Raw genomic sequence first — 288358 nt, 5'->3', positions numbered from 1 at the left:
AGCTATTGTGAATCGAGCTGTTCCAAACATTGTCATGACTGCATTACTATAGTATGCTGATTTTAAGTCCTTTGGGTATAAACCAAGGACTGGGATAGCTGGGTCAAATAGTAATTCCATTTACAGTTTTCTGAGGACTCTCCATACTGCTTTCCATAGTGGTTGCACCCATTTGTAGTCCCACAAGCAATTTATGAGTGTACCTTTTCCCCCACATCCTCGCCAACATTTACTGTTGCCTGTATTTTTGATGATTGCCATTCTTAAAGGAGTGAGATGAAATCTTAGAGTAATTTTGATTTGCATTTCCCTAACTGCCAGAGATGTTGAACACTTCTGTGAAGTGTCTGTTTAGTTCCTTAACCCATTTATTAATTGAGTTATTTTTTTTGAGTTTTTTATGTATCCTAGAGATTAATGTTTTATCAGAGGTGCATGTGGTAAAGATTTTCTTCCAGTCTGTAGGTTCTCTCCTCATGTTATTGTTTCCTTTGCTGAGAAGAAGCTTTTAAATTTGAATCCATCCTATTTATTGATTCTTAATTTTACTTCTTGCATTTAGGAGTCTTGTTAAGGAAGTCAGATCCTAGGCCAACATGGTGAAGATTCAGGCCTATTTTTTCTTCTATTAGATGCAGGGTCTCTGTTCTAATGCCTAAGTCTTTGATCCACTTTGAGTTGATTTTTTTTTGTGCAGGGTAAGAGATAGAAGTTTAATTTCATTTTGCTTCATATGGATTTCCAGTTTTGCCTGCACCATTTGTTGAATAGCCTATCTTCAGTGAATGTTTTTGGCACCCTTGTCTAATATGATATAACCGTATTTTTGTGGGTTTGTCTCTGTGTCCTCTGTTCTGTACCATTGGTCTATAGGTCTATTTTCGTGCCAATATCATGCTGTTTTTGTTACTATATCTCTGTAGTATAGTTTAAGGTCTGGTATTTTGATGCCTCCTACTTCACTTTTTTTTTTGCTAAGAATTGCTTCAGTTATTCTAGGTCTCTTATTTTTCCAAATAAATTTCATAATTTGCTTTTTCTATTTCTATGGAGAATGCCATTGGGATTTTAATTGGAATTGCATTAAATCTGTATAATACTTTTGGTGGTATGGCCATTTTGACAATATTAATTCTGCCTATCCAGGAGCATGGGAGATATTTCCATCTTCTGAGGTTTTATTTAATTTATTTCTTTAGTGTTTTGTAGTTTTCATTGTAGAGGTCTGGTCTCCCACCTCTTTTGTTAGATTGATTCCCAGGTTTTTTGTTTTTTTCTTGAGACTATTGTGAATGGAGTAATTTTTCTAATTTCTCTTTCAGTGGATTCATCACTGATATATAGGAGTGCATTTGATTTATGGGTATTGATTTTATATCCTACTAATTTGCTGAGTTCATTTATTTGACTAACATAATTTGAAGGTAAACAATGAGTTAATACTTTGGGGATTCTTAACAAAAGTGATTGACAACACAAATTGTGTACCCAATGAGACTGTAGGTGAGAATGTAAACTAACATTTTTTTTTAATGAAGCAAGTTCTCAAAAATTTGATTTATCAAAACTTCTCCTTTGCCAGGAAGCTATTGGATTAAGAGAGAGTAAATAATTTAAAAAAAGACAAAAGAAATTAAGTAGGGAACCCAACAAGGGCATGAAGCATTCATGGATGATGGGGAAATAAAATCTTAAGTTAATCTGGTTGTGTATGTATAGGGGTGAAGATTTTTGGCAGGGTTGCCTTCAAAAGAGAAAAAAAATGAATTGGATAAATTGTTTGATGTGTTAGACTCAATTAAGGATCTAAAGGTTTGGATCAGCAACAGAAATACATATATAGAAAGCTATGCAAACAAGCCAAAGGCAATTATGAACTCCTGGAAACACATTTTGTTTTTTAAAAAGCAGAAAGTCCTTATAACAGTAAAACACTGTGTGGTGTAGCTATTAACAAATCACCAGGGTCATAACGATGTGAACACTGCTATTAACAAGCCTTAAGAGTCTTATCTGAATCTATTGAGGGGAAGGGAAATTGTTGGGGGAAGAAAGAGGAAATAGGAGGGCTAAGCCATTACCTTCCCTAGTAGGAAACTGATAAGTAATAGCATAAATTGGAAATGAATTAAAACATGGCAGTGTATTATGTTATTTAGAAACATGGAGAATAAATAACAGAGGAAACAAATTTAAGAGATTTGGAAGTTGCAGCCTGCAGAGAGCCAAAATTGGGGGATGGCCAGGGTGAAACAAAGGACAGCTTTTGTCCACATACGAGCTTTGTAGTTTTCATTACTTTCTAAACCACATGGAATAGTGCTTTGATAAAAAATTAAAAATAAATCTTAAAAAAGACATGAATTAGACAAATGAGGAGAGAAATACACCTCTTTGTCATAAAGGATCATTCGAGGTAAAATTTCCCAGCTTCGTATCCTCTTCATTCATCTTCTGATGTGCCCTGGGGTAACAGTAAAAGAGACACTTTCAAGATCAAAAGTTCTGAATTTAGCTTCTTCCCTTTGTTTCTAAAACCCATGAAACTTTTTGCACACTGTCTGATTTTCTTGAACAAAAATCTATCAGTGTTTGGTAAAATTCAGTGATCACAACCATAAAAATAGCAGTGTGGATCTTTCTCAGTGCCCTGCATATGCAAATAATCCTTTGGTAATACAATTAAAAAATTCAGTAATCCAATAAAACATGAATGCAGAAGAGACAGACCGTAAGGTCTTTCTGTCAGGCAGACACAGAGCCAAGCACTTCCATGGATCATCTCAGTTAACCCTTGAACAAGGCCAGCGAGTCAGACCAGTTGTCCTCCTTTTACAGGTGAGGATTACCTGCAGCAGGTAAGTTTCTAATTCTTCATCCTTCCCTCTTCAAAGTGCTATACAGCTTTCTAGACCCTCTGGTAGTAGTAGCCAAAAAAGACAATCTCCTTTAATCCGATTAGATCTCTTGATCTAATTTGATCCGTACAACAACTTTGGAATGAACACAAGGCAGGCATTCATTTCTCCATTTCACAGATGAGAAAAAAGAAGTGTAAATAAGAAGAAGGATTTGTTAACATCCCAGAGGTAGAAAGCGACATTGTTGGAAAGAGTTTTCCATCTTGCAACTCTGAGCCCAAAGGAAGTTTACCAATTAGAGATTTTTTTTTTTTTTTTTTTTTTTTTTTTTTTTTTACCATTCTGGTGTTGAGTTTACGCACTTCTGCTAACACTGTGTGAAGTTACAGAAGATGTGTAGCCAGCTCAACCCTTCCATCCTTTCCAGGGCTCAGACCATGAAAAATCGGTGTCTATATAAGTTCTCTGGACATAGTTTTTTGTAAGTACATATTTACATGTATTTTTTTTATACCATGGTATTCTGTTTTCACAAAATTGAAAGTGAGAATTATTCCAATCAGCTTGGGTTCATTTGTGGTAATTTATACTCCTACATAACCAAATATCATATTTCTACCAGGGACCTGAGAACAACAATCACATGTAGAATCTGATTGCTCCCTAGGTCTGTGGTGTAGAGCTGGAGAGGAGGGAGCTTTGTCGGAGAGCTCTGATATTCCAGAGCAAAACTATAATTAGCTGTAATAGGACCCAGAGTAACTTCACTGCTATAACTCACAGCAGGAAAACAATTATATTGCAGCTGAATAACTAGACAGACATGCTGTAAATACAAAACATTCTCTGGAAATATATGCGCTATGTTTCTAAATACATGGGAAATTAAGTCAGACCGTTCTTTGCTAATTGTAATTCAATGCGGTACTACTTCCTTGGCTTCCCTCAATATTTTTCCTTTTGCTGCTCAGCTATAGATTTCCCATTTTAATATATATGGTTAAGAAAAGCATATCTCAACTACAAAATATAACGAAGGAAATACTAATGGTTTTTAAATCTGGTCCATTCCAGAGAGGTAATGTGGGACCAAACAGAGCTCGGGCTTAGAATCTGAGAGATTGGATATTTTTTCCAGTCTTGCTCCTAATTGGGACAATCATTGTATCCTTAAGCCATACCGACACTCGAAGTCTAAAAAGTAGATGACCAATATCTTTGTTATAACCTGTGTAGTGTTTGTTTTTTTTTTTTTTTTAATGACTCAACATTTAGTAATCAAAGGATTTCACATAAAAATCTGGATTTCTGGCTTCTAATGGAAAACCTCAGATGGTGGGGCCTCCCTGGGTCCACAGTATCTCGTTGCACCAGTCAGCAGTCCCTGGTGGCTGGGAGCTGATAACCACTGCTCTTTTGGATGAGGCATATGCTTTCCAATTTGCTGCAGCATTCGCCCGTCCATTCTGCTCATTTAGCTTGTCTGCTTTTGTGATTAGTTTTCTCACTTATAAATCCGAGGCTCTGGGTTGAATGTTGCAAGTTGAACTTCTTCAGTATCCACTTGTTTTTTTTTTTTCAGCCCTAGGATCCATAGTGATGCAAACAAAAGACTAATTTAGAATTGAATCAATGACATTAGAACGATGACAACAAAAAGCTAGATTATGTCTCTTCCCTCCTTTGATTTTGTGTTCCTATGCTGCTCCTCTCTTTCTCTCTTGTTTTTTTTACCCCTGGGAGAAAAAAAATCATGATAAATCACAGATGCCTGCAAAAACTGCAGTGTCTCTCTGCATGAAAATTTACACCAAGCTAAATGGATAGGTCTTTACACATAAAGCCATTTAAGCGCTTGGAAATCTCTGGGTTTCGTGGGTTAAATCAGAACTTTGACATCATTTAAACACAGTTTTATTTTCTGATGACCTCTGTGACTCCAACATAATCCTAAAATCATACCTACTCCAAAGAAAACATTTCCTCCTCAGTTCTGCTTCACAAAGACTATGTAGGAAAGAGCTCCACAGGCAGAGAGCAGGGAAAGAACACATTCCCAAGTTCAAATGCATCAGGGTCTATTCCACCTCTAAAAGCCTGTGTGCCCTTGACCCCACCTCAGCCCCACTCAGGGCTCCATGCAGAGAAAACAGCCAACGAAAGATGGCAATAGACTGTATTGAATAAAGGCTTACAGTTTTAGAACTTCAAAACTATCATTTCCTGCCCCATACAAGGACTTGCCTTCAAGGTGGATAGGACAGTGGACTTTCTTGAACTATCAACAAACGCTATGTGAGCATCTTTGGCTAATTTATCAAAATGGAATTCTTAAAATCCAGATTATTATTATATTTTGAGGCTGGCAGAATGAAAAAAGAGTTTACTTTCCATTTCAGGATTGGGATAAAATTCATTATTCCCTAGCTCATTAAAATGATTTAATTATTAGATTATTTGAGGTTTTATTTGTAGACAATAATGTTATCTCGAAATAGCAATTGTTTTGGTTTTCTCCTTTTCCATCAACATCCCTTTGTGTCTACCTTTTATGATTTTTTTTTTTTAAATCACTGCTATTGTTTAAATGTGTCCTTTCCAAAATTCACATTGAGACTAAATCTCCCTGTCAGACGTGGGCCTTTTGGGAAGTGATGGAGTCATTAGAGCTCTACCTTCATGAATGCATTAGTGCCTTACAAAGGGGATGAAGGATACTAGATTGGGCTCTTTTTGTCCTTCCATCTCTTCTGTTCTTTAAGGACACAGGCATTCTTCCCTGAAGGGCACAGGATTCATGGTGCCATCTTGAAATCAGAGACTTCAAACCTGCTGGCACTTCAGGACTTTCCAGCTTCTGGAATAGTTAAATATAAATTTTCTTTTTAAAATAAATCCCCCAGTCTCAGGTATTTTGTTATAGCAGCACACATAGACTAAGGTAATTACCTTAGTTCATAGGGCAGAACCTAAGTACCACATGGAATAGAAATAGTGATATCCAAGATCTGATCCTAAATAGAACACTTTTAACATTTTATCTTGAACTAAAATCTTTGTTTTGAGGTTTTTGCTTTTATCTGTTCTTTGATATTTGTTATCAGGCTAAGAAAGTTCCCCTTATTTCTGTATGCTGAGTGTTTAACATAAACTGATGTTGGATTTTATCCCATATTTTTTTCCCTGCATCTATTAAGGTCACATGATTTTTATCTTTTAATTGGTTAATTTAATTGACTAAATTAATCAAAGTTCTAATGTTAAGTTAGCTTTGAATTCCTGGAAACCTCCCAAATTAGTCATGATTTCCTAATTAAAATAGATGCCTAATCCATTTAATTTTAGGCTCCATTTCTAAAATATGTATTTCAAGCTATGTAGGTTTTTTTTCCTATAAATGTTGTTTTCATTGAATCGCACAATTTGTCATATTTTAATTGGCCATCAGTTTTTAATACTTTCTAATATTTATTGTCATTTCTTAAGTGCCCTTACTTTTTTAAATGTGCCTTTGAATTTTCAAATATATGGAGATTTTTTTATTTTTCTGTTTTTTTGGGGTTATTTGAAATTCTAATTAGTTGTACTAGAGTCAGAGAATTTGAGGTAACTTATTCATATCTCTGTAGTGTGTGGAGAATTGCTTTTTAATTATGTTATTTAAAATTTCTATATCCTATTTTTGTGTATGCTTAATCTGCTAATTACCAAGAATGTCTTTTATCATTATAGTAGATTTTTCAAATTCCTTTATAATTCTACTCTTTTTTCTTAATATATTTTGAGGCTATTAGTTAGGTTCACATCCTTTACAACTTTTATATCTCTTTGTTGAGGCAAATCATTTATCAATCAGTAGTAGTGCCTTCCTCCTTTTACTTTTGTTTTTAACTAATATTTAAAGATGTGAGATATATATATATATATATATATATATATATATATATATATATATATATATTTGGTGTAGCATGTGATATTTTGATACATTTTATGTGTTTAATGCTCAAGTTAGAGTATATACCTATCTTCTGAAATATCATTCATGTATGATAAATACATTCAAAATCATTTCTTCTAAGATAGTGGTCTTTTGAATCTTTATTATTTTTTGCCTAAAGTTTGACTCTTACTAAATAAGTATCTCAGTTTTCTTTCTTATTTTCCTAATGTAGTTATTTTTCATACTTTCATTTTTTTATATTTGCCTACTTCTATATTATTAAATGCAACTCACATTAGAAAGAGATCATACAGCTGGGTTCGTCCTTCAGAGATAGTCCAAATGGGGTAGGGTGACTGACCCCTCAATTCTGTATCCATCAGGGTGTCCCAAGAGGTGGATTATATACTTGAGCAAGGCAGTTCCATTTGGCTGAGGGAAGCTCCTGGGAAGGGACATTCCTCTGAGCTCTCAGTATACAACACTCAGATGCTGATGGAATGGATGGTTTGATATTGGATTTGCATGATATACCACATCACCCACTGCAGTTAATTATATGTACTATTCAGATCTATTGGATTCAGTTAAGTTCATCAAATCTGGTACCAGTTCCTCCAGGATTAATTGTTCTCTTTCCTAGAGAAACTTACAAGAGCAAGATTAGTACAACAGGCTAATTGGGTAGCTGGTCTCAAAGCCATATGGATATTCTCATTTCTTCCTTTCTTCCTTTCGTTCTCAAGTAGAACCCCTTTTGTTTTCAGTGGCTACTCAGTAATATGACTCAGACTCTCTTACGTGGTGTATAGGAGTCTCTGGTTACCATTTTCAGGCTGTAGCAACTCTACTTGTGCACTGTTTTTTAAGATTGACAAGAGACTACCAAGAGATGCTTGGAGGATCACTCAGATGCCAAACACACCTCCTGCTCTTCACTGTTTCTGGAGTGATGACACTTTTCTTGGCCTACTGGTATTTTGGTGTAAGATGCATAAAGTGACTGAGTTGCAGTCATAACTTAAAGGTTAATAGAACTCTTGCTGCATCTCCTGATGGAAGAATTGCTGTCTTGGAAGAGGAATTCTATGTCTGTGCAGTATAGAATTTTGCAAATGGTAAGCACAGATTCTCCTGAGTTGACCTCTAGCAGTGACAGTAAGCAGCACTATTCGGATTGGATTCCATTCCTTATTTCCTAGAGCCATTTGTTCTACCTGCGGTGGACATACTACCATATAATGATCACTAATTTATGTTATGCTATGGTTTGAATGATGGGGGTCCCCTCTAAAATCTATGTTGAAACTTTATCTCTAATGTAACACTGTTAAGAGGTGTATCCTTCAGGAGATGATTAAGTCAAACCAGGAGGTCAGGAAAAATGTCACCATGCCAGAAGCAGTAATCAGTAGGAGAACTACACCCTCAGGAATGGGATTAGCTCTCTTATAAAAGTGCTCAAGGTTCAACAGAGCACTCTCTTGCCTTTCTATCTTCTGATATGTAAAGAAGCAGAGCATGGTACCATCTTGGAAGTAGAGAGCAACCCTCACTAGACATCGATGCTGGCACTTTGATCTTCAAGTACTTAGCCTCCAGAATGTAAAAAGCAAATTTCTATTTCTTTCTTTTTTTAAATTTTTATTGTTGGTTGTTCAAAACATTACATAGTTCTTGACATATCATATTTCACACTTTGATTCAAATGGGTTATGAACTCCCATTTTTACCCCGTATACAGATTGCAGCATCACATCGGTTACACATCCACTGTTTTACATATTGCTATACTAGTGTCTGTTGTATTCTGCTGCCTTTCCTATCCTCTACTATCCCCCATCCCCTCCCCTCCCCTCCCATCTTCTCTCTCTACCCCATCTACTGTGATTCATTTCTCCCCCTTGTTTTTTTCCCTTTCCCCTCACTTCCTCTTGTATGTAATTTTGTATAACATGAGGGTCTCCTTCCATTTCCATGCAATTTCCCTTCTCTCTCCTTTTCCCTTCCACCTCTCATCCCTGTTTAATGTTAATCTTCTTCTCATGCTCTTCATCCCTACTCTGTTCTTAGTTACTCTCCTTATGTCAAAGAAAACATTTGGCATTTGTTTTTTAGGGATTGGCTAGCTTCACTTAGCATAATCTGCTCTAATGCCATCCATTTCCCTGCAAATTCTATGATTTTATCATTTTTTTAATGCAGAGTAATACTCCATTGTGTATAAATGCCACATTTTTTTTTATCCATTCGTCTATTGAAGGGTATCTAGGTGGATTCCACAGTCTTGCTATTGTGAACTGTGCTGCTATGAACATCAAATTTCTATTTCTTATAAATTTCCCAGTCTCAAATATTTTGCTATAGCAGCATAGACAGAGAGATGTTGTATTTCCCACACGTATTTCCCACAGTGGGTCATCTCCAAGGGGCTCCCTCAAGCCTGCCTTCATAAAGCCACTCTGTCACTCTACAAGGCTATTAGCTTCTAAAAATATAGTATGTGACCGGAACATGATCATTTGCCCTCTGCCTTATTTTCTTAGTCTAAGGAAGTATTACAAAGAATCCCCTAGTGGTAAACTGAGCATTCCATGAATCCTACCACAAGGTGTTGGATTGGGAAGGAAAAACAAATCTATACCAAAAGTTTTTTCAAATTACATCAAAATGAATTGCTGCCCCTATAAGTGTGGAAGGAATCTAGTATAATTAACTCTCCACCAAACAGATACCTGATCTTCTTTAATGATGTTTGAATTGAGAGCTCAGTGTGGTCACTCGCTGGGAGATTGTACACATAGTATTGGCAGAAGCTGGATCAGCCTTCCTTGAGGCTGCCCTTAGTATGGGCTCATGTCTGGCTCCTATGCCAGTTTCAGTGGCTCCTCTATTTGGAGTCACATTGTGTCAGAACTGGGGCTGATCAATAGTAGAAGTTGGATGATGTCAACTTGACAAGTCATTTGGTTGATAGTGACTCTTCTGTAGGTGACGTTCTCTGTTGGTTATAACGTATGAACCAGTGATCTTTACTGTTTGTTCCTACTCAAGTAGGTCATCTACATTCCTCTTACTCTGAACTCCTGTACCTGACCTTCCAGTCTTTCCATCTCCAGGTCACGGTCTTCCCTCACAAAGGAGATGACTATATATATCACCTACGTCTCTGCCCACTGAGAGTATTTAATCTCACTGCTGCCCTTCTGGGATATTTCTTTGGGGGGCTACACAGTGCAACTGCCAACAATTTTCATCTTGTATCCACATATTAAGTTGTCTAGCCCATGAGCTAAGCTTTTTTTCTCTTCTGGTGGCCAGTTCACAAGAGACCTCTCTACGATGTGGCCACGTGTGAGATTAGGAGAAGCACCAGTGCAACACATAGGGATGTTGTAGAAATCATAGTTACCAGTTTGCGCTTCTTATTTAGTCCTTTTGGTCCTAGCTGTGTTTATAACCATAGGTACTACATCTGCCTTGTCGTGGATTATTTCAGACCTTCTGAATCTAGGACATAATGAAGTAAAAGAACTCAGCTCATTCTGAGAAATTCTGTTCACATGGTCTCTTGATATCTTGCAACAAGGTTTTCTATTTCTACCCTTGTCAAGGAGCATGACAGGAGAAACATTCCTCCTGTACGCAGTTCTTTGCTGTAAGAGACATGGCATTTATTGATCCACAGCTCTAGTGCCGATAATGTAATTCTTCCTTGGAGTTGATCGTAACTCTGTACATAATTTTCCATCCAAATATTTTTGAACTCTAACCCTGCTAGGACATAAGACCAATACACCAGAGCTGATTGTGCTATGTCCTAAATCTGCAATATAGAGCTCTTTCCTCTCTGGGCTCCACTCAGAATGAGCCTTTCACATCGTTTGATAAAAGGTTCAAAACAACTTTTGGAAGTGTGACACTTAACACTTTATTGCCTCTCAGCTCCATATCTACTTCCCTGTTTTAGTTAGCTATTTTATTGCTATGACCTAACAAGAAAGACCTAGAAGTTCAGTTCCAGAGGTTCTGTCCATGGTCAGTGAACTCCATAGCTCTTGGCCTGAGTGGAGGCAGAACATCATGGTGGGAGGGCACGGTGGAGGGAGGCAGCTCAGGACATGACAAACAGGAAGCAGAAAGAGCTACCCTCACCAGAGACAAAATATTAACCCAAAAGGCATGCCCCTAGTGACCTATTTCTTCTAGCCACACCCTACTGCCTCTAGTTATTCCCAGTTAAACCATATTAGTGGATTAATCCAATGATTAGTTTACACCTCCCATAATCTAGTCATTTCAACTTGGAACATTCTTTTTAAAAAATATATTTTAGATGTTGATAGACCTTTATTTCATTTATTGATGTGTAGTGCTGAGAATCAAACCCAGTGCCTCAAACATGCCAGGCAAGTGCGCTACCGCTGAACCACAGCCCCAGCCCACCTGAACATTCTTAATTATTGTCTCAGACATGAGCTTTAGGGGGACACTATATTTAAACCATAACATTCTTTATCTTTCCTGGACTCAAAGCGCATGCCTATCTCTCTCATACACACACAAAATTAATCCATTTCCAAGAGTTCCTATAGTCTTAACAATTCCAGCATTATTCAAAAGTCCATTCCCAAATCTCATCTGAAACTCAAGCCAGACTCATGATTATCACAGTAAATTTGGCTCGAAGCAGTCATCAATATTTTTACTACTACCTGAATGATGTGCTGTCTTGAAAATTTCTGCACCAGATTAATTAGTGCCTTTAAATCTAGACTCACATAAAGTCTCAGAACATGGGCAAAATGTAGGCAACTTCTTTGCTAGAACATAATGGCCTCTAGTTCAATTTCCAGTAGGGTCCTCTTCCTCTAAAACTTCATGAAACCAGTCTTTAGTGTACACAGTCCAATTAGCATTCTGATCTTATGGGCTCTTAATAGAATTGCCCATTAAGTTCTATTTAAAATAGTCTAAAGTTTTTCCAGCTTATATCTCTAAATTTTTCACAATTCCACTCCCTGCAGACAAGCTCCAAAGGCTTCTGAACCACATGGTCAGATTAATCAAGCAATGACCTCTCTTCTTGGTATCTACTTCTGTTCTAGTCACCTTTGTTGTCACTGTGAACAAAAGAACTGACAATAACACTATAGAGGGATAAAAGTTTACTCGTAATTTCAGAGGTGTTGATGGCTGGCCAACTCCATAGCTCTGGGCCCAAGATGAGGTACAACATCATGGTAGAATGTCATGGTAGAGGGAAGCATCTCAGGACATGGTGACCAGAAAGCAAATAGAGATCCACTCACCAGGGACAAAATATGAACTCCAAAGGCAGGCCTCCACTGCCCTACTTCCTTTAGCCACACCCCATCTGCCTACAGTTACTACCCAGTTAATCCATATCAGTGAATGAATCCATTGTTCAGGTTAAAGCTCTTATGACCCAATCGTTTCATCTCCAAAACTTCTTACATTGGCTCACACATGAGCTTTTGAGGGATATCTTATATTTAAACCATAACACCTCCATTAATTACCCTGTGTGGGTATTGGAGTTGTATCCTGCAAATGTTTCTCTTTACCCACTCATATGCAGTAAAACTTCCAGCAGAGGGAGCTGAGAGAGATTTCTCTCCCTAGTTCTGGAATGTTTTCCTTGGTTCTTGCTCCTGTGGTTCTCAGCTAGAATGTGGAGTACTGAGTGCATTCCTTGATTTCAATGGGAGTGATGGTGTTATAGAGTAAAAGAGGCCAAATGGAAACAATTTCTAAAAACAAAGTGAGCACACCTTGCTACCTTACAGTGCAGCAGGGACACACCTTGCTACCTTATAGTGCAGCAGGGACATGCTAATAATCAGAATGCCTTAGTCCAGAGACATCTGGCAGTTTCCCCTAGAAACAAAATTTATGAACAACCTACTAGAATATTGCATGACCTATATAACCAAAAACATCTCTAGGATTGGTAGCAGAAAATCTGACTTGTGTCACCACAGTGGTGAGTTACGGCTTCATTTCCAGATATATGCCAAATTCATAGGTTCATAGTCCCTTGATTGAAGGGAAATCTGAGTCTCCTTGAGGAAGGACCCTGTAACATTGCCACAAGTACAAACTATAAATCTCCCTTTCCGCCTTCTTCAAGGGACCTGTGGCCAAACTAGTGATCCTCTATTGGAGGAAAAGGAAATATACATATCTGCCAGGGATTACTAGACAATGACTGTGAATTGATGTTAGTCCTCGGAAACACAAAGTCAAGGAATAGTGGCAATTAATTATTTAGTTAATGAGAGGTTATTTCAAGTTTTAAGTACAATTCATCCTCAGGTTTATTCCATGGTTATTTTCCACTTCCTGAATGTATAATTTGGAGAGATATAATGAGTTATAGATGAATATCTCCACATCATTTTAATACATCAAATGAAAACCTTTGATAAGAAGAACTTAGTGGAAGCCCCTGAAACTCTCCCTAATCATCAATAGTTACTCCAAAGCAATGTCATAGCCCTGGAAGAATAGCAGAGATTGGTAACACCATCAAAGACTTGAAGGTCTAAGAAAGTCTCCACTTAACCCACCTGTTTGGCCTGTGTAGATATTGAGTGGCTCTTGTAGAAAAACTGTGAGCTGTCAGAAATTTAATCAGGTGTTGATTCTATTTTAAAGCTGCTGTCCAAGTTATAGTGTTTTTTCCTGGGGAAAATTGACATGGCCCTTGGCATTGGGAATGTGGCTATTGACTTGGGTAATATTTCTCCATATCAATTTTTTAAATTCTAATATTGTTTACTGGTGCATATTAGTTATGCAGTTTTATCACTGTGGCATATTTGTGCATACATAAAAATGTAATTTGGCTGGGCATGGTAGTGCATGCCTGTAATCCCAGTGGCTCAGAAAGCTGAAGGAGGAGGATCACAAGTTCAAAGACAGACTTAGCAATTTAGAAGAGGTTCCAAGCAACTTAGTGAGACCCTGTATCAAAATAAAAAAGAGCTAGGGGTATGTCTCTATGTGGTTAAGTGCCCCTTGGTTCAATCCCTGGTACCAAAAACAAGAACAACAACAACAACAACAAAAAATGTAGTTTGATCAATTTCATTTTTCCTCTGCCCTGTCTGTATCAATTTTAAGACCCACAAGAAGCAGTATATTTCTTTCTGGTCAAGCCAACAGTTTATCTTTACATCTTGTGTTAGGGTTACATTAATTCTCTTTATCATAATATAGTCTGCAATGATCTTGATCCTCTTGACCTTACACAAAATATCTCACTGGTCTACTACATTAATGACATTCTGCTGTTTGTACCTGAGGAGTAAGAAGTCTTAAGTACTTTGATGCTTTTGGTGAAGCATATGTGAATTAAAGAGTGGGAAATAAAGTGTATGAAATTTCAAGGACCACGACCTCAGTGAAATTTTTATGGATTTACTCACCTGAAGCATGTTAGCACATTTGGTGTAAAACAATATACAAGCTTCTGTATCCTGTGCCACCCACCCTGAAGACAGAGACACAAAGCTTGGCAATGTTTTGGACTTGGTCATCAATACATACTACATTTGAGTGTTCTACTTCTGATTATCTATGAAGTCACCTTGCAAGGTTACCAATTTCAACTGGGGATCAGAGCCAGAAAACATTATTCATCAAGTCTAGGCAACATTACCAGCTGCTCTATCTCTTGGGTCTTATGATACTGCAGATTAAATGATATGTGAAGTCTCTTTGGACATTAAGAATGTAGTATAGAGTCTCTGAGTCAAATAAGCAGGCCATAGCAGAGACCTCTAGAATTTTAGAGAAAATCCATGCTCCTCGCCCTGCCTTTTTTTCCCCTGGTACCATTATCTTTTTGAGAAACAGCTTCTGGGTTGCTTTTAGGCCTTGGTAGAGGTCAAATGCTAATTATGGGGCATCAGAGGAGAGTATGGCTTGAGCTTCTCATCATGAACTGGATGTGTCTGAGTTGCCATAAGGTTGTCATTAAGTAGATCCGTATAAGATTCAGAGCTCAGATAGGTGCAGAATATACAAGGAAGTCATGACCAAGTGATTTTTACCTTTTCAATAATGATCCCTGTTGTATTGTTTTCTTGCACACATTTCATATCTAAGGTCTAATGTACAGTTTTTTATGACCAGATGGCTAAAAAGAAAAACTAAAACGGTCAGTCCTGGTTTATAGGTGGATCTCATGATAAGCTTGCACCACCTGAAAATGGACAGTTCTAGTATTATAGCTCCCCAAGAGGTATTAGTCAAGTAAAGTCTTCCTCTTAGTTGAAACTTCAAGTGGAATGTTTGGTGTTCTTCTTTGTCTGGAGTTAGAGGTGGATGAGAAGTATGGATCAATGCCAATTAATGGGCAGCCATGAGTTAGGCTGATGGTCAGGTTTTGACAAGAACAGATCAGAAGATTGATGACAAGATGACATGGGGAAGAAGAAGTATGTGGACAAGGTTCTCTAAATGGACACAGGCTTTGAAGATGTTTGTGCCTCATGTGAGTGTTCTCCAACATGTATCTATTACAAAGAAATATCATAATAATTATGCAGATAAGAGGACATGCTGTCAGATTTCAGTCATCCTCAGTGGGCCTGATTCTAGTGTCAGGATTGAAAACTACAAATGGGATCAGCAGGATGGCCATTCCTACCAAAGCTGACTTGAATAATATTGCTGCTAAATACCTAATTTAGCAACAGGAGGGAATTTACAGTGTGGAGCCCTTGACAGGGCACCTTTCTATGAAGGGATCAGCTGGATACCTTTTGGCAAGTTGATTATTAGTCCTCTTTCATCATGAAAGAGGCAGTGATTTGTCCTCATTAGAATACACATACATTCCAGATATCGATACACTGTCTCTGTCCATAATGCTTTCACCACAATCATCATCCATACACACAGAATATCTTATCCATTGTCATGATATTCTACCCAGCATTTCTTCTCATCAAGGAATTATTTTTATAGCCAAGGGAATGAACACAGGAGCATATGCACTTGGAATTGACTGGCCTAAATAAAACATGAAATGACTTCAGTGAGGACTCAGTTATAGCACCAGTTAGAGATAACAGTCTCACAGGCAGTGTTATTTCTTATAGGTTATGCTTTGAATCCGATGCCATTATGAAGTCCTGTCCTCCCTGTAGACTGAATTTATAGATGGGTTAATGACATGGAGAGACTCCTCTTGTTATGATACCTGGTAACCCCCTTACAACATTTCTGATTCCCATCTTGCCATCTTTAAGTTCTGTTGGTGTAGAGGTTCTAATCCCCAAGGGGAGAATTCTTCCAGTAGGGAACAGAATAATAGATCCGTTGAACTGGAAGATGAGTATGCCATATACTCTTTAAGGATCCTTATTCAATTGTACCAATGGTAGGAAAAGGGGTTACTCTGTTAGATATAGTGAATAATCCTAATCACCAAGGAGAAATAGGGCTTTTAACCAATGAGGACAGAGAAGATTGTATGTGAACCTTATAGGAATGCTATGCCCATGTCCAGAAATAAAAGTAATGAAAAATTATAGCAACCAAAGAAAGGTAGCATAATGAAGAAATAGAGGTAATAAGAGCTTGTTCACTCCATCAGATAAAACACAAATTAGAGAGTTCCTTGCTGAGGGCCAGGAAAATAACAGAAGGAAGTCACAGATGTCAACTCCAGTCTTGTGATCACTGATAGGAACAAGGACTATGTGTGTATTTTCTCTCTGCTTGAAACAAGGACTATGTGTGTGTATTTTCTTGCTGCTCACTGTATTTATGTGCTTATTGAAAATGCCTACCACTTTCTGTTCTCCATCCTTTTGAAGGTAACTTTAATAGTTATTGAAGTAAACTTTACAGTTTAGTTTTTAGATAACAACAGAGTATTCAATAGGACTCTGAATTTGAGAGGTAAGCGGTACAGTGAGATATAATATGCTAAGCCTTTTGCCTTCTTATTTGAGGGAAAAGTGAGAACTTCATTTTTACAAAGGATAACCGTGTCTTGTAAGGGGAAATTATGTTTGTTTCATAACATGGATGTTCAAATATGCATAGTAGGATGCATACAGAACCTGTGTATTCAAGATATCAAGATATCTGCCTGGTATCAAGATACTGCCTCTCAGCTCCAAATCAATTCATTATCACTCTGCCCTTGATACTAGAGGTAGATGTTGTAACCTTTTTTCCTTTGCCAGGTCGCATGCTGGGGAACTCTGTCATTGAGAGACTGATGGTCACTTCAGGAGAAGGGGCTTCTCTTCCCACTTCTGTGAACTGCCTTTGCTTCTAGCTTCTGGGATGCTGAGTTGGTGTGGGGATACCTAGTAGAGCTCACCCCAAGTGATAATCTCATAGGAGACTACTGATGGATTCCACAGGCTCACCCTGGCTTCCCAGTCAGTGCAGGAGAACCCCCCTGGCAGCTTCCCAGCAAGTTTCCACCACCCAGAAGGCAGTTTGCTATTGGTCAGCCTCAGCCAGAAGCATCTCAGAGATAAACTTCTCTGCCATCCAGTGGCATCCAGGAGGCATGCCTTCTTCTGCAAGGTAGGAATAATAACCTCGGGCAGCCATCTTCTAAGACCCTGCATAGTTGCCTCAGCTTGAGCTAAGTACTGGCTCCTTTATCTGTGGTTCCTGTATTCTTCCTAGTTCTCTTTACTTTTAGTAGCCAATTCCTGTTACCTAATGATTCTTTTTATCTCTAGTTTTATTGAAGTGTATTTGACATGTTTTGATATTGTACTTATACATGTGAGTGCACGTGCGCACGCGCGCGCGCGCGCACACACACACACACACACACACACACACACACATTGTGTAATGATCACCATAATTGAGCTAAGTGAGTACTTCATTATATTTAACTTTCCTGACTGGAGCCCACTGATGCTAGGTTTAGAATCCACTGCTTCAGAACCTGGGTTTCCTCTTTAGTCATTTCAAAGAAGTGAGATTAACAAACTTGCCTCTTATTTAGGAGGGGATATCTTGGAAAGCTCCAGTCTACTGTGCCCCTAAAACCCTTACCAATGTGATGGATCCTAAAATCTTGTATGGTTTAATCTTCCAGCCTCTGTCTATTGTGTATCTTATCAAGTTCTCCACTTCTTGCTTATTTGGTTCAATTAACATGATTGCCTGTATATTGTGGACCAGTGTAATATTCTGCAGAATGTCCAAATATTTCATATCCAAGAATTTATGGTATAGTGCACAGAAGAGTTAACAGTTCTGGGTAAGACTGTAATTTTATATTGTTGTTCATTTTACCAGAATGTAAATTTATGCTGCGTCTCCTTCCTGGTGGTGATGGGGAAGAACACATTTGCCAGACCACAGGCTCCATAGAGTATACCCAACTCCATGTTAATCTTTCCTATCAGGTTACCATTTGGGGTGGGTAATTAGGTTAACTATCAAGTTATCTGTAATTTGGGGGCTAGTGTGTGTTTGAGTCTGTAGTAGTCTGCTGTCATATTCTGGGATTCATATGGTTTTTGTAGGGGCCAAACTTATACTTGTGAATGAAGTGGGAAAATAATGTTTGAACCATCTCTGTGTCTTTTATATTCTAAAGCTGGTATTAATCTTTTCTATGTCCCCTCTACTATGAGATGACATTTTTTTTTTAAATTTACCATCTTAGCCAGTTTCAGTAGCCTTTTCCCACCATGACAGCTCTTACATGGAGGAACCAATGTGGAGACTGGTATTCTCTCCACTACCAAGTATGACTATTACACAGCAGGGAGTAGGAAATGGCCCTAGTTGGGTCTGCTGGGAGCCAGACCTGTGCTGACACTCCATGTATTACCTGGCCCTCCCTATATACCCAGCTCTAAAGGGGGGTGTATGATGACAATTTAGGTCCATGGATATCATATCCCTTAAATCCTAATTTTTAGGATACCTGAGTATTTCTCTTTGCTCAGTTTACTGGACTTAATGGTGACAGGTCCATCTGGGAAGGACTATATATACTTACTGTTATATTTCCCAGTCCATCCTCTTGGGAAATGCATGGTTCTGTCCATCAATGGATTCCTTTCTGAAAGCTAGTTTGGTTCTGGAAATAGCAAGGAACAGCTTTTACTGGGACAATAATTTTCCACAAGTCTAAGTCTTCTTGATATATACATTTATTGCGGTACTGTGGATTGAACACAGAGGTGCTCAGACCTTTTTATTTTATAAATAACCCTAACCCTATCTCACTGAGTTTCCCAGACTGGCCTCAAGCTTGCGATCCTCCTACCTCAGCCTCCCAAGTAGCTGAAGTTATAGGTGTGCACCATCACTGTCGACCAAGTGTTAGCACAACTTGCTCTTTCAAGGGCCCAAAACTAAGTCTTTAGACTTTGTGAGGAAATAGGGTCTCTGTCATAACTACTTATCCCTTCCACTCTAGCATAAAACTGGCCATATACAATATGCAAATGGATAAGGATGGTTGTGTTTCCATAGAACTTTATTTTGTGGATACTGAATTTGAATCAAATCTTTTTCACAATTTATAGAATATTCTCTTTTGGATTCTTCAGTGAATTAAAAAAGAGGTGAAAATAATTCTTAGCTGTGAGCTGTGTTAGAACAGGTGGTAGGCTGGATATGGTGTGAAGATCATGGTTTGCTGACCCCTGATTTAAGTGATGACTTCGTTGCTTGATCCCAGGCATGCTGTGTTCGCTAAACTGTTTCTATAGCTCTCTGCAGGCCACCCCTCTCCAACCCCTGGCTGCCACGATGATTGTCATAGCAGTAAGATAATTGTGCCTTGATTCTGAGAGTCAAGCACCACCACTTGGACTTATTGTCACTATTTGATCATTCCCCTGCTGTTAGGGAGCCCAGTCTGTAATAGCACTTCCTGTTGGCCATGACCTACAGAAGGCAATCACCACCGAGGAGCTTCTCAGTGGTCTGGTGCCCTGCTGGCCAGCGTGTGCCCTGTTGGAATGTAAAACACAATATCCTCCATGCTCTCTCGGTCCTGCCACAGAACATAGCTGGCTGTTGGGCTTGCAGCCCCATAATCTGTACACTCTTGCATGCCTAATCTTTTGAGCCTGTTGATCTCTCCTTTTGCCATCTGCCATTTCAGTTTTGGCTTTTCTGCTTCACTTGGTGTAAGCCATGACCTTCTCCAACCTTCTAAGAGTCACCGGTCACCGTGGCTCTTGGCTATCATCATCATCTTCTTGGGTCTTTGCTAGTGTGTTAAATCTTACATCATGAAAGAGGGTGTCATTAAATAATAAACTCCTCTTTATCCAGCTCTAAATCCACCCAAGGATCCATCTCCACATGTATTCTCCTGGATTCTACTGGTACATCTTTGACTAGCAGGTTGGATATGCTCCCTTCATTCATGCCTGTTTTTCCCTGTTGTAGATTAAATTAACAGATGTTGTAAATCAGAATTCCCTTGCTGTCTCCAAGTTTCAGCTTTCCCATCTGTAAAATAATGTATGTTCTCCATGATATCTAATTGTAAATATCAATATTCTACTGAGTTTGGTAGTCAAGGAATTTATTAAAAGACAACATCTTCTTGGGGCGAAGAGGACCAGGTTGGAGGCTATCCACCTGAGAAAAATGTCAAACTAGACTGCCTCTCCCAGAAGAGACCCTTCTGCTGTCACAATTGCTAGCTACAGACATTAAATTTAGCATTGCAGATAATGTGGGCCTTGTTACCCACAGATCACTCTTTCCGCAGTCCCTGGGGCTGGTGTGTTTCCTCTTTATGTGAACAAGAAAGTGGGTTCTAGAGTTTCCCTTCCTTTTAAATAGAAGTCCCAAGCAGATGAGTCTAACTGAGGAAGCCTAGATCCAATGCCCATCCTAGTTGCCTGGTAATCTAGAAAAAGTGCTTCTGGCTTCTGCCTTGAGAAGGCAAGATTCATAATGTGAGAAAGATCACCAACATAGGAAGCCTGTTTAAATGCTTCTGAGTGGAATCACATAAGACAAAAGTATATCAGAGAAGGAGAGCTATAAACAGTAGAGGCCTAATACTTGAGCAAGTTGTTAAGAAAAATCCCAAGGCATCCTCCCAGCTCTGACGGTTTTTGCTTCTGTGATCCTAACAAGAACATTTCTTTGTATTTAAAGCACACATGAAATCGAGACATTTGCAAAACTTGTTGTCATAATTTTGTAAATTTGGGTGTCTAATTTTTTTAGTACTAAAACACAGGCACACACACGCACACACCATATATATATATATATATCCATATGACTGAATTTGGCTGATTTCCAAGTTCAAGAATCAATTTTCATTTCCTAGTAAAAAGCCCTGGGTTACTCCAAATGGAATTATTTAAATATTTTAATTTACAAAATGAAACAATTTGAGTCTCAATTGCTTCCTTAGACATATTCCTCAAACTTCCTCAGCTGCCTATTCTTTTAAGTGCAGAGTAGGATTTAGAGATTACTCAAGGAATTGAAGTTTTAGACTGTTTTCATACACCATAGTGGAATTTAGTTCAATACTAAAAGATACCTTTGTCTCCTCACCAGAACACCTAAAGAATATAATTTCTTCCAAGATAAACACCTTCTCTAAGAGTACTATTCTTTTTTTTTCTTTTTTCTTTGAGTAGCAGAGATCAAACCTAGAGCCTTGTGCATGGTAAACATGTGACCTAGCTACACCTCTAGGCAAGTGCACTGTTCTGAACTAGGGAAGATGAATGCCCACCAGTTGCATATGATTATTTCAGGCCATCCTAGATTTTTCTTCCTCTAGCAGCATGGCACAATGGACACGACTTAGTCTATGCATCTAGGGCAGACCCACAATATCCATTGTCCCTTTCTTCCTCCAGTTTGAATCTGGTAGGTGAGTTCCCATTCTCCTTTGTAGCTATAAGTAGAAAAGCAAGTGAGAGTTGTTTAGTGGAACTTTTGAGAAGACACCTTAAAAACTACTGACTTACTTGAGAGGTTGACCCTTTTTTAAATTTTTTAAAAATTTGTTTTAATTAGTTATTTATATGACAGTAGAATGCATTTATGCACTTTGATACATCATTCATAGATGGGATATAATTTCTCATTTTTCTGAGTGTACATGTTGCAGAATCCTACTGGTCATGAAGTCACATATACAGTAATAATGTCTGTTTCGTTCTACTATCTTTCCTATCCCCACATCCCCTCCCCTTCCCTCCCATCACTTTCCTCTACTAATTTAAAGTAATACTATTCTTCCCTAGTGTCCCCTATCTTATTGTGAAATAGCATCCACATATTAGAAAAAACATTCGGCTTTTGGTTTTGTGGGATTCTTATTTCGCTTAGCATGATATTCTCCAACTCCAACCATTTACTGGCAAATGTCATAATTTTATTCTTCTTTAAACCTTAGTAATATTCCATTGAGTATATATACCACATTTTCTTCATCTATTCATCTATTGAAGGACACCTAGGTTGGTTCCATAGTCTAGCTATTGTGAATTGAGCTGCTATAAACATTGAAGTGGTTGTGTCACTATAGTATGCTGATTTTAAGTCCTTTGGGTATAAACCAAGGAGTGGGATAGCTGGGTCAAATGGTAGCTCCCTTTTGGATCCAGCTCTTTTGTATTTTTCTTCCCTGGAATATGGCCATGATGGTTAGAACTTTAGCATCATCTGTGACCTTGAGAATGAAACCAGTGGTGGATGACTGGAAAGACAGAAGGAACCTGGGGCCATCTCTCGGAAACTGCCACAATGGTCATTTCAGCACTATGCAAGTTACTTCTAGACTTCTTTTTCCATGAGAATCAACCACTAATGTTTTTTTGTTTGTTTTGGTCACTATCTATACTATCAACAGCCAAATAATTATCCTAATAATATAAAATCAGACCAAACTTCATTTGATTTCTGTGAAGTTCTGCGTCTGTTCTTTACCTCTCTGAAATTTAGTTTAATTATCTATACACTAGGGTTTCCTGTCTCTCTGGATTGCTCCAAGATGTCAGTGAGCTCATACTTAATTAGTACCTCATGAAGCCTCTTGCACAACGTTGATTCCCAGTATGTGTTAATTTCTTCCTACTTTGTCTCTGCGGAGTTGCTCATAGTGTGACCTTGGGACAGTACAGTGTTCTCAAAGGCCTACTAAATCATAAGAAAAAGATTAAATTGTATATTGTAAATATTATTTGAGAAGCTTATTATCTATTACTTTAATATTTGAAAATTAGTCAACCATACACAGGATATATTTAAATTCTCTATTAATCAGAATGCATTTTACTAACTAGAATACCCTTTCAAGTTCAAGGGAATGTCAGTGTTAAAACAGCAGGAATCTTCTGTAACTGGAAGACCTCAAAGGAAGGCAGCTATCCAGGGTCCTAATTTAAAATCTTGTAGGGGGAATTAGGGATTCAGATATGGGTTGTACTACAGTAATGCTTCTTAGCCTTTCAAAATTAATGGATTCTAACATTTTTCCATGCCTCATCTTCTATTCTATTCGTCATCCAAGAATAATTTGTTGATCTTTACTGATTGTGAACTTTGTTGAACATGTTACAAAAATAATGGGCATAGATGCTCCTGTTTATCTATTCTTTCCCCTTTTCTCTCATGGACAATTGTACATTTTTCCTTAAAGACAGTATATTAAGGTGATTGAGAGAACTGATTTGATGTATCTAGGATCTAGGTTAAATAATGATTACTAGAGACACACATCTTAAGCCACGCAGATTAATTTCTAAGGGTGAAACAGTGGGCATGGTGGTAGATCAGTTGTGGAATTAATTATTTTGATTGGAGTTGACTCCTCAGATCATATTTTCATATAGCAAACGGTCTTTCCCCATTACCCTTGTGGATATGGAGGCTGTGGATCCCACTGGAGTCTAACCTCGCAGAGAATTGTCCTAGACTCTTGAATCTACTCCTGCTTTGTATTCCCAGGCGACTCATTTAATCCCCCATCTCATTTAATCCCCTAACGACTTAAAAAATTGCTATGTAGGTAAACAGATTGCAATACAGATAGAATAATAATACTAAGCACGTATTCTAGCACAAAGCTTTTGTTTAATACTCAACAAAAATGTCTTCTTTGTAAAGGATTTAGTCACAGAGGTAAATAAAGTTCTTTTCATTTGTCTCCTCCACTGCTTCCTCTCCTCTCATTTTTTCCGTCTAGTGAAAGAACAAATTTGGACTTAGTAATAGCAGCAGTATTAGTAGCAACAGCAGGTATCAAGAAGGCTAATAATATCCACAATAACAACTTTCCTTAGATGTTCAACATATGCTCACTGGTGCTGTGTGGAAGCATGCTGCTCAGGTGACCCTTGAGGCAAGAACCTGTTGCAGCAAGTGTAATGACCCACTGGCACCCAGCTGCCACACACTGGGAACCTACCTGCAGCACTGGAGCCTGGCCATTCCTGCCCCATGGAGCCTTCTCTAAAGATAGTCTGCCCTCCAGCCTCCCCATTAACCCAGCCAAGAGGTTCTCAGAGCCACGTGTCAGAAGGAAGCTCTATCAAGTCGCTTTTCTTTCCTCTCTCCCTTGGTGGATGTCAGACCTGCATTGTCCTCTCAAAGTTCCCCTGAACCGTTCATGCTGCCTCTCTCCTGTCTCTTGTGTTCATTTGTGAGGGCTTCCCCCGAACAAGCACCACAGACTGGATGGGGGAAGAGCATTTTCTGTGTTAGAGACTGGAAAACTGAGATGAAATCACAGTAGGGTTTGTGTTTTCCGAGACCTCTCTCTCTGGCTGATGGATGACCATTTTCTCCTTGTGTGATTGATTACCTGGCCTCCCCTGCGTGTGTCTGTATCCTGATCTCTCTTTCCTATTCGGACACACGCCATCTTGGATTAGGACCTATCCTAATGCCCTTGTTTTAATTTAATTACTCTTTAACAACATTGTCTTCAAATACAATCACATTCTGAGGTACTGAAGACTTCAACATTATGAGGACTTCAAATTATGGCTGGGAAGAACAATTCAGCCTATTACTCCTTCATAGATATTTCCCCCAATAAATCACCTGGGCTTCTCATTCTGTTATGTGTCTTTTCCCTCAGAGCACCTAAACTTTCAACCCAACAAGGATCACTTCACCTAATCCTCTGAACAGCCGGGTTTTTATAGGTGGAAGGAGAAATGATTACACCAAGCTACCATTACCAGCACAATTGTGGCCAGAATCTACATCTTGCCTTAGTCTAATGCATTTTTTTCCTTCATTTTCCTGGAATAAACTATTTGTTTCACATAATTGAGCAAAGATGCAAATTTCTCCCTCTAGGCCTTCTTATGCTGAATTGGCAATAACATTGTATGTTTTAGTTCTTCCTTAACAAACTCATATTTATTTATCATTTTCTTTAATTATTAGTAGCCTTTCCTTTTTTACTTTAGACGAATAAAATTCCCAGGCAGATGTAATTTGATACTGGAGGCTGGGATTATGCTTCTATTCCTCTCTGTTCTCTCTCTCTCTCTCTTTTTTTTTTTTTTTTTAAGTAGAGCACCTTGTGCAGATGATGCTCAATAGATATAGCCTAACTCGTGATACATCATGGACCTATTTTAGTTTATATTTCCCATTCAAAGCCCAATGGCTGGCATATGGTAATTATGAATATGTAGTCACATGCTGCATGATGGCGTTTTGGTCAACGATGGACCACATGTGCAATGGTGGTTCTATAAGATTATAATGGAGCTGAAAAATTCCTACCTTCTAGTGACACTGTAGCCTTTGTAAAGTCAGCACAATGCATTTCTCCTGTGTTTGTGATGATGCTGGTGTAAACAAATCCACTGCACTGCCACTTATATAAAAGTACAAGGCACATACAGTCATGTATAGCATATCGTACTTTACGATATGGGTTGTACTACAGTATATTACTGGTGTATGTGTTTACTATACTTCACTTCTTATCTGTATTGTACTCCTTTAACTTATAAAAAAGTTTGCTGTCAAGCAGAGTGTGGTGGTACACTGGCAACGGAATCCTCCACCTTGTGTTCACTGACTCTCTTGACTGCATCAAAAGACTAGGTCAAGTGATGGTGGATCTATTGCATCTAGGTTTATGTATTCACACTCCATGATGTTGGTTAAATGATGAAACTCTGAAAAGACATATTTCTTAGAATATATCCCTATGGTGCAGTAGCACCTCACCATGTATTAAATAAACACTCACAGTATTTACCAAGCACTTACTGTGTGCTAGGCATAGCATTTTTCTCATTTAAATCTAAAACCAACACTTTGACAGGCATATTATTATCTCAACTTTTAAGACTTTGTTTGGAGAGATTCTAATCTTGCTAGTACCCACACAGCTAGTAAGTGTTGGAACTAGAATATGAACTGAGGCTGTGGGAATTATCAACTGCTTAACACAGCAGGGTACCTTCAGTTTGCTGAAAGGCTATACCAACACAAAGACTTCAGAAACAAAGATCACTTTTTTTTTTTTCAAAAGTTTGAAATGGCTCCTTGTCTATATTTTTCAGCCACGCAAAGTATCATGACTCATTAACAGCAGGAGTCCTGTTGTTGTTTTGGAAGGATTAGCTGTGGTCCTGGAAGGTGTCCTTGAGAAAAACTAAAAATAACCCTTCAAGACTTAAAGAAGAATATTGGGGTAGAATTTAGGGGAAATTAAGTTGACCTTTCATTCTTACTTTGGCTTCCTGGTCCTGTAATATTTGATTTGGCAGCTGATAGAAATTAAAACTATAGTCAGGTGGCCAGCTTTGCATTATAAATGAGTACTTTCTAATGAACATTGTGAAAGAAAGCTCTATCACAGTATAAAGTAAGAGAAGGAGCATTTTTCACTCAAAATATAATTTGACGTTCTATTTGGGTAAAGATAGTGTGGAGGTTATCAGGATTACAAAGAGGAATCTGTTACAGTGATTGCCTTCCAGGAGTTTAAGTTCTTGTGGAAAACACTTACATGTAAATTAGTATATGAGCTGATTTTTTTAAAAGTACCCTCTATGATAATAGGCCCTAAGCAGGGCCAGGAATGGGGTCAGATAAATTAGGCATTTACTTGTAGTGCAAAAATTAAGGCGGTATCGAAAATCTCATTATTCTAGATAAATAATGTTTTATGTTACTTCAAAACATAAGTGTGAAACAGTCCCTATGATGGAAAAGGAAAAAAAAGCAAATTTTAAATAAAGACAGGATCAGTATTACAGATTTTTCTTTTGCCTCAGGCTTAGTGTGGCATTGCAGCTAAGCACTTGACATAAACATCAAATGCATGTGTTTCTGCCATCAGAACCATTTGCCTCCAATTAATTTCCTAGGCAAACAACTGGAAATTTGGGGAGCTTTAAAAATATATAGCAGTTAAAAGCACAGGACTCGGGCTTCAGTGTGCCAGATTTCAAAGCTCATCTTTGCTGTTATAGACTATCTTGCTATTTCGTAGGGTAAGGCTCATCATCCTGAGCCTTTCTGTTTCTTTCTAAAATGGGACCACTAGTACTTCGCTCCCAGCACTGTTATTTTGAAAGAAGTTAGTGCATGTGAAATGTATAGCCAATGTATCTGTAAATGTTCACTATTGTTAGGTCATAAAAGATATCATGTCATAAGCTGTAGGGTTACCACTATGTGGCAGGATCATAACATAATAAATCATTGAAACTGCAGTGCAGGGCATTGTTAAATTTGTAATAGAGGGAGTTCTCTTGGGTCCTGAAGAATGAGCAGGCAAGGTAAGGTGTTTGAGACCAATCTCTGTTAGAAGAAAGGCATGGAAATCATGGCAAAATGTGGATAAGAGCATATGGCCCATAGAGGGTAGTAGAAGGAAAGAGGATGGATAGAGAGAGATGAGGAGCAAAAGTTGACTGTTCTCAATGGCAAATGGCAAGTGCTAGGAGGTTTTTAAGGAGGGAAGGGACATATATATACACACATACTGGCCTGCCTTTTAAAAAGATAACTGGTCCCAGGATGAAAACATTGATGGAAGAATTGATGTTTTCAGGCATAATAAAACTTAATATACATGGAGACAGAGAATATTTGGTATGAAGTTGCATTTACAGCAGGTGATATTTTTGATGTTCCACTGAAGAGGATAATGCACCATAGTTTCAGAATTTTAATTTTAGCTGGAGAATTCAGAGAGATTCAGAATTTCTGTATCACAGAGCTTTGCCGTATCTTTAGGAAAATATGGTACCCAAGATGTCATGTAATCATCTTGGATCTATCAGCCAGGGCTGAAAAGCAATGATTCTGCCAAAGCAATCAGTTTGTAGGCACATAATAATTTGTTTTATTACAGTTGTATTTTCTTCAACTTTATTTAGTCTTAAAATAACATTATAACAAAATTAAACAAAACATTAAAAAAATTATCCACAGTTTCACCATTCTTATGCAACTGTTTTATTTCCCAAGCTTCCTGCTGCTTCCTTTGTATATATGTGAATTTTCACACAGTTGTAATCAAAGCCCATGTATAATTTTGCATTCTGGTGCTTTTTAAACCTAACATTATAGTTCTTCATATTTCCTTTTCCAGGAAGTATATAATCACCAGTCCCTAAGATACGGATAATCTACTATAGAGATAGGAGAGGATGTAAGCACGGGGAATCTGGAATCATAGAGATTAGATTGGAAATCCAGCTCACTTTTTACAAAATGATGAAATCTGGGAAAGTTATTTAAGCCTCATTTTCTCCGTCTGTAAAATGGAGTTATAGTACTCATTGCACTTGTTAAAAGATATAAGCTTAATACCGCGCACATTTCAAAGCACAAGTTAAAAGCACACATCGGTCACTATAACAGAGGCACAATTGCATTCATTCATTCATTTATTTTTTCAAAAATATTTATTAAAAGCTTACCATGTACAGATACTGTATTAAGCAGTAGAATGAAACCCTCAGGATCCTAGCCTGCTGGTATTTCTATAGGGGTTGTGGTTGTATAAGCAGATATTTGCAAGTGCACATTAAATATAATGTTGATATCTCATCCTCTTCAGCTTTACCCTTGCAAGATCCTGGGTCTTTGCATGTTTTCTCAGAGTCAGTTTATTAAGGATGGAGGACCCACTTGATTTGCCCAGGACACTCTTTTGCTGGTATTGCTGTTGCTAAAGGAACCTCTATGATGACAAGAATGGGTTCTGCAGCCAGACTCCCAGCTTCCCAGCTCCAGTTAGCTAGATACAAGGTCTGGAGAGAGTTCCTTGACCTCTCCAAGCCTCTCTTTTCTCAAGTTCTCATCCAATGGGGAGAATCCCTGCTTTGAGTGGTAATTGTATTAAATTGTACAATCCATATGATGCTCATAGCTCAGGCCTGGCCCACAGTCAGCCCTAAGCAAACGCAACAGCTTCTGTGATGAGTGTTAGTAAGGTACCACTGAAGGGTCCCTGGCATCATCTCATCTGGGCATTGCTTTGTTTCAGCATTCCTTCAAGTGTGACTCGGGAAACACTCCTGCTTTGACAGATAACAAAGGAGGTTCATCACACCCAAGAAAGAAATTTGAGGCCAACTACATCTGACAAATGCTGCTGTACTTGACTTTTGTTATGTTTCTGTTTGCATCCACACCCATTCTGAAGGTCATGCTTCATGGATCAGCTCCCTTGGCCCCTCTAGGTTTCATGCCTGTGCATCTGCTAAGCTACCCCCATCTGCAGTCTGGCCACATTTGCCATTGGCTCATCCTCTCAATGAACTTCTCAGATGCAGCACATGGTTCACGACTCAGGGGCCCCCACTGCCTGCTCCTGGCCTCACAGTCTATTTCAGTCTTCATCTGCTCCTCTGCCCAGTGGGAAGTTGTTTTGCAGATTTTTACCTTTGATGTTTTGGGTAGATAAGAAGAGTTGGGCAGAGTCCCCATAGAGAGTTGACTCCTGTTGTAGTCAGCATATTTTTTTTTTTTTCTGCTGTGACCAAAAGACCTGGCAAGAACAATTAGGAGAGGAAAAGTTTATTTGGAGGTTCATGGTTTCAGAAGTCTCAGTCCATAGATGACTAGCTCCTCTGTTCTGGGCCCAAGGTGAGGCAGAACATCAAGAATATGGAGAAGAAAAACAGCTCAGGACATAGAACTAGGAAGCAGAGAGAGACTTCTCCTCTCACCAAGGACAACATATATACCCCAAAGACCCACCTCTAATGACCCACCTCTTCCAGCTACACCCTAACTGCCTTGGGTTACCACCAAGTTAATCTCTCACAGAATTAATGCACAGGTGAGGTTAAAACTTTCATAACCCAATCATTTCTCCTCTAGACCTCTTCCATTGTCTCACACAGGAGCTTTCTAAACCATAACCACATCCTTGGGAAAAGGGGGAAAATCATACTCTCTTTTCCTGTTGGTGTCTCTACTTCCTGTTTGCTAATTCCTGTGTCCTACTTTCCACATACATACCACAGATAGATATAGTTATACAAGGCTGCAGTTCACTCTATAACTGCCTCCCAAAGTGTGTCCTCATTTTCATCATATACACACACATAATTTTATTGAGCAAAATTCACATGACATCATTTTAACCATTTCAATGCATCCAATTCAACATCCTTTAGGAGATTCACAGTGTTGTGCAACCATCACCACTATCTGCTTCTAGAACACTTATCTCTCTCCAAAGGGAAGCAGTCACTTTCAATTCCCCATTTTTCCCTAATTCCTGGAAACTATGCTTTCTGTCAGTAAGACATTGCTTATTCTATATATCTTGTGTAAATGAAAGCAAATAACATTTGGTGTCTGTCTTTTTCACTTATCAGAAAGTTTTTAAGGTACATCCATGTAGTAGCATGTATCGTTCCTTTTCATGATTGAATAGAACACCATTATAGAGATATTCCACATGTTGTTTATTTGTTTACCATCGAAAGACATGTGGTTCATTCCCACCTCTTGGCTATTGTGAATAGTGCTACTATGAATATTAATGTGCAAGTTTTTATTTAAATACCACTTTTGGGTACACATCTAGGAATGGAATGACTGGGTCATATTTCATGATATCTTGCTTCCATATTTTTAACTAGTAAATTGAATTTGCTAAATTCACAAAATTCAAATGCTATATATGGCATCAAGTTCTCAAATTTTTATTTTGGAAACATTTTCTGGGAGAACACATTATCTTTCATTGAAGTAATTGAAGTAATACTTGTGTTGCTCAAGACTATACCACTAAAAAGAATTCCCATAAACAACACTTTCCGGAGAAAATACTGTAACTAAAGAGTATTGGTGGGAATACTGTACAGCTTGTGAAGTTCAAAAGCATAGCTCACTTCTGCCTGGTTTGCCACAGTGTGTGTGAATAATAGAATGCAGAATTCTTTCCCTTAGTAATTCTAAACTGGCTGGCACTCTTTATTCTCCTGTTCTGTCCTCCAACAAGCCAATGAATAGATGAGGAAAATGGATGGAAATTGGGATCTGAATCACCTCCTAATTGTTTTCACTCAATTCAAATGGCCACAGTTACCATACACACATTTTTCTCCACTAAGTAATCATCATATGATAGAAAAGTCATCTTTTTAAAGAATTCCCTTCTTTTTTTTCCCCAGAAATAAATTGTCACATGGTCTTTTGCATTCAGACTTATATATTTTTTAAAATATATTTCTTTAGTTGTAGATGGACACAATATCTTTATTTTTATTTATTTATTTATTTTTTATGTGGTGCTGAGGATTGAACCCAGGGCCTCACGCATGCAAAGCAAGCGCTCTATCACTGAGCCACTGGTTTCTAAACTTATATCAAACTCTTCATGAAGTTTGACTTTATCTGATGAGTTGAGATTGAATCTTACAGTCACTGAGTATATGCTGTTGACCAAACAGCCTCCCTGAGAGCCGGGAGGCAAATGACTATGTAACAAAGGAACATTCTACTAGAGGCATGCTGCATAATCAATTCCACTTTAAGGCACAGATCAATATTATCTTTGAGATGTCTAATGTCCATTAAATATGAACAGAACAGGACCAGCCAGCAAAAATATGAGGAAGAGGATGACTCTTATTAGGAGGCTTCTCATATTTTGGAGTAGAGGCATTGACCTGTTTGGAAAATCAGCTGTTATTTTTGCTCATTAATGAGTCTAAATTAGTTGTTTCATTAAATTTTGCTTTGTTTTGGGTTTTCATGCTTTAAATATTGTATTATTGGAAGAAATAAGACTGCATATTCCTTTTAGCACAACTCCTAGGGCTTTCTTTTATTTTCACATTTTGTAAAAGTAAATGTTATATTTTAGAATGGCTTTATATTTACAGGAAAACTTATCAATCTAGTACAGAGAGTCCCATACACCTCATATCTACTTTCTTCTATTATTAACACTGGTGCTAGTATGCCATGTTTGAAATATTTGTAAGCCAGTGTTGATGTTATTGTTATTGTTAAAGTCCATTTCGTTCAGATATTTAAGTTATCAATCTATCTTCTTAGAACATTGCATTTTGCCATCTTGTCTCTGTATGTCTCTTGGTTGGGAATGTTTCAGACTTTCCATAGTTTTTATGATTTGGGAAGTTTTGAGACATCCGTGTAAGGTATTTTATAGGGTATTCCTCAGCTGGAGTTTACTCTCTGTTTTTCTTATGTTCAGACTGTGGTTGTGGGTTCTTGGGAAGACCACAGTGGTCATATGCCATTTGCATTGCATCATATCAAGAACACTAGCTGCATGACATCACTATTGACCAAGACCAAATGGCTAAGGTAGACTTTCCAGGTGTCTCCATTGTTAAGTTCATCTGTTCTATACTTTTTGGAGAGAAGACACTATGCCCATGCCACACACAACGCCAGGGCAGGGTCAGTTTCTTCTTGATAGGGAAGTATCTACAAAAACTATTTGGAATTAATGTGGGAGATTTGTCTCTTCTCCTTCATTTATTGATTTATTCAATAATTTACTTATATAGTGTGGAATATGAATATTGAGATGAAATCTTTTTATTTTATTATTTTATACTTTGTACTACAGCCAATATTGCATATTTTGCTTATTTTATTTTTCATGTTATTCTATCATTGGTCATTGTGAGCAATTTTAATTTGTTCTTTTGTCCTATTAACAAACTTTCATTCTTGGTATATGTGTGTGTGCGTGCGTGTGTGCACGTGCATTCACATATTTTGAGTTTTTGCTTACCAACTGGCACTAAAGAATTCTCCAGTTGTAGAATCAACTATTTTTCCAAAGTGTTCTGGCTTCTTATATGTGAGAATGGTATTAGCGTCTAAAATTTGGGTGCTAGGTATATTTAGCTATTAGGGTATCTTTTCGTTTAGGCCTTTTCAGATGAAAGAGAAAGGACATTTATTTATATACTAACCTCTGTGTTCTCTCACACCTTTAACTATTTCTATAAATATCCATCTGTTATCTATACTAAGCTAAACATGAGATAACACTGATACCACCAACCTCTTTTTATTACCACTAGAACATTCTAGCCTTATCCCATTGCTTAACTGTAACTATCCTCTATCACTCCAGCAGTGAGAAACCTGGCTCTCACTATAAACCATTCACCCACGAGATGTTTCTATTCAGTGTACGTGTACATTAGTGCCATGACTGTCACCTGCACCCCCCTGTGAAACAAACTTATCAACTACAGTACGTGTCTTCATTCTTATAGGTAACACAATTTCCATATGCTGAGGAATCCCCCCCCATTTTCCTTCACTTCTACCAGCAATTCCATCATACATTTATACATTTGCAATACAGTTAGATTCTATTATCAGAGTCTACATTTCTTCCTGGGATCCCCCAAATTCCTAAATGACATTTTAAATTTGCATGCATTAAGATTTACTCTTGTGTTATAAAGTTCTCTGAGTTTCCACAAATGTGTAGTGCTATTTATCAATCCTCATAGTACCAAATACAATAGTTTCATCAACCTAAAATATATCACAGGTGCTTCACCATTCAATTCTTCTCTCACAAGTTCCTAGCAGCTACTGATGGGTTTATCTTGTCCAGAATGTGACATTAGTAGAGTTATATAGTATGAACCCCCTTTGAATTTGCTTCTTTTGTTTATCAGTGTGTAGTTAAAATTCACCCATGTCTTCGAAGTGCTTGATAGCTCATTCCTTTTGATCACTGAATACCATTGTGCATACTGTATAGATGTACTACAGTTTGTTTATCCATTTATGCATTGAAGTACATTTTAGTTGCTTCTAGTCTTGGCATTTATGAATAAAGGTGCAATAAACATTTGATTGCAGGTTCCTGTGTAGAGATGTTTTCAAATAAATTGAGTAAATACCTAAGAGTGCCAGTTTTCAATTGCATGGTAAGACTATGTTTAGCATTCCAAGAATCTGCCAAACTGTCTTCCGGTTGGCTGCACCACTCTGCATTCCCATCAGCAGTGTTCTTGTTGCTCAGCATCCTCATCAACAGCTGGTTTGGACATTGTTTTCACCATTTTAATAGGTGCATAATGATTAAAGTAAATTTTTTCTTAGTGATAATCCATACCTAATGTAAAACTATCACGCATCCAAAACATATGTGGACTTATGACTGAATAACTTTTGTTGGATACTTTCCTTTTTGGGAGGATGTTATTAGAAATTTTGCATTTATTTTTTTTTTCTAAAGACAAATAATCATTCATTGCTTATTTACTGTAATTTGGGATGGAAGTAAACTAGGATTTAATCTGGCTCTCCCACTTACACATTGAACCCACAGGTAAATTATTAACTTTCTCTGCTTCAGTTTCCTCATCTTTAACACAGAGACCAAAGTGGAACTCAGCTGATAAGGTGATAGAAATTTAATGAGCTATTGCCTGGAAAATACTTAGCATGGTGTCTGGAACACAGCAACCATAGTGTTATTATTGATATTAGTCTATTGCTCCTACTAATGTTATTTAAACTATGGAAGGCTCTAGTTTTTCTTGAAAACTATACACTTTGCAATCTTTCACTGTGGAAATGCACCAACCTTTTTCATCCACTCATGCCTCATAAAAATAGAATAAACATACTTCACATTCATTACATTTCACAGCATGGCTTTTTTTCTACTCCAAAGAGCATGGTGAAATAGATATTTGCAAAGGTAACCTAAGTGTTACAACTCATTGGTTTCCTGTTATTTCTTGTATTACTAATAATCCCTTACATTTGCTCAGTGCTTTTTATTTTACATTGGGCTAACTTCACAGATATTATCTCATTTGCTTTTCAGAACAGCTTTTTAAGGTAGGCAGGGCATGCTTAATAGCTCCTGATTTTGGTGAGGTAAGGTGACTTGCTCCAAATTGCATAATAGGTAAGGGTAGAGCCAGGGTTTCAATTTAGGTTTTCTTAATTCTTATTCAGTGTTCTTTCTAGGAAACCAGACATGGGACGGATCTTCAGATAAAGTGGCAGATAAGAGCCTCCTGGGGCATTTATTAGAACCTATTGATTTTAGTCCACATGTTCAAGTTCATGGGCAGCAAGGATCTTTAGAAGGAGATCCATTTGTACTTTAGGGTTTCAAACTGATAGTAACACCACCCATCTTCATGTCTCCTGGCTATCTCCTACAAGTGAGCTAGGGAGTGTATAATAATATCCCCAACACTACTTTTAAACCACTATATTTATCATATTAAGGAATGAAGTGGAATCATTTTTACACTCTTTCTGGGACTTATCCCAAACACTTTACTGCTTTGTGTCCAATCTACAGGGCTAAGCTTCTCACAACTTTGTTAATTCTGTGACTCCACGCCCATGGTGCTGAATTACTCTCCAAGGGTGGACATTTGACCCAAGATGGACTAATAAGGTTATCTCCTGGTAATATGAACCCCAGACTTAGAATCCAGAGACAGCAAGTTAAGAAATATATGTGAAATACATGGGTCAGGCATTTTATGCCACAGTAGCAAATGCAGATTTCTTTTGCATCAAAAGAGCAGTGAAACATAAGCATAGGAAGACAAGGAGAGGCTCTGCCTATCTAGAAATAGAGATAGACACTGATATCCTATGTGAGACTGAGGAGGATTCCATTCCCCCATCCCAATGCCTTGTACAAGCCTTGTTTCACTAATTTCCATGTGTTTCTTAAGCTGATCTTCAACCCCATCCCACAACTAGCTTCTATTGTTGTCTGTTCTTGTGACAAAGAATCCCGACTACATAGTGAGAGTCTCCTAAAGGAAAACTGACTATTAAGCTGCATTTATTGAAGCTTGCAACAGCAGTGTTGATTTTCATATCTGATAGACTATCAGAGGCCCGTTTGCAGATTCCTCCCACCAGGATTTTTACTCAGAGTACTTAATAGTATTTCCACTTGATGCAAGTAATACTGTAAAACATTCTAGAATCTCTGCAAGAGGGGATACTTCTCAGGAAGCTATTTTGATTCTCTTCCCTAATCATAGTGTGTCCTTGTATCTTCCAGCCAGCTGATGCTTAAAATCAACCAAAGCTGGCACGTGAAAAGGGTGGGGAGGAGGGAGAGCATATGAGAATGTAAATAGATTTAGGATTAATACAGGCCTTTGTTCAATATCTGCTGTGGAATGTTGTAGGTATAAAATCCAGATTATTTATGATAATTATGAGGGCTATGAGCCCTCATGTGAAAATGGAGATTAAAATATACTCATGGATTTTTAAATGAGGATTTTATGAAATAAAGTATGCAAAAACACCTGCTACAGGCCTAGTCATAGTAAACAGTCAATACATGTCATGCCCTCCCAGACTTTTGAGGCAACCCATATTCTTTCTTTACAGACATAACTGCTAACCATGCAGACTGTAGCATCTCTATATAGAATGTAGCATGCAGTCATGAGGATGAAGTTTGAAAGACTGACAGTCCAGGCTGGTAGCTTTCTTGTAGGACCTGTGATAACTTTCACAAATTGATTTAAAATGAGGAACTTTACTACTGGACCATACTTGAGATCTCTTTATAATGTGAAATGCCATGCTTCAAACACTCACTTTTATGTTATGATTCTATTTATCTTTAATGAATCATAGTCCTCTTCATGCTAAAATTTTCCTGTTTGAGGAACAAGGAATACTTGGTTGCTGGGTGTGATGGTGCATGCCATGCCTATAATCCCAACTCTTAGGGAGGCTGAGGCAGGAGAATTGAAAGTTTGAGATCAATCTGAAAAGTTAGCAAGACACTGTCTCAAAATTAAAAAAAGAAAGGGCTGGAGATGTAACTCAGTGGTAGAATGCTTGCTTAGAATGCTTGAGTCCCTGTGTAATATCTACCATATTGAAAATAAAAATTCCTATGGTATATTTCCTGTGGCAGGGAATTTAATGCCTTCAAAGTGAATTACTTTGATTTTTGGAAAGGCCTACTGGCCAGGTATCTGTGCAATCAGACAAAATCTGCTTTATTCCAAGTCATTAGTCCTAATTCTTCCCTTCCCTTGGTTAGAAGTCCTGGTCCCAGAATGATAAAATGACCAGAATCTGTCCTTTTTTTTCAGGTCAGGAATACACTAACTTTTTTTGGTCATTTTTCCATTTTCCCCCTCTTCCAATAATCTGAAAGCTACTCAGCTGCTTTCCTTCATACTTAAATCTGGAATTTTGTGAAACAATAAAGAAGAACTGTATTAGGAAAGAAGAGTCTGCTGAAAGTGGGATATTCAGAATGTATGATTGTTTTTGAAGTGATTTTCTGCTTATGGTCCATTGATAATGCTTCTGTGAACTGGGGTTGTCAGTAGACGTCTTCTTGGCTTAGTCCTTTGCTAAGCTCCAAGATTTACCCTCTTCCTTCTACTGCTTTAATTCATTCATGTATTCATTGATTGATACATCCATTGAGCATTTATTAAGTCATTACTACATATAAATTCCTCTGTTAATTTCTAATATTCCAAAAATAAAAAAATAAAGTATCTGAACCTTGCCTTCGAGGAACTCACAGTCTAGTAGAAAAGACACACACACACACACACACACACACACACACATCCAATACCCAACACAAAGAATTAATACTGGAGCTCAGTATTTTTTAACCCACAAATTGCAGTCATTAGTAGGCTAGGGAATCAATTAGTAGGTCGTGGCATGTATTTTTAAAAGATAAAGTAAAATGGAATAGAAACTATTGGAGTGAGTCACACGTTAAGGATGCATGGTTGATTTGGGCAATTTTTATTTAAATTATATGTGTCGGGCTGGGGATGTGGCTCAAGCGGTAGCGTGCTCTCCTGGCATGCGTGCGACCCGTGTTCGATCCTCAGCACCACATACAAACAAAGATGTTGTGTCCACCGAAAACTAAAAAATATTTTAAAAAAATAAAAAAATAAATTATATGTGTGATGCATGTGTGGAAACATGGCTTATTGTGAAGTGTTTTTAGTATGCCTCACACTCAAAAGTTTGAAGACACTAGCTTAGGAAAGAAACAGAGAAAAGCTTTTCAGACTTACTGTGCATAGGAATCAGCTAGGAATCTTGTTAAGATAAAAATTCTGATTCAACTAGTGTGTGGTAGGGCTTGCAATTCTGTTTCCTGGCAAAGTTCCGGGTGATGCTGTTGCTATTGTTCCACACAAGGAGATAGAGTGCTAGGTGGAGAGATAAGGAAAGAAAATGAGGAAGTTCCTCAAGACATTCTTTTATGATTTCAAGGGCCACCAAAAATAGATAGATAGAAGATTTTCCCTTCCTTTTCTGGATTTTTGCTTTGGGTCCCTTGATAGAAATCCTAACCTACCCTGTACTTCAAGAGCAGTTGCTATCCAGCTCCTAAGTGCTGAATGTTGCAACCAAAGGATCAGATAAATGCTTCAGGCCAGCTATTGTGAAGATATACCATTGTTTCTTCCGGCTGGCCCTCTTTCTCACTATATCTCAGACCCCTCTGCCTTTCTATCCAGTATTCCCCGTGATTAGCAGCAAGGTGCTTCCTATACAGCAGACAGGAGCAGGACGAGTTTCATTTATTTCAGCTTCCACCTGTCACTACATTTCATCAGGGTTCTATCACATGCACCCAGATAGCTGCCTTGACCTCTTAATGGTTTCCTATGTCTGCAATCCTTTTCCTTTCTCCCCCTGCCCCCATCCTTATCCTGTTCAGGGATGTATTGATCATTCTAAAATGAAGCTTTCAGTATTTTTCTTGTTCTGCTTAAAATACTTTCCTGACTCCCCATTGCCTAGGCAAGCTCTCTGCTCCTGCCAAACTTGTTTGCTGCTGCTCCAGTGCGTCCTTCTGCATCTTTCATTTTGACCTCTCTCTCTTCCTCTTGAATGATCTCTCTTTTCTAGCTATTCAAATCCTGTCTGCTCTTTAGGATTTTGCTTAAATCCCACTTCTTTCATGAAGCCTTTTTTTTTTTTTTTCTGAAAACCCCAGGATGAATGAATCTCCTCCAGCCCCTTTTTGCTGATGTCTTATCACAATAATGCTCAGAATAATTGTATACCGGTGTGTGACAGAACAAGCATAGAATTGGGGTCTGATCAAGCCTGGGATGTGGGAACAAAGTCAAGCCATTTATCTTATCTGAGCCTCATTTTCCCCATTATGGTAATGACAAAATGGGAGATTTTGGTCTCTAAGTAATTGCATATGGTGGCCACTAAATGTGTGTTTCACTAATTTTGTAAGTTGCTTTAGAGATCTCGTTTTTATCATTGCAATTTTTCTTATTTTAATCGTATTTCTTGTTAACATTAAACTATTACCCATCTTTTGAAATGCCTTCTGATTTTTTAATTCTCACATGTATTTGTCTTGTGTCTCTTTCTCATATCAGGAAGGAGCCTCATTCTGTGGTTGAGGTACTGAGGCCCAGGGAGGGCTGATTCAGAGCAAGCAGAGAAGAGAATACACCACCACTCCCAGCTACTGAGGTCTCCGTGTTCCAGGACCCTGCCGGCGTCCGCTCAAATTGCGTGCTCACTAATTATTGGTCAGTTGATTGGAAGTTGTCAGGCCCATCTTGCAAGACAACTCCCTTCTCCTTGGAAGGAGGAGCCCCTTGGAGTCTGTGGGGTAACGGGAAAAGTGCTTACTCCCGGAGGAAGGCGGGGCAAGCCGGAACAAGCTCTGGCTGGGAACCCGCATACTTCCTCACTCTGTTTCTCTGAACCCCATTCTTCTCTAGGGAGCGGGCAGGGGGGTTAGAAGGGTACTTGGAACCTGCCCCTCTGGCGGAGACACGTACTGCCTCTGGCCGCCGCTCCTGACTGATCCTGCGGAGTGGAGCGCCCCTCCCGCCCCGCGCGTTTCGCTCAGGCTCCCTGGGCACTGCAAAGGGAGGGAGAGCTGGGGGCGCCGAGCGTACCAGCCTTCCTGGAGCTGGAGGCGAGGAGCCCCCGCGCCCTCGGGAGCCTCTTGGCAGCTTCCCCTCCACGGCGCGGGTGTACAGGCTCTTCCCGCCGCCCCCACCCGTGGCTCGCCCTCTCTCCCTCCCTCTAACCCCGCCAGCCGGAGCGCGCACACCGGGGCTCCGGCACGTGGGCGCGCGGGAGGCGGCGGCCGCTGCTGCCGCTGCCGGAGCCCAAGCCCGAGCCGGCGAGATCGCCCTCCATGCTGCGGGAGCTGCGGCCGCCTTCCGCTCAGCCTCTGGCCGCAGCCGAGTTTCGCGAGCCGGCGAAGCAGCGGAGGGGAAGAGGAACAGGACAGGAGGGGCGCGGTGGGCTGGAGCCATCTGGGCTCTGAGCAAGGGGCGCCCGCAGCCGAGAGGAGGCAGCCTGGCTTTCTCGCTCGCTCACTGCTCCTGCCGCCGCTGAGGGCTCTAGGCAGCGCGATGCCTCTGCGCTCCTAGGCGGCGGCCGGCGGAGGCTTCCTGCAGCCGCTTGGCCCGCGTGGGCCCCCATTACGCCTGCAAGTACCTTGTCTATCCCGGAGGACGTGCGGGGCCGCCTGCCGCCGGAGCCCCTGAGAGCGCGAAGTCCGAAGTCAGCCCCCAAAGCCGCCAACTTCCCCGGGAGCCCCTCTCCCGCCGCAGCCTGCGCCAGTCCTGGGAGCGATGCGCCCCCAGCCGGGCGCTGCGCCCTCTGCCAACTCGCCACCCATGGGATCGACTGCCCTCGGCTGCCCAGCTTGGAGCGTGTAGCCTTTGCCGCGTGGCCCAGGAGAGGAGTTAGACACCAAGGCGTTTCGCGGACCCTGTGCGCGCACTGGTCTGCTTGGGTCTCCTAAGGGGGCATCGTTCATACCCAGGGGTGAGTAAACAGCTGGTGGAGGCGTCCTTCACCCCCACTAGCGGTTTGTAAGGATTGCAGGGAGATGCTAGAAAGTTGGCTCTCCCGAACCTGTCCTGGGATTGGCAGCGGAACGCAATGTTGATTACTCAATTCCATTTCCTTTGGGGGTTTTCCCTAATTGCCTTGTCTCTAAAACCAAGGACGGAACCCCCTTCCACTTCCCAAGGAGAAAGGGGGTTCCCTAGAACAGGTCATTGACTGTTCCCCATCAACATGCCATTTGAGGCTTTTCAGCCACCCGCGCGTTAAGCAAGCACCCCGCGTAAGCGCTTGGAGATCTGCAACCGCCTGGGCGCGCTCCGAGATCATCATCATGGGCAGCCAGAGCCCATAGGAAAGGCTTAGCTGCTTGATTAAAGAGAAACGACTGCTGGAATATTGAGAGGGGGGTGAGGAGGGAAGGGAGCAGGAGAGGTAGTGGGAAAGAGAAACACTTGAAATTTATCTGTTTCTGACAGATGGGGCACAAGGGGTGCTTCGCTCCGTTTTGCAGGTTTGGGGCCGCCCGGTATAAGGTGGCCTGAGAGAGTCCAACAGGTGGCTTGCACAGGCTTCCTGTGGCTGGGCGCGGGGGCGAGGGGAACCGCTCCTCCCTGGGGACCCAGGCTTCCTCTGGCACTTCTGGGGGCGCATCTGTACATGGATAAGGAAATGGGCTTTCTGCTCTCACGCCCGATTTGGGGTGTGTGAGGCATCCAAAAGCCTCCTGTCGGGAAACAGCGGCCTTATTGTGTGCCTGACTGAGGTTTCAACTTGCAGGCAACTGAGGATCCATTCAGCTGGGCAACTTAGACTTGGCTGGTCTTTGGACTTGTGCCTCCTCGCAGTCCCTGGTGGTGGGTATTCTAGCTCCCCCAGCTGGGCGATGAGCCAAACCTCAGAGTTTCCCTCCTCTGTACTTAAGTGATAAGAGGCGGGTTTCAGGAGCATCGAAGCCTTGCCAGAATTGATTCTTCTTTACTTGCCTCCCGCACTTTCATGCACTTTCATTCTGAGACTCAGACACAAGGACTATGCACCTGGTGTGTGCTGGTGAACATGGGGCAAGTCTAGTTTGAGAGCTAGTTGGAAGAAACTAGAGAGAGGAAATTAAGCTTCTGTATCAGATTGACCAGATTTGGGAGAGGGCATGTTTGTGCTTTGTGAAAGTTTCTTCTGAACTCACCATCCGGAATGCCAAATGCAAAATGCTCTGAGCCCTCAAAGCTGTGGGGACTTTAAAGTAGCATCTTCCAAAATCTGCTGCCTGCCTTCACTGATCTCATTACACCCATTTGTAGGTTGGGGACATATATCTCTGTGCAGGGGAGAAGCTCTGAATTTCTGTAAAACGGATACTTAGAAATCAATGTTGGTTTGGAAAACAGAAAAGCAGCCAGATGTGTGTGTGTGTGTGTGTGTGTGTGTGTGTGTGTGTGTGTTGGGGGGGAGGGAATCAGCTGGAGCCTGCATGTGTACCAGGTACTCAGTTTTGCTATCTTGAGGGCACTGGTTTGCTTTGAGATTGTTGGAGATTTGGGGAAGTTAAAGCTTTTCCCAGGGGCTGGGGTTGTGTCTCCATGGTAGAGCACTTACCTAGCATGTGTGTGGCACTGGGTTTGATTCTCAGTACTACATATAAGTAAATTAAATAAAGGTCCACCAACAACTAATAAAATCTTTTTTTAAAAAAAGCTTTCCCTGCACATGCTTGGTGCCACCTGGCTAATTTATGCCCACCTTGCAGTGAGATGTTTGTGCTCTGGAATAAAGTGATGGGCATTAGTACTTGGCTCAGACACTTCTCCTTAGGAGGAGGCTGTGAGAGAGCTGTTGGCCTTGCTGCCTCTGCGCTGTAATTGCTGCTGCACCCTTCCAGACCAAGTTTGGTTTCTCACTGATAAGAGTCCATCTCACCCTGGGTTTCTAGCAACGAATTGCAAGTGTTGATAATAATGTGTAAGCCTCGTAGCACACAGTGTCTAATTCAGCATGGGGCCCATGTCTTCCCAGAAATGTGCCCAGGAGTCTCTGAGTTGGAAGGGGAGTCAGGAGTTAGGTGCCAAAAGTATGAATGGACAGGGAGATAATACATATGACAGGGAGACAAAAAGACGGAGGAGACAAATGGGACAGAGCCCAAAACAAAACAAAATTGTGTGTTGAGGAAGGTTGGGGGAGGAATGAGGGAAGGATGCAAAGAATTGACAGGATAGCCCTAGGAACAGGGTGGAGAGAGCAACGAATATGGGGTCCCAGGGGAGAAGAGGAAGAAAAGGAAGAGGAGAAAAAAAGATCCAAAGGAAAGAGCATGAGAGAAGAGAGTGAAAAAGGAAAGGAATAGGAATGGGATGAGGGGAGTCAGAAGACAGGTGGGGGTGATGGAAGGGGTGGAGGCACAGAGGAGGCAGAGGAAGCAGGAAGCACACGCTTTTGGCTTTTATTTTTTATAAACCATACTGTCATTATAAGGAAGTCAACACAATCCATATCCTTCAGTAGCCAGCCCTTGTTTAGTGCTTATTTCTCTAGGAAAGTATGTGTTGTGCAGAAATTGGACACCACTTGGAACTCAGCTGCAATGGAGATGACAGGAGTATAAGGGGTTTGGTTTCTTGGTAAATGCACAGTCCAAATTATGTAGCATGCTAGTCTAATCCTAACACCCACTTACATTAATGAGTCAAAAAAAAAAAAGTCTTAAAGATCTTCCCAAAGCACTCACTCTTCCCTCTTTACCAAATGAGGAAAATAAGAAGTAGTAAAAAGAAACCAAGACATTATTCTCCAGAAAGCCTTCCACTTGTGCAGAAGCTGCACAAGTGCATTTGCCTATGCTCTTGTTGTTTTAAGCAACAACCTTCCCCAGGTAAACACAAGACTGAAGAATTGCAGCAGAGGGTTATTCTATTAACACTATTTGCATGTGATTCTCTAACCCCTCCTTGTAGAAGGAAAGATCTCCTGGGTAACTTCAGAGAAACCCAAAGTTACAGGACCAGCTTCCTGGGGAGTCTGACCCAAAGAGGATAGGAATGTGCTTCTTATTTAATGAGTGTTCCATTTGATTCTAAAGCAGGTCATTCCTCAACTACCATCACATGTTTGTGGTAGACACGATGTAGACCCTTCTGTCGTTTGTTCCTGAATTTTCTCTGAAGAAATATAGTTCAATGCTACCCTCTTCTATCCCATTGTCTACAGAAAAGCTCATTTCTTGTGAATTTCTCTTGATAAAAGGACAAGGCCAAGGACTTGCTCAGCCAGGACTAACTCTCCATGAACCTCAACCATCACAGTAGCTCCAAGGGAAGGCAGACAGCTCCCCTAGTTGACTTTGTCAGGGCTGTTCATACTAAGATACTGCGTTCTCAGAAAGGCATCATCTTAGACATTCTTTGCAAATTATTTGTGCATTTAATACTCACAAAAATGATGCTAAATGCACTGTTGTTATTATCTCCATTTCATAGTTGATGAGACTGAGACTTAAAGGAATTACATAATTTGCCCCAGAGAATTAACAGAGTTATCTGTAGTCCAGCAACTAGAAAGCTTCAATGCTAAAATTTATGCCCAGGTTTGGTTGATTCCAAAGTCCAAATTATGTAGCATGCTAGTCTAATCCTAACACCCATTTACATGGATGAGTAAAAAAAAAAAAAGTCTTAAAGATCTTCCTAAAGCACTCTCTCTTCCCTCTTTACCAAATGAGGAAAATAAGAAGTAGTAAAAATAAGCCAAGACATTATTCTCCAGAAAGCCTTCCACTAGTAGGTGCCAGAACTGGGACCCATAGTCTGATTTCTGGAGACCCTGTCCAACCTTCTTCCAATCCAACCTTCTCCCAACTGTACTGGTGGTTACTATATCTGACTGATCATCAAGGTCATAGGAGCCTCTTAGTCAAATTATAAGTTCCTGGACCTTACCCATGGCTTACCAAATCAAAACATTGGCACAGAGAGCCCAGAAATCAGTATTTTTAGCCCATGCCCAAGCCTACATCTGCACATTACCATTTGCCCCAGTTATTCCATAGCTCTTGGATTCTGACACTATGGCTCCCTTCCAGACAGCTTAAGGAGAACTCCAAGACCATCCTGATTCCAGAAAAATAAACATACAAAAGGGAACGGGCTCTCTGTAAGTTGCTCCCCTGCCACCACACACACACTGATCTACTGCATACCAGGTACCCTGGGTGAGGAAACAGCTCTCTACCTGAACGCAACTTGGAAAGCTCTTTGGGAAACAAACACACTGATGTGGGTTTGTTTTTCCCTGTGCCAAGTCAGAAAGCATTTAGGAAACATCAAATGCTCCTTCAATGGATCTGTTGGTATTTGTACTTATATTCACACAAAATCATACCGTGAACCCGGCCAATGTACCTGTTTTTCAGAGCGTCAAGCCATCTCCCAGTTTGGGGAATCTAGCTGTGGTATAAGGAAGATCCCTTTGTTGATATCCTTTGCAGTTCTCGAGAGATCCCAGCCTCATTCTGCAGGTAAAAAGGAGTCCTCACACACACTCTGTCTCTCTCTGGCCCATTTAAATTGTTTTCTCAGTGACCTCAACATCTTTTCCCTTCTATTTCATTGAAAAGTGGCCAAAGGTGCCAGACATCTTGTCCGACAAACTGTTTTGTCATCTTTCCCTTTTCAGATCCAAATTTATCTCTTGAATCTGTTGCTTTTAACCCTGACCTCTTATTCAAGGATGGTAATTGAGCCTTAGGTAGTTTGATAAGCAACTGTCTGATACATGTGTTTTAAATCACCATGGTTCTTTGTGAATACAGTGGAAACCAAGGAATAATTTATACTTAAAAAGTCTGCATCTTTAATATACTGGAATTCATTCTTTCTTTTTCTTTTTTTTAACATTTCAATGCTAAAAATCTGTTAAGTGGAGAAGTAGAAAATGAAAAAAAATATGCTTTGTTATTAAGACATGGGCACTGAATGCAGAAAACTAGCTGATTTCTTGCTTGGTTGCTATTATAATCCTGGTCTGGTTATTTCATTTTTCCAAGTCTCTATTTCTTCACCTGGAAGTTTAAGATAATAACAGTTGCCCACGTACTTGGCAAAGCTTTGTCTTCATGAGGGATAATGCTCAGCACACCTTCAGCTCTCTGATAAACATTTGCCACGTGCCTGGCTACCTTTAGCTAAGGCTAAAACTGACATAGAGGAGATTAAGCAACTTGCCCAGGTCCCAGGGATCCTAAGACTTAGAGCCCAGATATGTCCTTCATCCCCCGCCCCCTGGCCCCCTACTGTTGCATTGACATTAGCCACTCTTTCTTTCTTATATCTTAAAACAGAGTGTTGCATAGGAAGCACAGTCTGGTTTGTATTTTAATTTAACCCATTGCACAGAATGCCTAATAGAACATCATCAGGAATCTTTTGAACTTCGGGGGACATTTTTGAGATGGTTAAATTATCTTTGCATTGTTGTTTTTGCTTTTCCAACATTTGGTAAGAATTTTCATGGATCAGTCTGCTGTTGCTACTGCTTGGCTGATTCCCTCCTATTAGTACAATAGGATCTATTAGTACAAATACCAACAGATCCATTGAAGGAGCATTTGATGTTTCCTAAATGCTTTCTGACTTGGCACAGGGAAAAACAAACCCTCATCAGTGTGTTTGCTCCATTTCCCAAAGAGCTTTTCAAGTTGCCTTCAGATGGAGAGACTGTTTCCTCATCCAGGGTACCTGGTATGCAGTAGATCAGTGTGGGGATGGGGAGCAACTTACAGAGAGACTGTTCCCTTTTGTATGTTCGTATAACTATAGTTATATAGTTATGTGTGTGTGTGTGTGTGTATATATATATATATATATATATATATATAGGCAGTTTCATATAGTTGTGTATAGTTATATGGTTGTAGAGTTATATATATATAATCATAATAATGATGTGTGTATGTATATATATGTGTGTGTGTATGTATATATATGTGTGTGTGTGTGTATATATATATATATATATATACACACACATATATATAGTTATATATAGACAAATAAGCTATATATGAGTTTCATATACTTGGTCTTGTATCTTCAGTGCCCAGGACAGTGCCCAACATGTAGAAAGTCCATAAAATATTTTTGAATTACTTTGAGTTAATTCTATGTGACCCAGGAAAAATGACCATCATCCTTTATCCTTAAAAGAAAAAGAGAATCAAAATGTTGGAATTGCAAAGTGTGAGGTAGGAATATGTCCCTAGAGGCACCCATTCTTCATGTAGAAGAGGAGTGTAATGCTATCAGTGGTTGTTGATTAACTATGCTGGTAGCTTTGGGCAAGTTCCATTTTGATGTTGCTTAAGATGTAATTAGAAGGGACATTCTGATGTATAAGTTAATGCGATTTTATCTGTACATTTAATTAATTGCTCAGAAAGGCACGTTTGTTTCTCAGTCCAAAGTTTTAGAAATTAATAGGCTTGTGAAGTGAGAACCAAGCTTTGAGACAATTTAGTTTCTACCAGCTTGACGGAAAGAGAAGGAATCTGAGGCTCAGAGAAGGAAAGGGAGTGGCCCGAGGTCACCCAGCAAGGTGGTGCCAGCATCCTTGTGAGAGCTGTGGTTTCTGGAGGCTAGCCCAGGACTCCTAATGCACAGCTGAAGGTGCTGAACTCTTCCGTGGCTGCTTGTTTGCTTTGAAGACACGCTCACTAGCCTCTGCATGTCCACAGCCTGCCCCTGAAATATTCCAAGGCAAAAGTCTTTCTGAAAAGGAATGAAGCAAACTCCAGACGTGGGAGAGGTTTGGAGAGAGCATCTCGGCGGGGTCCTATGTGAGCAAAGCCTTGCAGGGTTCTGGGATCCCCTGTCTTCTTTTTAAAGAAGGATAAGCACTTGGCAGGGAGCTTCCTTTGATGTTCTTGGGTGTGATTTTTCAAGTTATAGAGCTGCATGGATGTTCCTCGTCAAGCCCCCGGCACAGTGGACCTGGCTGTGCCCCTCTTTCTTCTTGACACATTTTTGGATGGGAAGCAGGCACCTTAGGATCCTTCTCTCTACCTCTGGGATGCTTCAAAGTGTGACTAAATGAATCAGCCTAAATACATCTGCAGACACAGAGGCGTGTGCAGCGTACTGGGACATTGTTAACACACAGATCTTTATCACACGGTGTCAATATTACGGAGACGGTAAGACACAGATCATTGGTGCGAGGTATTGTGGATGATCCTTTGGAAACATTATAATCAGTGCTGACGAGGCAGCAGAAATATCTCAACTTAGCACCTTCCCTGCATCCCAAATGGCTTGCCACACCAACCCAGAGTATCCAGACTGTGACTATTCAAGGAGAGAAAGAACAGGTGATACTGTCCTGTGCCTCTCAGCCATAATCAGTCTCAAAGTTTGGTGGGTGATTTTGATTTGATATCCAAGGGTTAGGAATGGGGGGCACCTCTCTTTGTACCCCCACCATCAGAAAAAAATTGGTCCCTTTCCTGCCTTGTCTGGGTTTCTAAAATTTCTCCATTTGAAGGCTAATTCCTTCAGGCTTATATTCGAGTTCCCTCTGGTTTTATGTTGAAATGCAGAATTTCCTGAAGAGAAGTCACAGCTTGCAGACACAACACCTCACAAAGGTCTTTTAATAGACATAAAGGAGGGACTCTGTTACCAGTGCTGCCATCACCATTACTGCTTCTGCTGTAGTCACTATTGCCATTATTGAGTGCCTATTGTGTGCCAACATGGTTCTAGGTTCTGCTCATAGGTTTTTCTTACCTCATGTACCCACCCAGTAATCCATTATGGGTAATGGAATGAAATATCAGACTTTTCTCATTTTCAAATTTCACTAGGTACTGCTCTCGCTGGCTGACCTACAAAACTCTGAACTTTAAAGGAGCGTGGAGAATATCTTCTTGCATGACTTCTAAATGGCTATGTTATACAGTATAATATACCCACATCATATACTGAAGTTTTAAAAAAATCTATAATGTGGTTTATTTACTGATATTTCCTAATATGCTCTTTTATTTCACATTGAACACATGTACATGTCGAGACATGGCATAGTCACACGTGTAATTGAATCAAAAATTTCAAAGCATATTTACCATTACTGTGGTAATGGTAACAGTGTGATATTTTCCATTCTGATCTAGATTATTTTTTAAATTTCTGCTATGGTCTACACAATTGATTTTGTAACTCTTATGAGTTAAAGCCTATTGCATCAGTCAACTTTCTGTTGCTGTGACAAAATACCTGAGAAAATCTAATTTAAAGGAGGAAAAGTTTGTTTTGGCTCATACTTTCAGAGTTTTAGTCTATGATTGGTTGACTTGTTGTTTTGGGGCCTGCGGTGAAATAGGATATCATGACTGGGAGTGTGTGGTGAACCAAAGCTCTTCACCTCATGGCCAGGACATGAAAAGAAGAGACCAGGGTCCCAATGTCACCTTCAAGGGCACACCTCCAGTGACCTAACTTCCTCCAAGTAGATCCCACCTCTTAAAAGTTTTACCACCTCCCGGTAGCACCGTGGGCTGAGAACATGGGTCTTCAGGGACATTTTAGATCCAAATTTTTGCACCCTTATTCTGAAAAACATTTACGTAATCTGATACCATAAACTTTTATTGGGAAGAAAAACTCAGAGAGATGAAGCCCCTTATCCTTGTCCAAGATCTCATGCCAAGCTATTGTCAGAGTCAGTGGCAAAATCAAGGCTCCTGACACCACTTACATCTCTGAGTGATGGCATCCTTGGTTGTGGGTTCTGGGCCATTACTTATCTTCATTTGGCAGCTGATAGTTAGACGGTCGTCATTGATTGCTCACAATATCAGCGTTTTGAGTTGGTCTTGACTTCCACCGTCCTCATGTACAATGTTTTAAATGAGATTCAAGTGGCAGTTAATTTTTCATATATGGTCTTGATGATGGGCAATTGTCTTGGTCTATCGTCTGTGCTGTAACTGAGTACCACACACAGGTTAACTGATAAAGAACAGAAGTTTATTTGGCTCATGGTTCTGGAGGCAGAGAAGTTCAGAAGCATAGCCTGTTCAACATCTGGTAAAGACCTTCTTCTTGGGCTGGGGATGTGGCTCAAGCGGTAGCGCGCTCGCCTGGCATGTGTGCGGCCCGGGTTTCATCCTCAGCACCACATACAAACAAAGATGTTGTGTCCGCAGAAAACTAAACAATACATATTAAAATTCTCTCTCTCTCTCTCTCTCTCTCTCTCTCTCAAAAAGAAAAGACCTTCTTCTTGCATCTTAATATGGCAAAGGACATCCCATGAGGAGTCAGAAAAAGAAGGGAAACCAGAGAAAAAGCATTGTTGATAGCAAAGCTGCTCCCTTCATAACCCCTTAATTGATGAGTGGATTGATCTGTTCATAAGGGGGGCATAGTCCTTATGACCCAGTCACCTCCCCCAAAGTTCTCACCTCTAAACACTGTTGCATTGGAGACTAAATGCCCAACACATAAAATTTGGGGGTTCATTGGAACCTTAGAAGTATCTCTGGTTGAAAGGGACTATGGAGCCCTGTGTCTTCTCTGTGGGCCTCTGCAGACTTGGGTCAAGTGATTAGGGAAAAAGATCCTAGAGGATAGAAGAAGCAGCGATGTCCCTTTGGGTGTCCTTATCCCAAAAGCTGTTTCTATCTGTGTTCCTTCCTCTTCCCCAACCCAGAGGGTATTATGCTTGTTTTTAAAGGCATGGATACAGACCAAACTCAGAGCCCAATCTTGCCACAATCGATGAATTAAAAACCTTTTTTGGAAACTCTGGTGACTACTGGGATTGGAGGTGGAATCTTTTCAAAACATTAATTTTTAACTTATTTAACATCTCATGTGTACACAAGAAGCCAAATAGTACAAGGTGATAAAAGCTGAGTGTTCTCCTACCCCTGGTCTCGCTTCCCTGTCTCCTCCTTTCCTGGAACCACCATGTTTCCAGGGTCCTCTGCATCCCCCCAAAGACATGTGGACAAAAACCATGATTTCCCTCTTTTAGATGCAGGACAACATACAGTATACGATTGTGTTTTAATTTAAGTGAAACAATTGGGGATAGTAACATCAGTTAATATGGAACTGTGTCACGATTTTTCTGAACTACATGGTGTGCTGTTACGGGGGGGATGTACCAAGATGTTTTTAGCTAAGGTAAAGAATGGCCATTAACAGCCTCGCTTCTGGAGCTAGCCTAAGTCTATGAGAGAACAAGACAGAAATGGAGGAGGAGGAGGAGGGGAAGAGAAGAGAGGAGGGGAAAAAGGTAGTGCCAGAGAGATCCTTATTCAATGAAAAGCAGAATCATACTAATTCCGCTAGTATAAAATTATACTAATTTTTTTCATATTTTCAAGAAGTCTGTTTTTACCGTGGTATGAACTTCTTTTCACACTGTGAAACCACAAAAAGCAAATATTTCTCAAGGATCTTCTGTCTTTGGGATACTGAGAAAATAGGGGACAAGTAAAGACAGTGCTTTCTATCCTGGAAAAATACTGAGGCAGTATTCACTTACCCAGAGCAAGTTGAGAATGGTAAACAATTGTGTTTAATTGAGACTTAAGCTGGATGTCGCCCAGCAGGTATCTGCTCAAAGTTCTTTGCATGCAGAGGGAAGAGTGGCTGCTGTGGGACTGTGTGGCATATTTGGGAACCATCCAAGAAGCCCATGGAGCTGGAAGCAGAGGGTCCAGGACAACATGTCCCTTCCCAGGAAGGAACGGCTTCAGGGTCATCGGAGAGCTGTGAAATACAACTGCCACAATCCCTGTCACCTGCCCAGCTAAGGTTCTGTGGAAGGTTTAAAGAGTCCTGGATGACTTTCTAGATTATAGGAAGATAAATTCCTTTACATACATCAGGACTATTTTGGTGAAACTCTTCCTAAGATCCTGGAGAGTTGGAAAAAGGCGTAGAAATGTACCCAAACAACATTTGTTTAATGCAGGAATAGACCCTTGATTGAGGAATGAATAAAAAAGTGAACTCAATAGTCTATCTATTATAAAATGATGGCAGAAAATGAGGCAGCTTCTTTCTGAAGCCCTCAGTGAAATTTGTGCAAGAAGCAAATTTTAACCTATCACCTGGGAATATTTATTCTACCTAAGGTAGGGAGGAAATTTTACTTTGCACTTAAAGGTGTATGTTTTTATCTTAAAAATTTTGATGGAAGTTGGAGAATGAAGTTAACCAACATGGAAAACTAGTACCAGACAATTCTGCCCTCCCCACTCTTATCATGGAAACTCTAGTGTGATTTCCCCAGCACTCACATCCACTGGCTCAAACACAGAAGTAAAGGGAGACTGTAACCAGGGTTTGAAATGCATTTAATACGTTTTTATTGACTCACACATTCTTCTTTTAACAGCAAAAGTACCTCTTAAATCCTACCAATGTTTTCATTCTTACACATCATAGACAAGAGTGTTTTAGAAACACACATCTAGGAGCTCTTGATTTTGAGAAAATATTTACATTGGATTTTTTTTGTGCATTTATTTCTGTTAAAAGCATTGCAATGAAAAACACGATCTGTCTGGGTGGTTCTTTTTTCAGATGTAAAAAATCACTCAAACTGAAATCCTTTCTGTAGTCAAATTGGGCCTGCCAGCTCTAAAGAGGGCAGTGGAGATAATATGATAAACTGGCCCTTGTGTTCAATCTCAGCTCATCAAGGCCTTGCCAGAACTGACATTTTTGTACAGTATGGCTTGATGCTCTGATTACAAATTGGTCTTGAGCAGTTAGACTCTTTGTAATTGTATCCACTGAGGGACTGTGCTTGTGTTATTTGGTCTGTTTTGATTTTGAAAGGAAGGAGGAGGAAATAGGTTCCTGGTTCCCTCCTCTTGTTTCAGAATGTGGAAGAGGGACCTTCATGCAGAAGCAAGTTTAATTTATTATAGCAAAATTAAGAGCTTCCGCTTTCTTCAAGGCAATGTTGACAACACACCCTTTCAGCCCTGCTGGGAGTTTTAAAGAAATAACTTTAAATTGTATTTCAAGAAGGCTATTGAGTATTTATATTTATTATCATTGACTTTACTTGTGATAAATAGAAGAATCATGTTGGGGAAAATGAAAATCTATATGTGTACCTCTTTTGTACTTGATTTTCAAGAATTCTAGCTTTAAATTAATTGCATAAACTTTTTTTTTTTCATGGAACAAAATTGCTAATCATTACTTTCTTTCTTTTTGACCAAGGTTCTTTCATTCCTGGGTTCCTAGGGGTAACAGATAACAAGTCAAGACAATGTCTTCTGTCATTGGAGGATCTAGAGAGAATTATGTACTTACCTAAAGCAAATTGAGAATGATAAAATATTATATGTAATTAAGACTTAAATGGGATATTGGAGACAGTGAACTCACTGGGATTCAGAGAAGGAAATGATGAGCTACATTTGAGACAGGAAAAACCAAACTTGCTTTCCTTTGACATTCATACATGACCACACTGAACACAGAAGACTTTGCCTCTGGTCACTAAATCATGTGCTTTGTCCCCACACACCAAGCAAGCAGGTCTCCAGCATACACCAGCGGGATGGCCTATAATTCGATCCTGACACTGTCTACCAGAAGAGAGTGTCAGATCCCACAGGTTAAGGATTGAGTCACACCATTGAGTCACGTCCCTCGGATGCCAATCCAGATACCCAGGTTGTGACACGTGCTTCACTGATTGTCTATAATGTGGGACTTCCATGACCCCTCTTTGGGTTTTGATTTCTTTGTTACAGTGACTCACAGAACTCAGGGAAGCACTTACATAGATTTACTGGATTATTGTGAAGGATATTGAAGGATACTGATGATCAGACAGATGGAAGAGATGCATAGGGCAGGGCATGAGGTGGAGCACAGAGCTTCCCAGCCTTGTCTAGGAGTATCACCTCCAGATGCTCAGCATCCAGAATTTCTCTAAACCTGGTCCTTCTTAGTCTTTATGGAGGCATGTTGCATAGGGATGATTGAGTCCTTCACTGGCCATTGGTGATCACCTCAACTTTCAGTCCTTCTGCCCTCTTTGGAGGCAGGAACCATGGAACTGAAGTTTCAGCCCTTATCACATGGCTGGTTCTCTTGGCAGCCAGTCTCCATAACCTGGAGCTCAGGTTGTTCAGGGTTTGTGTTACCTAAATAAAACAAATGACGTTCCTACCACCCAGGAAATTCCCAGGGACTCAGGATCTGTGTCTGATGCTGTTATCATTCACAGAATGATGAAGCTCTTGGGAGTTCTGTGCAAGGATCCAGGGTCATGGATCAAACACCCAAACCAAAGATTCTCTTAGCCTTCATGTCTCTAGGGCTTTAGGAGCTCTGACTCAATCACTGGGACAGAGACCAAATGTATCTTTTCTTCTTTATATTATAATATCAAAGGAACATATTTGAGTGATGTTTCCAACATAACATCAGAAAACCATCTCATAATAGGGTAGTGAACAGTTTGGTATGACCCTGATTCTATCAGCTGAACTCTTGCAACGAAAAAATTGAAAATAATTATTTTAGATTTTTGATTTGGCAGATGATCTCAAAAATCCATCTGCTGCAAAACACTTAGATAAACCAGAGTTTTTAATGCATATACACAAATATCACTTTTACATAAAACTACAATAAATCTCGAACTGAAACCCATGTGGGCTGTACTGAACAAGAAGCTAGTGATAAAGACCAGAGTTATTCTGACTGCAGATACCCTTACAGCTCTGCATCTGAGAACCAGGCGTGAGTGAACCGGGTGGTAAGGTGCCAGAAGTAAGGGAGCTGAACCCAAGACTTGTGTGTGAGCGCAGGACCAGGAAGAGGATCAAGTGGTCCTAGGTTGGTGGTTTTCTTACCAGCAGAAGCAGTCAAAAATTCACTCTGGAGAAAAACATCCTATTTAGGACTAGAGGATTCTCACAGGTAAAGATGAAAAAAACAAAGATGACAAAAATACACACACACACACACACATATATATATCCACCCCAGCTAAAAATAGAGATATTGGAGAAAAAAAAAAACCACACTGACAACAGACTTAACTCCTTGGGATTTTTAGGTATTAGAATGATCAGGTGTAGAATATAAAATGATAATACTAATGATAAAGATGCTAAATGAATGTTTAAAGGAATAAAAACCAATCATCTAAAATATGAGCATGCACAAAAGACCATAAGAAACAATCTGCAAGTTTTTTACAAAGAGCCAGATACAACTTTTTCAAAGAAAAAAATATTGATTAAAAACAACTTAATGGATAAAATAGCACCGTGGACGCCGCTGGAGTTGGAGGAAGACAAGACATTCCTCAGAATGTGGCAGAAGGGATGGGGAGACAGACAGTGTAAGAAGTTAAGAGGGAGGATAAACTGCAAAGTTTGTTCTGTGTTTAATCAGAGTTCCAGATAAAGAGCAAATGGAGGCAACACAGCATTTGAAGAGATAATGGCTGCAGACGTTCTAAAACTGATGATCTTAATCTACAGATACAGGAAGTACAAGCAAGATAAATAAAACAACGAATCCCCAACATAGACCCAGTGTAATGAAATTGAAATACGAAACATAAAGAGAAGGTCTTAGAAGCATTCAGAGAGCAAAAAACAGATTACTCACAGAGGAGCCACAAATAACACCGCAGCCTGTTCAGTGGAAGCAGGAGAAGACAGAAGAGCTGAGGGCATCCTCAAAGTTCTGAGGGAAAACAACTGACAAACTCGAATTCTTTGTTTTTGTGATAACAGCAAAAGAATACATTTCTAAACAAATAGACCTTCAACAAGGAACTCTAAAAAGTACACTTAAGAAGATAGGTAATCCCGGAAGGAAGGTCTGATACAGAAGAAATGGTGGGTAAAATAAATTGGCAAAAAATGTCAATAAATTTAAATATTGTAAAATGTGATATCACGCCAATGCTCTAATGTGTATTTTTCCTTTGGAGAAAAGAAATAATATACTAGGTATGTGAGCCAGCTTTTCATTCTTGTTTCCAAGCTGCCTGACAAGAACTACTTAGAGGAGGAACAGTTTATTTTGGCTCATGGTTTCTGAGGTTTGGTCATCCTCCACTGGCTCCATTACCCTGGGCCTGAGGTGAGGTGACACCTCATGGTGGAAGGATGTGGTGGAAGAAAGATGCTCAGCTCATGCCAGCCAGAAAGCAGAGGGAGCACACACCAGGGACAAAATACATAATCCCAAGGCATGTTTCCAGCCACACCCACCTGCCTACAGGCTCCTCCCAGTTGTCAAATTATTAATCCATCAAATGCAGTAATCCATTGATGAGGTTACAGTGCTCACGAGTGAATCCTTTTTGCCTCTGATCATTGCTGCATCGAGAGGAACTTGTGGGGGGACACCTCATACCCAGACCCTAGCACTAGAAGACAAAAGCATGTATCTGGTCCACCTCAGAATCCTAAATTCATAAACTGCTCTATAATCTGACTATTTCACTTCTTTCTTCCTCTTCCTATCTATTTTTTCTCATCAATCTCATCAGAGGATGGTAGGTTTTATCAGACATTTCAAAGAAAACCATCCACTTTACAGGTTCTTTATTCTGTATGTTCTTTGAAAAACACGTGAAGTGAGAGAGAATTCACAAACTGAAAAAGTCTGACAACACGTGGCAGTGTTGATGAAGTGACTAGAAAATGTGAAAAGTCGTCACAAAAGAATAAGAAGAGACAAACAGCCTAATGAAAAAAATGGGCAAAGAGCTTCACACCAAAGTCACTCTGAAGCTGGGTATGATGGCTCACACTTATAGTCTTTGTGATGTTGGAGGCTGAGGCAGGAGGATCACAAGTCTGAGGCCGGACCATGTCTCAGCAAGACTATGTCTCAAAATGAAAAATAAAAAACATGGGGCTGTAGCTCAGTGGTAGAAAGTTCCTGGGTCCAAAATAATAATAATAATAATAAGGAAGTTACTCTGAAAAGAAAAAATGGATAACCAATGACCAGATGAAAAATTGTACAACCACCTTATTTATTAGAGAAATTCTCATTCGTAGTTTAACACATCACTGAGACAGCTTTTATACTATCCAGATCAGAATAAATGAAGGAATGTGAAAATACAAACTGTTGGAGCAAACCATAGTACAGTGCTTTGGGGGGAATGTAAGCTGGCAATCATTTAGGAGTGTAGGTTAATGTTTTCCTGCCAGAAGTCAAAGTTTTTTCCCTCCCATCTTACTGATGTTTGTCTCCCTCTCACTCTCTTGGAATAATGACACCAATTTTGCAAACCAGAAACCTGGGATTGTACTTGACCTTGCTCAATATTTTCCTAATATCTCCATCAACTGCTTGAATTCTCTTCCTTCATGATCTTGTTCTCTGTCTTAACCTAATCTGACTAGTACCCTAGATAGATCCACAGCTTATGGTTCACAAATTTTAGCATACATCAAAATGACCTGGAGAACTTTGTTTTAAAGACAGAGTGCTGAGCTCCATCCCCTGAGTTCTGACCCACTAAGTCTAGGGTGGGACCAGAGAATTTGCAACTACACTTCAAAGTGAAGCTGGTGCTACTGGTCAGGGAGTCATGCTGCCCGCCACTGCCTCAGACCTCCTTGTCTGATCAACCTCAGGCTCCTCCATGACCCTCCCACCACATTCTGACTTTTCAGTTCCCCCTCTTCTTCTAGTGCCTGCCCTCCAATGATTCTTTGAAAACTTCTGTCTTATCAGATGAATGTAGGAATTGGGAAGTTTTGTAATTATCCACATACCTAATGTGTGCAGCAATTAGGGTAATCAGGAGTAGTTAGTGTTTTCTCTGTGTCAAGTACATTATTTGAAATTCCTAGAAGTTGCCAGTCTCCTACTTTCCTTTTACTCAAATATTTAGTCTGACAAAATAAATACAAAGAATCAAAAGGAGGCGTCATTGGGCTTTGTAGGGCAAGTGATACAAAGTAGGTATAAAATATAGTTAATAAACTTGATTCAACTCAGGGATAGAGGTGTTAAACACACAGTTCACTGTGAGGTTTTTATTTCTTTTTGTGTGTGTGAGGACTTATATAATTCTATCTAAGCTCTTTCAAAATATAGCATTTCAAATATTTTTGGAATCTGTTCTTATTTTAAGGAATTTTTGAAGCCATGCCATCTGTTTTTGAAATGAATAAGTAAACCACCCTGGGTGTGTAGGAGAGCACCTTACCTTTACAGATTTCAGATTTGCTTGCAGAATTGATTTCACACCATTTCTAACCAAAGTCCTATGAGATGATTAGAAAAAAACTTATTCCACTGTTAGAAGAGAGAGGAGCAGAGAACTGGAGCTGCTTGTCCAAGGACATGAGCTCAACTCAGGTTGTATCAATGACATCTCTCCATTCGGGTTAGAGAATCTTAATGGCTGAGGCATCTTCAGAGGCCATTAATCCAGGTCTCTCAAAGAGATATGAAAAAAAGTGGCATAAGCCTTGGGGTATCATGAGAACCATGTAAATGGATAGCTGCTCCTGATGTCCTGTGATTGTCATTGTATAGATAGCAAAATCTATTATCAGATCATCTGAATTTTTTAAGGGAACCTGAAAATGTGGACTTTAATGATAAATTTCAATCTGAAAATATTTTTACGTAAAGAAAAACACCATTTAGGACCAAATGTCTGCTTGGTCTGTGGGATATTTGAAACAGGTGATCTAAAATTATATTACAGGTGGGAGTCAGGGAGCTACCAGTCCTAAAATCAAATTGTGGGCCTTTGCTTGACCATTTTTGTGATGCAGAACTTTCCATAACTTAATGAGGTTGGATTCTATTATTGGACTTTTCAGTGTTCCTGGACTACGTATCCTAAACTCCTTCATTCTGCTTATGATTTTATATCCAATATCTGTTCATGATACTGCAGGGAATCCTTTCAAATTCAGAGAGATCCTTTTTGTCCCTCTCTCATCTTCCTCCCCACTACCAATATTCTCTGTATGCTAGACATTCCTAGTCTTTCAACTATTCATCCTAAGGCAAGATGTTTAGGACCTTTACAATTCCAGTTACCTTACTCTGGATACTCTGTAAATGGGTTAAGTTTCTCCTAATTAGAGTAGCCCATAGTACTGTATCATAGTATCTCTTACCCCACAAATGAAATTAAGTTTCGATTTATTTATTTTTACATGTGATTCAGAAAACAGGTTGATGTTCAACATCTTCTGAGGATCTGTTTGGAATGATGTTACATCCAATGTATTCTATGTCACAAAAACTAAATTCACTTTGGGGAACCCCACCAAAGACACTGAGAGTCATTTTCCAAAGTGACCCAAGCTGACAAAGGCCAAGAGGCACCTGTGGCTATCCATGTTTCTTGAGTTCTCATGAATAAGCAGAGAAGACATATAGTTCTCAAAAGAACTGTGAATTTAAGGCATGTTTGTTATCAAATTGTTCCCCACAAGAGCAAAAGTCTGTTTTAGACACTGGAATCTGAGTCCAGAGTGAGAAACTGTTGAGTTGTTTTTTTGTTTTGCTTTGTTTCATTTTCTTTTGTGATGTAGGGACTGAAGCAGGGCCTCACACATGCTAGGCAATCACTTCACCATTGAGCTACATCCCCAGCCCATGATGTTTTCATTAAATACTTGAATGATTCTCCCAGATAATTTTGAGAAGCAAACCAGTTAAGACTGAGAGCTATGGTTTATTAGAAATCTACTGTGTGCCAGATACCGTGAAAGGATACAGAAATGTGATAATGCATGTGGGACAGTACCTAGCAGTTAATGATTTAAAGAAGTGGCACTGTTACTGTCATTAATATTATCATTATATTTAATCTTTTAGAGGCAATTATTATTGACATTTTGTAGACATGGAAACTAAGACATGGATTAAGTTCTAGGATCACACAACTTGCAAGCAATGAAAGTTTAGAGACTTGTGAGACTGTTTTAGACACCTTTTTGGCTGCTGGGAACAAAAGACCTGACAAGAACAATTAGAGGAGAAAAAGCTTTTTTTTAGGGCTTATGGTTTCAGAGATCTCTGTCCATAGGTGATTGACTCCATTGCTCTGGGCCCTGGGGTGAGGTCCGCCATCAGGGCGAATGAATGTGGTGGAGGAAAGTGGTTCAGGACATTGCACCAGGAAGCAGAGAGGGTTCTTCTCATTGTGGACAAAATATAAATCCCAAAGTCACACCCCCAATGACCCACCTCCTCCAGCCACACCCTACCTATCCACAGTAATCCCCATCAGTGGATTAATGCACTGATTAAGTTAAGGTTCTCATAACCCAATCATTTCAACCTCTGGACTTCTTTGCATTGTCTCCCACATGAGCTTTTGGAGATATGTCATATCTAAACCATGTTACAGACTAAACACTGCCACACACACTCCTCCCTCTACCTAATGCTGTCTTCCCCCTTGAATTCTAGGATGGGCTTGGAATCAATGGGTAGCCCTTAGTTCATTTTGAAGAATTATCAAATTATTTCTGTTTAGAGGTTAACATTTGAATTTAGATGCAGAAACACAGGTTTATTATTATCCAACTGGTATTGTTATTATTGGTTCTGTTTCCTTATAAGCAGTTTGAAACTCCTAAATTTCATTCAGTAAATTAAACTTATGACATGCACAGATTTGACAAACATGATGGACTTTTTTTCTGGTCTTTGATTAAAAGACGTGTAAGTGAAATGAGTCAGACTCAGAAAGTGAAGGTTCAGATATTGTTATGGTTTGGATGTGAGTGTCCCCCAAAAGCTCATGTGAGGCAATGCAAGAAGGGTCAGAGGAGAGATGATTGGGTTCCAAGAATCTTAACCCAATCAATCAGTGATTTAATTCCTTGATAGGGATTAACTGGGTGGTAACAGAAGTGGTTGGGTATGGCTGGAGGAGATGGGAATTGGGGTGTGGCTTTGGGTGTATATTTGTGTCTGGAGAGTGGATTTTTCTCTCTGCTTCTTAATCATCATGATATGAACTGCTTCTCTCTGCCATACACTCCACCATGATGTTCAGCCTCACCTTGAACCCCAAGAAATGGATTAGGACTTCTTAAACCGGGAGCCTTCAAGTTAACTCTTCCTCTTCTATAATTTTCTCTGGTCGGTTCCTTTAGTCACATCAATGAAAAAGCTGACTAAAACAAATATTTTATCTCATATGTGGAAACTAGAGCAAGTGAGGGGTAAAAAGGGCAGAGAATTCCATGAATATAAAAGGGAGATCAGTGGAATAAAGAAAGAAGATTGAGGAGGAGGGAGCAGGGCCAGGAAATGTGTAATAAAATTGACCAAACATTGCTATTTACATATATGAATATGCCATGGAGACTTTCACCTTTATGTGTATTAATCTCTAAAGCACCAACTAAAGCCAATAAATAAATAGAAGGAAGATCAGGGGAGTGAGGAAGGGGAACAGAGGGAGGAAGGAGGGGAGGGAAAGAGGAAGTAATGGGGATTGAAATAGAGCAAGTTGTATCCCATGCATACATGATTATGTCAAAATGAACCTCAATATTATGTATAACTATAATAAACTCATAAAAACATTTTTTTAAAAAAAACAACAAAAAAAGATGTGTAAAGGAGACAAGAAGAAAAGTTGAGGGAAGCAGCTGCCCACAAGCTTGTGGTCCATTCTAGAGATGGTTTCATTCCTTTCTACTCCACAATTTGTTGCCAATCATGATTGTTCTTCTTTGTATAAGGCCGGTCAACTTGGTATGCATTGATTATCCAACTCTTATAATCTCTTATATTTCTCTCTCATTCATTAGTAAGAAATATTTAGGTGGTCTTCTTACCCAAACCTACATATTCCACAGTTTTGAGATATTTATCAGTGCACAAGACTTATTAAAATCTTATGTAAATTTCAAATGAATCTGGCATGACATTTTTTTGTTGTTGTTGAGTTCATCATGAGTTTAAGGTATTATTGCTCTCTAATATTGAGTTATTCTTGTTGTTGATATGAGAAAAATAAATTTCTTTCATTTAAAAGTTTTTAAATGGTTTTAACTTTTACATTACCTTTTGGGAGAAGATTCTTGGGAACCTAAAAAGCAAGAAAATTATCATTATTACATTGGACTCTGGGCACTTGTAACACTTTAGTATAATCAAATGTATCCAAATGGATGTACAGATGATGTGCTGCAATAGCAAAGGTATTTTTATACAAAATAGATAGATAATAGTTTGGTGTGGGAAGATTTTTCTGGAAGGTACAGGAAGTTAGTGCATTGGTCATTCCTTTACATCTTGTCCCCCCATAGGAAAAAGAGTTTATTTAAACAGAGACTAAAGCCTGCATACTACATATAGAGTTTTCCTACAGCTGATAGGCAGTGAAAAAATAGTACCCTGGAGAGATGCACGAAAGGATACATTTAATTTAGTAGGAACAACAAAAACCTGTTATTTGTCCCTTTTAATTAGTGTCTGAAGAACAAGATTTCTCTAAGGATTCCGTTCCTGGACTATATTTATAGAATGACATCTTAAAATAACAAGTTTTCCTGAAGAAGAAGAACTTGTAAGAAGTGCCATACTTTACATCATCCCCAAAGAGATATGGAAAAGTATATTGCACTTAATAATCTGTGAACAGTTAGGGATCTTTCTCTGTGTAGTGGCAAACACTGAGGGGCTCCTGGGCTAATTTTGGCTCTTGGCTGCAGTTACGTGAATCTGCCTGTGAGTGTAGTTGTATTTTAATTAACTCTGATTGCAATTCCTAGCTCATAACAGCTCTTGCCCCTCCAGGCTACTGTGTATATTCGATGTCCCTGGCTGGCCTCCGCCTTCCTGGGGCAAAATGAAGAAGAGTGGTCTTGGATACCATAAAAATTTTACTTGCAATGATTATTACTCCATGGAATAATCACAAAACCCCGCAGGTATTTATAGTTTACTGTTGTTTTTCTGTTATTATTTTTTTAAACAAAAGTGATTCCTTTATAATTTTCTGTCTGCTTAATGCCTATGTGTTTTTTTTTTATTCAAAGTGCACACAATTGTAATCAGGGTAATTAAAATAAATACATTTATTTTCCATGATGATGTTGAAGAGAGACTATTTCAGGGAATTGTTTTAGTGAAGTGAATGGTAAAAGTATTCAAGAATTGTACATTTTCCCCAGTGACTCAGGAGGTCCAAGCAGGAGGATTATAAGACTGAGGCCACCTCAGAAACTTAATGGGACCCTAAGCAGTTTAGTAAGACCCTGTCTCAAAATGAAAAATAAAAAGGGTTGAGGATACAGCTCAGTAGTTATGTGCTCCTGGGTTCAATTCCTGGTACAAAAACAAAATGTAAATCTTTGATTTTAAGAAATTATCAATGTTTTGGGTGCATATACTTTATACTTCTTGATCTATGTATCTGAGCACTCAATTTCCATCTCAAAGATATAAAATAACTGAAATGATCATTCATATATATATATATATAGTTATATATCAGAATTTCCCTGAATACCCACAGCTTTGCATAGTGCTCCATATCTCCTGTTGTCTTGCAATGACATTATTCAGTCATTGGTGTTACTGGCTCATGTAGCCTTTGAGTTTACAAACTATGGGTAATATCAGGATAAAATACATATATATATGTATATATATATATAATCATTTATATATGTATATAATATGTAATATATAAAAACTATAAATACCCCTCAGGTATTTATAGTTTATTGTTGTTTTTCTTTTGTTATTATTTTTTAACAAAAATTTATTTCTTTATATTATATATATTATTTATATTATATTTCTATATATAATTATACAACATATTATAATTATAATATGTAATATAATATATATTATATATGTATATATATATCAAAGATATCACATAACTTAAATGATCATACATACATATATATGTGTATATATATATATGTATATATGTATGTATGTTGGCACTGAATGAATTCAGGCACTCTAAACTACTGACTATATCCCAGCCTTTTATATTTTTTCAAGGCTGGCCTTGAACTTGTAATCCTCCTTCCTCAGCCTCCTGAGTCACTGGGATAACAGGTGTGTGCCACCATGCCCAGCTTGAGATGACTCTAATTCTTCGTGGTACACACTTGAAGTTAAGCTGCTTCTGCTCATCATAACCATTCTCACCATGGTTATCCTTCATGGCTTTCCGACTTCCTTATGATTTCTTTCAGGTATCTTAGTGGGTCACAGTTTCCTTTCCTACTTGGAACCCTTCCTTACTCAAGTCAGTCTCTGTGCTTTCTGTTAGTCTTCCTAGCTGGTTGTGTCTTCTCTCCTAGCTGCTTACCACCTGCTCTTACTTCTGATCACTATTTTTTGGCCACCTCTCCAGCTTTGGTCTTCCTCTTTTTCCTGACTTTCCATCCCCTAGCCAAGTCTCCTCCTCCACCTCCATGATACCTTGTATGTCTCCTTCAAAACACCGAACACAGTTATGATTTTATATTTATTTGGATGAGTATCAATATTTTTCTTATCAGCCAGAATAAAAGTACCATAAGGTCAAGGGCCAGGTCTTCACCTACTAAATGACTCTCAATCAATAGTTATTCAAAGAATTAATTTGAAAATGTGGGTCGGGGACACCTGAAGCTCTTGACATTGAATCTTTTTAGTGACACTGTGGTATCGGTGTTGCAATCCTTTCATTTAGAAAAGGAAAATGAAGCTCAGACCATTTTAAAGAGTTTCGCTTAAAATTACACAGCACATTATCAGTGTGCTATCCCTTACACGCAGGGTGCTCTGAAGCTGAGTCTCATGCCCTTAACCAGTGGCCCTGGCTGCCTCCTGAAGAGCCAAGTCGAAGTGTTCAAGTGTGGTTGCTCTCACTACAGTAAAACACCATTTCATCTCAGCTCTTTTGGTTTTATTTGTTTGTTTCCCATCAAAGTGCATGGGTGTTAGGAATCCTTCTGTGGTTCACTGTCAAATGTTTCTTGAGTGCTGAGAGGGCTCAGTCTTTATGTCATTGTAAGCAATATCAAAGTTTTGGAGCAAAATCACTGCAGAAACAAAGAAGCTTTCTCGGTCACACATGCATTTCTTTGTTATGCTCACTGTGCTATGAGTACCCGTGAGAAAGCCTGCCTTACCCTGACCAGCCGTGGGGAGAGGGTGTCTGCCAGTTCCCAGTAGACTGTGAGACTCTCAAGGCCAGGGACCAAGTTTCCCTTAATGAAGTTGGCTGTCAATTGTGCAGGCATATAGTTCCAAGGTGTGCCTCTCTGTGGAGCGCTCTGTTATTCCTTGGTTATATGTTGACAAGGATGTGTAATACAGCTGTCACCACTGCCAGCCTAAGGGACCTGTTCAAACCCTCTAACCCCAAGCCTATATCTATTTTGGCCTTGTGTTTAAAATCATTTTGAATTTACATAGTTATAGAGCAGAATTTCCCTGAACACCCACTGCTTTGTCATAGTGCCCCATATCTCCTGTTGTCTTGCAATGACATTATTCAATCATTAGTGTTACTGGTTCATGTAGTCTTTGAGTTTACAAACTATGGGTAATATTAGGATAAAATACTCGTTGGACTGGGAAGCTAGAGATGGTATGTAAAGAGGACTGAGCTAGTGTTTGTTTGGAGTCCTAAGTTTGCTTCTTACTGTGTCCTTCAATGCTTCTAGGATCTTCTGACACGTTTCTCTGAGTTTTTTTTTTTTTTTTTGGTGCCAGGGATTGAACCCGGGGCCTCACATGTGCTAGGCAAGATACCTTTGGGTCTCATCCCTCGCCTTTCTCTCAACTTGTGTATCTCCATCTATACACTGAAAAGAATAATCACTACTTGGTCTCCCTTACAGAGTTATTGTGCGAATCCAAGGGGATAATGGACATGAGAACATTTTGAAAATGGAGAATAGCTGTTCTAATATGAGGGCCTTTCATTAACAGTGAGTTTGGCTTCAGACAGTGGCAGGCTGGTCATGAACAGCCTTCCCTATAATTTCTGACACTCACTGCAGGAAGAGAAGCCCAATTAAAAGGGCAAGAGTTACAATTGTGACACAAAGACTCAGATGCAGAAAGTCCCTTGCTTCTCCTGCATGGAGAAGGAGAAATGAGACAATGTCAGTTTCAATGGAACAACAGAGAACTGTACAGCAATGTTGCAAATAATTACATTACCTTGTCTTGCTTTGGTGGGCAGCATCAATTAAAAAGTGAACGTTAAACCCCTTATTTTTAAACCACTTCATAGTATTAAAAAGCTTTATTCGATAGTGAATTCTATTTAATTTTTTTCAATAGGCAAGATCGGAAGAAATGTAGTTTTTCTAGCCTTAATTTATGACGGAAAGTTTATCGATAAAGCATTTCATTTCATAAGGCTTAATTTCATGCTCAGTAGTAGGTGCAGAGTTATTTGGTGATGATTTATGCATTCGTAATTATTTCTGTCCTCTATTTGTAATTCTCAATTCTATACTCGATGGCTTTTCCAGATATAAATGCTGCTTAAAGTTAGCCAGTTTTGCATCCATGAAAGGGCGAGAACTCACACAAGTGGGCAGCATGCACTCCAGTCACTCACCCCCCTCTGCACTTGAGTTTAACCTACATACTTTGTCCCTGCCTCAGGTCTCGAACCTATCAGGGTGCAAGAGGCCCCTTTTCCCATATCGCCAGTCCTTGGTGCATTTTCTTTGTGATTCACCATAAGATGTTCTCATAGCTCATGGAGAAATGTTATTAAGTTTAATTTTCCAAAATTGAGTGCTCTATGAGACATTGAATCAAGCTGCTTTCTCCTAGCTGGTAAACATATTTATTAAAACAAAAAAAGATTAGTAACTCACTGTGCCCTACCTGGGCTGATTCACATAAACCATGAAAATAACATTCTCATAAGCTAGGACTCAATGTTTTATTTTATTTCTGTTTGTTGGTGCTGTTCTGAGACCCATGCTAGGAGACTAATAGAACTATCAGACCTCTCAAATCTAACGTCATAAAACAATTTGTCTGGGAGTCATTTACTTTATGGGGGGAAAACAGATACTTAGTCCTTTATTGTAAATCAGTATCTTGGCTAGCACTTTGTCATAACTGAGGGTTTTCTATCTAATACACGGTGATGGAAAAACTAAAAAGAACTGTTTTTAGGATTCTTTAAAGGTAAGTATTGTACTGTTTTATTTTTTCTCTTAGAATGGGCTCCTGGATATGCTCATGGGATAGGCCTGGTCCTTATATATTCTTTTATTTATATTTTTAGTTGTTAGACACAATACCTTTATTTTATTTTTATGTGGTGCTGAGGGTGGAAATCAGAGCCTCACATGATCTAGGCAATCTCTGTACCACTCAGCTGCAACCCCAAACCCTTTATATATTCTTATAACCTTGGTAATACTTCTGAGTGCACTTATTCTGTTCTAGTAACTTCTCTTTTATAGGAATTTCTCCTCCAAATTAAATTAAATCCAATTTGTTAATGTTTATGATTCTATTATGAGCAGAGAGCTGGGTACATAGTAGGTATGCTATTAATGGCGATTAAGTCAATGAATAGTTTTTGTCTTTTGCCATTTTTCCTCCTTGAAATTACAGGGGGAAAAAAATCAATAAAACTGCAATTTGTGTGATTTAAAGTTAGGTATTAGAATACTTTGTTGGTATTAGAATTTTGTCATTCATTAAATTGCAAACAGTACCTACTGGTAACAAGCACTAGGCTCCAGAGTCAACTGGTCCTGGGTTCAAGCACTGCCACCTCTTATTGTGCTGACTGTAAGACTTTGAGAACTTAACTGCCTCAGTTTTCTCATCTTTAAAGTGGGTGGCAATAGTGGAGAAAGCTAATATCACTTATGTATGGCAACATGGTTAATCTTAGATCGACATGCAGAAGTGGGAGTAGATTAGAAACTCTTCTGAGTGTTTCAGGGATTTAATCATGGAGTATTATTTTAGGCATATATGACAATGAACTTCTGGAAGTCCAACAAAGGGAAAATTTTTAAACTGTTTCTTTTATGAGACTGATTTTTATTATTAAAAGCTTTCTGCCTGGTTGCTTGATGGCAGATAATTTTCATTGTAAAAATGGATCTCTTTTCCTTTTTCCACCTCTCCTTACAAATCATTGATATATTGGCCAATAAAAGAGATACTTCTGAATGTCGCACAATGCCTCGTTACCTTCAATGACCACACCTAGAGTTGTTCTAGGGATTGAGAGTGATTATGTTTGCACAGAGCTTAGTACAACCTCTTGCATGGTTAATTATCCAGTAAGAATCTTATCATTGTCTCTCAGCCACTGTTGTAATTGCATGTGACTAGACCCAGTACAAAAACAGTCCTGGTGTATAAGAAATGCAAACCTTTTGCAGGTATGACTTGCTAATACTAACCACTTCCCTGAGGAGCAGTCCAAGGAGAGACATTCACCTTCACCTCAAATGGTAGGTCTGAAAGCTTAGATGGAGCTTGGCAGGAAATGTATGCTGGTGTGTGGGAGATGTCAACCACAGAGATGATATGGGCTTGGCATCTTCCTGACTCCTCTTCAAAGCATCTCTAGTCCTCAATTGTGTCTCTGGTTCCTAGAGTATGTGCCAAAGTTGAACGTACTCCTGTGTCAATCATTTTACATAGTCAGTGACATATGACACCAAGCCTACAGTGTCAGTCTTAGACCATAGTCTGGGATAGTAGCCTCTCTGTAGGGAGAGGCAGAAAGCTTATGTCTAACTCCTGGCTGAGGCTGATGCCTTGGGCTTGTGTATTCTGACTCAATTTCTGAACAAGATGGTCCCAGCAGGGCTGGGAGAGAGAAAAGCTGTGTTTAATTTATAAGAGACAGAGGTAATAGAATATGGATGGCTTAGTGCTACAAGGGGCCTCAGGGCTTATCTGTAATAACAAGCTAGTATTTATTGAGTAGGTACTATACGGCAGCATCACACTAAGTGATTTTTCTTATATTATAACTCATTTAAGTCTTGCAGTAGCCCTGCAAATTAGGCAATATTTTAACCATCTTTATATGCACCAGGTACATATTAAATGTTATGCATATTTCATTTAATCGTTATTACTTTCAATGGGGCCGGTGATATTATTCTTGGAAATAGAAAGGTGGAACCTTGGAGAACTTAAGCGACTTGTTCTGTCATAAATAGTTACTAAGTGGCAGAGCAGGCTGGTGAACCCAAAGGTTTCTAATAGCAAAACACAGGTACTCAACCACTACTCTTCCCTGTCTCCTTTGTTGCTTACTGTGGTCAAGGCTAAGAATGAAGAGGAACATGCCCGAGGTAGGACAAGATGCTGGGCAGGTCTTCTGCGAGAGTAGTGTTAGTATTCTGAGTTCTCCCATCTGCTTTGTGGAGATGCGTGGCCTCCAGGGTCCCTCCAGCTGTAGACTGGTGCTGTGAATCTGCTCTTCAGTCTGCTCAGTTTCCTTAGTGAACAACTTGAAGTTTCCCATCATCTTCAGTTTTTGTCTGAATTATGAGCAAATCCAGGATGTAACCACCATGAGAAACTGATTTTTTAAAATTATTAATCGGCTCTAGAGCTGTATATTTAAATCACGCCTAGACTACTTCCTTAAGCTATTGGGAAGGAAAGAGCAGTCACTCTATCCACATTGTTGATTATTCTAGTCATCTTTTTTATTCTGAGACCAGAAAACCTGATAAGAACAATTAATGGGGGAAACATTTATTTGGCTCGTGGTTTCGGAGGTCTCAGTTTATAGATGGCCAACTTCATGGCTCTGGGCCTGAGGGGTGGCAGACGTCATAGGAGAAGGGCATGTGATGAAGAAACAGAGAGCTCTGCTCACCAGGGACAAAATATGAACCCCAAGGGCATGCCCCCAGTGACCCACCTCCTCTAGCCACACACTACCTGACTACAGTTAGCAGGTTAGGGTTAATGCACTGGTTCAGGTTAAGGCCTCCATAATCCAATTAGGTCACCAGTACACTTTCTTGCCTGCTTCAACCATGAGCTTTTGGGGACACACCTCATACATAAACCATCACGCTGATGATGTAAGTCATCAGGAATTTTAGGATATAAGTGAGATTTACAGAAAAAAAATTTGCAAGTATAGTTTTATATTTCCTGTGGCCTAGACTGATTGAATGTGGCTTCCCTCCCCCATTATGGATATAATGATTCTAGAAGACTAATAGCTTTCTATTTTTTGCCTTTATTGTCTTCAGGGAAGTTGATGGTCACTTTACTGTGGTATTTGGCCATGAGTCTGAAATATTAGCATGTGATTAAAAAACTTTAAAGAGTAGACAAAGCTTCCAATTTGTTCAAGACTGTCCTGTCCTAGATTTGTATTGTTAGCCTTGGTTGAACAAATATTTTCAGTATCATAGCCAAGGGGCTGAAATTAGTATTTTAGTTATATGTAACACAGAACATTGTTGTGTTTTAAGTGACTCTTATTCTTCCTCTCTCACTTTAGCTCTTTTTAATTTCTTTCTATTCCTCATTAATTGCACTTCAATATTTATATACTCTTCTTTCAGAATATTTCACATTATTTATAAGTTGCACTGGTGCAGTATAAATATTTCTCTTTGTTAATTATTTAATACTTGTAGTATTAGATACAGTATCAACGCCATGACCCCAGAAACATTTTTAAACACACACATGCTGTGGCCCAGGGCTTGTGCATCAGAGGGCACATGGACAAGGAGGCCCATCTTCTCTGTCTTCATGTCATCAGTAGGATACTTCACTGATGAAGAATCAAGGCAAGATATTCACCCTCAGGAAGGAAAGGACCAGCTTCATTGCTGATCAGAAGACTGCTACATTTCAATGCACTCTTTCCTTTCTCTTCTCCTGCATCCAGTGAGCAGGTTGTCTGGCTTCATCTCTCAGCTGTCCGTTGGCCTCCAGGCTTGGTTTCCATCGCTTCTCAGCACTGTGGTGTGTTCACTCCTGTCACATCTGTATAGTACTTTCATCAGGCACTTTTGTCAAAGCAGCTTCCAGGAACCTAGCCACACTGTGGTCTCCACCGTTGTCTGGGGCTCCCCTCCTCATGCTCTGCACCCTCTCCCCTGCCTTTCCATCATCATCAAGTCTGCCCATTGTTGGGGCTGTTTCTACCTGGCAAGGATTGTGCTGAGCACCTTTTCCACGGATTTCATGTTATTCCGTAAGGCAGGGGTTATTACCCTTCCCTTATGAACAGACACTTGAGTCTCAGGAAAAGGAAATTAATCCATATCCAGAGTGTCTAAGAGACTGCAATGGAATGGACGCCTCTTGGGTTTGATTCTGAAGCCCATACCCCGTGTCCAACAGTGACATACTGTGTCCTCTCCCTGATTCCCCTGCCTTCACCCTTCCCAGGTACACCCAGCCTTATTGAGGACAAAACACAGATACAGTCTGACAATTGTGAACTGGCCAACTCAGGCACTAACCAGCTGATGATGTTGGGCAAGTCACATCCGGACTTCAGGTTGCCTATGCGAAGAGTGAAAGCAAAGCCAGAGGCTTCTGAATGAAATGATGCTTAATGTCTCTTAGAGTCAAACTTCTGCAGTCCTCTGGTCTCCCCACTAAACCCTGTGGAAATCAACAACAATGATGTTTTGGTTTGGATGTGAGGTGTTCCCCGGAGCTCATGTGTAAGACAATGCAAGAAGGTTCAGAGGAGAAACTGATTGGGTTATCAGAGTCTTAACCCAATCAGTGAATTTATCCCCTGATGGGATTCACTGAATGGTAATGGAAGGCAGGTAGGATGTGGCTACCTGAGGAGGTGGACATTGGGGATGTGCCTTTGGGGTCTATGTATTTGGTGAGCTGAGCTTAGTCTCTCTCTCTCTCTCTTTGCCTCCTGGTCATCATATGATCTGCTGTCTTCCAGGTATACTCCTCCACCATGATGTTCAGCCTCACCTGGAGCCCCAGGGAGCAGAGCCAGCTGTCTGTGGACTGAGACCTTTATGTTTTCTTTTCTTTTTCTCCTATTCCTCCTCCTCCTCCTTCTTTTTTTTTTACAGTTTGCAATGTACCATTTCTTATTTTAAGAGTAACAACTATAACAGCTATTTGTTCTTTTGCACTTTCTGTGTGCTAAGTACTTACTGGACCTTCTTGGCAGCTCGGATGGTTTGTTCTTCACTACAAGCCTACAAGGGGCCTAGGGCATGTATAATGTAAGTGACTCACCCAAGGTCACCCTCCAACTGGTGGAGCTGGAACTCAAACCCAATCCCTTCAACCCAGAGGCCTCAGTATTTCCATCACACAAAACATCTCTCCCGCAGTGTCTTCAATCACTTCATCAAATCCTCTGTGTGTATGATAAGACAGTTTGTTGTGGAGTGGCAATTCTTCCAATACTTAGTTCTTTATTCTTATATTCCCAACCTTTCAGCAGTAACATGTATTACTCAGGAGTCGAGTATTTTTGGAAGGCAAGTCAGAAATCCTGCTCTCAGGGACACAGCAAAGGAAAAGGGACATTACTGACTTGTAGTTTCTCTCTTTGCCACCCCTGCACCACTAGCCTTTGGCCTTGGATGACTGCCACTGAGGAGATAATGCACCAAGATCATGACCGTCCTATAGTTGAGAAGAGTTTTGTTTCAGAGTTGTATGATTTTTATTTAAAGTTTTGCTTAAAAAGTTAATCCTTCAATTATACTCTTGTAATTGGAATTAAAACCATTGCCAGTTGCCCCACTTTTTGACTGACTTGCTCTGAAAACATGATAGTACTGACCTGTCTAATTTCAAGGCTGCAGAAAAGATGTTAGTACTGACTTGTCTAATTTCAAGGCTGCACAAAGGTCAACAAAACCAGATGTCTCAGAATCCTGGCTCTCACCCGGGGGGCCCAGTTCCTTAGAAGGAGAGTTGCTAGGACCATGGAGATAGAAGGCGAGAGGGCAGAGAGGCTGCCCATTAAAAGAAATATAGTATTCTAAAATAATGTTATAAGAATAATTAAAAATAGCAATTATCATTTTGTTAACCAGCTATAGAGAGTTAAGCCTTATAAAATTTCCTTTATTGGTAGGTCATAAAAGTTAGATGCTTGCAATAAATGTTTGTTCCTCTCTCAAGCCCAGAGTTTCAGAATATCCACGATGTGTTGGGCCATGTTCAAGAAACATACCTGAGGATGTTCTCAGATGCATCATTTGTAATAGCAAAACCAAAAATGGAAGAAGTAAAGACCCACCGAAGGAGACACAGCTTCATAATATATCATATCTAGAGTGGAGTGTTGTGGAGCCTGTGACATGGAGGAGCATATGTGGTGATACTGGAATTCCTCCATGTATATTTCAGGTCAAATCAGCACTGACATCAGGAGCACAATGAATAGTGTGATCCTTTTTGGTATAAAAAACTTCTATAAAACTAACACCATCTCTCTCTTACTATCCATATGCACAGACTTTTTCCTTCCTTGGGAGGATTAACATAAATTATGCTAGTAGGGTTCCCTTTGGGGACAGAGATTGCCGAGAAGGAAATGAATTTTTATTCGTACCTTTTTTTTTGCCTTTAAAAAAATTGTCAAATCATCCAGTCATTTATTCAACAAATACCTGTTAAGTGGCTACTGAGTGCCAGGCAACGTAATACCCTCTTATAAGGATAACAAAATCCAAATCTCAGAAAGTTAAGTCTAGTAAGGAAACAGATAATAATAAGAAAATGTCAAAAAAGATAATTCCAGAAAATTCTAAGAGATAAGGAGAAGTAAAAGTTTATTACTTAAAGGTGAACAGGGGGAAGGTCATGTTAGACAGCACAGTGCTCAGCTTTTGTCCCTTAAGTGCTCCAAAGACAATAACAATAACAACAGCCATCCTCAGATGCAATGCTACAAAACCAGCATTAATTCTCATGTACAATTTTGTGGCCATATATGGCTCTGATAGTTTAGGTTGGTCTCGGCTGGGCAGTTCTGTTTTAGGCTATGGGTTAGCTATGGTTGCTGGTTAAGCTCAAATCTTCTCTATAGTTACTCATTCTGGGGAGCAGTTTCAAATGTTAACATCTGCTCGGGGAGGCTGTTTCCATGACAGATCACCAGCCAAGCCGGACTGCTCAAGCCCACTGAAGACCTTGGCTGGCATCATCTTTGCTAATATTTTATTGGCCAGAGCAAGTCACACAGTCAAGCTCCACTGCAGTAGGCTTCAGAGTTATCCTCATTCACGGCATCAGCATGGGGAAGTGAATTTTCCATGCAAATAAATTAACCCAAGGTATGTTAGCTTTCCATCACTGCGACAAACTGCTTGAAAGAATCAACATGTGAGAAGGAAAGGTTTATTTCATCTCAGATTACTGGAGGGTTTGTGCATGGTTTATTGGCCCTGTTGCTTTTGGGCCTGTGTCAAGCCAACACATCACGGTGGGAGCATGCAGGACAGGATGCTGTTCATTTCATGGCATCCAGGAAGCCCAGTGAGATAAAAAGGAGGGCCTGAGGCTCCGACATCCCAATCAAGGGCAATTGCCAATGGCCGGACTTCCTTCTAGGCCCTGCATTCTAAGGTTTCTATCACTTCTCAATATTGCCACTGGGTGGGGACCAAACCTTCAACATATGGACCCTTTGAGGACATTTATACAAATTATAGCAATCAGTGAAGATCTTTCTTCTTGCCCATGGCCCATACAAGCAATGGAAGCTGGGTTCCCTTGCATGGAGTTGGCTGGCTGAGAAATATGGAGAAAAATCACATGATACAGAAAATAGTTTTAAAGAGCGGGAAAAGGACCGCTCTTCAACCTTAAGGGTGGAGCCTTCACTCTGGAAAGAGAGAGTGACACCCCCTGTTTGCTTTATTTATATGGGGAACTTCAAACAGAATGCTTTCTTTTTTTTTTTTTTTTTTTTTAAGAAAGAGGGAGAGAGGCAGAGAGAGGGAGAGAGGCAGAGAGAGAGAGAGAGAGAGAGAGAGAGAGAGAGAGAGAGAGAGAGAATTTTAATATTTATTTTTTAGTTTTTTTTTCGGACACAACATCTTTGTTTGTATGTGGTGCTGAGGATCGAACCCGGGCCGCACGCATGCCAGGCGAGCGCGCTACCGCTTGAGCCACATCCCCAGCCCAAACAGAATGCTTTCTATAGAGTGTTCTTAGCCAATGAAGGTAGGGCTGTCTAGTTTCTAAGGGCTCACTCCCAACTCTGGAGCTACGAGATCAGTCTTCCTATCCAAGTGAAGACTGAAGTCACATGCATTGTGTGACCCATTAAGTGGGAGGGGGCACAAAATGACATGCAATGCCAGACCAAATCTCCTTGGCTCAAGGCCGAGTGAAGACATTAAATAGTTCAGGAGTGGCTTTTCACACTTTCTGATAGTTCAGATGGAAACTGAACAGCAGTGAGCCATTCTTGCTAAGACCATACTAAGGTGTAGGGAAGGATGGAGGACTCATTCAAGGCAGAGAAAGCAACGAGTGCTTGAATTCTTTATCAGGAAGGTCAACTGCAATTGGTTGACTGGATTTACACCATTTTCTTTTCATTAAACCCTTCTATGCAATTACACCCTAGCAGATTATTTACAAGAGGTAGTAACACAGGCTTAAAAAAAAAGGAGTCTAAGAAACACCGACTGAATCTGGAGGCCTGTAGTCAGCCTAATGTAATTTCCTGCATAGAACAATTATGATCATCAATGTAATAGGACAAGAAATTCAGCATTTCCTCTGAAACACCAGATGCTATGTGCCAAAGGAGGTGCTAGATCATATGCAGCATTTCAAAGAGAACAATTAAAGACCAGTTGGATGACCATTAAATCTCCCACTCCCATGCAGGATTAATGTAAAGACAAAAGGTGGTTTTGTAAGGATATCCTTGCAAATACTGTGCTGAGATGCTCACCTCTTCCTACTATCAAACAGTAGAGGAAGACTCTAGAAAGCCTCCTAGTAGCCTCAGATTGAAGGTCGCCCATGGGCCACCTGAAGAGAAGGTGAGGGACATGGTTGTTAAGCTTGAGAAAACTTAAGCAGCCTAGAGAAGGAGGCTGCTCGTGGGTCTGACTGTTCTCCCCTCCATGGGATCAGTAATGTGCAAGTCTAGGAACCAGATGGAAAATCTGTGGCATGCCTGTTCACCTTGGGCCATTTTAAAGGGATAATGTCCTGGGGAGTAGCCTGTCAGAGTGAGAGGAACCCATATGGAGCAGGCTGAGAATGATCCCCTAGGGGCGGAAACTCTGGGAACTAGCTTGATCAGGCAGTCAAAGCAGATTGCAGGGGAGGTACTTAGCAAGAACTCATTGCTGTCCCAAGGGGTAGAATGTATATTCAAAATCTGTGAGTCACAGAGAACAGGAAGCCAGGAACAGGCAGCAAAGTCCGTGTAAGAGCTTCCATTCCTCTCACCTGTCCAACTCTTTGCCTGGTGGACTTGAACAGCTTACAGCAGCTACCTGGAGGACAAGGAGATAAGCAAGGGAAGAAGCCCCCCCACCCAAACACAGACATCTTTTTTCAGTGGGAGGCATTGACAGCTGGCTGCAGGTGGGGAGGAGGCTATTTTTTGAGAGAAGAATGAGCTCTGTGTACCTTTGGGGTTAGAAATTCTGACTTGTCTGTCAAGGCTGATATTGAGTGAGGGATAGGATAAAACTTTCTAAGGGTCATCAGAAACCTCATCACACTGCAAAAGTTTTGATCTGAGGCATTGCCTCTGCTAAAACACAGAGCAGACTTTAGGGGAAATGGTAATCAAAATTATATTTGCTTTTATGATTACGTCCTTCGAATCTTGTCCAACCTACCTGTTATATTGACACTTATTAGAAGATGGGATAGAAGCAATATATTAGGGGTTTATAGGTTTTATCTCATTTATAAGAACTCTATAAGGTAGTGAATGCTATGCCCATTTTACAGATGAGCAAATTGGACAAAGAAGGTTAAGGGATCGTTCAGGGTCATAGAATCGTGCATCTCTGAACTAGGATTTAATAGCTTGGTTTTGTCTAAGTCCGGTGCATGCTCTTAGAGAGTCTGATTTCTTTTCCTCAGAATAGCCTTATACTTTGTGTGGAGAGTGACCAACCATGCTCTCTTTACAGCCCCCAGACTAAGAAAGCCCCCCCTTCTCCTGTCACCCCTTGCATGGCATGGTTTCAGTCTGTCCCCCTCCAGGTTACTGTCCTGACCTTGATCCTGTTAGTCTTAGGTGGCCTGTGTGTGCATGAATGTTCAGAATTATGTTTGACCACATACATGTGACCCAGCAGATGCTTCAGTGCATAGCTGTCAGCAGTTCTGTGGAAGTGGGTCAGGGCCTTCTGGATGTGCTTTCCATGGGTCCTCATCTCCTGCTGTGATTTCCACAGGGTGGCTGAGGAGGACCCTCCATGTGGCAGCCCAAGGAAGGCACATCAATTACCTCCACTCCCCCTGGGAGCCATTCTGCTCCTGTAAATAGAGAAATCCTTGCATCTGCTTCTCACCCAGCAGGGCCCATATTGGCAGTGGCACCTTGTTAAAATGAAGGACTGTCTCTCGTATTACAGATAATGTGAGACAAACTACATTTTCTGCTTCCTGGCAACATGCTTTGTTGAAGATAAAGTCTAGGGAGAGTCCTTGGTGGGTTTGCCCTGATTCGCATCCTGTTTTTCAGGAACAGCAGTTTTAAAGATCATTTCTATGAAGGGGAAGGACAAGAGGAGTTGCATTTTTTTTTTTTAATTCAGCAGGAAGTACAGTGGAGTAAGTATGACTCAAAAATGAACAGCTAAACACAGGGGAAATCGAAACCCACGAAGGCTGTTGAGAGCATAAGAGACTGTTCTTGGAAATCTCATTCCCTTTGTGTCTGCTGTTCCAGTTCATTTGAGTTAGCTCCTGCTTTAACATCACCCTACTAACCCACATGTAGTTGTTTCCCAAATGCCAGCCGTTCAGAGTCTGTCTTCACGATTACTACCATTTCTCTGTCCTGTTTGCACTATGATGTAATACCTTTCTTTAATTAATTTTTACTAATCCTAAGAAATATTTGAAATCATGGGTGTGGGGCATCTATCAAAATATGATTTAGTGTGTAAGAATTATTTCTATAGAGAGAATTCTATACATGTAAACTAGAATCCATTTTTGAGGGGTTGGGCCCCTATTCCTCTTAGAACCCGTTAGAGTTCCTCCTGTGGTACTTCAGTAAGACTGTTAGGTGATACTTACTACATTTTGTTTATAGAAGAGAAAAATAGGCCAGGGGAAAGCTGGAGATGGGTAGGAGGGTGGGAGGTTTCTATTAGGATTTTCATCATATTCTTTTTGTTTTATGAGATTCAATGAGAGTTTGATAATGGCAGAACACTGAGAAAAATAAAGATCTTTTTCCAGAAAAACTTTCTAGTTACACTGGAAGTAGTTTTTGTATGAGTATGGCCTCTTATTTACTCACTCATTCACACATTCTTCCATGCATTCATCCATGCAAGAAATGCTTGTAAAGTGTGCACTCTGTGCGAGGCTCTGAGATGCAGTAATGGATATCCTATGAGGAGTTCCCTGTGCTCAGAATCTTGGCTGGGAAATTAAATAAAACCATTATCACTCATCAGTGCAAAAAGTGCTAAAAATGGAAGTATGCACACAAAAGTGTGAGGACACCCAGGAGTGGGCAGCTGATTCTGTTCAGGAATGTCGGGCTGTGGTGGCCAGCCATGGTGCTAGGTCTCCCGCAGAAAGCAAACATACCATTCCAATGGAGAAACCCTCCTTTAGAGTTCTGCCTTTATTTCACAGGACACCATTGATCTTCTGAGGGGGTCGAGGGGATGGGATGCTTTCTCTTTCGATCTAGGAGTTTGTCTGGCCTTGACATGAATCACCTCAGATATTCCTCTTAAAACACATGCTGTGTTTTTATGAAGACAGTTTTGAAGGTATGCCCTGGTGCCCCACTTAGAGATCCTGCATTCTTCTGGATTGTTCTCTGGAAAGGTTCTTCCATTTAAGACTTCAGCCATGTGCTTAAAGAAAATGCCAAAATTTCCACAAAGGTGTATATTCAGGGCTATTCAGTGTGTATTGCTTACACTCACCATAATGAGGATTTGCTCAAATAACCCTATAAAACATGCCCCAGTAAAACACCAAACTGCCTTGTAGAAGGACAAATTGGATCTACATGTCTTAACCCTCTTAATACTCTCCCTAGAGTATTCACGGTGCATGAACAGAACATTCAAAGAAGCAGATTATAGAACCACGTGTGTAACAGTACCTTGTTTGTATTAAAAAAAGTGAGTTGATACATGCATAAAAAGTTTGCTGGGATGTATTCCAGACCACGAAGAGAGGCTGTGGGGAAGGAGGTGGTATGTGAAGTGCCTGGAAGGGAATCTCACTTCATCTTTTAAGCACATCTGCATTTTGTGCCTTTTAAATAATTTTTATAAACAGCTGATAAAATGACACAGCGAAAAACAAAAACATTAAAGGCATTTTTTTTTCCCCCTCTGGTGAAGAAGAAAATGGGAATTGAAGGGAGCTTTCCATAGTGAAAGGATCCCATGGCTGAAGGTCCAGGTTCATGGCTAAGGATTTAAATTCACAGAGGCTCTTCCTTCCGTTGTGCTACAAAATGGCTGGATGATGTGGAGGACTGAGAGCATCACCTTTGTTCTCCAACCTGAACTCTTTTCTCATGCTCCATTTCCCATCCTCAGCTCTGAAAGAGCCATCTTTCCCATATTTACTTCCCTTCTACATCCAACTGGTTGCACTATGTCTCTGACCCATCTGCATTCTTTTCTGTTCTCTACTCTGTTGTAACACGTTCGCCTGGACCATCAGCATGGTTTTCATCCCACTCTCTGTCCATTATACATTTGCACTGGCAGCAGAATGGCCCTCCTAAAGCCCAGAAGTAGTGATTGTATGGCCTCAGTTATAGACCCTAAGTGAACGCCCTTGCTGGTGGCACAGGTACTCATGTTGTTATTCCATCCCGAAGCCCTTGCGTGATGATGTAATCTCTCCAGCCATGTCCTTACCTACTCTCTGCCCAAGATTCTCTTTGTCCTTGGGCTGTGCTCTGCACCTTTTCTCCTTCATGCTTTTGTGGGTGACACTGGCTCCTCCATCTTTTTCTATGACGTCAACCCTTACACTGCACTACTTCCTATGACAGCTTTTGTGGTTGTGCCCATCTTCCTTTTTCATTCATGCACTTTCTGAGTAATCCTTCTATTGTGCCTGCTGGGTACCTGGCATTGTGCTGGGTTTGAAGATACAACAGTGAGCAAAACAGACCACAAGCCCTGGTCCCGGAGACCCAGGCAACCCCCAAGGAGACAAGCAATCAGAATTTTACAACTTGGGAGAAGCCTATGGAGAGAGCAAACTTGGGACTGAGAGTGTTGGCTTAGATAGTGGGGTGGAGAGAGGAAGGGGGATGTGCCTAGGAAACATTCGGTTGAGGAGATGGCACTTAGAGTGGACCTAAGGAGCTTAGGATGTCAGTAGTGGGGTGTGTGTGTGTGTGTCTGTGTTGGGGGGTGTACATTCTAAGCAGATGGCATTTCATGCAGGGGTAAGTTCAAAGACCCTGAAACAAGAAAAATGTTTAGCCATATAAGGGTCTAAAAAGGGATTTGGTGAGAGGACAGTTGAAGGTGAGAGGGGACAGGAGTTGATAGTGGGGAAGAAGGGGCATTAAAAATTAGACTTTAAAAGTCATGTAAAGATTTAGATTTTATTCCACTTGCAGGGACATGCTGTAGGGGGTGAGATTATAAATCCAGCTTTATCCCCTTCTGCATTCCCCTAAGCACCTGCCACAATGTCCCACATAGAATTGTTACATAGTCAATACTTGTTGCAATATTGAATGCTGTGACTGTGATTGATTATAGAATTAGCCACACTTCAGCAGGGTTTATTTAGTCCTCTTTATCAGTTTTTATCCAGCAAGCTAGATAAGTTCATATAAAAAGGTAGCTTTCCTGGTAATTTTCTATTTTCAGTTCATTAATCATGTACTGAATGATGGCTCTGGTTTTGCTTTAAAAATATGAGAAGTTTTCCGGATATTGGGACTTCCATTTAAATCTCATCAAGAGGTTTTTACCTTTTTTTTTTTCAAAAGAAATTTGAATTTTAACACCAGAAATCATCAACTGCTCTTGTAATATTAAGAATAAAATATACAGTTTGTGTGTGGTTTAGCAATAGACATTGGCGATTTGTAGGTGAGTAAAATGAGATCTGGAAATTTAAAGTCCCTGGTCTGAAGTCATCCCCGTAGGTGACATTTTCTAGCCTCTTTACTGCTCAGCAGCATTCCTACTTAATTCTGTTGAGGTATTTCTCCTTTTCTAGATTCTTGTCTAATGTTCTATCATGTTGATCAATAAGCAGACCACCCAATACATGAAGCTAACCCTTTGATCTTTAAGAGGATGTAATTAAGAATGAACTTTGGTCTTATGCACTTTTTTGGTTAACACTATGTAGCATTCAGGAATCATTTTGTTACAAGGGAAACAAAACAAATTAAAAATAGGGAATATTGGTTTCCATAGTTAAGCCAGTGGTGTTACATATGGCCTCGGGGACTATAGGATCACCAGAACTGCAGAACCTGCCTTCTCTGGAACAAACAGCAGCCCTTGCTTGGTTGGATGGATGGATAGTGGGAAGCAGGAGCAAACCATCGTCTAGATAAGGAAGCCCTATTTCCAGGGAAGGGAAGGGACACCAATACACAAAGCAATATGTGGTGACCACACTGTAAGAACACCAGCTCTTTAGTAATCCTCAGAGCAAATATTTGTGTAACACTTTGATATTTTGCAAGTGCTTCTGTGTGTATTGTCCATTTCATCCTCACAGAAACCTATGGGATTTCCAGGAAAAACAACAAGCCCAAGTGAAGAGGCCCAGGAGTGGAAGGAGATGAGGTCAGAGGGATCTAGAGGGAGCCAGATTATGCTGGCAGAGCAGAGGTGGCTTGGGCATAGATCCTTCTAAGTCCAAAATTCTTGCTATGGACCACATAGTATTTTCTCCTGTGTCATAACAATGCTTTTACTTCAAGTGTGCATTGGAATTTGAGAAACAGTCCAATGTCCTTTGGAATCAGGTTTTCCAGATGTGGCAGATAACCAAAATAGGTAGTTGTTCTGATCAGCTTTTCATCACTGTGACCAAAATACTGGACAAGAAAAACTTAGAGGAAAGACAGTTTCTTTGGGGCTCATAGTTTCAGAGGTCTTATCCCTAGATGAGCGACACCATTGCTCTGGGTCCAAGGTGAGGCAACGCATCATGTGGAAAGGGCTCAGTGGAAGGAAGCTGCTCAGCTCATTGTGGGGTTGGGAAGCAGGGATTGGGGGAAGCAGCCACAGAAAAGATGCACCCTTCTAGGGCATACCCCCTGTGACCCACCTCCTCCAGCTGCTCCCCCGCTGTCTACAGTGACCACCCAGTCTATCAAAGTAGGATGGACTGATGCAGTCACAGCTCTCACAGTCCAATCACTTTACCTCTCAACATTCATGCAATAACACAGGAGATTTTGGGGGAAAATTTCACATTCAAACCCTAACGTAAGTGAGCTGTAGAGGCTGGTTCTTTGAAGAGATTGCATGTATGCACTGATTTCTTTAAATTTAAAATGTTCCCTGTGGTAATCCAGGCATGGTACTGAGCACACAGGATGGAAAGATAAATAGGTATAGTCATGGCCCAAGAGAAACCACCACTAGTTGGAAAACAGGTTTGTAAACAGGTTATATTAATGGCCAACTGCTAAGAAAACCCCATTACAAGATGGTCATAGGGGACAGAAAAAGCAGGGAGCCCATCCTGGGGTAAATCAAAGAAAACTTACTGGAGGAGACATTTGCTTTGAGTCTCAATTTAATGCCTGCTTCAAGGTCTTTGAGTTGGTTGATCTAACCAAAGAATGGAAAGAGGACACTGCAGGCAAGGGGGCAGCATGACCATGTGTGGGTGGGGAGGTGAAGGAGGTGGAGACATATTGGGAGGGTAAGAGCATTTAAGTTGGTTCCACAGTTTAGCTAGTCCCCATGCCCCCGTCACACCCCTCCCTCTCCTTTGCTCCATTAATGTCCCTCCATTCACCCAAATGTTTACATTAAAAATTAGAACATGCATATGGGATATTTGAATAAAAAAAATGCTTGATAAAATTTGTCCTGTCTCCTTTATAAGAATGCCTCGCCTTTCAAATTCTCAACTTCTTCTTTGAATTCATTTTCTTATGAAGTTAGCCTATAAGTATGAACAGTCTGGACCTTTAAACTCCAGGATGCTGGGTTTTTACTTGTCTCACACCGCGTCTAATGTTTTGTGCTTTAGGAATGATACCTGTTGACTGTTTCAGCACCATTGTGGTGGAAAGCTATGTTTAAGGTCTTCAGACCATCGCTGCCTATCTGTAAGGGAACTCCAAATTGGAGCTCTGTTGGGGCTCTTCCATGACATTCTTTCCTATCACGAATCAAAGTAAAAACTTTGTCTCTATTTTAGACAAATTGTTACGAATTTAGTGGCTTACGCAATATAAATTTACTCCCTTACTGGACATTTAAAGTCTAACATATATATGACTCATATGTCTAAAGTTGAGGCATCTGCAGGGAGTTTTCTTTTGGACTCTTTGAGGGGAGCCTTTTCTTGCATCTAACAGCTGCCGATGTCCCCTGACTCATGACCCCATCCTCCATCTTTAAGATGACTCCAATCTGTATGTACTCTGTTATCATAGTCTCCTCCTTGTGCCTCTGAAAGAGACCCCAATGAGTGCAAAAGGGCCACTGGATGACCCAGGACAATCTCTCTATCTCAAATTCCTTAACTTGATCTCTTGCAAAAGTCCCTTCTGCTATGATTTGCATTCACAGTTTCCAGGGATGAGATCAAGGACATTTCTGGAGGTCATTATTCAGCCTGCCACAGTCTAAATGAACCACAGTTCATCTGGTACCTTTTTATTTATTTATTTACTTACTTTTTTTGTAATTTTTATTTGAGAAATAACACATAAACTTGGTAAAAAAATAAATAACAAAAATATGAAATTGTCTCCTTGTCATAACATTAACCTCCCCATAATACTTTTTAAAAATTATTAATTAATTAATTAGGTATATATGATAGCATTTTGATTCATTGTACACAACTGCAGCACAACTTTTCATTTCTCTGGTTGTACACAATGTAGCGTCACACCATATGTGCAGTCACACGGGTACCTATGGTAACGATGTCCTTCTCATTCCACTATCTTCCCTGTCCCCATTCCCCCTTCATACCCCTCCCTCTCCTTTGCTTCATTAATGTCCCTCCATTTTTCCCAGGCCCCTCCCCGCCCTATGGATCAGCATCCACTATCAGAAAGAACATTTGGCCTTTGTTTTTGGGGGGATTGGCTTACTTCACTTAGCATGATATTCTGCAACTCCATTCATTTACTTGAAAATTCCATAATTTTATTCTCTTTTAATGCTGAATAATATTCCATTGAGATATATATATCTCAATGGAATATTATATATATATATATATATATATATATATATATATATATATCTCAATGGAATATTATATATGTGTGTGTGTGTGTCTGTATGTGTATGTATTTATATACATATATACACACCATAGTTCCTTTATTCATTCATCTATTGAAGAGCATCTAAGTTGATTCCACAGTTTAGTTATTGTGAATTGAGCTTGTATGAACATTGATCTGGCTGTGTTACTATAGTATGATGGTTTTAAGTCCTTTGGGTATAGACCGAGGAGTGGGATAGCTGGGTCAAATGGTGATTCCATCCCAAGTTTTCCAAGGAATCTCCATGCTGCTTTCCAGATTGGTTGCACTAATTTGCAGTCCCACCAGCAATGTATGAGTGTGCCTTTTTCCCCACATCCTTGCCAACATGTATTGTTGTCCATATTCTTGATAACTGCCATTCTGACTAGCATGAGATGAAATCTTAGAGTAGTTTTTTTTTTTTTTTTTTGTACCAGGGATTGAACTCAGGGGCACTCAGCCACTGAGCCACATCCACAGCCCTATTTTGTATTTTATTTAGAGACAGAATCTCACTGTGTTGCTCAATGATTAACATTGCTGAGACTGGCTTTGAATTCATGATCTTCTCTCAGCCTCCTAAGCTACTGGGATTATAGGCATGTGCCATTGTGCCCGGCGTTAGAGTAGTTTTGATTTGCATTTTTCTAATTACTAGAGATGTTGAATATTTTTCACGTATTTGTTGATCAAATATAAATCGTCTGAGAAGTGTCTGTTCAGCTCTTTATCAGATCTTAAACTACAAAGCTACAGTAACAAAAATGGCATGATATTGGCACCAAAATAGACATGAAGACCAATGGTACAGACTAGAAGACAGAGACAAAAACCACATAAATACGGTTACCCCATACTAGACAGAGGTGCCAAAAAAATATGCATTGGAGAAAAGATAGCCTATTCAACAAATGGTATTGGGAAAATTGGAAATCCATATGCAGCAAAATGAAAATAAGCCCCTATCTCTTACAAGGTACAAAACTCAAAGTGAATCAAGGAAATTAGACCAGAGACCCTGCGCCTAATAGAAGAAAAAGTAGGCCCAAATCGTCATCACGTCAGATAGGGCCCCTACTTCCTCAATAAGACTCCTAAGGCATAAGAAATACAATCAAGAACTAATAAATGGGATGGACTCAAACTAAAAACTTCTCAGCAAAAGAAACAATCAATGAGGTAAAGTGAGAACCTACATTTTGGGAGCAAATTTTTGCCACAAGCACATCAGATAGAACACTAATCTCCAGGTATATAAAGAATTCAAAAAACTTAACACAGACACACACAAAAAAATCTTGTACCTTTTTGACCATGTAGATGCTGTGCACATTTCTGTGGTCCACAGTTTGTGCACATTTTTTAAAAAATTTGCCCCTCAGTGATTTTGCATTTACCATATAAAACTGTGCTAGCAAGTGATTCCATGACCTAAGGTTAATATCATTGGGTTTTCGTCATCTATTTTACTGCTATTACTAATAGATCTGACCAGAACAATTGTAGAAGAGGAAAAGTTTATTTGAGCTTCCATGGTTTCAGGCATCATTGTCCATAGAGGGCAGTCTCCATTCCTCAGGGTTCTAGGTGAGGCCAAACATCACAGCAGGAGGGGGTGATGGAGGGAAGCAGCTCACATCATGGTGATCAGGAAGCAGAGGGAGAGAGATTCCACTTGCCAGATAGAAATATATAACCCAAAGCCATGCCCCAATTCCCACCTCCTCCAGCCACTTCAGTTACCACTGAGTTAGTCCCTATCGGGGGATCAAATCACTGATTGGGTTCAGACTCTTACAACCCAATCATTTCTCCTCGAACCTTCTGGCAGTGTTTCTCAAGTGAGCTTTTTGGGAATACCTCACATCCAAACACAACACATTGTAGGAGTTTCTGGAGTCCTACCTGACAGTGCAATTACCACTTAGCATGAAGTTACCTTATTAGTTTTACAGAAAGGAAAATGTTTATTTTTTAAAAGCCAGAGTGATTTCATGTGATGTTTATTGCTCCTTACTGTACTTTTAGGGCAACTTCTCCATCTTATCTTCAAGTAATTTGTATATGTGATTTGTCTGATTAGATTGTAAGCTTCTTGGGGACAGAGCCCCTTTCTGATTTATTAGTCTATCCAATAGAGCACATAAGCTGCCTGAAATATAATTAGGTGTTTTCCATGTACCAATTTAAAAAAAAAATTTATAGTTCTAGATGGACCGCATGCCTTTATTTGTTTAGTTTTTTATGCAGTGCTAAGGATTGAACCCAGTGTCTCACAATGCTAGGCAAGCACTCTGCCACTGAGCCACCCCTCCAGCCCTCCATGTACGAATTTTTTAATGCTCACAAAAGCCTATGATACAGAATCTCAGAGAGGATATGTTACTGGGTTGAAATGAGACAGCTGACAAGATACAGTGCTGACGTCAAGCACTTCAACTCCTGTGTCCCTGCTTTTAACAACTCTGTTATGTTCTTTTTATTACTGCAGTAAGTATGTGCTGAAGGAATTATAATTATTGCTTTATAGCTGGCACGGCACTTTTACATACATTATCTTATTAGATCTCCATTAAGTAAAAGGCAGGCAACTATCACTTGCTTCTCTTCTAGCAATGAGCAAACAGGCCTAGAATGGCCAAGTGTGTTCATTTATTTACTCACTGAATTTTCATTATGCAGAGATTCACAGATCCTCCATGGGGTGCCTAGCCCCGGGTACACCTTGAGAAACACAGGTTAATAGAAAAGGCTGTTCCCTCATGGAGTGTAAGTGCTGTGCGGAACACAGGGTGCCACGTCTGCTTCAAAGGCACAAAGTGTTTTGTAGGAACAGATGATAGAGACCATCAAATCTGAGCCATCTCAAAAGGCTTCTCTGGTCAGGGCACATTGATCAATGCACTTTTGATTTCAAGTAATAAAAACTCTTTTCCAAATAGCTACACTTTCAGGTAGTTATTGGATCACATTGCTAAGAAAAAAAAATTCTTCAAATATAAATGAGCTTCTAGAATGGATCTGGTAATATGTATTTGTTACTAGAATTCGGTGTTGGATTTGTTCTTTGTTGATTGTCCCCTTTTGTTGCAGAGATAGTTTGAATGGTGCTAGCCTTTTACTACTAGACACAGAAAAGAAGGGACAACTCTATTTTGGTATTTCAGGAACCAGTTCCTGAGGAGGCCTTGGTTTGGCTCTGTTTGGACCCATGTGTGTAAACATCTCTATGGCCAGATTGCATTCTGTACCTCTTTCCTGCTACCTTTTAGCTTACACTAAGGAGAAAGCAGGGCTTCATATTTGATGTTGGGGAGACAAGTTTTCTGAATAGAGAAAAATTAACAGATATTCTCTACAGAGTCACATAATACAGTCAGTTATGCTATCGCACATACTCTATGTTGTTTTTTAAATCACCACACTATGCAAATTTATAGAAAGAAAACCCCAGAACTTGTGGGGAAAATGGGGTTATAGAAAAATAAATGGATGTCAGTAAGATTTAAAATAAAATATAGAAACCTAATAAAATCAATGCCACAATTTTATCCACACATACGTCAATAAATATGGCATTTTACCTTGACGAAAAGCTGACATGTGCTTTTGGTTATGGGCAAGGGGAGAGATCTAGCTGTGAGTTATTGTGAAACGGTAGAGAGAGAGGGTTACCAAAATTTACTGTCCTCTGCAGCCTTCAGTTCTAAAGCATGTCTTTTTTTTTTTTGACTCTGAGAATAGGTCTTTTAAGGTATGCATTTATAACTGATATCTATTTCATCAAAGTTGAAGTCTGGATCCAATATATGGGCTTCTTCTTCAATTAATTTCTTTGTTGTCGGTAAAATTTATTTTACAGCTTTTTCATCTGTACTCGTGGCTTTACTCATCCACTGAAAGCTTTGGAATTTGGTAGAGATGTTTGGAACCACTATACAAACCCACCTCTCCTGGCCCTAAAAGGAGTCACGGACGTGGGATTTCTGCTTAAGGTCTTACAAAGATGTTGCTTTCTTTTTGATTGTCACACAAGTTGTTTCTTCATTTTCTTTTCTTTCTCTTTGGTGTGCAATGTATGTACTCAACATCTTTCCAATTCTTCTATTTCTACAGACATTTTTCTTTCTGAATGCCTGACACTTGACGTTTTCCCAGCAATAGATATTTGTTGTATATTCTCACGTGGCTTCTGATGGTCTGCAGGGCGGATTTCTCTATGCCTTTTGCTCAGGAGAGCAACCTGTTCTCCCGTTTCTTTCAAAAAAGAATTCTTTCAGATTTCTTCTCAAGACCTTAAGCTTTTCTTTTGCCTGTACTTCTTGGCATTTTTGAACCTGGATACGTAGACGTGAATGGGATGTTGAAAGAGAGTTTTTTTTTTTTCCCCACATAGACAAGTTCAAAAAATAGGAACACAATAGGATAAAGCACATGGTAGCTTGGTTGCTGGTGAATGTTTGAAGTGTTTTGTGTCTTTGAAGTGCTTGGTTTTGGGTGCAGTTTTTCTATTTTTCTAATGTGGTGTTTTGGGTGGATAAAATTGCGCACATGCAAATGAAGAACTCATGTTCAGCTCAAATGATTCCCTAGTATATCAATCACATCGTGACACAATTCTGTTCTGAAAGGAAGAGATAAAGAAGAATTGACTAATAGGAAGAGAAGAGAATAAAACGTAGAACTTTTGGTTTAGCCACTTTTCCCAGCACACAACAATGCTAACAGAATGAGCACTTGTGTGTATCCTCATAGTATTCAAAATACAACAAAATGCATTTTTGACATTATTGTTTAAATCTGGAATACCCCCCACAGGCCCATGTTTTAAAGGCTTTGCCTTCAACTTGGTGCTGTTGGAAGGTGGAAACCTTTGGGAGATGACACGTAGTGGCATGTCTTAGGTCACTGGGTATGTGACCTAAGACATGCCACTAGGTGTCAACTTCAGGGGGATAGTGGGACTCCTGCCCTATCCTCTTCTTTTCCTGACAGCAATGAGATGAATGGGTTTCATCTATCATTCATTTCTGCTATGATACACTACCTCACCATAGGACCCAAAGCAAAAAGGACCAACTGACTATGGACTAAAACCTTCAAAATCATAAGCCAAAATAAGCTTGTCCTCTTTTTTAAGCAGTTTATCTCATGTATTTTGTTATAGTAACAGAAAGGGAACATGCACATAAATGTCAGATCCTAAGTTACAAAATATAGGTTTATAACTTCAAAAAGTTACAAAATTTTTTGAAGTTATGAACCTATACATTTATTTTTCATCTGTTACAGCCATTGGTTAAAATGTATTTGGAATTAGGTTTGGTTCTACCTTTGCCTCCAGATCCATTTTATAGCATGTTGAAAAATCACTTTCAGTATTTTATAATCAATTCTCTAAAAAGTCTCCTACTTGACAATCACTTTTTTTTTTTCCCCATTCACTACTTGATTCTGAAACATATCACTAAAAGTGCTAGTGTTTAGGAACATACTGTATAAGCCTTACAGAATTACACTAATAGTAGTTGTTACTTTATGTTTTTTTGTCAATTCTATAAAAAAAATGAAACAAATCCTTCAAATATAGACTTTGCTGCAATTGAGAATTTCTAAAATGAAGTGCCAGAGATATTGAAGGCAATTCTACAAGAAAAGCTCTTAAAATGAATTGAAATTTGTTGGGAAAAGTTGCAAGCTCTGTGGGAATAAACTTCTGCCATCTCTATTGGAATGATTCTGTTTTATTTTCTTCCTACATCTTTTTGAATTTTATTGTCTTCCTACATCTTTTTGAAACTTTAGCTTGATTGAACCAAAGTGACCCAATGTGAGTAGTGATTCCATGTTTAGATCTGTTTTCACATGTGTAGCTCTGATCATGGCACAGAGGGAGTGCTCAATAGAGGGCTGGCTGGTCAGCTGACTGGCTGACCCTTCTAGTGGTATCTTATACATACTTAGTTAATGAAGATTTGATGCTGTGAATCTTTTGTTCTACTCCAATTGTTGAATGTCGACTCTTATTGTCAAATATGATATTTTATAAGCAAGAAGAATTATATTTAAGCAAAACAATCCTTAGTAAGATAAGGATTCATTTTTATTCCACTCTTTGATGTCATTTGTAGAGATTCAAACTTAGTCTTACCACAGCACACACCAAATGTTCGTTATAGATGCTGGCAACTTCTGTTTTTGTTTTGGTTGATTTCTCTTTAATTCATTATTTCTCTAACCCCAGGCTTGTTCTATTTCCCTCAAATACACTCACTCTGGTATGCAGGCTGTGTGTTTTTAGATTTGCTTGTGTTCTTATAAAGCACGTAGTGCTAGTTTGGGATATTCAGAGTTTTAATTTACCTAAACAATTGTGTCCTATTTTTCCTGTTTTGTTCTTTTCTCTTTTATTCAACACTCGAGGTCTTCCCATGTAACAATGTGTCATTTCTACCTCATTCTCTATAATGAGTATCCCACAATTTTCCATTTTCTTACCATTCTCATCATCGCTATCAAACAGTGCTGCCTGGGTCGACCCTCCTGTATATGTTCCCTTGTAAACCTCCTGGGGACTTCTATGGGCCAGATAATCAAGCCTGAGACTCCTAAGTCATAGCACAAATTTATTCCTAATTTGTCTGGAAATGACCCCATTGACTTTTGGAATAGTTCCAACCGACAATCCCCTCATCAGTTCTTGTGCCAGCACCACAAGGGACAAAAACAAAAACTTCTGAATACTTTCTCATTCCTACTGAACATTCTGGATTAAGACATTAAAATAAACCTAGGTAACCTCTAAGTGGATTTGTATCATTATGTCCATTTTTTTTGGTTTATACAAGAACAATGTAGACAAATTCTGGATTCCCCACTTCTCCATCTAATTACAGGATGGAAGATCAGCTTACTGCACGACACCCAGTTCCTTCCCCTAAACCATGTGATAGTGTCACCTTTTGAAAAAGACACCAGGGACGCTTTGTGGTCGTCGGAGTCGTATTATGTTGTCTAGACATCTGAGTACATTTTATGCATTCTGGCAGGATTTAATATTTGCACATAACCTACATTCAAATAGTTAGGAAATACTTTTTTTTTTTGAAGAGCCAATTAAAATAGTGACATGGATGGTGTGTTCTTTTTCTTTCTTTGTAGTAGGACTCCTGTCAGAGTTCCTGTATCTTAATTGGGTCTATTTGAAAAGAAATTTTGAAATCCTGCGCTGCAGGATAAATGTTCTTACTTATTCCTTGAGTTTCCATCGGGTGCCTTTGCAGCGATCACTGAGAATTACTTGTCTTGGTGCTCTTTGGAAATAAGATGCAGTGGCATTTGAATTGATGAGAGCAGTAACACCTCGGATGAAGTGTCATTCCGTAGCGATGGCAAGTGGAATGCAGTTTCATTAGGCACAAAGGTGAAAACATGATTTCTAGAAACACTCACTTTGGTACAAGCAATTGACTCAATTAACATCAGTTTCAAGCAGTGATTCTCAGATTTTTTTGCGCTCATAATACACAATTTTTTGAAGGGAATAAAAGGCCCCAAGGGACTCTGAGTAAGAGGATACTATATAATATAATCAGTTTGCCATTATCAAAATGTGTCTGACTTTGGAAAAGCACCTGTGACTGTCACACTTTCTACTTGGTTACTTCACAGCTCAGGGCTGTGCTGTCACTGTTCAGATTCTCTTTGCCAGTGTCGTCTCCTCTTTGTATAGTCATCCCTTAGTAGCAATCCTAAGTCGGTTCTAGGAAGCATCAAGGATGCTCAGATCCTTTGTATAAATAAATGGCTTAATATTTGCACATAACCTACATTCATATTCCTGGACATTTTCAATTATCTCTCAATTACTTACAACACTTCATATAACATAAAATCTATGTATATTGTTATTATTACTGAATTGTTTAGGGGATAATGGCAAGAAAGTCTGTGCACATTCAGGCCAGACACAGGTTTATTTTTTGAGCATTTTTCATCTGAAGCAGCACATGTGGCATCTGAGGATGTGGAGGGCCAACTGTGTGCATCACATAAAATCACAGAATGATTTTAGGCTTGTATTCAATTTTCTGGAGAAGCAAAATAAAAACATTTTAAATTTCATTAAAAATGATAGAATATTATGCTTTGAAATAACCGCAGACATCATCTAGCCTGATCTTGTTAAACATGAAGAAACAGAGGCCCAGAGAAACCAGGTTTCCCAAAACTAAAGAATCAGTTTTAATCAGTCTCTTAAGTTTTAGAAAACTCTCAAAAGGGAAGTATCTCTTTGCTTCAATTTTTTTGGAGAGATTCAAGGCATGTAGCTAATGGACTCACATGGGCCTACTCACATCAGATGTTTTGGTAATTCCTGCCCGACTATAAACCCTGAAATGAAAGGGCAAGGAAACAATTGGGTCCTTGGTATGATTTCTATTCTGTCTATGTCTTGATATTTTATAAACCAAATTATAATCCACTAGGTATCCTCACTCAATTATTCTGAATTTTCGCGTTCCTCACGATTGTTAAGGCCAGGATGGCACATCATCTTTGAAAAAGTAAGAGTATGATTGGAGCCTATCCTTGCATACCATGAGGTGCTGAGATTCCTTCCAGGCCACCTTGAAGCACGGATCCTGGGCAGAAGAAGGGCAGTGTGGGTGCAGAGGCTAAGTCTCAGTGAGTTACTCCAGCTTCTCCAAATTCATACCAATTACTTTCTAATTTTTATATTTCTTATGCAGGTTGCTTTCATGAAATATTTTATTTTCAAAAAGATTTGGGTGCTACATAAAAAAGGTTTTACAAGCCACTTTTTTTTAAAAAAAATTGTTCTTTTTAAGTATACATGACAGTAGAGTGTATTTTGGCATACTATACATATATGGAATATAGCTTATTATAATCAGGATCCTGTTCTTATAGTTATACATGATGAGAAGTTATCCTGGTTGTGTATTCAAATATAAGGATAGGAAAGTTATGTCCAAATAATTCTACTGTCCTTCCTATTCCCCTCCCCATCCAACAAACCACTCGAAAAGCCCATTAAGGGAGAAGATTCCTTTATCAAGCAAGATGAGCTTGTTACTCGTAGTGGATTTAGCAACTATTTTAGGGTGGTGAGAGTCAACCTCTTATATGGCATGAGCTCTTATGCCACAGAGGAGTGTTCCTTGCCTGATGTTATAAGGGACACAGACTAAGATATTTTTGTTCCATCTATAATTCTTAGTTTTTGTTTGTTTGTTTGTTTGTTTTTTGTAAAGTGGATCTTATGTTCCAATTTTTTTATTGATTTTATTTGTTTAAACACATGACAGCAGAATGCATTACAATTCTTATTACACAGATAGAGCACAATTCTTCATATCATGCCATTTCACACCATTCCATGCCTTTATATGTGTACTTTTTTTGCATTACAATTCTTATTACAATATATACAACAATTTTTCATATCTCTGTTTGTATATTAAGTATGTCAACACCCAATTCGAGTCTTCATACATGTACTCTGGATAATTCCATCACATTCCAACATCCTTGCTAATCGCCTGCCCCCCTCCTTTTCCCTCCCACCCCTCTTCCCTATCTAGAATTCATCTATTCCTCCCATGCTCCCCCTCCCTACAACACTATGAGTTAGCCTCCTTATATCAGAGAAAACATTCGGCATTTGTTTTTTGGAGTTTGGCTAACTTCACTTAGCATTATCTTCTCCAGTGCCATCCATTTACCTGCAAATGCCACGATTTTATTCTCTTTTAATGCTGAGTAAAATTTCATTGCGTATATATGCCACCTTTTTTTATCCATAAATCTACTGAAGGGCATGGAGGTTGGCTCCACAATTTAGCTATTGTGAATTATGCTGCTATAAATATTGGTATGGCTGTGTCCCTGTAGTATGCTGTTTTTAAGTCCTTTGGGTATAGTCCGAGGAGAAAGATACCTGGGTCAAATGGTAGTTTCGTTCCCAGATTTCCAAGGAGTCTCCATACTGCTTACCATATTGACTGCGCCAATTTCCAGTCCCACCAGCAATGTATGAGTGTATCTTTTCCCCCACATCCTTGCCAACACTTATTGTTGTTTGACAGACTAAGATCTTAAGTGTTTTCTTTCTTTTTTTAATGATTCATATGGTAGTAAATTCCCACTCCATTCAAGTCAGAATTTTCTAAAATCAGAGTATTCACCCATGAACTAGAAAGAGCTAGAATGGAATGGAGATGGAGAGAAATGGGGCCAGAGGAAGGAGGGAATTTGTTGCCTCTCAGACATTCTGAAGATTGAATGACAGGTCATGTGCAGACCATGTATGTGTAAGCATTTGCATTTGTAGAAGAGAATTCCATAACTAGAAAGACTTTTGATAAGTTAGAGCATCACACCACACTCTATTAAAATTTGGAAGAGTCAGGGAAGAGGAATGGAAGAAATTTTTAACAATAAGGACTTTTTGTAGTTTGGAATGTTATAGACTTAAAATATAAATAAGTTGAAAGGTGGTCGATTTGAATTCATTCATAGCCTTTGCATATGGAGTTGCTAAAGTGGAATTAGAACCATGCTCCTAGATTTTTGAAATTCTGTGATCCTTAGGATTGCTCTCAATCACAGATAATCTTGCTGCTGGTGACTGATTCAGCCTAGTACTGAATTACTACAACTTTAAAAGTTAGAGTCTAAAAAGAATTTTTTAAAATCATAGAGGGGGAAGTCAGAACCCTGTACTTGTTATCCTGGGAACTAATGAAACATGTTGAAACTAAACAACCTACACTTGTAAAGATTAATTGTTCCAGATTAACAATAATAATACATGTTCTCTCTGGAGATTAATTGATCCCAATTAATAATAATAACACTTCTTCACTCTGGAGTTATTTTATGATAAAAATAGCATTGGAACAATATCAAGCGTCTCCTTCTCCAGACCTCAAATTCCAGGAAAGTAGAAGCTAAGGTTGAATCACTTTGTCCCTGTGTTGAAATGATAAGTATGAATTGTTTGGAACACAGTGTACGATAAGTAGTAAAAAAAGCTATAGGAATAATCAATACCTATAAGTTTGATACAGGAAACTAGGAAAGTAAAACACAGAAGTAAAAGAATAGGCTTTAATATCATCTTTAAAGTTTTTAATTGTTGAATATTAATTATACAGAACAGTGGGTTTCATTGTGACATATTTGTACATGGACATTTAAGATGACTTTTTTGTCTTGCTTCTTCATAGTATCCCCACTGTGGTTCCATGGCTGAGATTGCCAAGATATTTGCCCATTGTGAATATGTAGTTGGTCAGCCAGCCTTGGTCCCTGCTCTGAGAGGACTCCTACCCCGGTGGGAAGAAGCAAATACAGATGAAGACAGTGTACCAAGTGGGCAAGGGCTCTGTACTTACAGAAGCCCCCAGGGCTCTGGAAGCTTGGGGCCCCTGACCCCCAGGTCTTGGGTGCTGCAGTGTTTCCTGAAAGGAGCTGTATCTGTGCTTTACCTCAGAAGAAACAGGAATTAGTCTGGAGCAACTGGGGGATTGGAGGTAGACAAGGGAAAGATCTCTGAGGGGCATGTTGGAGTAACTAAAAGAAAGAGGGCAGAACTACACATTATTGGGTAATAGGGAGCACAGAGGATTTCAGAGTGAGTGGTGAAGCTAGATAAGTAAGCTTGGTGGGCTGAGGATGTCAGTATTAGTAAATGACTGGATTTGAGCTGGGAGTCACTGTCTTTAGCAGGGAAGAGTCATAATTGACCTGAATTTTAGAAGAATCCTGTGGACTGCAACCAGGAGATACCAGTAAAAAGGTAGTTGTGGTGATGGTGACCTAGGGAAGGACACAATGTGGCTGTGTTTTTGTGGGTCGGTCTGGGTTCTGGCTATGAAGTTAGATTTAAGCCCCATTTTTCCCCCCATGTTTTTTTTTCCATCTTCTTTCCTAAATCTCTGTCTCTAGTGCCTACAGAAAGTATGTTAGACATGTTTACAAATTATGAAGATAAACTTGGATCAGCAGGTCATGTAGAAGAAGGAAGTGGATCAGATTATATGTTACTTCCTAGTACATTCACCATTGTAAGATTTGCAGCATGACTTTAGTTTTCATTATTAATACAGGATTCTATTTTTTTCTCTATAATATTAAAGATGTTAAAATTGCTTCTGGGAATATGTAGGGTCCATCTACTTTAGAAACTCACTTATTATGACATAGAGAATTTGACATTGTAAATATATCTTATGGTTTCTGTATCCAATGTGTATAATATTAGGTATTTGTTGCAACACTCTTTGTCATAATATATTTATGATGAATAGAAACTACTTTACAAGCTGTAGTAGGGGACTTGGCAAATAAATTGTAATTTGTTCCCCTAATAGTATATAAAAATTTCAAAATAAGTGAAATTTCTCACTGAACATTTTTTCTTTCTTTGCAGCACTGGAGATTGAGCCCAAAGCATTGCACATGCTAAACAAACACCCTGCAACTGAGCTACATCTTCAGATTTTTTGCAAATTTTATATTTAAGATGGGTCTTGCTATGTTGCTCAGGCTCACCTCCATCTTGTGATCCTCCTGCCTCAGCCTCCTGAGTAGCTGAGATAACAGGTGTGAGTCCCTATACCTGGCTTGGACAAATTTTAAAAACAACATAAATTCAATACACAACCCAGTGTACTTTATTATGAATTCACATATACATATATGGTAATAGTGCAAACAAATGCACAAAACTAACAGGCTAGTTTTGTTGCCAGTCTCTTTTTAAAACATCTTGGTATCACATTGTTACATTTATCTGTAAATAGCAATGTAAGTTGTACCAGAAAATAGAGCTGCAAACAAATACTTTTTCAAGTTATAATAACCTAAGGGATCCAGATTATTATTATATTTACTTCTAGTTTCCATTTATTTAGTGCTTATTGTATGCTTTCTCATTTATTTGCTAGACTGGCCCTCAGGGATTCAGCCAGTGTGACCTTGAGGTATGTGGAAGCAATGCTTATCATGGAAGACAGCGTCTGTTTGAATATGTGATCATGTGTTCTTTCTCTAGAAGTATGCTGCTTAGGAAATGCTCAGTAAAGAAAAGGGAGTGTGAATAGTGTGGCTTTTCAGAGCAAAGTGCATTATTCCATTTGTAGTAATGTCTCCTTTTAGTCACAACTCATTCTGTTGCAAGTGACAGAAAGTGAAGTCCCATGAGTTTAAGACAAAATGAGGATTTATGGGCTCCTGTAACTCAGGTGATATGTTAGGCAAGGCAAGCCCCAGCTGATTTTGCTTGGTTAAGGACTGTCTACCTGTTTGGTTTCACCCCCAGTCTTTTAATGGTCCTGGGCTCTTATATTCTAGGCTTTGACAATCAAGCATCTGGAGACTTTCTCCCCTCTGTAGAAAGTTTGGGGACAATCAACTGGCTGCCTTGGTTTCTAAGCATATCATGAAACCACCATGGTGGTGGTGCAAAGATTAGCTTGTATATTTGCAATTAGTCAGGCAAACAAGATTTGGGACCCTAATCAGAATATTTAATTAAAAAGAAAGTAATGTGGTGCGATCAGAAGCCAGATCAAGGTAAGGTATTGTAGACATGCAAAAACTGTAACTACCATGGACCACTATCACTTTTCTTCTGTCATCTTCCTTCTTCACATAACTGAAGAGAGAACATAATAGATAGACTATGCATGTTTTAAATGCTCCCGAGTCTTATTAAAGCAGAGGAATGAATGGCCTTTTCCCAGGTGAATCTCTTCTTTCCAACACTCATATTCATCATCAGTAGCATTTGGCTGAATAAGAATCAGGGAAGTTCCTCAAAGAGATGTCTCAGAAACTCCCTTGCTCAATGATGGTCTTACACACAAAACCCGTGGTTTCCCACTTTGAGAACATTAGTGATCGAGTTAGCTCATTAGCTGCTTTAATTCACGCAGATACTGATGGAAGACTGGAGGTCCTGCGCTCATCAGCATGCAGCCAGAGTGCCATCCGGGTGTGAGTGGGCTTTGCTTTTAATGGCCCAATGATGACTTGTGTGGGTTTATGCAGATTTTCACTGCTGGGTTACTTTGTGCCCGGCACTTGGCAATGCCCAGATCACATTTAAATCAGACACTAAGTGTAATTAAGTACTACCCTCAGCACATCTCTCCTTTTAGGACATTTTTATTCACCATGATTTAGAACATGACAATTGGGTGAGATTAAAGCAGCAAATTGTGCCTATAAAACAAACCTCTGAAAATAGCAAGGGACTATAAAATTTTATAAAGGGAATACTGCACATGCCTCCAATCCGATAAAACTTTTGTGAGCTGGGAGATTAACTGTGAAATAAAAGTAAGCCGATACAGTATGTGCTACATCCAGACTATAAATTGCATATTATTGTTTAGTGTAACTTTTATGTTCCCTCCCCAAATGCCTCCTTAGCATCTTGAGAATACCCCATACAATTAATTAGTCTTCAAGGGAATCTGCTCAGGAGATGTTGCGCCACTCTGTGTCAGGAAACTGGGCAGCAAGGCTGTAATGTGATAGTATTGGGCCTGTGGGGAGATCTGTGTTTCTTGCAGTTGTTATGTTGGTTTCCTTATTTGCTTGGTTCATGTTTATGTCCTTTCTGTTGTAAAGGATGGAACAGATTTCCAAGGCTCTTGAAAGCTATCTGCTTTCCATTTAGAGTCACAGGGTTTTATAGCTACACAGCATTTTAATCTCATCTACTCTAGCACCTCCTTTTAAAACTAAAGAAACTGAGGTTGGAAGCTTTGAGACTTGCTGAGATTCACACAGGAACTTAGGGTGCCCTGGGTTCTCTTCAGAGATTACTAGTCACATTCTATTCTTTTGCCTGAAACAACTTCAAGTCCTTTTATCTTCCTATTAAAATTGTAATATTGCATATGTGTTTTTCCTGATTATAGCAACAGAGAAAATGATCTTTGAAGACACAAATTTGAAAGATAGTTTTGAAGTAAATTTTTTAAAAATTCATCTACAATGTCACCAATTAAAGATAACCATTTTAAAACATCACATTGCATTTCTTTCCAGGCTTTTATCAACACATATGAAGAAAGAAATATGTTTAACTACTTAAAATGCAGAACATTCTGTTTTGTTCAATTAAACATTTACAGGGGAAATTTCTTTAAACAATATAACACTCTCAAAAGCATGATTTTTAATTTGCTACTTCAAAATATTATGGCTATTTAATAATTTGCTTAATCTTCTATTGTTTTATTACTGGTCTCCTTGTTTCCCTGGGTCCAACAACTAAAGACTTTTAAAAGTAAAAAATGATTTGTGGAGCCATGAAAAACGAAAGACTATTGATGGAACATAAATCTCTTTAATGTTTTATTTCCAGGGTAGTTTTACATGAACAATTGATTTAAGTTTTATGTGATAATATGTAATTTTTTCACAACAGATAAAACTGTATAATAATGTCTCTTTATCAAGATAGATTCAAAGTTAAGTAGTTTTTTTATACTTTGAATTTTCTCTACTGCCAAATGTATACTGCTAAGAGCCACAGCCAAGTAATATGATACATGGCATTTTTGGTTGAAAGGTGACGCCAACAAGCCATTGAGATGATATGATTATGTTAAGATTTGTATTTATATGGATATTGGACTCCTGCTGTGCACCTCAGCCTGCTAAGGACTCTTGGAGAGTTCCCATTGGTTGGGGAAGTGCGGTAGGAGGGAATTGTGGAGGAGGAACCGCCTCTTGGGTTCCGGGAGAATGCAGCGTGGGCGATCCGGAATCTTCCCAGACACGTACGGAGCATTGGGGGCAGTTTCAAAAAAATAAAGTTTGTTCCTGTTTGAGTGGCTAGTGATTTTGTGCCCAGCCAGACTGCAGCAATTGGTGGCCTGTACGGGACTTGTAGATGTCAGTCTGCACCATTCTAAGATACTATGTACTCCACTAGGTCTTCCAACATCTATCCATTCCTCCCTTCATCTCTTCCTATTCACATGTGTAAAGTTCTTGCCTTCTAAGCAAGTGACCTGGTATGTGGACAATAGGAGATGAATATGACATTATCGTTGCCTTCAAGGGCTTGTACATTAGTTGAGCAGGCTGGTAAGGGTACAGTGTCACCTGTTACAGAACATCTTGTGGAATCACTTGAAGGCACGGCATCACAGCCTGAAGATCAAAGACAAGGGTGGTCTAGTCTGAGAAAAGAGCAAAGACACAAATGGCTAGAATAGCTGGCATGCTCAGGGGATGCTAGTGTGGTTGGAGGCAGGGCAGTGTGTAAGAAGATAAAACTAATAAAAGATGTTGCCTACAAAGGGAGAGGTACTTCTTTTCATTAAATACTTATTTGTGATACTTAAATATAAGGTGATAAATTTATTTTTGTTTGTTTCTACTTTTTACCTGTTTTCCACTGTTCATAATTCAGGTAGCTGACTAGGATCATTAAGACAGTAAAATGAGCTGGCGGACCAGGGAACTATGAGCTCTGATCTCTTCATGTTATTTAACAATATCTGGTCATGCTTTTAAGTGTTGCTTTCTCTTTTGAATATAGGCTCTGTTTCTCAAGTGTGAAATTGCAAGAGAAGAATAAATAATCAGGCATGTCCACAATATTTATATATCATCATCAAAGAGAGTGTTATTAACTGTTTACTGGAGTTTGCATTGAATTTATTTTGCAATTTTGGATTTTCCTCTTACATTCATATAGCATAAAAGTTAGAGTTAATATTTGGATTAATAGAGACTCTCTGAAATTATCATTGAAGAAGAAATGCAGCTTTATTACTTTCACATACCTAATATGAATTAAGCTAACAAAGAATTGCCTAATAGAGGCCCTGATGAACCTGCTTTAATGAATACATGAAAATAATTTGTAATTAGAATAATAATTTTATGCAAATAAAAGCTGAAGAGGTTTTTAAGTGCCTGAAGATGTTTTATTTTCTGCAATTGAGTAAAAATGCTTCTTGAAGTTATACAAATACTGATTCTTGCATTTGCATAGCAATTTTTTTAAAAGTATAATACTTTAGTAAAATACCTTCTTTGGGCCTCACAGTGAATCCTTAAAATATATTAAGAACTTTTAGAACCATTTTGTAGATAAGAAGTCAGAGGTTCCACAGAAGTTCAATGATTTGTCACGTGTCACAAAATTAGTAATTGGTAAAATGAAACCTAAAACCCAGGCCTCTTGATGATTAATATATTGCTTTATATCCTCCTTGTGTAATTATTTTCCTAAGTATCTATCCTTTTACCTTCAGAATTTGGGTGACCTTTAAGTCCATTTATTTTGGACTTTGCTTAAATTCAGAGAACAATAAGAAACTAAGGAACTTTCAGTATATTCTCTGAAAACATGCATAAAGCCACCTTTACCTTATTATTGTCTCAGTAAATGAAAAGAAACCCATAAAGCTCAAATAATGCACGCAAATAAAGCTTTACTCTTACATTTTTAGTGTTAAATTGAATTTTTTTCCAATCTTAGAAGATATCACCATACATCTTCAGTTATTAGTATGATGGGAACACTTAATTACATAAAGAAGGCCATACGTTTTGAGAAATTGGAACAGCACCCAAATTAGCATATGTTTTTAAGAACATAACCAAGAACTAAAGATCTAATTTTATATTCTCATTCTTCCTTGTCTGCTTCCATGAATGAATATAGAAAATTTAAATATCCAAAGGATTGCAATAATTCCTAGTTATGTAGATAGGGCCATGGAGACTATGGTCAGATCCATTATTGCAAAGCTAAGTAACAAGGGATGAGACGAGGCCCCTAAAATATGTTTTTAAGAATTTTATAAATACAATGTCATATCTATCTTGAAGTGATTTTATGTTATGCTAAAAATGTCTGTCTCTCTCCTATATATATAGAATTTTTTAAAAAAGCAACTCCAGACCCCCCCAATCATGAGCAATATTAAACACACTATTCGTTCCTCATTATATTATAGAATTGGTTTAAAAGACCTTTTCTTTCAGGTCTGCATTAGGACTTACTGCTAAAAATAAGAGGTGTACTTCCTTTGTCCTCTGTGTCTTTTATAAGAGACTGTGACATGCATAGCTACTGCGGCTTCAAACGTAGGTTGCAATACAACAAATTTTCAGTATTTCAGGTAGCATCCTAAATTCCTTTGTACTGTACAAAGTTCTTATCAGGTACTTCATATAAGACTCTCTCACCTGCCTGTCTTTTATAACAACTTTTCAAAGAACAGATGGGATTTATTATATTATAAAATGAACAAAAATACAGTGAATGACTGGATAGGATGGAATAATTAATGGTACAATTACACTCCTGTTGGAAACAAGAAAATATTGATAATTATTTTTTAAAATCTGCTTAAAACTATCAGAGTGTTTTTGAAGTAATGAGGACAAAAATGTCGAAAAAGTCAGAGATAGGGAATCCAGGAAAAGTTGGGTTAATGACCTGCCTCTCCTTTTTTTTTTTTTTTCCTGGAGAGATTTGCTACTTCTGGGCATGAATAGAAAGTTGGAATGGGGTCTCTGCTCAGGTGAAGGGCTGCTGCTGAAGGAAGGAGAACCTTCACATTTTATGGTGTTCCCATGGAGTGGAGTGGAAGAAATGGTGATTGAGGAATCTTGGAATATGGTTGTTTCCCCCTCAACACGTATGCTGAACTCCAATGTTGGATAGGTGGTAAGCAGAAAAATTTATTGTCTCAATAAATGGAAAGAAACCCATAAAGCTCAAATACTGCACACAAATAAAGCTTTACTCTTACATTTTTTAGGGTTAAATTGAATTTTTGATTCAATTTAACAAACAAAAAAAGCTTAATTAAAATCTTCTGGGAAGTAGTATTGAAGAAATAAAGATTATGCTCAAGAGGTGCTGCTACAATGAGCCTGGAGAACATAGTAGGTGTCAGGTAGAAGCTGTGTGGGATTAGATCCTCAGAGTCAGGTTTCTAGGGTGGTCTGGGCTATGCTGCAGCTGTACTCCAGCATCATAGAAATTAAGCCTCTGGTTGGATTCAGGTAATTAACTCTCATATTTCTATATAGCAGAAAAAGGGATAAATCCTTTCTGGAGCAAGATAACATGATCTGGAACCTCTATAAATTTTAACACAATGTCTGACATTCAATTAAATGGTGCTAGCCTCCCAAAACAAGAAAAAAAGTTATTAATAAATGTGTTCACAGGTAATCCAGAAATTGGCATGATATGACAAAGATTTTTAAATGGCTACAATTAATGTGTTATAAAAATGCAGGAATGAGTGGTGATGGATAAAAACATGAATCTTGTCACCCCAAAATCAAGTGGAAATGGTAGAATTAAACAATATTATATCTTAAATTAGTTGATGTGTTTAATAACACATTAGACATAGCAGAAAATAGAGGTAATAAAACGGGCATATAGCTAAATAAAAACCTATGGAACTAAACACAGAATAAAAACTTATGGAACTAAATATTGTAAAATAGAATAGGAGCATAATAGATACAAAACATGGTTTGGCATCATGGCATACATCTGCAATCCTAGCATCTTGGGAGGCTGAAGCAAAGGCATTGCAAGTTCAAAGTCAGCCTTGGCAATTTAGTGAGGTCCTAAACAACTTACTGGCTGGGGATATAGCTCAGTGGTTAAGCCACCTGGAGGTTCAATCCCTGGTACCAATAAATAAATAAATAAATAAATAAATAAAATAAAATAAAATAAAATAAAATAAAATAAAGTAATTATGTAACTTGCAAGTACTTGGAGTACAGGAAGAAAAACAGAATTCTGGCAAATTATGACAATCAATGAGCAAATGGCTATGCCTGTCTTCCTCAGGTTGTAGAAATTCTATGAATAACAAGAATAAATACAAAGAAGATAAAACTTAGGCATTTAATAGTGAAACTAGTGAAAACCAATGATAGGGAAAAAATCTAAAATCAGCAGAGGATAAAGATGGGGAAACAGATAGAGAAAATTAAGACTTAGTATTTTCTTTTTTGTTTTATTGTGTGGTGCTAGGATTGAACCCAGGGCATTGTGCATGTAAGACAAGTGAGCTATATCCCCAGCCCTCCAGTATTTTCAAAATAGTAACAATAATACCAACAGTTGACATCTGACAAGAACCATGGAAGCCAGAAGACAATGGAATTATATCTTAAAAGTGATATAGGAAAATAACTTCCAACCTGTAATTCTTTAACCAGTGAAAATGAAGGTAAAATAAAACTTCTTAAATAAAAACTGAAGGATTATATCATTGACAAACACCTGCTTTGAAATATATAATTCAGAGGAGAACCTCAAGGGTAAGGATGCAGAGAAACAGGTTGAAATGAAGGGAAATTAAAAGATACATATATGGCTAAATATATTTTTCAAATATATTTTGATATAATGTACAAAACAGTGATAATGTCTTGTAGAGTCAAGTGTATACAAATTTGATGTTAAATCTATAGTAGTAGCTACAGTAGTGCAAACACATTCTTGGTAGAGCCTAAATCAAATTAAGAATTTATATGTCTTAGCCTAACAGAAAGTAAGAATTAATTTATTTAACTATAATTAGTGAAGAAAATATACATTTTTGATAACCACTAAAGAAATAGTAAGTGATTTAATACTAAGAACTTATTGGAGGATAAAAAATAATAGAAAATATTAATATAAAGAGAGATGAAAAATATGAACTATTGATACCAAAAGGACAAGAATGATAAATTTTTATTTATAAGCACAAATATAGTCAATCATCATAATGCACAATTTCTTCAAACAGAAAGACAAAAGAATAAAGTTGTCAGATTGTATTAAAAATAATCTCAAGTATGTTTTTGAGAGACTTACTTTAAATATATGGACACAGAGATATTAAAAGAATAAAAAGATGCCATCCAAATAGTAAAAGATACTGGGTGTGGTGGCACACGCTTATAATCCTAGTGGCTTGGGAGGCTGAGACAGGAGGATCATGAGTTCAAAGCCAGCCTCAGCAACTCAGCAAGCTGCTAAGCAACTTAATGAGACTGTCCCAAAAAATAAAGAGGGCTGGGGATGTGGTTCAGTGGTTAAACACCTCTGGATTCAATCCCCAGTATAAAAACAAAACAAAACAAAACAAAACAAACAAACAAAAAACCAAATAGTAAGGAAAGATAGCTGCTGGAGTGTGTGTTAACAACAGGAAATTAGATTCAAGAGCAAGAATCATAATCAGACAAAGAGGAATAATACATGATTATAAAGAAGACAGTACTACAATGCTGCAGTCTGGCTGGGCACAATTCAGGAGCCACTTGTCAAAAGAAACTAACTTTATTTTTAGAACCACACACGACAAACAAAACAGCTCTTCAGGAAAAAACCCTCAGAGCCCTACTGCCATCACCGGCTTCCCACAAGCCACACACCCCAACCCAGCCTCTTCCTCCCACAATCCTCCTGCTCTTGAGGCCGATTGGCTGGGTCGCATGGGCGGAGCCAAAAAAGTCCCCCAATGAGCAGCTCCGTGGCCTGAAAGGGCAGGGAAACAGCTCAATGAGCATCACCGCAGAGGAGCCAATCAGCTAGATGTTGCTAGATGTTGCTGGGGCCACTGTGAGCCAATCATCAGCTGGTAGTCTGAAAGGGCAGGGAAACAGCTCAATGAGCATCTCCACAGAGGAGCCAATCAGCTAGGTGCTGCTGGGGCCGCTGTGAGCCAATCATCAGCTGGCAGACTGAAAGTTTGCTGGAGCCCCTTTGGCTGTGGCTCTCAACACTACAGTCCTATCTTTAAAAGCACCCAGTACCATTGATTTAAAACATTTAAAGCAATAAATGACAAAAAACAGTCATAGTAAGTGACTTCAACATACCTTCCCTGTAACTGCTAGAAAGGTATCTCCATAAGCATATTGAAGATTAGTATGTACTTAACAAATGACCTACTTAACAGATGTGGAGCATTGCACCAAAACATGGAAGAAATGGTATTTTTTCAAGTGTACATGAATTACTATCAAAACTGACCATATGCTATTTGATTAAGCAAGTATCATCCAATAGCAAAAGACATAAATCACTAAGATTAAATTATCTGATTACTGCATCATAAAAATACAAAAACAAAAGATAACTGGGAAAAACAAAAATTGCTTAGAAATTAAATATTATGTTATAGCCCATGTGTCAAACAAAGTATCACATTGATAATTAAAAATCTCTGATCTGCAGTTTAATGAAGATATGACATCAACACTTGTAGGATGCAGCAGAAGCACTGAGTTGAGACTTCACCCATCCAAGCTTTCAACCTCAAAACACTACAAAGAAGAATAATAAACTATACAAAGTAGAAAGAAGGAAACAATGAAAGTAAGGGCCTGGAGTTTTAAATAGAAAATAAACACATGCTAGAAAAAAAAAATTAGCAAATCCTGAAATCTGTTCTTTACAAAGATTAAGAAGTTTAATAGTGAGACCAATTAAGGAAAAATATAAATTACCAACTTCAGGAATTAAAATAAAAACAAACTACATATCCTAAAAACATTAAAAAGAAATCACACCCATTTCAAAACTGCATGAAAAACAAAAATCTGCCAAAAGTAACAGAAGGAGAAATAGAAAATCAGAATCTGCTATTTAGTCTTCCCACAAAGAAAATTTCAGATCTTGTATGACTTCACCAATGATTTCTTTGAAACATTCAAGGTGGACTCATCACAGTCCTTTCTAGTTAAAAGGGAAAGTGAATCCTCTCTGCTTTATTTTGTGGTAAGTTTTGTGATAAGTTGATGCAAAGAATATAAGAATGTTACTAAATTGGGAACTAAGGCATTATTCTGGGTCATAAAAGAATTTTTAAAAGTTATAATTCAGAATTATCTTTAATGAAATAAGAAAAGCCTGTTTCAATATATATATATTGAAAGGCTTTTCATTATATATATACACATACACATATATGTATATATGTGTGTCTAAATATATACATGTGCATATATATTTATCTATCTATATCTATCTATATCTATATCTATATCTATACATCTAACCATTAGCATTTAAAACAATATGTAGATGAAAAGACCAATAGAAGTGTTATTGGATGTCAGCAAATTTCTGTGTAAGTGGATAGAGAACTATTTTAACTGGGTTACACTAGTTAAAGGTTCTTTGATGATTCATGTGTAACAGTGGACTTAGTTTGGGATTCAGAAGATCCAGCTTCTCATTTTAGCTTGAACTCTTTGTGACCCTAGACAAATAACTTACAATCTCAGGGGTTTTGTCTCTTTATCTGTATAGTTGAGGGGTTTCATCTAGAAAACTCTTTAAGACCACCGATACATCTGATGAAATCTGTGTTGTCTTTCCATTTGAGAGAGGGTAAATCACCTTTGAAAGTGATAAGATATAGAGAGATTATTCCAGGCATTGAGTTGTACAGTTCTTAGCCACCCAGACTACTCAAAGAGCCAAATCTCCAGTGAGAGTGCTGGTGATTCCCTCCATGCCAGGAGCTGACCAGTGGCTTGCAGCAACAGTGTGAGCTCACAGACTCTTAGTTTATTTTCCCAGTTTTTCCTGAAACAATGGGAAACCCAGCAGGCTCCCAAAATAGCACATTCCCTGGGTCACAACAACAGCTCCTCCTCCAACTTAAACCCTGTGGGTATACTTCAGGTCATTTCTCTCTATTCATATACCTCCTACATTCCAAAATGTTCATTTCTTTTCTCTTAAGAATGTCAAAAGTATCAAGTCTGTTCCTTTTCAGTATGCCCAGTGTCTTCAAGTCACTTGGTGACAAACATATGTTCTGACTAATGTTCATTCATTTCCACTGAGGGAGAATATTTTGTTTTGAATATAGCAAAGCAACATATTTCCAAGCATATCATAACCCTGTAGCTATGTATTTTCCCTTTCAAAACTTCTAACTCAGAAGATTTCATAGAGAATTTAACTTCATGCTTTTATCAATTTGAGTACAAAAAGTTTACCATCTAGTCAGTACCATCCATCATCCTATCTGGATGGAAGATTTTGCAAGAATTTTAATATCAGTCTTTTGAAATAGTAGTAAAATTGTATGGTGAGTCTTGTATCTATTTTTACCAATAGAGGTAAAATAGAGGTAATACTAGAGGCTTTCCCATAACCAAAATACACATTAATAAGTTGCCATCTTTAGGTAAATTTTCTTCCCTAATGATTCATATAATGAAAAGCCATGCTACTTTAATTAATAATTTCAGAATCTGTCTGTGGGAGGTGATAGACATGGAATGTAGCAATCAGCTGTGTAGTGATGCTTTGGGAGCTTTATAATTCAAGCAGAGGAGATGGGAAGATTTTGGTGGAACAATATGGCTGTGTCCTGTGGGTACCTCCAGCTACTCTCACTTGACAAATTATCATTGCGGTTTACACCTCATTATTGTCCAAACTATAAAGGTGTCTCTCATTATCTAAATATCTATTGTTGCTACTTGTATTCTTATATATTAAACAAGCAGCAGAATAATTCATAATACCTGTTGAATATGCATTTTTATAAATGTATTCAAACTGAGATCTGGACAGTTAGTTGTCTTATTAACATGGAGGTCTGGCTGTATTTCTTTTATCCTAACAACAATCACCAACTCTTCTATTTTATTAAATGTAGATGGTTCCTCTTATCTAGTCACTAAATAGAGTCTCAACCAAGATATTTTCTTTTTCCTTATTACTCCCTACAAAGGATGTTAGACTACTTTATTTCTCCATTTCCTTCTGCCTTCTATACCAGCAACTTAACTCTTTTCAAATGTTTTTATCAACACCTCATTTCTAACTCTGATTCTTTTCCTTTTCTGAAATAGTTTAATAAAACTAATCTCCTTTACAGGTGGCTCCTGTGTAGATAAATCCCTTTTGGCACTATATTACCAACTCCTTGAGAGTCTTTGTATTAAGGTTCATCACTCAATGGTGCCGCCTTGATTTATCTTTTATTTTATCTTCCTCTTGTTTTTATTTTAAACTCAGTTTGGACATGTTTGTTATTGGTCTGGAATATTTGTTGGAGTATTTCTTTCACATCAGGCCTGGTGTTATACCAAGACTCAGGCTGCCTTTGCTCAAAGGCTTTGATTCCTCACTTGTGCCCGCAGATGCCCAACAGCTCACCAAAAGCAACTTGAAGCTTGGCATTTCTGTCTTTACTTTGCATCTGTCTCCTCTGTTACCTTAACTTTGGGTCGGATTCCTGCTCAGCTCTGCGTGGAGGCAGATACACTACACAAGGCTTCACTACTTGGTCTTTCTGATGCTCATCTGTCTTCCTGGAGTGCAGGACTACCTGCTTCCTCTCCCAGGAAGAGCAGATATATTTTTTTTTTTTCCTACAGAGTCACTGAGACTCACATTTGATTGTTAGAATATCCTGAATTGTAGAAAAGCTGAGATTTCTTGTCCTGTGAGTATGAGACCTCAGGACAGCTGATAACAGAAAGAAAACACTTTATGATTGGGTCCCCTTCCTGTCTCCAAGCCAGGAGAATAGAGAAACATCTCATTCAATTAGCTTCTTCCTGATTGTTTTAAGCTCAAAGAGATTTGGTACTCTCTAGAAGCATTCTCAAAACCCAAGCCACTCTACTGGGCTTCCAAACATGCTTTTAATGGGCCTCAGAAACTCTCTGGGCCTTAACAAAATTTATTTCAATTTCTCTCCTCAGAGACTTCTGTAGATGCTGAGTCCTGCTGAATACCTGGTAGCAGCTACCATCTTCAGAGATTCAGGTGTCTGAATTGCTCATGGAACACAAGGAATATATATAGGTGGCTATGCTTTTAGAATATTCACTAGTTCTTCAATAATAATAATGATGATGAATAGACTAAGTTTCCACTTTCTGTCTGTCACGGATTCTATCACATATAAATATATATATATATATATATATATATATATATATATATATATATATATATATATATCTCAACTTGGCATTGAGGAGAATTCTGGAGACTCAGATTCAAGTAGTGATGCAGATTAATCAACTGTGTGGTATTGGACAGGCGATTTAATTTCCTTGTACCTATTTCTTGTCTGGAAAATCAAAATAATTGTCATCATAGCACCTTGTTGGAGTTGACATACTTTAGAGGAATCTAGCTCATTACTCTTCTTTTTCCCCTATTCTCATCTTTTAGGATTGCTTTGAGGAAAGGGGTAGTCTATGCCATCCTGCTTCTACCACTTGACCTTCATTTCCTAGGAAAACCTGATAGTTTCAGGATTAGACCCCTGAGCCCCCAACCTGGGCCCCTATTCAGAAAGGTTACTTGGAGCTCCTTTCCAGCCCTAGCAGGTCACTGGATCTGAACACAGGCTAACATAAACACATAAACACTAAGGGTATTAACTATATGCTATAAGGATACAGGCCAACCATCTTCACCATAAATGAAGAACAGCCAGTGAGCCCATTGGCATAGAGATGAGATCAGATAAATCCAAGGTTGAAAGGGAGTGGACCAGGGAGAGGATTTCTCTGGTTCCTGGTGAGTTCTAGTTGCTGGCTCCCTTCTTCCTTCAGAGGATTGACTGAGTTAGTCTCCTTGGCATTCCCGGGCTCACTCCTAGAGAGTAGTGATCTGTGCCTGCATTTTTCTGTCTACTTAATTTAGTGTGAGTGAGTTTCTGTTGCTTGGAATGGGAGGATTCCTAAGACACCTCTCATGATAGCTGGCAAAGTGAATATATAGAGAAAAAGAGCATAACATGGAAAAGTGTTTTGGAAAGTAAAATAGAACCATCCAGCCACAACTTTAACTTGCTGGCAAAATCATATGCTTATGCATCCATCATTTCAGTGCCTTCTTCCTATGTACGTTAGCAGCTTCTACACTTACACCAGGGCTGTTGGCCTTATATCTAAGGCATTCCATTGAGAAGTTAGAGCACTTTCTTTTAGCTTCTAATTGAGTTGGACATTTTTCACACTTTGGGATCAAACTTCTTTTTCTTTCTCCTGTATTTTTAGAGGTAGGGAGGAGGTGGCTTGAAATTCAGCCTCTATCTTTGACTCCTCGAAGGTATTTTTCTATCTGAGGAACCAATCTCCTTTGAGAGAAGGGATTCTTTTTCCATAAAGGAAAGCAGGTCCATAGATGGAAAGAATACTTTCTGTTTTGTCAGTTTATTCCACACTCACCTCTCTAGAAAAGAAAACATCACAACATTTATGTTTTGGAAAGATGACAGGAAGAGAGTATTATCAAAGCAAAGATGTCAGAGTCATCAGACAAGAATGAGAATGTGGGCAGGTGTCCTCTGGCCATAGTTGGGAGTATGAACAGATGGGCTCTTGAGAAGCAGCTGTATTCAATAAGGAAATGCTGTCTCTGCCAGAGAAGAAACATTGCACCAGACAGAGAACGAGAGAAATAAATACTCTGACTTCTCCTCTCCTGCACTCTAGTGCCCCTTGCTGGATGAGCCCACAGAGAGGTAGTGGACTAAGGAGTCTGGAATCTAAGTCTCTAAGACACAGAACAGAGTGGGGGGTGGGGGGTGGCTCTGAGAGCAAGCAGGCAAAGCCACCAGATAGTCCATGTAACGCTTGACATGTCAGTGATTCCTGAGTGATACTTTCTCAAGGTCAAATCCAGGAGGTGGATTTTAGCTTAGGCAGTGGTCTTTAGAAGAAGTTGATGCTATGTTTTTCAGGGACTTAGAATATATGTGAGGGCATTTTTTGTCTTCTCAGTGATGATAGGCTTGTGCTATTGGAATCTAGAGCATGAATTACAGCTGTCTAATGATCTGTAATTCTTAGGGTCAGCCCAGTAAAATGAAGGATTATTGTATCCAAGTGTCAATTGTGTCCCCATTGAGAAACATGCTGGTTTATCTCACACCATCTTCTGAAACGGAAACAGGTTGCTCAAAAGGCTGCTGCAAGTTCTTGGTCAAAGAAGGATTTCATGGAAACCTAGTCTAGACCGGACAACCCTTGGCAGAGATACTGTAGAGATTTCAGAACTCAGATAAGGAGGACAGAAGGTAGGATTAGAGTTGGACTTGACCTCCATAGACTATGATATTCCTGTTCTTATAATACCTTTGATATTTATGAAACCAGTAATATTTATTCAGTGCCTATGATATACCATTCCCGGTTCAATGCATGTACATATTATCTCATTTATTCGTTACAGGTGAGCCCTGAGAAAGAAAACTAAGTTTTATCCACATTTTGAAGATAAGGAAACTGAAGCTCAAAGGGATAAACTGACTTGACCAAATTTTACCCAATTAGCAAGTGACAGAGGAGGAATTGGATCCTAGTTGGCTGACTCCTAAGCTGTTTCCTTAGCCAGTAGGCTTTCCGTCTTCCCTATTCTAGTTTCTGTATTCCCACTGTCTAAGGCTTTTGAGCCTTTCCATTTGGATCCATATTTTGCATTATATTTGCATCCTCTGTGATTGCTGATGCTCAGGGCTCAGCCTGTCCAGGATGCCATTCAGGATAGATTTATGATGGAAATTACCACCTGGCCTTTGGAATGTTCATCTCCCAACATGACCTAGCTCTTTCTCTTGGTCTTCTGAAGTTTATTCTTTACTCACCCTGACCAGAACTTTCTAATCATGACCAAGAGTTGTGTTCTTATCAATAGTAACAGAAATTTTTAGAAAGTAACTATTTTAGGGCTGGGATCATGGCTCAGTGGTAGAGCCCTTGCCTATCATGTGTGAGGCACTGGGTTCGATTCTCAGCACTACATACAAATAAATAAAATAAAAAATTTTATCAGCAACTAATAAAATTATTTTTTAAAAAGAAAGTATCTATTTTAGCTATTCTTTCATGACTCAGATGAATAGAAAAAAATGAAAGTTTACACTCAGTGTTCCTTAACTTCATTCATTCACACAAACATTTATGAGACACTTGTTATGTACAGACACATGCATGAACACAGATGTGCATCCCCTCTGCTCTCATGGAATGTATAGTGTGGGTGTGTTACTGAGCAGAACTTTCTGCATTGACCATTCCAGTCAACACTAGCCATGAGGGGCCCTTGAGCTCTTGTATTATAGCTTGTACAACTGCATGACTAAATTTTAAATTTTGCTTAATCTAAATATCATACATGATTAATTGGCTACTATATTGAACAGTAAAGGTATAGTGGGAAAAATAGAAAATTATAACAAAGGACAGGCAAGCATTTAACATTTACAGAGTGTCTCCAATGGGCTAATCAAGGACTAGGAAGAGTAAGACTGGTATATTGGATTTCACACTGTAGGGGGAATTCCAACACCTAAACATTCATTCATCATACATCTGGGTTGACATACACTCCTAAGAAAATGTGAGCTGTGATTGGCAACCTGGAAAATCAGAGACTGTTTTGAGAAGGAGGATACTTTCGAGCTAAACTTTGAGAAATAAGGGAATTGACTAGTGGGAGATAGAATTTTCTTGGTAGAGCAAGACTTCTCATTCTGGGCATTATTTTGGGGCTAGATATTATGTTAATGATTGATAGCTATTTGGAGCTGGATTCTTCTTTGCCGTGGGGATCTGTCCTATGCATCGTGTTTTGCAGCATCCCAGTTTCCAGTAGCACCTCCAGTTTCCAGTAGCACCACTGCCTATATTGGTGTCCTCCAGTTTCCAGTAGCACCACTGCCTATATTGGTGACAACCAAAAGCATCTTTATTCATGGCAAAGAGTCTCTGAAGGGTAAAACAGCAAGGTTCTGATTGAGAACCTCTATTGGGCAGGCACAGTGTGAAGAACGTGAACAAACCACCTTAGGTGGGGCATGGGTAGGGAGTGCAGGAAAGTGTGGGCCATCACAAGGAGCTCTGAGTGTGGAGCACAAAGGATCCTGTAAGCAACAGAAAGCTGTAGAGACTTTTATAGAGGAGAATGGTAAGCTTGATCTTGTTAATTTGGAAAGCAAATTAGAAGCCAGGTATTTTCCAGCCCATTGCTCAGGTGGGAAACAAGCCAGGCTGGGGAGCAATTGGAAGTGGACTATATTGGGGCTGATGTCATGGGATGTTTCAGGTACAGAGGACTTTTCCAAAGATAGTGGCAGTTGAGATGGGGAGGAAGCAGGTCACTACTTAATGAATCTGATATTTTAATTGATGGCTTGACTGTGTGCAAATTGACAAATATGTCCTGGAATGATAGATTTGGAAGATATGATAATTTTCCAAACATTATGTTCTGTGATTTGTCATTTTCTTTGGAAATAAAACTCTTTTCTAGAATGATTTTACGTGTAGCTTTGTTGAACTAAGAGTTTCAGAAAATACTGTTTTTTTGTGTGTGTTTAATTTTGTATTGGGACAGAGAAGGTAAGAATACAAATTTTATTTTAATTTATTATAGATCATGATGAATTTGGGCATAGCTATATGTAATATACATGTGTGGATATGGTATTGTATAATAGGAAGATCAACTATTTTTATGATCAATTTGAGCATTAGGAAGTAATTATTTTAATCCCTTAATAAAAATACCTTAAATTAGAAAAAAATGGCAATGAATTAATATAAATCCTGGGGTTTTTAGGTCATTGCTTTCTTTAGAAAACATTTTGCTCTTGTATTAACTTAATTATAAGTCATGAGATTAGTTCATTAAAACAAATTACTCTAATTCAGAACATAGAGTAATCAGCACAGAAGAGTGTACCAATTGAGGTTCTGATTATTTGGTGCCAGATTATCTTCTAGGGCACAGACTGTCATCATTGGGACCACAGCAGTGATGGAGCAAATGAATCAATAAATAATAATATGTGCATTATATGTAGACCCATCTTCTAAGTTCAAAGAGAAAGATCTGGTGGTTTCTGAGCTTATTTTAAGCATAGGAAAGAAATGTCCCTATAGCTATTTTTTCTTTTTTTTCTTTTTCTTTCCATGAGACCTAAAGGCTTATTGGAATTAAGAACAGATTTCCTTGATGGACTGTCCATCACTTGTCCACTGTGCTGACTCGTTTAGCTCTTAACTTGATTCTCTCTTGTCCATTTAAGAAATTCGACCCCATACAGTGCCAATAGGACACCAGAAGTTGTATTCGTGGTCATTACTTCCTTTCACTGGTTTTTGCTCCTCTACTTGAAAAGTAAGCTCTCTGAGGCCAGGAACCATCTCCAGTGTCATCTTCTGTGAGCTTTCAAGAAAAATAAGTGGGATTCACTTGTATTTCAATTCCTCCAAAGCCCAAGTGTGCTTAAATGCTTGGTCAACCAGTAGGTTGTGTGTTTAAAAATTAAAACAAACCCCAAACTGTCAAACTGGCAGTCAGTTGTATTTCTTATCAGGACTGTGATCCACTGCTTGAGACAAGTCCAAAAACCCATTAACAGTCCCTCCATGCTTGCTTAGAGGTTTGTCAAGTGCAACTCATAAAATGCGTCTTGGTCATTTCAAATACTTTTGTTCAAAAGAAAATTTCCTTTGTTTTATGACAGAGTGTTTGGTGCATTCTTATGGGAAACTGGTGTTCCTCTGCTTGTTAGTTTATATTGGAAGAAGTTATTTTAGACCCTTTGGAATATCACATCTACATCAAAAAGATCCTTTTATGGAGAAAGGATAGTTTTATTTTCTGTCTTCTTGAGTCTGGATTTGGGAAGTGAGGTGGAGGAGAGTAATACACTGCAGAGATATATACCTAGTGAAAGAAGTTGCATTTAGCAGTAGCTCATAGTAGCAATAAGTTGGCTCTATTGATGTATATTAGCTTAAACTGCTTTGTCAGCAACCTGATAGCGAATTAACCTAGATGAAATGAAGCTGCCTTTGGGATTGGAGGCTCCTGGGAACTCTGAGGGTTCTCTCCTGTCTTTATAATTTTATTTCCCTGACTTGTTTACATCCAGACCATTTATCCTGTCAGCTCATTGTTTTTGCTAAGCATGAGAATGAACAGTTGGCATCTTGACTTTGTGATGTACCTCTTTTTCCCTCTCCCTTACATTTGGCACTTAAAACAATCCTATTATTTCCAAATCCTGTTATTTCTGACCATTGCAAAGAAACACCCACCAGGATGCTATTTTAAAAGGCACTTGTGTAGCATGCACAGGTGCTGGACAGTAAATCAATCTGGCTACATTTTGTTCTCATTAAAATTTTGCACCCATCTTTTCTGGTACAGTGGGAGGGGAGGAGTCACCATGGGAGGCAGACAGTGGCACTCTCTTGTTGTTGTGAAGAATATGTAGTGTCTTTGTGAACTCTGTAGTGAATGATCAATCCTGTCGCTTTCTAACTGTTCAGGAAAATCCAGTGGTGATTGGATGGTGCTGGGAAAAATGTTCCATCTGTGAGACAGACAGAGCCTTCTATTTGAAAATGAAAGAAACCTTAGAGATTAGCTAACCAATCAGATTTCATTCTGATTTTAGTAGAACTCTTGAGTATATTTATATATACTTATAAAAGCAAAATCTTTTATAAGATGGTAATATTTAAAATAATAATAGTGATGATAAAAAAGAATATGAGTGCTTCCAAAGCTGTCAGTGTTCACAAAGAATACTGGAAGGTAGGCAAAAGGATGCATGTGTGACAATCACAGTTATGAAGACACACATCCAAGTCCTTCCTGAGGGGATAGAGCTGCCTTCACCAACTTGAACCTCTCTACTTCTACATTTATTGATATTCTAGGAGATTACCTGTTTTCATTATGTTATCTTCAGTCATATATCCTGTGTGATGTGTGTAAAGAACAATGGTGCTAAGAATTCAGCTGGCCAGCTGTGGAATCACACATCCTTAGCTGATAGCTGTTATTTTTTTCCAGGGCTGAGGACCAAACCCAGGGCCTTGCATGTGCTAGGCAAGTGCTCTGCCACTGAGCTTAATCCCCAACCCCTGATAGCTGGCTTAATTACCTTCAAGTCTCTCAATGGTTTCTGAGAGTTCACCTGGCCCAGTGAAGACCCAGCCACAGTGTTAGGAATTAGAGCTGCATGGTCTCTGTCAACCTCAAAAATTCAGACAGGCACTTGGAAATGATGCATTTCGGGATTAGAGTAGTCACACTAGGAAATGAGAAAGAGAAAACACATTGAAGTACTTTTTATCTGAATCTTTGTTAACACTAACAAGACAAGGACAGAACTGATCCTGGTGTTCATTTGAAAATATTGAGCTGAACCAAGAAATGATTGACAGAGTAGGTTTTAAGGAAACCAGTCTGTTTGGAGATACCTCGTGCTAAACTTTGAGATTAAGGTCACTGGTTGTTTTCCCACAAAGGTCCTCTATCACTGATTCCTGGAGTCAATACCATCTTGCTGACTTTCTCACCTTCTGATGTTTCAGTGTATGGTCATGAGTACTAGCCTGATAAGTAGGGAAGGAGGGGATGAAGGAAGAAAAACAGAAGGAAAGAAAGAAGAGTAGGAAGTGAGTAGAAATAGAGAAGAGGTGACATGGAAAAGAAAATTGAAAGAAAGTAAGAACAAGGGGGAGAAAAGCCCAAGGTTTCCAGAAGGTTCAAGCATCTTATGAAGAATGAGCAAGAAGTTGATGTGACTGAAATGTTGGGCCCTGAATGACCATCAAGAATGTATAAACATGGCAACAGTTTCATGCACAATGGCATGTGTCTGTGGTCACAGGTGGCAAGGAGGCTGAGGGGTGAGGATCGCCTGAGCCCAGGAGATGGAGATCAATTTGGGCAGCACAGCGAGAGCCCCATCTCAAAAACAAAACAACAGCAAAAGAGCCCAATCAAACAGCAACAGATGTTTATGACTATTTCACAAACATCTCCTTTTATACATTAAGACCAAGTAAATGAAAACATGAGTCTTTGATACCACTTGATGGAAAACGAACTGGCCTGAGCGATCCTGGCCAGTCTTGCTGCCTTCGGCCCCAGGCACCTGCTGTGTAAAATGAAGGACAGAAAGAAGTAAACTCCTTTATTAGTGATCAAACCCTCTTCCCATCTCTTTCCTGCCTGTTGGCATGTAGGTTGGAAATTTATTGCCATAACAATAATTAAGCTAGGGTTATTACTTTAATTACATGTAATTATCAAAGAATACATATGCTTTGATATTTTTATTTTCACTAAAGATAATGGGAACATTAATTTAAAGTTGTTAAACCTCCAATAAAAATTAGTCCTTATAATTCTTAATGTCTTTGCCTTACACTAATTAAGCCATGTGATTCTGAATTTTTTTTCATTTTTTTTTTCTTTGTCAGATGGTCTTTCCTTGTGTTCTTTTATTTTGATGCAGCAGTCAATCCACCATTTAATACCTTGGGCTTCTTTCTTGCACCTTTAAAGTGAAGCAGAAGTTTGAAAAGGTATTTTGCTTCTAGACGGTTGTATCTGTTATTTTAATGGTATTTTTACCCGTATCCCAAATGTCAAACCTGTTTTTAAGAGCATTTGAAGAGGCTGTAGTTCCCATTTTATATTTATCATTTTGTTTGTTTCATAACAGGTTGGATATCTACTTTTGATTATTATCATTTATGCTGGTTGCTTTAAGACAGTTACAATTAACCTTTCTCAGTTTAAATGAAGATACAATGAAGAACTAATTGATGATAAAATCTATCTACCTGTGTGCAAACATTTCCTTGATGAAAAGTTGATGTCTGAAAACTTTGGGGACAGAGTAGATAAAACAATTTGGTTAAAAAATATCATACATGTAATTTTGTGGGGCGAGAGGTTACCTCTAGTAATCCTCCTTTAGTGTGTGTTTTTAACTGATAAACTCTATTCAATGATAGATTGCCAGTCCCAAGGAGCTTCCTATAAATCTTAATGTTTTCCAAAAATATTTTTTCTTATTTTTCACTAAGCTGATGCTGGACGCAACCGTTACATGTAAAAAGCATGGCGTTAGATGTCTATTTCACAGAACAAAAATAAATAAATAGATAAATACCAAAGCTTTAAAACTGGCACCTCTTTCCATGCTTGGAAATTGACAGATGCTTAGGAGGTATTTGAAAAATAGATCTGGATTCTTATAAAGAGATCTGTTCCTTAAAACATGAATTTGGCCAAAAAAGAAGTACTAATTCATGATCTATTCAGAACAGTGCTCCAAGCCAATGTCATTCTGACCTCGCCATGGAAATGTTGCATTGAAGGCATTCAGCTGAGGATGAGCATTTTCATATCATGAAAAAGCAAATAAACGACCATCCATTTATACTCTAAAATCATTGTCAGTTATTAATTTCCTAGAATAATTTCTGATCACCAAAACAGGTATGTAGTTAAATTCTGCATTCAGCATATTCACAGAGAAATGCAATTAATTAGAAGAACAGGCTGCTTGAAACATTGAAAGTTCAGCTTAAAACTGCAGAACATCGATTTCCAAAGCATTATAATGGGCCATTTAGATCAGGGCATGTATGAGACTAAGTGTAAATTCAGATTCCCAGGCCCTTTTGGCCTGTTTGCATACAATATTTGGGGACATGCCCAGATATCTATAAGACATCTATACTTGTAATTGGTTCTACTACATACCATTAAATGATTATTCCTGTGGAGCTCTAGTACCATGGTTTTAGTTGGGTAGCTATTGTGGGAAAATTCAAGCATCATTGTACCTGTGCCTTGTGCAAGGAAGTAATGGGACACCTAGTGTGTTTGTTTTGACTCCTATTTTGTGTCTTTAGGGAACTTGGTTTTAGTCATAGAGCTATTTGATGATAGGAATAGAGGGGGGGAAAAGGGAAGAAAAGAAGGAAGGAAAAATATGTGACATTGATTGCCTTTGGCCTTTCATCTCATGAGCCCAGATAACGGCTTCATCATGGTGAATATGTATATGGAAGGGAGGTGAGAGGAGGTTAGACCGGTACCTTGGGCAGCTGGCAAGTACTCCCGGGATGCTACAAGCTTAGAAGTTCTTATTTTATTCTGTAGGCAATGGTGAGCCACTGAAGGTGGGGCAGGGAGTCAGATGATCAAAGCTTGCCTTCAAAAAGGAAAGAAAGAAAGAAAGTCAAACTATCAAGTGGACTGCAGTGGAGAGGGCAAAATGTTTGAAACTGTAAGAGATTTTTGTTTGTGTGCATGAAAAAAGAAGACCAGTGCATGCCTGAATTCAACTGAGAGCAAAGACCTCATTGCTAGTTAGAGAAGAAAAACAAAACAGCCTCTGATCAGAAGAATACCCCTGAGCAGGCCATAATCAAAGCCCTAAATGTCATCAATTCTCATCACACTTCCAGGTCACTAGGGGAGGATAGCCTTTTTCTTCTAGGTATTTGTGTGTGTGTGTGTGTGTGTGTGTGTGTGTGTGTGTGTGTTAGTTATTGAGTTGCATGCTGCTTGGGATTCTTCAGAAGTTTATATCGGTTTACTCTATAAACTCAGAACATTTCCTTGGGATTTTATTCTTTCCAGGGAGACTGCAATGGAACACTGCCTTGGCCAGACTTGTGCTTTGATAATAGAGGAGTTTACTTGTCTGGTAGCCCCTTAATGCATTTCTTTGAACATTGGTTGTCAGTGTCCATGGTTGTCAGTATAATTGTGAATGTACATGCCACTGTTAAAAGATGACATAACAGACTGAAATCTTTCCTTTCCCTTTCCTTTAAATTAGAGTCCTCAGTAACTCACAATCTCATCATTCTCTTGATGGAGGACATGATTATTATTATTATTTTTCTTTTTAGCCATCCTGCAAACATGAAGTACTTACTATGGCAGGTTCTATCCAAGATGTTGGAACCACGGGCATATAAAAAGAAGAATTTTTGCTATGAAACGAGGAATAGAGCCGTAGGCATCTCCACAGCTCATTGGTAGTTATCATTGTTCTTAGTATAAAATCACAAATCCATCTGGCCTTAGGATTCTGTGCCATCCAGCTCCCACATAGTTTTCAGTCTTACCTATTGTACTCTCTCCCTTAGATGTTCCCACCAGCACCCTGCACATACCAAGGTCCTCTCCATCTCAGAGTTTTGTTATTTGCTCTTTCCTGCATCTAGAGATGTTTTCCTATCACCTATTTAACTGATTATCCTCCACTGATCCTCCAGAATTTACCTTGAACTGTTACTTGTCTGAGGATGCCTGCTTGGTCCTCTGACAATAGAGTTTTACTTCTTGCTCTATGTTCTCATTGCTCCCTGTGTCTCTCCTTCATAGCACTTATCAGCAGTAGAAATAAGAATCTTCACAATTCTTGGCCTATTTCTCACTCTAAAACTCTAAGCTTCATGGGACTCAGTAAAGTAATTGAGCTATTCAATGTGGTGGCCTCAACACCCAGCTCAGCTAGCCCCTAAAGGGGCAATAGCCACACACATTTTTGGATAATTGAATAAACAAAAGGTAGTAATAATAATTAAATATACACAGGGACACACAGAGGTTTATACCAAACTCAATTTGGGAAAATCAGGAAATCTCTAGATAACAATACTTTAGACCCAGTATCTGCTTACCACACAAAATAATATCCTGAATCTCTCCAAGATCCTAATCATAAAGCACAAACTAAACCCTATTGACTCTAGTTCCTATAATGGTGAAGGTCACCACTTTAGAAATAGTTTCAGTGAAAGTCAATAGAAAGCATTTTGAATGTAAGTCAATTATAAGAAAATAAAATAGCTAACACAATTTTAATTAGTGTGCATTTTCCTAGAGAATCAATCAAATAATCAGTGACTTTTTCCTTATTTTTAATCAATTTATATATAATCCTTCTTGATAAGAAGCAAACATTGCACTACCTAATTTTACCACTTGAACATATTTCTTAAAGACTAACATTATTATTTGCTTCATTTGGTCTTAATTTTTATTAGCACTCAATTTTTATTTATTTCAAGCCTCTCTCTATTTATACCCCAGCTCAAACCACATTCTAACCAGACTATATTTTAAGCTTCCATATTCTCTCTCTCCCTTTAAGTTGATAATGTCTTTTGTTATCTTTCTTCTTTACCAATTTTTCTGTTTCTTATGCTTTCAGAAGGTAGGTTATTGAGAATATTGTTATCCAAATCTGTGAAGTTGTACAATTAGATATTCTTAACATAAAGATATACTCCAAAGGATTCCTCTAGAATATTAGCTAGACAGTGTTATAAAAGCATATTCCTGATGCATAGTAAAACCAAATTCATTAAAACCACTACTGTGGTTTATCAACGACATGTCAGTTATTAGCAAAAATTAGTAGTAAATTAGTAAAGCCTACAGAGAAGCAGAAAGGGAAAAAAAAGACAATCTGAATATAGACAGGTTTAATACATTGGAATATACTGGTGGTTGTGTTTGTAAGAAACCTGACTAGATATCTTGAAGTTAGGAAGCTCAAGGTTTCAACCATTGAACAAATTTACTGAATATTTCCTGGATGCAAATTGTAATGGGCTCAGTTGCAAATCGTGTGTGTAGTGGGGAGGAAGGCAAGTTGGTCTTTTCTTTCAAGCATTTGAAATTTGTTCCAAAAGATAAAAGCATGCATCATTTAACAACTGAACCTGGAACATGTGTCCTCTAAAATAAATGAAATCAATTAATTAATTATGGAGCAGATTGGAAATAAATGAGTCTGTGAGAATCATTGAAAGAGGGCTTCCTAGAAGAGGTTTATTTTGAGAAAAATGTTGTGAATGTGAGAGCTTTGGGATTTGTAGGGATGATGCAGCATCATGATTGAAATTACTTGTAATGGAATGAGTAAGTCAATCATGACCAGATCCCAATAATCGGATTAGCTTGGCTAATAAGGCGATGGTGGAAAATCGATTAGAAATTAGATGAGTCGGTGGCAAATAGCTGATGCAAAAGTAGCTTGAATAATAAAAGTTACTGGTTTTTAAGAAGTTTTAAAGATATAATGTATTTAAAAAGTCAATCCTTATTAGTGTGAAGCCTAAACATAACTGTTTTCATTTTTATACAATGCTCTCCAAGCTTTCACTACATATATATTTTTAACATTGTTGCAATCGTAGTGCATATACCATTTTGCATTTCTCATTTAACTGAACTATATAAACATTTCTCCATTTTTATATAGTTACAATAATTTTAGCAGTATAAAATTCCATCATGTTGATCTATTGTAGTTTACTAAATCATTGCATTATTGCTGTATATTTAGATTGTTTATTTTATTCTTAGTAATGCTATAACAAATACTGATCTATATACAGCATTTTTCTTGTAACTGATTATTTTTAGAGTACATATTCACAAAAATAGATTTATTGGATTTAGAGGTTAGAACATTTTTATGGTTCTTGCTGTTTTGCCATTCTGATTTCACTCTGCCACCAGCAATGGCCATGGGATGTGCTTTTCTCATAATCTGTGCCAACAGTAGGTTTCATCATTAGATATGTTTTTTGTTAATTTTATAGGCTTAAATGCTATTTTAAGATTGATTCAATCACGTTGTCTCTCTTTCTATGAGGATGAGCATTTTCTTAAGTTACTTTTTATTTTAATTTGCGCTCTGGCAAATCATGTTAATCTCATTAGGCTTTTTAGCTAATGAAAACTCTTTTTCTTTCCCAGATAATAACAATTATTTAAAGGATATGAGATTTTACATAGGTACCAAGGAAAATGCTAGCTCAAGAGCCAACCAGGAGAACATTTTTCTTCTTTCCATGTAAAGTCTGTGTGTATCTTAACATGCAAAAACAAGTCATTGTGCTGCTGGATCTGGTTGGAATGAGGTGTGGTGGAGGGGAGGTCTACTTATTTGGGCTCCTTTCTCTTTGGCTGATGAAGCACCTCACCAAAATGAACATGAACATTCTTTTACAAGAGGAGAAACTTGAAAAGATAATCTATGCCTGATGTTCAGATCCCACATGGGAATATAGCAAATATGTTTTAGAGGCATTATAAAAAGTTTCACTGTAGATTTTCTGAAAAATCTAACATGCAAAATTTATCTTTCCTTATTCAGGTCAATGAACACTTTATAAAAACAACATATTGATTACTTGGAAGGATACTGAAATGAACTAGGTTTTGATTTAGTTTTGAACAAGCTTCCAATATAGCAGAACTGATAAGATGCGTATATGGATAGCAATAAGGTATGGAGTTATGAGAGGATTCTCCAACTAGAGAATAAGTGAATTTTATTTATCATGTGAAGAGAAGGTTTTATTGGGGATGGGGGTTAAGCAGGGTTTATTTACAAATATTTAGAAGACTCCAGTAGGCAGAATTGACCAGAGGAGGGTATTCCAAGGAGAGGGGACAAGAGGCAGGTCATAGCAACAGGCCACAGGAGGGGAGCTGGAGGAAGATAATTCAGGTCTGGCTGGATATGCCCACCCGTTGGGAGAGGCTGAAGGCTGGAAGGGAGGTAGAAGTTCAGAGGGGGTGGCCTGAGAGGTGTGGGTCAGGAAGGTCAGATGCCTTGTCCTGGGATCTGAGGTACTTCAGAAGGCCAGTGCTGGGCAATGTCAAAACTCTCAGCATTTTGACATGAACTAAAGGGTAGCATCAAAAGGGTAGCATTTTTTATTTCAAGAGTGTTCTGGAAGTTGTAGACATGGGAAAGAACAACATGTAATACTGGAAGGAGCCTAGGCTGTGAGATGTGAAGCTGAGATGTCACAGCACTGGGGGTTCTCTGGGGTTAATAACTCCACCGGATGCTCAGCTTCCCCCATGTGAAATGGAAAAAAAAAGACTTCATATTTCAAGGGTTTCTTCCAGTTTGAACATTCTAAAATCTCAATGTGCTTTGAGATACTTTAAGACCTACTTTCTTAAAACAAACAAACATAAGACCCCCCCAAATCATGTATCTCTTTGCCATGTATCTGAAATTCTATCTTCTGAGTTTCTTTCTTTGTATTGTTACTTTTATATCTTCACCTCTTCTCTTCCCAAATGGAAATAAACCAAAAGTTGGATATGAAATCAATTCTGTTGTGAGTTTGGTAGGACTTAATTATATCAGTCACTCTCCCTCTTAATAGCTGGGGCAGTAGCCATGTATCTTGTATAAAGTGACCATTGATAGAAGGGAACAGAGGGTAATACAATAGGACCCCCAGGACATACCATGTGCTTTCCCATGTATGTAACCACCTAATCCTCACAACTCTTTACAAATTAAATACTCTTTAAATACCCATTTTACATATGAGGGTTCTGAGGCCTAGAGACCTAATTACTTCCTTAGGGGCACATAGCTCTTTAATGGAAGATTCAGAATTTAAAGCCAGGAAGTCTTACTGAGTGAGATTCCACACATTTCACCACTACAAGAAAGGTTTTCCTCTGGAGTCTGTGCAAGGAAACATCTTTAGAATTTTGTGCTGTCTATGGAAAACACAAAGATCTCACCCTCTGTGAGAAATGAACAGGAGGGTTTTAGAAGGGGGAATGCAAATGTGCCAAAGACGCTTTCCTTAGCAATGTCCTGGTCAGAAATGTAATTATAAGTGATCAAAGTAATGTAAGTCTTTCCCTTCCTGAACTGTGTTTTAAAATATAAAATCATAGTCTTGCAACTGTGTTGTGCATTGATTTCTATTTGAAGGATTTGCAGGTGGATAGATGTTGTTGTTATTTTGAGCTCTTACTGTATTGCAAGAATAGAATATCCAAGTACCATTACTGTGAGAGTAAGCACCACCAGTTAGATATTCTAGTCTCTGGGTCATTTTAGGGGACCGGGGTTCCTTTATGCACTACCCAGCCCTGTTGTTTGAAAGGTCATGCTTTAATCAGAGTCCTTATATCTTACTACTTCCCTTTGAGAAAGAGTTTTCCCATAGATTCACATTGAAATACTACTTCCCTTTTTTATAGTTTGACTCTTTAACCCAGAAGGCAAGCAATGATGGAAAGAAAAGTTGAGTCTTCAGTATATAAAGGTGATTTGGTGATCAAATAAAAGAATAATGCATGTGGATGTGCTTTGTGACCTTCCAATGGCCATACAGACAAAAGGGTTGCAGTTATATCACCTTAGCACTGGCATTCCAAGTGACCACAATCTGAGAGATTCCTTTGCTGAAAGGAAATGGGTAGAGTCGTCAAGATCTTAGCTTTGACAACAGACCAAGTTTCCAGTTATCAGTTTTACTCCTAAGGTTCTGTGCATTATCAATAACAGGGCATTAACTTCCACATTGACCCCATACACTTGGTATGGAGTTTAAATGGGATGATGCATGCTAATCTCCCAGCCCAACCATAGTGAGCACTTGATACATTGTAGCCTTTGATAGTTGCAGCAATGGTAGTAAAAAAAAAAAAAAAAAAAAAAAATCCACTCTGAAGCAAAAGCCAGAAAAATTGCAATTCTGAGTAAATTACCCAGCATGTACACCAAATTTCAACATATCACTTGTAAGCAGAAAAAATATGCATGGTAAATGTTAAGAAAACAAATGTGTGTGTCTCGAGTCTTTAGTAGCTCTTTGTCTTTGACCCAGTTATTTCACATCTTGAGTTCTGTTCTAAGTTAATGATCAGGGATTAAGGCAAAGGCTTATCTGCAGGAATAGTCACTGAAGTGCTATTTTTAATAATGACAATTAGAATCTAAATATCCAACCATGGGAGAGTGTTTTAATACATCAGAGTACAACTTTGATGGGATTGGATTTTATTTTGCAGAATATTTCATTTTGCAGAAAATATATATATATATATATATATATATATATATATATATATATATATATATATATAAAAGATGTTACAGAAGATTATATAATGATGAGGGACAATATTATCATTTTGAATTTCAACAAAAATGCAGGATCACATTATGACTTTAAAACTATTATTTATTTCAATATTAATAAAATATGTAAAATATGCATCATTAGCTAAAGATGAGAATAAAATAATAATGTTAATGCTTATCTTTGAAGAATTTATGAGTATTTTACATTGATTACTTCATGCCTGATGTGTACATTGGCTCTGTCATTGGATGTTGGCTAAATTTATTTTCTGGATTGTACTTGAATTTAATCTGAAACCATTTATTCTTTTTTTTTTTTTTTTTTTGTAAATGTCATTGGCATTTTCATGGCGATTTTTTAAAAAATTTTTTTTTTAGTTGTTGATGGGCCTTTGTTTTATTTATATATGGTGATGAGAATTCAAACCCAGCGCCTCGCACCTGCCAGGCAAGTGCTCTACCATTGATCCACAGCCTCAGACCAAAACTATTTCTTCTTTACTATGAATCTGTTATGTTCCAGGAAACAAGCAAGGTGCTGGGGATATAGAAAATACTCAATTGGACCATTGAACATATGAAGATTAAATTCTAGTGATGACAGAGAAGTGTATAAATAAATAAAAGAACACTGTATGTAGATCTAACTATTTAAATTCTGAAGTCAGCTTCTAAGGCATGAATCACATACAGTCAAAATAGGGATACAGTCGTTCAATATGCACTATTGTGTGAATTTTTAAAAAGTGTTCTATTTCTGAATAAAATGAATTATAGAAAGGTCCCTCTTCCTTCCAGCCCAGTCACCTGAACAGTGGAGTGCAGGCTGGGTGTCAGCCCCATGACCCTCTTGGGAGTGGGGTATGTTTACAATCAATGCACTCTGCTCACTTGTACCCAGAGGCCCTGCAAATGTCCTTGAAATGTCCTGAAATTGATCATGAATCACAGTAAATAAGATTTTGTGTCTCTAAGCCTGGACAATAATTATTTCGCAGACTGAGGTTTGAGATATACTGAACTAGATTAAATGATAGAACAAAAGAAAAATCCATAGGCAGTTGTCTGGATAATCCCTAGTATTGCATGAGGAAAATGTGAAGAATTCTGAAGTGTTTCTGTTCAGCAGCCAAGTTTCCTGTGTTTTATTTTAATATTATGTCTCTATAACTTGAAAGTACATCAACAGTTTTACTTATTCTTATGGACATTGTGGAAGAAAACATATGGGAGAGCCCCAGGATTGGCTCATAATGGATGTTTTACCAAGAATTAATTGACCAAATCTCAGTTTGACCTCCATAGCCATTTATATATAGTGCTTTGGAAGTTATAGAAAAGGGCTTGCCTCCTGTTTTCTGTATTTCCTATTGAGATTCTGTCTGAATAGCTCTGATTAGTCATCATGTCCCAGGATCTCCATAGAAAAAGAACCAATAAGATATATGTCTGTCTGTCTGCCATCCATCTGTCCATTCGTTCATCCATTCATCCATCCTGGGAGATTTATTCTGAGGAGTTGGTTCATATTATTCTAGAGGCCTTCTGAAAGATGGAATTCAAGAAAATCCTATAATGTAATTCATTCCTAGGCAAGATAACAGGATGAGATGAGATACCCCTAGCCCCCAGTTCAAACAGTGAGGCAGAAAGGAAAGGGACAAAGTCCTGTCCTCCATCTTCCTGTTTAAATTTGGATGACTCCCACCCACATTTGAAAGGGCAGTCTGCTGAGTTCACTCATTCATATGCTAACTTTGTCTGGAAAACACCTTCACACATACACACACACACACTCACACATACACACACACACACACTCTCTCACACACACACATACACATACACACACACACTCTCACACACACACATACACATACACACACACACACGTACACACAATACACACACACACACACACCAAAATCATATTCAATTTTGGAACCCAATCAAGTGAACATGTAAAATTAACCATCATAGTCATCTAATTTCTTCTGAAGTTAGAAAAGTAGCCACTTAGCTGAACAGAATGTGGGATACAATGTGTTAGCACAGGGTCCCAGGGAAAGCCATGACTGCCCCAAGGAGAGGCAGAGAAGTTTCTTGTGACTAGCTGCAGGTTTACTCTTTTGCTATAAATCTGAACAGTGAGCAGTATCTATACACGTTGGCTTCTGAGTGTTACACAGTGTCGCCTGGTGCTTTGCTTCTCCTGAAGTCTTTATTACTAGTTTGCCTGTTTCTAACTCTCTCCTCTGGGGAGTTCAGGAACAGTTCAGCTGCAAATTCTTATTTGATGTTCCTGTTCTAATCCCAGATTACCACACAAGAGCAGCCGGCAGGATCAGGCTGCAAGAGAGAAACTCTTAGAGGAAGCAAATCATCAGCCTGCCACAAGTTACCAGGATCTGATGAGTAGTCAGATTAGGAGGAGCTTAAGCCAGTGACATGCCCCTGGAGCATTAAACATGAGTATTTCCACTTCACTGACAATGTCCAGAGTGTTTTAACATTCAACAGAGATAAATGGCCTGTCTTCATAAAACCGTATGTTTCTGGAAAAAGAATAATGAATTATAAGAGGATTGTATGAACTGTGGTGTTCCATAGCGATTCAGTGTGCACTGGGAGCAGGGATGTTTGGATTCACGTCCTGACATTTTCCTGGGAGTCACTTACTTCTTTATTCCATTTCCTCATCTGCAAAAGGGGGATGATAATCGTATCTACCTCCTAGGGCTTTTTGGACGATAAATGAGTTAACACTTAGAACAGTATCTGGCAAAGGCTAAGCATGCAATAAATGTAAGGTTCTATTATTATTGTCATTATTATGATGACGGAGATGATGGATAACAGTTGGCAGGTATCACTGGACATCTTTATCACCACATCGCTTATTATTAAAATCTTTGTACTACTGAATTCTTGGGGAAATACTTATCCATAGGGGCAAATTGTCAGAAGAAAAATAAATTCAGTTCACTTTATATGTGCCGTAATTTACTTGTACAAATTTTATTTCATTTTTCTAAAATTTATAATGGTTTTTCATAAAAGTTAGTTCATAGGCTACCTTCACATGCATTATTCTCTCCAAGCCCCAGAAAAAGGCTGCCGCTGAGGTTCTGGGGAATGAGCTTATTTAACTAAGGGTCCCTTAACTGATGAGTGGCTAAGTCTGGAATCCTCATCTCAGATCCCAGACACATCACACTGGCAATCATGCTGAATGGAGGGGAGGCGGATGTCGTAAAAGTGCAAAAGCTTTGGAGTGGGTAGCATCTCAGTTTGAATTTCTGTGCTACCACTTACTAAGCTTTCTTGAAGACTCAATTTCCTCATCGATAAAAGTTAGAGGTCAGTACTTTTTTTTACTTTTACTATGTAGATTCAAAACCAATCACATCACATGCAACAAGTGTATTCTTCCTGCTCCAGACCCATGGCTGTTGCACAAAGACAACATTTTCCTTTTTTTTTTTTTTTTTTTTGCTCAGTCTTTCTAAGTGTGCCAGGTATGGTGCTAGATATAGTACTAAACTGATGTTATTATTATTTGTTTTTAACCAAACGAATATCCCTATAATGCAAGCCTGCTCCAGGTCTGATTCCCATTGCACTGAGACCTCCTGTGATTTCTAAGATCTTCCTCCCTGTTGTTCACGGTGATTAACACTGTGCTGGGAAAGCAGAGAAAAGACAAAGAGAGCGATGGAGGTAATAAAAAGTAGCGAAGGAAAAGTCAACCTCCCTTAGACTTTGAAAACTTGTGGACTTCATTAGCAGCTAAGCAGCCAGGGAAAGGTTCCCAAACAATGACTTCATCTCTTTGCTCCTGTGAACTAGGTGTTCCAGACATAAAAATAGAGGAGAGGTGAGAACATGTGTTCCTTTGGTAAGTGGTGCACTGCGTTATACCATGCTGGTGAAGTTTTCTAATTTATTCAGAACTAACATTTTGATTGTGAAACAACTGCTTAGTCTAGAAGAATCTTAGGATTAGACTGTGTTCCTCCAGTACTTTCTTTCTATACTGTGCCAGAAATTTAAGGTGAAATGCTGGAAACATAAGTCAGAGAATGGTAAAGTTACAAGAATCATGTCGGAGAAGTGCAAGAATTTTGTCTATTTACACCTTGGGGATTGCTTTGTGTGCCGATAATTTTATGGTCAGTCCAGGATCAAGCAATGAAAGTGACTGATATTTCTTAAGACATTTAGCTTTTTAAATAATGAGTAAGTTTTTCCTGCTGAAAAAGTGAGTCTTTTTGATGTTGTAAAATATACTTTATTAGTAAACCAAATGATTGGAGATCTAAAAATATATCCCCAATTGGCTATCACTCTCCAATTCCAGTGCCCAGTGACATTTCAGCCACTTTTGTTTCTTATGTGATTCCTGCACTGGGGCCCCTACTGGACGTCCAGTGGCCATGTTTTTGCCCTCATGATTCACTTTCTACCCAGCAATTGGAGTGATCTTTTAAAAACATAAATCAGATACTTCCATGTTTTAGAATCTTTCAGTGGTTTCTTATTTTACTTACTGCCTCCAAATCACAATTTAACGTCATGGTCTGCAAGAACTTCTGTCTCTATGATTTCACCTCTCATTATTCCCACCCACTCTGTCTGTATTCTACTCTCCCTGGCTTACGATCTAATCCTAGAATCAGCCAGACTTCTTTGAGTCTCCCATCTTGGTATTGGTGTGCCCTGTCTAAATGACTGGGTTGTTTCTGGCATTTAGGTCTCAGTCCCAATGTCACCTCTTTAGATAGACCTTCTCTTTCTGCCCTGTAAAAGGAACTTTATCTGAAGTCCCCTAAGTGAAGTTATGTTCACTCTGTCTTTCCCTCAACTACAATGTAAGCTCCATGAGACTAAGGATGATGTTCATTTTTTTGCAAGTTATTATTCCTAGTATTAGAAAAGTAATCAAGAATCTTTGCTGAGTGAATGAACATGATTGAGACTTCAAGGATCTGTGAATGAATGGTTAACTACAACCACATTGTGGGATCCTCAGATTAGGAACTGTACCTTGTCTTAATTCCTCTGTTACTTTGCATACAGGTGCTCAGGAAATATCTGTTGAATTATATTCAACCAGAACATTTCTTTTCCCTTTCAATGAGAGAAAGTATTCCTTATGGAAGACAGAATTTAAAAATACATTTTGATAATATTCTTCTGAGAGGAAGCTTGCATTTTGAAGGAATAACTCTATCAGTTTGCCTTAGACTGGCAAATTTCCCAAGACACAGAACTAGTAGGTCACCCTAAATGTTTTTCCCAGATTTAGAGTCAGAAAGATCTAATATATCACTTAGGAACTGTATGTAGCTTCTAGTAACAGAAGGCAAAAATAACAGTATTTTAAACACAGAGAATTCATTCTTTCACATAAAATGAATTCAGAAATGGGCACAATAGAGCTGTAAGACAGTTCAGTGTTCATCAGTGACTATGGTTCCTTGTCTCTTGCTGTCCCACCATCCTTAATATGTGATTCTCATCTTCAGAGCGTCTTTAAATTCCAAGATTGGTGCCAGAACTCCTTCAGCTATGACTTCTATATTTCAGACAGCTACCTATGGTGTAAAGAGAGTTATACACCAACCAGCCATTCTTCTTTCAAGGGACTTTCTACATGTTCCGTCTACAGTCTTCCATTTGTATTTTACTTGCTCTGTAGTACAAAGGGAGGCTGAATAATATGTGATGATATTTACCTGGGAGCATTGACTCTGAATAATTCTTTATAACAAGTTCTATTGCTAAGAAATGGACTGGATAATAAGAAACAGATAATTAACAGCTTTTGCCACATCTGGATTCATCACTTATTAATTTAGAGACCTTGTGTGCTTTGTTTAATTCTTTTGTATTTTAAAATCTGCATTATGCTTATGAAAACAGAAACAATAATAGTAATAGCTGCCCATCTATTGGGTCTCACAATTTGTCAGACATTTTATATACATGGTGGTCAACCTCACAATAAGTCTATAAGAGTTGGGTTATTCTCATTTGGATGGCAGGAATGAGGCTTCACTAATAGAGATAAAGTCAGAATATAAGTCCAGAGCAGTTTGGCTCAAAACCCAATCTTTCCATTGGACCTTGCTCTCTCCACTTTCAGTTATAAAAATTAATTTTTAAATGAGAAAATGAAGATGCACTGCTTGACCTGCATGTTTTTAAAATAAACCAAAGCAATGACTCTATAGAGAAAATATCTTTGAATGTTCTACAACAAAATGCCCAAGGCCCATGTCCATAGGAAATGTTTCCACACAATTCCAGGCCAAGTGAACATGAGGAACAGTGCTTCCCTCCCCAAGGTCTGATGCTTTCTGCCTGGAAATCCTCCAGTTAGTCTGATACAAGCCACTGCTGTTTGTCTTCCTCTGGTTCTGCCCCAGTGGGGAACTATGACTTGACCATGACTTTTGAAATCCCTCTTGAAGGCAGTGTTGAAGTCACCTCACTCTTTACCCAAGTTAAACCAGAGGTGAAAACGAATTTTATGAATTATTTGTTCGAAGATGATGGAAGTTTCCTGGTATTGAAGGCAGGATGGACACTACCCCTTCCTTGGCATCTGGCACTAAATAGGTAGGGCAGCTCATTCCTTTGGCATTTATATCTTTATGAGTAAGTACAGGATCCAGAAAGCAGTTCCCACATTTCTCTATGTTCAAGGAAGGGAAATTATTTTTGAAAATTTGAGAAGTTAAAATATCTCTTTCTCTGAAACTTCTACAGGCATCCCTCCCCCTAAGAATGCCTGTGAACAGCAGAGGTCGGATTCCTGTAAGTTGCATTGTGCTATTCTCTCATGCAATGCCTTTTCAAGAGATTTTCTTCTAGACACATTAAACTTTTTTATAGAGAGTGATGGCTGCATTTATTTCCAGAGAACAATAAACAAGAAGAAAGTAGGAAGAGTATTAGCATCCTTAGGCCTGGAAGATAGCTGCTAGGAGACGGATCCAGGGAATGTGGTTTTGGTAAGATGACTCATAGCTTGTTTGGGAATCCATTTCAGAGAATAGTGAACATGTCAGGAAGCAGAAGGAGCAATTCCTTCATCTTTCCATTGATCTTGTTTTCCTTTCTTTCCTTGGTTTGGAAAAAATGTAGATGATCCTTAATCTCTGTAGATATAGTTTCATCCAAAAGTGTTGAGAGGGTAGGGAGGGAAAGTCCACAGGATGAAAAGTCTCAGGTTTTACTAACTTAGTCATAAAAGTTATAATTAAAGTTAATATTGATGAAGGGCTTCCAGTGTGTCTCACATTGTGGTAAGCTCTCTATTTTCTCATTTAATTCTTCAAATATGCAACATAGCAATGTGTAGAAGACAGTGGCACCATTTCCATTTCATAGATGAGGAACAGAGGCCTGAATGGCTCATTACCTTGTCCTAAGTCACTCTGTCAGCCAGTGATTGGGACTGGATTTGGACTCACTTCTCAGCCAGGGAAATGCAGTATGTCTGCTAATGCTGCCATCATAAAATGCCACAGATTGGGTGACTTAACAGAAATTTATTTTCTCACAGGCCTGGAGGCTGGGAGTCGAAGGTCAAGATGCCTTCAGTGTAGGTGTCTCCTGAGTCTTTTTCTCTCCTTTCTTGCATACCATACATTCTTGCTGTGTCCTCACATGACATGTGTTTATACTCCTCTTGTCTCTTCTTCCTATAAGGATACTAGTCCAATTTTTTAGGGCCCCACCCACCCTCATAAGTTTATTTAACCTTCATTACCTCCTTTAAAATTTCTGTCTCCAAATGCAGTCACTTTGGGGGTGAGGGCTTCAACATAAAATCTTTGGATAGTATGGCCTCATTTAGTCCATAATAGGGCCAATGAACTTCATCAGTGTTCTTGGCTCTGACAATAGGATTTTGGTTGAGATCATTATAACTTCTCTGGCTCTATTTATTTCATGGATTAAAAAAAAGTTTGTTTTTTTAATTTTAAAGACTTTCCTTACTCTATAAAATTATGATTATGAAATAAATGTTGTATAATTCATTGACGAATTCATCTGGTCACTATTGGGATCCCAGTAATGCTACCTTCAATGAAGGTGCAGAAGTGTGGAGACCAGGAGCCACATTCATTCCTCCCTCTCTACTTACCATTTTCCCATGGTGTTACTGGGCCTTTCTTTGTCAAACACAGAAGAATGCGATTTTTCTTTGTGCTTTTTTAACTATTTTGTCCACCAAACAAGTATCGTTTCTTTGATGAGTGCCAGGCATTCTTTATCCATGCTTAAAGTCATTGAAGGCTTGATATGTGTCAGATCCTCTGGGAAGGCCATACTTTCATTGTGTCTGATTCAGTCTTTCAATAACCCTGTAAGGTTGTGCACATGGGGAAATTGAACCGTTCTGTGGTTAATTAATTTGTCCCAGGTCAATCAGCTAGAAGGGATGCCGCTGGTGTCTGACTTCTGCTCTGTCCAATTCCCAGGACAGTTCTTTAGTGTTTAGACTCCTGAGATGCTTTCCTTGCTTTTGTGGTTTTGATGTTCATTCCTGTTGACTGCCTGTCCTTTGTATAGGGGCCTCTCCTACTTCATATCAACTTATTTGATGCATGCAATGTGAACTTGATAATAAAAATGCTTCTGTTTTTACTATCAAGTTTAATTGCATTGCTCCTTTTAACCTTTTGCTGATTAAGTAGTGGCAAATGTAGAAATAACTGTCAGATTTACAGGCAAAAGCAATTGAAGAGTGTACTTGTTCTTGCTTTATCAGGGGATGCTTTCCCTTTTCACTGACATTACCTGGACTTTTGTAGGCAATTGCTTCATGCCTTCCATTATTTTTAACTTCAGCTTACAATTAGAGCTTGTAAATTGAAATGCTTTCTCCGAGGTGCTGTGATTTCTCTATCTGGTAAGTGCTGTCTCCCTCCCCTCCATTTGCTCAGCTGAAATTAGCATGGTTGATTTTGTGCCTTTGTACTGCAAAAGGGTCTGATCAGTAGAGCCATGATGGTGCTTAGTAATTGCTTCCACAGTCTGTAGGGAGAGGGTATGAGTGGTGCTCGGCCTGATGAGGAGGAGGATCAAGGTTCTCCAGGGGAGTACATGGAGCTTCAGGCAAGATCTTGGGGATTAGAGAGTGCTGGCTCTCTTCACCTGCACTCAGAACTCTTGTGCTGTTTACAAGAGCCATTAATGGCCCCAAAAGTGTCCTCCATGGAGTCAGAGACTTAGTTGATGATTTTCACTTACAGATGTTACAAAGGGAGCCATATCAACCTGGGATGCTGTAGCGCACCAACAGCTCCAAACCAGTTTTATTAGTGAAAAATCTGAGCATTTAATCATTTCGTCTGTTCTTTACTTACATGTTTGTTCTCAAGAGTTAAATTGATTTTTGTTCCATAGATGAAAGGAATTAATTTTGTACGGAGATACTGCAGGGTAGAAATGAGACCACTGCAGCCACAGCAGCAGTGACTGTCAGGTTTCTGAAGTTATTTAGGAATCTGGCCCTAGATAACCTCTAGTGTCTTTTTAACATGAAGATGAGTGAGCCAGTCCCATCCTTAGCCTTTCTTGTTGCTAATCCCTATGGGGGAAAGCCCTGTGGCTTCCTAATACTGATGAACCTGGTGGTCCCTCAACCCTTCAGTCTCTCCTGTGTCTGTGATCTTATTCCCCTCTTCCTATTGCTGGGAAACTCTTTTCTCTGTTCTTCTGTATGATTGACTCCTTCCTGTTCCTTAGGATACTGCCAAGCATTCCTGCCTTTCTCAATATCAGCCCCCACCACGAGCATCGAGTTAAGGCTCCTTTCTGCTCCTCTGTTCACTCTATTGTTCTTGCCTCACTGTGCCATGATGGTTGCTGGGCTTATCCTTTACCCCTATGTGAGCTTAGGGGTGACAATGCCTTATTCATTTAATAAATCACATGTTGGGGATTTGCTAGATATGCAAAAATGCTGTTGAATTAGTGAAACAAAAGAGTGGTTACATTCAAATAATATTATTTTAAATAATATTATATATGTCATTAAGAGTTTAAGTTTTGTAGGAGTAGAGCTTCAACTTATACATACTTTTTCAGCTATGATTTTTCCCTAGGAATCTGCACACTTTTTATGGACTGCTGTCAATGAACATATAAATAGGTGGTTAAGAAAGAAGAGAGCCAACTAAAATCTAATATTCGATAAAAGGAACTATGAATGTATTGTTCTGATAAACACAATGGTTAGGTTAAGCTCTTTTCCATTTGGTAAGTGGTTTGATGAATGGCAGAGAGCAACTGTCCCTTTTATTTGCAAATTGGAAAGGTTTCCCTGGTAGTAATAGTGGGCATTCAGGAGACCTCCTCTCCAATAGAGGGTGCTGCTACTCTGCAAGCTGCAATGGACCTTAGCAGATGAAGACATCAAAAGAATTGTTCTAAACGCATCACAGCTGGCTACTTGGAATGATGATTTATATTCAGCTGGAGCCCAATTTGAAGAATTTGAAGCCAAGGGGGAAACAGTTTACCTGTTCATCTTGCCAGCTCCAACCTTGTAATAGGCTGCATTTCGGCATGTCTCAGGTTAGCAGCAGAATCTTAGTCAATCTCACAGGGCTCTGTTTGGAGAGCCTCCCAAGTTGCCCCTGCATGATGCATGAGTACCTGTGCTTTTCAAGGGACCCACTCTTGACAAGTACATTTCTCTTACACTTTCTCTTTCTAATCGTTTAAGACGAGGTTAACTTACTGGTTACATGGAATCAGTGTATGGAATGGAAAATGATTAACATAGCAAAGGATCTGGAGAACACATTTTCTTGGAGGTCTGACTCTGGCTCATGGAAGGACTCCAATCTTCCTTTCACACGTCCTGGATTTTGCTCCTAGTGATGTTCCCTTAACTGTGATAGCCCTGGCTGATTCTCCACCTTTTAGATCCTTATCATTCTTTAAAAGTCAACATAGAAGCACCTACACAGAATTCAATGCTCATTCCCTCTACTTCGCCAGCTCTTTCCTTGTAGTTATTAATGGCACTGGCTTTGCTTTTCTCTTATATTATTATTAGTTGTTGACATCCTTGTCCCTCCTCTCACGGATTAAACGTTCCAAGGCAAGACCTGTCTTACTCATTTTTTATATCCTTCCCACCCTGGAAAGGTAGAAATAAAAAAGTCGAGCTGCCCAGTCAGCACTTACTGATTGCAAAGGAGGGCTTCTCAGAACTTTCATACCTATCCATACTGAACTTAGTCAATGTTTTTTAGTCATGCAGTTGTCTACAAGAGTAGGTAGCAATTGAAAGGATAAAAAGCAGGTGACAGGTCAAATGTGACAACTTTTTGTGGTGGGAATAGGAGATGGTGTCTTATTGGTCTTGTGCCTGGGATTTTACTCAATAGTATTTTTTCCTCTTTATGAAAAATTTATGTGTGTATGGTTGCAGAACAGACAGTATTAGAAAATACATTTTACCTCTTGTAGAGCTCATGTGAGGTACACTTAACAATTCTGTAATATTTTTCAAAGTTATCTTTACTCCTTTGTGACAAGAAAGGCACTGGGTCTCCCATTATTCCCCTGTGACATTGAGTTTATGAGGAAGATGTGGTGTCCTTTGGTAAATGCAAAAAGACCAGCCCCACTTGTGACCTGGGAAGCCTTTTACGAGAGACTTGGGTGTAATCAGTGTTTCTGAAACAAACAAAATTCTTTTTTTTTTTTATTAGTTGCTCAAAACATTACAATGATCTTGACATATCATACATCTGATTCAAATGGGGTATGAATTCTTATTTTTCCACGTGTACAGATTTAATCACAAAATAATATGTGCTTCATATGAAAAAGACAATTTACAGAAATATAAATGGCATGAAAAGTGAAATTCTTTCTTCTTATATTCGTCAAATCTTCCTCTGTTGCTCCAGAAAACCAGTTTTTATACATACAAGCATACAGTTATTTTTTTTTTTTTTACTTTTTCTTCTTCTTTTAAAATTGTGTATATTTAAGGTATGTTGGTTGACTTTTGACATATAGAGAGTTAGTCCTGCTTTATCCACAGTTTTGTTTTCCCTGTTTCGGGTACAGATTGTCAGACTGAAAGATGAAAATATAAAATGAAAAATTTTTTTAAATTCCAAAGTTTTGAATAACTTTTATTACAGTAAAGTGGTTCTAATTGTTCTATTCATTGTGCTATTATTGTTTATCTCTTAATATGCCTGAATCACAAATTAAAACTTTTGTGTGTATATGAAAAATATAGTATATACATATACATGTATGTATATATATATATATATACACATGTATATATATGTGTGTGTGTGTGAGTGTGTGTGTGTGTGTGTGTGTGTGTGTGTGTGTATATATATATATATATATATAGAGAGAGAGAGAGAGAGAGAGAGAGAGAGAGACAGAGACAGACAGACACTATAAAACATTTTTGTAATCCAATGTTTCACCAAGCCTACACAAGAGGGTCAGGAGTCATGGTATCCAGGTACCTTCTTTCCCTGCACCTTTCCTATGTCCAGCACCTTCAGGTCCCAAGTCTTGCATTATGTAGCACAGAGCAGAAACGCCTAGAAGGCCAGCTGTTACACCACCCAAATAAAAGCCCAGTTAACATAATTCTGTCTGCCTTATTCATGAGAAAATCAGCAAACCCCTTCCAGGCCTCTGTGAACAGTCATTTCTGAGTGGAAAAGGAGGAGCTGTCCCATGGGCTGTTGGAAAAGCCCCTTTTCTCAGCTCTCATTCAGAAAATTTGAGAACCTCAGGACGGCGTTCCTCTTGTGGAGCCCCAGGACCCACTGGGCATATCTGGAGACTTTGTGTCCTCTTCTTCTTTCTTTCCTTATGAAATCATGGAATCATGCAAAATTAGAGAAAATGGTGTAATGAGCTTCACGAACCCGTTACCCTTCCGGAACTCCAACTCACTTTCTCTACTCCCCTTCCAGTGATTGATTTGAAGCAAATCCTCTATATCTTATCATTTTCTTTGTAAGTATTTAAGCAAGTAACTCTGAAACATAAGCTCTGTTGGTACATGTGACCAGAAATGTCATTATTCTATTTAAAAAATTTTGATTCTTCAACAAATTTTAATTCTTTGACATTATCACATATCAGTTTTAAAATTTCAATAACTGTCACAAAAACCTTGTTTTTAAAAATAAATTTCTGTTTTTCAATTCAGGATTTAAACAGATACCCACTTTGTATTTCATTTGGTAGATATGTCTGGCAATATAGTTTATTATTTTTTCCTCCTCCATTTTCTTGTAATTTTGTTTTTGTTGAAGAAACACCATCGCTGTTGTGTAGAATTTACTGTTTTTTATTTTTCTGACATCCTCTCCATTAATTCAATCAGTGTGTTCCGTTGTACACCTTATAAGTTGAAAGTTAGACCCAGAGCAGCATTCTCAAAGTGCATTCTGGGTACACTCAGTGGTCTTTGAAATGCTTTCAGGGGATTCATAAGTTCAGGAATAATTATAAAATGACAGTAAGATATAATTTGTTTTGAAATTTTCATTCATTTTATGATACGTGGACAGTGAAGATTTCCAGAATCCATTTGGCATCTGTATTATACAGAATGAATATTGAACAGATTAGAGGATTGAAAAAAAATCCAATTTTCTCATACTTTCTCTTTTGAGAAATATAGCTGTATTTTACAAAATATGCTATTTATGTTAACATGTAAACAACTACTGCTATTTTTAAACAAATTAGTGAACACTTTTTAAGTTTCTAATTTTTTGAATGACACATAATATATGTACATATTTTAGGTACAATATAGTGCTTCCATTTGTGCATATAGTATATATATTGGGTAGTATGTATATATTGTGTAATGACCAACTCAGGGTAACCAATACATCTGTCACCTTAAATTTTTATTTTTCTTTATAGTAAATGCATTCAAATTCTTCTAGAAGAGAACATAGGGAAATGCTTCAGGACCGTGGTCTGGGTAATGATTCCTTTTAAATATGATCCCTAATACACAGAGAACAAACAAAACATTTCATAAGTGGAACTACATCAACTGAAAAGCATCCATACCGCCAAGAAAACAATCAATAGAGCGAGGAGACAACCGACTGAAAAGGAGAAAATTTTTTGCAAATTGTATATCTGACAAGGGGTTAATAAAAAGAGGTCAAACAAAGCAACGCAGTTAAAAAATGGACTGAAGGTCTGAATCAACATTTCTCAAAAGAAAACCTACAGATGGCCAACAGATAAGTGAAAAATGATCTACATCATTAATCATTAGGAAAGTACACATCAAAACTATAATGAGATACTACCTCATCCCCGTGAGAATGGCAATTATCAAAAAGACAGAAAATGTCCTGCTGGTGAGGATGTGGAAAAAAATGAACTTTTGTGCATTGTTGGTGGAAATTTAAATTATTACAGCCATTGTAGAGAATTTCATGGAGATTTTTGAAGAAACTAAAAGTAGAACTGACATTCCATTGTCCCAATCTCAGTATATGCCCAGAGGAAGTGAAATCAGTACGTTAAAAAATACCTGCACTACAAAAGTCAACTCAGAGTGGATCAAAGACCTCAGAATTTGACCAGAAACTTGTCAACTTCTAGGAGAAAATATAGATCCAACACACCAACCTGTTAGCTCAGGAACCAACTTCCTTAACAAGATTCCTAAAGCATAAGAAATAAACCCCAAAAATCAATAAGTGAGATGGCATCAAATTAAAAGGCTTCTTCACAGCAAAGGAAACAATGAAGAATGTGAAGAGACAGCCTACAGAATGGGAGAAGATGTTTGCCACCTGTTCCTCAGGTAGGCCATTGATAACCAGAATATATAAAGAACTCAAAAAAGTTGACACCAAAAAAGCAAACAACCCAGTCAATAAATGGGCAAAAGAACTAAACAGACATTTCTCAAAAGAAGAAATATATTTGACCAATAAATACATGAAAAAAATGTTCAGTATCTCTAGCATTCAGGGAAATGCAAACCAAAACTACGTTGAAATTTTATTTCACTCCAGTCAGAATGGCAATTATCAAGAAAGCAAATAATAATAAATGTTGGTAAGGATATGGGGGAAGGGTACACTCATACATTGTTGGTAGGTCTGAAAATTAGTGTAACTACTCTGGACAGCAGTATGGAGATTCCTCAAAAAACTAGGAATGGAATTAACATATGATCCAGCTATCCCATTCCTTGACATATATTGAAAGATCTAAAATCAGCATACTATATATTTATTGCAGCATTTCACAATAGCCAAGCTATGGAATCAACTGCCCTTCACCGGATGAATGGAAAAAGAAAATGGTATATATACATAATGGAATATTACTCAGCCACAAAGAAGAATGGAATTATGGCATTTACTGGTAAATGGATGAAAATAGAGATATCATGTTATGTGAAATAAACCAAACTCAGAAAGTCAAAAGTTGAATGTTTTCTCTGATATGTGGAAGCTAGTTCAAAATAAGGAGGAAAAAAAATAGAAAGAAAGAGAGTGGGAGGAAGAGGAAAAGGCAAAAGGGGAGATTCCATTCAAAAAGAAGGCAGATAGGCAGGCTAGATGAAGGAGACTGAGCAGGAGAGAGAAGAGATAGGATTGGCAAAAACAGAAGAATGAATCTAACCTAAATTTTCTGTGCGTACATGAATCTAACACATTGAATTTCACCATTATGCATATCCACAAGACAATAACTGAAAAGAAAAAATAAATCTAAAAGAGCAGAAATATCAATATAGTACAGAGAAGGGAACAGGGAGATGGGGGAGGGGAGGAAACGTGGAAATACTAGGGACTGAATTTGAGCAAATTGTATTCCATGCTTTTTAAATTCTATCTAAATAAATCCTATTATTATTATTATCGTTATTATTATTGTTGTTGTTATTATTATTGGTTTTAATACTAGGGATTGAACTCAGGGGCACTCAACCCCTGAGCCACATCCCCAACTCTATTTTGTATTTTATTTAGAGACAGGGGCTCACTGAGTTGCTTAGCACCTCACTTTTGCTGAGACTGGCTTTGAACTCTCGATCCTCCTATCTCAGCTTCCCTAGCTGCTAGGATTACAGTCATGCACCACCATACCCAGCTTCTACTATTATTTATAACCAAAAGAATTAATAAAAAGAAAGAAATAAAAAACCACCTGCACACCTGCACTCCACATTTATTATAGCACTATTCACAATAGCCAAAATATAAAATCAACTTAAATGTCCATCAACAGACAAATTGATAAAGAAAATGTGATATACACATATGATGGAAAATTAGCCAGACATATAAAAAGACAGTTTTTTTCCCCAACAATATGGTGGATCAAAGGAAGTGAAATAAGTATTTAAAAAAATCTGTACTACAAAAGTCAATTCAAAGTGCATCAAACACCTAAGAATTAGACCTGAAATTTGTAACTTTGAATGTTAGCTTTACTTTCAATTTTTTTCAGAAACCTCTATGCCATTCTCTATAATGACTGTACTGATTTGAATTCCCACCAACAATGCCTGATTGTTGCCAATATTATGGCTGGACCTGGGGTACATTGTGTTAAATAAGTCTATCACAGAAAGAAAAGTATTGCATGATGTCAGTCATGAGTGGAATCTTTAGAAGTGGATTTTATAGCAACGCAGAGTAGTGACTACCAGGGACTAAGGAGAAGAGAAGGGAGAAGGGGAGTTCATCAAGAGATAAAGGTCACTGCTTGACAAGAGTAGTAAGTTTGTGTACAATGGCACAGCAGGATGAATATAATTGACCCTAATGCACTACACATCTCAAAGAGAGGAATTTGAATGTACTCACCATAAAGTAAGCAAACAAATAACTAAATGTGTGACCTACACCCTTCTCCCCTATCTAATTTATTTGGTTACTTATTTTTATCAGTATGGACTTATGGATTTTTACCTTATATTTAGTATTATTATAACCCAATAAAATTTTATTGATTTTGTTGCTCAAAATTTTCCAGCCTTTGCCATTGGGAGGTGGTACAGTTGGCTCCCTTGACAAACCCCCTCAATGTGGGTGTTGTAGTTTGTCTTTTTCTTCATTTATGTTGACTTTCACTCTTTGTGCTATAAAATTCTGTGGATTTTGATAAATGCCTGTCATATATTCACCACCACAATATCATACAGAAAATCCCCCCCACCAAGAAAAAAACTATAAGCTTTCTTAGTTCCAATTTAATAGATATTTATTTGTGATTATTTTCTCCCAGCCTGTGGCCATTATTTGATTCTCTTAACAAGCATCTTTCCCAGAGCATTTTAAAAATTTTGATCAAGTCAAACCTTATATTGATCAACCTAACAATGCTTTTTCCTTCCACGAATCATGCTAATGGCATTGAATCAAAAACTCATTGCCAAATCAACATCAAATAGATTTTTCTCGCATATTTTATTTTAGAGGTTTTATAAGATTGAGTTTTATGTGTCGATCCATGGTCCGTTCTGAGTTCAAGTTTCAAGAAAGGTATGAGATCAGCAACTAGATGTGTGTGATTGTGTAAGCATCTCCCTTAGTACTAGTGCCATTGTGGAAAGACTTCCTTCCTCTGTTGAAGGGCCTTTGCTCCTTTGTCAGGCATCCATTGATTATATTGTGTGTTTGTGGGCTTATTGTTGTTCCACTTATGTACACGTTTCGTCTTTTCACCAATACCCCACGTCTTCAGGTTATACCTTGAAGTCAGTGTCAGTCCTCTGACTGTCTTTCTTCAGTACTGTGGTGGCCATCATGGGTCTTTGACCTTTTCATATAATCTTTTGAATTATTTTTTAAAAATTGCTTTTATTTTTTAAATACATGACAGCAGAATGCATCACAATTCTTCATATCTCTGTTTGTATATAAACATCTGCAGCACGATTTTTCATATCTCTGTTTGTGTATAAAGTACGTTGACAGCAATTCATGTCTTCGTACATGTACTTTGGATAATGATGTTCATCACATTCCACCGCCCTTACTAGTCCCCTGTCCCCTCCCTTCCCCTCTCACCCCCCCTGCCCTATCTAGAATTCATCTTTTCCTCCCACGCTCCCTCTCCCTACTCCACTATGAATCGGCCTCCTTATATCAAAGAAAACATTCGGCATTTGTTTTTTTGAAATTGGCTAACTTCATGTAGCAGTATCTTCTCCAACTGCATCCATTTACCTGCAAATGCCATGATTTTATTCTCTTTTATTGCTGGGTATTATTCCATTGTATATATATGCCACATATTCTTTATCCATTCATCTATTGAAGGGCATCTAGGTTGGTTCTACAGTTTAGCTATTGTGAATTGTGCTGCTATAAACATTGATGTGGCTGTGATATCTACAAAATAGCTTATAATTTTGAGATGATGATTTTGTTATTTTTAAAAATAATCTTGTAGCATGAACTTGATCCAATCCAAATTGATTCAAAAGTCAAATCCATAAAATGCCATTGTAGCACCTTTAATTTTTTTTCTTCCCTCACCTGAGTAGATGTATTCTAAATCACCCTATCTATCTAGACATGTACACATGCATGTATATTTGCATGTATGTACATCTGTTTCTTACTTTTTGACAATTGCCTTTTCAAAGTTTTGGATCTTTTCTAATTTAGTAGAAGAGAAACATTGAGAATTACATGTCTCACTGTGCATGTAATTCATATCTCCCTTATTATAAAAAAAAAATTGAACATCTTTTTTAAAATTTTAAAGGGAATTTGCATTTTACCTTTTGTGAATTCTCTGCATATCTCTCAGCCCATTTTTCTGTGCTGATGGTCTTTTTGTCTCGATAAGCTCTTTCTGTATTGGGGATACTAAACATCTGTTAACTATATTACAATATTTTTCCCAGTTTGACTTTTCTGAAAATTTGTCTTTCTTATATAGCAAGCAGGATATTTTTTCCCCACTAAGTCTTGTGGAGGAATTATCCTTTTATTACTTTATAGTACCCATGTTTAGTTCAAATGGTTTAGGAGGATGTGACATCCCTTTCTTCCCCAAAGGTGACAGAGAGAGAGAGAGAGTGGTTACATGGCTTCTGTCCCCTCCCATCACCAAGACCTAGCCAATCATATAGCACATTATTTTCAATACAGTGATTTTTCTGACAGCTTCCTACTTATATGGATTTCCATGGTTTCAAAATCTGGGAGTTTTATTTTGTTTTAGTGGTTGTTTTGCTATTTTTTTAACAAAATTTAAGTGATGCTATATTTCCTTTCTACTTTGTAAATTTTCCATCTTCCTTAAATTCTTCCTACACTTTTTACTAATCCTAAACAAGTTTGTTAATTGCAAAAAAAAAAAGTTGCTAAGGATTAGTGTGTGGTTTCCTTTTTGTAAACAAGGCTGTTTATCACGTTAGAAGAAAGTCATGACACAGGAATGCTAGAAAGAGGTGAAATTCACTAATAAAACCTTTCTTTTTTTAATTTTTTTAATTTGTTTTAATTAGTTACACATGACAGTACAATTACCTTGACATATCATACATTTGAATCAGATGGGATATAATTTATCATTATTCTGAGTGTACAGGTTGCAGAATCACGTTGGTCATGCAGTCACATATATACACATAGCAATAATAATGTCTTTCTTACAAGAGGGGAAAGAAAAGATTAGATAGTAAAGGAAAGAGAGAGAAAGGATTGTTCTTTCTAGCAAATGTTCTCCAGTCTCTTCTTAGTTGGTTTCCACCAAAACTTAATTGCAGAAGCTTGGTGCTGCACCCTGCCCTCCTGTGACTCCATGCCTTATGTTATGAAAGCTGGCCACTAGGCTGAATAGGAGATGAAAGGCCATTCCTCATAACAGCATCCTCAAGAACAGGATAGCACAGTGGCTAATTCTGAGTCGTCCAATCCAAGCCACTTAATGACTGGGCGACATCAATAGGTTCCCATCTCTGTGCTTCCATTATCTTATCTTTAAAATGGGGTTCACTGGCCTTCACTTCAATGCGATAACACACTTGAAGCCTTTGGCAAAATCATTTTTCAATTTGCGCTACTTATTACCAAATTTTGAACTATAAATTCCTGTCACCTTCCACATCATCTTTGTGGCTTGGCCATAATAGTAGGAAAGTACAGGCTATGTGCCTTCTTGTTAGTAAATTTTGCAGAAAAATTAAGGGGTCACATTAATGGCTGGTTTTACCAGTAACCTTCACACAATTTCAATATAGCCTCCTTTCTCCAAAGATGTGCAACTTTCCATCCCACTTAAATGTTGGCTTGAAATAGGACTTGGGGGACATTACACAGTTGTAACCCATAGCAGTGATCAGCTGGTAAAGTTTTAGGAAGACATCAAATCGCTTTTCCTATTTCATCTAACCTCCTGAGAGGTGAAGGTGAAGTCCCTGGCAAAGCTAATTATTATCTGCAAACCTGTTTTTCATGCCAAGCTGGGGTTTGCAGTGGACTGTTGTCTGAACTGTGCTGTCTGTTCACGCATTGTCTTCTCTCTCTCCTCTTTAATGCTTTCCTGTGCCGTGTGTTCAATTTTCTTGGACAGTTGCCCATGTACTTTGGTCTGGATGATATTTTTTTTTTTTTTTTGTCATGGCACACATAACCTGAAATGAATGGAACTTGGGATATGACCTCTCTTCAGAATTTTATGGGTAATATCTTTTATTAACTTGAGGGGATTGTGGAATATTTATCTGCATGATAACATTTTTTTTTTCATGAACATAGTACATAGGAATTTGGTGGCTTTACTATAATGTCTAACTCAATTAGAGTATATACTTGATAATCTATTGGTTTATATTCCCACACATCCAGCGTCAGAACTCAGTCACTTTGCAGTAACGTCTTTTAGAATTTTTAATCACATACGTTTTTAAATACGAGTTAAATTCTCCCGTGAAGAGCATGTTCTTTTGTCCCTCCTGGAGTTGGCATACATGTGCTTAAGCTCTGCCTTTTCCACATCCTGTCATTATCATTTGTGGTTTACCATGTCCTTCCTTTCACATCTGGTATAGTCTGATTCCCTGTAAAACTTGAAGGTGGTTTTTAAAAGTCTCTGGTCCAACTCACAAGAGTTCTCTCTGGTGGTAAGAGTTTACGTTCACTTCGCCAGTAAATGCACCTCTGCCGTCTGAACATTCCATTTCTTTATCTCTAGGGAATTTGTTCAGAACTCTGTATAACACAGAGCCAAAGAATATATATATATAAAAAAACAAACAATATCCATTCTGCTTTTAGTGTTGCTGCTGCCTTCTCAGATCCCTTTTATTTCTCTTAAGACCCTATCACGTAGGCTAGTAATTATTTCTTGCTTCCTGTTTATTTTTTTCTTTCTTTTCTATTCAGCCTCTCAACCTCTCCTTCTTGAACTGCTGGTAACTGAACTTAATTTTTTTTTTTTTTTTTTTTTTTTTTTGCTCAACAAGACTTTCCATTGTTCCCAAACATCTTTGCAGATTAGAGTACTTCAAAGGCAGGTATTCAGAAATATGAAGCATAAAATGACTCAGAAATGGAAAAAGTCATATTCACTTCATTTGTATCATCCTCAATGAGAAGAACAGTTACTGTTTTTTGATTGTATCCCATGTACCAATGTCTGGGCCAAGTGTGTTCTCTGCATGCACAAGTGTGTGTGGGTGGGAGGGTGTTCATGGGTGTCTACAATTGCATGTGTGCGTGTATGTGCACATCCATGAAATCCCATTGGATTCTTTTTTTCCCCCTTTTTAATTTATTCTATGTGACTGTAGAATGTATTTTGACATATTTTACACATGTGGAGTATAATTTCTCATTTTTCTGGTTTTACATGATATATAATTATTGGTCATGTAATCACATATGCACATGGGGAATTTATGCCCGATTCATTCTACTATCTTTCCTAATCCATTCTCCTCCATTCCCTTTGTTCCCCTTTGTCTAATCCAAAGTATTTTATCCTTCCCTATCTGACCCTCTTTATTGTGAGGAAGCATCCACATATCAGAGAGAACATTTGGCCTTTGGTGTTTTGGGGTTGATTTATTTTACTTAGCATGATAGTCTCTAGTTCCATCCATTTACTGGCAAATGCCATAATTTCATTTCTCTTTATGGCTGAATAGTATTTCATTTTATACACACACACACACACACACACACACACACACACACACACCACATTTTATCCATTTATCTATTGATGGGCACCTAGGCTGGTTCCATAGTTTAGCTATTGTGAGTTGAGCTGCTATAAACATTGATGTGGCTATTTCACTATAATATGCTGATTTTAAGTCCTTTGGGTATAACCCAGGGATAACTGGGTCAAATGGTGGTTCTATATCAAGTTTTCCAAGGAATCTCCATACCACCTTCCAGAGTGGTTGTACCAATTTGGATTCCCACCAGCAATGTATGAGTGTACCTTTTCCCCGACATCCTCTCTAACATTTATTGTTGCTTATATGCTTGATAATTGCCATTCTGAGTGAGATGTAGTTTTAATTTGCATTTCTCTAATTGCTAGAAATGTTGAACATTCTTTTCATATATTTGTTGACAGATCATACTTCTTCTGTAAAGTGCCTGTTTGGTTCCTTTGCCCATTTATTTATTGAGTTATTTGTGTTTTTTTGGTGTTGAGTTTTTTGAGTTCTCTATATGTCCTGGAGATTAATGCTCTGTCTGAGGTGCAGGTGGAAAATATTTTCTCCCATTCAATAGGCTCTCTCTTCATGTTCTTGATCATTTCCTTCACTGTGAAGAAGCTTTTTAGCTTGATTCCATCCCAATTGTTGATTCTTGATTTTACTTCCTGTACTTTAGGAGTCTTGTTAAGGATGTCAGTTCCTAAACCAACATGATGAAAAGTTTTGCCTAGTTTTTCTTTTATTAGGTGCAAGGTCTCTGTTCTAATGCCTAAGTCCTTGATCCACTTAGACTTGAGTTTTGTGCAGGGAGAGAGAGAGGGGTTTGATTTCATTTTGCTACATATGAGTTTCCAGTTTTCCCAGCACCATTTGTTGAATGTATGTTTTTGGTGCCTTTGTCTAGTATGAGATCACTGTTTTTATGTGGTATTATCTCTGTGTCTTCTATTCTGTACCGTTGGTCTACATGTCTGTGTTGGTGCCAGTACTATGCTGCTTTTGTTACTATAGCTCTATAATATAATTTAAGGGCTGGTATTGTGATGCCTCCTGCTTCACTTTTCTTGCTAAGGATTGCTATGGCTACTCTGGGCCTCTTATTTTTCCAAATGAATTTCATGACTGCTTTTTCTATTTCTATGAAGAACATCATTGGGATTTTAGCAAGAATTGCACTAAATCTGTATAGTGCTTTTGGTAATATGACCATTTTGACAATCTTAATTCTGCCTATCCAAGCTTATGGGATCACTTGATTTCTTAAACCAACTCTGTGAATCTGGGTATGATTATTTTCTCCCTGTCACAGATGAGGCAAAGAAAATTCAGAGTGGCCAACTAATTTCTCAGTGTCACATCCCTGATAAGCAGATAAAACGGGGCTCATGTCAGTCAGTGAACCAAGTTTTGCTTTTGATGCCAGCATTGCTTCTCCGACTGGTACTTTCAAATTTACTTCATGGTACGATTATCTGGGGACATTTGTTCACTGAAGTGTTTTAAAGATGTTGCAAATTCTCTGACATCTCCCATTGAGAGTTGGGCTCTCCGCCCTTCTCTCCGTCGTAAGTGTGAAGGATGGAGTTAACAGAAGTGATGGCAGGGCAGCTATGGGCCTTGCCTTTTCAAGGTCTGGTAGCTTTGACTTTAATCTCTAGGAGCTCTGAGGCAGAGCATAGAAAGTCCACGCACCCAGAGGCGACCTTACTTTGGGGAAGCTCACACTGGTCACATGGAAAGGCCACATGGATAGAAAGAAAGCTGCCCAACCAGGCCCCAGCTACTCCAGTCCTCAGCTGTTCCAGCCCCCTGCTGTTCAGCCTTCAGACTTCATGCAGCAGAAACTAACGTATCCTCCCTATTATCTGCCCTAATTCTTGACTAGTAGAATCATAAAATATAATAGGGATATTAAATTGCTGTGTTAGGCCACTAAGTTTTGGAGTAGCTCATTGTAACCCAAATATCCACATCTGTGAATAATAACCTCTGCAGAAAGGGACCCTTTTTCCCTCATCTTTATATTCCTGGTTTCCTGCCAGGGCAGCTCACTTAATTTTGATCGATTGAATGGATAGATGAATGAATGCAGAGGGTCAGACAGGTGCACCAGCCTCAGGCAGTGAGGATAGATGGAGTGAAGGAGACAAATGGGAAGATAAGGCAGGAGAAGAGGACATTCTGGCAGAGCCTGAATGAGCCAAGTGAGTGAGTCTTGCAGTATCTTCAGCACTGGGGCTTCAAAACTAAGAATTTGGCTTCTGTGTTCCCTGTTCTCATGTACTTCTAAGTCAGTGCAACCTCACACCCCAGTGCCTGAAAAGAGGCTGAGGCCATGGCAAAGGGAAATCCTGGGTGGAAAAGGCTGTGGTTGGGATATCACTCAACAAAATCCACCTCCAGGACACCTATACTCCTTCACGTTTCCAAGTCCTTCCTCGGGTAGTGCTCTCTGGGTGGAACACTCTTTTGACTGAAAGCCCTCCCATCTTTTCTCTTGTCAAGTTAAACGTTCCATTCTCAGGCAGATGAATTTCTTCCTCTACTGCATTACAGATCTTTACTTTAATAGCACCTTTCGCTAATGCTTGCTCATCCTCTCTAATACAAAAGCTGTTTATATAGCTTTCCCCCAGCTATTTGTGAAATCAGTGAGGGCGAGGGATATGCATGTTCCCGTCACAGCCTCAGTAGCTCTTAGCATAGGGTCATGCAGAAGAAGAAGCACACTGCATGCTTGTTCAGAAAGAGAAACAGGAGGGCTGGGGATGTGGCTCCAGTGGTAACGTGCTCGCCTGGCATGCGTGGGGTGCTGGGTTCGATCCTCAGCATCACTTAAAAATAAAATAAAGATGCTGTGTCCCCCCAAAACAAAACAAAAAAAAAAACAACAAAAAAGAGAGAAACAGGAATGAAATAATGAAGGAAAAAATCGTGCCTCCTTACGTTCACTTTTGTAAAGCCTGACACATAGAAAGCATTCAGCAAATAATTGATGCTGAGTGAATGAATGTATAAATGAGTGAATGCATGCCAGCATGGTGTCATTGTCATTTTCAATATTTTTTTATTGTTGTTAATAGACCTTTTATTTATTTATATGTGGTGTTGAGAATCCAACCCACTTGCCAGGCAAGTGTGCTACCACTGAGCCCCAGCCCTAGCCCCATTTTCAATATTTCTGATCATGAATTCATTAATTTTTTTTCCATAAAATTTCCCCCATTAAGTTCTTTTTTTTAATTTTTTTTTTTTTTTTAGTTTTTAGGTGGACACAATATCTTTATTTTATTTTTATGTGGTGCTGAGGATTGAACTCAGTGCCTCACGTGTGCTGGGCGAGTGTTCTACCACTGAGCCACAACCCTAGCCCTTCCCCCTATTAAGTTCTTAATGACAAATGTATTTCTTCAAGTAGTGAGTAACCTCCATTAAAAATCTGAGCATTATTTTTGTCGTAATGAACAAAAAGGCCAAATTATCTGGTGTTGTTAAAAATGGTAACAGAGCATGTCTCCAAGTTTTACATATTTAACTGAAGTAATGTTGTAATAGAAATGAAATTCTCTCAGTGTGAACACTTCTTCTGGGAAGTAACTTAGGGATTTTTTTTAAAGCTAATGGTTGTTCCTTCTCCCTCTTCTTCCCTCCCCTACTCTCTCCTCTTTGGTCTTCATAACTTGTGATAATTTAAATTCACCCACTGAAATATTACTTAGCAAAAAAAAATGCTAATTTTCATATCCAAATTGCCTGATTTGTTAACAGTTCATGCAGTAAGAAGTCTTAATGTGTGATATAAGCACATTTTAACTCTTTATATGTAACCCAAATAATTTGCAAAAATACATTTCATTACACATGTCTGTGGGCTTGTTATTATACAGTGGAACTTAAATCTTTGCTTTTTTCATATAAATTTCCAGAAAAAAAATATTGAGTAATTAGGAGAATGTAATGGCAGTCACGGTGCTGTTCTTGTTTGAATAGCAATTTGAATTACATAGGGTGAGATGTAGAATATATGAAAAAAGCTCTCAGATATGTTGTCTTTGCATTAAAATGGAAATGAGTTCTGTTTATATCATTCCATTTTGGAAGGCAGCACTGAATAGTTTAGATGTATTAATAGACACCCCGAATGCCACCTCTCCCTTTTGACGATTATAACTGGCAGAAGTACAAATGTCAGTGAAGGTGTCAAGCTACTTTCGGATTCAATGGCGGAAAATGACCTTGAATGGTTGACACCGTTAAGGCAATTAATGATTCTAATTCAATACATTTGAAGAATTAAGTCAGAGACTTTAAACTGGGCCATGAGAATGAATGGACCATATCATTTGCTATATAAATATCAGGAATTGAATGCCTGTTTGTTGTTTGCTGTATGTTTAATTGGTTGGTTTCTGGCTGTAAGGAGAACACTGGACTCATCCTAATTGATTAAGTACCTTGTTTCCCCATGTTCTTTAATTTTGAATTCAAGGCTTGTATGTAATCCATTTGATGGTTTTATTTGCTTTTTTCTGTAATGCGACTTTGCTGACTAGGAATTGGTTTACTCTTTCATGTCTGAAGGCTCTGATAAATTGAGGAGCTTAGGCAGACAGCTCTTTTATCCATTGGCCCTTCCTGGGCTGGTGATATTGTTGAAACCTGCCTAGACTCAAAAAAGGCTCTGAGAGGGATAAGAGTCCTGCAGGGAGGAAGAAACAAGGCATTTTTTTTTTCTTTTCTTTCTCTCTCTCTTTTTTTTTTTTTTTTTTTTCAGTGACCTCAAGAAGAAACACAAGAATCACTCACATGGAAGACAGTGCCAAAATGAGAGAATGGGAGTAGGCTGGTTCTGCTTTGGCTGATGAAAGAATTGTGAATTGAAAAAAAGTGATCAAAAGTGACACTGTGGGCAACTAAGAGATATCAAAGGAGACTGTACTGCTGATCAGTCACAGAATCCAGGCTCAGCTGGGGAGCAGCCCCACAAACATTTGCTGAGTGATTATGGAGAAGCGGGAGTGGGTGATGTGGCGGATGCAGCCATTACTGGGACTGGGGTTTATCTGCCCCTTGCCAACCTCCTGGCCTGGACACTTGCCCTTGCCCTCCTCGTTCCCCTCTCCTCCTATCATGGGGATGGAGCTCTGTCAGAAACACTCAGGGCTTTCAAAGACACATGACACAGTTCTTGCCTTCAAGAAGCCTCCATTCAATGGAGACTGAAATAGAACTAGAAATGCCTATTTACATTTTCTGTTTTGCTTGAAAATAGATTCTGATAAAATTGTGGGTCACTAATGGGGTGGGGGTGGTCTTGTTACATTCATTAATGAGTCGTGACTTTTATCATGGGAAAGGATATCTAGTGTATCTGATTTCTTCCATTTTAAGAATGCTAGCTAATTTAAAGCCCTACTAATTTTCAGTTCGGAGTGGCCGGTATTTTTTCTTTCTGCGAAATTCGTTGTATGTCAGTTTTTTGGTCTGTATTAGTCACACACATCAACTTAAGACCTTGACTTACAAATCTGACATGAATGTGGCAAAATGCAGTGTGGTTCATTGCAATTACTCTGTAATATTTTCAAGATTCACCTCAGTTGAATGATCAGAGTTTATGAAAAGACTGTTCCTTTCAGCTTTCTAGCAGAACACAAGAGACCCAGGACAAGAGACCTGGGGGAAGTTTATTGTGCTCTTGGATGAAAGCAGGAGGAATCCATTGTGGACATAAAGCAAAGACAGTTTTAATTGTGAACTGGCATCTTATTTTTGTTTGTTTGTTTGTTTTCACTTTCTTTTCTGGCTGCCTTGAGCAAGTTATCATAACAGGGTTTGTGTTTTGGGTTTTTTTATGTGCCAAGACACAGCAACTGATGGACGAATACAATGTGAGAGGCCAAATGCTTACAGTCGGTGGTGATTTTGATAATTTGGGGGTTCTGGAGCTAGTCATCTACCCGATTGTAACAAGTGGCCCCAATGCTACTGTGGCCCAGACATATTTCATTATGTATTGCTGTTCCTTTACTGGAAGGCTCTTGTCCCCATTTTCCACATAAATAAACCATCCTGGCCTCATATACATCTGTCAATTTTACCTGCTTCAACTTCTTCCTTTCTTCCTAGACCACCAACTCAACTGGTTTTTGGAGAACGTTCATCCCTCATTCTGAGTCTTTGGAACAAATGTAGCATAGTGTCTTAAGTTTGACTTCCTGGGTTTTATTCCCAGTTCCATGCTGTATGCATAACCACTGTGACTATCTATGACACTCTAGTCTTCTTTTTGATCTTCCTGTGTCTGCCCTCAATTGACTAAGCTCGGTGGAAGCCCCTCCAGTGGTCATTTTCAAGGGGACAACTTCTGCTGCTAGACCAGAGCCTAAAACAGGATAGGAGCTCAGGAGGGTTAAGTGAAGGAGTCCTTGTCCTGGTTGCTTGAAGTTAGAGAATGATGTCTGCTTCCACCTAAAAAATTGTCCTTTCATTTCCAAAATTTCCCTTTTTTTGCTTGTACCTTTTTTTTTTTTTTAAACAAATGTGCTGTAATGTGCCTGCAGATCATGGATAGGGTATTAGGTAGACCATTCCTGTGAAAATTGTTCATAGAATTGAAACTACAGCAGTATTGCCTTATTATTACAAATTTAATATTTTTATTTCATCAATAAAAGTATTTTTGGCTAGTTGAAAACTTCTGAACTCATATGCTCCATATATTTTGGCAATATACATTTTATGATAAGGACCTCTTGAAGGTAATAGAGTAATTTCATCATTACTTATCAATGTTAACATTTATTATTTAAAGAAGAATTTTTATTCTCCCAGGAAGTATAGATATCAAAGAGTCAAAGAAGAAGCAAATATGGGTATGATTTTTTCCTACAGTAAAAAAGTTAAAATATAGCTCATTGAAAACTGTTCTGATCAAGTGAATGAATATTGACTTCATGGATGTGAAGAGATAATCCACAAAATAGAAGAGAATATGTGTAAAACTTATATCTGATAAAAGGTTAATATCCAAATGATGTAAAGAATTCAAACAACTTAATAGCCAAGAAACAAACAAAAACAAATAACTTGATTAAAAAATCAGCAAAGGACCTGAGCAGACATTTCTCAAAATAAACAAACAAACAAACAAATAAATAAAAATAAAAAAGGCATGCGTAGTGTGAATAGGTACATGAAAAATTGCTCAACTTCAATAATCATTAGGAAAATACAGATTAAAACTACAAACTCACACTGGATAGAATATTTTTCAGCTTAGAAAAATATTCTAAAATATTCTTTTTTTCTGCATTATCTCTAACACTTGTGTTAGAGATGATGCAGAAAAAAGAAAATTCTTATACACTGTTGGTGGGAATGTAGTGTAGCCATTATGGAAAATAGTATGGAGTTTCCTTAAAAAAAAACTAAAAATAGAATCCACACATGATCCCATAGTCCCACCAGTGGGCATATATCCAAAGGAACTGAAATCCCAATGTCAGGATATCAGTATGTCAAAGGGATTCCCATGTGCATTCCGGTATTATTCAAGAATTCAGATGCAACCTAAGTGTCCAAGAGTAGATGAATGGATAAAGAAAATGTAGCATATAGAGAGAGTAGATACTATTCAGCCTTAAAGTAAAAAGAGGGGGATTCTATCATTTGTGACAATAAGGATGAATCTGGAGAATCCAGTCACAGAAAAATAAATACTGCATGATATCATTCACGTGTGGAATCTAATAAAGTTGAAGTCGTAGAAATAAAATGGTGGTTCCCAGAGGTGGGGGTGGGGTGTAAGGAATGGGGAGATCTTGATCAAAGGTCACAAAGCTTCTGAGAGGAAGAAAGAGATTTTGAGACCAATAGCACAGCAGAATAACCATAGTCACTATATTGTTATTTTTTGAACTAAGATAGTAAATTTCAAATGTCTTTTCATAAAAAATGATAGATAAGCAAAAATAATGGATATATTGATTAGCATGAGTTAATTGTGCCATATTGTAAGCATATGAAGACTCACATTGTATCCCATAAATAGATATAATTATGATTTGCTGATCAAATGCAATGTGAATAACAATTGAAAGGTGAAAAGAGAGAAATTTGCAAAAATTTCAATTATTCCTGTAATGTGGTGGGTTAATAAGCTTTCAGCAAGCCTCTTTCTGATGTTGTTATAGGTCTTGGTGTACTGGTGTCCTATATGACACTGAATCATATCTCAGAGCTTTTTCAGATTTATGTTTTCTACATAACAGAGAAAAGGTGCCAGCTCACACAGTCTGAATCTTGATTCCAGGATGACCGAGTCCCTGTCCCTCTACTTGTTTACCATTTATATGAACTGGGGGTGCTCCGAATAATTCCTTCTTGAAGTCACTTGGTGGGTTGGATTTTGATATGCTGAATATCTAAGCATTAAGACCAGAAGGATCCCGGTTATAATATAATGGATAGAAACATCAGAGAAATGAAAACACCATTAATACTGTTATTTAAGAATTGATCATTAGCAATGCATTAATAAGTATTAAGTCCACTGGAAACTCAGAGTGTTGAAAACCTTGAATCTCACTTCATTTTGCTTGTTTAGAGAAGAAAATATCTTTTGAGCTCTTTAGTCTTGGTACAGCTGTGCTGTAACAAAACAATTTTAGTAGAAAAAATGGATTACAGTTTCTTGTTGAGTTTGGTAGAATCTGTTGGTTAGGGGGAAAAAAATGCCTTGCTAAAAATGCATTTGGTTTTCCTCTTTACAGGCGGTAATCTCAGTTCTGATGTTATGTGAACAATTGTCGACATGCCTCTTTACCTTACAATACTTACAAGTAAAATCATTCATTCTTAATTTTTGTTTTTTTCTTGTGCCTTTAAATTTGATTATAAGCACAGGCTTCTAAGTCAATGGACATTGTCATGAGATCCTTGATGATGTTCTCAGGGTGCCGTAAATGAAGTAATCAGGTTTAGCTTGTACTTGTGTCAAAGTTCCCAGAGGGTTTACTAATGAAAACAATAAGGCAATATATGTCATTGTAATAAACCAACATTTCGCTTAAAATAATTTGAAAATGAACATCTTCACCCCTTATGCTACGATTCTGACCTTAGCTTCCCTGGGTACCTTTTTGTCATCATCTCAGTTATTACGAGTCAGGGCAAATTAACCAAGGTCATGTCTACATCAACATTTTAATTACCTGGCTTTGTTGATGGCTGTTGAAATTGCTTTCATCTGGCAGTTGGAAATGCAGCAGATTTATAGTAGGAAGAGCTGTCCAACATTCAGACTTCTAGATGTGCATTTCCTGTCATAGGAAGACATTCTTGTAACATTTTAAATATATGCTCTATTTTAGTTTATTAACAACAACAGCATCAGAAGCTCGCACAACAAAAGGAATTTTAAACCCTTGTTGTTTGTGGCATTGTAATATGGACTCAGAATCAGGGTTCTTGAGGAACCACTGCAGTTGTAGGGGGCTGTTGTGTGTACTGCAGGATAGTTAGCAGTACCTCAGATCTTCCTTCACTAGTGTCTAGTAGGGTAGCACCTCCCTCCTCCATTTGACAATCAAGATTATCTCCTGAATTGCTAAATGTCCCCATGAGGGGAAAATCACCCTAGATTAAGAACCACAGCTCTACATTACAATTTTATCCAGGTTTTGCTTCACTGTTTTGCCTCATTTATATCGCCTTTTGGCGTGATTCTGTAATATATATACATAGTCAAGTTTTGTGCAGTTTTCCTCTAAGAAATTCTTTTCCTTGGATGTAAAAATAAGCTTTAATCTCTACTGATAGTTTCCTTCAAATCTCATCTTTCCAAACCTTATTTAAGCTTGCTGGCAACAGGAAGATTATGCTGGTTCAACTTTTTAGATAGAATGTTTTAGCTATTAAGGAAAAAATAATAATAAATTCTTTCTATTAGGTGAAAAATTTTGAGTAGCACAGTTAATGATATTTGTATTGAGACTTAGAATAAAACTCCTCTGCTGAAGAACTTCCCATCTTAATGTGCCCTGATCTCCTGATATAAATACCAGGTGTCATAAAATTGTACAGTTTTAAATATAGTAGTAATAGGAATTATTGCAATAATGGCTGAGAGTCACCAAGCATATATGAATTTCACAGCAACTACTAAAATATCACTTCCATGAGCTAATAGCCAGCTAGCACAAGGGATAGAATTACAAAAATACTCAGAACAAAAAAAATAGAAAAAGAGGAAAAGAATAATGAAGAGCAGATGGTACAAATAACAAAGAAATAGTAAGATGGTAGATTTAAACTCAACACATTAATCATTACATTAAATATAAGTTGTCTAAAAACTTCCCTCTAAAGATAGAGACTGTCAATTTGGATTTAAAAAGTAAGATCCAGGGCTGGGGCTGGGGCTGGGGCTCAGTGGCAGAGTGCAAGGCAAGCATGTGTGAAGCACTGGGTTTGATTCTCAGCACTGCATATAAATAAATACAATAAAAAGGTCCATTGACAACTAAAAAAAGAAGAAAAAATTAAAAAAGAAAGATCCAAGTATATTATGTCTACCACAAAACCACTTTATATATAAAGATACCAAAAGGGCAATTCAAAAAAAAAAAAAAAAAAAGGAGAGAGAGAAAGACAAATTATATAAAACTAAGGACTTATACTTTTGAAAGATACATGAAAGAAAGTATAAAAATAAATTACAGAGAAGGAGGAGCTATTTATAAATAACATACCTGAAGGAACTGTATATAGAATATTGGGAAATATTTTAAATCTTAATAAGAAAACAAAACACCTAATTTAAAAATGGACAATGTATTTGGACAGCCACTTCATGAATAAAAAAAAACATGTTTAAAAGGGAAATAAGGACACAAAGAGATGATTAATTTAGTTACAGCAATGGGAATGAAAAGCCACAGTAAGATAACCATTGGATACCTATTAGAGTGCCTAAAATTGAAAAGAGTGAACACAGCCAGTACTGGCAAGACTGTAGACCAAAACAGCTCCTCTAAGAGTTCTGTTGATGGGAAGTTAAGTGGCACCACCACTTTGGAAAAGAGTTTGGCAATTTTAAGAGCAGTCCAACCTATTATCTGCTATATGACTCAGTTATTCAACTCCTAAATGTTTACCAAAAGGTAATCAGATTGTATGTCACTACCAAGACTCGCACACAAACGTTCATAGCAGCTTTATTTGTTATAGACAAACACTGGAAACAGCTGAATGTTAACAGACTTGGTAAACAAAGTGTGGTGCATCCATGAAGCGGAATCCTAATCAGCAGGAAAAGGAATCAACTTACTTGAGAAACACATTATCTCACAGTAATGATGCTGAGCAAAAGAAATCTGGCAACAAAGAGAAGAGAGTATATGTTTAATGATTATATTTATTAAAAATACACTAGTTAATGTAGCCAGTGGTGACTGAGAATGAGTTACTGGGTTCTGAGGTGTGGAAGAGTTCTGGAAGGGTCCTGCTTGGGTTATGAAGGTGAGATGGAGAGCTGACTGCAGGGCAGGGAACTTTGGAGTTTGATGGACAGGTTCATTATGCTGAGGGTGTCAATGGTTTTAACCCTTAAGTACATATGTCAAAACTTACCAAATTGTGCTGTTTCAATATCTGAAGTGTGTTTTATGTCAATTCTATCTCAGTAAACTTGTTTTAAAAACACAGATTTTTTTTTAAAGAAATCAAAACAGATTTGAAACAATCTTTGTATAGAAATCTTCTAAATTTATCCAACCATGGGTCTGATGAAATTTTAATCCAACAGTATTTGTGTGTGGGAGTGGGGGTGGGGGTGTTTAACTTTAAAATTATTCCCTTATTTAGCTGGTTGTGGTAGTGCATGCTTGTAATCCCAGTGGCTCAGAAGGCTGAGGCAAGAGATCACAAGTTCAAGACCAGCCTCAGCAACTTGGTGAGGCCCTGAGCAACTTAGAACTGATCTCAAAATAAAATAGTAAAAGGGTAAAGGGGCTGGGGATATAACTCACTGATAAAGTGCCCCTGAGTTCAATTCCCAGTATCAAAACAATTAATAATTAATTAATTAAAAATATTCCCTATTTAGATTCATTCCTAGTTAGACCAGGTTTTTATTAATTCTTTCTTTTCGCTTCAAGAGTGTGGTTTAGGGGCTTGAAGTGTAGCTCACTAGTGGAGAACTTGCCTAGTATGATCCAACTCAAAAAAAAAAATGAAAGAGAAAAAAAATATGGGTTTATAAGCTTAACTTTAATGAGTCTACAACATTTTTACTTAGTTTTTAGCAAAATAACTCTTTTCACACTTATTACATTTTACTTATGTAATATTTAAGTTCTCTCATTAATATGGCAAGTAAAATTAGCATAAACTGTATTTGGAACAAGTATAATCATTGCATGATAAATTAGTCAGCTTCTGATTGAAGGAGAATCTTGGGGTCTGTTAGAGCCTTGTTCAAAGTGTCATCTATGGACCAGCAACATATGTATCACCCAGGAGCATTTTAGAAATGCAGAATCTATGACTCTCCTCTGATGGGCTGAATCAGTTTCCCTAGGTGATTCTGATGCACATTAAGGTTTGAGAAATGTTGTATTTGAGAATAGCCTACTAGCTTTGAGAATTCAATAAATTATGGCCATGAGGCAATACTTTTTTTTCTTATGGAAATATAGAGCTTTAATTCCAAACATCAATTAAATAGGAAGTGATTTACATATTTTCTACTCCTAACATTTTTATTTTTCATGTCAAGTTTTATTGAAGGATAATTTACATACAGTTAAATTCACCAGTTTTATGTGCACAAGTTGATGCATTTTGATGAATAAATACAATCATGTAATTACCATTCTCAGAGTCAGATTACAGAGTAGTTTCTATTTCCTGAAAAATGTCCCTTTTGTTCCTTTGTAGACAACTCCCTCTCCTGATTCTTGGCCTTTTCTAGAATTTTACATAATTAAAATTAATGAGTACTTAGTCTTTGTGTGTGTGTGTGTTTTCCACTTATCATTGCTTTTGGGATTCATTCATGCTGCTGTGTCAGAGGTTCAGCCCTTTTATTGTTAAGCAGTGTTCTATTCTATGGATACTCTTCAGAACTGGGGGTGGGAGACAGTTCCCTGAGTCCAGTCTTCAGGGAACCCAGAAACAGTCCTGGGACCCTATATGGCTGCAATGGCTACCATGATTGTAAGCCTGAAAATGAATTCTGGCCTTGAGTGTAAATATTAATCTCAACTTTCAAAGATCTAGGTGACAATCACAACTCAGGACAGAGAGTCAGCTAGCTCACTTGTCTGTCACTGGGCCCTGAGCATCCACAAAGTTCCCTGAATATTTGCAAATGCCCTTCTCCCTTGCCACTCACTGTAAAAGGTCAGCTCACGTGTCAGAGGCACGCCAGCTCTTGGTCGTAAACGCAGTGCCCTTTGGAGAGGACCAAGGGGCAGAGAAAAAACAATTGATTAGAAACATAGAATACTGGAAGGAAACCATTGCTTTGCTTCTCCACTGTATCCTCTGTGTAGAGAGGGCTTGAGAACATCAGGCAGATAGCTCAGGCTTGACACACAGTGTACGTTTGGGATGCCTTTGCTTCTCATAGAAGTTATTTAGAAAGTTACCTGAAGATGCCACATGATTATTTCCTGCTTTTAGCTGACAATCCTGGCATTTGAACTTTTAAAACTGATTGGCACATTTCATTACTTTAGGAAGGTTGCATCTCAGTTTCAGGATGATGTTTAGGTGGGAAACCAAGTCCCACCTCACCTCAGGTTTGACCAAAGTCACTGTTACAGTTGCTTTTCCTAAATATCCTCCTACAGAAATGATCATTAGCCACTAGAGAACCATATTAGAGCTAGGAGTTCAATATGAAAACAAAAGATGAAAATAATCAAGCAGGATTTTCCAATGATTAAGATATTAAGTTTCACTTGTTTCTCTGAATGATTAATTCTCTCATTTTTTGCAAGCAATTGAATTTCATTTGATGAGATGCCTTGCAAATAATTCTTGATGAAAATGTCGCTTCATGGGAAACAACCTTTACCCTACACTACTGTCTACTTCTTGGAAGCTCTCAAGAGATTCACTTGAGATTTTTTTTTTTTAAATTTCTCCATTAGATATTTTTAAAGAGTAAAATAAGATCCAAGGAATATAGCTTTTGAAACAAAAGCAATTTGATAAGAGAAAGTCAGTTAGAGACCTAAAGTGCAATTCAAGGTTTTTATAAATCCCAAGGTTGTAGGTTACTTTCAGTAAATAAAGAAAGAGTTCCGAGCCTAGAAGTGGTTTAATCTGAACATTTTAATTAAAGAAGGAGCAGAGAAGCTAAAGGTGTACACTAATGCGCACACACTCATTTTTCCGGACATACAAGCACACTCATATATACACAGCTCATTTATCATTTATTTGATAAATATCTGTCAAGTATCTACAATATGCCACCCCCAGTCCTGTACTTAGTGCTTTTACAGGGCAGTTGGGAAGACTTAAACATAACTGAATCAAGTACGGCAAGTATTATGATTGGGGTGGATCCTGATAGCACAGAACCATGGATCAGCAGGGATAGTTGTTTAGGAGTCAAAGACCTCCCTGGAGGAAGGATATTTAAGTATATGCATCCTGCCTTTATTTTAGGAAACTCTAGCACCTTTGTGGGCAGTGTGGAGTAGTTTAGGGCTCTATCTCCCATTCTTGGAACATGTCTTAGCCCCCTGGAACTCATGCACTCTTCTTATCTGTGTCTGATCTCACTTAGCCTTCTTACTTTGAATTCCATGGGGAAAAAATCTGAGAACCAGAAAATCTTACTAGGGGCGGGAGGAATCTCATTTAAATCCCTTGATTAAATGCATAGTTTCCCATTATTCCCTTAATGTCTCCCGTTCATTGATTCCCCATAGGCAAAGAGAGTCTCTTCTGGGCACCCTCAGATTCCAGAAGCCCTTCGGTGACACCCCTTCAGCCTTAGGTTTGGTCCCTAAATAAACAGAAGCAATAATTGATAATAATGGCTAACATATGTGGAGTGCTTGCTTTATACCCATGCTATATTGTGTCTTTCCAGAAAAGTCCTGACATAGATGAGCTGAACTATATGTTCTTGCTGCTCTCCCTATCGCTTTCCAAGAACAGGAGAGAGAATTAAATATGTCAGCGGCAAGTTGGAGGCTGCTTGCTATTCCTCTCTGTGAGCCCTGGCCCCAAAGAGACATGTCTTAGGAGGATTGACAGATTTCCTTTGTCACTTGCATAGTCTGAACATCTTACTGAGAAATCATGTGTGATTTCTAGCTGTGCATGGAAATTTGCTCCTAAACAAGTGTCACTTTTTTAACTAACTTTTCCACATGCTGCCCTTGATGTTCACATTGCATGCATTTTCCAGCTAATACTTTCAGCCATTCTGTAAGATAGAGACACACATGATCTCTATTTTAAGGGGCAGTGTAAACAAAGCAGAGGTTAAATAACTTGCTCATATACCTAGGAAGTGGCACAGTGAAGATTTACATCCACAGACCCCCCAAGTTGTGTTGCATAGGCTGCCACCTCCTTATCAGCAATGTTTTAAGGAGTCCTGAGAATTTTGGATGGGACCCTGACTAATAGTGCTTTAAACACTGTTGGGGAGAGAAAAACCTTTGGTACCACTTTAGGAACTATTATCCGAGAAGAAATGAGCTTTCATCTTTGTTGAGAAGACTCGAGAACTCACCAGAGAGATCTGGATGTGTCTCGGAGTGGACGTTTGGGTCCCTTGCCTTGCTGGAAGTGGAGGGAGTAGTGTCCGCTGAAGCTTGAAGCCAGGTACATCATGATGATGCAGATCCGGAGTCATTCTCGCAGGGCAGGGAGGCTCCATCCAGATGCAGAGCCACTGAGTAACGGCTGCCCCCTGCAGCCCTGCTTCCCACCTGGCTGCACTTGGCAGCAGCAGGTTCTCATTTTGCTTTACTCATTCTCTCTCTCTCTTTAATGTGTTCTTGAAATTGAATTAAATTTTCTTCCTTCGTGGTGTGTGTTGACTTTTAAATGACCTCCTGGTGGGTTTTCTTCTAGATCTTCTGCCACAAGGCAGAGGTTCTCAGGGTAAAATGAAGGGTCCAACCGGATGAGAAAGCAGCACGTTATTTCCTTACCTTCAAGTTTAACTGGAAGATGCTGCGTTGTGACCAATCACTGTCTTTATTTCCCCAAGTGATTTTGCTTTCCCTGCTGGGATGACCTAAGTCAATTATGCTCTTCTCCCCAAGACATTGTTAGTCTTCATTCGCAGAACAACAACAACAAAAAAAATTCATACTTTTCTCCAGGAAAATTGCCAATCTCTGTGAAACTATTACATCTTCCATAGATACTGGAATGCACTCTCCACAGGAGATTTGGAGATGAAGGTCAAGAGCTCCCGTCAATGCATCCCAGGGATCATGCTCAGAAAGACACTGCTTTCCCTCAAATTCTACAGAAGGGGGCCTAATTGGTAATGTCTTGATGATTGTTTGCTTGTTCAGCCATTCATTTATCCACTCCTTGAATACACTCTGAGTATCTACTGGGTGCCAGGCACTTAATAGCATAAATAGATAAAATCCCTGCCCTAATGGAAGCGTCTTTTCAGTGGGGGAGACGGACAACAAATAATCAAATGAGAAGGAAGTTAGCTGCATAGTGGTAAGTGCCAAGGACAGAAGGGAGAGGAACCGCAGCGGTGGTAGTGGTATGTGTGGGGATGTGGTCGCCCAAGGACTAATGGAGTTTCAGGTGGGTGTCCAGGGACCCACTCCCTCCTACTGTCAGGAAGAAGGGTGCATTTTCTACAGGAAAACTTTCCAGTGATGAGAACAACAAGTATAAAGAGGCCGGGTGTGTCCAGAGACCCTGACCACCGGGAAGACCAGGGCAAAGGAGGCCAGGAGAGAGAGAGCAGCAGGAAGTGAGTAGAGAGAGGATGGCATCCATCGAGCGGTCGTGTGAGGACCTTAGCTCTGCTGTGGGCTGGGAAAAAGCCATGGGAAGATGCTGAACAGGGGAGGGGTGTGATCTTATTGCCGTTGTCAGGGTGGCTCTAGCGGCCACGTTGAAAACAGGAGGGAGGGTGGACGTTTAAAACAATCCAGGCAGGAGATGATGTAGGTTTGGGTTGATAAAATGAGAAGGTTGCTTCTTGGACTGGGATATGGGAGTGACTAAGTGTCTTTAACGTGAAATGAAAGTATCTCCGTATTTGAAATTTACTATGGAGTTTCTGTCTTATTTTTATTTATTTATTTTTGTGGTGGTGGAGAAACAACATTTTTAAAAGGAGATTTTGAATTCAGAGTTAATAAAGCTTTGATTAGGAACCTACTACAAACCTAACTAAATTCTAGAAGTGCTTCTCCTAATTGAATCAAGAGAATTCTGTGATAGCTATTGTCAAAAGTTCTGCTTTCAAGGCTTCTTTAGATTTCCCAAAGTCCAAAAGGGCTATTATTTATGTGGGTTTATATATTGATTTTGACTATATTAAGAATTAAAAAGAAATCTTTAAAAATTAATTTAAAATAATGAATACATCGTGTGTTCACAATTAACATGTTTTGTGAACATGCTATCATTTATCAATTTAAAAATGTAACAAGAATAGCATTGTTTCTTTTTCCAATTTGTCTTAATAGAAGATAACTTATACTTGCTTTTACCTTTGTTCTTATGTGATATATTTTTTTGGTTGAAGTATATGAAGAAAATCTGACTTCATTCAGATAAGTAGTAGGAAAGGAAGAAGTATTTAATACCCTTTTCAGATAATTATGAATATTTTTCTATTAAACCACAACTCAAAATAGGAGCTTGTCTAAAAGTTTGTTGTATTGTAGAGTCTAAATAAATTAGTGAGCTTTTTTTCTTTTTTATTCTACCAACTTGGAACCTGTCAATCATTCTGCATGCTACTCATGGCTGAGGCTCACCATCATAGTGGGTCACTTAGAAGAGAATGGCTTACTAAATCAAGCAGATCTCTAAATGTTGACCCGTTTCACTGTATGATATAAAAAAAAATAAAGCCCCTGTTAGTGTCACCACCAATGTCTTCAAAAAAGCTTCTGTATATTAAGAATTCATCAAGCTCACAGGGGCAGATGCAAGTTTTTCAAAATTCCAACCTTCACTCAACAGATCAGATTTTATCAGTGGCAACAAATATCGTCACTTCATGGTCCTCGAAACAGTAGAATTCTCTGCTTTCATTTCCAAGAATATCTGACAAATAGAGGGTGTATCCTGCTGTTTTATGTAATAAAAAGAATAAATTTAAAAAAAAAGTTTGACAAGTATCTAAGACCCAGAAAATGGTTTATCTCACTATCTCACGAAAGTGGCACTCCTTGAAAAAGGCTGATCATGCAGTGCACCACGCAGCCATTGCCCAGACGCTTCTCCTTGAGCTCACCATTGAGCTTCTGGGAACAGCCAAAGTGCCTTCCCATTTTGTCACAGAGAATAGCACTCAAGGGTAAAGGTTTAATCGTATTAATCGTTTTTACTGCTTTATTCAGGACATTGTTATTAGAAACCAAACATTCCCCTCCCTTCTCCTTCTCTGTCTCTCCCTTTCCTCTCTCTCTTCCTCCATATCTCTCTCTCTCTCTCTCTCTCTCTCTCTCTCTCTCTCCACACTGAGTTACCAGCATTTTCACCCACCTCAGCCTGTAGCCCATCACTGCAAATGTCAACACAGTAACCAAGGCAAACAGTATTGTAGCAGTGGTATAGAAAGGATTTTGTCATTGCAGGCTCCCAACACCTTCTGGGATATCCCCACATCCCATCCCACTCCATAGACCTGCAGGCCACACATTGAAAACTGCTTCTCTACATAGTATGCTTTAAAATGAAGAAGATTTGATAGAGAGAGGCCAAGCTGCCTAGCCGCCATGTGGCACAGACGGAACTCTAACCCAGTCCTGTCTGACCCAAAGTTAATCTGGGAAGTTGGTTTCCTCCCCTGCAACCCCCACCCTCCCTTACACACACTTCAAGGAGAACCTTGGAGGAAGAAGAAACTTGATTGTGAGAAAGGACCCAGGAATCAAGGTGAGAAGAATAAAATAAACTCAAACGTGTGCTGTGAAATGGACATGGTCTGTGGGGGAAAATAAAGAAAAGACTCAGAGTAAAGGGAATGTCCATTTTGCCATTTCTAGAGAAAATGGGAGATAGGGAAGTTGGGTGAATTGGTTGCAGAACCTGGATGACACAGTGATAAGTTTGATCTTGTTTTGGAAGAAAACTGTTTTAGCTTGTTAAGTGGCCCAGGATGATAAAAGCCACATTAAATGGGCACTGGTAGTGGATCTTTAACCAAAGGAAAGAGAAAAGGCCAGAGAAAGTCTTAGGGATCATTATAGTTATATGTTAAGAGATAATGGCTTAAACCATAGTAAACCATTGTGAAAAGGATAGAAGATTTGGGGAAAAAGACAAGGAAAAAGCACCCAGAGAGGAGTCATTGGTGGAGGGGAAAGGTAAAAGAAAATGATTCCCTAGGACTCATGGCTTTCAAGTATGAGATTCCAAAACAGACATGGTGTCTCTCAGATGGGTGTTACTAGGGAAAATTGTGTTGACAATTACCATGAACTGGTGGTGATGTCAGTGTCGCCAACTGAAGATGTTCTGAAAATAATTTGCATGTGGAAGTTATAGTAAATGTAAAAATAGATTTTCTGGAGTAGGGAGCTGGGGACATATCATGGAAGATTCCTATTACAAGATGAAATAAAGAAGAATATCTAATACAGGAGAAAGAGGAGTGGCTTAAGAAGCAGATCTTATCTAATACAGGAGAAAGGGGAGTGGCTTAAGAGGCAGATCCTCATTAGTACTAGCAGCAGCAGCAATGGTAGCTATAGTCATTATCACAGCCATAATAAGAAGGTAATGGCTAACACTAATTGAGATCTTATGTACCAGGCTTGACATGAAAGAGATCATTGAATTATCAGATCAATTTTATGAGAAAAAGTTTTATTTTTAAGTTGAAGACAACATGGCTTACAAACATTAAATAATTGGCCCAAAATCACACAGTTGGGAAGGGATAGAGACCAGCTTGGGTCTCCAATCTCTCTAACAACATTTCCCCATCTTAACCAAGGACTAGAAAGTGTTCAAAACACTTTGTGAAATTCACGAGTAAAGTTGGTGATGTTGAGAACCAAGGAAGACCCTTTTAATGAGGATGAATAAACTGGAAGCATTATTTGGGGTCTTCGTACAGAGGTGACAGTAGCTGATGGCAAGAAAGGGTGATAGTACCCAAGGAAATGAAGGATGATGGCAATTTGTGAATAAAAGGAAAAGGCTGAGTTGGCTTAAAGCAGGCACAGGAAATTAACTGAAGTTGTTTAGAATTTAGATGAGAGGAGACTTAATTTAGTTTGCAGTGTAGGAAAAGGGTTTCAGGTGAGGGAAGAGCTAACCTGCTGGTGTGATGGGTGATGGATATGCAGAACATGGAGGGGGGCAGGCAGGATTCAGAATGAAGAGACGCCACCTCAACATAAGAGAGTGGGTCCCAGAAAAATATTAACAAGGAAAGTGAACAGCAAGGATACAAGAGACTACAATCTGGGCTGGGGTCATAGCTCAGTTGGTAGAGTGCTTGCCTCGCATGCACAAGGCCTCTAGGGTCAATCCCCAGCACCAGACACACATATACACACACACAAAAAAAAAATTGGCAAATCTTACTGTATGTAAATTGTACCTCAATAAATTTGACATAAAAATTGCTTAAAAAATCTCTTAAAAAAAAAGAGACCACAATTTGCTAAAATGGATTGAAAAGTGGCCGAAGTCCTAGGCTGGTGGTCTCAGTGAGATTGGAAAGAAGAGGTTTATGTCTTGTCAGGTGGCTAAAAAATAAGTTGTAGAATCTTATAGTTGAAGAAGACTTTAGACACCACCACTTTAAGCGATCCCAGTATATTCTTATTAACGATTGCATCCTGTACTTTTAAGGATCTCCAAGTTTAAAAATTTGACTACTGTTGGGTACCCAATACTAAGCCAATTGCCTGATTTGTAGTCAGAGCTCAATAATATGTAATGTGTGAATGAAAGAATGTAGTTTAAGTTACTCATGTAATGTGAACTTGCTGTTCATGACTCTACCATGTTTCTGTAAAACATTGCAATTTATTAAATGTTTGCAATTTTTTGGTCCATTCCATGACACAATGAGTAAGGTACATTGTCATTATACCCATCTCATAGCCCGATGCAGTTGCTTAAAGCCTGGACATGAAAGTCAGCAAAACCAGGCCTTGCACGCTAGCTTTGTAGTTCACAGCCGTCCTTCATTGGCAAGTTTCATCGCCTGTGTCAATTTGGTGTTCTCATTTCTAAGAGTCAGGAAAGTATCTGAGGATGGTTGAAAGGATTAAATGAGTTAACAGCTGTAAAATGCTGAGAAGAGAGCTGGGTGGATAGGATGTCCTATGTGGTTTGTTCCCACCCAGCATCTGCTATAGCTCTTAGGGCAAGTGTATCAGTGCAGGGACCATTAATTTCTTCTTGCCCATCATTAGTGAATTCCTAGATGATGCCCTGATCTTACACTGTTTATTTTGCCTTGTCCCTCATTTTTCTTTCCTTAGCAGTGCTGGGGTTAGAACGCAGGGCCTCAGACCTACTGGCAAGTGCTCTACCACTGGCTGCACCCCAGCCCCCTCATTATATATATGAGATGTCAAGCGATATATCTATATAATCTGCTAGTTAATAAGCAACTTATATATCTTTTATTTCTTATTTTTGTTTGCCAGAGGGATCCCCCAAATGTCTATAGATAGGCATAAAAGAGAAGAAACAAGGATTTTAATATTCTGATGATTATATTCTCTGCCTCATCCCTAAAATGAGTATTTTTCCTAAATAGCTCTTTAGACTCCTTGTTCACATTCTGCTCACCCCCAGTCCTTACCACTAAGACCCCTGCTCCCATGTTAAAGTCAAAACCAAACTGGTCGTCAGGTAGACATGAGAGAGCATCTGTTGAAATGCTCTGCAGTCAGGGCTTGAGCAGGTGACCCTGGTGCCACTTCTGCCGGTTTGATGCACAGGTCGCACGCAGCCTTCGATTATTCTCTTAGCTCATCACTATCAGCAGAGTGGATAGAGTCCATTTTCACAATTGGTGCTTTCATAGTGAATTACTTGGGATGAAAATCTTTGCAGAGACAGAAAGCAGATAAATATTCTCATCGGGGAATAAAAGCAGGAGTGATAAGTGTATCTCACTGTTGATTCAGTTTTGTTTGCAAATTTTCCTCGGAGGGACTTGGGTGGGAAGGGGAAGCTCTGGAGGCATGGAGGGGACCTAACAGAGGCATTTATTGTTTTGGGGGTTCTTTTTTTGAAAAAGAAATTCTGCTATGTTGTATGAGGTTCTATTCTTGATACTCAGGGTGAAATTTCCCCTCCCTTTGGTATTTGTGGCACTCATTTACAGAATAATAAAATCTTGGAGCAAAAAGATTGCAATATAATGGTGATATGTTGAGGAGAAGGTTCATTGTTAAAGACCACTGCAGAAACTCTAGACTTCCACAGGGTTCTAGAATGTGGCCCCAGAAATCCAGGGCCTGTTTTGTGTTTTCAATATTTTTCTACCTCTCTGCCAAAGTCCTTACTCATTTAGAGAACCTTTTCTTAAGGATTTGTGATAAACCTAATTTTGTACCAGACAATGAGATGAATGTCAAGATGATAAGAAATGCCCAGATGGGAATTTATATTTGCTTAGAATCCAGGTGCATGAACAGTCATGATTAAAAGGTGGAGTAGTACTGGGAACAGAATGTCATGGGACTACAACTGAGAAGTTAAAAATAATTTGCCCTTTTTTTCTTTTTGAGCACTTTCCTGTGTGCCTGGCACTGTGCTGTGTGAGCAGGGCCTGGAGAATTGAGCTTGGATGGGTGGATAAACTGTGATGCAAGTTTCACACCTGGACGTGAACCGGTTGAAGGAATGGCTGGCTGGTCAGTGCACAGATGGGGGTGGGGTTGGCAGTGAAGGGCTGGAGGTGAAGCTGAAAATAGTTTGGTCATTATTCTGTTCATAGACAGGAAAAATCCCAGTTTCAAACACAGGCCAAGAGCATCATTTGCTTGCTGATGTGAAGAGATCACTCCGAGGGTTGCAAGGAAGAGAAATTAGAGAAAGCAGAGAAAGGCCAGTGGGGAGATTCTGGGCTGCCAAGGCAAGAAATAATGAGAGCCAGGAGAGAAGAGGGAGACATTCCATCCAACCAGGGGGACTCGATAATAGACTCTCAAAAGATACAATGCCCAGGATACAGTGCCTGGCAATGAGTATTGTCTTCTCTCCATATGGAGACGCTCTCACACTCACACAGCACACGCCACAGAAAACCCAAGGGCCTGTTGACATCTTTAAAATCCTTTGATTTATATTTTGAATGCTGGGAACATAATTTAAAAAGCCAAATAACATCACCATTAAAATAGAGTGGCGGCCAACAGACAAGTGACTTTGAACAGAATTTTTTCCCAGAATTGTGGATGAAATGGCAGCGGACAGTGTGTACATTTCTTCTGCCAACTGTTGAGGAGTTTTGGCCATCTTCCTGTTTCTCCTAAATTTTTTATTAAGTATTTCTCTTAGTACTACAAAATGTCAGGTGCTGCACCAACAGAATTAACTGGCATATAGCTGCGGAGTACTCTGCCTGGTCTGTTGGTGGACCGCCATTAGGGTTAAAAACATGGCTGGTCTGGCAATGGAAAGATTTTATCCTGGTTTATAATGGACTCCAGGAAAATGTTGGGCTACAGCTATTAGAAATAGTCTTCTAATCCAACAATAAATCTATACCAAACTTGATGTGTTTAAAAAATAATCTCTTGTGAAAAAGAGCTTAGGCGTCTTTTTCTAAATGAACTAGATGTCTGTGTCACAGAAGCCAGACTCTGGACAGATCTCCAGGAACTTGCAATTTTATGAGTGTCAGTCATTGTCCTGGACAAGGCCATAAGGAAGCTGTTGCTCCCACAAGCAAGGTTGTGCTGCTCCAGGGCATCTTCTGTGTTTCAATTGGTAAAGGCTGGCCCCTCTTCCTTGGTAGAACTCTGAGTCTCACTTGGTAGATGTACAAGCCAGTGACTCCCATTCCAGCCAGTCTTAGTTAGCCAAGATTTCCATAAGTAAATTTTCATCCCCACTTAAGAATGTTTAGCGCCAACTCTTTCTTCCCTGGGTCTTTTCTCTCAGCACCTCCTAATTCCTGGGTAATCAGGATTTCATGGAAATTAAAATGGGAGTGTTATTATGGTAAGAAATTCTTTAAGACTCATAAAAGCTGAATTCTAATGCAACATTAACTGTGTAACTGTAGACCAAGCAAGCTTCTCTGTGTCTGAGATTTATTACTTCCAAGTATGAATAAATATGCCTAGTGCTCAAGGTCATTGGGGATCTTAAAATGAGATAGTGCCAATAGAAGCCCCTAGAACACTGTCTGCAGTTGCTCAACAAATGTTGATTCACAAAATGTTTAAAAATCCTTAAGTATTTTCATGTAAGAGAAATCAAGGAGAAAATTTTTCTCTGAGCCTTCAATGTTATGAATGTCTGATTTTTTTCTGGAAGGAATCCTGAATGCAGAATTTACAGATCAGTTGAGTTGGAGACTTCTAAATATTCATTCACAGTTGTCCTCTGGGCTTCAAGAATTGTAGCTTTGCAAAATTCCATGCTAGTGAGGCAAAATGCCTTATTATGGCAACAAATTCAATGGTGGTAATACCTTGCTGATTTTCACATCACTTATCCATCAGTAAATATTCTTAAAAATAGTATGTGCAAGAATTCTAACAACTGCCATTTTTGAGAGATCTGTATCTTCCAGGTACATGCTCGGTTCTGCATGTATAAGCTCATGTATCTCCTCTCCCAGAAGCACTGTGAGACAGCTCTTCTCCCAGTTTTACAAATAAGGAAACTAATGTTTAGGGAGGCTGAGTAAATTACTCAAGTTCAAAAGGAGAGCAAAGGTCACACCTGAATGGATGGCCATTTGTCATTAACATGAGGTCCTTTTCTACCTGTTGAGCCACTGCTTTGCATACTCAGAGTTGTGACTTAGGCTGTCAAGGAGATTGCTCCTTGTTTGTCGAATGAAGTTTCACTCAGAGAGCATGCAGAGAGGGACTCAGAGGTCTGGGCTTACATGGCACTTGCCATCTGGGCTAAGGTAGCTTAGCTGAATGGAGCCAGCCAGATGTTATAAGGGGTTTGTGAAAGATGGCTGAAAGGTGGATAGACCCAGATGGTGGTCACTACCCATGACATTTTGAAGGTGTAACTGCTGTGTATCAAGGATACCTGGTTGAAGAGGTGAAGGATATTGAATCCTGATCTTTCTTTGCTCACTAGGCCAGACACCTGCAGGGCTGCAGCTGCCTTGGGGAAGGGTACCATTTTCTAATTTGCAAAAAGACACCCAATGGGCCAGACCAGCAGCAGCCTAGGACCAGCTGGTTTCACAGTCATGCTGGCCAGCACTTCATCAGCACAAAGAACCTGAGATCACAGGAGAGGGAGGAGAGAAGGTCGGCAAGGAAACAGACCTGTTCCTTAGCAAGTAGAGTTTAAAGAAGTGCTCCCACAAGGAAGAATATTTAGGAAAGAAGAATCAAAGGCAACTAGGGATCTTCAAGGACCCAAAATTCATCACGTAAAAATCGATGTACTGTTTAAAAGGTCCATGAGAAAAACCTAGGGAGAAATGGCCCCTTACAGTAGAAGTAGGCTTAGCTATCCAGTCAGTTGCCACCAGTATAAGAGAAACTGTAAATATTAATGAAAAGACAGGGCGAGAATTTTAAAAGAAGTCTTTTTCTCTGAGCATCCTTTGTAGAGGAGAAAAAAAATCGTTAAACTTTAAAAGGGATATATTTTTTCTACTGTATACTAGGGTTTTTTTTTTTATAAAGCACTCCCTCCTGCTAGATGCTCTGCAGCAACTTTATATTCTTCAGGAGAGAGGCATTTGAGAATCTATAAAGTGGGTCAGGCCCAAGGTGTCATGAATTTATAATAACGGAGGAAGGAGCAAAAGAAAGAGACAAATCAAGACAATAGAGGAAGATGGCTTAAGACCACCTTATTTTGTGACATGATGGAATTATCAGGTTAAAAAAAAAAAAAAGGAAAAGCAGCAAGCTGGTGGAGCGTGGCTTGAGAGGATGTCTAGGAATGTGAAGCCTGCCGCCAGACACTTGAAAGGAAAATGTGTGTTCACGTTTGGCTTCTCATGCTTGCTAGAGATGACCTGCATGTAAGTGATTTTCTGCTCTTGGAAATCAATTCTTACAAAAACAGCCCAGATAATTAGCTAGGCAAATTTTTATTTCTATCCAAAATATATATTCACAGATGGTCCTTGTCTTACTGTGGGTTTATGACCTGCAAAACCCATCATGAGTTGAAAAATATTTTGAATTGAAAATGCTTTCAATATACCTAACTACTAAACACTCTGGCTTAGTAGCATGGCATGATGTTGTGGGTAGGTGGTCACCCTTACCATGGCTGGGCTGATGGACAGCTGTAGCTCACTGATGCTGCCCAGCGTGAAGAGAATCCTGCAGCATATTGCCAGCCCAGGAGAGGAGCAAAAACTAAAATTTAAAGTGTGGTTTCTTTTGAATTCACATCAATTTTTCACCACCATAAAATTAAAAAATACGACAGTGATGAAGCTGCATCAATGTTATAGAAGCTCAATACACAATAGCTAAACCATGGAATCAACCTAGCTGCCTTCAACAGATGAATGGATAAAGAAAATTCCATACATATACATGATGGAATATTACTCAGCCTTAAAGAATAACGAAATTATGGCATTTGCAGGCAAACGGATGGAACTAGAGAATATCATGCTCAGTGAAATAAGCCAATTCCCCCAAACCAAAATCCAAATGTTTTCTCTGATAAGCAGATGCTGATCTATAGTGAAGGGGTGGGTAGGGATGAATGAAGGAATTTGGATTGTGCAGAGGGGAGTGAAAGGCGGGGTGAAGCTGTGGGGATGGAAAGGATTACATTTCTTGTGTGACTGTGCACCATACACAGCCAGAGGAATGAGAATTTGTGCTCCATTTATGTACAATATGTCAAATGCATTCTACTGTCAAGTATAACTAATTAGAGCAAATTAAAAAATAAAAAATAAATTGTAAGTCAAACCTCAGAAGTTAAGGAAGGGGCCTTTTATATAAATGCACAAATGCACACATACACACAAATAATATGTATTCTATATGTGGTACAAATGTACGTGCGTGCACACACACACATATATATACATACATGTTTATGTTAAAATATATAATATATACTAATATATATCATGTGTGTGTGTGTGTGTGTGTGTGTGTGTACCTTAATTCTTGCACAGTGCTCTATATTAAGTGCTTTATATCATTGATTGGAAATCATTGTCCAGTATGTCTGCATCATTTTCTTATATTTATTGACTAAAAATAATGTCCATATTTTATCTCTTTGTCATCTAACATATAACACAAAAATCATGTAACACAAGCCTTCTTTCTCCTTGGGGTGGCGGTGAGATCAAGTGGCAACATAGACTCATCAAATTTTAGAGGCTGAAGAGATTATTTGGGGAGGATCTTTATATCCAAATTCTATATTATAAGCATAAAATTCTGAAGGCAGTCTTAATTAGCTGTCTTCCTTTGACTCATCCATGATTTATATAAAAGCAAACCGAAATAGTTGGTGGTGGGTGGTTTTCCGCAAGGCTCCAGCAGTGTCGAAGTCTGCACTTGCTTCTGATGTTTTGTGTGTTTGTTTTGGTATTTCCATTTCCTGAGAGTGGTTCTTTTACAAACCTTGCCATTGGAAGATGACTTGAAACAGGCACATTCACCTAATAATATGGTTCTGATGAGGGTGATAAAATAAACACCCGTTAAGAAGGAGAAGTTACTTTAAAAAAATAAACATATTTATTAAGATTAATAAATTGTTTATTCACTCATTTAAAAAATGTCCATGGCCATAACCAATTTTAGAATATTTCCATTACCCCCCCCCAAAAAATAAATCCTGTATCCATTAATAACTCCCCATTTCCCTCCTTCTTACAACCACTGTCAACCACCTATGTTTTTTATTTCTCTGAATTTGCCTGGATTTCATAAAATGGGACCATGGAATCGGCTGTCTTTGTGAGTAGTTTCTTTCAATTGGTATGTGTTTTCATGTTTCATATGTTTAAGGTATCACTACTTCATTCCTTTTCATGGTCTAGTAACATTCCTTTGTGTGAATATAACTAATTTATTTAACCATTCATAAATTGATTAATATTTTGGTTGTTGCCCGTTTTGGTTATGGTGAATGATAATATTTTGACTATTTGCATACAAGCATTTATAGAATCATATGTTTTTATTTCTATGGGATCTCTACCTCCTAGGAGTACTGTTGCTGGGTCATTTGGCAACTCTGTGTTCATTTAACCCTGTAGGTAACCAGCAGGCTGTCTGCCAAGAGCCGACACCACTGCACATCCCCTCTATTAGTGCTTGAGGGTTCCATTCTCCCCATTCTCACCTGCAGGTTGACTTCTTATCTGTCATTTTGGCTCTAGCAGTCATGGTAGTGTGAAGTGTCTCTCTTTGTGGTTTTGCTTGGATTTACCTGGTGACTAATGCTTTTAGTATATTTTCATATTCTTATTGCCCATGAAATGAATTTTATGTGTTTACAATTTGGTGAAAGAATTTAAAAGTTTCTCAGAAATACAATTTTAATTAAAGACTTGCTGAAAAAAAGAAAAAAAAAGGGAAAAAAAGACAAATTTAGGTGCACTGGGCACACCTGCAGTCTCAACTACTGGGGATGCTAAGATGGGACGTTGCTTGGGCCCAGGGGTTCCAGACCAGTCTGGCAACATGGGGATACCCCACCTCCATAATCAAAGATAACAGCAGCAAACTCAAACAACAACCACACTGAAAGGGCAAGAAAAGACCAAAAAGATAGTCAGGGGTGGAAGATTCTGGTAGAATTAAAAAAAAAAAAAAGATTTACAAATATGCTAGCAAGAAAGAAATGTAAGAAAGAGCTGTTCTCTTTTGGAAGGTGAGGAGTGTATCCTTAGGAATTCACTTAGCTGCAAATAAATCTGACAAACAGTGACATCAATAAGTGAGCTTTATTTTTCTTATTAGAAAGATCATATAGGGAATTAGACAGTGGTTGACATTGATTTAGCTACTTGTTAGGGCCATTGACACTAATTTTTAAAAAGGTTTCCTGAGAATGAAACTTAAAATATTATTTTAAACCTAAGCCTGACAGTACTTGACTGCTACACTCCAGGTTTCATATTTAGTTTCAACGTGGGAGAAAGGTACAGAGTGAAGAACTGTCCTAGTTGGACCAACTTCATTTTCTTGTGAAAAGCAAAAGCTTTTCCAGAATATTCCCTAGTAGGGACTTCTACTTATGTCTCCCAAGCCTCCACTGCTTCCCATGGCCACCTAGATTCTGCAGAAAAGAAAGGCTATATGTACATTTAATATCATACTTGGTACTAAGGAATAATATTGATGTATAAGCCATTAATGGGGTAATAGTTCTTCTTTAAGGCTTTATTGAGGCAAAATTGACATACAGTTAATGTATTACTGAAGCCCTAGGTCAGATGCATGACTCTGGGATCCCCATGGATCCCAACTGATCAAGGAGGAGACAAGTGGTCATGGACTCAGCAACCAAGAATCTATTCCCAACGTGTCCACACCAGGTAGAAGATTCTCAGTCTAGTGAGGTTGATGGTAATCAGGGTTATACAGAGAAGGAACAAATGTGCCGATCATAGAGCATGTGTGGCCAAGCAGTCTTGGTCAAACTGTGCTCTGGTTAGCTATTATCTTACATTTGATTCTGCTAGACCTGGTGAAACCTGGGAAGATATATGCCTGCAAGACTTGCTGTGCCTGGGACTTGAAAGTATCTGGAGAGCAGAGATGGTCCAAGGTAGAACAGATTAGAGGGACAAAATGAATTGTTTAGCACAATGATTGACTCGACTCCTCCGTTAGGTTTAGAGCAATTTTTGGAGACTTCTATGCCCAGCACCCATGGTGTGGAATAGAACATTATAAAAACTACTGATGGATAATTTTGATTTTGATGTCCATGAAAATATTAAAAATGCCTTACTCTTAACTTTGTTTCTTTCATAAGAGAATAGAGACTAGGTCAATTTAGGACTAACATATGTTGAATTTTCAGTTTCTAGATGAATTGTTAAATGGTTAACACATCTACTTGCAGAGTCAAGCAGAAACCTGACTCAAAGTTTAAGGTAGCAAAAGGAGACAGATGTAGTGTGCTGGCAGAGACTTTGAGCTTTCTTCCTGTTTCTATTTACCCATAAGACATCTGCAGGCTCAAGAGAACAGTCAGCACTTTTAGCAACTGTGGGCTTTAGAGCTCTGTTACCAACGTGCATACCTAATGTGCATAATTTGATAAGTTTATATATATGCACTTAGGGAGCTGTGCCCATCGCCATGATAATAAACACATCCATCGCCTGTAAAATCTACGTACCCCTTTGTCCATCTCAGACAATACTTATCAGTTCTGCTCGATTTTATTTTTCTAGATTTCACAGAATTTTCTGTCAGTGACTATGTCAGCTACATGTTGAGATATCATTTTTTTTTCCTTCTTTTTTGCTGCCCATGATTTCTCTTTGCTTTTCTTTCTTTTTGAACTTGCTAGAGCCTTCATGACAAGGTTGGCTAGATGTGGCAGGCATGTATCTGTTTTCCTCGTTCTTGATCTTTGTAAATATTGCTAGAGATTTTCAGTTTTATTCATCTTCTTAACAAACTGGGTTTTCTTTGTATTTTGCTTACTGGTTTTTTTTTTCTAAATTGATTTCAAATTTTCTTAAATTCCCTTTCTTTCCCTTACTTTGTGTTTTATTTGCTCTTCCTTTTCTATTTCATGCACACATTTCTACAACTTTATTTTGGCTTTAATCCCTTCTTTCTCTAAGCCATTCTTTCTAGTACCATCTGGCTTCACTAAGGACAAATTTTACCACATTCTACTATACATAATGTTGGCCCAGTTTCCACCACAATATCTCATGCGTGGAGAGTGCTATAGTCATCGATCACTAATACTTTGTACCTGTTCAAGAACTGTTTGGTCTCTTTGCCTTGCTATAGCACTTCATGTCCAAGATCCTCTTGGTTATTTGGTTACTAATCTTGCCATACTCTATTAACTGCAACTTTTTACCATTTCTTAATATGAAACGTTTGTTCACTTCCTTCCAGGCAGGAATAATCTCCCCATTTTCTGGTCCCTGCCTTAGAAATACATGATGTAAGACCTCTTTTCAACTCGTAAAACATCTGTAAGCAGTTAATATTTAAGAATAGAGTACATTTATTACCCAATTTTCTGTCTCCTCATGGCCACTAGTGGGGCTTTATGCATCATTTGCTTTTGCACATGATAGGAAACCAATAAGAATTTCATTGACTCTGATTGAAATGCTATAATCCCTAATTTTTAATCATCTACCTCATTTCTCTTTGAAAAGTTGTTATCAAAAGAATACGTGCACAATTTTTTATATTTCAGTAAAAATATACCTCTTAAAAAGTTAAAAAAGCACATCACTTTGCAGTTATAATTTCATGACTCACCAGGAGGGAACAGCACTTCTAAAAGGAAGGCAGGAAACAGCTTATCCAAAGTTTTAAATTATTTAGTCTTCAGTTTTAAATATCATCTCAGAAGGTTTAATATGGCATCTATTTTTAATCTTTAAAATTTTTCCTTCTTTTCAGTCAGGATCAATTTTTATATAGTCCCAACACACTACGAGGAAACAGTTCACTATACCATGGATTTCTTTGAACATTTACACCATTGCTTATATCAGCAGGAAGCGTCTTGGGATTCAGCAGCAATTTTTATGACTGTACATGTTTTATACAAACTCGTGCATTATTTTTCTCCTTATTCTGAGGTACATATTTTTTTCAAAAGGAAGGCATAAAAGCCCTTTACATCTTAAAAAAAAAAAAAATGAGCATCGCCTTCTGGCCTAACTCTATTATAGGGAGCAAGTTTTCACGATGATTAAAAAAAGAAAAAGGCACGAACAACTTGTGCAATTTGCCATGGTGTGAGTGCAAATATATATTAAAACAACAACCATAGCAACAGCAAAAAGTGCTATTGGATTTCTAGAAACTTACCGAAAAACAATCAGAGGTAAATCTTGTTGGCATTGACTTTGTTGAAGATTTTTTTAATATGAAACAAAAAGCAAAAATCTACAAAAGAAAGAATACCATTTTTGCTTTTCCGAGTGTGTGGTGGCAAAATGAAAAATCAGAGCACAGACTAAGAGAAAGTATTGGCAAAGTGGATATAAACAAAGGACTTGTATTTAGGCTATAAGAAGAACTTTTATAACTTAACAATGAAAAGAGAAGGAACCCATGAAATGGGGCAGGATTTGAACAGACATCTTACCAGAGCACATAGACAAATGGTAAATGCACATATGAAACAATGCTCAACATGATTAGAGATTGAGGAAAACGTAGTAAATCAATAGGACATACAGTTATGCACTCCCCTGTAAAGTCCAAAATGAAGTAAAGAATCTGGAAACACCATATATTGGTCAGGAAGTGGAACAGCTGGGAGTTTCATGTATGGCTGGTGGAAATGTAAAGTGGTACCACTGCTTTGAAAACAGTTTCCCAGTTGGCTAAGAAGTTAAACAAAATCACATAGCCCAACCCTTGCACCCCTAGGTATTTATCCAAGATTAAAGATAGCATATTCCACAGAAAAGAACTGTGTAGATGAATATTCACTTCAGCTTTATGTGTAATTGCCACAATATGAAACAACAAAAGTGTCTAGCAACAGATGAGAAGATAAACAAACTATGATATATTCACATGAGAACTGTTTGGCAATAAACTAGTGATGTGTACAGCAAAGTGGATGAACCTCAAAATGATTATATAGGCAAAAAAATGTGTACATACTGTTTTATTCTATTTATAAAATACCAGAAGATACATGCTGGCCTATAACAGCATATAATTCCCTCTGGTGTTTTTCTAGGTTGGGAAGGGATGGTGATTAGAGACGGAGTGGAAAGAAATTACATAGGGACACCAGGACCCTACTGGGTGTGCCGGACAGATGTATTCATCCTCCTCATTGTACAGACAGTTCCCTAGACGTGAACATAATGTCAAAAATCATCAAGATCTACCATTGAAACATGTGCAATTTAAAGTAGGTCAATTATAACTCAAACTTCTTTTAAAATAAGATAAATGAAGATGATAGAAATTATTACTTTGCTGAGCATTTTATGAGAAATGAGAAATGAGAAACTTATGTCAAACTTAACCACCCGGTACATTTGCTGTTAAGGACTCTTACAAAACCTGTGATGTTTCTCTAGGTCTCCATCTGCCTTGCACTAAGCTGCAACAATTTAAAGGCATTTCAGTATTCTCAGAAACCAAGTATTATTTTTAACCAGAATTCAAATTTTCAAGACAATTTTTTTAAAAAGTTTTTTGGCCTTTTGGCCTTCTTGGCATTGCTGATGCTACTGCCCAGGACAGAGGAAGGATATCTGGCATCTCTGTGGCAGTTCTGCCGTGGTCTTCTAAGAACTGGGCAACAATTCCTAACACCCATTGTGGTGAGCAGGGCTTCTGTTGTGGCTTGATGATACCTTGGGGTTTTCTAGTGTAGACCGGTACCTATGAGGGAATTCATATTATTATACTATATTAAGGATTAATGGGCAAATGAAAATTGGAGACAGATCAGACACAAACTGCACGCTGAATCTGATCACTTACACTCCACTATAAGCCTTCAGCATAATTTTTGAGGTTGTTTTGAGGCTTACATGAACAAGAACCCTCTCCATCTCCAACTATATTTGGAATGACATAAGTACAAGAACATCTGTATTATCTTTCCATTTTAAGAACAGGATCACACTTTCTAAAAATAAAAAAAAATGCAAAACACATTGAAAAGCATCACATGAATAGAAGTGCTCGTGTTATATTATTTATAATTTACCTTCCTTCTCCTGTATCTCCATACAACACCTTCCATGAAGGAGATTGTTGGAATTTAATCTGAAAAGTGACACCCAACTTAAGCCAAACCTTTTGACTTTAAAAGAAAATGTATATAGTTGTCTTTAAGAGCTATAGTGATGGTGTCTTCTTCAAAAACTTCACTGGATTTTTTTCTGAATTTTTATATTTTTGATAATTTAAGTACATGTGCGAATATTCCTTTCCATCATGTGTTTATTTATGTAGACTTATGCAGGAATTAAAATGACATTTTATCCCTTGATTGCTTGCCAAATGACACATAAGAAAGCCACTACAATATTTTAAAGCATTATCATGACTTGGATAGTCTACCTTTATTTGATGACCTTCACTGTACTTAAATAAAAAATATATTTGTACACAACAGTCATATGAAGACATTAAGTCAAGGGTATGCTAATTAGAAAAACTAAAAACATGGAATGGTACAAAGCAACTGAAAAAAAAATGTTTATTTTGATGCTAACTATACACTCAGCAGTTTGGAATACATTCCCTATCTTTAAGAAACTTGTGGTGTGCTGAAATGCTCTGAAATTTTAAACTTCAGGTATCTTTTATTTGTAAAATCTCTGCTAAGGTCTAGGACCTTTAAAAAATTAAAGCTTAGATAACTGCAAAGGATTTCTATAAATGCAAATGCTGTTAAAAAGAGATTTGTAGCTGTTTATGCAGGATTAAATTAAATTCTACTGTGTCTTTAATTAGAAGTGTTTTCAAACTGTACCAACACTACCACAGCCTAACACAGTCAGCCCTGGTTTCAAGATGATAGCTGATGCTGAATTTCCATGCACAGTGTTATGAAAGGCTTTACCAAGTTACTTAGGGGCCCACCTAAACCAACCAGAAGAATGCATGTTTAGAAATAGGATTCATCTCTTAGTTTGAAGTACAAGATGAAGTTTTTCTTTTTATAGATATAAAGGACGTGTGCAATTAAGAGTAATAGGGCCTTCTCTGCCTCACTGCCTTTGTCTGTTCAGTGAGATTCCAAATAGTATCTGCACTTGATACATTCACGTAAGCTATAGTATTGCTCAATCCAAAGTGAGTATTCAGTGATTTGTTAGGTCTTTTTTTTTTATCATTTTAAAACATTTCCCTACAAATAGGCAAGTTTAAATGCTGACATTTGCTTACTGTGTTTTGTTCCACTGTACTTGAGTAAAAATTCTTACTATAAGTTAATGCTTTTCAAAGTGTGTTTTGAGGAACATTCATCTGCTGTATCAGTTGCTGGTTGTGAAAAACATGAGCTTTTTGGTTAAATAAGCATGTGAAACAAATCTATGGTAAGGATAATAAAGTTAGATTTTATTGCTGCAGGATTTCTCAAAGCCTTAAATATGTAAAACTTATGTGTTAAGGTCAAACTCCAATACCTTTTGTCTTTCCTGATAGAGTAATAAAAGTTAAGAATCATCTTTTGTTTAGTAGGTGAGATGATATTACTTCTACACTTTTTATATACCAAATAAAAGCACTGTCTCTCTCATATTCCAAATTGTGGGAATAGAAGTTCATAGCAGTTAGGACACTTTTAGGTAACAGAGCAGACAAGGAAAAAAAAATTAAACTGCAAAAGAATTTATGATGTCATCCTACACAAAGTCTAGAGATGGGTTTCAAAGCTGGCTATGCAGCATTTCAGGGACTCAGTCCTCTTCTTTCCATTTCTTTTCTCTGCCATCTTTGGCAGGCTGACTTGACCTCCTCCATGAGCTGCCATGTTCAGAACAGTTCAGAGCGTCACCCCCAGACAACAGTGACCAATGGGAAGATGGGAAATTTTCCTTCATTTGGAACCAGAAGTTATTTTCAGGTGTCTCCCCATATACTGCTTTTTGTACTACTGCCTAAATTTGGATCACAAATCCACCCCCAAAGCAATTTTTTTTTTGGCAAAGGGAATAAAACAATCATGGATAGCTTAGAACACTCATGATTTCCTAGAATATTGCAGCCTGAAGAACACAGCCTCTCAGTGGAAGCTAAACATATCAAGATTCTCTTAGCACGGAAGTTTGTGATATTTAGATTGTCAGGAGTGGTGCTGGTTGTACAGAACTCAGATTTTATTAACCCACATAGCATTCTAAATGAAATAGCAGTTTTTAATAGAATTTAAATATTTACATGATTATATGTTCAACTGGACTTGATCACACTTGGGGAGGTAAGAAGCAAGTTCTATACAAGTCTCAATGTATTTTGTAAGCCAAAGAACTGGTTGTTAGCCTTTGCTACTTCAAGCTGCTTTGAAATAACCATGTTTGCTTTACCAGTGGCTACTAATAAAACTAACAGAACTAAGTATTCATTGTTATAAGAAAGCTTGAAATTTTAAGTTTTGCATTTTATATCACAGAGCCAAATTCAGTCAATGCTCCGATGGAAACAGCTATGACTGGATATTGCATCTATAAAACTTTAAAAAAAGATATTTGGGACCAGCAACTAGACAGATTGAATTTAGTAGTCCTCCCCACCCCTGTGCAATAGAACTTGCCTGTTTTTTAGCCAAACCCTATCTATTTTATACTTCAATCATCAAATGTCCCAATATGTGTAAACTCCAAAGTTAAAGCTCACAGATGTCACACATATTTAAAAACATACGCAGAACAGCAAAATTTATTGCTAGGATCATAAAGCGCTCATTTTTTATATTGGAACCTTGAAACATTTTGGAAATTGGAAACTGGAAATAGGAAATATTCTTGGAAGTTTGTTGCCATAGTGTGGTCCCCTCCAAATTTACCCCTCAAGTTTGGGTGACTGGAAAAGGAAAATAACCATGGAATTTCATTATGATATTTCAATCTTCTAGAGTCCTTTGTTGTTTGAGATAGAATTTGAAGGAAGATACTCCAAGCATATCTTTTCCAATTACTACGTAATATCTTTTTTTATCAAATGATAATGGAAATATTAAAAGCCATTGTGATAAGTTTAGACATTCATACTTTTCCATAACACCATTTTCACATTAACAAATGTTAATTTCACACTACAAATCTCTGAAATAATGCAGTAACTTAGGAAATCCTGGCCGAAAGATGGAAATTGACTTGTCTCTGCTTTCATACGATGGGGCACAGTTTGATTCAGTGTGAATCTTTGTATTTTATGCTGTCCTTTATAGTAAGAAAGAAAGGGAGCTTTGATGTTTGTTGTTTTGTTGGTTTCCATGAATTGGCAGAGAAAAGGTGGGCCACAGGAGTGTTTCCATATTCCTTTAGTGACTGATAGGCAGACCTTCAGCTGTTAAATAGGATCTAAATGCTCTGAGGTCACCATGGTTCAAAAGCCAGCCCTTCTGCTGAATATATGCATGACCCGGGTTTCTTTTTTACCTTTAAAAATAAATCCATATCTAGATAATATCAGAAACTTGTGATAGATATATTCCATATCTAAAAGTAAATCCATATCTGATTGTGCTGATTTAATGGGATTATGCCTCAAAGGTGCTTAGCACACCGTGTAGCCCATGGGACTATCGAAAAATAACTCACAAGTTTCTGATGGTTCCATTGCTTAAAAATATGTTTAGAAAGATTATCCTTGAAATTAGGATTGTCTTAGCAGTAGCTGGCATTCTGACTTAACTACTGAATGGGTGTTATTTCCCGTGACATGGAGATGGTGGAATGTGCATTAATCTTGAATTTTCCTACTTAATAGGCTGTTTGAAAATTCACTTTGATTTTTTTTAAACACATATCTCCCTTAGTGTCTGTCACAGAACACTGCCAAAACCTGTCAATCCGAGATATCTAGGTGTGCTTTAAATACACACACACACACACACACACACACACACTCACACACACTCAGGCACACACACAGAATTCAAGGCAGCATGTTACAGGAGAGGAAATAGTAGGATAAAGAGATGCTAGTGTTTACACTGTCATCATGCTTTTATTTACACCCAAGCTGTTGTATCAGTAGCTGTGACCTTGGTGATTCTACATAGCTGAACTTGAGCCAGCAAACCTGCATTTGCATTTGTATTCTCACCAGGAAACTTTTGGAAATGTTATTTCTGTTTCTCTCTGTAAAAAACTAGCCTGTACATTTCCCTTGTGGATAAGGACATAAATGTGTTAGTATTGTCAGAACCAGATCCATCCTTCTACTGTTTTTATTTCAGACTCCTGAGTGAGCAGAAAATATCCTTCCTCTTAGAAGCAAATAATCACCCATGTGATTTCCTATAAAATAATACTACATGATTTTAGAATGTAGAATCAACTACTTCTGTATGTCCAGGAGACTTCAGAGACCATGTGATCAAACGTCTTCAAGTTAGATATGGGGAAACTTAGGATTGGAGATGGGGATAGAACTTTTCAAATAGTTAACTAGCTTGGAAGCCACATGTTCTGACTTTAAACCCCATCAGTTTGCATTGATTACACACTTCCATGGTGTGTGTGTGTGTGTGTGTGTGTGTGTATTTTAATTTTAATTTTTGTTTTTTTTAAATTAACAACTAAAGCATTCATCAGCAAATCACTCACTTGATAAATGGGGAAACGAGGGCTTAGAGCATTTTAGTAGAACTCTCCAGGGTAGTTAATGGCAAAATTTGTATTGGGACTCTGGATGCAGCACTCTCTGCATCCCACGTTGCCCATGTGAACCTGCCCATAAAGGGAATTCCCTCTCGCTAATAGATGCTGGATGTCATTATTGCCCCTTTTCTTCTGGCCTCTGCCTTTAGTCTCTGTGATATAAGCCACCCCGCACACAGCGTAACGCCTCCGTGGTGACCCAGGTGTCACCTAGAGATGATGGATTCCTTACCAAGGTGATTCATGGCTCTCTCTGGTGAGGCGAGGGAGCATCCCAGACGCTGCTTTCGTTTACTTTCGAGCCACTTGTTTGTCTTTCTGTGCGTCTGGAAGAGTCAGCAGCAATCACTCCGCTGATGTATGATCTGATTAGTGGTGCTGGGGCTGCCGCTCTCCTCAGGAACGATAAATCCCAACCAGGCTGGCCCCATCCTCTGCCACGATGCCTGTGAGCCTTCCAGGATAACCCTTGGCCATAAATTTGACTCATCATCAAGCTTTCAGCCACTGCAGAAGCAGTCTTGTATTATTACTTACGAGCTTTCTTTAAGAAAAATTACTTTCCAACTGCTGTAATTTTACAACATAGGCTTTGTGTGTAAGTGAAGATATTTAGGTGGAAATATTTGAGATTTATTAAGTTTTCTTTACCCTTCCACATAGCTCTCCTCCACTCTCCATTTGTAGGACCCTAGAGTTGGTAGAGGTCTTTCTAGCTAGGTATGAACTCTTCACGTGGGCAGACTTGAGGTTAAACTCTGTTCAGACGCTTATTAGCTGTGTGACTTTGAGCACTTTCTTAAAGCTTTGTGAATCTGGTTTCTTAATGTATAAAGTGGGAATAGTAATAGCAGCTAAACTTATAGGTACTTTGGAAAATTAAATATAATTGTATGTGCGAGGAACTTGACAGAGTGCCTGATAGATAGTAAGTGATCAGTAGGTGAAGCCATGATGAAAGTGATGGTGACAATGATAATAGCTATCACATGTTGTGTGTGAATGTTGTCTCTGTAACTTTCATCAGAGTAAGATTGGTGTGTTTTGCTTCATTTCCATCCTCCCCATAGCATTTGATATAAGTGCATATAATGGATAAAAGAACATGTACTTAATTAATAAACATGAATTGAGAGCCACAAAGTCTGAAGTGACATGCTCTTTGTACCTCAGATCATTAGAGTCTATTTGGGTAAATAAAATATACTCACTTTTCTTTCTTTCTTTTCTTTTCTTTCTTTCTTTTCTTTTTCTTTTCTTTTCTTTCTTTTTTTTTTGTAGTCTAGCAAACAGTCATTACTAGACTAGATGTTTATAAGGTACTGAGAGTAGAGACAAAAGGTAATGTTCTTGCCCTCAAGTTCACAGCTTAGGATGGCCAGACAGATGTTAATGCATATAGAGGCAAATATAAAAACACTTGAGGTTATGAGGGTCAAGAGAAGAATGGGGCCATTGGTAGGTAGAGAAACCATTGGAAAACTGAAGATTATTGATCTGGGGGTGCAATATTACTTCTAGGTCTAATCAGAGTGAATAATCATAGAGATAATAGGATACATACATTCTTGTGTTCTTGCAAATAGATGAACATGAGGCTTCCTTTTCATAATTTGGATTCTGTATGGTCTCATAGTCTTGCATATTAGATGAGATGGGGCTCCAAAGTACATATATGAAGACACGAATTGATATGAACATATTTTATATATAAACAGAGATATGAAAAATTGTGCTCTGTATGTGTAATAAGAATTGTAATGCATTTGGCTATCATGTATTTAAAAAATAAAATCAATTAAAAAATATCGCAAATTAAAGGCCAGTTCTGATCTTCAACCACAACCACCACTCTCCAAAAAGAAAACATAATTCGACGTTGTTTTCCCTCTAAGCAGGTTCACAGGAATTTAGCTTTCTATGTTGCTTTCAAAAAGGAAAAGATCAAATGATGATTAGTCTTTCAAAATCAATAATCCTTCTACCTGAAATATCTATCTATCACAAATAACACCATAAGTCTTGAAAGAACTTATTTCAAACGTAACTCCTCAGAAGATCCAGGATGCAGAAAGAAGAGGGGTCTCACTGGGGATGGATCAGGGTACTTTTCTGTGTTTCAGTTTCACTGACTACAAATGGGGTCCTAATGCCAGACCAGCATGCCTGATGACATCGCGTGAGACAGGGGGCATACTTTAAAAAGTAAAGTGTATAAACAACTCTGTTTATTTCCATTATTGTTATTTTTGCTTGAAAATTTATTACAGGGGGAAGGTGTTGACTTCTGCCTTATCTTTGGCTTCTGGAGGATGAAATTTCCAGCAATATTTGCATTTATATAAAATTCTTTCATTGCATGTCCTACTGGAGGCAATTTAGATTACGAGTAACAGGTACTTATTCTAACTCATTTCCTCCAAACAGAGGTCATTTATGGGGAAAACTGTGAGTTATATCATGAAATTTAAAAGCAGGAAGTGCAGGTACATCTAAAGGGACTGGGATGAGGATCTGTATCTTTCTGTGCCCAAAGGAGTTTCTCCAAAATGATTTCTTCCAGCTTCTCGCTCCAATCAGCTCAGACCATACAGAGATACTAAATGCTCAGATCAGAGGATCTGAATGATGGAACCTGGATCATGTGTCAGTCCTGGTTGAGTGATAACCAGAGTGATGGGTTCATTTGGCACAAACTTGACTAGAGGTGTGTGTGTGTGTGGTGGTGGTGGTGGTGGGGGGTGGCCTTACTTAAAAAGGGCTGGGCAGATCATTTAAATAGTATCCACCCTGAAAGGAACTCTCCATATACTAGAGTAGTTCCAAAGGATATTTCTGTCCTAAAAATTGAAGGAAATGCCTGAGCATTAAAGAACAGAGACAAGTTCAAAGTGGAGAGGAATTTATCAGGCAAGCTTCTGAGACTTGCAGTTGAGATTCCAGCTGCCCATTAGCCTGCAGTGAATGTTATCAGGGAGGGTGCCCAGGGTGAAATCCCTTAGTAGGAAGGCTCACTGACTTGGACATTCCTCTGAGAAGTGGCTGTCAAGTGGGCTCTGTCATTCGAACCAGGTAGGGCATCCTGGCTGCACCTCTGCCAGAGCCCCCTGGTACAGCCTGTGGCAGAGAAACCACATACTTCTTTTCTCTACCGCCTGAAATCTCCTGATGGGCATCCCCAACAGGAAAATGGCTGGTGTCCCTTTTATTTCATTCAGACAGTGCTGCTCTGGGAAGGACACCAGGGCTGTGACCATGCATCTTACAGTTGACATTGGGGATATAAATGTCGGAAGAATGGAGTAATACAAATACCTCTCCCCTTCACACATGAACTGCTTCCTGAGGAGCTGTGCTGAAATCAAACTTGTATTATTCCAGCCATATTTTCTCCCTGCCTTGCAGAGTGATTTTTGAGACACCTCTGCATTTCTGATTAATCTACTATTAGTAATAGCTCTTCATGCTTTGCTGTCTCAGGTTTTCTGCTCCTTGGTCTTTTCTTTTGAGGGAAAAAAATGATTTATGAACACACCTGCATTTTCAACTTGACTACCATACTAGTCCATTTAACTGTTTCTGAGCAAGTTAAACTCGATAATGATACATCACGCCCCTTTGCCTTATTTTGCAACTTTACTTACCTTCTTCCATGTGCAGGCTCCTGGATCTAAGTGCCTGTGTTCCCTTAGTGATTAGCTGTATGACCCAAGCTACTTGACCTCTCTGTGCTTTAGTTTTTATCTCTGCACATGGTGATAATAATATCTGCAATTCCTATAAGCAGTAAAAGAGAGTGCATATTTTAACCTCCTAGAACACTGCCTGGCATATCCAACTCAGATTAAATGCTTGCTAGTATTGTTATTGCCTCTTTATTTTAATGGCTTTATCATTTGCCAGACTTCCAAGCTAGACAGTTATTTCTGATTCCCTTCTCTTCATCAATTATTCATTATAATACTAGTAATAATAACGATAGCAATAATACCAGCCAACATTTGTTGAACATTGACTATACGCTGAGCTTTAATTTGTACTAAGCCCTTTAAGCGATTAGCTTATTTAATTCTCTTAATAACACCAACTCTATTTTAAAGAGGAGAAATGTGAAGCTCCAAGGGATGGGGTCATGTGTGCAATATGACAAAGTTAGGAATGGCAGAGCTACAGTTTATACTAAGTTTTGTCTGACGTCCTAACTTTGCTAACCTCTAAGAAATTCTGCAACCAAATTTAGTTCATTTACCTCTGAAATCTCTGCTGAGACCCTCCTCTCAGTGGACAGGACTCTTTTCTGAGGTGATTTCCAATGAGGTCTTCTGTCCTCATTTTCTCCTTCCTTAAAGCATTTTCCAACCTTCTCTCAAAGTTCTCCTTCTAAAACAGTTAGTGCATTCCAAACCGGCCTTGGCTCTCCATTTCTGAAACGCATTGGTTCTTCAGCACCAATCTTCCCAACTTCCACGCTGTCATCTAATCTTACCATGCTGCCATTTATTCTAGTGTCCACGCCCTCCTTCTCTTCCAAAACTTTATGCAAATTGTTGGATCTACCTTCTTTGGCCTTCTGTTTCCTCACCTGCTTAACTTGCTGGTCCTCTCCAACCTTGTTCAAATGCCTCTCGTTTTCCTAACCATGCTAATCACGGAGCAATTATCTTCCCCTTTACTCTCATGACACTATATTTGTACACTTGTACATCAATTCAATAGTGTATTATTATTTGCTTCTTTCTTGTCTGTCTCTGCCTATGAGTTCTCAAAAGGCAATCAGCACATCCTAGTTATTTTATGTCCGTAGCCAAGTGCTTAGCCTATATTAAGTCCTTATAATGTTGAATTTGGAAAGACGCAAGGAAATGAACTCATCCACATGTTTAACTTAGCTCCCGTGATAGTTTTTAAATTTTTTGTTTAAGTAAAAATTCTTTTTCTTTTATAGTCTTTTATGTTTGAACTTTTGGTTATGGTTTTCTTAGAGTCATTTTCACTCTTCTATTCAAAGAGCTATTGTTTCTATAAAGAAGTTTGGGACTTTTCATGGAAGTTGTTGGTTTTTTTTCCTCTCTCTCTAGAAAGGTAGTGTACTTTGAGTTTTTGCTGCATAGAAGATTCAAGAGGTGGTAATTAAAGTGATTAACAAGAGAATACTGGTGTTTAAGTAATCAGCCTACCAACTATTTATTAGAGATATGAAACTTCCTAGATAGGAGGACCTTTAATTTAAGCACATTAAATCTTGAATCTTATTTTTGAATGATAAATCAAGTCACAGAGGCTTTCTGATTGGAGAATGGTTGGAGGAAGGGTTACTAGAAAGGTAGCCAGGAACCTTCTTTCTTATAGCTCTGGAAGCATTAAATAAATACATTACCTGTAATTCAGACTTTTTTTGAGTAAATCCTCACCACAGACACTATTCAGGAGCAGTTTTATGTGGATCTTGTGACCATCTCTTGACCAATTGGATCTCAAGGGACACCTGACCTGTTCCATCAGCTGTTAGAGCTGGGCATGTGAAAACAGGGGTCAGACATGCCTCTTCTCTTAGAAACATAAATGAAGAAATACTGAGACAAGAAGGCAGTCTGCAGAATGGGAGCCAATGCTGAAGATTCATGGTCTATAGAAGCATCTTTTAAAGGACCAGCAGCATGGAAAGCAATGGAATTCTTATTGAAATGCAGAATCTAAGGCTCCATATCCAGATTTTTGACTCATAATGGACAAACACCTTAATTTTAAGGTTTAATAATAATGTATTTACAGTGACCATGGCATGGTGAGCTACGGATAAGCAACAGTTCCCAGAGAATAAGTAATATTAACAGGTAGAAGCCCTGTATATGCAGACAGATTGAATAAAATTGGTAGGTCTAGGTGTATGCACGTGTGTGTGTGTGTGTGTGTGTGTGTGTGTGTGTGTACAAGATACACAAAAGCCATTATGGCCAAATTTACAGTGATAAGAAGTTTACTAGGAGGATATAAAGCAGTCTATAGAATATGAAAGAAGGGAAGAGACTCAAGCTCAGAACAAGGAAAGGATCCAGAGAAGTAGCAGTGGGACAGCAAGAACTGAGGTCTTCCTAGGGCAGCTTCACTGTTATCATGGATGGACCCCAACTATGTTTTCCATTTTTGCTTCAGAATTTTGATGCAAATTTTGCATCAGGAGTCAATTTCTGGGGTGGTGATGATGAAGAATGAGAGTCCAATTTGGGATTCTCAAGACAGAGCGGGAAGAACATCTTGATTCCTCCTGTGTCTGCCTGTTGTGCAGGAAGGGAATTTCCAATAGCATGAGAAAAAGGATAATAGATATCTCCCCAACAGAAATAACATGACACCTGTTGGAGGAAGACAGACAAAGGACAATACATGCAAGGTCAAACTAATGAGAAAAGGTATCTGAACTCCTTCTACTGATGACTTTTTGACTTTGGATTTAAATCCACTTTCTGGACCCTGCAATTGTGCAGTGTTTCCTTACTTCTCGTGTATATGTCTCATTCTGGTCACTCCTTCTTCAACCCAAGTGTGCCTCTTGACTCCTTTTGGCTAAAAGTAAAATATAACATTTGAGCTCTGCTGTAGAGAGCTGAGTGGTCCAGAGCAGTAAATGACCATCTTTGGGTAAGACGAGAAGGTTGAACTTATTAAGGCCCTTCCCTCTGCAGATGACCACAGTAATGACACTCACCTGCTCATCACCTCATTGTTCCTGCCTTGCTATTTATGAAGATGATAAATGCATCAAAGGACACTTCAAGTACCAGAGAAAAATAATTTTAAAAGATTTTTGTTGTTGTTGATAATACTGTTTGCTAAGCTTGCATGCTGTTTGTTACTTTTTTCAATTTGTCCTGCAATAACGTGGCCTACTCCCTGCTCATGCTTGGGTGCTTTGGCTTGTGTTAACCATGTCTGGCAGACAGGTTGGACTGAAGCCCCACAGAGTCCCACACTGGAGAAGCCCTAGGAACTCAAACACTCTTTAGTCACCACAGTGTAAGACACGATCCACTTTATGCAGGGCTTACCTGATTTTCTATTTAACAAAAGAAAAATTCTGAAACATGTTTTCCCTTGTTTTGCTAATTGTGAAACTGTGGCAACAGAATTTGGACCTAGACCTTCTTCCTGAGTTTCTCTTGGAGCTTTAGAAGTGATCTGTGAAAACATGACATAAAGAAAAAGAACTTTATTACTCCTCCTGAGGATGCTATGTTTACTAGGGGATTAAAACATTAGTAAGATGATTTTTTGAAATATGAGTCACTGTTGGTTTTGCATTGTATTTTGAGTTTTTTTGGAAAAATGAGATAGACATGTAATATGTCCTCTATTTACAGAAGAATTCTGAACTCCAGTGCCTATAAGGGCTAAACAGGACATGAAAGAATGAAATAATTGGTGCAACAGGGAATGGTAAGTTCTCTGGAATGAAATACTATTCTGTGAAAAAGAATTTGGGAGGGCTGGTGATGTAGTTCAGTGATGGAGCACTATCTTAGCATGGCAAGGCCCTGGGACAGATCCTGAGTACTGCAGGGGTGCGGTAGCAATGTACAAGACTTAGCTGGTCATTGCCCATTAGGAAAGCATGTATGATATTGTTCCATTATGCAATTTTCTAAAATGACCTAGAATTTGGAACTTCTGACTTTTGTGTAAATTCTTCTGATTTTAAACTGTTGACAATGAGTTCATTTAAAAACATACCTCTGCAGGTCAAATAATGCACATCTCTAGTCTGAATGTAACCAATTGTAAACCCTGCTACAAAGAAACACTCACAAATGGAATAGAAAGGAGAAAATCCAGTGTTCCTAGTGTTGAGATATATGATGTTTAAGTGAAAACTCTTTCTAATTATATGGATATTCAACATTGATGCAGTGGAATTATATAAATGACTTAATGGTTTGTTGTTGTTTTTGATTTTGACTCTTTGAGATCAGTTATTAGAGAAAGGCATAGGGAAAATGAATCAGATTTTGGAGTCCCAAAGACCTAACTTCCAGAAGAACATAAATTAGCCCGATGAACAAGGGTAACTTATCAGACTTTATTAATTTTCTTTATTTGGAAAGTAGGAAAATATTTCAGACATCAGAGGGACAGATGAATATTAAATAAGAAGTAGGAAACTCATATGCCATGTGAACTTCCTTCCCCTTGAATTAACTCCATTCCCAGAGCCTGGGTCAGCTCAAACCCACTTCCTTAGCTTCCCCAATGTGGGATCATCAAGCTTCACGTGTTGTTTCTTTATTCTGAGTCCCCATGGCCTTCTCTCTCTTAGGCCTGGATTAGACCCAGACTGAATTTTTTAAAAAATTCCATTCACATTTAATATTCTGAGAATTGGTAAATTTGGTGTAGATTCTTAGAAATTCCAGGCTAGGGATGATATATATTTCCTAGTTTCTCCATCTTCCTTATTTGCTGTCTCCTGTGCTTCCTAAAGTCTGTGCTTCTGATCCTTGACAGAATTCTTAGACCCTCAACAGCCCCTTTGGAATTCTAATATTTAAAATATTTCCTCATCGGGGCCTTGTTTGGCTTCCCAAGGTTTTACCATAGTCTACAAGGTTCTACTTGGTCTCCTTTTCTCACCTTTCCACACATCTTTTCGTTACTGATTACTGTGATCTCTGATGATTCCTTCTTGCCCAGAGACATGCTTACATTTTTGCTTGCCGCCGCCCCCCACTATCATCTCTCACAGAGATCTCATCAGTTTCATGGTTTTAATGTTTCATGACAGGTACACATGTTGATGACATCCCTGCTTTGTCTTCCAGCTTGGACCAAACTCCTGAACTCCAGAACTCTATATCCACCTCCTTAGTTAACAATGGGTATCTTGTCTAGCAATGCACATATAAAATGCAATATGTCCCAAACTGAAAAAAAAAAAAAAAACAACAACAACTCTTGATCTTACCTGCAGATCTCTTCCATGTCTTCCAGCATATCATGAAGAAGAGATGTTAAATGGTGTTGGAAGCTGTTAATATATCAGATTGTATAATGGCTAAGAATCATCCTTTGGGTTTGGCAATGTCGTAGGCATTCATCATAAAGGAAAGAATTGGAAGCCTGATTGGATTTAAGAGAAAAATGGGAGAAGAATAATTAGAGAGACCCATAGAGATAACTTTTAGTGGAGCTCTGCCTTCTAGGGAAGTGGTAGCTGGGAATGAATTTTTTGTTTTTAAGATTGATGGATATAGCAGTGTGCTTATAGACTGATGGAACGGACCCAGATATAGCAAGAAATTTGAATGAGAATTGCTGAAGTTGTGAGTAGATGAGAGGAGAGTGAATCAAGTACATAAGTGGATAGGTAGAAGAAGAATTAGATACTTAGATAGAAGTAAAACCTGTTGATTTACAAAAGGAAAATGAGAGTTAAATGTGAAAAATGAAGTTTCTCTTTGTGGAAACTCTCTTCTGAATGCTTCATCGTTTTCAGTGAAGTAGGAGGCAAGGTCTGTCACCTAAGAGGAAGAATGGGAAAGAGGTGTTGGTTGTTTGGAGAGAGAGAGGAGTATTGTGAAGTTGTTAAATAGTCATCTAGGAGGTTGGAGAATAGACAAGCAGAGGAATTTAGAATGGTTGCTTGTAGCATTGAGGACTCCTTAAGTTCTCCGCATAAGGATTCAGAAAGACTGACGATTTTGCGTTTTTCTACAGTTCCCATCCAGCTGCAGAGGATGGGCCATAGAACAAGGAGTCATATTTCATTGGGGTCTGTATATATAAGTGTGAAAATGGGGGGGGGAATTGAAGTTATGTGCAATTAAGTGATTATAATAATTGAAAGCAGAATGAAAGTTGCCAAGGAGAGGAAAAAATAGGTTTGGTGAGGGATATAATAAAGGTGGCAGGGTATATGGAGAGGAGAGCTTAGAGATTGCCAGAGAACTGCTGGGATTGGGGAGAGGTGTGAGAGGGGTGTTAGGAGAGAAGATGTTGTGCTTCAGTGCTATAGTTGAGTAGTTATAAAAGATACCCTGTAGACTGAAATGCCCAACTAGCCCCTTACAGAATATGTTATCTCAAATCTGTTCTAGAATATACCTATGACAGTGAACCACTGAGTAGGGCGAAAGTCAAGGTTAGTTGGGAAGAGACTTTCCAACAAATGATCTAGATGTTAGGGGAGTTATTTATGCATGTAAATATGCTAATATTGAAATGGTCAAAATTGAGGCAGCAGTAGTATAAATGGGAGTAAGCCTGAAGAAAAATGTTACAGAGACACAGATTCTATTGAAGCTGGGGATTAATGGGTGAGGAAACAGCAGTGGTATTGAATCACAACCTAAGACGGAAAAGCTGGAATTGAAGAGAAAAGGTCTGGAATGGACAATATGATGCATGGGAGACTTTACTCCATCTCCTGGTCCTGTTGTTATAGAAAACCTAGAAGAAAAATGTAGCTTCCATCTGAGTAGCTGCAGGAGAAACTGCATCTTCAGGGCAAAGCCTGATTTCCCTTGGAGTAAGAAAATAAAAGGAATGTTGAGAGAAGAAGTTGAAGGTTCTGAGCATGTAGAACTATGAATTTCAGAGATCCTAGTGGGAAGGTTTCATCAATTGGAGGGAAGTAGGGAATAGAGATGAAGTAGCATTTATTGTGATTTGTGCATTAGCGATCAATCTGAAGGCTAAGAAGAGAATGTGCACAGTATCTTCCTTTTACCTCTCCAGGTGCATGTTCAATGAGAAAACAGGCATACATTTGCACTGACCTTGGCAAGTCAGGACACATGGTCATCCTACTTAGGATTAGAATGTGAGAGGTGAGGAGACCTGGAAGTTTGAGGATTCTTTTGATGGTGAATGTAAACAGGGATACGAGACATAATGGGATTGGTGCTGTTGGACTTGAGTTAAAGGGGTATAGATGAAAGTATGAGCATTCTGGTCAAGAGGAGCAATGGCCAGCCACCCCCTCTCCCCTTTTTAACCCTAAAGGTGGAGGAAAGGAGGCCTGGGAGATTAAGCCACTTTGTGAACAAAGGCCTTCTTTCTTAATTCTCATTGATGCCATGAAGGTCCTGGGGAGGTAGGATCTCAGTGATGGGTCACCAAATGCTAGTAAGATAGTTAGAGAAAACTGGGACTTATCGAAGCCTAAGGATGCCCTCCTGACTATGCCCCTGGAGGGCTGGAAACAGGGACTACAATGGCCTTTGATGCTTCACAGGAAAATCATCAGTCAGTCTTCTACCCCCTACAAAAGAAGATGCAAAACAACATGTTCAGGGCAGTATTTATTTTTCCCCCAAGTATTATTGACACTCTAGATTCAGTTCTTGAGTAGGCAGGACTTTGAAGGAAGTTTTGAAATCTGATTAATGAAGTTCTGCCCTAATTGGGATCTGTGTCCCCTAATACATTTAAAGCTTGGTTCATAGGAAAAAATTCTCTTTTGTTCTTAAATGTGACTGCTGAGTGATTAAACTGAGTTCTGGGGATAACTGGAGGGAAAAGATAGTAGTTGAAACTTCTCTTTAATGGGTGTATAGTTTGAATTTAAACTATTTGAGCTTGGCGATCCCCAGTCAGGGGTTCATGAAATAACAATAAGGCAGGCTCAGCAAATTGCTGTCATCTATCAGTCTTCACAAATGTCCTGGTGGTAAGTGAAACCTTGCATTTAAATAAATGCATTTGGACCTAATTTTTGCCTTTCACGCTGTGAAAGAACTGTCAAATTTGAAGTGTAATGACTGTATGATTTCTTGTAATGGCACCAAAAAAACCTGAAAAACAGATTTGAATGTCATCTAAGTAAATTCTCTGTGGGATGCAGGCCCATTTAGAGATTACTTTTCTTTTTGGCTTTTATTCAACAAAGCAGGAGCACATCGCAAAGAAGTGGGTATTAAGAGGAATCTCAGGGAGGAATAGGCAGAGCGAAGCCTCATGGAGCCCAGAAAATGAAAAATGTTGACATTGTTTTAGTTAAACTTGTTCATTGCCATGAGAGCATTGAGCTGCCCCTGAAGCGAACAGCCTTTGACATGAGCAAGATCTCTTGAACTTGCCTGGTATGACAGCCATATATCCTGTACTTTCTCCCAGGGCAAGTGGCTTTCCAATATTTTACTCCAATTTTCACTATTAAATATTAATACATTCTATAACTTCTAATTCTTTAACCTCCACAGCAGATCCTCAATTCATTATTACATCTCTCTTGACTTTGAATGTGGGTAATACACTTGGTTATGGAATAGAAGAGAATGTACTAGAATGGAGAGGTTCAGGCTTGGAATTCTAAGGTCTGTCTCCAATTGGGAATATTAACTTGAACATTGTAGATGTCTGGACTTAAACATGAAACTTCCTTTTAAAATGAAATGGAATAAATTTGACATTTTCAGACTGTGCCTTTTGACTCCCAGGGTTCTGCAGAAATATCTTAAGGAACACTGTGGGATTTGCCAGCCAAGGAGGCAGGATCTTTTCCCATGCCTATCTTATAAATTCATGTTTGGAAAATGATAACAGCTGTATGAAAGTTTGAAACTAAGTGTCTTTGACAATCTCTAAGAACTTCTTCTAGGGTCAAAATCCTGATATGTGTGACTCTTTGTTTCATCATAAAAACAATTTTCAACAAAATCTCATATTGCTATTCAGGTATGTATTAAAGCAAAATGCTGATAATGATGTTTGGTATATTTCCCAGGAGAGGAGAAATTGACAATGAGTTTCTCTTTCTACACTATAAATGCCATGTGAGAAAGGATCATGTCTATCTAGTGCCAAATCACCATCATTGAGTATAAGACATGCTGCATAGCAGATGCTCAATACATTCTGAATGGATGAACAAACAGGGAAATGAATGAGTACATGAACCCCATCCTGATAGTTTTGTTTTGGACTCTTAAATTCAACTGCGAAAGCTTTTCCTTTGATAACTTCACATCAACTTTTTTTCCTTCTGCTTTTTTTCTGAGTTGGTACCATCTAAGAAATGTGTTCCTGGGATAATTTTGAGTAGTTGCCTTGTGAGTAAATTATCCTTATGATACCATGTGAATATTAGAGAACTTGGGAAACAAGGCAAGCTGCACATATTTTTCTTTCTTTTTTTTAAGAGATAGAGATAGAGATAGATAGATAGATAGAGAGAGAGAGAGAGAGAGAGAGAGAGAGAGATCTTTTTAATATTTATTTTTCAGTTATCGGTGGACACAACATCTTTATTTTTATTTTAGGTTGTGCTGAGGATCGAACCCAGTGCCCCGCGCATGCCAGGCGAGCGCGTTACTGCTTGAGCCACATCCCCAGCCCCTGCACATATTTTTCTTTAATAGTATATATGAAAAAATATAGTGGTGTGGTAGCAGTGATAAAAAGAGCACCCCAGTGCTTATCCTATGTCTCTGAACTTGTAGATCAATTAAATCATTTATTGATCCAACAGACTTTTATTTTCTACTTTGTACTGGATCCTATACTTAGAGAACACAGAGTTCACAGTCTTTTAAATGAAGTATATATTTGAAAAGATAGTTATACCAACCTAGAATGAATAAATGTCATAAGAAAGAGTATAAATTTTTGGAGGGCCACAGTACTGAATAATTTCCATTTCATGTTTTAGAAACAGTTAAGCAGTGATGCTTAAACAAGTCAGACCTTTTTTGTTTGGTGATTCTGTGTTCCAACAGTTTTCAAACTGATATCAAGAATGTATTCTTCATGTACTTCCTGTCTGCCATCTTGACTTCCTGTCGGCCATCTTCACCATTTTAGCAGTCTGCCCTCAGATTTTCAGCATGCCTGCTGGAGCTCTGGGATCAGAGGTTCATAAGATTGCTTTGGAAGACAACAAGTGGTCAGGATGGTGAAAGAAGGAATTTATTTGAATGCACACCTTTTATTGGAAAGGAAAATGACACCAAAATATAACTAAGCAGATCTCTTTCAAGTCTCATTGAATAGAAGTGGATCAAAAGGCTCTATCAAGCTTCAGAGGGGATGGGAAATTGTTAAGAATTCATCATTGTCAGATGTGGTTCTCAAAGGTATCCAATAGAAGATACAATGAAAAAGTAGAAACCTTTTAGAATTGTAAAATATGTAATGAAATTAAGAACTCAGTAGGTGGGCTCAACAGTAGAATGAAGAGGTCAGAGGTCAACAGAAATTACCAAATACTTCAGAAGCTTATAAATGAGGAAGGTAAACAGATGTACAATAGAGAAAAACATTTTATATTTCAGTAAAATTAGTAAAATCTAGACACCAATAGACTAATAATTTATGAATGTATTGTGTAAGACCTAGAGCAATACTTAAAAAACTAACAAATGGATGCATTTAAAAACATTAAAGATAAAATGGAATGGTAGAGAATATTAAAGTAACTTTCAGGAAGGCAGGAAAAGCAAAAGGGTGACATAAAAAGTTTAAAACACAAAGCAAAATGAAAGTCAGACTTACGCCTTACCTGAGGATGATGAGAAATACTGTGACTTTTAGTTTCTTCTCAACAAAAGAAACAATCTGTGAGGTGAATAGAGAGCCTACATCTTGGGAGAAAATTTTACCCCTTACACATCAGATAGAGCAATAATCTCTAGGGAATATAAAAAACTCAAAAGCTAAGCACACACACAAAAAAAACACAAACAAACAAATAACCTAATCAATAAATGGGCCAAGGACCTGAAGAGATAATTCTCAGAAGGTGATGTACAGTCAGTCAACAAATACATGAAAAAAATGTTCATCATCACTAGCAATTAAAGAAATGCAAATAAAAACCATTCTAATATTTTATCTCACTCCAGTCAGAATGGTAGCTATTATGCATACAAACAACAATGAGTGTTGGCGAGGATGTGGGGAAAAAGGTACACTCATACACTGCTGGTGAGACTGCAAATTGGTGCAGCCAATATGGAAAGCAGCATGGAGAGTTCTTGGAAAATTGGGAATGGAACCACCATTTGACCCAACTATCCCTCTCCTTGGTCTATACCCAAAGAAATTAAAAACAGCATACTACAGGGACACACATCAACATTTATAGCAGCACAATTCACATTAGCTAAACTGTGGAAGCAACCTAGATGCCCTTAAATAGATAAATGGATAAAAAAAAATGTGGCATGTATACACAATGGAATGTTACTCAGCAATAAAAGAGAATAAAATCATGACATTTGCAGGTAAATGATGGAGTTGGAGAAGATAATGCTAAGTGAAGTTAGCCAATCCCAAATAAACAAATGCCGAATGTTTTCTTTGATATAAGGAGGCTGATTCATAGTGGGATAGGGAGCGGGAGAATGGGAGGGATAGATGAACTCTAGATAGGATAGAGGAGATGGAGGGAGGGGAAGTGAGGGGGCATAGGGTTATTAATGATGGTGGAATGTAATGATCATTATTATTCAAAGTACAGGTATGAAGAAACTAATTGGTGTGAATATACTTTGTATACACCAGAGATATGAAAAATTGTGCTCTATATGTGTAATAAGAATTGTAATGCATTCCTCTATCATATATAAAAAGAAAGAAAGAAAGAAAAAGAAATACTGTGACTTTTAGTAGGTGGTCCTGCTTGGTGACTATGCTGGTGACTACACAATTGTTCCCTATGAAAATATGACATATGTATGCCCACGATGCCAGTGCCGATTTCCTGGTTTTGATATTGTACTGTATAGTTTCATCAAGTGTAACCACAGGGGAACCCAGTCAGAAGGTGCACGTCTGTGAACTAACTTTTATAACTTCCTGTGACTCTATAATTCTTTCAAAATAAAAAATACGTGGCAAATAAAAATTAATAAAGGCACTGTAGATTTCCATGCCATGCTATGGGTTTTTTAGGCCATTCTGATGATAACTTCAGGTGAAACCTCTGGTTGGTAAATCATTAACAAAAAATCATTAACAAAAAGTATGTGAAAGGAAATAGACCATTACAGCCACCCCCTTAGAAGTTGTTTTAATTAGATAAAAATAATAGCATTCAATGAAACAGGATTGCATGTAAATACTATCTGTGCAACAGGTGATTTTATTCAAACCAATCACTACATCTTAGCACTAATCCCGAGGCTTTGAGAACATTAACTAACATGAAAGAGCATTGTTTCAAAAATCCTCTATTTTTAGAAATGCTATTAGCAGAAGCATCAGCTCTAACCTTTTTCTTGTTCTATGTCATGCACATTAATTAACACTTCTACTCTGAAAGAATGTGTTTCTTCTCATGTGATAGGAGTGATATTTTAGGAGCATGCTTTAGATTGGAAACCTCAGGAACAGTAAATCTGGATAATTTAAAAATGTACTTTGCTGCACATAATTTCCCGTTTAAACTTTTTTTCCCGATCACAATTAGTTAGAACTTATGATATGTTTTATGTAGGGCAATGAGTTTGAAACTTACTTTGGTAATTGATTTGTTGACTATTAAAATGGCTTACTAAGATTCTAAGAGACTGCAAATATAAAGGGAATGAAGATTTAAACACCTTGGAAATTCCCATTTGTAGACAATTCAAATGGAATTTACAAAAAAACTTCTACTTAAATATTAATCAATGATAAAAAAAAAAAAAGACTAACAAGGAAGCACTAGGCATGGGTAAACTTCATCCATGAAATGATGAAACTATGCCTTGGCATAAAATTTATGATTACTCTTTTACTAGTTTAGGTTGTCTTTTCTTAACTGTTTAAAAAATGATATCTGTTTCTTTGACTATGCATACATAATCTACTAAAAGCAAATTTGCACTGTTCAATCGGGGTGTTTACCTGTATTAGAAATTTTCATTTGGTGTTTGCATTCCAGAATAATCATACTGCTGTAAGTCTTCCTCAGTCTTTGAAAACTAGTAATCAAACTTTTCTAGAAGTTTTGCGATTGGAGACCTGTCCACATCTCCCTTTTTATACAATCTTAATAAGGGCATTATAAAATAGAGGACAGAAAAATCTTACAAACAACACAGATTAAAAATAATAGCAGCAACAGGATAACTTTGGCTCCCAGCAAAACTCACACACAATTTTTATCAAGGAGCCTTTTAGTATCTGTTGGAAACTCTTTTAGGAAGAATTTTTCAAAATTCTGAAGTGCAGCCAAGCATGGTGGCGCATGCCTGTAATCCCAGTGGTTTGGGAAGCTGAGGCAAGAGGATCGTGAGTTCAAGGCCAGCCTCGGGAAAAATGAGACAGTAAACAACTCAGTGAGACCCTCTCTCTAAATAAAATACAAAATAGGGCTGGGATGTGGCTCACTGGTTGAGTGCCCCTGAATTCAATATCTTGTACCAAAAGAAAAAAAAATTAGAGCTGATATTTTTAATAAGTTATTTTATAGAAATATATATCCTTGAAGATATGAATAGTAAATAAATTATGTTTTCAGTATTTAATAAAGGATTTAAAGATGTATTTTTCTTAATCTTATTGAGGTACAATTGGTAATTTTTAAAAAACTGAACAGAGTTAATGAGAATAATTTGACAGGTTTGGGCATAGGTATTCAATTGTCTTGCCATCACCACAATTAAGTTAAATAAACATATCTATCATTAAGAAAATATTTGACTCTGTCTCAAAATTTAAAAATAAGGGCTAGTGATATGTCTCAGTGGTTAAGCACTCCTGGCTTCAATCCCTAGTTACTAATTAACTAATTATTTATTTAATCTTTAAAGAAAAAATGCATTAAATTATTTTATCATCATTCTAACTAGATTAGATGTTTGTAACTTTGATAATTAATAGATTTTTAAAAATTGATTAAAAAAAGAATGTTTGACATTTCTCTTTATCACAAAATGCTGGCCTTTGGGGATATATTCCATGTTTTAATAGTTGATATAAAAATACAAAAGAAACACCCAAATTGAGTTAGTTCTAAATAGGCAGCTGGATGTGCCAATCAGAAAGTGGAAATATAAATTAATTACTGGGATTTCTGGGGCCATTGAAATGGAGATTCTGGAAAATAAAGCTTAAACTCTGAGATTAGGACCTGGCCCTCTGGAAGGAGAATGGAGAGAAAATAAAGCAAGGATTAAAAAAAAAAAAAAAAAAAAAAAAAGACTAACAAGGAAACACTCCAGGAACCTCGGTGCTTTGCCTGAATCTGTGCATAGGAAGCTGTAGGTCTGGATCCAGAACCCAGCACATCAGATTTTCTAAAGAATGTTAACTAAGTTCGGGGCTGATTTTATAAAGGCACAAGGTAAAGGAATAAAATCACATTTACTTTTTAAAATTGGCCTGACTGCACATATCGGAAAGCTTCAAGTGTCTCTCATTTGGCATCCAGCCATGAAGATGAACCATTTAAAATATCTGAAAATCAACCTTTGAATTTGTATTGCACTTTTATTCTTAAATCCCTTCCATGTCTGCTTTAACATTTAACCTTCTTACTTAATCACCTGATTACCTACCTGGAAGTTGATGGTCTCTCCCTGCTTTATAGATTGAGAACAGAAATGACAGAAGGTAATGGCTTAGTGAGACTTTACCCAAAATACAGATTTCCCATTTATAACTAGTCAAGATTCCCTGAAATCTTTCCTGCCTCTCTATTAGTCCATGGGATAGTATAGAAAAATTAAATAGTTCAATACTAAACATTTAACGAACTTGAAATTGTGGACTCTCACAGTGTGTTCCCAGTCAAGGTCGAATATCTAATTGGTGACTTAATGGGTGGAAGTGTGGACCTTTTTAAGAAAGTCACTTTTTCATTCTAAAGCTTAGTTTTCTAAGTTTTTTTGCATTTGTGGGAATGGAACAGTAATGATGCATGTCTTAGAAGTATGAAGATTGAATAAGATAATGTTTTTAATAAGGTTGGCATATTTTTATTAATTAACCTAATTTATTGGTCATCTACTATATGCCAATTGTGCACATAGTGAGGGCTCATATAATTGTGAGTGCTGTTAATAATGTTCTTTTTTTAACCTCAAAACACATTTAACCATTCTTTGAAGGAAACCATTTTTTAGCTGGAAGCACCTATGGTTACCACGTACTCCAATATTCCTATTTTATAGTAGAGAAATCATAACATGGTTAATTGGGTGCTCAGGGTCATGTGGTAAATGACAGAAAAGTGTTAACATTAAAATATGGTCTCATAGACAGGCAAACCAGTGCAGGAGCTCTCTTAGCCTCTTAGTTGTTCTCTGATCTGAGCTGTGGACTTTATTCTTGGAACTCAATGCCCTTATCTGGAATTTGGAAATAACTATTCCTGGTAGAGCTATAATAAAGATTAAATTTGATAATTTAGCAAAGTGCTTGGCTTACAGTAGATGCTCAATAAACATTATTATTTTGTTATTATTTTGTTTTCTCAAAATTAAGCATTTTGCAACTGTTCATTCAGAAGCAAATGCAGCAGTTGAATTCTGCAGATAGGTGTCCAAATCTTTTTTGTCTTTTTCCCCAGATAAAGGAAGCTCCACTTAGTGTTATTTTATCTGCTGGTATCTTCTAAATGGAAGTTATGTACAGTCAATTTTCTTTCTCCTATGCTCTGTGTCTGCACTTCATGTCTTAGACTATAATTATGGATATAGTTAAAAGCATTACTGGAACAGGAAAATATAGATCAGAATTTTTCTCATCTGATTTTGTTCATTATGTTCATGATTGTGTGTGTTCTGTTGAAAGAAACAGAGGTGGTGTTTTGGTGAAGATGCCAACTAGCAAATGGCTGTTTCTGTTTATCATGGGTTGTTCTAGGTTCCCTCCTTTTTTTTCCCTCTGTCTCTCTACAAACATGTAAAGATTCTGTTTTCTTGTCACTATTCCCTAAATGATAAGACAGCTGTTTACAGAGCATTGATATCATAGAAATGAGTTAAAATATGTAGGAAAATGTATATATGGTGTAGGGAAATCCTATACCATTTTCATCTGTAACCTGAATGGCGTTTAGTCATTCAGCAGAGAGCCTATTCTGTGCCTGGCTGGATGTCATATATTGGAGATACTGTGAACAGAATACATCTTCTGTTTCTTGAAGTGTCCTAAGGAGAATCATATGTTATAAGGAAAAAATTTCTTCATTATACATCATTGTGCCAACAAAATATACTGATCATTATCTTTATTATTCCCTTTGTAAGATTCAAGGTTTAGAAAAAAGACAGCAGAAAACTTTGTCCCGAGACATTGAAGATGAAACTCTTCACACATGGCCACCTAGAAACTTTGTACAAGAAAAGATAGATTCAATAAGATGCTATTAATACCCACAAAAGTTGGATATAATTTAAAATATGTATATGACAAGAGTATTGTAGAAGATGTGGAGATAATGGAAGCCTTTTGTACTTCTGGTAAGAATGTTAAATGAGGCAGTCACTTTAGAAATTTTGATGGTTCCTCAATATCTTAAACCTAGAGTAGCTGTAAGTCCCAGACATTTCTTTCCTAGGTATATACTCATGAATATTGAAAGAGTATCATCAGACAAAAACTTATTTGTACCTGAATGTCCATAGCAACATTACTCATAATAGTCCCAAACTGGAAATGATCCTGATATCCACCAGCTGATGAATAGATAAACAAAATGTGGAATGTTGACATAATGTAATATCATTCTGTTATAAAAACACATGAAGTATTGATACGCTTCAACTTGGAAGAAGTTTGAAAACATGTTGAATGAAAAAAAAAACCAACTAGACAAAAGTCCACATACCATTCTGTTTAATTTATATGAAATACCCAGAATAGGCAAACTTACTGAGATAGGAAGCAGACTGGTGGTAGCCGGGGGTAAGAGGGGAATGGGCAGTGGCTGATAATGGATACATGGATTTGGGCAAGTGATGGCAATGTTCTGCAATTTGATAGTGCTGATGGTTGTACCACTTTGTAAATATACTGAAAGGCACTGAATTGTACACTTAATTTTGTGAAATTAAAATTATACATCAATAAAAGTTTTTTCTAAAGGCAAAAAAAAAAGGATAGATGCTGCCTCTGCCCTCCATCCATCTTCCCAGGGACTTTGAAATGAGAGCAACTATCCTTGGAGAAATAAGTTTTGAAATTAACTCTGTATCAATCAGATTCAACCAGAGAAGCTGAAACCAGAGATGAACTATGTAAGATTTGTGTAGAGATTTGTGCACAGTATGACACAGTAGACGGAACAAGGAGGCTGTTGCTTTGGTGTCTTATTCTGGAGTCTGGGATCAGCTGAGTAGGTATCAGAAGGAAATGTGAATGTGGAGTGGAGGAAGCGAGAACAAACTGGAACCAATGAGAGGTTGGGCCAGAATCCACAAGGATAGGTGGCCCATGTGGGTCTTTTGTTATCTCCCTGGTTCTAAGCCTCCTCTAAGATGTTAGGGTGATCCACTGGAAAGCTGGTACCCTTCAACTGAGCTACGTCAGTGCCTTCAGTCTCTCACCTACCTTCCCAGCATGTAAAGGAGATGGGAACAGTTTTACTTTTGTCTTCCAGCTCTCAGTCTGCTGCAGCTGCTGCAGAATTCTAGGAGGCATAGGTGCATTTCAGCTAACTTGGAACATTACCAATATGACATAAACACTAAATGAATTAAAGAAAACAGATGCACAAATCACATTAGAGGACAAGATCCCTAGCCGGAATAAAATCATCTTATCTAGCACAGGGTATAAGCTCAGTAATTCTTATCAGTTAGCATTAGCTTTTTGGAGAAATGTATTGACTGACAGTGTCAGGCATAGGGATATTGGACAACTAAGGAATCTTAGGAAGAAGAGCGTCTTAGAGGGAACTTTGTTGTGTCCCAACCTGCTCACTTGACAGGTATTGGTTATTCTTTACCTTTCTCTGTGAACCATGCAGCTGGCTCCCCCGTCCCCCAATACTGATGGAGTCTGGCTTCTTGTTTTACTCCTATTGTCCCCAGAAGCCCATGCAGACATTTGATTCATTTGTTCCACCATCCCCCTGTGTAGGTATAATATCTGGTGTGTAGAGGTACTCATGAATACATGCTCAAATGATGACTGAGAGGAAGTATATAAAGCCTATTTCACTTAACAGCAATGTTTTAGTCAGATTTTTTTTTCACTGTTGTGACAAGGAAAGATCAGACAAGAAGAATTTTAGAGGCATTTATTTGGAGGTTCACAGTTTCAGAGATCTCAGTCCATAGAGAACCAGCTCCATTCCTTGGGGCTCCAGGTGAGACAGAATATCATGGTAGAAGAGTGTGGCAGAGGGAAGAAGCTCACATGATGATCAGGAAAGACACACACACACACACACACACAGAGAGAGAGAGAGAGAGAGAGAGAGAGAGAGAGAGAGAGACTCTCCACTTACCAGATACAGATATATATATATCCCAATGACCACCTCCTCCAGCCAAAACATGCCTGCCTTCAGTTATCATTCAGTTAATCACTACCAAGGGATTAATTCACTGATTGGGTTAAGGTTTTCATAACCCCATTATTTCAGCTCTAAGTCTTCTTGCATTGTCTCACACCTCACATCCAAACCATAACAACATCTTTGTGGAATAAACTTCTGATTGCCATTTTACAGATGGAGAGGTTGAGGATTTGAGAGTTTGCTTGACTATCTAAAAATCAGACATCCTGTGGCAGTGATGTTATGAACTTATTTCTCCATAATTCTATAGAACACACTGGTTGGGGTACACTTTTCAAATTCCCGGTTCACACTGCAGTTATTTTCCTCACTGGCTTAAACACCAATTTCTTGTGAGCTTTGTCTCTATAATTCAGCATCCACAAGTGCATACAGACCCAGGCACTAGGCAGCATATTTCTGAACTCCTTTGGACTGAGGGCCAGACCCTGGATTGTCATATTCTCTGAATGGACTACCTTCAGGGTTTGTCTGCTTTATGAGGTGGCAGCCCTCGGTCAACAGTTTCAAAAGGCACAATCTAGCTTGAATCATAGAAGATGCTCAATAAATATTTGTGGAATGAGAGAGAGAATGGATGGATAGTCTATTTTCTAAATGTGTTCTAACTATGAGGACATAATGCCCTGCTGACAAATCATTAGAAGCTCCTTAGTTTCTGGAGGACACGGGAAGCATGATTTCATTTCTTAAATTATTGATTTGCCTGAGGCTAATCATATGGTTACTGTTAGGCTCTGAGAGGGTGGAGGATCGTCTGTCTGTAATTGCAATTCTCCTACAGGTGCTACCAACAGGCCCCCTGCTGAACTCTTTGAAGGAACAAAGTGTATGTGCCTTCTCTGCAAGAAGTCTAGTTTCAGCCAGTGCCCATAATACTCACAGCTATTTTATACCAGTAAGTCTTTTATAAAAAATTAGTTTGCTTAGTAAACATTCAGAAGATGGAAAGTGTGCATTTTTCAAGGGGATCTCCTTTAATGCTTTGTGATAATTGGGGACCTGATGAATCAGTGCTGTAAGCATCTTTACAAATAACCATCGTTTTCTCCTTTATTCACTCACTATTCCACAGTGCTTTTGTGCAGACCACATTCTTCTGGTATTGAGGTAAGACTTTGTCTGGTGGTTGAATAACTGTCTGTGTGCTCCTAGAGTGCCACTTCTAGGATGGGATGCTTAAAAATATATATATATATGATTATAAGAACCAAAGCAGAGATTTTGGAGTATTTTAGACTAGAATGAATAAATAATAGGAATTGATTCCAAGGGCATCTCTTTTTAGAGATATCACAAACTCTTCAATTTCTGAGACTCACTGTGCAATGCTTCCAGGTCTTTCTAAGCCCTTAACAAAGTAAGAGGCATCTGCCTCTGGTCTTAAATCTTTTGTAGTAAACCTTAACTGGAAATCTTAAAATACCTACCCATGTTAGAAATATATAATTCTCCAAATGGCAGATGAAAGACCAAGTTTTCCAAATTTGAACAATTTTTGAAAAACTTTTAAAGCAATCAAGCCAGATTCGGTGGCACACCTGGAATCCCAGTGGCTTGGCGGGCTGAGGCAGGAGGATCACAAATTCAAAGCCAGCCTCAGCAACTTAGTGAGACCATCTCAAACTAAAAAATAAAAAAGGCTGGGAATGTGGTTCAGTTGTTCAGGGGCCCTGGGTTCAATCCCCAGTACCAAAAGTAAAAGAAAAATCAAGTTAAAAATTTCTACTTATAAATTATTCCTAAAGAATGAAATTTTCCAGTGATAAATTATAGAATTTTAATAATCTGAAAGAAAGGCAAGAGGTAACCTTAACCTCATGCATAGCAGAGTGATGTTGTCATGTATGCTCACATTTTTTTTTCAAATGGAAAATATTCAACTATTCTTTAAGAAAACAAGAAATTGTATTATATTATAAATTGTTGTTTCCAAATATTTCCTCTAAAATGTTCAAAGGTGGGTAGTTAAATGTGGAGAAATATCATGGTCTAGACCCCTCCTCTCTGCTTGTCCAACCCATCCCAATATCCTCAGCCAACATGGTGTTTATTTTTGCCATTTTATAGTTTGAGGTTCTACCTAATTTGTTATTTAGAAAAAAAAATCTCTTCCTCTACTCCATAAGAAAGTTTAAAAAGTCTGTTTTTGAAAGGAAAATATAAAGGATTCCAATCTTCTTATATATATATTTTTTTAAATAATGAGGTTTTAGGATTCCAGTGACAGATTTTAGTAAAAGAGGCAGGTTAAGAAGTCCAGCAATGAAAAGTTACATGACAGAGAAGTGGAATTAGGGCAGAAAGCCAGTCCTGGGCTTTGGTCCCAGGAAGGGCATTAGATCCCCCAGCACAGGGAATTTTAGCCAAGGTAGTTGCCTGGTGGTTGCCCATCATGTCAATTCTGATAGTGTAAAGTATCCACAAAGGACTACGCAAAAGCACAACCATGGGCTGACAGATCTGAGTCAGTCAGCGCGAGAGAACTGCATATGCTTTTGCCTCCTCATGGGATTCTTTTTCCTTCTTGAGGAAAAAAAAAAAAAAAACAAAAAAACGGGAGAATCAATGGTAACAGATTTGTCACTTTGTAATAATAATAGAAGAAGAAAATATGAAATATGTACACAAAATTCCCAGTTTCAGGGGAGTGCCCTTCAGAAAGGAAGATACCTCTAGACCCTGTGATTCACTTGCAACCTGTTTCTTCAATTGTTTTATGACTTGATGCATACATATTTGGGCTTCGTTACCCAGGAAAGGGAGGTAGCTATGCAGCTTTGCCATGGAAATGATGGGAGGGTGATTTCTGGGCCTCATTTGGAATTTAGCTGCTTGTTTCCTTATAGAACCAGCTTCAGTGGCTCTCATTCCAAAATGAGCAAGGTGAATGTCAGCTAGAATAGCAACGGCAAAGTGTGGTGTGCAATTACCTGCACGATCCCAAACATGATGTTGCCATTTGTAGAGGGACCCTGGCCTGGGTCGGTCTATAAAATCCAGCATAAATATAGGGTTCCACAATATCCAGATTCTTGAATTTTGATCAACATCTTCAAATATTGCTTATGGCATGTGGATTTCCAAATCCTTTCTAATGTCTTCATTTCTTTGTTTTACGTTTAAAATTTATATGAGATCATCTTACTTATGTGAGTATATCACATATATTCCTCCTGAGGAATTCTTTTCTCAGAACCTGCATAAATTTAACAAATCCTAAGCAAAGATAAATGGAATGAAGTCTAAATATCCTCTTGAGTTCAATAGCTTCAAGAACTCCACTGTGCTATTTGTATTTTTTACATAGTCCTGCGCATACCTGCTTGTGTCCAGTATCTCACATCCATTGAAAAGCCTTTTCTAAGGAGTCCCAAAGGTCATGGAGCACCATCTCCATCAGACAGACACATTCACCATGTGATCACCACTCTATTTTACTTCTCCAGCGCCTGCCCCAGTTTCGATATCCTTTGTTTTGAATTTGTTGATGCCTCTCTCCCTCCTTGCTCCCAGCATCCCCCAGGAGGAAACCAAATGTTGCCAAAGTGACATCTCTTGAACTATGAAATCTTGTCTTCAAGGGGCCATATCAGAGCCATGTGGCATGAAAAACACAGAATGGCCTTATTCTCCCACTAGTATCAATTTGGTCACCTGGGCTACACCTCACTCTGCTGTTTTCTACATACCCTGGGGTCTCTTGTGAGAACAGCCATTTCTGCTACCACCTGCTGTCTCTCCCTAATGGGACAGCTCCAGTTTGAGGGACTGGAAAGCCTTTGTCACATGGCTTACTCTATCTCCGGCCCAGGGATTTTGTACATATAACCTTTTTTCTTCCCAAATACTTTTCCTCTGGATGAATCACCCTGAGATGGAAATGCAGCCAGTGACCTCGCTCATTCATTCTCAGCTTCCGTGCAAGGAATATTTCCCTTGTTCCCCGAATGTCACAGTTGCTAGGTGAGTTGAGGTCTATTGAGCTCAGCATATTAGAGGAATGAAAAGACATCACACCTGAATGAAGGCCCGGGTGTGCTTAGGCACATCATCACCTTGGAGTGATTCATGGAGGAATTAAGGGAGACCCCTGAAACTCTAGAGAGGGGTAGGTGCATCCATGAGTGCCACTCCTGTTTGTCGTCGTGCTCCATTAGCTTTGCTCACCTTTGGCGCTTTTCTGGTGCTGGCAGTAACACAGCAGCGTGGAAACTGCTTTTGACAATATTCTTTTAATGATTTGTGCTTCCTGTTGGGGCACGAACACCTTGGGTTCTTTCCAAATGGCGTTCAGGACTAGTTTCTTCAAGCAGTGCCAGGCTGAAGCAGCACAGCCTGCTCCATGTGCGGTAACTACACAGTAAGTCATTTTCTTCCAATTCACATGGCTTTTGTGGCTGTATTTTAAGCACAACTTGGAAGCCAGATTGTTGTGTTGGATGTATTTTTATTTTCCTCATTACAGGGCCTTCATTTTGTTCTCACTAATTTTCTTTGGAAGTCAGTGCCTCGGCCACTGCATCCATGTCTTGGCTGGCCTCCCTTCCTTCCTCCCTGCCCTCCTTTCTCTCTTCCTGCCTTCTTCTCTTTTTAATTGGCCTCCTCCTTTCTTTAGTTTTTTCCACCCTAGATCCTCTCCTAACATTTCTATTTCTAATATGCTTACCTCCTTCATTCCTTCTTTCTTCCTAAATTTCTCACGTTCTCATTTTATTCCTTCCACCTCTCCTTTGGTTTTTGCCATTTAAGTCTTTAGAAAGATATCTTTTTGGGGTGAAGAGTGCTGGAACTCAGGGGCACTCGACCACTGAGCCCACATCTCCAGAACTATTTTGTATTTTTATTTAGAGACAGGGTCTCATTGAGTTTCTTAGAGCCTAGCTTTTGCTGAGTCTGCCTTTGAACTTGCGATCCTTCTGCCTCAGCTTCCTGAGCTGCTGGGATTACAGGCATGCGCCACCGCACCCAGCTCAAAGCTTACTATCTATTCCTCACATCTTCACAATTGAGCATATTTGATTGCACACTTTAATGCATATTATCCTTTCTTATTAATTTTTTTTATTTCCTACTTTCTGTTTGTTAATCATAAGCACCTTGAGAATCATGAAATTGTTGTTCCCTTTTCAGATCATGTTACATAAAAATATTATATGTTATATTGAATTGTATTTAAGAAGACCCCCCCGATTTTTTTGTAGATATAAAATTATAATAGTGTAGTAATGTGACTGATTTTCGCAGGCATGCCTTGATTTGAGTGTAGGATTTTGGTATGATCTGTGTTTCCTGTGCGAACATCAAAGAGAAATTAAGTCTGTGGAAATAGTTCCTGATGCTGACCTCACAAATGCAAACCTATGATGTTATGAGAAATTGTTGATAAGCTTTTATGGAGCATAAAACTCAGAAAAATTTACAATTATAATTGTTGGCTTATAGGGATCACTTACCCAATATCCCCATTTTCTTAATGAGGAAAATGAGGTCCAGTGACAGCCACTTGCCAAACTCTCCATGATATTGAGTGGAAGTGAACCTTGAACTTGGATCTTCTCATTCTGTCTGCAGAGAAGTGCTGTGTATTACAGCTGTGGTTTCCACAGTGTTCTAGAAGACCTTGACAGGTTTGCCATGAAACATAATGAAGCTGTGCATGTCTGTAAAAGATGGGGACCTGTAGTGACATCATGATAGGTGTGTGGTTACTTTTCAGCATCTGTGTCACTATGATGCTCTGACCAAGATTTTGCATCTATTTAAGAGATCATTTATTTTTGAGCCTACAATGTGCCTGACAGTAAGCCAGGAGCTGAACAGGTTTGCCATTAAGAAATGTCTCTTGATTCTTCAGCTGATTGCTCCCAGTGCTCTATGTACCATAATGTCTATTCAAATCAGCATCATATATGTCAGATAATCCTGCCACTGCAATATCCATATCCTTGATCACAGGTAATAAAGAAAAAAAATAAATGTGACAGTTTAATTACAAAATGTATTTTGCTGTATGTTTTATATATAATAAACATATTAACATATTTTTCAAACATTCCCAAACTATTTTTAATATATATATATATATATATATATATATATATGATACACACACATACACTCACAGACATATATGTGTGTATGAGTGTGTGTGTGTGTGTGTGTGTGTGTGTATGTATGTGTGTCTGTATTAAGTTCCCATAACTATGCTTGAACAGATTATAGTATATGACAATTAATATTTTACTGGGGAGAAGTATTTTTAGAGAGCTGATGAAAGTTGTCCTTTACAAAAGGTAGAAGAAATTGTTATGCCTACAATGCTTATCTTACAATAAACACAACTGACAATTCACTTGGCTTGCTAGCTTTGAAACCATGCAGTTCTTGGCACGTTTTTAGTTTGAAGGAATTTGGAATATTTCAAATTTTGAACTCGTAAGTATTTATTGTGACATCCTTCCAATTTGCATAATTCAAAGTTGCATAAAATTAGATCACAGTGGAATCCCAGGAAGGTGACAGCCAAAAACATTGGGACCTTTGAGTAGGTGGAGTACACATCCAGGAGAAATGGGAGATGGAGTCGCTGCTCTTAAACAGCTTCATCTCTGCTGGGAAAATTAAATTATGTTAAAACAATCCAAAGCAGCCTTTTTCTCATTATCCTCCAAATGAATATTTTGAGATATTTTCCCCAATATTTCCCCCACAGGAAATCTTAGTACCACAGATACACTGCATATCTATTTATGTACTTTACGTGTATCTATGCTTTGACACAATTAGTGCAAGTTTTTCACTCCCTAAGAACAAATTTTCATACCCTAGTGTGATATTTCTGCCACAGAGAAAACATTACTTAAAATAATCCCCATCTAATTACAAAATAAAAGATAGATTAATCACATACAAAACCCCAGAGCAGTAGTCACAGTGCCTGGAAGAAAAAATATATATAAATTGGTGACTACAGAATGCAGGAAAAATCTACAAAATTAAAATGATCAATGTTTAATTAAATGTCTATACAAAATCAGATGACATTTGATAGCAATTTGTGAGTTATATTCTCTCACTTATCAATAAGCATATTTGCATAGTAATATGATTAAAATGTCAGCCAATCATCTCTGAAATGAGTTATTTATTTTGAAAGAATTTCAAAACATAAATATTTTAAACATTTGAAAAATTTTGTAGCAAAATAACTATATTTTTTAATGTTTTTATCTGTCCTTTTTAGTTATACATCACAATAGAATGTATTTTAGAAAATCATACATACATAAAGTATAATTTATTCTAGTCAGGATTTCACTTTTGTGGTTTTACATGGTGTGGAGTTACCCTGGTCGTGTATTCAAATACAAGTCTAGGAAAGTTATGTCCAATTAATTCTCCCTTCTTTCCTATTTCCCTCCCTTCTTCATCCCTTTGTCTAATCCAATGGATTTCTATTATTCCCTTCTCCATCTTTTCTTGTTTTGTGTTAGCATCAATAAATCAGAGAGAATGTTTGGCATTTGGTTTTTTGGGACTATCTTATTTCACTTAGCATGATACTCTCCAGTTCCATCCAAATTCCATTATTTCATTGTCCCTTATGGCTGAGTAGTAGTCCGTTGTGTATATACACCATGTTTTCTTTATCCATTTGTCTGTTGATGGGCACCTAGGCTGGTTCCATAGTTTAGCTATTGTGAGTTGAGCTGCTAAAACAATTGATGTGGCTGCATCACTGTAATATGCTGATTTTAACTTCTTTGGATATAAACCAAGGAGTAGGATAACTGGATCAAATGGTAGCTCATTACAAGTTTTCTAAGGAATCTCCATACTGCTTTCTAGAGTGGCTGCGCTAATTTTCAGTCCCACCAACAATGTATGAGAGTACCATTTTCCCCACATCTTCATCAACATTTATTGCCACTTTTGTCCTTTGTAATCACCATTCTGACTAAGACAGAATCTCAGTGTAGTTTTAATTTGCATCCTCTAATTACTAGAACTTTTTTTTCATATATTTTTTGACCATTCATATTTCTTCTTATGTGAAGTTTTTGTTCATTCCCTTTGCCTATTTATTGATTGCATTATTTATCTTTCTGGTGTTAAGTTCTTTTGAGTTCTTTGTATATCTGAGAAGTTAATACCTTATCTGAGGTACAGGTGGCAAAGATTTTCTTCCATTCTGTAGGATCTCTGAAAAAGCTATGTTTAAAGGGATGATTGAGTACATTTTATTTGTATGATGTGATGTTAGGTGGCACCTCCTAATGTAGGATCAGGAAGCTTGCTGATGAAAGTGAAACTGGAGTCACTTCTTGACTGCCCTGGGCACAATGTAACAGAATGGGTATGTGGAATAGAGGGCAGAAAAAAACGTGAGAGTCAGACCTCCCTTTGGGGGTTAAGTGGTAGGTATTTTTAGAGATATGTGGAAGAAAAGAACTTTACAGATGGAATTAATTACCTTCAGTGAAGCAGCCCTGTTTACAAACCCCCAAAGGCCATATGTTCATTGCACAAATCGAGTTCATAGCGTGTGTAAACAAAAGAGTCACTTACAATCAAGGAGAATGAATGATATTGAGCTATTTCACAGCAGAACTCGGTTGCTTCCCACAAGCACTGTTTCTGGATGCTTTACATTAGAAGAGTTTGGGGAAGGAGTCAAAAATTTAAGGATCTGTAACAGAGAGTTTTTAAAAGCAGAGATATTAGATATTAGAAATTATTTCTTTCAGAAATCGCTCTTGGGTTTATTCTGCTTATATTTCAGTGGATAAATTAAATGTTTCTTTTAAAGTTTCTAAAAACCTTGAACTATTTTTAGAGAAGTTTCATCAAGTTACCACTACAGGTTGCCCCAATGCCCTGGTCATCATGGCCTGAGATAGTCTTGATTTTGGTATTTGGTTACAAAAGTTGCAAGAGTCATTGTCCCTAATTGAACTCAAGTTGAGTATGAATATCAGCTCTGTATCAATCTTTGATTTTTTTAACCTAATTTCTTGCTTCTATCAAGCTGCTTTCAGAAGGACTTTAATATGATGGTTAAAATTCAGACTATGTATTATTTTTGAGAAAATCAATGAACATAATTCATCACATCAATAGACTTAAGAACAAGAATCGTATGACCATCTCAATAGACACAGAAAAAGCATTTGGCAAAACACAGCACCCCTTCATGTTCAAAACAATAGAAAAACTAGGGGGAGTAGGAAAATACTTCAACATCCTAAAAGCTATACATGATAAACCCAAGGCCAAGGTCATTCTAAATGGAGAAAATTGAAAGTATCCCCTCTAAAAACTAGAACAAGATCAGGATGCCCTCTTTAAGCACTTCTATTCAACATTGTCCTTGAAATTCTAGCCAGAGCAATTAGAAAGGAGAAAGAAATTAAAGGGATACAAATAGGAAAAGAAGAACTCAAAGTATTACTATTCGCTGATGACAGGATTCTACATTTAGAAGAGCCAAAACATTCCACCAGAAATCTTCTAGAAGTAATAAATGATTTCAGAAAAGTAGCAGTTATAAAATCAACACCCATAAATCAAATGTGTTCCTATACATCAGTGACAAATTTACTGAAAGAGAAATTAGGAGAATTACCCCATTTACAATAGCCTAAAAAAAAAGAACTTGAGAATCAATCTAACAAAAGAAGTAAAAGACCTCTACAATAAAACTACAGGATGATAAAGAAAGAAATCAAACAAGACTTTACAAGATAGAAAGATCTCCCATGTTCTTGGATAAGCAGAATTAATATTGTCAAAATGGCCACACTACCAAAAGCATTATAAGATTTCATGCAATTCCAATTAAAATAAAAATGACATTCTTCATCAAATATAGAAAAAACAATTATGAAATTTATTTGGAAAAACAAAAGAATCAGAATAACCAAAGCAATCCTTAGTAAGAAGAATGAAGCAGGAGGCATCACAATAACAGACCTTAAACTATACTACAGAGCTGTAGTAGCAAAAATGGCATGGTATTGGCACCAAAACAGATATGTAGTCTAATGGTACAAAATAGAACACACAGAGACAAATCCACATAAATACAGTTATCTCATACTAGACAAATGGCCAAAAACATTCACTGAAGAACAGATAGCCTGTACAATAAATGATGCTGGGAAAATTGGAAATCCACAAAATCCACATGTAACAAAATGAAATTTAACCCCTGTCTTTTACCCTGCATGAAACTCAACTCAAAGTAGCTCAACGACTTAGTCATTAGAACAGAGACTCTGCACCTAGTAGAAGAACAAGTAGGCCTAGATCTTCACCATGTTAGCCTTGGATCTGATTTCCTTAAGGAGACTCCTAAAGCACAAGAAGTAAAATCAAGAATCAATAAATGGGGCAGATTCAAACTAAAAAATCTTCTTAGCAAAGGAAACAATCAATAATGTGAAAAGAGAGCCTACAGAAGGGGAGAAAATCTCTACCATATGCACCTCAGATAGAGCATTAATCTCCAGGATATTTAAAGAACTCAAGAAACTTCACACCAAAAAAAAAAAAACACAAACAAATAAACAAACAAAAAACAATTCAATCAATAAATGGGCTAAGGAACTGAACAAACACTTCACAGAAGAAATACACTTGATCAGGAAATATATGAAAAACCTGTCTATTTTGGTGCAAATACCATGCTGTTTTTGTTACTGTTGCTCTCTAGTATAGTTTAAGATCTGGTAGAGTGATGCCACTTGTTTCACTCTTCCAGCTAAGGATTGCTTTTGCTATTCTGGGTCTCTCATTTTTCCAGATGAATTTCATGATTGATTTTTCTGTGTCTACGAGGAATGCCATTGGGATTTTGATTGAAATTGCAACTAATCTGCTGTATAATGCTTTTGGTAGTATGGTAATTTTGATAATATTAATTCTGTCTAGCCAAGAGCAAGGCAGGAGGACACAGAGACTAACTCACAAAATTAAATTATCTTATATTTGACAAAGGTGCCAAAAACATGCATTGGAAAAAAGATAGCCTCTTCAACAAATGGTGCTGGAAAAACTGGAAATCCATGTGCAACAAAATGAAATTAAATCCCTATCTCTCACCATGCACAAAACTCAACTCAAAGTGGATTAAGGATCTAGGAATTAAACTAAAGACTTTGCATCTAATAGAAGAAAAAGTAGGCCCTGATCTTCATCATGTGGGATTAGGCCCCAATTTCCTTAATAAGACTCCTATAGTATAAGAATTAAAACAGAGAATCAATAAATGAAATGGATTCAAACTAAAAAGTTTCTTCTCAGCAAAAGAAACAATCTGTGAGGTGAATAGAGAGCCTACATTTTGGGAGCAAATTTTTACCCCTCACACATCAGATAGAGCACTAATCTATGGGGTATATAAAGAACTCAAAAAGCTAAGCACCAAAAAACAAATAACCTAATCAATAAATGGGCCCAGGACCTGGAGTGATACTTCTTAGAAGAGGATATATAATCAATCAACAAATATATGAAAAAATGTTCATCATCTCTAGCAATTAGAGAAATTCAAATCAAAACTACTCCAAGATATTATCTCACTCCAGTCAGAATAGCAGCTATTATGAAGACAAACAACAATAAGTGTTGGCAAGGATTTGAGGGAAAAAAAAAAAAGGTACACTCATACATTGCTGGTGGAACTGCAAATTGGTGCAGCCAAGATGGAAAGCAGTATGGAGATTCCATGAAAATCTGAGAATTACACCACCATTTGACCCAACTATCCTTTCCTCAGTCTATACCCAAAGGACTTAAAATCAGCATACTACTGGGACACAGCCACATCAATGTTTATAGCAGCACAATTCACAATAGCTAAACGTGGAGCCAAACTAGATGCCCTTCAGTAGGTGAATGGATAAAATAAATGTGGCATATATACACAATGGAATTTTACTCAGCAAAAGAAGAGAATAAAATCATGGCATTTGCAGGTAAGTGGATGGTGTTGGAGAAGACAATGCTAAATGAAGTTAGCCAATCCCCAAAAAACAAATGCCAAATGTTTTCTCTGATGTAAGGAAGCTGATTCATAGTGGATGGGGAGAGGGAGATGGGAGGAATAGATGAATAGATGAATGTGACAGACATCATTATTGAAAGTACACGTATAAAGACACAAATTGGTGTCAACATATTTTATATACAACCAGAGATGAAAAATCGTGCTGTATATGTGTAATAAGAATTGTAATGCATTCTGCTGTCATATATTTTTTTACAAATCAATAAAAATATAAATAAATACAAAAGAAAGGTATGAAAAATGTTCAACATCTATAGTAATTAGAGAAATGCAAATCAAAACTACTATGAGATTTCATCTCACTCTAGTCAGAATGGTAATTATCATGAATACAAACAACAATAAACATTCATGATGAGGTGGGAAAAAAGTTACTCTGATACAGTGCTGGTGGAAATGCAAATTGGTGCAACCATTATAGAAAGAAGTATGGAGATTCCTCAGAAAACTTGGAATGGAACTGCCATTTGACTCAGCTGTCCCATTTCTCAGTTTATACCCAAAGGACTTAAAATCAGCATGTTACAGCGATGCAGGCACATCAATGTTTATAGCAGCTCAATTCATAATAGCTAAACTATGGAAGCAAAGTAGATGCCCTTCAACAGGTGAATGAATAAAGAAAATGTGATATATATGTGTGTGTGTGTGTATGTGATATCATATATACATATGAGATGAAATATTACATATAGACATACACACATACCATACATGTGCGTGCGCGTGCGCGCACATACACACACACACACACACACACACACACACACACACACACACATATATATATATATATATATATATATATATATATATATGATGGAATAGTACTCAGCCTTAAAGAAGAATGAAATTATGGCATTTGCTGGCAAATGGATGAAGATGAAGAATGTCCTGCTAAGTGAAATAATCCAATCCCCCCAAACCAAAAGTCAAATGTTTTCTCTGATATGCGGATGTGAATACACAATGGAAGGCTGGCCTAGGGAAGAACAGAATTACTTTAGATTAGGCAAAGGGGAGTGAAGGGAAATGAGGGGGTACAGGGGTAGAAAGGAGAGTTGAATGAATCAGACATTATTACCCTATGTACATATTTAACTTTATGACCAGGGGGATTCTACATCTTGTACAACTAGAAGAATGAGAAATTATACTTCATTATTTACAATGTATCAAAGTGCATTCTACTGTCATGTATAACTAATGAAAACAAAGTAAAAAAAATGTAAAAAGGAAGAAAGATTCAAAATATGTATTATTTTAAGAAAAGATTATAAAGTTTTTCAAAATTTGGTTGGTCATTTTACAAATTTATATTCATAAAATGTCAAGGAAATGAAGTTTTATTGAATTAGAGTGACAGCAGCAATAATAGCTCAAGTTATGGAACATTCAAACTTCTTCAAAGTTCTTTTGGTGCTGTTATTTCCTATGCTTCTCACAGATGTCCATGGAAGTGGAAGGACAAGGAGTAGTACTTCCATTCTAGACTCAATGAAAGATAAGAGGGAGGTAAAATGCTGACATTGCCCAGCTGGTTTCCCTCCTGGCTTCCTTTTATTTGTTTTGGCTTAAAATGTGGCAGTCTGGCTCTCCTGAGATTTCTCCCTGTCCTATACAAACACTAGATGCACATTTAGTATTTCCAAGTCGGATCCAATGAAAATAAAACTAGCCATTATACATAAATGTCCACTTGCATTCAAATTTGACATTTGGCCCTAAACTTCTCTTCTGATCCCTAGACACTCACCGTTTTTGTTTCCCATGGTATAAAGTTGCATTTTTCACATTTAACTCCTTTTGACCAGGGTCAAATACAGAATATTTTCCTCACTTCCATCTCAGAAGGATTTCATTGACTCCCTACAGGGAACTTGCCTGGTATAAGGGAGGTCCTTTCTCAGTTGCCTCCTATGCTAAATGAGCTTTTCACGGGGGTGCGTACTGACCTGATAGGGTCACAGGAGTGTATGGAAAGTTGGTGCATGAAAAACATCTGACAGAGCTTCTGGCTCTTAGTGAGTAATTCAGTGCTAGCTATTCTTACTGGACATTACTGGTACTTTGAATAGGGTTAATTAAGCAAAGATGAGAATTGAGGGTTAAGAATGAAATTCTAGTGGAAAAATTGTTTGCAACTCAACCAGCTAGAAAGCAAACTTTTCTAGAGATAGTAAATAAAATGTCCCTAGGAACTTCTCTCTTAGGAATACCAATATACCAGATAGTAAAAGAGCCTATCAGGGGACAGACACCTCACCCTGCTCATGCCACTGAGCATGCCTGGTAGAAATAGAGCCAAGAATGGATGCCTCTATGGAGGTATCTTCTGTTCCCAGAGAGGGAGAACTTAGTAACGTCAACATAAACAGAATCTTCCAGGCTGTTCTAATGTGATTATTGACAAAGTCTTTTTCAAAGAGCCATTTGGCTTCTTTGAGTGGATCTGGGGGAATTCCCTTAAAGCAGGAATTAATGGTTTCATTTGCCTTGTTAGGAGCAGCATGTGTTTGTGTTATAATCTTTGGCTATGTTTCTCTTCATCGCTGTCTCCTGCTGTGCTTCCTGGTCTGTAATGCCTCGGGAAATTTGCCGGATGGCCAAGTTTTACAAATGGGCCAATTTTTGTATTCAGGCGATTCTCTTTCAAATTCTACCCTTTTCACAAGAACGGAAAACATACCATCCCAGGAGATTGAAGTTCTGATAGGAAGGTCCCTCTCATTTAAATAAGAGAAACAGAACATAGTAGTAGTGGTCTTCTGAAGGCATACCAATGAAGGGAGGTCACGGTAATGCAGTTTAAGGATGGGCTAAGTTGAGGTACGTCCAGGAAACAGTAAGGTGTGTACTTTTAGGACACTAGACTTGGCTTCCTTCCTCCGCCATTTTGTTAGTTTATTTTCCCTAAATGAAGCAGGATGGTGGGAGAAACAGATCATTTCCTCACATAATCATTTCTGCCAAGAGACATTGGATATCTCATTTCAATCCAGTTTCTCTCTGAGACTTCAATGCTGTGTAATTCCCAGAAGTCAACAGTTATCCAAATTCTCATATTTTATCTTTTCCTTCCTCCTTCCCATGCCAGCTTTGTTAAAAAATATGTATGTGTGTCTTCCCTTTATCTCTTCTCCATTTGAAGCACGTGCTTTAAAGGCATCGAAGATTAAAGCTGAAGATGTTTCCTGCAAACAACACTGACATGCATGGTTTCTACAGAGCAGATTCCTGGTCCCTGAATTAAAGTTTATTTTTTAGCCGACTCTAATCAAACACTAGCCAGTTGGAATTCATTGTCCACTTTCCTGAAAGCACTGAATTGACAGACATGGAGAGAGCTATAAGTAGCATGGGATAAAACAGAATCCACACAGAGACCATGTCCTCCAAACCTGTCTTCCTATAAACAATGTCCTGTGGAAGTTCTAAGAGGCTAAGCACCTCCCCCTGGGTGGTATTGCTGGTACTTTGTTGAGTGAAGACATGGACCGCTTTTCTTTCAATTACTGCCCAGTTCTTTTCCGTGATGCAAGAGAATGATCCTGTAACAAGCAGATATAAAACTTACAGTCCATAGAGGAATTTGCCTCTAATGAAACCTGCTTAGCCATTCTAGTTCTGTCTTCCATCTACTTATTCCTTCTTAATCATTATCATTAATTAGTATTTATTGATTCCTCTCCACTGGGTAAACTACTTCACTGTGCAAACTGGTACTATAAGTCCTCTCAGAGATTGCAAACTAGAAGAGAGAAAAATGAGAAAATGTGGCTATAATGGAAAACCTTGTTTTCCAGGACTTTGCCAACATCCCTCTTATCGTCTAAAATAGACCATTCATCATAGCAATCAATTCAGCACCAAAGACCCTTGGCAGGACGAGAAACTGGTTTCCTCTCTTTTCCCTGTTTTCTTTTCTATATTGCCTCCCTTCCTTTCACCTTTTGATTAATTTCTTTTTTGGAAAGATTTATTGACTTGTTTATTGATTCATTAAAAAAAAAATACTTGATCAGTGCCTAAGGTACACCAGCTATTGGCTACATACTAGGAAAGAGAAAGACAGACAATAAGAGTCCCTGCCTACAAAGGACCACTGCCTAGCATATAGGAGGGGAGACAGGTGGTAGGGTGACCAGTTAGAACCCAGTGGCCAGAGCATTGCTTCCAGCCCTTTTCACTGCATGGCACACGTATAAAATGACAATACCACAGGGCACGCTGCAGCATGCTGGTGGTAATTTGGAGCCCTGGAAGCAGTTACTATTGGATGAAGGCTTTGAGCATCCTGGCTGCCTCAGCCATTTCAGACAGTCCCCTCAGCATGCAAAGATCAACATCTAGCCTCCCTGCCTAATGGGGGCACACTATGGTACTCTTGGGAGAAGAGATGTTTTCCAGAATTGAAAAGTAACATTAATAATGAAGGAAAGGAAGATTCCTTTGGAAATTGTTTAGAAAGTCAAATTCATAAGACTTGGCAAGTGATGGATATGTGGGGAAGAAGTCGAGGACGACTTCTCCAGATATTTGACCAGAGGAAGCGGGAGAAGGATGGTGCCATTCACTAAGATGGTGAATACTGGTGGAGAAGAGAAAGAAGGAAGAGGCGATGTATAGGGGAGTATTTGTTGGGGTGTTAACTGTGGATCCCTGAGTTGGAGACTCTAGATGGAGAGTTGAATGTGAAAAATTTACTGGAGATGATCTTATACAAACACAAGGAAGAGAGGAACTGGCCCAGAGAAAAGCAGGCCTGAAATGCGTTGCAACCTGTGATTTCGGAAGAGGGATTCAAATAGAACCTTGGGCAAAACTTAATGGGTAAGGTTTTGATCCAACATGGCGGCCGGCGAGGAAGCTGCACTTTCAATATCTCCACATTAACGGGATCAGAAACACCAATTAAAACAGCTACATTCTACCTACTGAGGATCTTCTAGCAAAATTCCGTTGAAAGGAGACCTGCCGAGAATTAGTAAGTTTATTAGACGTGACAGTTTGCCCCAGACAAGTGAAACTTGACCGGCAGCGCGGGCTCAGAGTCCAATCCCGCGGCCACCCGCCGCTTCTGCAAGCGGCAGGCGGCCCAGAGCAGCGCGGCAGAAGGGTCCCCGCCCAGCCAGCAGACAGCTCCCGCGATCCCGATTACCCTGGCGGCCCTGCTTTCGCTCGGCAAACAGCCACCCCACCCGGCTAGTTCTTAGCCACGCCGCTGCAGTCACCCGGCTTTACAAGCGCCCCCGGCGACCCTGCTCGGCGAGAAGGGTCCCCGCCCTGCCGGCAGACAGCTCCCGCCATTCCGCTCTTGTTCTGCAAACAGCCACCCCGCCCGCTTGGTTCTTAGCCACGAGGCTGCAGCCGCCCGGCTTTGCAAGCGCCCCCGGCGACCCTGCTCCTCGAGAAGGGTCCCTGCCTGGCCGACAGACAGTTTCCACCATCCCGGCTACCTTGGCGGCCCCGCTCTCGCCCTGCAAACAGCCACCCCGCCCGACTGGGTCTTAGCCACGTGGCTGCAGCCACCTGGCTTTGCAAGCGCCCCCGGCGGCCTTGCTCGGCGAGAAGGGTCCCCGCCCTACCGGCAGACAGCTCCCGCCATTCCGCTCTTGCTCTGCAAACAGCCACCCCGCCCGCCTGGTTCCTAGCCACGAGGCTGCAGCCGCCCGGCTTTACAAGCGCCCCCGGCGACCCTGCTCGGCGAGAAGGGTCCCTGCCCGGCCGACAGACAGCTTCCGCCATCCCGGCTACCCTGGCGGACCCGCTCTTGCCCTGCAAACAGCCACCCCGCCCGCCTGGGTCTTAGCCACGCGGCTGCAACCACCCGGCTTTACAAGCGCCCCCGGCGGCCCTGCTCGGCGAGAAGGGTCCCTGCCTGGCCGACAGACAATTTCCACCATCCCGGCTACATTGGCGGCCCCGCTCTCGCCCTGCAAATAGCCACCCCGCCCGCCTGGGTCTTAGCCACGAGGCTGCAGCCGCCCGGCTTTACAAGCGCCCCCGGCGGCCCTGCTCAGTGAGAAGGGTCCCTGCCCGGCCAACAGACAGTTTCCGCCATCCCGGCTACCCTGCCGGTCCCGCTCTTGCCCGGCAAACAGCTACCCCGCCCGCCTGGGTCTTAGCCACGCGGCGGCAGCCACCCGGCTTTACAAGCGCCCCCGGCGGCCCTGCTCTGCGAGAAGGGTCCCCGCCCTGCCAGCAGACAGCTCCCGCCATTCCACTCTTGCTCTGCAAACAACCACCCCGCCCGCCTGGTTCTTAGCCATGAGGCTGCAGACGCCCGGCTTTACAAGCGCCCCCAGCGGCCCTGCTCGTCGAGAAGGATCCCTGCCCGGCCGGCAGACAGCTCCCTCCATCCCGGCACTCCTGGCGGCCCGCCCGCTCTGCGAAGGGTTACCCCGCCCGGCTCTTAGCCACGCGGGCGCCATCTGCCTGGCTCTGTGGGCGCCCCCAGCGGCCCAGCGGAGCCAGAAGGGTCCCCGCCTGGCCCGACAGAAGGCACGTGCCCTTCCGGCTCTGCTAACGGCCCTGCCCACCCAGGAAAGGGCTCCCCCCTTTGAGAGGATGGGAAGGAAATCTAACCAAGCCTCTATGAATTAGCGAACTGGGATCTAAAACCAGAGATTGTATCAGACCAGAGACAAGCCAGTTCCACCTCTCCCTTCGGTCACTCCTGCAAGGAGCCAGGGGCCCGCCATAGCAGAGAGGGGAAGTCACCAAAGATCGGCCAAAGAGATTCCTTCCCAGCGGACTCTAAATTAGCAGGAGCGGCGAGGGAGCCGGACGGAGCTGGCGGGAACCGCGGCAGCGGCACGGGAACCGGCGGGAGCTGAGGCGGCGCTGACGCAGGAGCCGGCGGGAGCCGCGCGGCGCGGGTCTCCCAGCTACAGCCCCCACCAGTGCTGACAACTGAGGTCTCTAGCACCAGATACGGGGGCGTGGCTACCATAAGAAAGAAACGCGATCAGTATGAAAAGACAAGGAAAGAAAGGACCACAAGCAATGCAGGTCAACTCAACTTTAGAAGAGGTAATATCTGCAGCAGATGGAATGTCAGATAAAGAATTCAGGATATACATGCTTCAGATGATCTGGAGTCTCAAGGAAGACATTAGACAGCAAAATCAGACAGTGAAAGACCACTTCGACCACTTCGACAATAAATTACACAAACAAATCCAAGAAGCAAAAGATCAATTATACAGGGAGATAGAGGTTATAAAAAACAAACAAACAGAAATCCTGGAAATGCAGGAAACAATAAACCAACTTAAAAACTCAATTGAGAATACTACCAGCAGAGTAGAACACTTAGAAGATAGAACATCAGAAAATGAAGACAAAGTATTTCAACTGGAGAAGAACATAGACAGCTCAGCAAAGCTGTTAAGAAACCATGAGCAGAACATTCAAGAAATATGGGATAACATAAAGAGACCCAACTTAAGGGTCATGGGGATACAGGAAGGTATTGAGGTCCAAACCAAAGGAATGAGCAATCTATTCAACGAAATAATACGAGAAAACTTCCCAGACTTGAAGAATGAGACAGAATCCCAAATCCTAGAAGCCTACAGGACGCCGAATGTGCAAAATCATAAGAGAGCCACACCTAGACACATTATAATGAAGATGCCCAACATACAGAATAAGGAGAGAATTTTAAAAGCTACAAGAGAAAGGAAGCAGATTACATTTAGGGGTAAACCAATCAGGATAACAGCTGATCTTTCAACACAGACTCTGAAAGCTAGAAGATCCTGGAATAACATATTTCAAACACTGAAAGAAAAGGGGTTCCAACCAAGAATTGTGTATCCCGCGAAATTAAGCTTCAGGATGGAAGATGAAATTAAAACCTTCCATGATAAACAAAAGTTAAAAGAATTTGCAGCTAGAAAACCAGCTCTTCAAAACATCCTCGGCAAAATATTACAGGAAGAGGAAATGGAAAATATCAATGAAAACCAACAGCGGGAGGTAGTACAGTAAAGGTGGGGGGGAATAATCAAAGAGGAAAACAAACCATGTTTAGTAACATAAATAAACAAATATGGCTGGAAGAACAAACCATATCTCAATAATAACTCTAAATGTTAATGGCTTAAACTCACCAATTAAGAGACACAGGCTAGCAGAATGGATCACTAAACAAGACCCAACAATATGCTGCCTTCAGGAGACGCATCTGATAGGAAAAGACATACATAGACTGAAGGTGAAAGGTTGGGAAAAATCATATCACTCATATGGACTTCGCAAACAAGCAGGAGTGTCCATACTCATTTCAAATAAAATAGATTTCAAGCCAAAGTTAATCAAAAGGGATGAAGAGGGACACTACATACTTCTCAAGGGAACCATACACCAACAAGACATAACAATCATAAATATATATGCCCCAAACAATGGTGCAGCTATGTTCATCAAACAAACTCTTCTCAAGTTCAAGAGTCTAATAGACCACCATACAATAATCATGGGAGACTTCAACACACCTCTCTCACCACTGGACAGATCTTCCAAACAAAAGTTGAATAAGGAAACTATAGAGCTCAATAACACAATTAATAACCTAGACTTAATTGACATATATAGAATATACCACCCAACATCAAGCAGTTACACTTTTTTCTCAGCAGCACATGGATCCTTCTCAAAAATAGATCATATATTATGTCACAGGGCAACTACTAGACAATATAAAGGAGTAGAGATAATACCATGCATATTATCTGATCATAATGGAATGAAATTGAAAATCAACAATAAAAGAAGTAAGGAAAAATCATGCATCACTTGGAGAATGAACAATAGGTTACTGAATGATCAATGGGTTATAGAAGACATCAAGGAGGAAATTAAAAAATTCTTAGAGATAAATGAAAACACAGACACAACATATCGGAATCTATGGGACACATTGAAAGCAGTTCTAAGAGGAAAATTTATTGCTTGGAGTTCATTCCTTAAAAAAAGAAAAAACCAACAAATAAATGATCTAATACTTCAACTCAAAATCCTAGAAAAAGAAGAGCAAAACAACAGCAAAAGAAGTAGAAGACAAGAAATAATTAAAATCAGAGCTGAAATTAATGAAATCGAAACGAAAGAAACAATTGAAAAAATTGACAAAACTAAAAGTTGGTTCTTTGAAAAAATAAATAAAATCGACAGACCCTTAGCCACGCTAACAAAGAGAAGAAGAGAGAGAACTCAAATTACCAGCATACGGGATGAAAAAGGCAATATCACAACAGACACTTCAGAAATACAGAAGATTATCAGAAATTATTTTGAATCCTTATACTCCAATAAAATAGAAGATAGTGAAGGCATCGATAAATTTCTTAAGTCATATGATTTGCCCAGATTGAGTCAGGAGGATATTGACAACCTAAACAGACCAATATCAATTGAGGAAATAGAAGATACCATCAAAAGACTACCAACTAAGAAAAGCCCAGGACCGGATGGGTATACAGCAGAGTTTTTCAAAACCTTTAAAGAGGAATTAACACCAATACTTTTCAAGCTATTTCAGGAAATAGAAAAAGAGGGAGAACTTCCAAATTCATTCTATGAGGCCAACATCACCCTGATTCCTAAACCAGACAAAGACACTTCAAAGAAAGAAAACTACAGACCAATATCTCTAATGAACCTAGATGCAAAAATCCTCAATAAACTTCTGGCGAACCGGATACAAAAACATATCAAAAAAATTGTGCACCATGATCAGGTAGGATTTATCCCTGGGATGCAAGGTTGGTTCAATATACGGAAATCAATAAATGTTATTCACCACATCAACAGGCTTAAAAATAAGAACCATATGGTCATCTCGATAGATGCGGAAAAAGCATTCGACAAAGTACAGCATCCCTTTATGTTCAAAACTCTAGAAAAACTAGGGATAACAGGAACATACCTCAACATTGTAAAAGCAATCTATGCTAAGCCTCAGGCTAGCATCATTCTGAATGGAGAAAAACTGAAGGCGTTCCCTCTAAAATCTGGAACAAGACAGGGATGCCCTCTCTCACCACTTCTGTTCAACATAGTTCTCGAATCACTGGCCAGAGCAATTAGACAGACGAAAGAAATTAAAGGCATAAAAATAGGAAAAGAAGAACTCAAATTATCACTATTTGCAGATGACATGATTCTATACCTAGCAGACCCAAAAGGGTCTACAAAGAAACTATTAGAGCTAATAAATGAATTCAGCAAAGTGGCAGGCTATAAAATCAACACGCATAAATCAAAGGCATTCCTGTATATCAGCAACAAATCCTCTGAAATGGAAATGAGGACAACCACCCCATTCACAATATCCTCAAAGAAAATAAAATACTTGGGAATCAACCTAACAAAAGAGGTGAAAGACTTATACAATGAAAACTACAGAACCCTAAAGAGAGAAATAGAAGAAGATCTTAGAAGATGGAAATATATACCCTGTTCATGGATAGGTAGAAGTAACATCATCAAAATGGCGATATTACCAAAAGTTCTCTATAGGTTTAATGCAATGCCAATCAAAATCCCAACGGCATTTCTTGTAGAAATAGAGAAAGCAATCATGAAATTCATATGGAAAAATAAAAGACCCAGAATAGCAAAAACAATTCTAAGCAGGAAATGTGAATCAGGCGGTATAGCTATACCAGACTTCAAACTATACTACAGAGCAATAGTAACAAAAACAGCATGGTACTGGTACCAAAACAGGCAGGTGGACCAATGGTACAGAATAGAGGACACAGAAACCAATCCACAAAACTACAACTATCTTATATTTGATAAAGGGGCTAAAAGCATGAAATGGAAGAAGGATAGCATCTTCAACAAATGGTGTTGGGAAAACTGGAAATCCATATGCAACAAAATGAAACTGAATCCCTTTCTCTCGCCATGCACAAAAGTTAACTCAAAGTGGATCAAGGAACTTGATATCAAATCAGAGACATGGCGTCTGATAGAAGAAAAAGTTGGCTATGATCTACATACTGTAGGGTCGGGCTCCAAATTCCTCAATAGGACACCCATAGCACAACAGTTAATAACTAGAATCAACAAATGGGACTTACTAAAACTAAAAAGTTTTTTCTCAGCAAAAGAAACAATAAGAGAGGTGAATAGGGAGCCTACGTCCTGGGAACAAATCTTTACTCCTCACACTTCAGACAGAGCCCTAATATCCAGAATATACAAAGAACTAAAAAAATTAGACAATGAGATAACGAATAACCCAATCAACAAATGGGCCAAGGACCTGAACAGAAATTTCTCAGAGGAGGACATACAATCAATCAACAAGTATATGAAAAAATGCTCACCATCTCTAGCAGTCAGAGAAATGCAAATCAAAACCACCCTAAGATACCATCTCACTCCAGTAAGATTGGCAGCCATTAGGAAGTCAAACAGCAACAAGTGCTGGCGAGGATGTGGAGAAAAGGGTACTCTTGTACATTGCTGGTGGGACTGCAAATTGGTGCGGCCAATTTGGAAAGCAGTATGGAGATTTCTTGGAAAGCTCGGAATGGAACCACCATTTGATCCAGCTATTCCACTACTCGGTCTATTCCCTAAAGACCTAAAAAGAGCACACTATAGGGACACTGCTACATCCATGTTCATAGCAGCACAATTCACAATAGCAAGACTGTGGAACCAACCTAGATGCCCTTCAATAGACGAATGGATAAAAAAAATGTGGCATTTATACACAATGGAATATTACTCTGCATTAAGAAATGACAAAATCATAGAATTTGGAGGGAAATGGATGGCATTAGAGCAGATTATGCTAAGTGAAGCTAGCCAATCCCTTAAAAACAAATGCCAAATGTCTTCTTTGATATAAGGAGAGTTACTAAGAACAGAGTAGGGAAGAAGAGCATGAGAAGAAGATTAACATTAGACAGGGATGAGAGGTGGGAGGGAAAGGGAGAGAGAAGGGAAATTGCATGTAAATGGAAGGAGACCCTCAGGGGTATACAAAATTACATACAAGAGGAAGTGAGGGGAAAGGAGGGAAAATATAAGGGGGAGAAATGAATTACAGTAGAGGGGGTAGAGAGAGAAGAGGGGAGGGGAGGGGGGAGGGGGGATAGTGGAGGATGGGAAAGGCAGCAGAATACAACAGACTCCAGAATGGCAATATGTAAATCAATGTGCAACTGATGTGATTCTGCAATCTGTATATGGGGTAAAAATGGGAGTTCATATCCCACTTGAATCAAAGTGTGAATTATGATATATCAAGAACTATGTAATGTTTTGAACAACCTACAATAAAAATTAATTAAAAAAAAAAAAAAAAAAAAACTTAATGGGTAAGGTGAGAAAAAGAATCCCAGGACAGAGTGTCTAAGAAAGTTGGAACGCAAAGGACATTGGTCATAGAAGCCAGAAATAGAGAGTATGCCTACAGTGTCCAGTGTTGCTGGAAGGCCTCAAATAGGTTGTCTGTGTTTAATAGCCAAGGATGAGCTGTTACTTCAGGGAGAGCTTCTTCTGTGGACTCTGGGGGCAAAAACAGCTTTTAGTATGTGAAGAGATGCCTTTGAGCATTTTAACTGCCTAAATGTACAAAGAAGCCTCAATCGGGTCAGGCAACAGCACTTTCAAGAGCTCCGTAATAAACATGCGGTAAGCCAACAGGTGGAGTTGATTTGAACTCTCCAGAAGCACATAATAACAGGCAGCATTAAAAAATAACCATCCTACACACAGCCTCTGAAGGCATTGGAAAATAGGCTTAAAGAGTCAATAAAATTGCCATCAACAGTGGCTTCTCAGAATACTTGAGTTCGTTTTAACCAGTGTGCTTTAAGTGCCTAATCTGTGCAAGGTCTAGAGATGTTACTTTCCAAAGGACCATGGACTTGGACTTGAGACACAGGGTTCAGTCCTTGATATATCAAGTACTAATAGGGGAAATTAATTGCTTTTGTGAAGACGCTTTTCTCTTCAAATCTGTCATCATTAGTCTTTTTTTTAATAGCCCTATATCTATAATTTTAAAGCATTAGCTTTATATTAAAATGAAAAAATGGCTGAAGAAAGAAAAGAATACAAAATTCAAGGAAAAAAATAAAGCTGCCAATAATTTTGCAAGGATATTTTCAGCATTACCTCTCAGGTTATTCGCTCTGACTCTGGCCACACTAGTTTCCATTCTGTCACTAGTGCAGATATTTCGGTGCAAAAAGTTTAAAGTACTTTAAACCAAACTGCAGCATTTTCATCCCCCAAGGAAAAGTAAGTTGTAGAGAAAGAGGGCATGTGAGGTTGAACCGTCTCATCCGGGAAGACCAATAAATCAACAGGAGCTCCAACCCAATCAATGTCCATTGAAAAATTTGGACATCAGACAATGCCTCAGTGCTCCAGTGGGTAATGAACAAATGTGTACAATGTGAACAGATCGATTTCTCGATGAGTCCTATTAGCATAACCATACAGCATGAAATAATTATTATGTGAGACAAGACAGGGCACAAACAGATGATACCTACCACTATTAATAGTATATTCTCTTGCTGTGGTAGATATGGCCTCAAATGTGAGATCTCCATTACACTAGGTTATATAAGACTATTTACTCAGGTACTAGGAGAAAACAGTAAAAGCTTTATATTTATGTATCTTATTTCATCCTTACAACTTTTTGTATGTTTTTAAAATATATGATACCTAAATAAAATAACATGTATAGTTTACCAAAAATACATATATTGGAGTATATTTTCAAATTTATTTTATTGATTGGTTGCAGAATCAAAGGTTTAGGGAAAGAGCTCTGGAATGCCTTTCTGTACTAAGTCAGCAGAGCCCCAATCTTTTGTCCAGTAGCGGATGGCTGAGATCACAAGTTGTCAGACAATGAGCCACAAAGACTGGCTTCTTACTTCAGCACAAAGGGCAGACAAATGGCAAAGCCAGGCATTTCTAAGTATTTATTTCATGCTCTTTACATAATAGCTCCTTGCAAATGGACGTTTCCACATAAGGCCCTTGGAAAAACCCTCATCAGATCGATATGGTAATGTGGCAGCTGCTGCAAACTGAGGAATGTCATTACATTTTCAATTAGAGTTACAGAGAAGTAAGAGAAGGAATCAAGGAAATTGGACACACAATTTTGGCTAATGCAAGCAATATTTCTTTAACCAAGAACACTTAGTATTTGTTTAGAGCCTTTTATTTGAGCATTTTGTGCTTTTGCTTCCCTAGTAGGGAGTTATTAACCTGCTTTGACTCATGAGCTGACAATTACATTTTTTACATATACCCTTATAGTTTATGGGGCAGTTTGTGATATTTAATGCTCACAAATACTCAGTTAGGTAAAAAAGGATCAATCTAGAATTTCCATGCTGTGTATATAGAAAATGAATCTTAGAGATTGAGGGTTACTCACTTAATTTAAAAAAGGTCCTTAGAGCCTTTGACCAGGGTGTCTTTCAATGCATCATACTACAAGGAATGAGCTGTGCAGTGTAGACAATTAAGAAAGTATTCCCTGGTGAGACAAATAAATAAATAAGAGCATCCTCTTTTATTCCACAGCTTATCCTTTTGACAACATCTATATCCTCTTGATATATAAAGAAAGCATCATCATTTAAAGAGATTAAGATCAAGAACATACAATATTTATGCCACCCCAGCATATTTAGTCCTAGAAAATCTTGGAGGAAATACTAATCACTAATGCACAAGAAAAAATAAAATGAAAAGGAAGCTGTTAAAGGATAAAAGCCTGAGATGAAAGGAAGGGATCAGATTTAGCTAAATAGATTATGGTTAAAATGGGTGCATTAGTCAGTTTTCCATTACTATAACCGACACCTGGAGAAAATCAGCTTATAAAGATGAAAGTTTTATTTTGACTCATTTAAAAAAAAAATTTTTAGTTGTAGATGGACACAATACCTTTATTTTATTGATTTATTTTTATGTGGTGCTGAAAATCAAACCCAGTGCCTCACATGTGCTAGGCAAGTGCTCTACCATTGAACTACAATCCCAGTCCTTGACTCGTGGTTTTGAAGGTTTAAGTTCATGGTCAGTGGCTGCTGTTGTTTTGGGCCTGAGGTGAGGACAAATATCATGGCAGCAAGTGTTTGGTGGAGCAAGCTGCTTATTGCAGGGCAGCGGGAAGTAAAGAGAGAGATGAAGACATTAGCATTTTCTCCAGGGGTACACCCCCAATAACAACAAGACCTCCAGTAGGTCTGTCTCCTTAAGATTTCCACCGCCTTCCAGGAGTACCAACCTGAGGACCAGGCCTTTAACCCTTGGGCCTCTGGATGACATTGAAGATACAAACTGTAGTCAAAGCTTGGATCTTACAGCAAAAGAACTTTCCTAACCGCTGTTCCTCAGTCTCCTGGTGACTGATTCTTCTCACCTATGTCTATTTTAAAGAGAAAGGCACCAAGCACTCACCAGAAAGGACCTTCAGATGGTGGATAGCCAAGAGTGTCCTTTGACCTTGAAGAAATAAGCATTGAATTACGAGAAAAAGCATGAAAACATGAAGCAGAAAGAAAACCAGCAAAGGCAAAAGAGAGCAGTGGAAACAAGAGCAAGTTTGGAGTTGAAATATTGTGGTTTTGCACAGTCCTGGCAGGGCTAGCCTTGGGTGGCCCCCAAGGGCAAGTCCTTTGACCCCCACTCTGGGTATCTCTTTAAGGAAAAGGAAGGGATTGAATTGGAGTCTTCAGGTTCTACTTTAGCTATCTATTTTCATGATTCTTTTTTTTTTAACAAACTTGAATCAATTGTACATGTGAAAGTATCTAATGTATCTTATACTCATGTGTCCCTTTCTCTGTGTATTCTAATGACTGTCTACAGTGAAGACTGTGAGATCTTCTAAGCCTGAAAGTAGGCTAGAAATAGCAAGGATTTTAGTGAACCAAGGTTGGAATTGGGCTGGCTCCCAAATGAATTGTTGCTAGTCCTTAGGAAAACAAAGAAGTGAAGAAAATTATATAATTAAATCAAGTTTTGTAGTATTCTGAGATTATTTCCCATCTACATCAGTGCTAAAATGTCCTTTTCTTTATCAGATAATGATTATAATAATCATGATGATAAATACGTACATAGATTAATCTTCTTTCTTGGAAAATGACTACCCTGCGGACAGATTACTGCGTTTCCTTCTCCAAGGCCGATAAGAGTTTCTTATAGAATTTCCCTCTGTGGATTTCCATTGATGACATAAAGGCTAAACCTTATCCTGGTATATTGATTTCCTCAAGCTGCCATAACAAAGCACCACAAATTGAATGGCTTAAAGTAACAGGAATGTGTTGTCCCACAGTTCTGGAAGCCAGGACTTTGAAATCAAGGTGTTGGCAGGGCTGTGTACCCTCTGACGGCTGCAGGGAAGGCTTCTCTGGGGTGGCTTCCGTCCTTGAAGTTCCTTGGCTTGTGGCAGCAGCTCTCCAGCCTCCGCCTCTGTTTCCACCAGTTTGTCTTCGCTCTGGCCTTGTCCTCCCATGGCTTTTGTCTGAGGGCCCCAATTTCTCTCAAAGGATACCAGTCATTGGACTGTGGTCCACTCTAATCCAAAATGGCCTCATCTTAGCTCTAGAGGGTTTCCAATTTATGATGTTTTAATTTGGAATTTTTAACTTCATGAAGTGATGTACATTCTATAAAAAACATTCTTTGAATTTTGAATTTGAATCTTTTCCTAGGCTAGTGATCTGTGGTGTGGTACTCTTTTGAGAAGCTAGGCAGCGGCAGGTCCTAGTCAGAAATTGATGACCCTGGAGTTAAGGGTATAGCTCAGTGGCAGAGTGCTTACCTAGCAAGCTCAAGGCCTTGGGTTTAAACTCCAGCACTGCCAAAATGAAGAGAGAAAGAGAGAGAGAGAGAGAGGGAGGGAGGGGGAAGAGAGAGGAGAGAGAGAGAGAGAGAGAGAGAGAGAGAGAGAGAGAGAGACCCTGAGACAGAGGGAGGGAGAGAGAGAAAAAAACTGATTACCCTGATACTTTATAATTCCCATTATCCAGCACTGAATTTTAGTTCAATGTTTCAAACATTCTGCTCTTCAGTCCCAGTGTGTTTTAGCTGTGCCTATTAATGGTGACTGCTGTAAATGCACTGTTTTTTTTTTAAATTTTATTTTTAGTACAATAGACAATAAATGGCATGAGATGTCCTACACTTCATTATACACACTGTATTGGATGATTTGACCTCACTGTAGGCTAATGTAAGGGCTCTGAGCATATTTAAGGCAGGCGAGGCTTGGTTGTGCTGCTCAGTGAGTTTTCAACTTCATGACATTTGAACTTATAAGTTTATGAGGGTGTCACCTCATGCTGAGCCGAGAAACACCTATAAACATATCTGTTATTATTTCCCATAAGGTCACATTCTGAGATTTCTGGCTTCTGGGGAGACAGGTGTTCTAGGGGACACTATTCAACTCAGTACATCTATCGTGGAATATTCTTCACAAGCTAGTTTACAGTGTCTTCTTCCAACCAATTCACCCCTTTTGCCTTTTATTTTGCTTCCCGCATGAGGACTATTTCTGAAGTGGGTTCTCTGAGTGTAGCAGAGTTCGAGTTACTCATATATTTTAGCAGATGAATAGCAATGCAACTTAATCAGGTTGTTCAATGATCTAAAAGTGGCATACATCTTGTTCACTTTTATTAGTAGAACAAATTGATGAAAAAAGTGAAAATAAATAATATATTTGTTATAAAAAATAAAGTACTCTGTGGCTTAATAATTCTCTTTTAAAATAACTGAGTCTAAGGAGCAATATCAGATAAATAGAAAATAATTTGTGTGCAAAGAGATTTTCCTTGTGGAATAGTCTTCAGGGGAGAGAGAGAGAGAGAGAGAGAGAGAGAGAGAGAGAGAGAGAGAGAGAGAGAGAAAACAAAGGAAATATTCCATAAAGGGATGTTTAATAAATTGTAGTATATAAATTTTTGTAACATCAAAATCTATGCTTAGAGAAACTTTGTTTTGAAAATACATTAATGGCAGGAAGACCTTAGCAATAAAATATCAAATTAAAAATCAGGGAATATTATTTACAGTATAAACCCAATAGTTTAAAGCAGTGATTCTCAACTGTAGGTGAGTTGACACATTTGTAGGACACATTTGCAATGTCTGTAGACATTTTTGGTTCTTATGACTGACCAAGAGAGGAGAGTGCTTCTGGTTTCTTGTGGGTAGAGAAGTCAGTTATGTTTCTAAATATTCTAGAAGGGACAGGTCAGTTCCATGCAAGAATTCTCCAGTGCAAAACGTCATTTTACCATGGTTGAGAATCCCTGATTTAAAACATGTAACTTCTTTATCTTTGGATTTCTGTCTCTCATCTTTAGAAATAATAATATTGATCTCATAGGATAGTGGTGAGAATGAAGTTGATATAATAAAATATTTAGAATGGTGACTGGAGCATGGTTAATCATTCAGGGCTAGCTAGGGTGAGCTATCATTAGCTCTTATCTATGTTACAGTGCAAAGAAAGGGAGGAAACACTGACCTATCAGAGTGATGTGTTCAGAGGTTCTGGCAATGCCCCTGCCTAAAACTATTAGTTAGAAACATTGAACTAACATATATGTGCTTGTCCAAGTTGATGCTGAGGAGGACACACAGCATGGAGAATTATGGGGCATCTCAGCAAGCAGGTATTATTTTAGGATTCGGGCTCTGCGTAATGGCTGGGGAAAGGTCCAAGAAAGCAAAGGTTCTCTATAGATTGGATTCTGTAAGGAAATGGGGTGCTTTTATAACTGAGCATGCAAAAAAATCTTACGAAAATTTTCTTCTTTTCTTATGAAGGAAAGGAAGACATGAAGAAAGAGCAGCAAGCAATTTGGGCTGTGATGGGATGCTTAATATTTTGTGATTGATACAGTGCCCCTGATATTGTTTGTACTTAGATCAAACAAAGTGATCTTTCTTTGTTTCATTTCATCATGGTCTCAGATTGATCTTGTCTGAAGCTGCTGTTTTGAAGGATGGTTTATGCCCAGCAGGAGGTTGAGATGGCCAGCTACAGGTGGTAGGATCAGAGGCTGCTCCTTTCCTTCTTTTTTGGCACTTTTGATTTTCTTAACACTTTTTACATTTTCTATTTTAGACTTTTCTATTTTACATTTTCTATATTTCTTTTAAAATTAGAAAAAAATAAATATTAATTTAAAATAATAAAAGTCATGCTCATGGAAACAAGATTCAGGTATACAGCATATAGAGTGAAATCTCATATCTCTAAAGCAGACATAGCCGGCAATTGTGAATAATTTGCACTCTTCCCAAATTATGTATCCTTTTGCCATTGGGGAGTGTTATGAGGTGTCCTTTAACCACTCATGTGTGAGACAATGCAAGAAGGTTTAGAGGAGAAATGATGGGATCTCCAGAGCTTTAATTCAATCAGCGGATCGATCTCCTGATGGGATTAAGGGGGTGGGGCTGAAGGTGGGTATGGTGTTGCTTGAGTAATTGGTTTTGGGGGCATGCCTTTGGGGTGCATATTTTGTATCTGGCAAAGGGAGTCTTTCTCTCTGCTTCCTGATTATCATGTGAACCACTTCCCTCTACCACACTCTTCCATCATGATGTTCAGCCTCACCTTAAGCCCCAAGGAATGGAGCTAGCTGTCTATGGACTGAGACCTCTGAAACTGTGAATCCCCAAATAAACTTTTTCTCCTTAAAATCGTTCTTGTCAGGTCTTTTGGTCACAGCAAGGAAGAAACTGAATAAAACAGGGAGTTTGGAGAAAGGAAGGACTTTTATTTATTTATTTATTTTTTGCATGTCACACCTAGGTGGCTCTCTTGTTTCAACAGAGGGAAGGAAGGACCCTTCTTGGTAATGGCTTTTTGAATAAATTACACATGCAGAAATTGAGATGCTTCTTGGAAGAAGGATATCAAGCTTGGATGGAATTACAAATCCATCAGTTGAATCCTGATATACAGAAAACAAAATAAGGACAAATTGTCTTTATTGCTTTAAGACAAGAAAAATGTACAGCACATGAGAAAAAAGATATAAATGTCTTTAGGGTCTCACATTCAATAATAAGTAATGAGAAAACTTAAAAATTGGATTTTTCTCTTTCACATTTTCCAGTCACATTAAGGATGAATAAATTAAATTAGGCATATTTTATGCAACAAGCAAAAGCAAGCACCTTTAAGGATATACATGAATATATATATATATATATATATATATATATATATATATATATATATATATATATGAATTCCCTTTATATCTCTTGAGTCTTTTTCAGATTAGTTTGGAGAGGGTCTTTTGAATTTTGAATATATCGTAGTTACTTTTTAGTCTTTCTTTATATTTTTTAAATGCTAAAAATAATATTTGCTCATTAAAATAATTTCAAATAATACAAAAGGATATGAACACTGAAATCATTCACTTTTTTCATTCTTTTTTTAATTTTTTTTTTTTTGGTTGTTGAAAGACCTTTATTTTATTTATTTATATGTGGTGCTGAGAATCAAACCCAGTGCCTCACACATGCCAAGCAAGTGCGCTACCACTGAACCATAGCCCAAGATCTCATTTTTCTCATTCTAATCCTTAAAGTAATGACCTTCTAATCTAATTTGTTACCGTGTTTTAATGTTGTCCTTTTTTTCCTGTTTTTAATTTTTACTCTCATACTTGAAGTCCTGACCTTCAGTTGGGCATGATAAGATGGCTTCAGGAGACTGGGGCTGTGGCTGGTTTTTCTCACCCTGGGATTATTTCTGGAACCTAGCACAGTGGTTTGCTCAGTGGTTTTTAATGAAGGAACAACTCCAGCTCAAGTGCAGGAATTCCTTCCCTCAGTGAATGCTATTGTATGAACTCAATAATTTCAAGAAAGGAAAATTTTTATCCTCCCTGGATCTCCCATATCTTTTTAGAGAAACTGGCAATTTAATCTCATGATTCCCCTCCAAACTCCCATTTCTTTTTTATTTCTGCCATTGCTGTGTTTCATTTACACATCAAATTTAGTATCAACTCTTAAAGTATCTCAGCTCTTTTTTTTTATTGAGACAGGGTCTGGCCAAGATGCACAAGCCAGCCTCGAACTCATGATCCTTCTGCCTTAGACTCCCTAGTAGAAGGGATTACAGGTGTTTGCTATCAAGCCTGGTTCCAGCTTCATTCTTGAACTAGCCTCCTTCACTAATCTTTTATATCCCATCTATTCCCACATTTCCCCCTGTGCTATTTGCGCGTTAATACAGACCCAGATTCCTTCAGTCTGAAACCTCATTACTTCCATGGTGTAGCCCTTTATAGTTTATACCACAGACTACAAAATTTTTTCCATCTCAAACTGTGTTCCTGGTTTCGTTGCACCTATTCCCTGCTCCAGTCTTTACTCTAATTCATACAAAGGAGTTTTTTTGATTGTGTGTTCACTATGTTACCTGATTAGGTCCCATTTCTACTCCATTTTCCATATTCACCTTGAACTTATACTTACTTGCTTTATTTCCTCTTCAGAATTTCCTTTTCTACCTTCTCCATCCAAAGAAAAATATGTGTCCTGTGTGTTCATTCTATATAACATTACCAGAATCCTAGGAATCGAACTTGCATTTCTGCGTTGATGGGGATTTTGATTACACCACCAGTCTGTGCCCTTGCTTTGGTGTGGGGTTATGTAGCGCATAGGTCTTCTCCTTGCCCTTTTGCTCTGTGTCATTCACCATTGCATTTTTCACGCCATGTTGCAATTGTCTAGAAAGCCCTGTGTACAGCTGATTCCCCTCCAAACTCCTATTTCTTTTTATTTCTGCCATTGCTGTGTTTCATTTACACATCAATTTTAGTATCAAGTCTTAAAAGTATCTCAGCTCTTATCTTTGTACAAGATAATGATGACAGGTTGTTCTTGGTGATGTGTACTTATGGCATGTGAGGTGTGGCTGGGATGAATGAACCCAAAAACTTCAACCACCATAGTGCAAGGAAGTTGGCTGAAACAATGAGCATACTGTGTAGACAAGATGTATATTTCATGGCTAGAGGACAGCAAAGGAGGAAGAGGGGGACACTAGATAAAGAAAACACACAATAGATTTTGTGGGGTTGTGAGTACCATGGGTGATGTGAATGGTCTTTAGAGAACTGTCTTCTGTGGGGCAGTACATTTCATCCTTAAAGAATGGGGTAGACCCAGGTACCCAGGCTCCTCAGAGGCCTGGTAGTAGGGTCATACAGTAGCTCATGAATTTTCCATAAGAAACAAGCCCTGCTCTATATTTTTCATGATGATCTGAAATTAACACCTCCATCAATCATTATTTAGGGAACAGGAATAAATGGTCTAGGCTGTCCTTTCCAATTCAGGTATTTTGCCATTCTGTTCTGTATTCTATATCTATTGATGAACACTGAAAACTTCTAACTCAATGTGTTCTTGTCCTTTTTACTGGGAATGACATTAGGAAAAAATTCTCACTGAATGGAGAGTGATCCCAACCTCTGGCATTTGTATCAGGTTTCATGCCGACGCTCACATAACCTTGTTTTGATATTACTAGTTGAGATTTACTCATTTTAATTTTTCTCCATTCTTCACTGTCTCTTTTTCTTTCCTTTTGACTGGCAAAGAACTCTGATCTTCCACAATCTTTAGAATAGCTTCATTTTTACAATTGGTTGCATGTGGTTTTTTATGTGGTGAGAGAATACCTTCCTAAACGGAATGATCATGTGGTATTTGAAACAAATCACTTGAAAGGCAAAAGTACTCTACACCAAAGAAAAGAAAAGCTCTTCTCATTCCTTTTGGCTTTCTTTAAGCTTTTTTTTAAAAAAAGCAAAAGTCTTTTTGGTCATTTTCAGTGAATAAAACTTACCATTACATGACTGTATATTGTGAGTTCCATGGGGCTTTATAATAAAATAGAAAGAGGTAGAAAACATTCAAATAACTCTTTTGTTCAGAATTGCTTCAAAATCAGAGTGGATTATTCCCCCCATTTTTATTGAAATATCACAAGCATTTGTCTATGTATATATGTCAATCTAAATAGACTCAGTTACACATGCATCAGAAATATTATAAATTCTTTGCAGTTATCTTCATTTAATGTCACTCATACAGTTGTTTCTGCATAAGGACTGAAAGTTGTGGGTTTTTTTTCTTGTTTGTTTGTTTGTTTTTCTAATTGCTTGGGAGTTGTTGAAGAAATTGAGTCCAACGATCCATTTGTGTTGAACATGTATTTCTCGTATCCCACCAATAATACGTTTTCTTAATTAAAATAAGCAAATATTTCTGGCATTTGGGAACTGAATAAATTCCAGGTGAAATTAAGTCTGGAAGTGGGCTAACCTTTAATATTTCATTTGTCAAGATGATCTATGGCTTTGAGATCAGAAAACCTGAGTTCAGATTTGCTTTCAGCCACCTACTATCTATTAGGCCTTAGGTAAGTTGTCTTGGTCCTTTGGGATTGCCATATTAAAATGCCATAGATTGGTGATATATATATATATATAATTTATTTCTCAAAATTCTGGAGTCAAAGAAATATAAGACACCTGCACTTTTGATGTCGGTTGAGGGTTCAGTTTTGGGTTCATAAGTGGCAGTTTCTTACTGTGTCCTCCCTTATGTAGGCTCCACTCCCATGGCTTAATATTCAGGATTGATATTTCAGCATGTAAATTTCAGGGGGAGACATACATTCAGACCATATCTTAAGTGACTTCCTCTCCAACTTTACTCGGCAGTGTACCGGATATGTCAGGCTATCATGTGTTACCACGATGCTGTGCTGTATTAATGTAGCATTTTGCATACTTTCATTCATCTCTTACATAGAGTGATTATTTCCTAACTATAGGTTTTCTCCCTAATGTGTAAATTTCTTGAGAGAATGTTTGGATTTTCTTGAAGTTGTGCAGACTGGTTGGGAAGCCTCAGTCTGGATATTACTTAGGTCTCCACATCACATAGTGATCATTCAAAGATATTCTCTAAAGCAAATTCCATATCACTAGGGACAATTAAAAGAAATATATTTAGTTTAGCTTTGTATTTTGCAAGTGACAAACTTTCATATATAACTTTGACTTGTTTTAATTCAATAATGATTTTTTTCCACTCACCCTCAAAAGAGCTGGTTTTAGAAGATGCTGTTCTGGAAAGATTTTTAAAATTATGAGTATCCAATAAAACTCCAGCAGACTTTCAGATCAAAATCTCCCACCAGTGTGGTGAGAAATTTCACTGATTTTCAATATGATTTTTTAATTTCCTTGAATTAAATGCCAGAGGAATTTGATTTTTCTCCTTATATTTAATGAATTATGGAACAAATGTGATTATTCAGTGGGTCTACAATATTTGGAAATCATATTTTTTATTTTCTGAAAATATTGGGGATGGAACCCAATGGCACTCCACCATGGAGCTCTTTCCTATCCCTTTTTATTCTTTGTTATATTAAAGAAATATTCTTTATTTCTAAGTTGCTGAGGCTGGCCTTGAACTTGTGATCCCCTTTCCTCATGCTCCTGAGTTTCCAAGATTACAGATGTGCTCTATTGCACATGGACTGGAGAGGGCATTTTTATCTATAAACTCTCACCTTGACTCATATGCAGGAAGATGGAAACTTTCAAGGTGACCAGCAGGAGAGGCTGGACTCCTTGTCCAGTGTTCGTTTTCTTCTTCTCATCCATCATAATCTTTATCTCACTCCAGAATGTCAGGGCTAGACCTTTCAGGTCTTCTGCTCCTGTCTCACCTACATTCTCATTTTAAAATAAGGAAACAACACAGAGAAGTTCGTAAGTTTTCATAGGACAAACCACTTTTAAAGGCAGGGCCACAACTAGACACCAGCATCTGAATTTACCGTATCATTTGTACCCTGCTTATGGATCTGACTATTCTTTACCCTTCTTATCCTTTTACTTCATTTATAGCCATAGATATCTTCTTGCTTTTCAAACGCATTCTGCACACTCCTGTCCATTGATGACAGCTTGTCTGTCATCAATGCTCTGTCCCAGGTGTTTACCTGGCTCCCAACTTTATTATGAATTCCACCCACACACACACCATTCTATACCTTTACACTTCTTCAGTTTCTTGCTTTGCACTTAGTACTAAAGACTATAGTATTTATTTGTTTATCATTATTGTCTCCACCACTGGAATACGGCTCAATAAGCATAGAGAATCTTGGCTTTTTTTTTAACCATAATTTCTGCAGCTGCTAGAACAGAATTTGACATAGTATAGATATTCAATCATTAGTTATTAAATGAATGAGTAATTGAATAAATGAATCCCATTCTTCTGTCTAGTGCACTGTGGTGAGGTGGATGGGATTAGGTTTAAGATGAAACTAATGGATTTGGCATTTCCATGAGGGTATCCTTGGGTAAACAAGTTAACCATTCAAACCATGACTTTCACAGCTTCGAAACAGACATAAGTAAGTATATTGAAGATTTTATGTGAGAATTAAAATGATAGGATGCTCACAAAACATTTGCCCTGAGGCCTGTGGTGTAATTAAATTTAAGTCATTAATATTATTCCATCAGTCATCCTCAAGTGATCTCCAGAGAAGATAGAGTCAATTAAAGCATTGATTGTGAGCAACAGAACCCGGAATCAGGTGTATAAAAGGCTCAGAGATGTAAAGAAGAGCTGAGAAGCAAGCTCAACAAGAATGGAGATTGGAATACAATCATGTTCTAGATACTAGGAAGGTTTAGATGCTATCATTGGAGATTATCATCTCTTATACTTTTTCTATCCTTCTCTGGCACCCATTAGGATCTAAATTCCAAGGAGAATATCAAATTGATGAAGCTTTTTAAAATTAGATGGGCCAGTGATTGACAGTCCAACCAAGACTGCTCAGATGGAGTGGGATGGTTCCCCAAATCATATCCCTAGCTCATGCTAGAGACTGTTGGCTAGTAACAGAGCCTGGTTAAGTTCATAGCTGCTGTAGTAAAGAGTATTTGACATCTGCTCTTTTGGAAAACAGTTGAGGACATTTTTTCCTTTGTGAGCAGCAAGCCATGGAAATGGCCGGTTTATTTGGCATCTAACTCACATCTCAGCGCTGTGTCTGCAAGAAGCCTCTTTAACGATTTTTTTTTTTTTTTTTTTTTTTGCGTAGCACTGAACTATGCAGGACAAGAATTCCCTCTAATCAATACTCAAGCACATTTAATATCCACATCCCTGACACACTGAATAACTCATGAAAAAGTTATGAAGAGTATGTTTCCACCTTGGTACATCTTTAAAGAATTAACCAGTTGGTTTTGTTTGTGTCTTTCATTTTCAATTATTTGAGTGTCACTTGTTTTGTGAGGGAGCAACTCTTGGTAATTGGATGTTTTGTGGTTAATATTTATTGATCATCGCAGTCAAAATCTGTCATCATTCTTGACTGCTCAGCATCCTAACCCCAGTCTCATAGTAGGGAAGCTCCTCACTGTGAGTCAGGGTGTCATAGCCTCACCTTCACAGAAGCTGAAAACATGAATTACTTGCTTTCTCCACATCCTTTGCAATAAACGGGGTGGGTGTCTGATATATGGCCTGCCCCTCAGCTGTATCTGCTTTAGACTGTGGCTAATGGCCTGATGAAGTTGGTCTTGAGGAACAGTCGTGGGCGAGACTTGCAGTAAAATTGGGTGCCTGGAGTACTGTAGTTACCACTTAATGTTCCCAGATTCACAGCCTGCTGATGCAAGATGCCATGTCCAATGCTTGGAGATGGTAACAGCACTGATGTTCATCCCACATCATACTGTGACTGGATTGGGGACAATGAACTTGGCCCTGAGTTCCCAGATGGGTTGGTCCTTCTGGTGATTAAGTCAAATAATACTCTTGGAACACTTTTATTTTTCTGGTTAAACCAACCACATTGGTTTCTGTTGCTTTTATGAGATTCCTAGCTCATATAAGGCATTAACATATTGTTTCTTCCTCAATTGTTGCCATCTGCTACTGTCTTTTTTTAAAAAAAAAAAATTCAGTTGTTGATGGACCTTTATTTGATTCATTTATTTACATGTGGTGCCTAGAATTGTACCCAATGCCTCACATGTGCTAGGCAAGTGCTCTACCAACTGAGCCACAACCCCAGTGCTATGTCTTTCCTTCATTCTTTCATTCATTATCTTTAGTTCATTGATTTAAAAAACTATATTTGCTGAAAGCCCAGGTTTTTCAGACCCCATACTCAGGATATGGTGCTGTGCCTGGCAAGATACAAGAGGCCACTGCCCTCGTGGGAATTCCTTGTTGGGGAGGGGATGGTGCTAAAGAAAGTAGACAATTGAGGTGTCATCAGATGGCCATGGTTATGATGGAGAGGGAAGCAGAGCTGGTAGGAAGGTCATCTTAGGAGATGCATTTCATTGGAACCTCAAGAAGGAGCCAACCAATGAAGGATCCAGGTTAAGACTGTTCCAGGAAAAGGAATAGGGACTGCAAAGTAGCTTAGCATGAAGTAGGTAGGAGAGAAGGCCCGTTCGTCCAGAAACCTTTCTAATGTCATACAGTCAGGAGGTGCTGGAGTTAAGGTTCACATCCAGTGCAACAATGGCCTATTTTCTCAAAAACTGTAATTTTGGAAAAAAAAAAAAAAAGAAAGAAAGAAAGAAAGAAAGAAAGAAAGAAAGAAAGAAAGAAAGAAAGAAAGAAAGAAAAAGAAAAGCAGAAAGTATCAAAGCCAGAATGTCAACCTTATTGACATAAAAAGGGTCACCAAAGTGTACTTTGATGGAGGAAAACCTGGATCTGTAAAAGGCCTGAGAAAGGAAAATAAAATACCAGAAATGGATGAATGTTTTTGGGACAAGATGCTCATGAAATCCAAAGAACCAAAGATGTGGTGTGTGGTTGGCTGCTGTGCGGGGATGAGCAGATTAGGGTGCAAGGCACCAGGATCGGCTCTGGGAGAAAGGCGTGGTGTCTTGCTCATGGAGCTTACAATTAAGTGAGGAAGATGGACATTAGGTCAATAAAGCATTTGTCTAATTACAAATACGATATCCGTGCTGTGTGAGGGATTGGGGGACTGTCTTACAGGCAGATTGAAACCTGTCTTGGGACGGGGTGGTCAGGGAGGATTCACTGCTGACCACGTAGAGGAAGATGAGGGGAGTCCAAGCTGAGAATCAGTTTAATGACACCCTTGGCACCTAGTTTATTTGTGAGAAGTTTAGGGCTTGAACCCAGCTTTGAATCTTGAATTCAAGGCTCTTTTTTAGTGCTCTTTTTTTTTTTTTTATTGGCCCCACCGTAATGAAAACCATCTTAAGGCACACAGAATCACACACCTCTACATACAGAATCTCGAGAGCTACATTCTCTGTCGCCTTCTGGGCCCATGGGGTGCCTTTTGCAGAGGAAGCAGTGATTACTAATGACATTCTCAGTGTCTGTGATACTTACATCAGTTTATCAATCAAATGTGGCATTTGTGGCAGCCCTGCCACCTGTCTCTTCCCATCAGCATCAGAGAAATTTCGCTGCAGGCTACAGGTGCCAGCTGCCAGCCTGAAATAAACTGGGGTCTGCCCCAGGATAAGTGTGCTCAGAGAATCGCTTCAGATTGAATGTCTCATCTGACAGCCCCTTCTGAAGAGCTGGGACTCAAAAAGGAAAAACAAACAAATTACAGACAAGTAAACAAACATGTGGCTGATGGGAGATACGAGGCTGGCTGTCACGGGGGCCACATTAATCACTCTGTCTTTTCCTTCCTTTTTGTTGGTCTGGGAACTATGCGTACATAGTATATTGAAATACAGATGGATTTAACAGACACTTACGTAATTGAGCCACTTACCACTGGGCTGTACCATGGTACTATTCTTAAACAAAAAGCAGTAGTTGTTTCCAACAGTGGATTTATTTATTTATTTATTTATTTATTTATTTATTTATTTATAGGACTGGGAATTGAACCCAGGACCTTTCTACCTGTTAACTACATCTCCACCCTTAAAAAATTTATGTATATATAATTATTTTATAATATTATATATAATTATATATATATATACATATATGTGTATATATGTGTATGTGTATATATATATAATATATATATATAATTTTGAGACAGAGTATCACTAAATTGTCCAGGCTGGCCTCCAATTTGCAATCCTCCTGCCTCAATCTGAGTAGCTGGGATTACAGGCATCATGCACCACCTGCCCAGAATGTTTGATTTGAGAATTTGAGAAAGAAGGAAAGGAGTAAAGAGATTGAACTAACTGCTTCTGATTCCCAACAATACCAGGCACTGTGTTAACTACTTTTCATACCCAGATCCTATTTCATTTAATTCTACCAATACATCTGTGGAGTAGACTTTATTATCTGCATTTCTCAGATAAGACAATGGTGATGCTGAAAGATTGAGTAATTTTTCCAAGGACCACTAGTTGGGACATGTCCAAGTTGATGTTAAACATTATATCTTAGGGCTGGGGCTATAGCTCAGTGGTAGAGCTCTTGTCTCACACGTATGAGGCACTGAGTTCCGTCCTCAGCACCACATACAACTAAATAAATAAAGATACTGTGTCCATCGACAACTAGAAAAAAGTTTTAAAAAACATTATATTTTCTCTCTCTCCTTGTACCTCACAGCCTTCGTTATTAGTCTTATAACCACCATCACCATTATTTCCCATCTGAAGCTTCATGGTCTGATAGCCAGCCAGTGTCTGATAGTGTTACAGGCTAAAGTGGGAAGGTGAAGGCTGGTTACTGGGGAGGAGAGTTGTGGAGTTGTTAGAGGAAGGACACAAAATGTCAGCTGGAGAAGAGGAACATATTTAGGAATTCTGTCATACAGCACATTAGTCTTGAAACTTGCTAACAGCATAGGTTTTAAGAGTTCTTATCACACACACACACAAAATGACAGTATGTGAGATAATCAATCTGTAAGTTAGATCCACTGGGCCATTCATTAAGTGTACATATTTTAAAACATCATGTTGTACATGACAAATAAATATGATTTTATTTGCCAATTAAAATTAATTTAAAAACCCATTCCTCCAAATCAAGAATGAAAAAGCAACCCAAATCCTTATCACAGGGCTTGGAACATGACTGCAACATATGTCACATTGTATATGAAGAATCGTTCATCCTCTTTCTCAACAGGCTCATCCCTAAATATCCTAGGGTTCCATATTCCCCAATGACCTTTCTCCAAAGCTCATCTTTTTCTGTGCTTTTCAAAACTTGCTTTCCCCTGACCTCTTCATTTACAAATCCAGGTTTTTCCTCTATTAAGTACCTCCTATTCCTTCTTTTGTTTTGTTTGCGTTTTTTTTTTATTGTAAAGACTTGTCATGCATATTAAGACCCAAATATTTGAAAGGCTGAGATTTGTGTACTCAAGAATCAAAAAATTAGGTATGTAGGTAGATAGATGGGCATGCAACCTCACTGAATCCTCTTATTTAATCATTTATTCATCTAAACTAACTTCTCTGGGAGCTTACCATGCTGCAGCCACTGCCCTAGGTGCAGGGGCTATAGCAATAATTTTAACAGGCAAAATATCTCTCCCAAAGAGATTCTAATTTGTAGAGACAAAGAAAACATGAGATAACTCAGTAAAATGTTTATATGTTAATAAGTATGAAGTTAATAAATATAGTGTAGGAGTGACTTAAAGTCGGCAAAGCAATCAAATGAATATTGTAAGAAATCTACTGTCAGAGTAAGGAGAACAAAGAATAAGTAGCCATCATAATCAAAGGCCATCATAGGAAATTTAGATGCTTAGTGTGAATCCAAAGTGATTGATATCCAGCAATCAAATAGGCTAAAGTAAATTAGAAAGAGATGAGCAAGGATGAGGGCTTTAGACAAATCTGATGCTTCTGCCTCAATGTCAGTGTAGTAGATTGATTGCCATAATGGTTACAATAATTAATTTCTCCCCTTAAAGCCACATTCTTGGCAATGTGATTTGTGGTAACCCCGACTGAGACATGGAATCTGTTTCCCTAACTCTTTTTTTTTTGTTTGGTTAATAGAATGAATTGGACATATCTTTCCTATGTCCATATATGAATACACAACCCGTGCAACTCCACATCATGTTAAATCACAAGAATGGAACAAAATCGTAATGGGTTGTACCCCATGTATGTATAATATGTCAAAATACACCCTACTGTCATGTATATCTAACAACAACAACAACAAAGTTAGGGAAACAGACCCCAGTTTCTTTTGGTGTAAATCAGGTCAACTTTTCACTCCCCCTCTTCTGTTTCTGCTCCTTCTATATATAGTTTTTGAGAAATTAGTCCTTAGTAATGCATGGTCTAGACTCAAACTAGCGTTCCATGTCCTAGCTGTGAATCTGGGGTATGTTATTTGACCAATCCAAGCCTCGGTTTCTTCTTTGGTAGGAAAGACATAATGATATCTGCATCATTTAGGCTGAATAAAAGGTAAAATAAGTCAACACATAGAAAACACTTAGGAAAGTACCTGATAGAGTAAGCACTAAAAAAATTACTATAAATTCTGTTATTCTGGTCAGCTCATGAGGAGCCAGGTACAGAACCCAGCCGGCAGTGCATCTTTCTCATAAAATGAAGAGAGGGAAATCATAAATAGTTACATGTAATTTTTTTGATAGGCAAGATTTCTGACACAGTTATAATTATATTGCCATTAATAGTCATTGATATTATAAAAATCAACAATTACAGTTATATTGCTGTTAATAATCGTTAGTAATTTAAAAATCAAAACATTAGCATAATGCAAAGATTTTTCTGAATACCTATGTGTTCAGTGCCTCACACATCATCTATTACCTACATTATTAATCCTTACAATGACACTTTGAGGTAGATATCACTACTAATTCATTTTGACTGATGAAAACATTGAATTATAATGTAAGAGTCGAAGTCGCTTTAAGGCAATATTTCTTGATCTCTTTTATGTTATGGCAAACTTAGGAGATGAAAATATATGTATTATACATTGGATTAAAGTGTGGGAGAAGTGAAAAGCCTGAAGGGACAAAGTCTTTTTTAACCCATTGTGAATATACTGTCAAGAAAGCTCAACCTAAGAGAGAGAGAGAGTCAGGACATGGACTCAAGTCCACTTGTCCTCAAAGTCCATGCTCTTTGGGGAAGGGTTTCCATTGGACCAACTCTCTCAAAGAAAACAGTTATAAATTCTGAAAACTCCCCCATCATGTACACATAGTAAATACAGAGGGAAATGAACAAAAAAGCAGACAGAAATTGGAGGAGAATGGATATTGGAAAGACAGAAGGACAATGGATGAGTTTGCTGCTTTCTACTTATTTTTCCTGCTATGTGGCTGAAAACCCATAGTCTTATTGTCATAAGCAATTGGAAAACAGAAGTCAGATCGAATTAATGCTAGAAAGTAGGTGGGGTGCGGGGGGAGTTGCAGAAAGAAGAGCATCATTGGGAGGAACTCCCAATCCTTCCAAAAGTTTGACTGAACTATGCAAGATTGAGGACAAAAAGAAATGAGCAGAGATTTCAGGGGCTGCGTACTGCAGTGGAGATAAAAGTTAGAGTTTGAACACATTCAAGTTAAATGTCTTCTTAAGTAAGTAAAAATAAAAACATTTATTCAGAGAAATAAATAACAAAACTCAGATATAAACTATCATGCATGATATCTGGCATACTTACATAATTACTAGAAAGAGACATAGGAACACACAGGAAAATATGAAGATTCTCAAGGCAATTAACATATGATCCAAAAAAGACCCTAATGTTAGAATTAGTAGGTAATGATTTCAAAACAGGAAGTCATGTACCATATAACATTTCAACCAACGATTGGCCACATTATGCATGGTGATTCCAGGATGCCTAGGTATGTAGTGGGCTATACCATCTAAGTTTGTGTAAGTACACTCCATGGTGGTCATGCAATGATGGAACATCCTGATGGTGAATTTTCAGCACATATTGCCCTTATTAAGTAAGTTATCACTGTATTATAATGACGTTCAAGCATGTAGATTAAAATGTGCTCATAGTGTGTAAGCACAATCCATTTCTTCATGATCATTCAATGCTGCCATCCAGATTTTTCTTAGTATAATATTTTTCACATAACATACTTGAAAAATAAAGGACACAGAGTACTGTTTTTAAATTCTTCACACAGGTATAATATAGTATAAAGTTCAGGTGATCTTAATTCCTATGAAGAGGTTTTCTATAGATGTTAGTAGCACAGACACTACAGTTTATCTGCCTTGGTTTTATTATTTATTAGCTCTACAGCATTGACAAGTTAATTAATCTAAGCCTCATTTTCCTTACCTCAGTTGCTTTGAGGACTACACACCATTGCATATAAAATTCTCTGACACGTGCTTGATACATAATGAGCACTCAGTAACACTATACTTAACATTATCATCATCATCAACTTCATCCTACCACCTATTCCTTTATGGAATTCTGCTTTACTGATATGAGTACCACACAAAGCACAGAAAAGGCCAAAAATCTACCCTAGAAATCTGTTTCCTCATGTATTCATTTAGCATTTATTAAGCATCTCCTTTCAACAAAAAGATGGACTTGATCCAGAAATAGAGCCATATGTAAAGCATGGTCTTTGATCTCAATGAATTTTAATAATTAATTTAAAAATTAAATAATTTCCATAGAAGGGAAACCAAGAATCTCTAGAACTTAATTTTTTCTAATTTTTTATACTTGGTGTAGATGGTGAAAATTTCAGCGGTGTAATCATCCTTTTGATGTCCAAAATAACAAGGAGTCATCAAGTCCCTATTAGTTCTCTTTTATGGAGGGTGAGTCATGCAACCTTAGAGGAAGTTAAAGTATGTTATAGAGCCACTCCTCTGAAAAATGTACACACCAACACGATTTAAAACTCAATCTTAAAGAGTTCACCGGCTCCTGGAGTCCATTCATAGGTTCTCTGTTGCAGAGACTTTTACTGGGTGATGCTTCAAAGCAGCCCATTTTACTATTGGATATATCAAAGGTGGGAAGAGCTATTCCTCCCTTTGAGCTGTCTTTGAATCTTCTGCCCTTTCAATGGTCATGATTCTGCCCTGCAGAGGGCAGCCTGCTCCATTCTGCAAGATCACAGTCCTGCAAATGTCTGAAGTTACGTTCTGCCTTGGTCCTGTCTAGGTGGAGTGGCTCTATTCCTCTGGGTGGCTATTCACTTCTCATCCAGACCCTGTATCAGTCTTATTGCTGGCATGTCATTGTGCACCACTGAAAATCACCAAAGTAACATACACTTATTTTAAATTAAGATAAAAACCAAACCCAAAGCCAAACCACCCCCAAATTATGTAGTTTTGTATAAAATATAAAGTAATTGTGTCTGTGTACCCCACTTAGGCAAATTACATTCTTAGGGTTTTATAGATGCCCTCCCAGACAATGTCTGGGCGTGTGCCATGTGTTTATGCATTTCTGCATTTTTCTTTAATGGATTCACACTGTTATGTAAGTTTTAAACAACTTAATCTGTTGTAGACATTGTTTTATTTCAAGTAGTAGATTACATCATTTGACAATAGGGCATCCAAAGTGAGTCCAGAATAGAAGAGAAACTTTTAATCATTCACTTTAGAACCAGGGCTATCATTATAACCATAATTGTTTCATTTGTTCTACAAGTGTACCTTGATAGCCTATGATAAGTACTAAAATAAAGACATACATTATGAAGATTTTGAATCAATCTTTCAAGACACTCATGGTCTAGTGGCAGAGACAGATCATTTGGCAGAAAATAATGGGAGACTTTGATAAATCTAGGCTTGCACTAGATTTGTTCCTACCAGTTATGTTTGCCTCTCTTTTTCTACTATTTTTAAACTGATATTTAACATACCTTTTGAAGTCATATAAATAAATGTTCAAATAAATTAACTTTTATCTACCTTTGGATATACCATTTATTGAATAAATCTCACCATATACATAATGTCCCAAGTTCATCAACATATAGTAAGAATTTTTTAGATACCAGTGATTTTATTTTCTCCAATTTGAGGTGCACAAAGTAAACCACAATCACAAATGGATAGAAGTTTCACAGAGAAAAAATTTAGTTACTTTTTGAAGAAGAATTGGTGTTGTTTAGATTTGTCTGCAAAAGGTGAATTTAGGAACTAATTGGGTTCTTATAATTGGAAAAATTCATGGAGAATTTGGAAAATAATATTAATACTCCCAAATGGAGTTAACTGGCATATGACAGACGATAAACATTTGTGGAAGATATGGGGGAGCACCTCTCATTAATTCCTTCAAAAATACTTATTGAACATCTACCCTGTGTCTAGTTCTATGTTAGTTACGGGGTAGGGGGATGGTAGGGTGACAGAAATTAGAACTCTCACCTATAGAATTTGCAATGTCATGGGAAAGACAAACCAAGTAAGAAATCATACAAACATTTAACAACACTAGTTCCCCCTTATCCAAGACCCTCAGTGGATGCCTGAAACCACAGATAGGATAAAACTAAACCATGTGAACATGATATTTTTCTCTGTACAAATATACCTACGCTACAATTTAATTTATAAATTTGACACAATGAGAGATTACTAATAAAATGGAATGGTCATAATAATATACTGCAAAGAAAGTTATGTGAATGTAGTCTCTATTTCTCTCAAAATATCTTGTGTTTTCACCTTATTACTACAGAAAGCACTTAACAGCTTCTCTTGGGCGTATCTGAATTACCAGTAGCACTACTCGTGTGCCTTGGTGTCGTGATTAAGTAAAGTAAGAGTTCCTTGACCCCAGGCACTTCAGCACCCTGATTGTTGATTTGGTTTCTGTGGCGGCTACTCTAAGTGACTTAACAGATGATGGCCTGTACAGAGTTCACACCCTGGACAAAGGCCTGATGCAGTCCTGGTGGTACTGAGCTGAACAATGTGCAATTTCATCATGGTCTCCAGTATGGAATGCAGTTTGAAACTCAAGAATTGTTCATTTCTGGAATTTTCCTTCTAATATTTTTGGACTATGGCTGACTATGGGTAAACAGGGGATACTCAGTACAAAGGACTGCAGGTTCTTGAAGGGAAAGGACAAAGGGGCTATGAGAGCCTGCAGGAGGGCAGAACCAGACAGAAGTGTCAGGGGAGACTTGTGGCAAGATCTGAGGCTGCTGTGGGTGCTGGCTGTGGCATGCTCAGGCCTAAGTGTGAGGGTGTGACTGGAGAGAGGTGCCAGCCATCCTCAACCACACAAGAACGACCTGTGCTACTGAAACCAAGGGAACCAGGTAGGTGGCCATATTGGCTAGGACTGGAGAAGGAACAGCCTGCTCAGGCAGGGCCTTGAAGGCCACAGTGAACAATTTGGTCTCATCCTGCAAGTATTAGAACACCCTATTGTCATGTGTGACTGTCCAGTTCAGAGGTGACCGGAGTGAGCATGAGGAAGGTGGTAGAGAGGAAGGCAGGTGGGTGAATCTAAGAGATTTCCAAGGTCAAATGGGCAGATCATCATACTAAACAAGAAACTGAGGTTATAAGCCACTAGAGGGTATGGAGTGTGACTCTTACCTTTCCAGCTAGTACAACGGGGAGCTGGGTGGTGATGCCTGGGGTGGGAAACACTGCATGAGAACATTTAGTACAACTGGGAGCTGGGTGGTGATGCCTAGAACATTCCCAGATCCCATCTGAAGCATATTGGTTTGTAGGTACTTTGAGTCAGAAACGCTGTGCTTGATGCTTTGCATATCTTCTTTCATTCCCAGGACTGCTTTGTGAGTTAGATCGTGTTTTTCTCATGTTATATTAGAAGAAATAGAAGTAAAAAGAAAATAATATATCATATGCATTTATTTGGTTAGTTAGGGCAAAGTGTGGATTTGAAATTAGATCCAGCTGATTTCAAGATTCTTGTTATTTCTATGTCTTTTTTTGTTTTGTTTTGTTTTGTTTTGGCCAAGAGTTGAATGAAATGTTTGCCAAGTGAATTCTAAACATAAAGACCCTTTTCCTAATGTTTTTTGAAACCTTAAAGAAAACACTCCTTTAATACAAACAAGGTTGTGACCTCCTAGATCTCCTGTCTCTCAGTCTTTCTTGAGATTTAAACAGTCAGAGATTGAAACTCCAAGCTTCATCAGAATTTCATCCCAAAACAACATAGTCCCAGTTGTGTAAAGTTACTGTTTACATAACCACAATAAAATTATCTCATGAAATTCATCAGCCACTAAACAGACTAGTTATAGCTTATATCCAAAATGTGTAGCTGGCCAAACCAGCTGGGTCATTAAGACAGAACTGCATATAATTTCCTTGTTTGGCTTGTTGCTCTGGAAAGCTGAATATAGCTGTCACACAGGGTGGTGGCATACTGTAACAATGACGTTATATAGATTCTCAGAATTCTTGCCTTGTTTAGAGGTCATCCAGCAAGGCCCCTTAAGGGAGGTCACAGAATCTGGCAGAGAAAATGGAAGAGCAATGGATCTGGGAGTAGAGTTGAACAGGATATAGGTTTGCAGCCTGGGACTCTTTCCATTCTATCAGCAGACACTTGTGATGGATAGAGATAAGAAGATTTGTAAAAGGGTATATGGATGTACATGGAAAGGCAGGTGGGCAGACATCTTCCTTCTAATAACTATGGTTTCTTCAACTGCTTTGACTCAGAGAATGGGCCAAGGAGAGAGACTAGAGGGAGAGTGAGGGTGAAATGCTTCCAAGCTTCCAAATTCTATGAGCTTGGGTGAGATGCAAGATCTCTTATGCCTCCATTTTCTCATTTGTAAAACTGGGAAAATGGGATATGCTTCAAAGGTGGAAATAAAGAGTTCGGTGATGACATGTTTAAAATTCTTAGTGTAATACACCCGACACACAGTAGGTTTTCAGCAAATCCATTTTATTTACTGGTGAAAGTCAAAAGCGGGAGTTAGGAGAAAATTCTCATTTCCCGTTGGCTATGTTTATTCCTATTAACACGGATCCAAATTTCTTAACAGATTTATTCAACCAAATTACTCTGTTTTTCATTTGCATCATTCCAGCAAAAGCAAACTCTAATTGGTTTTCCTGTGGCATGGACCCGAGAAATCCAACCCGCTCGGTGCCCTCTTCTACAATGAGCTGCAAACCTTCAGTAAGTCATCTCATTAGCTCTCCTGTGATATTTATGAAGCCTGGGATTTGCTAATGATCTTAAATGGGGTTAGGATCTTTAGTGTGTGTTAGAGAAGGGAATGGTGGAGAGAATCAGAGGGCCTTGGGAGACCTTAAATGCAAATCTTTACTGAACCATTTTTTTGGTTATCAGTTACCCAGTGGGGTGCCTGACAAATTCAGTATGGGGTCTTATTCCCTATCATATGTGTGATGGGGCACCATCTGGACCCATAGAAAAAGACATAGTCTGTAAGATTTGGCTGAACTAATTAGTCAATGAATAAATTATCAGAACCAACAAATGCAATTCAAACCAGCAGTGACCACGGATCTTAAAAATTTTATCAGTTCAGCTGAGTCTCTCCAAGAATTCATTTCTAGAGCTGGGGTTGTGGCTCAATGGTAGAGAGCTTGCCTAGCACATGTGAAGCACTGGGTTCGATACTCAGCACCATAAAAATAAATGAATAAAATAAAGGTACTGTGACTATATACAACTAAAAAAAAAATTAAAAAGAATTTGTTTCTAAAGGAATGGATTACACAAGACTGGGACCATTCCCCCTCCCTGAAAATAAACCTTCTTCTTCTTTTCCCCTTCCTCCTCCTCGTCCTCATTTTGCTAAACACTGATGTCTGTATCACAGTGAAAAATTCAACACTAATAAACATGTGCATTTTCCAAGTTAGAAAGATGGCACACAGGTCAACTTCAATAGGTATCCCTTTTCCAATCTGTCCTTGTGACAGATGATGTTGTGAACCTCTCAAGGCACAGCTCTGTGTACATTTTCTGCTGGGAAAGTATTGATGACTTTCTATTATTAAGATGTGTAGCTTGGTATCCAAGGACTTTCATAATCAATCATGAGAAAGATGGCTAGTCTTTATTGGGTGCTGTGTATCAGACACTTGGTTCAATGTTTCTGCATTGATTAAGTTATTTAATTCTTGAAACAAATGAGTTAGGCATCATAATGATCCCTATTCTATCAATGAAGTAACTGAGGCCAAGTGAAGTTGAATAATTTTGTTCAGTGGTATGTGGCTGGGAAATTGGTGGAGGAAGAATATGAACCTAGAAATTTTGTGCTCACTCTATTTCAAAGGTCAATGAATTAATGGTTCATGAGCTAAGAGTGACTTTTACACTTTCGAATGATTGATAAAGGTCGAAATGAGAACAGTATTTTATGGTAGGTGGAAATTATGTGAAATTCAAATCTCAGTGCCCATAAATGCAATTTGGCTGGAATACAGCCACGCTTATTTGTTTATGTCATGTCTGTGGCTGATTTCATGTTATAGTGGCGGAGCTGAGTAGTCATGACAGAAATTATCTGGTCTGCAGAATTAAAAATGTTTATTATCTGGCCTTTAACAGAAAGTTTGCTGGCTCCTGATCCGTCTTAATCTGTGTGCAATTCTACTTTCTACTATGATAGGAAAACTTTCTAGTGTGAATGTTTGTCTCCAGATCTTCATCTCCAGATCTTCTTCCAATCATGAATGCTCCAGGAACAAATTATAATGCACCCCTGCCTGTTGGGTGCTTCTTATCCTTCCCAGGCTCAGAACTAACATTACTTATTTCAGTCTTGGAAGGTTTGGTTGTAAGCTACAGGATCCTCAATACATACCGGATTTTTGAAAAAGAGGATCCACTGACGTATATAAGAAACCTCCAAGAGATTCTTCCAACTGAAGCTCCATGTTGGACAAAAATAATATTATCAGACCCTATCCAATTCAATTCTCAAGGTTCACATAATTCATGGCCTCCCAGCTATATCTGGCAATTTTTTCTGAATCTATTGCTTTATAACACCTCATCCAGAAATAGAGAAGAGACAAGAAAGCCTGTGTCTGAGCCATTGCTAAACAAAATGAATAAACTGATCCAGACTGGGTCTCCAAATGCTTGAATTGTCTTAGGTCATGGGTGTTGATATCTGCAACCTAATGTGTGACCAAGACAAGAAATCATTCTGATGAGCTCAGAAGCCAGTTACACTCATCCTTAAACTATCACTGGCTAAAGAGATGAGATTCCCTGATGGGTTTAAGTCATTTAGCACCACCCCCATAAAGTCATGAGGCGGATGAACACCACTCCAGTACCACAGTTAAGAAATTTGGGAATAGGAGAATCATTGCTATGGAGGCCATACATCTCCCTTACCCTGAAGACTTCCAACCTTTCACATACCTGGCTCTGCTCCTGGCAGAATTTCTCTCCTCCTTTCCATTCTACTCCCCCAGTCTATTTTATCCCATCTCTTAAATTATTGCCACCTGTTCATGTTCACTACCTACTCTTCTTTAGGCTAATTGCCTCTGAAATCTGGGTCTACAGTTTCATAAAATTTGTGCTGGGAGTTCATCTTTCAAGGAGAAAGACAGCAGTAACCTGGGAACAGTGCTTCATAGAGTTTCCACCAACCAAGGAGGGGGGGATACTAGCACTTGATATACTTCAAATTGTTAGAGTCTGATATAATTATTGATTCCTGGGCCAGAGGCAGGAAACACTCTCACTTAAGTATTCTCCTTTAAAGCATTCTTATGTGGTTTTAGAAGCATATTTTGTTGTCCTTTTTAGGAGGACTCTTAATATTACATTTGAGCTGCCAGGATCCTTGACTGTGCTGTTCATCTCTCCCCCTACACAGGCTCTTGAGCTAGACAGGATGGTGAGGACAGGTACCGAATTAAGGATGGTGAGGCTGTCAGAGACAAAGTAGAAATCAGGAATGCCCCTTTTATGCCTTACTTGAAACAGAAGATGGAGAATTCATATTTTAACATGAGGAATTTGACACAGCCATGTTGAAATGACATGCTACATTTTTTTTTTCCTTGCATCCCAGTGGCAAGATCAAAATATTTGCTGTATTCATCAAAAGAAATGTGCAGGATCTTCATAGCCATACTTCCCGACAGCCCAAACCTGGAAATATCACAAGCAACCATCAACAATACAACAGATAATGCTACATTCACATAACAACTCTTTGCGTGTAAGTGAGGAGGAACAGTATGCATAGCTAGACTCAATGGTGTGAACAGATCCCAATGGGATATTGGCCTAAGGAGTTCAGATAATAAAATATAGTATATGATTCCATCTATATCAAAAACAAAACTACCCTGTGATGTGAGAAGTCAAGACAGTAGTTATCCTGAAAGAGTTTGAGGGAGGCTTCTGGGTGCTGGTAATGTTAAGTTTTATCAGTTGATTTTCTGCCTGAGTGGTTGATAAAATTCATTCTCATGGATGAATTCATATGGGAATTCATCAAGGTATATACATGTGTAACATATGATCATTTTTAAAGTATATTATGTTGGAATATATTGTTAAAATTTAAAAAAAAAAAAGAGGTATATGTGAGGTAGGCTGTTAAAATGCTTTAATGTGCTTCAGTACTCTGAACTCAATGCCAGATTTGGGGTAGGGTAGACCTGCTGGCATCTGGCAGGGGCAGATGCCCTCTCTGATAAGGAATGGAATAAGGGCCTTGGCTTATCCCAGGCTGAAGCCTTAGCTGAGATAACCAGTCATGGTTTAGGTTCAAGTGATCCTCCCTGGTCAGAAGATCTTGTTTGAAAGACCCACATGTACTCTGCCATAAATCAGACTACATGTCTGCGACCTTGAACTTTGCCTGAGATCCTCAACTTCACCATGCATCCAACTGTTCCAGGCTCTGGGATGGAAGGGTTTACCTGGCATGCTCAAGTTAACGTTGGTAAAGAGTAGATTAACAGGTGTTCATTGTGCACTACCTGCCCTTCTTTAGGCTAATGGCCTCTGACTTCTAGGTCTACAGTTTCATAAAACTTGGGCTGGGATTTCATCTTCCAAGGAGAAAGACAGGAGTAACCTGGGAACAGTGCTTCAGAGAGTTTCCACCAACAGAGGAGGGGGGATACTAACTCAGATTTTTAAGGTCACTTTCATTTCCTTATTCTGAATACCACTGGCATGCCTTACATTGCCTCCAAGTGCATGTTTTCTTACTCCTGAGAATTGCTTTTTGAAAGCACTCCAATTTGCCTATCAAAGCTGTACGTGAATTGGCCTTTGGGTGTGGTGTTCTTGTTCTTGCCTTTGAACAGATTCTTTTCTCCTAGCTCTTCCTTTTGTTCTTGACCACAGTATAAGTGTCCTCCCTTCATCGATGCCTGCCTCAGTCTTGCCAGTCCAAAGGATGTACCCTGTTTCAAAATGTGGTTTCAACCCTGTTGAAAAAGGATTCGGGGAAGGCTGTTTGCTTTCTGGTGTTTGGTATTTCGCTTCCATTTGCATCCTGGTGCTGTAATGAAATATCGTGTCGCTTTCCCATAGGGCTGATAAGCCACCCTCAGCCCCTAAAGATAGCTCTGTCTGTGCATTACTGCTTTCCAAGAAAATCCCTGTCATTATGCAGAGTGTTATGCATTTCCTTTCAAACCTAGTCATTTGCATTTTTCGCCTTTGAAAAGGCAAATTTGCTTTGAAAAGTGTAATGAAATGTGCCCAAATGAAAAATGGGCCCTGAGGATGGCTGGTGCCAGCATGGGGCTTTAATTAAATGATTAGATGGCAATTTGATATGACCAGCTTTTGAACTGCATCATGTTATCATTTAGCTTTGGGAGGGGAAACAGCAGCTCGACCTTTAGAAATACTGAGAGATAATATGAACTTTGCTTCCAACCACGACAGAACTATGTACAGAAAGGCTTTTTCTAATTCTCTGTTCATTTCTCTCTGGCTCCAGTCTCCCAGTTATCATGGTCCCTCACACTTCCTCTCCCTGAACAAGGAGGATCCTTTCATCCTTCCTGACTTTGCACTGTGTATTGCTTCTACCTGGAGTCTTGGTGCTTTTTGTTTTTCTGGGGCTTCTTAACTACTTTTTCAGGGCACAGTTCACTTAACAGACCCTCCCTTTATTGAAACCTTTCTTTACTCCCCTAGACGGGGAGTTAGTTGCTCTCTCCACTGTCCAGAGATCTACAAACCCTCGCCTTCCTGTCTCCTGTTTTTTGCAAGTCAAGCTAAATGGGAACACAGTCATGTTCCTTCATCTGCATAATGTCTATGTCTGCCTTTGCTGCCCAGCAGGGGAGTTGAACAGTCTCAACAGAAAACAGGGCCCACAAGCCTGAAATAGCCACCCACCATCTGCATTTGCCCAGTTAAGTACTTCCTTCAGCCAGTCCTCACCAGCTGGCTAGTGACTGCAGGCTCCATGAGGCTAGAAACTCCTAACCACTGACTTGCTAGCACCAAGCACAGGCCTGATACAGAGATGCATTCCAGAAAGTATCAAGGAATGTGTTGTGATTGTGAGAATTTCTTGAGCCCATTGACCTTGAAGGCTGTTAAGCTCCTGGTAGGATCCAGACACTGACTGGAAGCTCCTTTGCAGGACCTCTGTGCTCTGTGTGCCCTTCCTCAGACCTGGACAAACCAGCTATCTTGTATTTCCTCAGCAAGTTCAATTTCTTCTTGTTTGCGAGGCTTAGTATTAGTTTTTCAGACATACTTTAACATATCAAATTGATGTGAAATTTTATCCTCAGGATCTCTGCCTGCTATTTTTACCTACCAGATAAGAATGCAATATGTTTCAGGAACTGGGTTTAGAATTTCACATCCGATACCTCCTCAAATAGTTGGCACTACCCTTGGGAGGCAGATACTCTTATTATTCCCATTTTACAGATCAGAAATGGCACAGCTAGGTGAAGCACGTGGGCTAATTTCACAAGTGCAATCAAATTGAGACCTAAAGCCAGCCACATCTAAAACTTGGTTCTTCTCCATCATATGGACTGATGGCCTTCTGTACTTTTTTTTTAATTTTAGAAGAAAATAAAACCTTATTTCAAAGAGCTTTTTAAAATACCTCTGTCTCAACAGTATTACAGTCTGTTTTTTCTGGAAGTTTCTATACTGCTTCTTGAAATCTGATCTGAATAAACAGGTACTTCTTCCTGTCTATCCTTAACTTGGCATTCACCTGTCCTGCCAGGAAAAGACTGCACATCTCAGAAAATGATTCTCGTGCACATGCTCTCAGGAAGCCTGTCGCGGCTAAGCTGATGAGACGTGAATCAATAGAAACAAAGATAAAGTTAACACTGCTAAAAACTTGACTCTATCTGATTGGTGACCTGGGCCCAGTAATACCTAATGACCCATCTGTGAAACAAGGGTAGAAAACTATTATTATGAATCATTTAAAGGGTTTGGTTGGTGGTGTTTTGTTTTTCAGATTAAATGACTAGAATGTAAGCCTCCACCATGTGGATTTTAGGTCTATTCTGTCTACAATGGTGGCCGCAGTAGCTAGAGTTACTCTATGAACTTGGCACACTAATAAGATTTATTATAAGGAATTGACGTATGATTGTGGACACTGACAAATCCCAGGATCTGCAATAGGCAACCTGGAAACCTAGGGGAGCTGATGTGTGGTTGCAGACCAAGTCCGAGGTCCAGAGAACTTGGAAAGAGTGTTGTAAGTTCCACTCTGAAAACCAACCAGTTGAGACCCAAGAAGAATCAACATTTCAGTTCAAATCTTAAAGCTGGACAAGGCCAATGAGCTATCTTCAGCAGTCAAACAGAAGGAGGTCCCTCTTACTTCATCTCTGATTCTGTTTATGTCTTCAGCTGATGGGATGAGACCCCCTAGCCTAGGAAGGGCATTTTGCTTTAGTCATCCTAACCATTTAAATGTTCATCTCATCTAGAAACTCCCTTTTATCACACCTAGGACAATGCTTGGACAGATTTCAAGCTGGTACACAGTATTAACCATCATGAGTCCATCCCATGTCCATCTGGAACCCATAAATATCTCCTTGTATCATACCAAATTTCTAAATATGACAATAATACAGTCATAACACCACCTAACAAAACTATCCTGCATCCAACCAAAAATGCACTAACTAACCCTTTTCCCAGAAAAGGACATAAGTTTCTCAAATGATGTGTACTCTGCTTAATACCCTGTAACTTAAATTCTATGATGCAAAATAACTAGTACTTAGATACCATGATAGAAAGTCAATACATTTTATGCTGCATGATAAAGAACCAAGGAAGAAGAGAAAATAAGAATACAGGTCTAAACATTCACAGCAAATGAGGAGGAAATATTTATGGCAATTATGGGTTTTGTTTTTGTAACTAGTCGCATGGTTGCAGTTTTTATGTATAGCTTCCTTATTTTACTACCCTTTATGTATTTCCTTTGCCTTCAGCAAACATCCTGGCTGAGTAACTATGACCAAAATATTTGACAAGAACAGCTTAGAGACGGAGAAGTATATTTTGGGCTCAAGGTTTAAGAGAGCTCCATCTGTAGTCTGCCAACTTCATTGCTGTGAACTTGAGGTGAGGCAGAACATCACGGCAGGAGGGCAGGGCAGAGGAAAGCTGCTTAGCTCATGGCAGCTGGAAATTTGAAAGTGAGGAGCCAAGAACAAGATATATAGTCCCCAAGGCACACCTCCAGTGACCTTCCTCCTCCAGCCACACCCTGCCATCCTATGCTTACTACTCAATACAGCTGACCTTTCAAATTGTTAATCAATCAAATGCATCAATCCACTGATTAGGTTATAGTTCTCATAATATGACAATTCAGTTCTGAGGATTCCTGCATTAGCACATTAGTTTTCAGGGGGTGGAGTACACCTCATATTCAAACTATAACAGTTCCTTTTTTTCTTTTTTAAAATTAATTAATTTATTTCTTCTAATTTGTTATATATGACAGCAGAATGCATTTAAATTCATAGTACACAAATGGAGCACAAGTTTTCATTTCTCTGGTTGTACACAAAGTAGAGTCACACCATTTGTGTCTTCATCTATGAACCTAGGGTAATGATGTCATCTCATACCACCATCTTTCCTACCCGTATGCTCCCTCTCTTTCCCTCCTTCCCCTTTGCCTTATCCAAAGTGAACTCCATTCCTCCCATGCTCCCTGCCCCATCCCAATTATGGATCGGCATCCACTTAACAGAGAAAACATTCGGCTTTGGTTTTTTTGGGATTGGATTCCTGTACTTAGCATGTTATTCTCCAACTCCATTCATTTACCTGAAAATGCCATGATTTTATTCTCTTTTAATGCTGAGTGATATTCCATTGTGTATATATACCACAGTTTCCTTATCCAGTCATCTATTGAAGCATAATTTAGCTATTGTGAATTGTGCTGCTCTAAACATTGATGTGGCTGCTTCACTATAGTATGCTGTTTTTAAGTCATTTGGGTATAAACTGAGGAGTGGGATAGCTGGGTCAAATGGTGGTTCTATTCTAAGTTTTCTAAGGAATCTCCATACTGCTTTCCAGATTGGTCACACCAATTTGCAGTCCCACCAGCAAGGTAAGAGTATGCCTTTTCCCCCCACATCCTCACCAACACTTATTGTTGCTTGTATGCCTAATAACTGCCATTCTGACTGGAGTGAGATGGAATCTTAGGGTAGTTTTGATTTGCATTTCTCTAATTGCTAGAGATGTTGAATAATTTTTCATATATATATATATATATTGATTGATTGTATATCTTCTTCTGATAAGTGTCTGTTCAGTTCCTTAGCCCACTTATTAGGTTATTTGTTTATTTTGGTGTTAAAGTTTTTTGAGTTCTTTATATATCCTGGAGATTAGCTCTCTATCTGATGTGTATGTGGTAAAAATTTGCCCCCATTATGTAGGCTCTCTAACAACCTCACTGATCGTTTATTTTGCTGAAAAGAAGCTTTTCAGATTTAATCCATTCCATTTATTGATTCTTGATTTTATTTCTTGTGTTTTAAGAGTCTTGTTAAGAAAGTAGGGGACTAATGCAATATGATGAAGATTTGGGTCTACTTTTTCTTCTATTAGGCACAGGATCTCTGGTCTGATTCCTAGGTCCTTGATTACTTGGAGTTGAGTTTTGTCCCTGGTAAAAGACAGGGGCTCAATTCCGTTTTGTTGCATACGGATTTCCAGTTTTCCCAGCACAACTTGTTAAAGAGGCTATCCTTTCTCCCATGTAAGTTTTTGGTGCCTTTGTCTAGTATGAGATATCTGTAGTTATGTGGGTGTGTCTCTGTGTCCTCTATTCTGTACCATTGGTCTACAAGTCTACTTTTGTGCCAATACTATGCCGTTTTTGTTACTGTTGCTCTGTAGTATATAGTTTAAGTTCTGGTATCGCGATGCCACCTGCTTTACTCTTCCTGCTAAGGATTGCTTTGGCAATTCTGGGTCTCTTATTTTTCCAAATAAATTTCATGATTGCTTTTTCTATTTCTATAAGGAATGTCATTAGGATTTTGATTGAAATTGCACTAAATATGTATAGTGTTTTTGATAGTATGGTCATTTTGACAATATTAATTCTGCCTATCAAAGGACAGTAAAGATCTTTCCATCTTCTAAGTTCTCCTTTGATTTCTTTCTTTAGCATTCTGTAGTTTTCATTGCGTTTTCATTGTAGTTTTCATTTTACCTCTTTTGTTAAGTTGATTCCCAAATATTTTATTTTATTTTATTGAGGATATTGTGAATGGGGTAGTTTTCCTAATTTCTTTTTCAGAGGATTTGTGTGTTGTGGGTGCATGACCTTTACCTCCTTATATCACCTATACACCTCACAATTCCTGGTCTCTAATCTCTAAACTATATCTCACTTACATGTTTCCTTTCTATTTCCCAATCAGAAACCTCTCTCTCTGGTGGTCTTGTGGGAGAAGCTCTGGGGTCTGTGCACCTGTCTTGTTAAACTGTTTTGTATCAGGCAGATTAGGACCAGGCTTTTTGAGCTATAAAGTGGCCACATACCTGCAAGCACTGTGTGGGTTAGTGGCTGTGGGGGAGAGGTGGAAGTTGTGGGACTATAGGTAACTTGATATTGCTTCTAGGCCCCAGCTGGTATCAGTCTGGGATTTGCCCCAATTAAAGATGTTGATGGTGGTAGCAAGGATAAACTAAGATGGCAACAAAGGTGTCCCAAGATGGGGGTATCTGCTTTTAGAGATGGGGCATCAGGGTGGACTGGGTAGTGGCACTGAGATACAGCTCATTGGTCTGTAGGGCTGTGGTAAACAGCTGTCTCCAGACCCTGCCTGGTGTCCTCAGGTGCAGGCTATTGCATAAAGGGGACAATGGCAGTAGTTGCAGTGTCCCAAGATGAAGGCAACTGAGGGAGCCCTATATTGGTATATGGAGGTCCACCCAGGAGCAGTGGCCAGGGGTCCTGAACCTATGAGTCCTGGCAATGTAAGAAATAGTACATATATGTGTTACAGATTCTAAACATATACAAACTTCTAGAGAACCCTGCTCCAATCTTGTGAGATATTGCCATCTAGATGACACTGTAATTGAGTCTTGAAAAGACCACTCCACGGTTTATCAAAATACCCATTTTAAGATGGAAAGTCACATAGTAAGAGCTGTGAATTCTAAGAGCATGGGGCACACATCTTTGCTATGAAGTGAGTTCACTGATCAGAAGCAATGCTGTGTAGAATATCATGGTATGGGTAAGGGGTTCTGAAAGTTCATAGATAGTAGTCTTGGCAAAAGCATTGTCTGCAAAAAAGAAGAATCTGTATCCTGAGTAAATGCCCCTTCCAGTAAGAGAAAACCCCTTTGGTGATGGAAGTGGTCCAATGTAATCAACCTACCATCAGGTAGCTGATTGACAGTCCTGGGAAATGCTTCCAGATTGGAGACTCGGTGTTGGTATCTGTTGCTGGTAGGTTTGGTTCTTAGCAGCAGCCATAGCCACGTTTGCTTTGGTGAGTTCAGGTCAGATTTACTGAGCCCATGCCTAACCTCCATCCCTGACACCATGCCATGAATCCATTAGAAGATGATGAGGGTAGCCGGGAAAGAGATGACATGTGTCCACAGCATAGGTTATCCTACCCACTTGATTATTTAAATCCTCCTCTTCTGAAGTCATACTTGGGTGAGTTTTCACATGAGATAAATATCTTCATGTTTTCTTGCCCATTCAAAGAGGTTTATCTAAATACCTTCTGCCTAGATTTCTTTGTCACCAATTTACAATCATAGATTTTCCAAGTGCCTGACTATGCAGACAAAATACTGGCTACAGTCTATGAATATATTTGAAATTGCATGTTGAGCTAGACCTCCTGCCAAGCAAAGTGAATAACTCCATGTACTCTCAAAGTTCTGCCCAGGGAGAGGATTTTCCTTCACTACTCTCCTTCAGGAATGTCCTAGAAAAGATCTGTAGTTTTATGCTGTTCACTTGGGGTACATCATGTAGAAATAACTGTAAGCCAGGCCTGAGTCCTTCCTTCCTCTGTCCAGTGATCATATGGGAAGCTCATAAGGCCACAAGGCAGGGTAGAAGAAGTAAGAACCATAGATATTTGGGCCACTTCCTCATGTAACTTCTTGTGCCCTCAGGGCTGCTCGTGACATATAGCTGGATGTGACATATAGCAATTCCAATCGTTAACAATGCTGCTATGTGTGCCCAGTTCTATGGCTTGGTAAGTCAGATAACAAACACTCAATTTCTGGTGGGCTTTTCAGGTTATACAGAACTTGTTGGCCTCTGGTTAAACATTTGGTCTTTACTCAGTCTCAGTAGCAAAGCAAGAACTTGGTCAATAAGTCAATAGTTATCTGTGAAGGGCTGTTCTCCGAAGTCTTAAGGTTTCATTCACTCCATGATTCACGGATAAGGGCATGTCAAAGGCTCCAAACAGCATACCTAATTGCCACTGACAGTTCAGGCACCATTGAATCTTTTGAAAGAGGTTGCTTGCACAGCAGCTTGGGCCTGTTGAAAAGCCTTCCATTGTTCTGGACTCTATGCAAAACTAGTAGGGTTGGGAGTCTTTTGGTTAATGGGCTGGTATAACACACCCGAATCAGAAGTGTGCTACATCCCCAATTCAAAGAGGCTTACCAGGCATTGCTCCTTCTTTTTGGCTATAAAAGAAGCCAAATGCACTAACTTATTCTTCACCACAGAAAGGATAACTTGCCATGCCCCACATCACTAAACCCATAGAAATTTCATGAAAGTAGAAGGTTCTTTTGTCAAATTTATTCATTACCCTCTGACATGCAAATATCTTACCAAAAAGTCTTCTTGATGACTATGTCCAAACAGCATAATGTCATGAATCTAATGGAGGAGTGTGACCTCTTGTGGAAGGGAAAGGTGATCAAGATTCCTTTGAATGCTATTATTTCATAGAGCTGGAGATTTGATATACCCCTGAAGTAGGGAAGTAAAGGTGTATTGCCAGCCTTCCCAGAAGAAAGAAAACTGGTTTTTGGTAGTTCTTACCAATAGAAATGGAGAAAAATACTCTGGCCAGATCAATAGCCGCAAACCAGATACCAGGGGCTATATTAATTCACTCAAGAACTGAAACCACACCTAGTATAGCAGCTTCAACTGCAGTCACCACCTGGGTAGGCTTAGGAGAACCCAGAGGGCCTGAGCTAAAATCACCACCTGATCTCCATAACTCTAATCCTAACCCCTACGCTTACTAGTGGGCCACTGTGACAGTTGGGATCTCCTGGAATTAGTGCTAGTTTAGAGTCAGTGTCCAGTGGTCTCTGAAAAGTCTGAATATTTCCTTTTCCCTAATACACAGCTACTCTGGTCAAAGGCCAAATGTACCTTGAGACAGGCTGGGAGAAGGGTTAACAGTATAAATTTTTGGCAGTCTGTTGGTGGCCTTCATCAGAGGGACCTGGTCTCTTCAAGGAGTTCTAGGTCTGTAAACTGACCCAAATCTGCCAATTACTTGAGGGGCTGTGATTCTGTTTATGATTCAGTTAAGACTTTCATTGACTTGAACTAGAACTTTTCAGTTTATACAGATCAAGAAAGAACTTAGTAGGTTCCTATGTCCCTTTAGAACCCCACAGTTCACTGGCCAGTGCCATAGCTCTGCATGAGCCTATTTTTGATTGCTGATGGTAGCTTTGCCCACGCTGCCTTTGGTGGTTGGTACTGCCATTTGGCCTGACAACACCAAGAACCAGCTACACTTAAGTGTGTTCAGATTTGATTTTGCTAAATTGTGGCCACAGTTTCTAATGTAAGCTCAGTCTAACAGGGATGAGGGATTGTGGAACTCGGGTCCCAGATTTCTTTCTCACAGTAGTGGTGAAAGCTGCATCTTCTGGACCCTCCCCCTGTGGAAGACTCAGTCTTAAATGAGCCAGTCCCTCTGACAAATAATTTCCCTAGACCTATGAATCCCTTCTTCTACATTAAACCAAGGGAGGTTTGAAATTTCCAGCTTGCTCACTAGAGACCACTCTTTGATTCATTTTTCAATAAACCAGCCAAATGAACTTTTAGAGCTATTCCTAACTCCCTGAACTAAAGCATTTAATGAAGAAGCTCTGCTTGGTTATCCCCTATCAGTAAATTCAGCCCGATTCACCTGTATGTTCCTTCTGCCCTTATCCTACATCCTTGTGGTACATTCTCATTCTTCCTGGATTTATGTTTGTGTAGATTAGAAAGCTCAGGTAATTCTTAAGAACTGAAGTGCACTTTCCATGAAGGAGGCTCTGGACCTCCCTTCTAGGGACCTGCTGGGACTTGAGTTTAATTATAGGTCTAGAAGCAAAGAGGGGTGGTAGAGTGAGTCTCAAGGATAATTAGCATTGTCTGACAGCTGCCTCAGGAGAGGCCATTACAGTGTCTTCTGATGGGGGGAAGAGAAACCACTTATCCTGGGGCTGGGGAAGCCTCCTTCATGGGCAAAAATATCAATTCATCACAATTTAGAAGCTTCATAATCTTAAGCTTCATGAGGTTTTTCCACACCTCCCCAAGCCAACCCCCAGGATCCCATTCCTTTCCAATTGCCATACTTTATCAGTAGTTACCTCCTGGGATGAGATTTTTAACTTGCAATGCAGGCAGGATGAGATTCTGTATTTGACTCTCAGCAACATCAACCTGGGAGATATAGGTCTCTCTTAGGGTACATGTAGAAACTTTGAAGGCATTTATGTCACTGAGAATCTGAATCCCTAAGTACTACCCGCCCCCAATGCCTTTGTCTTGAGACAACCGAAACAACCAGCTTCTCTCTGTATTTATTAGTTTTCTGGAAATGTTTGAAAGTACCATATACATAGTCACCTGTCTCCTTGCTTTTATGAGTAATTGATTGGGAGTAGCTGATGATGGTGTTTTGCATATTTCTATTGCTAAGTAATGCTAGGGACCATCAGTGCTCTTTCTACTAGTGGAAACGGAATCATTAACATTTTAAAATAGAATACTGAGCCGATTCCAAGGAACTCAATAGCTAATTCAGAATAGTTGTCCTTTAAATTATGTTCCTCTCCATCACTCTTGGCACCAAAATCTATATTAATGAGAGAATCAGAGAAATAGAACCTGTAGGTCATATTATATGAGACTGGTTCACGTGATTATGGAGGTGGCATTGCCCCAAGATCTGCAGTCTTCAAGCTGGAGACCTATGAGTATTGATGTGTAGTCTGAGCCCAAAGATCTGGCACCAAGAGAGTCTACAGTATAAGGTCCAATCTGAAAACTGACAAGCTCTAGACTCAAAAATAGCCAATGTTTCAGCCCAAGGCCAAAGGCCAGAGAAGGCCAATATCCTAGGCAAACCAGAAGAGTAGGAGTAAAACTTCCTTTTTACTCAACTTTTTTTTTTGCTCTATTGATTGTATGAGGCTTATCCACATGAGGGAGGGCAGTCTGATTTATTCAGTCTACTGATTTATGTTAATTTCAGCCAGAAACAGCCTCATAAATGCACTCAAATAATATATGGTCAAATGTCTGGGGCACCCTGTGACCCAACCACTTTGACCTACAATTTTTTTAAAAAATATTTATTTAGTTATAGATGATCACACAGTATCTTTATTTATTTTTATAAATAAAAAACCCAGTGTCTCACACATGTGAGGCAAGTGCTTTACCACTGAGCTACAGCCCCAGCCCCATTGACCTACAATTTAAGCACCATGCTCTCCATGAGTATTTGATGGTTTAATAGATAAAGAAAATTCAGTGAACGTAAAGTATTTGGAACAGTGGATGAACTAGAATAAATGCTGAGTCAACATTGTTTAAATAAATTTCCCCAAAGGTATTTAAAGTTTTCTTTAACAAAGTTAGCATATAGGCAATCATATCCAATACAGCATGCAATATTTCAGAGGTGGACTTTCGACAAGAGCCTTTTGGTTCTAATAATATCTATGTAAACACTGAATGGTGTGTAGGCTATATTGAAGACACTTTCATTTCTCTAGTTCTTTTTTGTGAAAAATAATTATAGAACACATTATTAGAACTCTTAGATGTGATGACAGTTGTTGCCAGGATTAATGTAGAGACAGATATTGCTGCTGCATGTTGGTGTGGGGGTAGGCCTGCACAAATATGTGAATTATGCCTATGTGTTTTTTGAATCTGCTCTTACACTAATCTACCAATGCTTTGGTATTTATTAGTTAAACTATTTATAATATATTAAATATGGAAACTTATTGTTATGGTTTACGTCCCCCCAAAAGCTCATGTGTGGGACAATGCAAGAAAAACTAGAGGTGAAATGACTAGATTGTGAGAGCTGTAAACTGATCAGTGGATTAATGCACCAATATGAATTAATTGGGTACTAATTGTAGGAAGGTAGGGTGTGACTGGAGGAATTTGGTCACTGAAAATGTGCCTTTGGGGTTTATATTTTGTCCTTAGGGAGTGAAGCTCTCTTTTTCCCTCTTTCTCCTCCCCCCTCCTCTCTCCCTCTCTCTATGTCTCTCTCTCTTTTTTCTCTCTCGCTCTCTCTCTCTCCTTTCCAGAGCCACTTCTCTCGGCCATGATGTTCCACCTTATCTCAGGCTCAGGGCTCCACAGTTGGCTATCTCTGGACCAAACCTCTAAAACCATGAACCAAAATAAACTTTTCCTCTTCTAAGTTGTTCTTGTCACTCTTTTTGGTCACAGCCACATCCAAGCCAAACACATAGAAACAGGAAAACAAAGATAACTCACCTGATAATTATCTCTTAATGATCTACTCTTTACTTAGCCTTGATATAAAATAAAACAACAACAACAACAAAAACCTTGGGAGCATGAGAAAACAATACATAGTCCTTACCCTCAAATGCTAATGAGGAGTTAGCTATAAAAAAATAGCCAAGTAACAATCAACTGACACTATCATAACTGTGGGGAATTAAATGCAAAGTGTGTAAAATTGACAGTAAGCATAAATGCCACTCAAAGGAGTAGGAACTCATTTTACTTATGATATAGTCTAGAGGAGGCGCACACGGAAATAATTGTGTTTGCACTCTAAAAATTTAGATTGCTCTTCAGCATCCCGCTGAAATTGCCTTCTTGTTGATCTTGTTTCTCCTCTCCCACCTGCCACAGCCTGCAGGCTCCCCCTGGCTCATCTGAAGTAGGCGGGCCTCAGGCAGAAGTGTTGGCATTGATGATTGAGCCCCTTCTTGCTGTTTCGTGTAAATCTATCACAGATACTACTAGCTTGCAAGAGGTGATTTTATTGACTTGGCAGCTGGCTTGTTTAAAACTAGATTATTTTTGGAGTTTGGAACATTTGTGACCAATGGAACATTGAGTTTTAAAAAAAGCTCACACTAGATTTAATCAACTCTGAGGAGAAGAAATCCAAACTACAAATACAGGGAGATTCTTCTCTGGCAGAGGTTGGCTTCTCATGCCTTGAGCCAGCGTCAGTGGTAATGTGTCTATTTTCATCGTTGCGAGAATGCTTGCTGCATTCCTTTCCTAGGGCTGCCGTAACAGATTACTGCAAACTTTGTTTTCTGGAACAGCGGAGATTTATTTCCCCATGGTTCTGGAGGCCAGAAGTTGAAAGTCAAGGTATCAGTAAGACTGTGCTTACTCTGAGGGCTCTGGCGAAGAATCCCCTCTTGGCTCTTCAGCTCACGGTGGCCCCAGGCACTCCTGGGCTTAGGGGAGCATGCTGACAACATCTGCCTTTATCCTCACATGGCTTTCTCTCTGTGGCTCTTAGCTTCTCTGTGTGTGTTCTCTCTTCTTAGAAGGAACTCGTCACTACATGTGGGGGCCATTTCATTAACCCAGGATGACTCATTTTGAGATCCTTCACCTCACTTTATCTGCAAAGACCCCGACGATGTCACATGTATAGGTACTGATTAGAAGTTGGATATATCTTTTGAGGGGATACAATTTAAACCCACAAGGTAGAAAGGAGCTCTCTTTGGGGCTGCCAACATAGCAGTGCTGACTCCCGGAGGTACAGGGTGTGGTACATCTGAGATGGCATGCCAGTGGTTTGGCTAAGTGATTTTCAGAAAATGGTTTTAAAATCTGTATCAATTGCTTCTCTTGCTGGGTGAGCTTCATTGTAAGGATCATACTCAACAAGAGAAGCATGAGCATATCCCTGTCCTTATAATTAGAATCAATTCTGTTAAATTAACATTTTATCAAGATATTTGGTGATTTTTCTACTTTTGCTAAATGCTAGTTCTCTACATCAGATATCATCTAGAACCCAAGTTGTGAAAATGTTCTTTTTTAAAATTTCTTCTTCAGATATCAAGTCTGAAGAACAAAGTTTGCTTTTTTTTTTTTTTAAGTGTTGGTCCTCTTTTTGTTACTCTGACCAAAATACCTGACAAGAATAACTTAGAGAAGGGAAAGGTTATTTGGGGCTCATGGTTTCAGAGTTCTCAGTTCAGGGCCTGCCCAGTCCATTGCTCTGAGCCTGGGGTGAGGCTGAGCATTGTGGTGGAAGCGTATGGTGGAGGAAAGCTGCTCAGCTCATGGCCACCAGGAAGCACAGAGAAATGGAGGATTGGCCCAGGGAGAAGACCAACCCTTCCTTGGTACTCCGCCAGCCAGTGACCTACATTCCCCCAATATGTCCCTGCTCCCAGTGGTCCCTTCAGCTATCAATGGACTAATCCACTCAGGAGGTCAGAGCTCTCATGATCCAATCACTCCCTAGAAATCCCACCTCTGAACCTTGCTGCTAATGCTTTCAACATGAGTCTGTGGGAGACATTCTGCATCCAAACCATAATAGATGAGGAACATGTTTTTTTTTTTTTTCCATTTTGATAGATATATATCTTGTTGCCTACTTTAGGGTAAGGTTATCAGACATCCACAAGGTGGCAGATATGACTACTTTGTTCCAACTTTATTTCCAGAGCCCCAAACAGTACCTGGTATATGTCAGATACTTAATACCTTTTTTAAGTGAATAATGTTCTATGAATATCATAGTCCTCATATGGACTAAATGAGATATTTTGAGTCAAAATATGGGCACCTATTACTGATTGTGCTCCAGTGTTATCTCCCCCTCCTCACCTAATTCGTTCTGCACTTGGGATTTGGCAGTGGCATTTTGATCACTGATGCAATGTGCAATTTTTCTCTAGTTATAATAGAGAGAGGTCAGAGAGGATATCCTGATTTTTCAAGAACTGCTAGAACTCTGGACTTGGAGTCCAAAGACTTGAGTTTATACCCAGAATCTTACTACATTTTCATCTGTGGGCAAGTCTTCAGCTTCTCTGGGGCTCTGGTTTCTAATACATTTGTTCTTCTACAGATGTTTGTGAGTATCTCAAGAGGCCAGGCGCTGCTTTAAGTGATAAAAAGAAAACAATAGAGACAGACGTCTTCACCCTCAGGGATTTCAATGTAGTAGAGAGAAGAGAGATTGTAGATAAATATAATAAAGTCCTAAAGTTTATCAGACAAGTGCTTGGATACAAAAAGATCAAGGAAGGGAATGGAGAGTGCTGGGATTGTGTAGATGATAGAGCTTTGAATAAGGTGGTCAAGGAAGACCTCACTGAGAAGTGGCATTTGATAAAGATATGAAGGAGTTGAAGCAGAGATGTTTGCATGCATCTGGAGAAGGAGGAGGAGGAGAGGAGGTGGATAGTTCAGGGGATGGATGCTGTAGCAGATTCTCAGATATCCCCTTGGTACTGAGATACCTCTTCCCTCACCTGTTGGGGAGTGTGCACAGCTGATAATACTCAACTGAATCCCTCTATGAGAAGGTTCTCCCCCTCCCCAAAGATCATACTGTCTCTCCAGTGGCAGCCTGCATCAGATGAGTGAATGCCTGGTCCATATGGGAGCCCCGATCCCAGCTTCAAGGCAGGATAGCAGTTCTGCAGGTCACATGTCTCGAATGAGTTTCACTGGGATGACATCAAGGAGTCTGCAAGTTAGGCTGCCCACCTTTTGCTGAAGGGTGTAGGGGAGGAGCCACTTTATTGCATATTCCTGCTTCTAAAGGCTACTCTCATTCCTTTCCTTGTGCCCTCTTCCTACATTTTCAAAGACAGCAAAAAAGAGGGTCCAACCCTCAGATTGTATCATCCTAACCCAGCTCTTCCTCCTCCATCTTACACATGAAAGACCCTTGTGATTCCCTTGGGCACATCCAGATAATGCAGAATAATCTCTCCGGAAAAGGAACTTTAATACCCTCTGCAACCTTAGTTTCCCTTTGCTGTATAACATAGCATATTCACAGATTTGGGGAGTGAGGCCAGGATTCTGCCTACCCTACAGTTGGGAAAGTGAACACAACATCTATAATAATAGAGAAGCCAGAGTGGCCATAGGTGCTATGAGGCTGGTAGGTATCACGGTGGGAACTTGTGGGAGTTCTTTACCGAGTACTTCATTTTTCTCAGTAGAGTAAAAAGTAGGGATAACAGCTGAGAGGTGACAGGGGATTAAATGAGAGAAAAAGTTATGTGTATGAACTAAATTAATCCTCTCAACAAGGCTAAGAGACAGGTGTTATGAATGTCATCACCATATGACAAATGGAGAAATTGAGGCCCGAAGAGGTGCAATACCCAAGGTTCCCTGGCTGAGTATTGTCAGAGCTGGGATGGAAACCCAGGTAGTGTGAAAAGACCCTACTCATTTCACATGGCTGTACTTTGGATCTTAACTGCCCCACAGAGTTCCATGTGGGACGGCCTTGTTACCTTCCAGAGCGGTGCTGTTGGGGAAGGGTGGAGCCCTCAGGAGTGAGGCCGATTAGGAGGTCTTCAGATCCTAGGACTGTGCCCTTGGAAGGGGTGGTAGTACCCTACCCCTTCCTCTTCTTCTCTTTGCTTCCTGGCTCCTCCTAATTGAGCAGTTTCGTTTTGCCCCATGCTCCTGCCATGATGTGCTCCTTCCCTACATGCTCAAGGGATGGGGCCAACCAATCATGGACTGAAACTTCCAAGACTGTGAGTTAAATGAACCTTTTTCTCTTTATGAGTTGAATTATCTCCAATATTTGTTGTAGCGATGGAAAACTAACAACCATACTCTGTTCTGCCATCCACTCCACATATTCAGTGCTCAGCCAGATTTTGTGCTCCTGGAAGACCAGTGTCTTCCACTTAAAAGGAAAACAATGTCACTCATTACATCTGACCCAGGTAGGTAGTGCCTATCCATGGAATGATGGTATTCATGGTGACAGTATAAAAAATGAACATGAATCTTGGAATCAGAACACTCAAATAGTTCACCTGTGTAGACGTGCTGTGACATTTAGCAGGTTTAATACTTGGTTTCCTTATCTGTGAGATGGGGATAATAATTGTGTCTGTCTCAAAGGGCTGCTGTGAAATAATGTACTCAGTAATCCCTTTCCCTGTCACAAGCAAAGCCCACAACTTAAGTGTATGATGGTGTACGGGGGGATTTCCCTCTCTAAGCAAAGCTCTTCACATAATCCCACAGCAAGGACTTCCTATACCCTATCACTGCCCAAATTCAAGAATCTATTCTGTAAAGAGCACACCCATCACCCTTTTTTTTCTGTCTGTACCACATTTTTTCCCCAAAAGGACTTCCATCAGAGTAATTCAAGGTCAGGCAAAATATAAGTTCATTATAATCTGTGAAAATCTTATGGTACCATTTAGCTACGGTGAGGTCATTTATAGGAACCTGGCCTCATTTCTCAGTTTAATGTGACATAGCTTGGCACATTCATCTGCCTTTCACAGTCACCTGCAGTTTTTCTTCCTCTTTCCTCATTCATTCATTTATTCCATTTGTATTTATGGGCCAGTTTCCCTGCCAGAACCCCAGGCCAGCGAGACCCTTCTCTCCCCCTCTTCAGTTCCTCCCTCTTGGGTATTCCAAGACTGCATCCTGAGGTCAGGGTGGAAGGCATGCCAAATGGAATTTCTTAATCTGTCCCCAAATTCATACGGCTTATAATAGAAGGTGTCTGAGTACTTGTCCCTCCTTGTGGAGTCTTTCTCTTTGAAGGGACTTTAGCCAATTATTCTGATGCCATCCTACTTAACGGCATGGAAAGCCTTATGTCCTATTTTTTGTTGTTGTTTTTGAGAAGATTTTTGTTGAGTTGCCTTTAAAATAACTTTGGATTTCTAGAATTCGATTAAATGATGAATAACATTTTATGTATTCAATCAATGTTTTTAGGAGATATTTTTAAAAAATATCATTTGAAAGCCTTAGTAGTACTCTTATAAATATTTTAGTCATATATTTAGCACTGTGTACTATGTATAAGGCAGTATAATAAGTACCATACATATTCACTTATTTAACTCTCATAACAGCTCCAAGGAAGGTGAATTGATTATCGCACTTTTTTTTTTTTTTTTTTTTTTTTACTATTTGAGAAAACTGGAATAAGAAAGATTAACTGATTATCTCAAGGTCACACATTAGTCAGTTTTAGAAAGTTCTCCTCTGGGCTCTCTGGCTCTAAAGCCCTTGTCCTCTCCCCAGGGCTTGAGAGAAACCTGTTTCAAGAAAACAAACAAATGTTACCAATTGCAGATTCAAAAATGGTAATTCCGTGGTTCATGGAGGGCCAGGGCATAATATAAGAATCCATATTTTTTCCCCCTCTCCACTCCTTCTCCCCACCCGTCTCCCATCTCCTCTTTGTACCACTTCCTTCTTGCTTCATGGTAACTGACGATGATAACACCTGATTCTTGCAGGGGGATGTAGCCCTGCCTCTCTGTGGCTTGCCAAGGCAGGTGGACACTCAGGAGCTGATAGCCCACTTACCACATCTGATGTGCTCACCTGCACCCAGGCCAGTCTGGGCGTGACTTTTGGGAAGAGCTTAAACCATGTCTCTCTCCTGGAGACCAGCACCATGGCTCTTCTGAGAAATACTTTGGCAAAAACAGTAAAAGCCTGTCCCCCCACCTCTCCCTAAGCAATAATTGTCTATGTAGTATAGTTAGAATTCACAGTTTGAAAAAAAATTAAATGCACCTGAATGTGGGGAGACTGCTGATAGAGGTGAACAGATTTTACCTGATCAAGTTGGAAGCGTGATGTCTACAAAACTGTCATCTTGGTTGGTTGCCTTACATATTTAAGACTTCTGCAGGAATAGTAGGAAGGGGCTGGCTTTGTATCTAAAGATCTGGCTGAGCTCACACCAGAGATTTCTTACAAGGACAAGCCATAGTCTACCCCGGATGAGCTCCAGCTTATCTCCCAGGGGGAAGAAACTGACAAGTGCCCCAAAAGTAGGATTTTCCAGCTGTCACACGGGTCCAGATTCTTCTTGCTTCGTCTCTGAGAACTTTGGCATTTTGAGTGTGATAATGGCAGCATGATACAATAAGAACAGTTTAGAAGAGAAGGTGATTATGAGCTCGATGATGAGAACTTTCAGAAATACAACTCTCTTGATAGAACCTTTTTTTTTTCTCTCTCTCAGTTTCATTAACTGAAAGGTCTGGTGTCCTCTGTCTTAGGAATATTGGAATGTCACCTTGTCTTCCCTCTTGATCACTCTAGACTCTTCTGCCTAGTGTGTCTCTATTGATAAATAGTTAGTATTGGGAGAATTAGGCCTTGCACAAAGGACAAAAATGACTATGCTCCTCTGTTTTAAGTTTTTTCTTAGCTTTTGATTTCAATATTCTGTATATTTCATCTAAATTTTTGAGCAATTATATTTCAATTTGTCTTTAAAAATAATCTTCCTTGGCTGATAAGTATTTACATTTCTCATTTTAATTCACCTGCAGCTTAATTTGTATATTTTAGATGGGAAATAATGTTAAATGTTTCCCTAAAAATGAAAGATGCACTCTATAAATATCCAGGTAACAGTTGCTCCCTTTGGCATTTAATGGGCCAGCAGTTTAACATTTCAGCCAGCAAGCAGTGGGTATTTGTTGCTAAAGACTAGTGAAGATTAAAAATCCATTTAGCCATGGTATATGTTGCTCACCTGCTATCACCTCGCAAAACTTTATCTTCATTGAACAGAAATTAAGACACAAAGTTATCAGTTGCTTCAGAAAGTAGGAAAATAAAATAAGGCATTTATAAAACTAAATGTGGATTTTTTTTTGCTTGTTATAGTATCAATTTCTTAATCCTTACTTTGATCTAAGTCTTTATATTGTATTGTAAATTCGTATTGTAAATTCTCATTAAAAAGAGTAATTGAAAAGAAACCAGAATGATATTTGATATGGTTGAGCCTTTTATATATATATGTTTTCTAAGTACCTATGATGAATATGTTAGTTAGCTTTTAGTCACTGTGACAAAATATCGAGAAAATCAACTTAAAGGATGAAAAATTTATTTTGGCTTATGATTTCAGAGGTTTCAGTCCATCATCTTTTTTACTCCCTCATATTGTTGTGGATTTCTGCAGATTGTCATGATTGAGACCATTTGGCAGAGCAGAGCTGCTGCTCACTTCATGGGACTGGAATAAGATGTAACCTTCAATGGCATATCTTGGGGACACATTCTCAGTGACCCTGCTCCTCCAATCAGGCCTCACTTTCCAAAGTTTCCACCAACCCACTAGTCCATCAAGGCTTTGTGATGTGGCCTTTGGGGAACATTTAAAGGAAAACTTGTGCCATTTGATTAAAAACATTAGACAAATAAATAATTATGGTCTGAAGATGTTCTAATTAATAATAATAGTCATGGCTACAAATAAGGGTTTAGTGCTTAGTTTATATTAATTGCTTTTTTTGCATCTATTGATTGCAACATTGAAGGAGTTAGAAGCTGGTAGAATCCCAATATTACAAATGAGGAGAGTAAAGCTTTGGAGTTGTCAAATCCACACACCCCTAGGAGTCTTTCAAACTCCTGCATGCTAGGAAACATTCTGAGGTAGTCCCCGGAGCTATAGGAAATACAGTGAGAGCAGAAAGCAATGGCTGTATCTCCATCATGTGTGGCTAGACTAAGAGATGGTCCTGAACATTACAGAGATATTAGGGAGGCTCATGTATGGGTTGCCAGCTGCGGCATTTTTCATGTTCCATGCAATAAGTGCTTGAACAGTGCTGCATGCACAAAATTCTATGAAGTGGCCCAGAAGACGCAAAGGGAATAGAAAATGGGGCTTCTGCTGCAGGGCAGTGCTTTAAGAGGCTCATTCCTGTTGAAACAACTAGGTCTTATGTATTAAAATCATAAGGTGTTCTCTTCAATGTGGCCACCTTAGTGACCCATACCCCAATTTCCACAATGCTGCTGGTGCTTATTTGAAAAAGCTCTTTGGAAATTGCTTTCAGAATTCTTCTGAAGCTCACACATGAAAAAAAATCTGACTCTGTTCAAGGCATACCTCACTTTTATTACCCAGCTTGGTCACCTGCATTTGGCACTGAACTAACTTGAACTCTTTCCAATAATCAATGCTAACACTCAAGGACACAGGTTTTCTGTCATCCTGGGTATTGACCAGGGTGTCTGACACATCGTCAAAGCAATAATTCCTAAGCTTATCCTTGTAGCTTCCACTGTGCCCAGCTCATTATACATGTTTAGCAAAAAGTTTCTTTTTTTGCTTGATTTGAGAATGAGCAGAAAAAAGAAATGGGTGTGTGTGTCTGTATGTATATCTGAAATAATCTAACATATTTCATCAACGAGTTTTGAAATTTATATTTGGGATTTCATTAAATCAAGGATTTGCACTAGGTATGATGGTGCACACCTGGAATCCCAGCTGCTTGGGAGGCTAAGGCAGGAAGATCACAAGTTTGAGCCCTAAGTGGATGGTTCAGTGTGTGTCATTTGCTGATCTTAGCTTTGCTCATATTTTAAGCTGGGGTACTTAGTGAGACACTTGTCTTAGAATAAAAATATAAAAAGGTCTTGGAATTTAGCTCAGTGGAAGCACCTCTGGATTCAATCCTTATTGATTGAAAGAAAGAGAGGGTAGGAGAAGGAGGGAGAGAAAGCAAGAAAGGAAGGAAGAAATAAAGAGAGGAAGTTTGGTATCATTCTGAGGCACATATCTAGTTGAAATGTAGGATTAAAATAAATAAAAAAAATCAGTAAACCCTCCATGAAATGCATGGGTCTCCCCAGTCTCTGTTTTGTTTGACACTGCCCTCACTGGCCCACAAACTGACCTCAAGAGAACACAAGGTGAAATGAAGATGTTTCCTGAGCCTATCAGGCATTCCTCTAACTGTAGTTCATGTATTGACCTATTTAATTCCCACGTCCACACCATGAGGAAAAAAATGTTATTGTTAACTCCTCATTGTAGAAATAAGTACACTGAGACTCAGGGGTTGTGTTACACAGAATTCCATGACTAATGAAGGTGATCCATTACTCAGAAAAGAATTCCAGTCTTCATTTTCCTCCTCTTCTTTATCATTGTAATTCTGAAGACACTTTATTTGGGAAAAAAAAAAAAAGATTTAGCACTTTACTTTCTGACAAATAGTTCTTCTTCATATTAAATAAAACTGAGGGCCCTTCAATATCAGGTAAATAAAAATCACCTAAAACTGCAGCACCTAACTTGAGGTTGTAGTGTGTGTCATCTGCAGATCTTAGTTTTGCTCATATTTCATACCTAATACCCTCATTCTGATTTCTTCAGGAGTTCTTTCTTTTTTTTATTTTTTTAAGAGAGAGAGAGAGAGAGAGAGAGAGAGAGAGAGAGAGAGAGAGAGAGAGAGAGAATTTTTTTTAATATTTATTTCTTTTTTAGTTTTCGGCGGACACAGCATCTTTGTTTGTATGTGGTGCTGAGGATCGAACCCAGGCCGCACGCATGCCCAGGGGAGTGCGCTACCGCTTGAGCCACATCCCCAGCCCCAGGAGTTCTTTCTTAAGATGCCTGTGTGTGATGGTTTGGATATGAAGTGCCAACACTCATTGGTAAGGGCTTTGACCAGCACAGCTATGTTCAGAAGTGATTGGATCACAGGGTTTGTGATCTCTTAAGTGGATTTATCCATCCATAGCTGAATGGAGTACTAGGAGATGGCAGAAAGTATAGGAAGGTGGAACATGGCTGGAGGAAATAGGTCCCCAGGGGTGTGCCCTTGGGGACTATATTTTGTCCCCCTCCTTTTGCTTCCCAGGTGCCATGAACAGAGCAGTTTTCCTCTATCGCACCTGTCTGCCATGATGTTTCTGCCTTGGAACCAGCTAACCATGGACTGAAATCTTTGAACCTGTGAGCCCAAATAAATATTTTTTCTCCTAAAGTGTTTGTTTTCCTTAGGTATTTGTCACAGCAACAAAAGCTGACTAACACGCTGAAAGAGGGAATAGCCACCTTCTCTTACAGTTACTTGTTGCTATAGCCAGAGAAAAATAGCTGCATTTCTTTTAATTTGTTTTGCTTCTGTGTGATCTTATGATCAGGGTGGTCTTTCCCCTTAAGGGACTTGGGTAGTTCCTTTTGGCCTAACATTCTTCATCATCTTTTTTTTTTTCCTTGAGGACAGGAAGAGTGATGAGAAGTACTTTTTGGATATATATGATAGGCTAGCTTTTGTTTCCGACAATAAATATGGATTTGTTCATATGCTC

Source organism: Callospermophilus lateralis, chromosome 5 (genome assembly GCF_048772815.1).
Source record: "Callospermophilus lateralis isolate mCalLat2 chromosome 5, mCalLat2.hap1, whole genome shotgun sequence".
Taxonomy (NCBI): Eukaryota; Metazoa; Chordata; class Mammalia; order Rodentia; family Sciuridae; genus Callospermophilus; species Callospermophilus lateralis.
Note: the sequence above shows the minus strand (reverse complement) of the source record.